General features: G+C 38.3%; 4 protein-coding genes, 1 non-coding gene and 1 pseudogene across 8 annotated transcripts; 4 read left to right on the plus strand and 2 right to left on the minus strand.

Annotated features, from left to right (window-relative positions):
• Positions 1-7,630: 7,630 nt before the first annotated feature.
• On the plus strand, positions 7,631-36,127 carry BDH2 (3-hydroxybutyrate dehydrogenase 2). The gene is made up of 10 exons (XM_066232622.1): positions 7,631-7,732; positions 11,192-11,271; positions 12,144-12,222; positions 14,347-14,443; positions 16,131-16,239; positions 21,656-21,716; positions 23,033-23,146; positions 30,626-30,684; positions 31,240-31,332; positions 35,218-36,127. Exons 2-10 carry the CDS (start codon positions 11,200-11,202, stop codon positions 35,269-35,271), a joined length of 738 nt encoding a protein of 245 aa, XP_066088719.1. The 5' UTR covers positions 7,631-7,732; positions 11,192-11,199; the 3' UTR covers positions 35,272-36,127.
• On the plus strand, positions 33,864-33,939 carry TRNAD-GUC (transfer RNA aspartic acid (anticodon GUC)). The gene has a single exon. It is a non-coding gene; the product is annotated as a tRNA-Asp (tRNA).
• Positions 36,128-36,953: 826 nt separating the features above from the next.
• Positions 36,954-96,701, plus strand: SLC9B2 (solute carrier family 9 member B2). 3 transcript variants are annotated; one of them, XM_066280642.1, is made up of 13 exons: positions 36,954-37,093; positions 45,921-45,979; positions 52,637-52,767; positions 53,428-53,608; positions 58,460-58,630; positions 62,475-62,617; positions 63,461-63,588; positions 64,352-64,527; positions 71,905-72,011; positions 74,329-74,478; positions 81,049-81,157; positions 88,279-88,415; positions 93,959-96,701. In XM_066280642.1, exons 3-13 carry the CDS (start codon positions 52,678-52,680, stop codon positions 94,154-94,156), a joined length of 1,590 nt encoding a protein of 529 aa, XP_066136739.1. In that variant the 5' UTR covers positions 36,954-37,093; positions 45,921-45,979; positions 52,637-52,677; the 3' UTR covers positions 94,157-96,701. The 3 variants fall into 3 exon arrangements, with proteins under 3 accessions (XP_066136739.1, XP_066136737.1, XP_066136738.1); XM_066280640.1 differs by lacking the exon at positions 45,921-45,979; XM_066280641.1 differs by lacking the exons at positions 36,954-37,093; positions 45,921-45,979 and adding an exon at positions 37,806-37,950.
• Positions 96,702-110,902: 14,201 nt separating this feature from the next.
• SLC9B1 (solute carrier family 9 member B1) lies at positions 110,903-211,009 on the plus strand. Of its 2 annotated transcripts, none has more exons than XM_066233476.1 (14): positions 110,903-111,006; positions 114,031-114,137; positions 132,088-132,164; positions 132,767-132,836; positions 135,382-135,520; positions 150,911-151,081; positions 153,342-153,484; positions 154,586-154,713; positions 181,235-181,410; positions 197,994-198,100; positions 199,419-199,568; positions 203,777-203,885; positions 204,781-204,917; positions 210,644-211,009. In XM_066233476.1, the coding sequence occupies exons 4-14, from the start codon at positions 132,768-132,770 to the stop codon at positions 210,719-210,721; spliced, it is 1,407 nt and encodes a 468-aa protein (XP_066089573.1). In that variant the 5' UTR covers positions 110,903-111,006; positions 114,031-114,137; positions 132,088-132,164; position 132,767; the 3' UTR covers positions 210,722-211,009. The 2 variants fall into 2 exon arrangements, with proteins under 2 accessions (XP_066089573.1, XP_066089572.1); XM_066233475.1 differs by lacking the exon at positions 210,644-211,009 and adding an exon at positions 207,017-207,232.
• A 6,175-nt stretch (positions 211,010-217,184) lies between these two features.
• Positions 217,185-233,742, minus strand: CISD2 (CDGSH iron sulfur domain 2). The gene is made up of 3 exons (XM_066233477.1): positions 233,525-233,742; positions 220,746-220,960; positions 217,185-218,203 (listed from the first exon to the last, which is right to left on the minus strand). Exons 1-3 carry the CDS (start codon positions 233,625-233,627, stop codon positions 218,114-218,116), a joined length of 408 nt encoding a protein of 135 aa, XP_066089574.1. The 5' UTR covers positions 233,628-233,742; the 3' UTR covers positions 217,185-218,113.
• Positions 233,743-235,408: 1,666 nt separating this feature from the next.
• On the minus strand, positions 235,409-270,030 carry LOC136306592 (patched domain-containing protein 3-like; annotated as a pseudogene).
• Positions 270,031-288,358: the final 18,328 nt, after the last annotated feature.

The raw sequence follows: 288,358 nt of genomic DNA on the forward strand, positions 1-288,358 counted from the left end.
AACTAGAAAAAGAAGAACAAAGACAACCCAAAACCAGCCGAAGAAAGGAGATAATAAAAATCAGAGCAGAAATAAATGAATTAGAGAACAGAAAAACTATAGAAAAAATTAATAGAACAAGGAGCTGGTTCTTTGAAAAGATCAACAAAATTGAAAAACCCTTGGCAAGACTTACCAAGGAAAAGAGAGAAAGAACTCATATAAACAAAATCCAAAATGAAAGAGGAGAAATCACCACGGACACCGTAGGTATACAAAGAATTATTGTAGAATACTATGAAAAACTTTATGCCACTAAATTCAACAACCTAGAAGAAATGGATAAATTCCTAGAACAATACAACCTTCCTAGACTGAGTCAAGAAGAAGCAGAAAGCCTAAACAGACCTATCAGTAGAGAAGAAATAGAAAAAAACATTAAAAACCTCCCCAAAAATAAAAGTCCAGGCCCTGAAGGCTATACCAGCGAATTTTATCAAACATTCAAAGACTTGGTTCCTATTCTACTCAAAGTCTTCCAAAAAATTGAAGAAGAAGCAATACTTCCAAACACATTTTATGAGGCCAGCATAACCCTCATACCAAAACCAGGCAAGGATGGCACAAAAAAAGAAAACTACAGACCAATATCTCTAATGAATACAGATGCTAAAATACTAAACAAAATACTAGCAAATCGAATACAACAACATATTAAAAAAATAATACATCATGATCAAGTGGGATTCATCCCAGAATCTCAAGGATGGTTCAACATACGTAAAACGGTTAACGTAATACACCATATCAACAAAACAAAGAACAAAAACCACATGATCTTATCAATAGACGCAGAAAAGGCTTTCGATAAAATACAACACAATTTTATGTTTAAGACTCTCAACAAAATGGGTATAGAAGGAAAATATCTCAACATGATAAAGGCCATATATGATAAACCATCAGCTAACATCATATTAAATGGCAGTAAACTGAAGGCTTTCTCCCTTAAATCAGGAACAAGACAGGGTTGTCCACTCTCTCCACTCTTATTTAATGTAGTACTAGAGGTTCTAGCCAGAGCAATCAGACAAGACAAAGAAATAAAAGGCATCCATATCGGAAAAGAAGAAGTAAAGGTATCACTTTTTGCAGATGATATGATCCTATACATCGAAAACCCCAAAGAATCCACGAAAAGACTACTAGAAACAATAAGCCAATATAGTAAGGTCGCAGGATACAAAATTAACATACAGAAGTCAATAGCCTTTCTATATGCCAACAATGAAACAATTCAGAACGAACTCAAAAGAATAATCCCCTTCACGATTGCAACAAAAAAAATAAAATACTTAGGAATAAACATAACAAAGAATGTAAAGGACTTATATAATGAAAACTATAAACCATTTTTAAGGGAAATTGAAAAAGATATAATGAGATGGAAGAATATACCTTGTTCTTGGCTAGAAAGAATAAATATAATCAAGATGGCTATATTACCCAAAGCAATATACAAATTTAATGCAATTCCCATCAAACTTCCAATGACATTTTTTAAAGAAATAGAGCAAAAAATCATCAGATTTATATGGAACTATAAAAAACCCAGAATAGCCAAAGCAATCCTAAAGAAAAAGAATGAAGCTGGGGGCATTACAATACCTGACTTCAAACTCTATTATAGGGCCACGACAATTAAAACAGCATGGTATTGGCAGAAAAATAGACACTCAGACCAATGGAACAGAATAGAAAGTCCAGAAATAAAACCACATATATATAGTCAAATAATTTTTGATAAAGGGGCCAACAACACACAATGGAGAAAAGAAAGCCTCTTCAATAAATGGTGCTGGGAAAACTGGAAAGCCACATGCAAAAGAATGAAACTGGACTACAGTCTCTCCCCCTGTACAAAAATTAACTCAAAATGGATCGAAGATCTAAACATAAGACCTGAAACAATTAAGTACATAGAAGAAGACATAGGTACTCAACTCATGGACCTGGGTTTTAAAGAGCATTTTATGAATTTGACTCCAATGGCAAGAGAAGTGAAGGCAAAAATTAATGAATGGGACTACATCAAACTAAGAAGTTTTTGCTCAGCAAGAGAAACTGATAACAAAATAAACAGAAAGCCAACTAAATGGGAAATGATATTTTCAAACAACAGCTCAGATAAGGGCCTAATATCCAAAATATACAAAGAACTCATAAAACTCAACAACAAACAAACAAACAATCCCATAAAAAAATGGGAAGAGGATATGAACAGACACTTCTCCCAGGAAGAAATACAAATGGCCAACAGATATATGAAAAGATGCTCATCTTCTTTAGCTATTAGAGAAATGCAAATCAAAACGGCAATGAGATACCACCTCACACCTGTTAGATTAGCTATTATTAGCAAGACAGGTAATAGCAAATGTTGGAGAGGCTGTGGAGAAAAAGGAACCCTCATACACTGTTGGTGGGAATGTAAAGTAGTACAACCATTATGGAAGAAAGTATGGTGGTTCCTCAAAAAACTGCAAATAGAACTACCTTATGACCCAGCAATCCCTCTACTGGGTATATACCCCCAAAACTCAGAAACATTGATACGTAAAGACACATGCAGCCCCATGTTCATTGCAGCACTGTTCACAGTGGCCAAGACATGGAAACAACCAAAAAGCCCGACAATAGATGACTGGATAAAGAAGATGTGGCACATATACACTATGGAATACTACTCAGCCATAAGAAATGATGACATCGGAACATTTACAGCAAAATGGTGGGATCTTGATAACATGATACGAAGCGAAATAAGTAAATCAGAAAAAACCAGGAACTGCATTATTCCATACGTAGGTGGGACATAAAAGTGAAACTGAGAGACATTGATAAGGGTGTGGTGGTTACGGGGGGGAGGGGGGAATGGGAGAGGGAAAGGGGGAGGGGGAGGGGCACAGAGAGAACAAGATAGAGGGTGACGGAGGACAATCTGACTTTGGGTGATGGGTATGCAACATGATTGAACGACAAGATACCCTGGACTTGTTATCTTTGAATATATGTATCCTGATTTATTGATGTCACCCAATTAAAAAAATAAAATTATTTTAAAAAATTTTAAAAATTTAAAAAAAAATAAAAAAAAAATAGAAGACTAGATAAAAAAGATATGGCACATATACACCATGGTATACTATTCAGCCATAAGAAATGATGACATCGGATCACTTACAACAAAATGGTGGGATCTTAATAACATTATACGGAGTGAAATAAGTAAATCAGAAAAAAACAAGAACTGCAGGATTCCATACATTGGTGGGACATAAAAACGAGACTAAGAGACATGGACAAGAGTGTGGTGGTTACGGGGGGGCGGGGGGGAGGGAAGGAGGGAGAGGGGGAGGGGAAGGGGGAGGGGTACAAAGAAAACTAGATAGAAGGTGATGGAGGACAATCTCTTTGGGTGATGGGTATGCAACAGAACTGAATAACAAGATAACCTGGACATGTTTTCTTTGAATATATGTACCCTGATTTATTGATGTCACCCCATTAAAATAAAAATTTATTTATTAAAAAAAAAAAAGAGAGAAAATCAGCAATGGGAACTGGCAAAATGTCAAAAACAGTAATATGGTCAGACAATACTAATTGGTCTGAAAGTAAAGTCAGGACCAGAGAAGACAAAATATATGTATTATTCATAGGAAACATTTTCTTGAGAGTCTGGCAAAATTATATCCAGGAAACTTAAAAACCTGCCATTCATACTCAACAAATATTAAGTAACCATCTACTACATGCTGATCAGTGATCTAGGCACCAAATGGCACTGCGTTGTTGGAACTCAAATTGTGTTTAGAAAACAAATCACATGGACTGTTCAATCTATATGGACTATTTCATAGAGGGTAACCATCTTGAATAGAGATTACCACGATGAAAGACTGAAAAAGATATGGTCCCCAGAAGAGGAAATTTAGTCCATTGGCAATGTAGATGGGTAAGCAGATATTTCCAATACCACATGACTTCTTAGTGCCATGACTTCAATACCACTGTGGAAGATCAGTGGACGAAGGGAGGCTGAAGAAAGCTGCATCAAGAAAAGCATCAGAGTTGGCCTTGATTAGACTAAGAATTCTCATACTCAGAAAAAGGTATATTCCAACAGCCTCAAAAGTCAACAGAAAAGTATTATAAAAACAAGGAGCACAGCTGGATGTGGTTACAAATCACTTAGGCCCAATAATAGGAGCTTCAGTGGGGTAATGAGGCACAGTTTTAGCAAAGATCTCATATGGGCACATGCAGAAACTAAAGCCAGGGTTAAAAAAATTTTTAAGAACAATTTTTGCTATTCATTATAATTAAATTTCTAATAATTATTAACATTTGTTAAGTACAAATTAACACATTGTGCTGGTGGCTCTACATGCTAAGTCCTTCCTTTTCACAAAATCCCTGAGGCAGATGCTATGGTTACCTTCATTTCACAGATCAGAAAACAGATATTTGGGGAGTTAAGTGATTTAACTGCTGAGGAAAAGAAATGAGACCTTCATCTTTCTACTCTGCAATTAGTTTTCAAAATCGCTATGACTGTTATGAAAACTTAGCTCCAAGAACAAAAAACCTGAAGGGAAAAAAAGTAATCTAAAGAAGTTTATTTTTCTCACATAAGTAATCCAGAGGAGTTAGTCTTGGGGCTGTCTTCAAGAAACCAGGTTCTTTTTCTTACCTTACTCTCTTTAATGTGTGCCTTTGACCTTGTAGCAAGTCACTAAATGACTGCTATGTCCCCAGGCATCAGATCTGCATTCCAGGAGAGAAGAAGGGAAAGAGCAAAAGTCAAATGCCTTTCAGAGAGGACTCATCTTTCTAAGAGAGAAGCCCTCCCCGGAAATGGCAGATGTGTAGTTGTCTGCCAGCTCCAGTAGCTAAAGAGGCTAGGAATCGGGAGTTTTGCTTTCCAGCCTTTATAAAGTAAAATGCAGGTGAAAGTGAGTTGAGTGGGTGCTAAGTGAGCAAACTCAAATACTACATGTACAAATAAGCTACACAATCACTCAGCCCAATTACAGGCCCAATAAATCCAAGTTATTAAGTCATAGAAGGTTCACATGATCTAGTCCTTTCTTTTCTATCTGATAACAGTTCTCTTCAGCCAAATTTAATTTTTTCTCATCCAACTTGTACTTTGTTAAGCAACTGTATGGCCAGTGGTCGCGGCAGTCGTGGCCGTGCACGTGCAGGTTCTCAGTGAATTCGGGCAGATGGTAAAGAAACAGTGGAGCCAAAGAACGGTGGGCCATTCCTTCATTAAAGTCTCGCACCACCCGACGAGCAACTCACAGAGGGAAAACACTTCCCTTTCACTCAGGGCTCCCAAAGCCACTGCCACGTTATCTGGTTCCACAACCAGGAGAATCTTCTCTGTTTCCTCCTAGAATGAAGGCCCCACCAGTCTCAGCGGAGCTCACAAAAGCCCCTCAGCTCTGGTTCCCAATCTGCACACCTTCTCTCTCCCTGCCAAACTGGCTTTTCCTTCAGCACTCTGCATCTCTCTCTGCTCTCACTCTGCAAACATGGCTTCTCTCTTCTCTCCTCCTTCTTTCTCTTTTCAAATCTTTCCGGAGCTGAAAACTTCTCCTCCAGCAACATTAGCAAAACAATGACCCTTCCCAAGCAGGAAGGTAATTTGCAATTTCACAGACCAGATACCTGGCGCTGCCCAGCCCCCAATGCAAACTATAAGCGAGCAAACATAAAAATCATATTTTACAAACTTATTTGATAAGGTGATCAATAGTCCTCCTTTAAGGAGGACAATCCTTCTTTTGTAAGTTCCACCCTCCCTCAAAAAGTGTCCTCCTACATGTCCTCCTTTTTGATATTGGAAGACTAATCTGTAAATGTCCGTATTCAATCGATGAAGTCTATCCATTGTGTGTGATGTGACGTATTTGTATTTGACGTGATGATGATTCATCAAGGATCAGTACAGTGGGGTGAGACACGATTATGAGACGCATGAGCTCCCCACAGGAAACCTTGAGATAGCATGCAATATACTGAGAATGCAAATGGCTTTGTGTACTTCTTACTGAAACATGACACAGCACATATGACATTGTAGACTCACAATTATTTCTTTCTCAGTGAATATTCAATCATAGGTAAGCATAATTCATGTTTTATTCCTTAACTATTTAATAATTTCCAAATACATATAATTTTACTTACAAGTATTTTCTTGAAATTCAAGTTTTAAATTGGAAACCTAACCTCAAACCATACCTATTAATAATGCATTTTATTAAATAGTTGCATAAAACAGAAGTTTTTTAATTAGAAATTGATAAATATACCCAAATATCACTCCAAATTAGTGGTTTTGTTTGATATTTACTTTTACTAAATGAGTACTTTTTTGTTACAGTTATTATTAAAAATTAATAAGCATGTAAGCATAATTACAATATAAAATATTACAAATGTTTTTATTATGCATTCATCATATTATAGGGTATTATTGTTGCAATGAATAAAGTGTTTCTTTTATTTACGATATTGTTTTCTTCAATTTATTTTTGTCCTCCTTTCCATTATAAAAAAGTTGATCACCTTATATTTGGCCAACAGCAATCCAATGTGTTTCAAGTGTGAAACAAATGTTTTTAGGTTTGCTCACTTGTATTTTGCATTGGCGCAGAGCATCCCCATATGTGTATATAGTCTGTGGAAGGCAGGGGGTGCTTGCCCTCAGAGCAGCAGATAGCAAATTGAGGATTGCCTTCCTGCTTGGGAGGGGCCATTGTTCGCTATTGTTTGCTGCAGAAGGGTTTATTTCCCCAGCCTCTTTTGCTGGAGGGTCTGGGGGGAGGGGGTGCTGAGGGGCTTGGGAGCCCTGAGATGATTTTGCCTGGTCTGTTTGGCTGGGGAGTGCTGTTTTGCTTGTGGGGGCCTGGAAGTCCGGGTGAGTCCAGAGTGAGAAACGGAAGAGGGAAGTGGTCTTCCCTGCCTGTTTGCTCATCCGCTGTTAGGAGACTTTAATAAACGGAATGGCCCACCGTTTTCTGGCTCCACAGTTCCTTTATTGTCTGCCCAAATCCAATGAGAACCTGCATGGCCATGGCGGTGGTCACTGGCCTCACAACTTCCCACTGAAGTTCCCCAATCTCAGTGCCTTGTGCCACCAGACATGTATTAGTGTTAGAAGACACTGACTGTGACAAAATAACAACTATACCTTAATGCAAGAGAATTTTTATTTCCCTCCGTCAAAAAGAAATCTAGTCAAAGGTCAGGAAGGAAGGCTCCACTATCTTCAGTGACCTAGGTTCCCTCTAGTTTGTTGCTCTGCTATCTTCCATAGGCATTTCTGGCTCATCCAATCGTAAGTACCCCAGAACAGCACATGGTAGATGCAAACAAATGACAAGAACTTAGAGCAGTTTAAGTGAAGGAAATAATTCCACATCCTTACTTGCTGTAAGATGCTTTTCCACTTTGCTCCTTCTACTTGGACTTGAGCTCCACTAGATGGCAGCATATGTATACATACATATAAGGTAGGTGAATGTGAACATCCTCTTAATAAAACTGAAAGAACCTGAACTACAAATCCCAGCATGCACTATTAAGCAAGCACCTGACTTGCTCCTGCACAAAGATTCCAAATTTGTCGCTGGCTGAGTGAGTGATCGAGACGGCACCATCCTTCTGCTGCTGTAAAGTAAGATTTCCTAATGCATTTTAAGTGAAATTTTGGACTGGGAGAAGGGGGGCCGAATTTTAGATGTTGCTTTATTCTGCACATGACCTATTTCAGGATTAATTTTAGCAGTTAGATCAGGATAAGGGTCAGTTTTTAAACAAGTTTGAAACTCTGGTATATTAGTAACTTTTTCAAAATAGCCAAAGAAGAGAGGTTTTTTACAGTGTCTTATGTGAATGTTTTTCTTCCTGGCTCATGAAGAGTCCTGGTTCCTGAAAACGCTCTGTTTGTGCCGGTGCTAGTCAAAGATTAACCTTTTGGTTCCAATATCTAGAGTAAAAAAGCCATGTGTGTGTGGTTCTAACATTGGAAATATTGAAACTTCCTTTATTTTATCATTTCGGGCTATATTTGCATGCATTTCCCCAAATAAATCTATTTTAGTTTGATAGTGCAGTTTTGGCTTTGGCTCCAAAATCTGGTCCCAGAAAAATGGAGAGGGCCCCTAGGGGAAGGTTTTCAGAGTGAGCAAGACGGCTGCTCTGTGCTTCAGCAACTGCTCAGTAAGCGCTTCTCAGGGTGTCGAAGGGAATCTTCGGTTGTTCCTTCACAGTGCCCTGTGCCAAAAGTCACAATGACAATAATGTAAACTAACAGCTCTGTAATGTACCATGCTCAGGTTTGGGGGAAAGTAAAGATTATTGCAATCTCTTACTTTGTACAGTATATATTAAATATATCTCTTAACTCTTCATTTGTAAAAATGAAAACGTATCACTGTGTAAGAAGAATTAAACAGTGCAAACTCATTGCATCAGAGAGGGTCAGGGTTAGGACTTAATCAGAGAACTTCTGGGAACTTGTTAGCTGGTCCTTGGATCCAGTTCCTCTAACACGTTATTAGTCTGGTCCTTTGAGACGCAGACTCCAAGATAGAGTTAAACAAGCATGGGTTTTGCTAGGGGAAATGCTGATGTGAGGAAAGAGGAGGAAGGAACTAGGTAAGGCTAGAAGAGCCGGCAAACAGCAAGCCAGCCGGAAAGTCCACCGTGGGAGTGGGTGGATTGCCGCGCTTGGTGGGAGCACGCAGATGGTCCTGCGGTTTGCAGGAGGATCTGCGGAGCCAGTGGAAGCAGCTTCGTGTCTCCTAGAAATGGGTCTGCCATAGTGTCCACACCACTCTCAGGCACTGGCCCACATGAAGATGGATTTGGCACCAACTCAGTGATCGGTTTCAAAGCACAGATGGCCTAATTGGTCAGTTACCCAAGTCATGGTCAGTTACCCGGGCCCAGGTACAGGAGGGGCAGGGCCCGGCCTGTATGGGTTCCAGTGGGCATGGACCAAGAGAAGAACAACATGAACTAGGTCTTCCCTGCAATCAGGCCTGGGTTTTAATTTATAGCTAAGAAACACTGGGCAAAGCACATAATCTCTTTGAAGTTACTTCATTGGTGACCAGGCTAGGTCCCATATTCCACCGTTTCTCACTGCCCAGGTGTGTTCTTCACAGTGATCTTTCTGAAATATATATCTGCTCATGTCACACTCTCTGTATATCCTTCAGTGCCCATTGCCCATAGGAGCAGCAGGTCCCTCATGATGTAGAGCTTGGACAAGCGTGGAGGCTTAAAATGGAAGCGCCCATTGAGTACAGCAAGAAAATCAAGTAAGGCTAAAAAGAACAGAGATAAGCTCAAAAAGATGGACTAAATCATGTAAGGCCCCTCTAGTCAAGACTAGCCAGCTACCTGTACTTTATCAGGCAGGTAATTGAGCAGAGTGATTGGCTAGGTTAGTTGTGTATGTCCTGTCTAAGCTGGTTCACTTGTCATCCACCTAACTCACCACCACCACTCCTCCTGTTTTTGCCTGAAATGCCTAGATGATGCCTTCTGACATGGCCACCATTTTTGTGACTTGGTGTGAGATCAGAGGCATGCATTTAAGAGAACAGGGTAAAAAAAGGGATTTAGTTCCTTGAAAATAGGCTCATGTAATAATCATCACGTGGCTCTTTACCACCCCTACCTCATCTAGCCATTCCTCTCACCATAAAATCTATATTCAGGCACTGGCCAAATAGCTCATGCACAACCTACTTCCCCTATGTTAGAATTGCTCAGCCTTCCCTTTTAAAAATTAACGACTGTGTCTGTTAAAATGTCACTGCTGCATGCTTGAACTTTCAAAGAGGATCAACAATACTGTGGGGTGGAATGTTCATGTAGCAAAAGAGTCAGAAGGCTTGAGTTTAGTCTGGCTCTGCTATTGACCAACCCTATGACCGCGAGCAGACCCAGTCAGTTTCCTCACCTGTAAAATGGAGGTATTGGATATTATTTGATTTTCCAGCTCTAATGTTCAATAAGTCTCTAAGGGCAACCGTGACATCTTTCCAAGGGACAAGGAAAAACCATACACGATTGATAGTGCAAACACTTACAGAAGTTTACAGGAGAGAAAGCAAGAAGCAGCCTGAGGAGTAAGGGCACATACAATGCCACAGCAGCGTGTGCAGGGGCAGTGGAGAGACGGTGGCCACAGTGAGGGAAGGGCTCCACTCCCGGATCAGCATCAGAGGCCCTCTTCTCCAGGTGCTCAAGAAATAAAAGGGCTGATCAGTGGTGGTACAGTGGATAGAGCATCAACCTGGAATGCTGAGGGCCCAGGTTCGAAACCCTGAGGTCTCCAGTGTAAGTGTGGGCTCATACAGCTTGAGCCCAGGCTCACCAACTTGATTATGGAGTTGCCAGCTTTGTTGAGCGCGAGGTCAACAACATGATTCCATGGTCTCTGACTTGAGCCCAAAGGTCACTGGCTTGAAGCCCAAAGTCACTGGCTTGAGCAAGGGGTCACTGGCTCAGCTGGAGCCCCCTGGACAGTCATGTATGAGAGGCAGTCAAGGTACAAATAAAGGTGATGCAATTACGAGTTGATGCTTCTCATATCTCTCTCCACCCTCTCTCTCTCTCTCTCTCTCTCTCTCTCTCTCTCTCTCCCTTCCTGTCAGTCTCTCTGCCTCTCTCTCTCTCTTCCTTCCTGTCAGTCTCTCTGCCTCTCTCTCTCTCTCTCTTTAAAAAGAAAGAAAGAAGGAAGGAGGGAGGGAGGGAGGGAGGGAGGGAAGAAGGGAGGAGGGAGGGAGGGAGGGAGGGAGGGAGGAAGGAAGGAAGGAAGGAAGGAAGGAAGGAAGGAAGGAAGGAAGGAAGGGGAAAGAAAGGAAAGAGGGAAGGAAAGGTAGATTAAAGTCCTGTGTCTGCCTGTTATCACTCCAGTGGGTTATGCTGCACATTTTTGATATACAAAGCTAGGTATCTAGAGTAAGCATTCAGATGACGGGACTGTTTTTACAGAGGTGCTTTCTACAAGTTCTTAAAGGTGTACATTTAACCATTCATTCTAGATGTTACTGCTGACACAGGGCCATGTGCTACTGTGTAAATCATTAAATAAACCTGACTTTATATTAAACCACAGGTTTTGTTATGGGTCGACTGGATGGGAAAGTCATCATCCTGACAGCTGCTGCTCAGGGGATTGGCCGGGCAGCTGCCTTAGTAAGTTACCGTCTCTTGTTGCTTGCTCACTCACTGTTGAAATATTGAATTATGTGGACAGATTCCATGGTTAGCTAATTCTGCTCTACTTTTTTTATTACTGACTTTTGTGCTTCTGTTGTCTAAAGTTACAAAAAGAAAGGTCACTACTCCTGACCCCAGGCAGGGAAAGGAATGAATATCTCACATGCTTGTTATGTAACATTACAGATAACCTTTGATTCTGAGAAACTCCTCCATCACAGTTTCTTTGCACCATAATGGCTTTGCTGCAAGGCCCTACAGGAATGCATAGCTCCCTGAACTAATGTCAGTTCAGATAAAGGGCTCCACAGTAGACACCGTCAGGTTATTTTCAACTTCTCATTTATATCAACCTCTCACACATTATACCCCACACCTGAGCAAATCACACACTAAGCATAATAGCAGGGTGTGATTTGACATTTATGAAAACAGTAGTATACTTTTGGGAGGAAAAGTGTTAAAATAACCCATTCTTCTCTTATGATTTGCAACATAATGAGAAATGGAATATAGTAAGAATCTGCTCAGCAATGGAATACAGGCTGTCAAATCACAGAATAGTATTTTGAGAGGTGTTAACAGAATCTTAGTTTTTTTTTAAACACTATATTACCGAAGGGGACAAAGTCAGATGACAAGCACAATGTATGTCATGTTGTTCTAATTAATGACAAAAATAACAGTGGGAAGGAGTATGGTGAGACTAGTTATTTGAAATTCCACCTCTTTTATAGGGGGAGAAAAACTTAAAAATAAGATAAAGGGGAAAAGGCTAAATGGTTTTCCATTCATGAGCACAATTGAATGAAGCAAACAAAGCATTATTTGTGTATTGTGTCTACCAGGCTTTTGCAAGAGAGGGTGCCAAAGTCATAGCTACGGATATCAATGAGTTCAAACTACAGGAACTGGAAAAGTACCCAGGTAAGCAACTCAGCTGCTTGAACTTGGGATTCAGAGTCCACAGTGTATTATAAAGCAACAGTACTCAACTGTTGAAAGAGAACTCCTTGGCTGCTCAGTTCTACTGGCCTCCTTTTTAGAGCCTGACTCCCTGATCATCACATTTATATTCTGTAAACCTACAGACACAAATCTGTATCCTTAAATATAAAACTAAATTTTTATATATAAACTTAAAACTTTTTATATATCCGACATGTTGAAGGATTCAGTACCTAATAAAAATAAATGTGAAAGTTTAACAGCTGTTAAGTTTTTATGACAACTTTTCACTTCTGCGCCCTTCTTTTCTAATAATGGTGTATCCAATAGCAACACGTCTGTCATTGTAAGGTTCCTAGTGGCTTCATTTAAAAAGTAAAATGAGCCTGACCAGGCAGTGGCACAGTGGATGGAGCATCAGACTGGGACACGGAGGACTCAGGTTCAAAACCTCCGGCTTGAGCTCGGGCTCATCTAGCTTGAGCATGGGCTCACGAGCTTGAGTGTAGGGTCACTGACTTGAGTGTAGGATCATGGACATGGCCCCAAGGTTGCTGGCTTGAGCCCAAAGTTGCTGGCTTGAAGCCCAAGGTTGCTGGCTTGAGCAAGGGGTCACTCACTCTTCTGTAAACCCCCCCCTCACGGTCAAGGCACACCATGAGAAAGCAATCAATGAACAACTAAGGAGCCGCAACAAAGAATTAATGTTTGTTATCTCTCCCCTTCTTGTCTGTCTGTCCCTATCTGTTCCTCTCTCTGTCTCTGTTACAAAAAAAAAAAAAAAACTAAAATGAAATGGGAGAAAATTCATTTAATGATATATTTTATTTAACTCAATATATCTAAAATATTATCATTTAAGATACTCAATCAAAAATTATTGATAGGATATTTTACATTCTTCTTTTTTCCATACTAAATCCTTGACACCCACACGTATTTTACACTTACAGCACATTTCACATCAGACTAGCTGCCTGCCAAGTGCTCAATCGCCACGTCCGGCTAGACTACCATATGGGAGATGCTCAGCCCTAAAATCACGTCGTGAACACCAACCTAAAGAGATTATGCAAATTGTTTATGTGTTTATTACCCCTCACTGCACCACACTGAAGCCAACTCCAACATCAGAAAACTTCAATTAAAGTTACTCTGAAAGAAATCAGGACAGAGAACTCATTTGAAATTATCTGTTCTGCAACACAGAGCAGGTTACAAGATTGAACGCAAATGAGTTCGTTTAACTGAATAGAACTATGCTAAATTATGATTCCAGTAGCTCAAAGTGGAGCTTTTGGACTAAGAAAAAAGCACAAAGGAGAAAGGAGTCTTCCTGAAACTCAATTTCAGTTTTTCATTTCCTTGTTTATTCATGTTTTCCTCCTAAATCCAATAGAGAATAATAAAATAAACCATACATTGTTTTTAAAACATAAAAATGAGTGCTGCTTTCATTGGAGAATGTTTGGATTGTTCTAGTAACTAGCACAGTGTGCATCGCCCAGACACCCTGCTTCAGTGTTTCATCCCTTCTTCTGGCCTCTCATTTCTTCTTGCAGTATAGGCCGGAAATACTATAAGTGAGGATATCCTTGACCAACAAAGCCATTACAGCAATTAATGGAATCAACATAAAAGTAAAGCTCACAAATAGAAACAATCTCTTTTCCCAGCACTCTGCCCTTCCCCTCACACAGCAGAATTCAGGATTTCTGTAAGAGTGACGGAACCACTGGGGGAAAGAATGGGCTGAAATAGCCATGCCCAGTTATCACTGCTTGCTTACTGAGAAGCATCTAATAATAGATCATTTATACTTCACTGTAAAGTCTTTACTCAGAAAAAAATTATTATTGATAAATTCAAAGAATGGAGAGAAAGCAAGGGAGAGAGAGGGGTGTGTTATTGGGAGGTCCTGATGAGAAAGACTTTTAAGATTTTTTACTAATGAGATTTTTAAGACTCCATTAATGATCAACAATCCTATGAAGCCTAACTGGACAGATACTGCAAACTTCACACTTCCAAGCAGCTAAATCTCCAAGGCTAGATATTTTCTATGAGCATAGAGAAATAGTGGTTTTTTGTTTTCTTTTTCAGGTATTCAGACTCGGGTGCTTGATGTCACAAAGAAGAAACAAATTGATCAGTTTGCCAGTGAAGTAGAGAGAATTGATGTTCTCTTTAATGTTGCTGGGTAATTCAGAACTTTTTTATCTCACTCTCCTTACAGAAAGAAAGTTTTCTATGACTTTTATTAAAAGAATTTTGATAATATGGTAAAATTATTCATCAAGAAGCATAATATATTCCTTGGGAAATATGGCTTAATTTGGGGTAGAATTTTTTTTTTTTGCAAGAAAAACAGCCATAAACAGTGACATGAGTTTGGGGCCTAATGGCAGTTAAGGTCTACTCAAGACAACTGTACTAATGAAAGGTATTGATCTTCTTAAAGCTGGTGACTGGCTCACTCCAATAGCCTCATCACTGATGTTCCACTAGGACTTGTAAAATAAAATGAAAAACTGTTTCCCAGTAAAGTGTCTTTAGAACCAAGTATATTTATTAAAAGCCCAGTACTCAGTTTACTGAAATGTAGACATTCCCAATTTGGGAGCATAACATTCTAGCAAGTCCTTTACACTATTCCAAGCTCCGTGTATCTTATTGGGACAATGAATCCCAGCAAAAGAAGTTTCGTACTGTACCTTTGTGTGCAGAACAAACGGAACGGCTTCATTGAACTTATCTGGGTGGTACCAGAATGGCTGAACCACACGTGGATGATGAGCCTGGAACTGGATCCACTACATGTAGATGCAGTGACTGCTAGAACCGCCCTCTGTGAGGCAGACAACGGCGGCGATGAGTACAGCTGAGACTTACACAGAAACTAAGTAGATACATTCTGGAGCTCCACTTTTCTTATGTAGTGTTTGTTATATTTGTACTGCTGGGTTGATAGAAAAATCCTAGAGCCTTCCTAAGTGTTTCTTCCTAACCATGTTTCAGACAGAGCCGGGGACTGGGGGTAGGGGGTGAAGGGGATCTCGATCAATCCGTAGTTTATCATGTGTTATAATGTATGGGAATTAAAGCGAGAGTTTGTGATGATCTATTTTATAAACAATCTGCTCACCCCTCCGATAAGAATATACCCAGAGCCATGAAAAAATCAACTAGAAACATTAATATTTGAGCATTTATTAAGTTTTCAGCTAAGTGAAGGATAAGTAAACAACATGTGGTTCTTTCTGTCATTCAGTTGAATTGGAAGTGCAGTCACGCCAACAATATTTTATAATTAATTACATAATTTTGGTCCAAAGGACAGTGAAATCACTTAGGACTCCAGTGTTTAGAGAGCTTCCTGAAGGAAGTATGACTTGGAAAAGGGTAAAGATTATCTCAAGGTTTTTGTTGTCTACTCTGTTTACTCCATACGTCAGGAGTGTACAGGAGCAGTATTGCTTCGCTACTCTGGGATTTGTTTTTCTTGCGATTTGATTTCGCTTGAGAATGTTAAATCTGTGGCACTAGAGGCACTGTTGCTGTTGGAACAAGAGTCGGGACAGGTGTGATCTTCTCATTTATGTTTGTTTTCCATGTTTCCTGCACAGTAGAGCTTCTTACGTTGGATAGCCCCAACCTCTTGCCTTCTTTTAAAGAAGGATATTGTATTAAAATAAATTTATTTAGCTTAGGTTTTGGGGATACTTCCTAACCTAATGTATTAAGTGGTACTACGTTTGAATTGTTAAAAATCTTCGTAAGGGAAGAGACAATGGTCTAAGTCAATAAATGACAATTCAAATGATAAGGAAATTGAATAGAAATCTTTTAAAATGATCATTCCCCCTCTTGTTTACTCACTGTTCTAGTTTTGTCCACCATGGGACCATCCTAGATTGTGAAGAGAAAGACTGGGACTTCTCAATGAATCTCAACGTCCGCAGCATGTACCTGATGATCAAGGCATTTCTTCCCAAAGTAAGACAACCGCGGCCACTAGGATAAGGAGGTCTCCTTACACGACATCGAGACAGGATCCTCGCATATGCTGAAGAGTGATGATACTAGCTGACATAATGACTAACCTATAATGAACATTTATATCAAGGCATTTGAGCTCATTTAACCCATTGAACCTTTCAGTTCATCCATTCAAGGAATATTAAGCACTTTCTACATGTAGGCTCCATTCTAGATATTGACGAGAACAAGACAAAGTCCCTTTATAAGGGAGGTCCCATTTTTTGAGGGGTGAGACAGGATAATACGTAATTAAATAAACATATATCATGTGGGTGGTTATAAGAACTAGGAAGAAAAGGAAGCTAAAATATCAGTGAGGTCCACTGAAGTACCTGGGGGTAGGGTTCTTAGAAGAGGAACAGCAAGGAGGCACATAGGCCAGAACCATCTGATGAGGCAGGCTCTACCTTATCACATCCACGGTGCAGAAGATTAAGTAAGAGGCCATGTAACTTGTCCAGGGTCACATAACTAGCAAGTGGTCAGAGCCAGGAATCCTGGAATTTGGGCTCCTTTTAAAATTTCAGTGTCTAGGCACATACCCTCAATTAGGTGTACCCCATTGCTTTTCTGTACCCCGAGCTTTGAGCTTTCTCCCCGCACTCCTGTTCTTAGCTGAGCCATAGAGGAACCAGAGGGGTAAGGCACAGTGTGTGCTGAAGAGACAGCATTCCTCCTGACTCTGCCACCCTTGAATTCTCCAGCCTTCACACAACTTACCAATATTTTTTACTTTATTTTTAAATTATTAAGTACCTTTTGATAGAAAGCACCATACTAGGTGCTCTCTGTGGGAGGGAGGTATAAATATGAAAAACATTGACTTCAAATGAGCTTATAAGCCGTTAGGAACAGAAAACACAGGCCCAAACAATGGAAGAACTGACTAAGCACAGAGCCAGCTCACTTTGGGATTGTAAACCGAACCCTAGTGAAATGCAGAAGAGCCAGTCTTTGCCTCCCAGCCGGATTAGATGAGAGACATACTGAATGCTGCCCAACCCAGGGCTGGAGAGGGCTTTTCCTTGACAAGGTAAGGCTGCTACTTTGCTTTGAACATTCAACCTGATGTCAGGAAGGGTGCAGAAGAATGTTAAAGGAAAATTAGAAAGTTAGTAACAAAGGAATTTTTAAAATCTGTTTAGTGCCTAGAAGAGATCTTTGGTTGGATCCACAGAATGTTGAACTAGCAAATTTTAAAAAAATATATAAATTACCTGTTTAGCCTATTTGGAGTTCCTGAGGATCTATGATTTTTGGAACTTAAATGTATTTTTCAAAGACTGGTCCTTAGCATTGGATATGGGAGAGAAGCGGAGGCAATGGTAAAGGGAAAGCTTAGGTACGACGGGTGAACAAGTATGGGACTCATTTGTAAAACCAGCCTACTGTCTGGAAATGTTTACAGATACCAGGTGTGGGTGCAGTGAAGCTGAAACTTAAATATGTATTAACTTTTAAAATATTAAAAACTCACTTGAGTTTGTCTATGACTTAAATCATCTTAACAATAACTCATATGAGCCAATAACACTCATTTGTAAAAAAAAAAAAAAAGGTCCCAAAAGATATTAATAACTGGAATGGGAAATCAAGAGTCAGTGCCACTTGTTAAATCTGATCCTGGCCTGAGAGGACCTTAGGTACAGCCTGAGCTCTGCCCCTAATGAGCCACGTGACCTGGGAGGTGTCACTTGCGCCCTCTCAGCATCTATTTCTTTTATTTAAATGAGGGTGATAGACTACACAATCCCTTCCAGACCTACTTGTGTGGACTCCTCGGTGTTCATTAACTACAGTGCCCATAGACTAGGTTGGAACTTTCCAGGGGAAGCCAGGATTCAAAGGAATACTTGTAGGAAATTTTTGTTCATGGACAGACAGACAAATCATTCCAAAACTGGAAGATCAGTCAAAAGGTAGAGGACAAGTTGAAAATGCTGTAAGAAGAGGTCAATGTAGAATCCAACGTCCACTATGGAATGGAAGAGAAAATCCATTATGGCAAGAATTCAGGTAGGTCTTTTATATGTGGGGTTTTTTAACCCTTTGCTATATCTTAGAAGGACCCCTAGCACATAGAGGTGCTTAGAAAATATTTGCTGACTGAATATACAAATCTAGGTTGTCAATCCAGTTGGAGGTCAGGCCTGGAATCAATGAAGACTCAGAAGCCAACATCTGTCTAGTTTAGGAGCTGAGCGCTGGTCAATGGGAACAGAAGGGCTGGGTCCGAGTAGGCAAAAGCTAGAGGGAATCTTTAGAGCTCTTTCTAGCCCCCAGCTGCATTTCTGGCACATCAATTCTATGTAGCTTGACTATGTACGAGGCACTTCACTTTACAGTCATTCTTGCCAGAGAGAACTGGTGTATAAAGAGCCAGGAAAAGCATTCACACAGTGACAGCAGGTACTGAGCTGGTGCTGTGAGGGCAGAACAGAGGAGGCAAGGACTGCGTTCTAGAATCAGCAGAGACCTGGGTTGAACGGATAGTACAGATGATAGAGGGCAGCACCACCATCTCCTAAAGTTTTGCCCAAGTTATTATTGCATTTCAGAAGATTAAAGAGTGAACCTAATAGCCCATCTTTATACATTAAGTGCGCTATTCTATGTGTATTAAAATGGGTTATTTAAAGCAATCATAACTCAATAAAACTGAAAAATATAAATAAATGAAAATAGGTTATGCTATTTGCTAAATTTAACAAAAAAGAATAATTTTAAGGCTTGGTTTTTAACACCATTATACTATACTAATAGCCTGGGTTTTCTTTTCACAAGAACCTCATTTCACTATGATATTCTTTTTTTGTGTGTGTGAGGGAGAGACAGACAGACAGGGAGAGAGATAAGAAGCATCAGTTTTTCATTGTGGCACCTTAGTTGTTCATTGATTGCTTTCTCATATGTGCCTTGACTTGCCTCCAGCCAAGCCAGTGACCCCTTGCTCAAGCCAGCAACTTTGGGCTCAAGCCAGCAAGCATGAGGTCATGTCTATGATCCCACGTTCAAGCCAGTGAACCCGCACTCAATCTGGTGAGCCTGTGCTCAAGCCAGATGAACCCATGCTCAGGCCGGCAACCTCGGGGTTTTGAACCTGGACCCTCAGCATCCTAGGTCAACACTCTGTCCACTGTGCCACTGCCTGGTCAGGCATGACGCTATTCTTTATTATATAGACAAATGAGTTGGGGTAAATATTTTCTCCCCTGCCATTTTCCTTTACTTCGTTGGGTCACCTCAGCCTCTTTGTATATTCTGTTAGTCCATCCAGCACAATACCTTAGGATTGATTTAGACTCTGCTTTCAGGTACAATTAGTAGATAAGTATCCAAGAAAAAAACAAGAAGAATTTTGTGAGGAAATGAATAACCTTGCAGGCTCGCCACTGGCCCCACCCAGCCGTTCACCTGCTCCAGTCTTGCACCTCTGTCTGAAAGCTGCTGGAGAAACTCACTGACTGTGAGGTTGTCCCAGAAGTGCCTTTGTCCCAGACCCTTTCCCTGCCTGTGGAGATTTATTTTAGAAGCTTTTCACTTGCTTTTCATGATCTAGAACATCCAGTTTTTTCTTCTGTTTTCTAACTGATTCTTCCATTTCCCCCACTATTATTTTAACTCTTCACCACACTCATGTTCATTGTCTCCCCTGTTTCTTTGTGTTCATTTTTCTGGCCTCTGATATCAGAAAGAAGTCAGTGCCCATTAGGCAGGAATTTTCCCTGGCTCTTGCTTCTTCCCCAAAACATTTATGGTCACTCATGCCCTTGCATAAGCATGTATTATCTTGAAAACATACTTTTATGTTATAATCAATAAAGTTCATTTGAAAACTTTTTGCCCTGGCTGGTTGGCTCAGTGGATAGAGCATTGGCCTGGCATATGGACGTCCTGGGTCCAAGTCCCAGTCAGGGCACACAGGAGAAGTGATCATCTGCTTCTCTTCCCCTCATCCTCCCCGCCCCCCTTCTCTCTGTCTTCCCTTCTCTCAGCCAGTAGCTGAATTGGTTTGAGCATGGCCCCGGGTGCTGAGGATGGCTCAGTTGGTCTGAGTGCTTCAGGCTCAGGTGCTAAAAATAGTTCAGTTGATTGGAGCATAGGCTACAAATGGGATCCTAGTTGGGGTGCTTGCAGGAGTCTGTTTTACTATCTCCCCTCCTCTCACTGAAAGAAAAGAAAGAAAGAAAGAAAGAAAGAAAGAGAGAGAGAGAGAGAGAGAGAGAGAGAGAAAGAAAGAAAGAAAGAAAGAAAGAAAGAAAGAAAGAAAGAAAGAAAGAAAGAAAGAAAGAAAAAGAAAGAACATTCTAACTCATAGTAGCTTATTTCCTTAGGTATTCCTTTAGGTCTGGGGCAGAGCCCAGCAATCTGCACTTTATTTTGATTCATCGAAATGTATGGACCACCTACTGTATACCCTGTCTAGAAGGACAAATCGGTCACACACCCTCCTTGCACAAAGTTCACACTGTAGTTGGAGAATTCTGAGGGAAGTGTTCTTAGGAAACCTTGCTCTAGGTGGAGGGGGGTAGTCCTTACTGCACATAACCATTTACAAGTCTTGCCCTTGCTATCTCAATCATCTCCACCTCTGTTGTCCACAGACACTTCTGCATCTCTGCTTTTATCCCTTCATCTGTGTAATCCCCAAATCTGAACATACCACTCCTCCCCTGCATGAAACCCTTCATCCTCACCTCTGCATGGCCTTCAGGCTAAAACCCAGATTCCCTTTAGTCCCCAGTGACCTCTGAAATCTCACTCCTCCTGCACCCTCACACCCTTCATTCCAGCCAGACCCATCCCTGCTTCCTACTTCCCCGTGGAGTCTTTCTACATAGGGTTCTCTCTCCTCACACACCCTTTTCTTTTCTTTTACTAACACTCTAGTTTTCAAAAAATCAATCCAGCGGTTCCTCCTCAAGAGCCTCTCCTGGGTGTCCCGCAGCCTGGGTTGGTCCCTCCCTCCACCCCTCTTCTCTGTGAAGGTCTGTGCTGTTGCTGGTGCTGGTTAAATCAGCCACTCCAGTCAGACTGGCGGCTGTGCACGGGCAGGGACTGTGTCATTTACCTTTGCATTTCCTGGACCTAGCACAATGCACACCACAGTAGGTATTCAACAAATACTGTGTCCAGTGAAAGTGAACATTTTCCAACATCTGGAGCACACAGTAGGGAATACTATTCATTTGCTTTCCATTCCATTTAGCTCAGAGCTCACTTTTAGTCTTGCTCATGCTCTTATGCCACAGGAAGTGTTCCTCCCAGTGACTGTAGGACGTGCCATCAATGCCCACTAATGATGGGGTGACTGTTAAGACTGCTTAATAGCACATAATGTTAATAGCTAAATATTGTTTTGTTTTGGCAGATGCTTGCTCAGAAATCTGGCAACATTATCAATATGTCCTCTGTGGCTTCCAGCATCAAAGGTAGGTCTGTCTTCCTGGGATCACAATGCACATAATCACACCTTCCTGAGCTGAGGGAATAAGCACAGCAAAAATCATCAAACCCTTACATAATTTTAAGATTGCTTTTTAAAAATGGGTATTAAGCCTAACCTGTGGTGACGCAGTACATAGAGTCAACCTGGGATGCTCAGTTCCCAGGTTCAAAACCCTTAGGTGACCAGCCTGAGCACAGGCTCACCAGCTTGAGAGCAGGGTCGCCAGCTTGAGTGTGGGATCATAGACATGATCACATGGTCACTGGCTTGAGCTCAAGGTCGCTGGCCTGAGCAAGGGTTCACTGGCTCAGTGGGAGCCCCCCAGTCAAGCCATGTATGAGAAGCAATCAATAAACAACTAAAGTGCCCCAACTACAAGTTGATGCTTTTCATTTCCTTCCCTTTCTCTCTCTCTCTTTCTCTTGCTACCAAAAAAAAAATAAAATAGTATTAAGTTTGTCAACTACTAGTAATAAAATTAAAGTCTTTTTCCTTTGCCCTCCTTTTTGTCTTCTAATCAATATGGAAATGAAAATCAAGAGAAAAAATAAGGAAATCAAGAGGGAAAACATTTATTCATTTAATTAATAATAAAATAAAAGATGTATTGAACACCCACTATGTGCCCCTGCTTCAAAAGAATACACAGTCCTACATGGGGTGTGTCAGATAAACACATGTCTTCTACAGTGTGACAGGATTATACCAGGGCTTTGTGCAAAGTGCTGGCACGGTATCAGGGAGGTCACTGCCTATGGATATGAGGAGTGCCTCACAAAGACTGCTGATCTGAGCCCTAAATACTAAGTCAAGTTAAAGAGCCAGGATTGCAGAGCAAAATGGAGGTAAGGTCACAGGTGGATTTGCAGGTTTAAACTAAAATAGCTGATGCTGAGATAACATCCTTCTCTTTGCAAGAACATACACAGTAAACCTACACATAAGCAGAATGCAAAGAAATGCTTATGCCTCTTGATTTTGTTATGTTTTGTTTTTCTTCTCCGATTCTCTTTTGAAATCTGCCTAAGGGGTCTAGCAACTGAAAAACTAAGACCACTGCAGTCACTATGTGCCACATGTTACCACCTAAGTCTCAGTTGACTTGTGCCAGTAATGATATTTGTTTCCCAGATTCAGAAACTAGCCCTATTAAGGGAGAAAACCTGATACCAGTGTTTAAAAAGAGTGGGGTGAGAGGAAGCATGCCAGTGGTTACTAGGCACACTTATTTTTGTTCCCTTTCTAAAGGAGACTACCTTTTTCATTCCTTCCATGGTTGAACCCTCCCTTCCTCCTCAGGAGTTGTGAACAGATGTGTGTACAGCACAACCAAGGCAGCTGTGATTGGTCTCACCAAGGCCATGGCTGCGGACTTCATCGAGCAGGGCATCCGATGCAACTGCGTGTGCCCAGGTGAGTCTGCACCACAGGGCTGTGAACCTGTCCTTCCTAATATCCCAGTTGCCTCTGTGAAAGAGCTCTACGTAAGCTTATTTACTCTGTGTTTTATTTTATCCTATTATCAGGAAAAGTGCAAACGAAAAAGGAATTTGGCTTATTAAGACAACAGTTTCACAGTACCTTGAGAAAGAAAGGCTGTCATTAGGAATAAGCCACAGGTGTAAAAGGATTTCATGTTACTTATGTGTGGGGGGCAATTCCAAATCATGTGTTTAAGAGAGCACTGGCCAGGGCATGTCTTGGGGTCACATCAGGGACAACCTCATCAGGGGAAAGAGGAAGAGCTGACTGAACAGCGGGAAGAAAGTAAGAAGAAGAACCTCCTAGAAGACAGGGAGCTGCTGAGTGTTGTCACCTAGGGTAGCCCATAAGTTAAAATGAGGGGTTAACACCTTTCTTTATGCTATAAAAAGGGGGTCAGCAGAGGATGGCCTGCAGGCTACATCTGGCCACCACCTGTTTTGTAACTACAGTTTGATGGGAGCACATCTCCACCCAGTCTGCTTCTGTGTTGGTGGGCTGCTTTTATCCTACCAGCAGAGTTGAGTAGTTGTAACGCACCAAGTGTTTCTTAAAGCTAAAAGTAATTCCTATCTGGCTTTTTACCAGAATATATGCTGCCCTCTCATATAAAGGAAAGGAGAAAAGCAAAACTAATTATTAATGGAAAGGACATTTAATTTTGTCCAAACAAAAGCATTCAGTATGTTATTTCTTCCTTAACTGTGGGTGTGTCTATTAAATAGTGTTGGGAAAACAGCTGTGTTAGGCTTGCTCACTTGCATTTTGCATGACTAGTGCATATGCATGTGGCAGAGCCATGTGTGCATACCCTATGTAAGGCTACTGGTGGTTGGACTCAGGGTGGATGGCAGATTGTAGTTCACTTCCCCAGCACTGCAAGGGGACATTTTGCTGTTTGTTCACCTGCTGCCGTAAGAAGTGATTTTCCCCATCTGTTTGCTTATCTTCCATTGTGAGATTCTAATAAACGGGAATGGCCCACTGCTTTCTGGCTCCACAGTCCCTCTGCCATCTACCTAAGTCCAATGTGAACCTGCCTGGCCTTGGCCACCGGCATTACATCTGGCGTGATGGGCAGGATTCAGATCAGATTGGTATGGAGTTGCCAACACCTTTGAAGGGTGAGATAAAGGAGTAGTCATTGTTCTTCAGCATATGGTTCCCTGTGGCTATCCTTTTGGGGGCTGTGGGCTGGATGCTTTTTACAGTCCTGTGAGAAAAAACCAAAAGCTCTGTGCAAGAGGTGCTTGAGGTCAAAAGCTTCAGGATGAGCTGCAGACTGAGCATCAACAACGGCTTGAATTGGAATGAGTGCTAGAGAAGGAGACCAACTGCTTTCGAGAGCTGCAGTGTGAAATGCAGGCTGAACACCAGCAGCGCCTGGAACTGGAACAGTCTCTGGAGAAGGAATTATGTGTTTGTGAGCTGCAATTTGCCCTGGAGGCTGAACGTTGACAGTGACAGTTGTTAGAGAAACAACTGCGGGTTCAAGAGCTTGAGCTTCAGGCCGAGAGCTGGCAGCTGTAAGAGCTGAAGTGGTTGCTGAAGAAGGAGCTGTATCCATTCAGGCAGAGTGGTTCTGAGTCAGCAGTAGCAGGTGTTTCCAATTCCTACTCTTCTGAGGAGAAGGTTCAAGCTGAAACTGCCATCTGCAGACCTGGCTGGTAGTTGCCCAGAACTCAGCAGCCAAGAGTGCCTCAGGGGCAGGCACAACCCCCTCCACGGGTAGTTGAGCACTCTGTGGTCCTGCTTTACACCCAGAAGAGCTGATGGAGTTGGGGGTGCAATTCAAGTAGAAACCCCCTGAGCCCCTGGAAGTTTGGTTGCTATGGTTGAGGGACATAGAAGTGGATGGAATGTGCTCTCTGGAACAGAGATGGAGAAATTGGCCACCATTACCATGCACTCCTCCTTGAGGCAGTGTCTTCAGAACTACCGTGACAACCCTATTAGAATGGGTGATGGCTGCCATTTGTACAGTCTGGCAGAATGCTGGAGACTTGCTGGGGACAGTGAGTTGGTGGTAGTCATATACTGAGTTTGCAGCAGGTCCTCTGGGAATCTAGGTATGAAGAATGCTGTTTTCAAACTGAGGTCCCATGAGCCAGATGAGGAAGTATTTACAGCAGGGATGAGGGACCTTATTCTTTGTAGCTCCGTGTCAGCCCTTTTTGAGTCACTAATGGCTATTTTGAGCCCCTATGTGGGGTAGCCCATCAACGCAGTTACATAGCTGATAGCAGTTTTGGGCGAGGTGGAGGCAGCACAAAATCCTAAAGCTGTGAGGGCTGCCGCCTGTGCTGCCCCCCTGACTAACAAGAGAAACGGGCCTGTCATGGTTATCTGAACACAGATGTGGGTAGTTTTGATTGATACCCAGGCATATAAAGAAAAATTAGATGGCAGGTCTAATAAAATCCTGTTAGAGCTTTGGCAGCAGGTTAAGCCAGACTAAAGGTTCCAGCCACTGAAAAAGGAGGGAAAGCAGATGGCCCTGGAAGCTGCCAAGAAAATGGCTGGCGTTCAGGTTGCACGGTTGCAAGATTACTTGTTGGAGACAGCTGAGAGAGAGGAAGATCCCCAAGACCTGTTGTTCCAATTTGAATAGGGGGAAGGCCAGGGGACCTGTCTAATAAGGATGGGTGGGGGCTGGAGGCCTCATGTGAAATTGGCAATCCACTGGTCCCCTTCTAATGTGCAGCAGGTGTTGGCCTTAGAAGACAATAGGTGCTTTTTTTTTTTTAAAGATTTTATTTATTTATTATAGAGAAGGGGGGGGAGGAGCAGGAAGCATCAACTCCCATATGTGCCTTGACCAGGTAAGTCCAGGGTTTTGAACCGGCAACCTCAGCATTTCCAGGTTGACACTTTATCCACTGCGCCACCACAGGTCAGGCAATAGGTGCTTTTTTTGCAGCAGCAGCTAAGTGAACTGTCAAGATGCCATGAGCCTTGCGTGTGTTTGAACCTGCCAGGCTCTGTAAGCTTAGGCTTTTGAAGGGTTTAGATGGGGCTTGTGGCAATGGACAGAGCACTTATGAAAAGGCACTGAGGTCTGTTATCAGAGAGCTGTATGGCTAGCTGCCTGTAATGGACTTTTACCTTGGGCAATTTGTACAGATAGCTACGCTATTGTGAACGGATCATTGAGCGATATAATGTACTCTTGAAACAGGAACTGACAAGAGGGGGGGCACCAGCTCCCTTGTTGGATAGAAATGCCGGTGTGAACAGTAATGAGAGAACCTAACGGGAGGGTGGGGGCAGCACCTGTGAAGGACTCTTGCACTGCACAGCTGCTCCCATCCAGATGCAGAGATGCACCAAAGACACTTTCTTCAATGGATTATAGCCCTGAACTATACAGGCCTCCCACCTACCATGGGGTAGGGAGTTAGAGACGGGCCTCCAGTTGACACGCTGGGCAGAATGCTCAGGGAGACATTGTGAAGGGCACCTTCACAATTATTGTAATTATTGTATAACTTGTACTGTTGCTGTAGGTTCTGTTTGGTTATGTAAGGTACCTCACTCATAGCACAGGGAGCATCACGGAAGATACCTGTCACATAGATTGTGAGGCGAGCAACTCTAAGGGGGTGGATTGTTGGGAAAACAGCTGTGTTAGTGTTGCTCATTTTTACTGCATGATTGGTGCTGGAGCACGTGTCATAGCCTGTGTATAGCTATGGGTGGTTTGACTCAGGGCAGATAGCGGATTTTGGATCATTTGCCCACCACTGTGAGGGGCCATTCTGCTGTTCATTTGCTGCCATGAGAAGCAGTTTTCCCCTGCCTATTTGCTTGTCCACCATTGTGAGACTAATAAACGGGAATGGCCCACCGCTTTCCAGCTCTGCAGTTCCTCTACTGTCTACCCGAATCCAGGTGGACCTGCCTGGCCTCATCTACTGGCATTATAAATAGATATGCCCTTCCACCTGGCTCTACCTACCCCAAGTGAATACAAGCTGCCTAAGTACAATTACTAATTTGTCTCAAAAGAAATTAAATATTGCATATCCAGGATCAAAGTTTCTCTCAGTAACTCACAACTGGCACTGAGGAGCTGGGGATGGGTATAATTTCCCAGTTACCTGTGGGACCTTTCAAAACCTGAAGGGCATGCCAGATTTGGGGAAGGAGGTGATGGGGAAAACTGTGTACAGTACAGACCTACCTCGCAGGTATTGTGATTCAGTTCCAGACTGCCGTAATAAAGCGAGGACCGCAATAAAGTGAGTCATAATCTTTTTGCTGGCTGAGGGTCTTCTGGTCAATTTGTAAAAGACTCAGCAGGTGTGAAACACAGTAATGCAAAGTGCAATAAAACAAGGCGTGCCTGTGATTTGGAAAGCCCCACAGGAAATTCTGATGTAATTCATCATGGTCTCCACTCAGGTTGAAAATCACTGACAACTAGTTAAAGAGGAAAAACTACTAAATATACTGCTAGCTACAGAATTTCCATGACTGTGGCATTCGGCTTAATTTTTCTTGGACTAGAAACATAAACACAGGTAACACTAAGGAAGGGGGGTTACAAGAGAAACAGTTTCACTGGGTTTTGGCACATCCTGGTATTACTTGGAGTCCAGCTATTCTTGGTGCTATTCACCCAATGGAATAAATGGAAAAATGATTTGGAAAATATGGTTGTTTTAGTAGCCAGACTTTTCAGGAGACTGGAAAATGTGTTATCAAACTCTCTGGAACAAGGAACCAGCCGTGACTCACTGAGCCAGTCACAGAAGAAAACCTGACTAGGAAAGGTTCTGTCTGGGATGGCGCTGGTGGTTGGATACTCACAACTCTTCAACATCAGACTTGCGCAGCTTATGGTGTGGTGTGTCAGTCTGTGCCATGGACACAAAAGAGTCTAGTGACAGTGGAACTAAGTGGAAGGCATAGGCTTGCTTTACAGTTTTCATTTAACAGTCTTTTTATACCAGCCATATGTAAGATATGACATTCAACAGTGGAAAGAAGCTGCTAAAGCTATAAGAACTTTTTAATTGAATTTATTGGGGTGACATTGGTTAATAAAATTCTATAGGATTCAGGTGTACAGTTCTATAACACATCATCTGCACACTGTATTGCATGTTCACCACCCCAAGGCAAGTCTCCTTCCGTCACCATTTATCCTCCTTTTACCCTCTTCTCCCTCCCCCCTTCCTCTCTGGTAATCACCAACTGTTGTCCGTGTCTATGAATGTTATGACTGTTTCCTGTTATTGTTGTTTGTTTTTGTTTTTTTGCTTAAACCCTTAAGTGAAAGTTTTAGATGCCTTGAACACACTGTTGGTAGAATGTTGTACTTGAAGGAGGCTGTTGATGAGGGAAGGGAGGAAAATTCTATCAGAAACTGATAGAAGGGAATCTTTGTTGTGTGGACTCGGAAAGTTTATCAGCACTATTCCCTGAAGTAACATGGAAGGTAGAAAACATTCCTAATGAACTGAGTGACCTAGCTAAGGCAGTTTCCACCCAGAGTGTTCGAAAGTGCTGTTTGCTTTCAGTAAAATGTGGGGAAAGAGAGAAGCTATAGAAAGGGCTGTTGCCCTGGCCGGTTGGCTCAGTGGTAGAGCATCGGCCTGGCGTGCAGAAATCCCGGGTTCGATTCCCAGCCAGGGCACACAGGAGAAGCGCCCATCTGCTTCTCCACCCCTCCCCCTCTCCTTCCTCTCTGTCTCTCTCTTCCCCTCCCGCAGCAAGGCTCCATTGGAGCAAGGATGGCCCGGGCACTGGGGATGGCTCCTTGGCCTCTGCCCCAGGCGCTGGAGTGGCTCTGGTCGCAGCAGAGCGACGTCCCAGAGGGGCAGAGCATCGCCCCCTGGTGGGCAGAGCGTCGCCCCCTGGTGGGCGTGCCGGGTGGATCCCGGTCGGGGCATGCGGGAGTCTGTCTGACTGTCTCTCCCCGTTTCCAGCTTCAGAAAAATACAAAAAAAAAAAAAGAAAAAAGAAAAAAAAGAAAGGGCTGTTAACCCTTTAAGTAGTGAGTTTTTTGTTAACCCTTTGAGTGAGGACATAGAGGACATATATGCATGTTCACACTACTCAAAGGGTTAAACTAAAAGTAGCCAGGATTTGCTGATTCTGAAGATTCTCAGCCTCTCCAGAGAAATGGCAAATGATGATAAAATTAAGAAATGGTTTCCAAGCAGACATCAAATCTATGGCATTCTCAGAAGCATGGTCTAAAGATGAAGCTGGGCCCTGGCCGGTTGGCTCAGCGGTAGAGCGTTGGCCTGGAGTGCGGGGGACGCGGGTTTGATTCCCGGCCAGGGCACATAGGAGAAGTGCCCATTTGCTTCTCCACCCCCCCCCCCTCCTTCCTCTCTGTCTCTCTCTTCCCCTCCCGCAGCAGAGGCTCCACTGGAGCAAAGATGGCCCCGGGCGCTGGGGATGGCTCCTTGGCCTCTGCCCCAGGCGCTAGAGTGGCTCTGGTCGCGGCAGAGCGACACCCCAGAGGGGCAGAGCGTCACCCCTGTGGGCGTGCCGGGTGGATCGCGGTCGGGCGCATGCGGGAGTCTGTCTGACTGTCTCCCCATTTCCAGCTTCAGAAAAACACACACACAAAAAAATAATAATAAAATAAAGATGAAGCTGAGGAGATGATTGTAAAATCACTTCTTATGCCCTTATAAAGATCTTGCGATTCTGAGAGTAGTGTTAGTCAGTGCAGTCCTCTAAAGAGAATTTACATACTATATAAGCGAACAAAAATGTCTGGAAAACTTACTCTGTAGGAACTTGAACTAAGTGGGATTTAAAAGATTTTAGTCATTTATGTTTTTATAAGTGAAATAATTTCAAATCACATTTTTTTTATGAGAACCATGAGTCAGTCCTTAAAACTAGGAATTTGGAACCAATGAGAATTGGCCAAATAATAAGAGAAATTTAGGACCACTTACGTTACAGAGGACTGTGACAGTCATGGAGTTGTCCCTCAGAATCCCCAGAATGAATTTGACAGCAAGAGTGGGTTTGAGAGCATTGAGGCAGTCTGGACACTTGTACTGGTAAAATACTTCTGTGATTATATCTACATCTAGGGATGGTTGTAAGGATTAATTGAGATAATACATGTAAAAGTGCTTAAAATCCTTAAAGTACCATGTTAGTGTAACATGACTAAAATACATAGGAAATACTGGGAGATAAACCCAGAGTCCCTGCCTAGTGTCACAAAGAACTATAGTCTGTGTTTTAAAAAGTCATAGAAATGTTATTAAAATTATAAGCCTATTACATAAATGATCAGGCAGGTTAAGGTAAAATTGTCATTCTAAGTCATGGAGGAGGATTTCACTGATTGTCATATCATGTGGAAAAGAAGTTTAATTGTCAATTTCTTTTTTCACTTAAAGTAACCAAGCTGAATGTCCTTCTTTGTTTTAGGGACAGTTGATACCCCATCTCTGCAAGAAAGAATTCAAGCCAGACCAAATCCTGAAGAGGTATAGCTACTCTTTTAAATGTGTTTAAGTCTTCTGGTTAGAAAATGCCCCCTTCCTTACCTACAGTGGACAGATTTATAATGACAGAAAGTTGCCAGGGGCTGAGGGTGTGGGAATGCGGAGTTGTTGTTTAACGGGGCCAGAGTTTCAGTTTTGCAAGATGAAAAGAGTTCTGGAGATTGGTTGCACAACAGTGTGAATGTACTTCACACTACTGAACTGTACACTTAAAAATAATTAAGACGGTAAATTTTACATTAGGTGTATTTTAATGCAACTTAAAAATAACCCTCTTTCTTTAATATTAACTTTCTGATCTGTCACAGTGTCTGTAGGTTTTAGTATAAAATAGTTTGAGTAGCTAGGAAGTCACCATAGCCCTGCTTGGTCTGCATTGTCCCCAATTAACAATATTCTCACATATTAAGTATCATGCATGATTAAGGCTGCAAGCCAGTAGTATCTCTGTAGATTCATCTTGCCTTTGAGCCCCAGAAGGAATTTCAGGTGAGTTCTACGTCAGCTTAGATCACTGATGTCTGTTTCTGGTCATAGGCACTGAGCAACTTTCTGAAAAGACAGAAGACTGGAAGATTTGCAACTGCAGAAGAAATAGCTCTGCTGTGTGTGTATTTGGCTTCTGATGAGGTAAGCACTGCTCTTCTCAGGGAGTTCATCATCCTCATTCATATTTGGCCACATTTGCTTAACAAAAACATGTCCTCATAGAGAGTATTGGCATATATATGCAAAGGTGCTGTGGTTACTAGATAGGGATCCATTCTGATTTAATTTGCTCAAAGAGAGGCCACTTTGATCTGAGCTGCCAACTTTTCTTCAACTTTAAATGTCACTAAATCTTGCAGCAAGTGAAACAGAGGAGTGGGGAAAAAATTGCTCAATTTTTTTAAGAGACAGTTGCTTTCAAAAATTGTATCTGGAGAGTCCTGGTAGCTCAGTTGGTTATAGTGTCATTCTGACACACCAAGATTATAGGTTCAATCCCCAGTCAAGGCACATACAGGAATCAACCAATGAATGAGTAAATAAGTAGAACAACAAATCAATCCTCTCTCTCTTTTTCTCTGTCTTCCCCCCACCCATCTCTAAAATCAATCAATATATATATTTTTTCAATTGAGGTTGGGAAAACCTGGTTAAGTGTAAGTCAAACAAATAAGCCACCGAAATTATGATAGCTTCAGGTGAAATGGGGAGAAGTTTGCCTGACTGGTGGTGGCACAGTGAATAGAGCATCGACCTGGGATGCTGAGGCCCAAAGTTCAAAACCCCAAGGTCACTGGCTTGAGCGTGGGCTCATCTGGCTTGAGAGCAGGCTCACTAGCTTAAGCACGGGGTTGCTGGCTTGGGTGTGGGATCATCAGCATGATCTCATGGTCACTGACTTGAGCCCAAAGGTTGCTGGCTTGAGCTCAAAGGGTGCTGGCTGAAATCCCAAGGTCACTGGCTTGAGCCCAAGGTTGCTGGTTCGAGCAAAGGTTCACTGGCTTGGCTAGAGCACCACCGTCAAAGCACGTATGAGAAGCAATGAAATAACAACTGAAGTGCTGCAACTATGAGTTGATGCTTCTCATCTCTCTCTCTCTATTTTTTTTAAAAGAAAGAAAGAAAAGAAATGGGGAGAGGGTTAACCAGATTTATTGTGCCTAGAAAACACAAAATTGGCATCTGGTGTTTTTAGTTTTACTGGTGCCTTGTTTAAGAAACTCCCATTGGCTTTCTTTTTCTATGAAGTCATGTGTAGAAATTCCCAATTCTGTCTACACTTTGCATCTATTTAGGAACAAGTTTCTTCTTTAACAGCTAGTCTATATTTTTAAATGGCATACTCCTGCAAAAGCAGAAACTATATTTATAAGGTGTGGAGCAGCGGTCCATAACCTTTTTTGGGCCATGGACCGGTTTAATGTCAGAAAATATTTTCATGGACCGGCCTTTAGGTTGGGATGGATAAATGTATCACGTGACTGAGACAAGCGTCAAGAGTGTCTTAGATGGATGTAACAGAGGGAATCTGGTCATTTTTTAAAAATAAAACATCGTTCAGACTTAAATATAAATAAAACGGAAATAATGTAAGTTATTTATTCTTTCTCTGCAGACCGGTACCAAATGGCCTATGGACTGGTACCGGTCTGTGGCCCGGGGGTTGGGGACCACTGGTATAGAGCACAAGAACATCCCTCTCTCTTTTGTCTTTGAATGTTCTAAGGAATATTCCTTTGAATGACCAAGGAACCACCATGTATGAAAAGAGACAAGGGAAGGGAAGTGAGTAGGCAGGAGTGAGGCGGTGTATTACTAATTGTTTCCTCTTTACAGGAACTTGCTGCACAGCAGGTGGTTGGTGAATGTGACAAATACAGGACTTGAAATGTTTTAGTGACAGACCAGTCATTAAGTCTCAGAACTATTAACAACAGTTAATAGCTGGGGAACTTTCTAGACAAATTATTAATGAAGCAAGCATGTTGGCCTTTGTGATCTGAGTGCGTACCTTCAAAAGAGCTCATTTAATTTGGGGGTACAGATGATTAGTTAAGTTGCCCTTGTTTATCTGGAGCTGAGGTTGCCAAATATTAGGAAATGTTCTGGTTTGAAATGTGCAACAAAGAAACTATGGCCTTTTAAAGGGGCCCAGAGGAGTCCATATATATAACAGAGAGCTTGCCTTATAAAAATACTTGGAAGATTTGGAGTCATTTTTTGTTAAAGTGATTAGTAACCCCCATAGTTTATCTACATTATATAATCAGTTTTTGTAGAATAAACTAAAAATTTCTGTACTCATATTATGTCTTTCCTTCCTCCCTCTTCCATCATCTCAGGCTTTAGATCAGTGGTTCTCAACCTGTGGGTCGCAACCCCAGCAGGAACATGGCTTTAGGAAATGGCTTTAGGCCACCCCTGTGTTTTGGTCGTTCGACCCCCGCTGGGGTCACGACCCACAGGTTGAGAACTGCTGCTTTAGATAAACTTAAAACTAAGAACACAAATTTGAATCTTTATTATAAATGTTTAAGTTATGAGATTTTTAAACCTCTACCACAAGGAATCATGGCTTTAATCCTTGGAAAATGAAAAATTTTGTAGAAAGAATAATTGTTTGTTTTAAGTCCTTTAGTTTAGCACAGATTTGTATCTAAAACTAGTATAAGGCCCTGGCCAGTTGGCTCAGTGGTAGAGCGTCAGCCTGTCGTGCAGGAGTCCTGGGTTCGATTCCCAGCCAGGGCACACAGGAGAGGCACCCATCTGCTTCTCCACCCCTCCCCCTCTCCTTCCTCTCTGTCTCTCTCTTCCCCTCCCGCAGCCAAGGCTCCAGTAGAACAAAGTTGGCCTAGGCGCTGAGGATGGCTCCATGGCCTCTGCCTCAGGCGCTAGAATGGCTCTGGTTGCAACAGAGCAACGCCCCAGATGGGCAGAACGTCGCCCCCTGGTGGGCATGCCAGGTGGATCCCAGTCGGGTGCATGCGGAAGTCTGTCTGACTGCCTCCCCATTTCCAACTTCAGGAAGAAAAAAAAAAGAACTAGTATAAAATTTTATAGTTTAATAGATTATAATAATAATTTTCCTACAAATTTTTTTAAAATACATTTAGTGTGCTTTAGTTCCTGGAATTGCCTACACATATTGATCAAATATATATATATATATATATATATATATTTTTTTTTTTTTTTTTTTTTTTTTTTTTTTTAATTGTGGCCCTGTCTGGTTGGCTCAGTGGTAGAGCATCAGCTTGGCATGTGCATGTCTCAGGTCCAATTCCCAGTCAGGGCACACAGGAGAAGTGACTATCTGCTTTTCAACACCTCCCCCTCTCCCTTCTCTATCTTGCTCTTCCACTCCTGCAGCCATGGCTCAATTGAATCGAGTGCATTGGCCCTGGGTACTGTGGATGGCATGGTGGAGCCACCACCTCAGGTGCTATAAATAGCTCAGTTGCCAGCATAGCCTAGATGGGCAAAGCAGCCCTAGAGAGCGGTTTGTAGATGAATCTCAGTTGGGGTGTATGCAGGAATCTGTCTATCTCCCCTCCTCTCACTTGGAAAAAGAGGAAAATAAATTGTTTGATAACTGACATGGCCACTTTATGACCAACACACTTGATTATATTTAAAAAGTTCATTAGGTCACAAAATTGAGCTGGTTTAGAATAGTTCTGAGTTTAAAAATGAAAATGTACTATTCTAGCCTACATTTTTTCCTAATTTGGGGAATGACTATATGTCACCTAACTTCTTAGTTTTCTGATTCTGAGGCCAAACACCTAAGAGAACTTGTTTAGAATATAACATGTGCTAACACACTAGCCAGAGGCCAGACCATAAGAATACTTGGCAATTTTAAATCATCCAAAATTCAATTCAGATTTTCACAAATTCTCTGTTAAGTGAGTTTTCCCATTACCATGATAGTAAATTGTTTAGCTATCTCATTCATAGAAGAATTGAAGAAACAACCTGTGTTAAACCTTGGTTAATTGTCTGTCTCCTTGTTTATCACTGCAGTCTGCCTATGTAACAGGCAATCCTGTCATCATCGATGGAGGCTGGAGCTTGTGATTTCAGGATCTCCTTGCTGGGCAGGCTGGCCCTTCTTGTCCACAGTCAATCTGGTTGTGAAGCAAACTCACCCAGCACGTCTTTCTTATTAATGGCATAGTAATGAAAACAAGCCCTGTTCAGTGATGTCGTGGTTCACAAGTCTGGTTCTTAAAATACATTAATTTGTTTCTAATCTCTTCTTGTACAATCTTTGTAGATGATATAAAACATAATGAACTCACTGAAAATGAACAGTTTTTAAAATAAACTTCTATTTGTTAGCATCTAAAGAAAATGTGAGTATGAAAAAAAGGAGGTTGTTTTTGTAAGAAAAAAGGTATTAATTTCAATTTTACCTCTATTTCTCAATATTCAAATATGTTTGTATAGTTCTGCATTGGTCTGTATATGGGTATTAATTTTAAAATCCTATACCTTAATTAATGAATACCAGAAGTATGAGTTAGGCTTCAATAACTTACATTAAAAGGACTTTAGTCAGAACTACATTGCTGCTATGTTACATAAAAAAAAAAATCATCAGATATTTATACTTAATGAATGCCATCACTTATAATTCAGTACCATTTTCTTATTATTTAGCTTCTTAGTCTAAGTAAACAAATCTTTATTAAAATAATAGACTTTAAAAAACTAGGCAGTCTTGTCAGTTTGGGGACTATTTCTTAGATTAAATATAGATTTTTTTTCCCAACAAATTTCAGGATAACAGACAAGAGAACATGAAATTTAGAAATAGTCTTTGGATAAATAAATATTAATGAATCATGTAGCGGAATAAATAAAGAAGAAAATAAAATTTTCAAGAAAAAGTTTAAGTAAATTCATGGATGGTAATTCTATAAGGGTTTTATTTTTTTTATTTTTCACTACTTCAGAAGACCAAATGCACATAATTCTCAACAAATGAGCAGTTATATTTAGCCTTTCTATTAGAACCTTAATAATAACCAGGAAAATAATGGAATGGACAATTAACAGCATTTTATGGGTGAGGAAGAATATTTTGCAGTTGATAAAAGTGAGTTAAAATTAACAGTAAAAGATAGTTTGGCTAGCATTCCCAAAGAGTCCATTGATTATAAGATTCACTTTGGGGTTCTGAACCAGATGTTCCACTACTGGATTACAGATAGCTTGGTTTGTGACCTAGACCAAGTCACTCAAATTATCTTGAATTTATGTTTTCTGGTTTGTGAAATTAAGGAGTTGGCCCAATGACCTGCATTTCTTTTGGGTGCATCATAACCAAAATGCTATAACTTCTTATCAAGTGACATATGGAACACTAAAGTTTCTGAGTATGTTATGAAGTACTTTCTGCAGTGAGGAAGTACACGTGTGTATGAATAGCTATAACAAATAAATTCTCAATAAATATGTGATGACTCTACAAAATGCATTCTAACTTTAACAGATGCTCTCTCATAGTTATCTTAGAGCTAACTATAAACTGTAAAATATTATAAACAATAACAGCAAAGTAAAATCTAGTTCAATAGTTCAAAGTTCTCCAGTCATGCTAATCCAATTGAGTGATGTATCAGTTAAGATCTTATGACTAAGAAAAGGAAAAATGTTTCATTCCTATGGTAAGAGGAAGCTGGATGTCACTAGAAACTTTAGCAAGCTTTATTAGAGGAAGTGCTCTGAGAAAGTTTATTGGACGGAACATAGGTTCATCCATTCTTTCCACAAAGGAGTACCTGAGAGACAAGAATGGTGGTTTCTGTCTGGTGGAGGCATTCACTGGACGTTGCCCCTCTTGCTTGAAAAGAGGTGATTATAATTGGGACTTACATAAAGGAGCAAAAAACAGGTAAGAAATTTTTTATTTCAGAAGGAAATGAAAATTACCCCAAAAGGGACATGCAGGTATTTGCACACACTTTAGTTGAAGGGGCAAAATACAGAGGAAAGGAAGACAGGGAAATGGAAGGAGATTTAAAGGAAAAAGAAGCAAACTACTGAAGGAAAGGTTAAACCTAACACAAGAAGGGCACGTATTAAAGAAGCGATACAAGAGGAAAGAACAAGTCTTTTATCCCACTTAATTGGTCACCAGAAGAAAGAATCTTGTTTTTTCCATCAAACAGAAGTCTTTTTTCAAAGTACAACTAAAAGGTGGCGTCAAAATCCAGAATATGTTGGCTAGTTTAGGCAATGATAAACCAGCCACGGCTGCCCGGCCTGCACTCCTGGCTCCGGAAGAGCCAGCGCTGCGCATCCTCGCCCGGGGTATCTGCGCCGCCGGGCAGCGCTCTGCGCCGGGCTCTGCGCTCCAGCGGAGACCTTTCCGGGGAGCTTTCCGGCGGGACGCGTTCGTCCAGGCACCGGGGCTGAGCAGGCCGCCCGCCCGGCTGGAGCAAACGACTGACACGCACTGGGAAACTCGGAGGTCCCGGGAAGCGGACTCCGTATTCAGTCCGCCGGGCGCCGCCCGGCCAGCCCCCGGCTACTCCGCTCGGTCGGCGGAGGAGGGGGGAGGTGGCGTGCGGAAAGGCGGAGCCGCAGGCAGCCGGCGCGCCCCGAGCCCCGACGGCTGCATCGGGCTCCGCCTGCGGCGATGCGCGCTCCGGAGGCCCAGAGCGCCGCGTATGGCCAAGGCTCCCTCGCAGACCTTTTCAGCCCATCTAGTCACCAGGCAGACCAGGTGCCTGAGCCTGAGCCCGCGAGGTGAGTACCCCCGAACAGGAAGGTTCAAAAAACCCGCGCACGCCGAGGCAACCTGGTCGGCCTTGCGAGGCCGGACACGGGGAGCGAGCGCCCAGCCGTTTCTGGTTGGACACCGAGTGGAGCCTGGGTTTACTGTTGTGTTAGTTGGGCTCGGTTTCTCGTTTGTTTTTGTTTTTGTTCTGAAATCAGCCAGAGGGATGTTGCTACTGTGGGGTTGATTAGCACCGCGAGGTGCTAAGAACCATCAGATCCTACTGACTGTAGAGTAAAACCACCTGCTCAAAGCGCAGGTAGAGTTGTCTGAGGCTTCTTTTACAAGCTGATAACAGGCATCAGCTTGTTATCTTTTATCTCAACCTAGACTCGGGTGAGATTTCTGGCCCGAAAAGATTAATACCAGAGAGATACCATTTCCTTAAGTCTCCAGTCAAAAAATTGACAGCACCTGGATGGAGACCTTTCTTAGCCAGGTCAACCACTGTTTTCCCTGAAAGACTTACCCCGTTTCCCTACTCCTTCTCTGTAATGGGTCTTCCACCTGACATTGCTGCTACGCAGTGCTCATGCAATTCTGGCTGTTTCTCTCCAAGTCAAGAGTGAAATATAGCTCACAGAAATTAGGGGATATTTCAAAATGAATATGAAGCGATAAAAAAAGAAGCATTTGATATGATATGTCACTTGCTACTACTCAATCACAATAATTAAGTTTGCATCTCATTTGCATAATCTAACAACTTTCTTTGACCTGTTTGCTTTTCTGATGTTTAATAAAAAAATCAAATACTTTTTTTAATTGCTTCATATTCATTTTGAAATATCCCCTAATTTTTGTGAGCAGTAGATTTCAATTTAGCAAATACCTGTGTGTCTTCTCTGGAACAAGCAATGGTGACAGTAGACACAATTATGAATCAAATACAGCTTCTGCCTTGCAGCAATTCAAAATAAATCCAAAGAATCAGAATATACCCAACAAATCATTAGGTAGTGTGATTCATGGTAATTAATGACACGAGCAAAGTGACTTACATATTTTCTAGCCTATTAAGATGTTTAGAATTATAACCTATTGACTAAGGTTTTTGCCTTTTTTTAATTGTTATTTTTTAGGATTTCCATAGAAGGCATTATAGAGTAAGTGGGGAAAAGTCAGTAATGTAGGTCTGAGTGCTGGGGTGGACACTAAAAGTTGTGCTGTGCTGTATAGGGAAGTTTGGTGCTCAAGTCCATTCCTACCTGCTTCTAGTATGCCTTCTTGTGCAGGAGAAACTGGAAAGCAAGAACGTTTCCTGTACTCCCTTTTAGCTAGAGTTCTGAATGTAAAATTAGGGTTTGGCAAAGAGATGACTTGCCTGAGATTTCAGAGCAGGGGTGAAGCATAGGTCATCTCCTTGCTATTTTTGGCTGTTTTCTGTTAAGGAAGATCCGGGAGATGACAGTCTCCAGTCTCCAGAACTGTGAGTGTTGGCAAAGACTTATAGCACAGGTGCGGCCCAGCTCAGCATTGTTGGGTTGATTCACCAGCTCTGTAGTGAGCAAGAGGCAGCTGCTGAGGGAGGCAGTGAACGTCTTCTGTGCTCCCTGTCCAGGCAGCTTCCAGGTCTCAGCTTCTCGGGGTCACAGCTACAAGTGGTGTTCTTATATTCCATAGTCCCTGTGAGACCTCCTGATTGTTCAAAAATAGTACACCCTTTGATTGTTCTGTTACTAATATTCTAGATGCCATTCCTGGAGGCCCAGCCTAGACCCTGTACTTTTAGCCCCTTTAACAGTTTTATTTATTTATTTATTTGCTTGCTTGCTTGCTTATTTATTTATTTATTTATTTACTTATTTATTTTTAGTATTTTTCTTAAGTGAGAAGCAGGGAGGCAGAGAGACAGAATCCTGCATATGCCTGACTGGGATCCACCCAGCAAGCCCATTAAGGGACGATGCTCTGTCCATCTGGAGCCTTTGCTCTGTTGCAATTTGAACCATTTTAGCTCCTGAGGCGAAGCCATGGAGCCGTCCTTAGCACCCAGGCCAACTTGCTCCAATGGAGCCTTGGTTGCAGGAGGAGAAGAGAGAGACAGAGAGAAGGGAGAGGGGGAGGGGGGAGAAACAGATTGTCACTTCTCCTGTGTACCCTGACTGGTAATCAAACTCAGGACATCCACACGCTGGGCTGACACTGTACCACTGAGAAACCAGCCAGGGCCATCAACAGTTCATTTAACAGTTAAACAGTTCATTTAATTCCCTGTAAAAAAAAAAAAAATTGCTTTCTGCTTAAAATACCTGGAGTGGCTTTGGTTTTCTGTTTTCCCTGACTGATTAAGATGTTTGCTGTAAGAGTCACCTACACCTGATATCTTCAGCTTCTGTAGGTGAGAAATGAAAGCAGGAGGTTATATCCAGAGGCTGGCAGTGACTTGAATGCCTTCAGTTGGGCTGCGCCTCCTCCAGTTGCCACAGACCCCATGTTTGAGTTTGGCTCTGAAGACATTTGAGTTGTTACCTATAGACTAGATTATCTCTGAAGCTCTTGCTCTACAAGTTTAATATAAAACATTACTTTGCATAAAACATTCACAGAAAATGTCCTGCCACTGATTGTTGAATATCTGGTTTATGACCAATTATTTACTAGTCCTGCTTATAATGGATAGGCCACTGACTCTTTGGTCAGCGCACAGATCCCAATGATAAAACAGATTTTTCCTCTGTGTAAAAGGGTTCCTATCTGTTTCATACAAAGTCTAGGAGCATAGTATAGGGGAAATGGAGCTACCTTTGCATTTGTGTAATGAGGGGGGTGTTCTCAGTATTTTGTCATTGCATGTCATACATGTTAAGGAAAGCACACTTCTGACGAGTTCTAAAGAGTTTTTAACAGCCTTATAAAGTTATTAAGTATATCTTGTCAATATAATAAAAGCTCTTTGCCTTTCTAGAAATCCACTTTTTAAATTTATTTTTATGTGGTTTATATAAAGAAGTAGAAGGTTTGAATTTACCAGTGTCCCTTATCTGTGCTGTTCAGTACAGTATGTGCATTCTCAAGGAAAAGCTTATAGTACAAGGAAGAATAAGCCATGGGAAGACTCCATGGAGACTCTGATAATGTACCTGTAAGGTATTTTTCCCTGCCAAGAAGGAAGGAAGAGGGCCGGAGCCGCAAAGTGTGAAATAATAAACGGCTTTATTGAGTACAGAGCGCACATCCCGCCCGGCAAGGTTCCCTGGCCCGGAGGAAAGAAAGAGAGAAATGGAGGTGCAAGATGGAGGCTAGGGAAGTTGCAAAGATTAAACCGCGTGGCAGATATTTAAAGGATCCCTCTAGGGAAGTGGCGCTACTATGACATGGTGAAATTTCACTGGCTGGCAGACAATCGCTTCTTTCCAAATGGTTCCTGGGAAGCTTCCTTTGGCGGGCTTGATTGTGGGCGGTCCTAGCCAAAGTGGACAGGTCTGAGTTCCTACGTCACCATCCCTCTATCCACCGACCTTACAGTACCTAGTACTGCTTTAAGATTATCTGTGACACAGGCTTTATCAGCACTGCACAGATGAAGAAACTTATTCAGTCTGGTTAACTTGGCCAAAATGGATCGTTTAAGGATACGAGGCATTATCACAGGATTTACACTCAAGAGTTTTCGCTCAATTATCCTCTCACTACTCCACATCTTGAACATGATACTGTAATTAATATAGCCATGCACAGAAGTTCCTATATGCACTTTCCTTTCGCCTCTCATCTTTTCATCATATGGTGCCTCTGCCTATAACGGTCTTGATTTTATTTACAAGAATAAGTCATCTTTCAAGGTTTTATTCAAGTATCTCTTGACCCCAGTCAAGCAAGGCAATACCTCCTCTCCCTAGTTTAACTCCATGCCTACACTTCTCACCTCATAATTACATTACCTGAAGGTAATGCTAGCCGCTATAGCAGGTGAACTCCAAAATCTCCATAACAATACAGTGGAAGCTTATTTCTCTCTCAGGTAAAGCCTGTTTCTCACTCGTAATGGTGTTCACCTGGTGGCCTTCTATTCAGTGATGCAGGAACCCAAGTTCGATGTATATTTTAGGGCTTTGCCATCCCCTACGACCTTAGAATCCTTAGTTTCCAGGAAATGTCAGGAAAAGAGAAGGTATGTGGAGGATTGCATGAGAGGTTTCTTACAGGTGAGGAGTGGAAGTAGCGTACATTATTTATGCCCATGTCCTACTGGCCAGACGTCACTCACATGCCACACTGAACTTCAAGGGATGCTGAGAAGTGTCAGCTACTTGTGTGCCCAGGCAGCAGAGGAACTAGTTTGGTGAAGACATGTCAGTCTCTCTCACTCTCTTAAAGAAGAGAGACTGCATCTCAGTTATATTTGTATCCCTTGTGCCTTATGTACCATAAAAACCCAGGGAAAGTGATGAACTTTACTGATTGTGAAGGGGTGTGGTTGCTATCTCATGTGCCTAAAATTGAAAATTACCACATATCATTATGGTTGGTTGAGGAATCATCTACTATTCTCTGACTAGACGGCAAGCCATCACTTTTGAATTTCAGCACAAGGGCTAGAACTTGGCAAGAAGTTAATAGAGGTTTGTTGAATGAATGAATGAATGAGTCCTCAGAAAAAAGGAAGGACAGAGTTATCATTGAGTTAGGAAATACTAATTGAGAAGATGACATTTGAATTAGATTTTTTTTTTTAATTAGGTGAGAGGCAGGGAGGTAGAGAGACAGACTCCCACATGCCTGGAATCCACCCGGCAAGCCCCCTACTGGGAGATACTCTGCCTGTCTGGGACACTGCTCAGTTGCTTGGCAACCAAGTTATTCTAGTGCCTTAGTCAAGGAGCCATCTTCAGTGCCAGGGGCCAACTTGCTCAAACCATTTGAGCCATGGCTGCTGGAGGGGAAAAGAGAGAGAGAAGGGGAAGGGGGGTAGAGAAACAGATGGTTGCTCCTTCTGTGTGCCCTGACCAGGAATCGAACCCAGGACTTCCACACGCTGGGGTGATGCTCTACCACTGAGCCAACTGACCAGGACCTGAATTAGATCTTGAATGACTAGTACAATTTTACCTAATAGAGAAAGCAAAAAATGAAACTATAGGCAGCGTTGGTAATAGTGTTTTGTTTTTGTTTTCTTTGTTACTTGAGTAGAAATTTGGAAAATAGGCCCTGACCGGTTGGCTCAGTGGTAGAGTGTCGGCCCACGTGTGGATGTCCTGTATTCAATTCCAGGTCAGGGCACACAGGAGAAGCACCCATCTGCTTCTCCATCCCTCCCTCCTCACTTTCTCTCTCTCTTCTCCTTCCTCATCCATGGCTTTATTGGAGTGAGTTGGCCCCAGGCGCTGAGGATGGCTCCATGGCCTCCGCTTCAGGTGCTAAGAAAAAGCTCAGTTTCAGAGCAATGCCCCAGATGGGCAGAGCATCGCTCTGTAGGGGGCTTGCCAGGTGGGTCCTGGTAGGGGTGCTAGCAGGGGTCAGTCTCTGCCTCCCCTCCTCTCACTTAATTTTTTTTTAAAAGAAGAAATTTGGGAAATAATCAAATGCCTAGAAGCTCAACTTTTTTTTTCATTCAGTATTTAAATATTACAACTGAACTTCAAGGATAAGGGAAATAAATTATGTAACTTTACCATCTATATAATCTATTTTGACTAAAGTATGACACTAAAACCTTTGGCAATGACCTGTGGTGGAGCAGTGGATAAAGCGTCAACCTGGAAACGCTGAGGTTGCCGGTTCAAAACCCTGGGCTTGCCTGGTCAAGGCACATATGGGAATTGATGCTTCCTGCTCCTCCCTCCTTCTCTCTCTCTCTCTCTCTCTCTCTCTCTCTCTCTCTCTCTTTCTCTCTCCCCCCTCTCTATAATGAATAAATAAAATCTTTAAAAAAAAACTTTGGCAATAAAATGTTATTTTCTGGACTTTTTTGAGAGTTATCAGAACAAAGGTAGTGTTCTGACTGTTCATATTCTATGAAGATTTTGCACCATGTCAGATAGGTAGGGGAACTGGTAAGCCAGAGTTTCCTTGTCATCACTCCTCATCGTATCTTCGCAGAGTTCTGGCTGTGCTTCAAAATCACCTGTTGACCTGTTGTGTTGGTTAAGCTGCTTTTGGCAGCAAGTAACAGGATATTTGGCCAAAATTGCTTTAAAAATACAAGTTTACTTTTCTCATGCAACAACATGTCTGAAAGTAAGTGGATCCAGGGTTTGTTCAGTAGCCTATTGCTATCAGGATCTAGGTTGCTTTCTATGAGCTAATTTTGACTTTTTCTTCATGAGTAAATGATGGTTCTAGAGGTCCAAGAAACACAATCCCCATCTACAGCTCCACACATCCCCCAGCTCCCCCCAAACACAAGGGCTTTAAAGACATAAAGAGGAGAGAATTTTCCCTTTGCCTCTTTTTATTAGGAAGGAAAATAGCCTTGCAAGAGCTGAATCATGCTTAGCCTTAAACGAACAGCTGGCAAAGAGGAATGGTATTACAAAGACTGATATGGACCAGTCATGATTTATCCCTGGGAGTGGCGAAGGGTCGCACTGCCATACCAGAGCGGCGGCATTTAAGCACTAAATCTTTGTCTGCCCCATTTGGGGAGATTCAGTATCTGGAGATTCTGAATTTAGTAGGCAAAGAAATAATATTTTAAACTTACAATTAAATACATTTGCCCTGTATGAGGAGAAAGATTAGAAAGAAAAGAAACCAGTATGGAAGTATTGAGTCCTTTCTTACCTAGAGGTAACTCATTTTGGGGATTCTTTTTTTAGAGAGAGAGAGAGAGAGAGAGAGAGAGAGAGAGAGAGAGAGAGAGAGAGAAAGGAAAGAAGAGAAACATCAACTTATAGTTGGCAGCACTTTAATTGTCCATTGATTGTTTCTCATGGTGCCTTAATGGGGAACGGGCTCCAGCCAAGCCAGTGACCCCTTTCTCATGCCAGCAACCTTGGGTTCAAGCTAATGACCATGAGATCATGTTGATGATCCCATACTCAAGCCAGCAACCCTGCACTCAAGCTGGTGAGCCCAAACTCAAGCCAGATGAGTCACGCTCAAGCCAGCGACCTCAGGGTTTCAAACCTGGGACCTCAGCATCCCAGGTCGATGCTCTATCTATTGTGCCACCACTGGTCAGGCAGGGTAATATTCTTTTATTCATATCTCATTACATAGTGTTTTACTATATGATAATTCAACCAAATTACTATACCAATTAAACAAGTAAAATACCAATTTTCCTTTGATAACTTGGTTGCATGTGGTTGGCACACCTAAAACTTACAATAACATAGTTCTCATTCAGGGAAACATTCTTAGTCATTTCGGTAATTTTATTGTCAAGGAAACTTTTAATCCTACTCTTTGCTTGATCTAAATTCCTCACTGTTGGGTAGGGTTCTACGGTATTTGGGAAATGAACATTAGATCAGAGTTGATTAGTAGAGTGCAGAAACTAAAAGGGGTGTTTATATTCTGCATAGAAATACTATATGAGAGTGAGAACCTGCACTTTCAATGCATGAATGGATGAACGCCAAAGGTAGGATATTTCTAAGAGTATTTAATAAACATGTGTGAAGATACTCCTTCCAATGCATGAAGCCAGCACATGGGGTACTCCAACAATCTATGTGAATTCTCAATAAGCCTACCCCATTAAATGTCAATTGGTCTATCTCACAGACAGAAAATAACAGAAATAACTGGTCTTTACCCATGTGATGATCTTTCAGCAGGAATTCGGTTGATAGCAATAGGCATATTTTACTTGACCATGGACATTTTACTTGACCATGGACCATTACTTGACCAAAGAGCCTGTGGACATTTGCAAATCAGTAGTTCTTTTATTTCCTCTGGAATATTACAGAAATCACTTTTAAACATTTAGATCACTGAGATAACTTAAAAACAAGAAGGATGATTTAACAAACATCTCTCTGTATAGGATCGCGTATTTGCAGAAGTGGTTTTCAAAGCATGCTTCGTGTGTCAGGAGGAACAGTGGTGAGCAAACAGGGTTCCTGCGCTCCGCCTTTATCTGTCGCATTTGTTGGACTTCAGGATAAGGTTTTATTTGATAAAAGTTTTGTCTTAAAAACTGTTTGAGAACTACTACTGTAGAAGATTCTAGGCAGTTCCCCATCTCCTCTGAGAATACAAAACCAAAAAAAAAAAAGACTTTAAATTGTGGCTAGTGAGATTAAGTTATATAAAATCCAATGACCAGATTCTGTCTATGAAAAATATTATCACTAAGGAAAGCTGGATAGTTTTCCATTCTCTAAAGCTGTAAGAATCACACCATTCTTTTTAATGATTTTAAATTACATAAGAAAATCTGATCATAAGAGTCATAATACAGAAATACAGAAATTGAAAGTGAGAATATAGAGAATAAAAACCGCACCAATTCCATTTCCCTGCCCAAAGACAACTACTGTTAACAGACTTTTTTTCTGTGTGCCTACATATACATACACAGAACTGCTCATGCTCTTGATGTGTATTCTTGATCTGAAGTTTTCTCTCAAGTTTGGAGGAAAAACTAAGGAGACTGTTCCTTTGGGGTCTACAGCTCTGTGATTTTAATGGCATATGTCCTCATATTGGAAAATAAAGCTTAAATTAAGCCAACAGTTTCTAAGTGTGTGGAGTTCTGTAGGAGACTGTTTTCTGGGAGCGCTAAAGAGAAGCATGAGTAGTGAACGGCCATTGCAAATGTTTTTTTAAAAAACTCTTGACCTGCTCACCTGCAAACAAGTATGCAGTAGCAATAGTTGTAACAGCTGTGTCTGTTGGCTTACGTCAAACCTCATTCTTTTGTTGAAATCTATATTTGAGTCACAGAAGTTTGATGGAATTCACATTATTTACTGAATTTATGAAATTAACATTTTACCATTTGACACAGGATAATTTTTTCCCTAATATAGTTTATGGGTTGTACAGGTATAAATAATGCAATATATTTTGGTTGAAAAGCAAAAAAAAAAGAAAATGGAAAGAATGGTTGCTTTTGTTAATAGATATTTTTAGTGTTTACCTAAATTGTACCTTACCGTACAATTGGTTTTCAATATAATTTTCTAATATACAAAAATCTCTCAAAGCATCTCATTTTAATTGAGTGTTTTAAAAAGAAAAGCACCTTAATTTGTAGATTATTAAAGCATATTTAAGTGGCAAGTTGTCACTTAACTGGTTATTCAGAATACTAAAACAATATTTGTCATGAGAATAGAATAAAGTTCTATTTCTCTTCATTTTGTTATGAATGTTGTGCAACTTAAATGGATTAGTAATTTTTTCTTTATAATGAACTCTATAACATTCATAACAATGGGAAACAGTAAAGCTAAAATAATACAAGGTAGAAAATAAAAGTATATTTGCTTGTGTTTTCAAACTTATAATTAACTGAGTACACATGAGTGGGATTTTTTTTTTAACTTTTTTTATTCAGTTTTTAGAGAAGAGAGAGAGAGAGAGAGAGAGAGAGAGAGGGAGAAAGAAGGGCAGAGAAACAGGAAGCATCAACTCCCATATGTTCCTTGACCAGGCAAGCCCAGTGTTTCGAACCAGCAACCTCAGCATTCCAGGTTGACGCTTTATCCACTGCGCCAACACAGGTCAGACCCTCATGAGTGGTATATTAAATAAAATATTACAGCAAAAACTAAAATATACAATGCAGTGATTTAGTAAAAATTACATGAAGTCAAAAATATAGATTAAATAAACATCCCATTCCACAAATTTTTATACAGTTTTACTGTGAGCCATGGCTAATAATTGCTGTTGAAAAACTTACTTAGCTTTTCTAGGCTTCAATTTTCTCATCTGAATATTAAAAGAGATTAGTCTAGGTACTTTCTGAAGCCTTTTTCAACTTTTATTCTGTTAAACTATGATTCTTAGGTACTTGAAAACCATCTATTTTCTCCATAATTTCTGACTTTTTAATTTTTCCTTCCCAGACATCTACATCTCAGATCAATTCTCTCCCCAAGTTTTATTGTTATGTAATTGATATATAACATTGAATTAGTTTGTGATGTACATATAATAATCTGATACTATGTATATATTGTGAGACAATTAGCACAATATGTTTAGTTAACATCTATCATCTCACATAGTTGCAACTTTTTTTTCTTATGGTGAGAGCTTTTAAGTCAAATCAGTTCTTAACTGAGTTCTTGAACCTTCTCTGAGACCAAAGATTTTAAAAGGTTTCCATGAACACAATGAAAAAATAATTATGGTGCATAAACTACAGTATTTTATTTAAACCAGCATTGTTGAAAAACAAAGCATTTCACTTATATTAATTTTCTGGATTACTGACACCAATTTTTTTTAAGAGATCAGAAGCATCCACTTCTAGTTGCATCACTCTGGTTGTTCATTGCTTGCTTCTCATATATGTCTTGACTGGGGTCCCAAGCTGAGCCAATGACCCCTTGCTCAAGCCAGCGACCTTGAGCTTCAAGTTAGCAATCTTGGGATCATGTCATTGATCTTACTCTCAAGCTGGTGACCTCAGGGTTTTGAACTGAGGCTTTCAGTGTCCCAGGTCAATATTCTATCCACTGTGCCATCACTGATCAGGCACTGGCACCTATTTTATTGAATACCAATTTTCTATTTTTATATTCTCTTCAAAGAAAATCTCTCAACTGCACTTTATATTTTAATGCCTTTTAAAACAAAATATTTTCGTATCAATTTTTTCTTTTCATTTTCTTGAATATGTAAAATCACCTTTCTAAATTTCTGTTATTATACAGGGGATCTTTCAGAGCCAATTCAGGTATGAAGGTTCTTGCTAAGGTTTCGGGTGGTCACAAGTGACAGAAACCCAACTCCACCTGGTAAGGAAGTTATCGGCTCACCTAACTGAAACAGGTGCTTCCAGGTTTACCAACAATGTGGTTATTAATTGGGAGTTATCTCTTTCTCCCTTTCCATATTAATAATATACTTTTTTCGGTAGTGATTTTATTCTTGGAAAGGTTTTCCTTGTATGTCACAAGGATTGTCAACAGCAAGTCTAAAGCTTAGCACCCCAACAGAAAGAAAGCTCTCTTCCAGTGGTTCTAGTACATAGCTTCAAGCTGATTCTCATTGGTGAGGTATGGGACACATGTTCATGGTGGCCACAGTCGATGCACTTTGGAAAGAGTTCTGTCATTGGCCAGGCCTGTCTCATCCCTGGAGCATTGGAGTAGGTGAGGATGACAGTCTCACATGAACCACCTGAAGGGGGAATAGGGAAGACAGTGATTCCACAAGGGAAAGTAAGTGTGCTGTTTCCAGAAAAAGGGGTGAGGGTGGGAAGAAGGGTGGGAAATGCTTGTCAAGCCAAAACTTCAAATATCCCCTATGGAAAAGATATCTGTCCCCACAATTTTAGCCTTCAATTGCTGTCTTTTCTGTCTCTCACTGTCAGCGGTCACTCATGCTGCTGTCAGTTTGCCTCTATCACAATCTCTTCCTACATTTTAATGTATAATATCTCCAAATGTTTGGAAACCAAATGGGCAAAGTCATTAGAATGGTTTTCAAAATAAAGAGCTAATGGACTCTGAGGTGAGGCCTCAAGTGCCTTTCTATGAGTAAAAAGTATGAATTTTCTACTTTTTAATAAATTTCATGACATTTCTTATGATTCTGCAGAGGTTACTTTTGCATATTTTCTGATTTTTTTTTTAGCCAAAACTGCCTTCTTTTTTGTGTGTGTGAGAGTCAGAGAGAGGGACAGACAGACAGAAAGGGAGAGAGACGAGAAATATCAGCTCTCCATTGTGGCTCCTTAGTTGTTCATTGATTGATTTCTCATATGTGCCCTGACTGGGGGGCTACAGCAGACCGAGTGATCCCTTGCTTGAGCCAGCGATCTTGGGCTCAAGCTGGTGAGCCCTGCTCAAACCAGATGAGCCTGCATTCAAGCTGGCGACCTCGGGGTCTCGAAGCTGTGTCCTCCGCGTCCCAGTCCAATGCCCTATCTACTGCATCACTGCCTGTTCAAAGCTGCCTTCTTAATAGAGAATATGCTATTGTAATTTCAAGACCCAATGAACATGAACATTAGATGAGCATGGTTGCTTTAAGGAAAAGTTACATTTTTGTGATTTTTCCTAAATTTCAGTGGTTTTCTGAAGTGAGACCAGTGGTATAAATGTTCTTTTGGAAACGGAAACATAATAAAATAACCAGAGCTAAATAATTAGTTGTAAGTTGTTTTTCTGGACTCATTAAAATACTGGTATTTTATATTACCTTCTCCTTGCAGTACCTTCTAATCTCAAATGAGTACTTTGGCTTCCGTGGTGGAGGTTCCAGGGAAATGGGGAAAGTTTTGTTGGAACACAAAACTGTGTGAATGCCAACAGATAGCATATACTGTGCAACATTCCAGGTTTTGATTGTTGATGTTAAAAAGAACCACAATGATATTAATAAAACAACATTTTAAAGCTTCATTTTAGCCAGTTGTTTGTGTCTACTAGAAATAATCATTTATACTGGTTGGCTATTTTAAAATAATCTTCGCAAGTGGCAGAATTGGTTGATTTGGGGGAATTTCCTAAAAGAGATGATTCTGATGATACTGCCCAAGTGTTTTTGTGTAATTCTTCTAATGAAAAAGGTGGATGTCAGTGGTGAGTGTTATATTTATCTAAACAAAAAGTTAACTTTGAAAGAAAAAGCATGATAAAGAAAATCAATGGGATTAAGTAGTAAAATCTTCAAGACTAGTGAGAACTTGTCCTGCTTAATAGGAAAGCAAAAAGATTCTTAGAGAGTTATGATCATTAGAAAGAAGGCATGTGAGTGGCTGGTAACCAGTGGTAATCAATGCTTACCACATGCACGGTTAGAACTACTCTAGCCTCCATTGTATAGATAAGGAATTAGTTACCAAGAGGCTAAGCAATTTGGTGTATGATGAAGCTGAACTTCAGGCCCAGGTTTGTCCAATTCCTGAGCCCACAGCCTTTGAATAGTGGTGTAAACAATTACCTCAAAGCTTGGCAGTCAAGAGAAAGCAGTCAATGAACAACGAAGGTGCAGCAACGAAGAATTGATGCTTCTCAACTCTCTCCCTTCCTGTCTGTCTGTCTGTCCCTGTCTCTCTTTCTCTCTCTCTGTCACAAAAACAAACAAACAAAAAAACTTGGCTGTCAAGACTGATGCAGCAGCTGAAGGACATCAAGGAACCAGCTCCTCCCGTTTTGCTTATCTACTATCTTTTGTATAGGACCTTTTCATGTCTTGTTTGAAAGATGGCTGCTGGCCCCCCAGGTAGTGTATCTACATTCTAGGAAGAAGAAAGGGAAATATTAGAGAGCAAAGAGTAAACAGTATGATCCTTGAAAGCTTTGCCTTATTGTTTGGAAATAAAAGTTTCCCCACAGTGGCTCCCAAATATAGATCCTTACAGAGAACTGTGACACATGACCACTCTGTCAGCAAAATGGCTAAGAGTTGGAGTTTTTGGCTCTCAGCCCATATAGCATAGGAAGCCTAGGGCAGTGGTCTGCAAACTCATTAGTCAACAGAGCCAAATATCAAAGTACAATGATTGAAATTTCTTTTGAGAGCCAAATTTTTTAAACTTAAACTATATAGGTAGGTACATTCCTTATTGAGGTAGCGCCCGCACGTGGTATTTTGTGGGAGAGCCACACTCAAGGGGCCAAAGAGTCGCACGTGGCTCGTGAGCTGCAGTTTGCCAACTAGGGGGGAAGGGATTGAAGTGGGTGTTTATGTTGTTCAGCCATAGAGGTTTTTTACTTACTGTGTATAACTTTATTTTTTCTGGCATACCATAAACCTATAGAGAACAAAGACTGTGTTTTGGTATCTGGATTGCTCACACTAATGAGCAAATGACAGCCATAGTAGTACTTAATACAATGTCTAAGTCATTGTGGCTACTCAAATCAATGTTGTTGTATTTTTTTTAACTTTAATTTAGAAATAACAACCAGGTAAGAGTTAGTGACTCTAGTTTCTCTGAAAATGATGAAAGCCATAGATTTCTCTCTGGTGACTCATTTCCTCATATCAACATTGGAAAATTACCTGAGCTTTTCTGCTTCATTGAATTTGCCCATTAGAAAAGACAATTTAATGGTAGAATTACTTGGAATATTTGAAGTATAAGTCACAAAAAACACGGTGGAAAAGAAATCATAGAAAAATATCATGGTCACCTGACCTGTGGTGATACAGTGGATGAAACTTTGACCTGTAATGCTGAGGTCACTGGTTCAAATCCCTGGGCTTGTCCAGTCATGGCACATATGACAAGCAATCAATGAGCAACTGAAGTGAAGCAACTATGAATTGATACTTATCACTCCACCCCCCCTTTTCTGTAAAATCAATAAATTTTTTTTTAAAGTATGATGCTAAGTAAGGGCTTTTTCAAAAGAGGTAAAAATGTAGGTAAAAAATAGGATATGATATTGTAATCAAACAAAAGATAAGCAATTGAAAACTAAGAATAGTCTAATTTAAAATATTTTAGCTACTCACGAGTTCTAAGGGAAAAAAATACAATTCATTTAAATTGTTCAAATTACTGTATAATTTATTTGTTTAAATCTCAGATTGCTGTTCTATATCTATACTTTTTCTCCTTCAAAACAGATCTTGTCATCCCTCTATCATCTTATTTTTAATTATAAATCATGGAGAATGAAGATAAAACAATTGAACATGAAGATTTGGAACCATCCTCAAGTGTGAACCAAACAGCCTCTACGTGTCAAGAAACACAGGTAAATCTGTGATCAAATGAAGTGCATTCCAACGGTTGCCTTAAGGAAAGGACTGTATATTTCCAAATCTATAATAGAACTGTCTTCTTTCTATTCTGTGTCACTCAGTTAACAATTTCCCCTATTCTTTGTCCCCAAACTTGTATAGTCCAAGGTAGGTATGACTACCAGTTTTGCCTGATAGTCACTAGCAGCTGGCCCAAAATGAAGCTAGAAAAGTAAAGAGCCTGTGTAATGCTTTGTGTTTCTGGCCTAACCCTTAGTATGGTATTTTTATTACTTAAATTCAGGTAGATGAATGAATGTGAATTGGTTTTCACCACAGATAGTTATCTTTTCCTGAACCACTTTTATGTATTTACCTTGAATCATATCTTAAATAGGCTAATTTTTAATCCCAGTATTATAAAACATAATGAAGTTTTATGTGACTCAAGCATGTATAATGATACAAATACTGACTCAATGGTAATTATGCCCAATATATATAGTTCCAAGTATTAGCTGATTAGCTAATAATAAAGCCATGCATTTTTCTGGTAAGTGTTAGCCTTGATTCTAATAATGGAAACTTGATTTATGATGTGATGGCTCAGTAACTGAAAAAAATGTTTAGCAAATATAAAGTTGTAAGGATTTTTTTAATTGCTTTAAACACAGGAAGAAACAGTTATGAACCTCAAAGGTATAGATGGAAATGAACCAATAAAAGGAAGTAACCTTTCGAATAACAATGAAGAAAGGCTACAAGAAACACCAACTGAATTCAATTGTTTACGAAGACTAAGACAAACATTTGCTTGCCCTCCACATGGCTTACTGGCTAAAGTAACAACAAATGGTATGTAAATGGTATAGATGGCTTCAGAAACAGTAGGTAAAAGGCAAAGTTGTTTTATAATGGGAGATCCTAAAATAATAGTGTATAAAGAACAAAAAGAAGTTTACTTCTCTCTCACATCAAAACTACTAGGTGAACAATTTGCAAGGATATGTTGCTCTAATCCATATAGTCATTCAGGCGCCCAGGCCGAAGATCTCCACCATTTTGACACCAGACTTCCCAGAGCGCTGTGGTCACCACCATTCCAGATGCCAGGATGAGGAAAAGAGCAGGAATCAAGGACCTTTTCCTCTTCTGTATTTGAGTTATTTCACAGGATTATGTTAGGGTGCTCCAATGAGAAAAGTAATTGAGAAATTGCTTCTAAACAGAAAAGCACTACATAATGTTATTACTGTTAGTTAATGCAAGCAATGTCTGAGTAAACATGGCTCAGTTTATACTTCCAAATGAATCATACCATTTTATAAGTAAGAATCTTGATTTGCAATTCAATTTATTCCAATAAAGCTATTATTACTTAAAATATTTGGGGGATTTTTGTTTGCAAATTTATCACAGCATGATTTTGAATATTGTTTAGATTGAGATATATTAATATTTGTCTTTTAGAAATGGATTTGGTTTTTAGAGGCAGCCAAACATTATTCTGATATCAACTTGATGAATAAATGAATGTTCAAATTGAGTAATGCTGTTTTTTGTTCAAAAAAGGATGTGTCTGTGTTTGTATGTGTGTGCGCATGTCATATATATTGGAAGATGTGTAGTATAGTAGGAAAAAGGAAAAGAGGTTTAAAAATTGCCTATAAAGGAAAATATAAAGACAATTTCAAAAACTGTGTTGAGAAATAACAGCATCATTGAAATAGATATATTGCCTCCCAAACAAAATAAGTGTGTCAAAGAATATAGCATATTTGATCTAGCAGTTATGTTCATTGAAAAATCAGACTCACTTCTTTATAGTTGTATTTCATTTGGGATCTCTGAAAAACATTTTTTATTATTCTCAACTGAGGCATTTAATATCAATATAATAAATTTTACTTTAGGCTCTAGATATTTGTTTTCAATGAAATTAGGTATATTTCTAAACTAGCATGAGGAAAAAATCTCATTTAAAACACATAGAGAAAACCAGGTTCCAAAATATACACTATTGATACGACTACAGATAATTTAATACCTTTTCTGTCCTTTTTATTATTTTTTAAACTTGTGCAGTTTATCTTATGGCACATTTCTGGTTAAAACATTTACAGTAAAACAGATACAGATTGACATAAGGAAAGGGTATAAATAATGATGTGATTTTGAGAACCATTTTCTTTATTCTAAAATCATTATTCAGAGAGGTGCCAGAGAAACATGACTCAGTGTATAAACACGTCTTCACTAGTTTGCCCGTGCTTCTATTCCTGAGGCTGCAAGACTGCCTTTTTTCCCGTATGACTTCCTGTGCCCATTCAGTATACGAGGTATTCTTCTTAAGAAATAAATATTACACGTGAATACACAGTTTTCCAAAATCATAAATGAGAAGTAAATTATTAACTGAATTAAATGTGCTTTAGGGGAACCTTATAAATGTACATTTGCTATGTATTTAGAACTGAATTTTGAATATAGGGAATGAAAGGAAAATAAGAGGTTTAAAAAACATAATTTTAAAGTGGAAAAAATGTTTTAATTATTGACATTGTTTATAGTGTTTATATCAACATATAATTTATACTACTAATGTATATTTACTGGCCAAGTATATTGCCAGTATATACTTTTCACACAGTAATTATTTTTTACCATCAATAAGTGGGTAATCAGATCTCATTTATGAGATATTAAAGCTCCATTGAAGTGGATAACTCCTAATTCTGCATTGCTGAATTTAGTATATAATTGGGCTTATGCTGTTGATAAGGTAAAATTTAGTAGCTGGCAATTCCTGCTTTCCCATTATACCTCCAATACTGAATAGAAATTTCAGCCCCTATAGCCATTGGAAAATACCTAAGGCCCCTTAGTTATTTCACTGTAATAGCACCATAAACCTAGAAAATCTGGGAAATTTCTGTTAGGATTTTAAAAAATGGAATGTTGGATGCAATCTCTAACAATATGGTAGACAAGACTCAATGAACAACCTTTTTACTTACACCAGTTAAAACATCTGAAAAAAAATTTTGTCTTTTTAAATGTACCTTTTATCTATCAAGAAAACAGGAAATCATCAGACACCAAAACAAAGTATAGGTAAGAGAGATAAAGAAGCACTCAATCTGGGTTTCACCCTGGAGGCTTCTGCAAAGCACCAACGAACTTGAGATTATTTTGGGGACCATGAGAGTATAGGAAGCTACACTAGAGGCTGCCCAGGTTAGAAGTATAATAAGAGATATTCTCTTACCTATACAAATAAGAGATATTCTCGTTACCTATACAAAGTTGGAAGCCAGTGTGATGGTGAATTTGAGGTAAACTTGCTCTGCAGATGGCCTGTAGCTAAGCCTGTCTCATCTGGTGCTGGCTGAAGAGGGGGGCGAAGGGGAGAGTCTCCTCTAAAAATGTGTAACTTTATGCTGATTTGTGCTCCAAAATCACTGAAGAAAATCAAGCTGAAAATATATCTAAAAGTGGTTCAGGATTATACATTTCTGAAAACTTAGTAGAAGCGAATACAGAATCCTATCTAGAAACACATTCAACCTAAGGCCCCAACGATTTTCAAAGAAGAGATTGCTATTGCAAAAACAAACAGAAGATCACAACATGTGCAAGGAAACAGATTTCAAATTTTTTCATTATCTGAAAATAGAATATAAAGTATTTTTGATATTTGTATAGTCATTGAGATGATAGCAAATATGACTACAAAAGAACTCACTGTCTTAAAAATGAACAGTTATTTTAATAAGAACCAAATTGAAGATCTGAAAATGAAAGATACAGTACAATAATTGAAATTTAAAATTTAGTGCCTAGATTAGGCAGCAGAGTAATAAAAAGAGGGTTTGTAAACTAGCAAATAGGTCTGAAGAGATGATCTAGAAGGTAGTACATACACAAAAATGGATAATATGGAAAGTAGGGTTAGCAACATGGAGAAAAAAGTATGGCTATCTAATTAGTTCCAGAAAAAGAGAATGGGAAGAATGATGAAGAGGAAATATTTGAAAATATGAAAACTAAGAATTTTCCAGAATTGATGAAAAACAGAAAACTTAGTGAACCAAAAGGAAGCCATACCTAAGGATAACATACTCAGAAACAGCCAAAGAAAAAAATCCCTAAACGAGCTGAAAATAAACTTAAAATGAAAATTAGCAACAGCGAAAGCCAGAAAACCAAGGAATCATATTTTCAAGGATCTGAGAGAAAGAAACTCTCAACCTGCTGGGGTTGTATACTCAGAAAAACTATCTTCTAAAAATGAGAATAAAGGTAATTCCAGACAAATAAAACAATTAACTACCTACAGATTCTAAGAGAAATACAGCATACTTTGCTGCAAAGTGTTTCTGTGCTAGGAATTAGCTCATTTGCAATGGTAAATAGGGAATCCTCTGTGTAGTATTCAATTTGCATTTTTGTACGTAATTTTTTCTGGCACACTAATACTTTGCATTATCAAGCAATAGAAGTGAATGCAAAGTGAACTGGAAAAAATATATGTGTATATAGATTTATCAGGTCTCTGCTTTCTTCAATTAAAGGTAAAGCCTTACTAACATGAGGTCCTTTTAACAAGCTGAAATCTCTGAAAGTGCCTTCTTTTCAGGCAGTTAATTTCTGTTTTAAGGACTTCTAAGACCATTAACTTTCCACAGCATTAAGGCTACCTAATGAAACCATCTGTCAATGAAGGAGCTGGCAGTACAGATAAAGAAGCTGCCAACACTTTTTTGCTGTTAATAAAACCAAACATTAAAACAACATTTGATTGACAGAGAAGACTACAATCTGGGTCAGATTTTTATGGAACTCCTCTCTATTTAAAGCAAAGCCCTCAAGATTCTACATCTTGAAATTAGAAGTGTGATTCCAGAGTTTAAGCCTGCAAAGAAGGACTGAAGGTGGGAGATATAAATGTCAGAGCAGATTTAACTGTGTTGGTACTTTCATTACAATTGTTACATTTTTTATTAGTGCTTTGGTCACAAGTTTGAAGTGGTCTGCCCAACTCCTGTTTTTCCCATTTGCCGTGTACAATTTTGTAGAACACCAGGTTTTCAAATAGGGACATATATTTCACAGTCTTAAAAATGCCTCTAGTAAAGGGAATACTTCAGGCAACAAGATAACTAACTGTCGCGGGGGAAAGGTGTGAGGTGCCAGAATGAATCATGATCCAAAAAGAAATAGGTAAGTATGTATGTAATTCTAAATACACATTGGCTCTAGAAAAGAAACAATAACATTTAATTCAAGGCAGAACTAACATATTGGAATATGATTATTCAAGTATTCACATGTTCCAATGAAGAGGGGAAAGATAGTGATTGTTTCTCTTTAATATTGACTCATGAGATATGTATGATCAAATTATAAATAAAAACAGGTAAATGGGAAAGAAAAAAATCAAGATAGTTTCTTCTGGCAGTGTGAAAGGAAAAGGGGGTGGGATTGGGAGGGGGGCACACAGGTGGATTCAAAGCCACTGGTAACATTCTGTTTCTTAAGATGTTGGCAATTACCTGGTTGTTCATATTACTGATATTCTAAAAACTTACACATGCTTATAAGTATTTGTATATGTGTTCAATATTTATTTTTAAATTTTAGGTTATATTAAAACCTACATATAACAACTTATTGATAGACAATAGTTTTCCTGGTTTATTTCAGTTACCATGGTGGTTCTTCTGTGGGCTGTAGTTTGGTCAATTACTGGCAGTGAATGTCTTCCTGGAGGAAATCTGTTCGGAATTATAATCCTTTTCTATTGTGCCATCATTGGAGGTAAACTTTTTGCTCTCATTAAGTTACCTACATTACCTCCGCTGCCTCCTCTTCTTGGTAAGTGCTAAACACTTCCTGTCTTCTTCAGAGTAAATAATGTTTTAAGAATAGTAGTTTAGAAACCTTTGGGAAATAAAGGAATAAATTATTTTTGTGTTTTCTCTGCTGGAGCTAAAAACTGATAGTTAAATTTTGAGTTTTGTGAGCCAGTTGTAGAAAATGACAATTTAAAAAAATTATATATATCATATTTAGCCTGACCAGTGGTGGATAGAGCATTGATCTGGGATGCTGAGGTCACTGGCTCGAGCACAGGCTCACCAGCTTGAACACTGGGTCACTGGCTTGAGTGTGTGATCATCAACATGACCCCATGATCGCTGGCTTGAGCCCAAAGGTCACTAGCTTGAAGCCCAGGGTTGCTGGCCTGAGCCCAAGGTCACTGGCTTGAGCAAGGGGTCACTGGCTCAGCTGGAGTCCTTCCCCCCCCCACCATCAAGTCATCTATGAGAAGCAGTCAATGAACAACTAAAGTGCTGCATCTACAAGATGATGTTTTTCATCTCTCTTCCTTCCTGTCTGTCTGTCTCTCTCACTCAAAAAAAAAAATTATATATACCTAGAGTTAAGTAACCTGCATTAAAACAAAAGCAATAAACATTTAAAACTGATCATAAAACTGATTCTAAGTATTTTACTACATTTCTCCTTATCTCTGCTCTTGAGATTATGGAAATACTGCATAATGGTAAGACATTGTCCATTTCTTCCGAGCACCACATTTAGTGACATTATGTTGATAGCTTAACATGGGCCAAGGTGGAAGTATTTATAATACGGAAATCAGCAAATGCTACAAATTGGGACTTGATATAAGTTATTCACATCTTTGACAAACAAATGAAGTTCCAACACCTATTTTCATTGTTTCATCTTATTCATTAACATAAACAAAAGTATCAACCAACATTTATGGTGACATACTCATCAGTGGTCTGAGTGACTTCTTTGCTAAATTTTTTCAATCAGAATTTGCTTCAAAATACTGGGGGTCCTTGGGTCACGACTCAGTACCATTCCTACGACAGTGATGTAACCTGAATTTTGGTGTAAGTCAAGATACACCTTAGCCTAAGTCACTTACCTATTCTAACATAGTTGTAAAGTCATGATCTAGAACATAAGAACACTAGTAAGCCACAGAACAAGGAAAAGGACATAAATATACTATATATACATATATATGTACTGCATATTCTTCCCCCGCGCAACCAAACTAGTTTACCCACGTAGTCTATACGACACTAACGGCATAAACTGAAACACACATTCAATTTTTTTAAAGTTTTTATAGAAGTAAACTCAAAATGTTGTAGGTTGAGACTTTCGTAATCAGAGGACCCCTATAACCTGGAAGCATTTGAAATAGAATTGGCCTTTTGTTAATAATTTTTTTAAATTTCCATAATACAAATTAAGGAAAAAAAGAATATACCATATCAAAGAAGGTGTTCTTTCCTCCATAACCAAGGGAGAGACCCCTGTGGGCTTAGAGACAAGAAGGGGACACATCACCCAGATCATTGGCAAAAGAAACACGGTCCCAGGGAAATTTTTTTTCACACTCCCTCATTCCATCTAAAACCCCTAAAAAAAACTCAACATATTTTTGAGTTCTAATAACATTATTACTCCTTTGATTCCAGGTAGTTATATGCTATAATCAATTGAGGACTGGTTTAGATCCACAGTGTAAGTTTCAGTAAGAAACTATTGACATATTAATGAAATGTTAGATTAGTGCTGCATTTTGGTGGGTAATTCATCAATACTTATAAAAATGATATACACACCTATACCCTAGAGCCTAACTAACATTTCCACTGCTATGATATACTGTGGATATGCTTGCACAAACCTACAAAAATATAAGCTCCATGTGAATGGGGACCATGTTGGTCTAGCTCACCTCTGTATTACCAGGGTATAAATAAAGGTCTGGCAGGCAATAGGCACTTAATAAATACTTAATTTATGAATTGGTCTATGAATTGGTTCAAAATTATGATATTTCCAAACAATGAGATACTATTATAACTATTAAACAGAATAAGGCAAATATAGATGTGCTTCATTGGGCATATGTTCAGAATAGATGGTTAAGTGGAAAAAACCCAAGTTGTATATAAGGGTATATAAATGCACTCCCATTTGTGACTACCACAAAGGCACATGCACACATACACACACAAACATACAGGCATACTTAAGTAGGTACACACACACACACACACACACACACCATTCTGAAGGGCACAGAAAACCCTTTACAGAGGAAACCTTTGGAGAATGACGATGGAAAGTTACAAGTGGGGTTGTTACTTTACCCTTGTCTGCAATGTTTTAAGTTTCCTATGAGTGTATATTATTCATATCATTTTTTTAAAAGAGCTATCATAGGCTAGAACATACTTTAAAAAATTTAAGAAAGAACATGACTGCAGAATTCAGAACTTTGAGACCTTCTTCTAGACTAAGTGGCAGTGAAGAGAGATGCCTGGAAGTGACGCTTTCTTGCCTGAGGTGTCAGGAGCGAGTTTCGAAAAGCTATACTTGTAATTCGTCTCTGTCCTCATAGTTTACATACAGAATGCCTCAACATGAGGAAGTTTATTGAGAAACCTATGTGTGGTGCTTACAAGGGCGTGTGAGAAGAGGATACTCCTAGGGACGAATGGGACCAGCTTCACAGCGTCTGACAGGGAAATCTCTCCTTTTGTGTGGACATGTGAATTCTCTCACAACTTGGCTTCCTCAGTCACACTCAACTAATACTTACAGGTCCCAGAATGTGTCACACTTTCTCTTCATACCCTGGAAGAAACTTCTGTGTCTTCCATAAACTTCTCAACTCCCTCAGTCCTGCTTTCTCCTTTTCCTTTCCCTTTTTTGTACCCCTGTGACTCACCCATCCTGTCTCAGCTCACACTTATACTTCCATGACATTGACTGTCAGTTTGCCTCCTTCCCCTACTGGCTGAAAGCTTGCTGAGGTGCAATACCAAGTCGGTTCATTATCATCTCAAGCACCTACTCCACTGACTCAAATACTGAAGCTGAAAGTCTGCATGAAGGGAGGCACCCACCAGCTGATGTGATAGAGCCATAGCCAATACCTCATTACTCAGTCTAAGCCTTTGTAAAGCAGGTTATGTGTTTTTATCCAATTATCTGGTTTGAAGGTAAAAAAGAGCCCATCTAGGTATTTATTGATATTTCAATATATATGCAAATATATAATTTTAGGAGCTGTTTGCTACTTGCACACAGAAAGATGACTGAATTGGGTATCTTATTAAAACATTTTATATTTAGAATTTGATCACACTTTCTATCCAACACTGCATCATATTTCTCTGTTTCAGTTTAAGTTATTCTGATACTCTAACCCAGTGGTCAGCAAACTCATTAGTCAGCAGAACCAAATATCAACAGTACAACAATTGAAATTTCCTTTGAGAGCCAAATTTTTAAACTTAAACCACATAGGTAGGTACATTCCTTATTGAGGTAGCTCCCGCACGTGGTATTTTGTGGGAAAGCCACACTCAAGGAGCCAAAGAGCCACATGTGGCTTGCGAGCCGCAGTTTGCTGACCAGGGCTCTAACCTATCATTTTTATTTGCAAAATAAAACTTTCTTAGATCCTTTATCATATTATTTTAATTTTAAAATAAATTTTAATGTCATTTTATCTAAGGACTAAGTATAAAGAAAGTGGTTTCTGGGTTTATAGAGTAGTCTCTTCACATCTAAAGGTAGTCTCTTAAATCTAAATTGCCAAAAAGTATTTTCTGTGTTTGAAAACTAATTAAAGAGTTGTTTGACTTCTCCATTCTAGGCATGCTGCTTGCTGGGTTTCTCATAAGAAATATCCCTGTCATCAGTGATAATGTACAGATCCAGCACAAGTGGTCTTCTGCTTTGAGAAGCATAGCCCTGTGTGTTATATTGGTTCGTGCTGGCCTGGGGCTTGATTCACAGGTATTGAAGGTGTAAATTTCCAACTATTGACTAGGAATTTTGTTCTTCCAATGCTGCAGATATATAATCACTGAGCTTTAGTAAATGGACATGGACACTTTGCAGGCATTCTCAAGAGGCAATGGAAGTTATTTCATGCAGGACTATCCCCAGAAGATGTTCCTATACTCTTTCATGGTGAAAGATGGAGTTACTGTCTGTTTGGGGACAGCACCAAGAATAAAAGTGCCTTCCTTTCTCTGGCAGAGATATCGGCCATAGCTATAGATAATGATCATGAGAGAGACATCATATTTTTGATGCACAAAGCCCCAGACAGGTGACGTGTTCAGGGCTAATTATACTGGCTTAGGAAACTGTTTTTTTTTTTATTCTAAAATACTTAAATTCATGTATTTTTTGAATGAGGGAATGAATATTGTTGGGGATGAAGGTCTTTAACCTAGGTTCCTTCTGGGACCAGGAATTATACATGAAGGTAACACTGACAAGGTTAAGCCAGCCATTGTGGAGACTATGAGCAGCAGTGCCTGGGTTCAAACCTCGCTCCACCACTCACCAATCTCATGATCTTGGGCAAATACCTTTAACTTGTGCCTTTTCAGATGAGGACATCTAAAGAATAGTGGTGATACTATTATCTATATCATAGGGTTGCTATGAAGACTACATAAGCTATCTCTGAAACAGAACACTGAAATGTTTGTGAAATAAAACTCATTACCTGGAAGCTTCATGATAATCCAGATATGGTCTGAATAATGAAAAAAGAAAAGCATTTAATGTCATTTTCTCTGCATGTCTTTAGAGGATCATTTTAGTATGTCCATTTTTATATTTCAGGCCCTGAAGAAGCTGAAGGGTGTTTGTGTACGATTAGCTGTGGGTCCTTGTCTTGTGGAGGCGTGCATAGCTGCGATTCTTGCCCACTTCCTAATGGGTCTACCGTGGCAGTGGGGATTTATCCTGGGGTAATGATTTTTCCTTGTCATATGAAAGTATGCACGGGTGATGGAGGATTTTCTCAGACTATGCAAGAGAATGCATAATACCATTTTCTTAAGGACATTGAAAGTACGATATGGATGTTTCAGCATAATATCATAACTATTACTATTCCAACATGTAAATATTATAACTTCAATGCCTGGGTCGTTAGCTCAGTTGGTTAGAGCATTGTCCTGAAAAGGGCAGAGGTTGCCGGTTCAATTCCCGGTCAGGGCACATAAAGAAATAGATCAATGTTCCTGTCTCTCTCTAAAAAAAAATAAAATAAACATTTTAAAAAATGGGAAAAAATGTCTATATCTTTATAGGTGCTAACTTTTACAGTGGTTATAATAATTTATTCTCTTGAGGAAGAAATAGATTTTTTACCTACACCTGATTCCATGCTGATGAGAGAGCTGCTGAATCTCAGCTCAAAGTCTGCACAAAGGATAATGACTACATCGGCAGCACTGGTTCTAACACTGAGCCATCCAGCCAGGGCCCCATTTGGTCTTATATATATGTTTAGGTAATCAAAGCGCTTGCAATGCAGGTTGTTCATGGCCACACGTCTGTAAAAGTGTTCTGTAGAACTTACATGTGTATATATGTTTCTGGTTTGATGCATCACTGCCATTTGAAAGACTAAAGTGTAAAAGAATAGAAGTTATTGCAATGTCAATAATAATAATGACAATTATGAGTGAGATACTATTATAAATATTTAAAGCACTGCCTGCTTAGTTTTGTCGTAGGTGCTGTCTCTCCAGCTGTTGTGGTGCCTTCAATGCTCCTTTTGCAGAAAGGAGGCTACGGTGTTGAGAAAGGTGTCCCAACCTTACTCATGGCTGCTGGCAGCTTTGATGACATTTTGGCTATCACTGGCTTCAACACATGCTTGGGCATGGCCTTTTCCACAGGTAAACTGATTAAGTCACAGTGTGCTGTTCTCTTGAGTTCTAGCCACAGATTATGATGATATAAGTGTGGCAATTTGCTTGATCATTGATTAAGGCAAATTAAAATAGAGAAAGCAACTCCAAGAGTTCCTTACCTAAGGGGGAACCAGTAGTTTCTTATCTTTACTCCCTTCACTCTCTAGACACAGGCCGCCAAGTAGTATGGGAAGTACATGAAGGGGGGATGCAAGGTAACAAAGTTTAAAGAAGGAGAACAGCTTCCGCACAGAGCCATCTAAGAAAGTTTAATCTTGGAGACTTTGCACAGGGATGACTAGGTTTTCCTCTGAGCACAAGTAACAGGAGTCTAAGTGGAAGGAACAATTTCTGTTCTTACTTTCATATTTTATGGGTAATAACAAACAATGATTTTAATGAGTATCTTCTTAATACTTAATAATTATCTGATATATATTCATTTTATTTTAAGTAGTACTAAAAGAGGACTACACCTTAGAAAGATATGTATTCTTTCTCCAGCACTCTGTAGTTATGTTGCCCATTTTATGGTTGTATTAATATATGATTTATACTGATTACCTAGAACCTTACTTCTTCCCATTGCCCCAGTTGCCTTACGTCCAGTCCATGTTGTGTCTAACTAGTAAATTAATTTTATCAAAACATGGCTTTCATAACATTACTTTCTTGTTCAAGAATCAGTGAAGAGCCTGACCAGGCAGTGACGCAGTAGATAGAGCATCGGACTGGGACACAGAGGACCCAGGTTCCAAATCCCGAGGTCACCGGCTTGAGCACAGGCTCATCTGGCTTGAGCACAGCTCACCAGCTCAAGCGCAGGGTTGCTGGCTTGAACATGGGATTATAGACATGACCCCATGGTTGCTGGCTTGAGCCCAAGGTTGCTGGTTTGCACAAAGGGCCACTCATTCTGCTTTAGCCCCCCGGTCAAGGCATATATGAGAAAGCAATCAATGAACAACTAAGGTGCCACTATGAAGAATTGATGCTTGTCATCTCTCTCCCTTCCTATCTGTCTGTCCCTATCTCTCCCTCTCTCTGACTCTCTCTCTGTCACAAAAAAAAGAACCAATGAGGATTTCTTATTACCTATTAAATCAAATCTATACTGTTGTCTTTATTTTAACTCTCCTATGCCTATCCAAACTTATATTTTTACTGCTTTACTGGTATACACCTTTAAAACAATGGTATGGGCCCTGGCCGGTTGGCTCAGTGGTAGAGCGTTGGCCTGGCGTAAAGAAGTCCCGGGTTCGATTCCCGGCCAGGGCACACAGGAGAAGTGCCCATCTGCTTCTCCACCCCTCCCCCTCTCTTTCCTCTCTGTCTCTCTCTTCCCCTCCTGCAGTGAGGCTCCATTGGAGCAAAGATGGCCCCGGCGCTGGGGATGGCTCCGTGGCCTCTGCCCCAGGTGCTAGAGTGGCTCTGGTTGCAACAGAGCGACGCCCCGGAGGGGCAGAGCATTGCCCCCTGGTGGGCAGAGCGTCGCCCCCTGGTGGGCATGCCGGGTGGGTCCCGGTCGGGCACATGCGGGAGTCTGTCTGTCTCTCCCTGTTTCCAGCTTCAGAAAATAGAAACAACAACAACAACAAAAACAAAACAAAACAATGGTATGGCCTGTTGGCTTAGTGGTAGAGTGTTGGCCTGGCATGTGGATGTGCCGGGTTCAATTCCTGGTTGTGGCACACAGGAAAAGCAACCATCTGCTTCTCTACCCCTTCCCTTCCCCCCCCTTTCTCTCCCCCAGCCATGGCTCAGTTGGTTCAAGTGCATCAGCCCCGGGTGCTGAGGATGGCTCCATGGAGCCTCTGCCTCAGGCACTAAAAATAGCTTGGTTGTGAGCATGGCCCCAGATACACAGAGCATTGGCCCTAGAGAGGGGTTGCTAGGTAGATCCTAGTTGGGATGTATGTGGGAATATTTTTCTATCTCCCCTCTTCTCACGTGGAAAAGAAGAAAAACAACAAACAAACAATGATTCTAAGCCTCAGCTGCATACTGGTATCTATGTAAGAAACATCCAAACCTGCAGAAAATTTTTATGCATTTATTTGAGCTAAACTGACAACAATTGTCAGGAAGCAAAATCTCAACAAATTGAGAAAAAAAAGCAGTTTTACTGCTTATTTTATACATCAGAATCAAAGAAGGATCTGTAAAAGGGAGTTAGATGAAATTCATTGGTGAAAGATTAGGGAGGCAGGAGAAAGCAAAGTGGAAAACCTCTGAGAGTGGATAAAGAGTAAAATGGAGAGACCAATACTTCTTATACATTGGTGGATACAGGATACTTAACAATGAGCATTCACAGTACATAGAGATGGTATGTTGGAGAACAAGATAATAGTGAGGGGTTCTGTGATCTAGTGTGAGGTTGTGCCCTGGGGGTCTGGAAAAGGAGATTACTCTGACATTTCAAAGATATGTTATCTTAGATGCAAAAGACAATAGACAGGCTTATCAAGGTAAAGATTCACCTCACCAGGTAGTGGTGCAGTGGATAGAGCGTTGGACTGGGATGTGGAAGACCCAGGTTCGAGACCCCAAGGTCGCCAGCTTGAGTTCGGGTTCATCTGGCTTGAGCAAAAGCTCACCAGCTTGAGCCCAAGGTCGCTGGCTTGAGCAAGGGGTTACTCGGTCTGCTGAAGGCCCATGGTCAAGGCACATATGAGAAAGCAATCAATGAACAACTAAGGTGTTGCAACACACAATGAAAAACTAATGATTGATGCTTCTCATCTCTCCGTTCCTGTCTGTCTGTCCCTGTCTATCCCTCTCTCTGACTCTCTCTGTCTGGGGGGGGGGGGGGATCGACTTTTGTTGAGGAAGCTACAGGCCAAGGATGTGACGAGGAAGCACCATGACTGCATTTAGATAGGAATTTTTATTATTCAGACCATCTGCTGTGTTTGCAAGGCCCACCATGCATACTTTCCCTGAGCTTATCAGGTTTAGCATGTGGCCTCTTTTTGTCCACACTAGAATTACCTTGGGGGAGGGGGTAAAAAATATTCATATATAGGCCCTAACTTAGACCAATTAAATCAAAACTTATGGGGATAGAAAACACTGCTTTAGAGTGTTAAAATCAATCAAAGAAACTCAAAGATCCAATTGGATTTATTAAGTGATTTATGAATGAGATAGCATCCTTTTTAGCAACTAGAAGGGCACTTAGAGGGGTTGTACAAAATGGAAGATTGTTATAGGAAGAAGGGTGGGGCCAGGGAGCCGTTAACAAAAGAAAAGAAAGGATTATTTTTAAACCAAACTGTCTTTTTTTAGGTGGGGGGAGGAAAGGCAAGGATTTTTCTCATGCAGATTGCCTCATTTTTTTCTATGGGGGATGGGGAGAGCCCACATGGCAGGATACCTCCTTGGTGTTGACCAGGAAATTCCAGACTGGTTAAATAACATGTTTATGAGAGATGTGAAAACTACAGTTAAGTCAGGTGTTAAGTCTAGGTTTGGTATCATGGGCTTTTAAATGATTTCTTTTTACTTTTCAACTCTTTTTTATTTTTATTTTTTTTATTTTTATTTATTCATTTTTAGAGGGGAGAGAGAGAGGCAGAGAGGAGAGAGAAACAGAGAGAGAGAAGGGGGGAGGAGCTGGAAGCATCAACTCCATATGTGCCTTGACCAGGCAAGCCCAGGGTTTCAAACCGGCGACCTCAGCATTTCCAGGTCGACTCTTTATCCACTGCGCCACCACAGGTCAGGCCTGGTATCATGGGCTTTAACACACGTGGCACCATTGTGATTCTGTGGTTTTCTTTTTAACAAGAACAGAGTTTGCATTAGAATCATGGGGTAGGAGGAAGAGCACAGGAAGGGAGGACAGTGGGGAAGGTCTGCCTGGGTGTTCATAATCTGGGGCAATGGAAGTTTTGGATAGCTTGCAGGCATACCCAAACTACTGCCCGCGGGCCACATGCGGCCCCCTGAGGCCATTTTTTTTTTTTTTTTCATTTTTCTGAAGCTGGAAACAGGGAGAGACAGTCAGACAGACTCCTGCATGTGCCCGACCGGGATCCACCCGGCACGCCCACTATGGGGCGACGCTCTGCTCACCAGGGGGCGATGCTCTGCCCATCCTGGGCGTTGCCATGTTGCGACCAGAGCCACTCTAGCGCCTGAGGCAGAGGCCACAGAGCCATCCCCAGCGCCCAGGCCATCTTTGCTCCAATGGAGCCTTGGCTACGGGAGGGGAAGAGAGAGACAGAGAGGAAAGCGCGGCGGAGGGGTGGAGAAGCAAATGGGCGCTTCTCCTGTGTGCCCTAGCCGGGAATCGAACCCGGGTCCTCCGCACGCTTGGCCGACGCTCTACCGCTGAGCCAACCGGCCAGGGCCCCCTGAGGCCATTTATCCGGCCCCCTGCCACACTTCCGAAAGGGCACCTCTTTCACTGTATGTAGTGGCCCTCCAACGGTCTGAGGGACAGTGAACTGGCCCCCTGTGTAAAACGTTTGGGGACCCCAACCTTTCTTGTTGACAATGCTACATTCCCTCTGCCTGTTCCTCTATGTGTGGTCCTTAGACTTTTTGGTCTGGAACTACCTGGAGTCTCTTTAAAATATGGATCCCAAGCCCTGCCAGGCTTACTGACTCAGAATTTTCAGAGGTGGGGCCCAAAAAGTATTTTTTTTAACAACCTTACTATATAAGAGACAGAATTATTAGTTACTTTCTGTACATTTATAGTAAATTATTTACTGTAATAGGTCAAGACATATGTTATTATCACATAGTTTTGATAGTAACACTTTGCTTAACAGACAGTTGTCTGAACTAAATAAAATTACCACAAAAGTATTGTATTTTTAAATAAGAGAGATGATTGAAACTGTAGTGAAAGAAAAACTGGTTTCCCTCTACCCATTTAAGGTTCCTTGGCTGGGGCCCTATAAATTAGACTGAAAACAGACAGATTAACGAGAGAAAAACATTTTATTAGCATGTATATTGTGCTACATACACATGGGAACCCTCAGTGAGGAGCAACTCAAAGGAGTGGTTAGAATTTGAGTTTATGTGGCATCTCAGGAAAGAACAGTAGTTTTGTACATAATTCCCACACAAAAGATGAAGACTTTGAGCTTTTAGGGCAGAAAATTGTGGAAAGGCAAATATATGAGAAAACTAATGGCAGACAAGGGCTGGTCTTAGCAGAAGTTGTTATGTAGGTTCCTCTGGTGCCATCTCTGAGCTTATGAGGGCCCTTCTTTGTATGGCCAGTAGCCACGGCCACCATCACAGCCACCTGGCCCATGCAGGTTTGCATTTGATTCGGACAGTCGGTAATGAAACAACGGAGCCAAAAAGTGGTGGGCCATCATCTTTAATCCTAGCTCACATCTAGCAGGAGAGAAATACACACAGTGGGAAAACACTTCCCTTTCCATTCAGGGCTCCCAGAGCCACTGACTTATCCAAGTTTACTAGAATCAAAGGTTTCTACCTCACCAGCCTTATTCACTTCTGTTTCCCATCTCCTTCTCTCTGCACAAACTCTGCACAAACTGGCTTCTCATTCAGCACTCTGCCATCTTGGCTGCTTCTCCTCTGTAATGCTAATTTCAGGAAGAGAGAGCCCCTGGTCTCCCTTATTTTATTGTGTAGAAATTAAAGCCTTTAAGCCAGTATACAAATAAGGAAGTCTCTGATACAAAGCCACTTATCGGAAGCATAAATGGGATTCCTCATAAGAGTGCACCACCCCACATCATGCAACAGTCAAGGATGTGGGGAAAAGCTTAGGGTTGAGGAGATCTTAGTATCAAAAGGGTGGGAAAGGTTTAGTCTTAAAACTAAACCTTAGGCTATAAGGACCCTGCCTGCTTACAGCCTGTCCCCCACACCCAATGCAAACTATAAGCGGGCAAACATATACATCATATTTGTAAACTTATTTGACCCATACTGTTTGTCTCAGTGCTTAACTTCTGTCCTTCCTGGTAGAGAAGAAAAAAGGGCACCTTTACAAAGGTGCCCTTTATAGCTGGCTTTTATAGAAAGGTTTCTTTATAGCTGGCTTTTATAAAAAGGTTTCTTTATAGCTGGCTTTTAAGCAACTAGAGGGAGTACATGTTTCGTGTATGTTTCTTCTCAATTGCCTTCAGCTCAAAATAATCCTTATGCCAAAGTAGGGTACATTGGCGTGGCCTATTCTGTATCCTTCACTACAATAACAAGAAACCACAATAACTCATTAGTAAACTTACTATTAGAATAGTGTATGAAGAAGGGCTTTATGTGTTAAATATTTTTAATACAATTTTCTGTACAATGTGCTAACAAAGACTTTTTTTTTTCATTAAAATTTCCTAAATCTTTTATGCTATGGTGGAAAATACAGTTACTATATATTTACCTATCTATATTATGATATTTCAGAGAAGCGAAGCAAATAAAAAATACTTCTAAGAACTATTTCAAAACTAATTTTTTTAACTATAAAAGATTTTTCCATTGATCTGAGAAAGAGAGAGAGAGAGACAGAAAAGGAGAGAAAAAGAGAAAGAGAAGCATCAACTATTGTTCTCCTTAGTTCCATTTAGTTGTGTACTTATTGGTTACTTCTCAGACAAAAATAATTATTTTAATTTTATTTTTCAATTACAGTTGACATTCAGTGTTACTTTATATTAGTTTCAGATATACAGTCTAGTGGTTAGCCAGTGATACAATATACAAAGTGATCCTCTACTAATTCAAATACCGACCTAGCACTGTACACAGCTATTACAATATTATAGACTGTATTCCTTATGTTGAACTTTACATCACCATGACTATTCAAAAATAATTTCTTTTTAGATTTACTTTTAGAATAAACATCTGAGAAGGGGTAAGTCCCCTACACTCATTGTAGGAAGAAAATAATCTTGATTTTAATTGCCAAATTCTTAAACTACTGTATTCTATACATATCAGAGCTACTCAAAATCAATACACATTTACTACTAAAAATCAGGCTCTTAAATGGAAATTTGAAAACAAGATCTGTCTAGGTACCTAGCCCCTGCATATAACAGAACAAATTATCTCTATCATGAATTTTACTTTTCATGTTTTCTTGTGCTCTTTAAGTTTTTATGGAAGTAGACATACAAAAGGGTATACAAATCATGGCTTATGTGTGTTTTAAAATTTATGTCCCGGATGAGCATACCTTTCTTATATGATAGATCTATTAGACATTTTAAGTCACATATATTTAAGAATGCGGAGATCAGGAAATAGCTTTAAATTCTTCCTTAAATGTAATTTGATGCTTTATGTTGCTGTTTAAAGTCAAGTCTGTTTACTTATGGATTTAGAGTTGTAAGGTTTTTCTTTTTCTACGTTTTTAAGGCTCCACAGTTTTTAATGTCATCAGAGGAGTTTTGGAGGTGATAATTGGTGTGGGAACTGGATCTGTTCTTGGATTTTTCATTCAGTACTTTCCAAGCAGTGACCAGGTAAAAGAAATAATCTGTGGGAAAATCATGCTCTAAAATGTCATTGGAAAAACATTCTGGATCACTTCCTTCAAAGCTGGTGTGAAGGACGTGACTTAGGAAACAGTCCTCCATTTTCAAACTGCTTATCTAACAGTGCTGCCCGTGAGATTTATGAAGAGGACTAAATGTATAAGATTGCAATGCATTCCTAAAAGCTTTTACTTTAATTTGTATTCTGTACATTTCAAATTTCACTGTAAAGCAAATAATATCAATTCCAAAAAGATAGAATTTTTAATTTTAAAAATTAATTTATTTTTTATCTTATTGCTACTTATTTTTATTTATCATTCATAATATTCAACTAAATAAAGATATAAAATGGCTATTTGAGCTCCTTTTTTTAGTATCAAAATACCTGAGATTCCAATACTACCAAATAGATAGACCTTATTGTTTCATTACAATATAGTCCAATATTTCTGACGAAGGAAATCAAAGTTTTTTTTTTACTGTTCCCAATGGTTTCTTAATGAGAAACAAATATTTTGTTTCTCTCTTTTACCCTCCCAATTTCCTTAAGATAGATAAACATAAAAATCTTTTTCTCTGTAAGAATTGGCATCTTGAAGATTTCACAGCATTTTGAACAAGATTAGAAACTTCATTAAAATGGGACTTTAAGTAATGAAGTTAATATTTCTACTTTCAGTATGTTGATTTGAATTTTCATAAAACTCCAAGTAAAATTGTCTTGTAAAAGGCAATTGTAAAAAAATCTCATAAAAGATTTTCGACTCCATAAAAGAAAATAACAGGATTTTTCTAATTATACCACAAAATTAAGAGGAAAATGTACCTAAAATGATATGGTAAGGTCAATAAAGTGCTGCTGTGTTCAGTATGGCAGCCACTAACTCCATCTGGCTGTGGCAGATTAGAGCATTTCTATAGACCAGGGGTCCCCAAACTTTTTACACAGGGGACCAGTTCACTGTCCCTCAGACCGTTGGAGGGCCGCACTATAAAAAAACTATGAACCAATCCCTATGCACACTGTACATACCTTATTTTAAAGTAAAAAAACAAAACGGGAACAAATACAATATTTAAAATAAAGAACAAGTAAATTTAAATCAACAAACTGACCAGTATTTCAATGGGAACTATGGGTCTGCTTTTGGCTAATGAGATGGTCAATGTCTGGTTTCATATTTGTCACTGCTAGCCGTAACAAGTGATATGACGCACTTCCGGAGCCGTGATGCGTGCTTCCCGCTCACTGGAAGTACTGTATGTGAGCAACGCAGCGCTGCCACGTACAGTGATCCAAGAGCACAGGATGCATGACCACCAATGAAGGAGGTGCCCCTTCTGGAAGTGTGGCGGGGCTGGATAAATGGCCTCAGGGGGCCACATGGGGCCCGCAGGCCGTAGTTTGGGGACCCCTGCTGTAGACAGTGCGGACAGGATATTCCCATCATCATCCTGTTGGGAAGCACTGATCCAGTGCGATCCACAAAATAACTCATGATGAAAATACTATTCATACAACCATTTTACTGATAAGGAAATCAAAGCTTAGGAAGAAGGACTTGAGCAAGGTCACATAGCTAGAATGCAGTAGAACTAGGCATGAACTTGGTTTTCACCACCAGTGCCGACATGCCTCCCAGTCAGACATTCTTAGAGACCTGCCTGCCTTCCGAAGTTATCAAGAAATTTTAAGGACTGAACAGCATAAAGTAAAGAAAAGAGGTACACGTTTCTTAGACTTTAAAAATCAAGAACGAAAAAACTACTCAGCCTTTAGCCTCTTACAGTTTCTTGATATTTAAGGATTTGGAAAGAAAAACCAAGACAGCATCACACTAACGAGTACACTAAAGAGAGCCTAAAAATAACAGAGATATCATATTATTATTCTTCACAAAAAGCCTGTGATGAGACAACTTTCAGGGAGGAGGGAACAAAGCAGGAGAGGCTTAGTAACATGCCCACATACACCAATGTTGTAAAGAGCTAGAATTTTAACCCGGGTCTGTCTGGCTCCAAAGTCCATGGTGCATTGTTCTACTATTCCATTCAGCCCTGTGGGATTCTGCATTATAACTACAAAAGAAGCTAAGTCTTATTCTTGTAAGAGGAATCCATATTTGTACATGTGCCATCTCTCCTCCTGTTAAGGAAAGTAAAGGAAATGTTGTGTCAAGCATGTAAGTGCACAGAAATAGACATTGTATTTTTCTACTAAGTCCTGGAGATGGAAAAATGAATAATTAAAAATAAGTTGTGTAAAATAATTGAGCTAATCAACCTTTTTATTATTCTCAAGAGCAACCTTGCGTGGAAAAGAGCGTTCCTCGTCTTGGGGCTGTCTGTGCTAGCGGTGTTCAGCAGCATGCGTCTGGGTTACCCCGGGTCAGGAGGACTGTGCACGCTGGTCATGGCTTTCCTTGCAGGCCTCAAATGGATCAACAAAAAGGTGAATTTTATTTGAACTTCTTCTCATAACTATTTTCTGATGAGGCTAATTGTTTTCTTTTCCAGATACTTCCCTAACATCAGAATAATAAAACTATTCTATCATAAAAGCTCTTTTCTATGCACATACAAATGCATGACCAATGCACATTCTTTTTTCCCCTCACATACCCCTCATAATTTGATGTCTTTACATAAACTATATCACAGTCATACTTTCCTGATGTTTCCCTTTTCCTTTGCCAGAGTATCGCATTGTATAGCTGTACTGTGCTTTATTAAACCACTTTCCTACTCACAGACATGTGGATTGTTTCCTGTTTTGTTTTTTGGGTTTTTTTGCTAAACTAAAAATCCTTCAATAAAATATACTAATATAGCCTGACCAGGATAGAGCATCAGACTGGGACACGGAGGACCCAGGTTTGAAACCCCAAGGTTGTCGGCTTGAGCACGGGCTTACCAGCTTGAGAGCAGGGTCACTGGCTTGAGCATGGGATCATGGACATGACCCCATGGTCACTGGCTTGAGCCCAAAGGTCACTGGCTTGAGACCCAAGGTCACTGGCTTGAGCCCAAGGTCACTGGCTTGAGCAAGGGGTCACTCGCTCTGCTGCAGCCCCCTGGTCAAGGCACGTGAGAGAGCAATTAAGGAGACTAAGGAGCTGCAACAGAGAATCAATGCTTGTCATCTCTCTGCCTTCCTGTCTCTCTGTCCCTCTGTCTCTCTCTCTGTCTCACAAAAAATAAATTAATTAAAAATATACTTATATATACCTTCATTTATAAACTCTAAGACACTATCAAGTTAAAGAATAATGAAAAAGAATGTTGCCAATTAAAAACTATGACATGACATCCTAGTTTCAGAAATGGTTAAATGTAAGAAAATATGGGATCTTAAAATCAACAAAATATAGCAGCATGTCTTTGAGTTTATTGATAGGAAAAAAATTCTAGAAACAGGGTTGCCTAAGAGGATACAGTAACACTTTAAAAAAATTTTAAATTACAGTTTACATTCTATGTTATTTTGTATTAGTTTCAGATGTACAGCATGATGCTTAAACAATTATATACTTTACAAAGTGTTTCCCCCAATATTTCAAGTACCGACCTGGCACTGTACATACTGTAGTTATTACAACATTATTGACTATTACTTTGACAGTATCAATTTGCCTTCTTTATTTATATATATATATATATATATATATATATATATATATATATATATATATATATATATAGTGAGAGGAGGGGAGGCAGAGAGACACTCATGCATGCACCCTGACCAGGATCCACCCAGCAAGCCCACTAAGAGGCGATGCTCTGCCCATCTGGGGCATTGCTCTGCTGCAACCAGAGCCATTATTTAGCACCTGAGGCAGAGGCCATGGAGCCACCCCTCAGTGCCCTGGGCCAACTTGTTCCAATCGAGCCATGGCTGCAGGAGGAGAAGAGAGAGAAGTGAGAGGAGGAATGTGGAGAAGCAGATGGACGCTTCTCCTATGTGCCCTGACTGGGAATTGAACCCATGACATCCACACACTGGGCCAACGCTCTACCACTGAGCAAACCTGCCAGGGCCCAATTTGCCTTTTTAAAAAGCTGTACCATACTGATAGCTAAAAAGTGGTATCTTGTTTTCTGTTTCTTTGGTTAGCAGTAAAATTGAATACTTTTTCATATATTTAGCCACTTGTATTTTTTTTCATTTTCCTTTATAGGTCTTTGGTCCATTTTCTTCTGAAATTTAATGCATTGATTTTTGATCTGTAAGAACCTACATACACATAGACACAGACATATATATTAGCCCTTTGTGCTTTTTTGTTATGTTCTTTTCTAATACACAACTACCTTACGTTTTGTATGCTCTATTGGTCTATTATAACCTTTCCTCAGTAGTTTTTTTTTTTTTCTTAAAAATCCCCTTACCAGTAAAAACTTACAGATGTTATTTCATTTATTTTTTTACAATAACCTTGGCAATTATATATTCAACCCATTTTACAGATGAGGATATGAAAGCTTAGAGATATTAGACAGATCGCTGAAGGTCATAAAGCTAGTAAATGGCATAGGCAGGAGAACACACCTTTTGATTACAGAGGGTCCCTCACTCACAGTGGTCAACTTAGGATTTTTCCACTTTATGATGGTACTCAAGCAATTTTGATCTTTTCCCAGGCTAGTGATTTGTGGGAAGGTACCGGATACTCTCGTGATGTTGGGCAGTGGCCCGAGCCTCAGCTCCCAGTCAGCCACATGATCACAAGAGTAAATGGTACTCTACAGTGTACTGTGCTGCCAGAGGTTTTTGGATATTGTGGGTTATGTTTTTGCATATCATCATATCTACAAAATACTCATCTGTGTCTCCTGCTTCTGGTAAGAAGAAGAGAAAGATAGTTGTTCTTGAGAAGAAACTCAAGATAATGGTTTAACTGTAGGATAATAAGTGTCCTGAGCACATTTAAGATAGGCTAAGCTGTGATGTTGGGTATGTTAGGTATAGAAAATGTATTTTCAACTTTGATGGGTTTATCAGGGTTTATAATCACATCATAAATCGAGGAGTATCTGTTTATCAGAATGGTTTTCTAAAGAAGGGAAGGAGAGCGAATCTTAATTGAATCAATATGCGGCAGGCACTCTGCATACCTTTTGTGTTTTAGTACTCAGGGAAGTTCCTACTTCTGGAGAAACCAGTCCAATGAGTCCAGATTTTGGACTTCTCTCCCTTGGTCTGTAGTATAGCATAAGGCCAAGAGCTCTGATTGCATAGGCTAATCTCAGCTTTACGGTTTCCTGGCTGTATTATTACATATAGGTAATCTGACTTCTCAATCCTCAATTTCCATATCTCTAAAGTAGGGATGGGGGAGGGGGGAGGAAAGGGTAAAGAGGAAATAAATGCTGTTGGATGGAGACATGACTCGGGGTGGTGAACACACAATACAATGTACAGATGATGTGTTATAGAATTCTACACCTGAAACCTATATAATTTTATTAATTAATGTCCCAGAAAATTTAATTTTTAAAAAATTTAATAAAGTAGGGAGGGATATTAGCAAAAACTTCTAGAGTGGAGGATTAAGTAATATAATCTCTATAAAGCAAAGTGCTTAGTCATAGAATGTGCTCAGTAAATAATACCCCATATTATTTTTATAACTATTTGCAGAGCAGCAAAACATAGTAAAAAGAATATAAAATTTTAAATGTGGTGATTGAGATTCCAATCCCAATTCTACTACTCTCTAGCTGTAAAGACCCAAAAAAGTCACCTAGCTTCTCTAATACTCAGGTTTCTCAATGGTAAAATGAAGAAAATAATATCTAAAGAATTGTTGTGACTATTATGTGGGAAAATAGAAACAAAACACTTGTAAACTCAACAGTACTATAACAATAGTATTTAGTTATATTTTAAAAAGCTAATTTATATTTATAAAATTTTGTTTGTGCCTGTCGTTTTATGACATTGTTTCATACTTTTCTGCCTGATTTTCCATAAAATTATTAATCTTGCTGATTGTTGTATTCAAATACACTCACCTTTTTAGAGACTCTTTTATGTATTATTTTTTATGTTTTTCAATCCAGTGCTGCTTCTGATGACCTTCATAGTCATTTTTTTCCTGACATAATTTGGATCTTCTGAATCTTGAAATCATTTTTTTTCTTTAAGTGAGAGGAGAGGAGATAGAAAGACAGACCCCTGCATGCACCCCCACCAGGGATCTACCTGGCAACCCCTATCTGGGACCAATGCTGGAATCAATCAAGCTATCCTCAGTTCCTGAGGCAAATGCTTGGACCAACCAAGCTATTCTCAGCACCCAGGGCTAATGTGCTCAAACCAATCGAGCCATGGCTGCAGGAGGGGAAGAGAGAGATAGAGAGGAAGGAGAGGGGGAAGAGTGGAGAAGCAGATGGGCGCTTCTCCTGTGTGCCCTGGCTGGGAATCGAACCCAGGACCCCACATGCCAGGCCAACGCTCAACCACTGAGCCAACTGGCCAGGGTGAGACTATTTTCTTTATAAACAAATTCACTTTAGTTTTGAAGTTATGAAAAGCCACAGGAAAATACATTGGCAGAACTAGTCATTGTCATTAAATGATGAAGGATATTGTGTGTTATCTAATATAAACCTCTTGTTTTACAGATGAGAAAGATGAGGCACTGAAGGGCCAGTGGAGTACAGTTAGTGGGTAACAGGATTTGAACCTAAGTTATTACCTGATTCCTTATGATGTAAAAGCACAGCTTTTTGCATGATATAGGAATGTAACAACCTATATTGCATGATATATAAATAAATCAACCAAGTCCTTCACATATACTCTATCTTTGAACATTTATGAGCCAAGAGGAAATAGAATTTTACCCTAATAAAACATCAGAAATAATAAAACAAAGAAAACAGAAAAACTTTGTAAACCTCCTTTGTCAAACTGCTTAGCACTCTAATGTGGAAGTACAGATCCTTAAAGATCTATAAATATAAAAATGTCATCCAAAAATATAAATTCTTATTAGTTGATTGAAAATATTCATTAAATGTAAAGTTTTTGACACCATAATGCAGTGGTCCCCAACCTTTTTTGAGCCACGGACTGGTTTAATGTCAGATAATATTTTCACTGACCGGCCTTTAGGGTGGGACGGATAAATGTATCACATGACCGAGACAAGCGTCAAGAGTGAGTCTTAGACGGATGTAACAGAGGGAATCTGGTCATTTTTAAAAAATAAAACATCATTCAGACTTAAATATAAATAAAATAGAAATAATTAAGTTATTTATTCTTTCTTTGCGGACTGGTACCAAATGGCCTACGGACCAGTACTGGTCCACGGCCTGGGGGTTGGGGACCACTGCCATAATGGGTACTGATAAATTGCCTTCCCAAGAAAAGCATTATTAATTTGCTCTCCTGCCAAATTAATTTTATCAATTTTATTAATTTTACCTTACAAATCTTACAAATACTTGACATTATTAAAACTTAATGTATTTTCTAATGTGATTGCCCCCCAAAAATATATGGTATGTCATTTTAATTTGTATTTCTTTGGTTACTGAGTTTTAACATACTTTTTTTCTTTTTTTGGCCACTTGTGTATTTTCTGTGAAATACTTGTACATATATACTGCCCATTTTTCTGTTAGGTTCTATCTTTTTCCTAGTGACTTGATATTGCTCCTTATTCTGTTATATGTAGTGCAGATATTTCTTCCAGCTTGTCATCTTTTTATTTTTTATGTATTTACTTATGTATTTATTTATTAATTCTTTGCACAAGCATTATATTACTATAGTCAATTGTGTCAATATTTTCCCAAAATTTTTGCATTATGTGTTATAAAGTTAGTAGTTGGGTCTGATCAGGAAAGAGAAATGACATAGTAACTAGATTAAGGAAAGTTTATTATTAACCAGATATTATCTTGTAAGATGTAAAGAGACCCCTAAAGAATATAGGAATAGCAGTTATAAACCCCAAGGGCTCAGCTAGAGCATCCCCCACCACCACCCAACCCTATCCCGCCCCTCCTCACCCCACCCCTCCCTACCCCACCCCACCCCACATACATCTGCCCCCAGAGCTGAGAATTCGGGCCTTGTTTAGAACTTTGGTTCACTTGATGGCAGGGAAGTCAGAGTGGTGCTGTGCTTGCAGAATTTGCTGGAAGTCAACCCTTCAAATTTCCAAGAAGTCTACATGGGACACTATATTGCCCGAGGGAGTTGGCTATGAGACCACCCCAGGAATAGACGGGGAAAGCTACTGGCCATTGGGTGCTGCTGGCCACTACGCACGAGGATCCTGGCACTGGAGGAGCCACTGAAACCAGGAAGGAGAGCACCTATCTTCGGCAATATCTCTTCAGCGCCCTCTACTGACAAAATTTATTACGGTGCTAGTTAGCAAAGGAAAATATTTCTAGGAAAATATTTCTAAAGAGCTGGGAGTCATTTTTTGCAAAGCAATAGTGAAAGGAGTCAAGGGGCAATAAATTAATAACTGGAACCTGGATTTTATTTTTGTGTATAATTTGAAACCTTATATTTTTATAAAGATAAAATAAAATTGGAAACAAATATCCATCAATAAAGAAATGATTGAATGAACTATGGCACTTCCATACCATAGATTCCTATACAGCAATAATGAGGTGTATGTCAGGATAAATTTACTAATATGAAAATATCTTTAAATCAAATTTTTAAAATGAACATAAAATTTTAAACTGTGAAATAAAACTAAGTATTACAATATGTGCACACACACAAATATGTATTCAGATAAGAATATAATTAAGATCCATTTGCAAAGCAAATATAAAACATTTTATAAAATAACTGTGTTAGAAATACCTTTATGCAATATTTTTGCCCTATTGTAGCTAACCTCTTAATTTATAGATGTCACAGAAATTAAGCCTATCTCAGCTCAAATTGACTCAAATTTCAAATTAGTAAAACTCTTAGACCTTGTAATTTTACATAATAAAAAATCTATGTATATGTTTCTGTGTATGTTTCTTTTAGGCAGACGTTGAAAAAATTATTGCAGTTGTCTGGGACATCTTTCAGCCCCTTCTCTTTGGACTGATTGGAGCAGAGGTATCTATTGCATCTCTCAGACCAGAAACTGTAGGTAAGGATTTCAAAGTACTTTGGCTAAAATCAACTCTTTTTTTATATTCAGTTAAAATATCTTTAGTAGTTATATGTTCAATGGTTCCCATTCTCACATTATATAAAAGTTTAATAATGATCTAATCTTTTAGAGTACTTGGTCAGAAAATAATGTTTGGCAGTCTAAGACAGTAAATTTTCTATTTTGTTAAATTTTATTTAGACAACTAATTTTAACAGGGTAACATTGATCAACTAGAGTACATAGATTTATAGAAAACATCTTCAGATCATTGTGACATTTGATTATGTTGTATACCCATCACCCAAAGTCAAATTGTCCTTTGTCACCTTTAAATTGGTTTTCTTTATGCTCCTCCCCTCCCCCACCCCCTTCTTTTCCTCCCTACTCCTCCCCCTAGTAACCACTGCACTCTTATCTATGTCCATGAGTCTCAATTTTGTGTCCCAGCTATGTATGGAATCATACAGTTCTTAGTTTTTCTGATTTACTTATTTCACTCAGTATAATGTTATCAAGGTCCATCCATGTTGTCGTAAATGATCCTATGTCATCATTTTTATGGCTGAGTAGTATTTCATAGTATATATGTACCACATCTTCTTTATCCAATCTTCTATTGAAGGGCTTTTTGGTTGTTTCCATGTCTTGGCCACTGTGAACAATGCTGCAATGAACATGGGGCTACATGTGTCTTTACATACCAATGTTTTTGAGTTTGGGGGGTATATACCCAGTAGAGGGATTGCTGGGTCATATGGTAGTTCTATTTTAATTTTTTGAGGAACCACCATACTTTCTTCCATGGTTGTACTATACATTCCCACCAACAGTGGATGAGGGTTCCTTTTTCTCCATAGCCTCTCCAACACTTATTATTACCTGTCTTGTTGATAATAGCTAATCTAACAGGTGTGAGGTGGTATCTCATTGTAGTTTTGATTTGCATTTCTCTTAATAGCTAGTGAAGATGAGCATCTTTTCATATATCTGTTGGTCATTTGTATTTCTTCTTGGGAGAAGTGTCTGTTCATGTCCTCTTCTCATTTTTTTTATTGGACTGTTTGCTTGTTTGTTGTTGAGTTTTATGAGTTCTTTGTATATTTTGGATATTAGGCCCTTATCTGAGCTGTTGTTTGAAAATATCATCTCCCATTTAGTTGGCTCTTTGTTTTGTTGTCAGTTTCTCTTGCTGTGCAGAAGCTTCTTAGTCTGATGTAGTCCCATTCATTTATCTTTGCCTTTACTTCCCTTGGCTTTGGAGTCAAATTCATAAAATGTTCTTTATGGCCAAGGTCCATGAGTTTAATACCTATGTTTTCTTCTGTGTAATTTATTGTTTCAGATCTTATATTTAGGTCTTTGATCCATTTTGAATTAACTTGGAACAAGGGGACAAACTGTAGTCCAGTTTCATTCTTTTGCATGTGGCTCTCCAGTTTTCCCAGCACCATTTATTAAGAGGCTTTCTTTTCTTCATTGTGTGTTTTTGGCTCCTTTATCAAAGATTATTTGACCATATACATGTAGTTTTATTTCTGGGCTCTCTATTCTGTTCCATTGGTCTGTGTGTCTGTTTTTCTGGCAATACCATGCTGTTTTGATTAGTGTGACTCTGTACTATAATTTGAAGTCAGGTATTGTAATGCCCCCAGTTTTGTCTTTTTTCCTTAGGATTACTTTGGCTATTCAGGGGTTTTTATAGTTCCATATAAACCTGATGGTTTTTTGTTCCATTTCTTTTTAAAATGACATTGGAATTTTGATGGGAATTCCATTAAATTTGTATATTGCTTTGGGTAATATGGTCATTTTAACCATATTTAGTCTTCCTATCCAAAAACAAGAAATATTTTTCCATTTCATTGAATCTTTTTCAATTTCCTTTAACAATGCCTTGTAGTTTTCATTATATAGGTTCTTTACATTCTTAGTTATGTTTATTCTTAGGTATTTTCATTTTTTTGTTGCAATTGTAAAAGGGATTATTTTTTTGAGTTCATTTTCTTTTTTTTTAACATTTAATTTTTTCTTTTATTAATTTTTAGAGAGGAGAGAGAGTGAGAGAGAGAGAGAGAGAGAGAGAGAGAGAGAGAAGGGGGAGGGAGGAGCAGGAAGCATCAACTCCCATATGTGCCTTGACCAGGCAAGCCCAGGGTTTTGAACCGGCGACCTAGGCGTTCCAGGTCTACGCTTTATCCACTGTGCCACCACAGGTCAGGCCTGAGTTCATTTTCTGAAGTTTCATTGTTAGCATATAAGAAAGCAATAGACTTCTGTATATTAATTTTGTATCCTGCGACCTTACTATATTGGTTTATTATTTTTAATAGTCTTTCTGTGGAGTCTTTGGGGTTTTCTATGTACAGGATCATATATCATCAGCAAAAAGTGAAACCTTTACTTTTTCTTTCCCAGTATGAATGCTTTTATTTCTTTCTCTTGTCTGATTGCTCTGGCTCGAACTTCCAGCACTATGTGAATAGGAATGGAGAGAGTGGACAGCCTTGTCTTGTTCCTGATTTTAGAGGAAAAGTTTTCAGTTTTTTTGCCATTTAATATGATGTTAGCTAATGGTTTGTCATAAATGGCCTTTATTATGTTGAGATATTTTCCTTCTATACCCATTTTGTTGAATGTTTTAAACATAAAATGATGTATTTTATCAAATGCCTTTTCTGTATCTATTGATAGGATCATGTGGTTTTTGTTCTTTGTTTTGTTGATATGGTGTATTACGTTAATTGTTTTACGTATGTTGAACCATCCTTGTGATTCAGGGATGAATCCCACTTGATCATGGTGAATTATTTTTTTAATGTGTTGTTGTATTCAATTTGCTAGTATTTAGTTTAGGATTTTTGCATCTGTATTCATTAGAGATATTGCTCTGTAATTTTATTTTTTTGTGTTGTCCTTGCCAGGTTTTGGTATGAGGGTTATGTTGGCCTCATAAAATATGTTTGGAAGTATTGCTTCTTCATAAATTTCCCATTTTTAATATTGTTCCTCGTAAATAAAACTAACATGGCTTACTACTATCAAAAAATGTAGGCTTTGCCTGGCCAGGTGTTTGCACAGTGGATAGAGAGTTGGCCTGGGATGCTGGCGACCCAGGTTTGAAACCCCAAGGTTGCCAGCTTGAGCACTGGGCTGCTGGCTTGAGTGTAGGATCATAGACATGACCCCATGGTCACTGGCTTGAACCCAAGTCACTGGCTTGAGCAAGGGATCACTGGCTCAGCTGGAGCCCCCACCCCCACCCCAGTCAAGGCACATATGAGAAAGCAATCAATGAACAACAATGAGTTGGTGTTTCTCATCTCTCTTCCTTCCTTTCTGTATGTCCCTCTCTCTCCCTTTCTCAAAAAAATAAATAAATAAATACAGGCCTTAAAGTTTTTTTCCCAAGAATAAGAGTGTTCATCTAGCCTTGCTCTGGTGAAGGGCCAGAATTTTAAAAATAACTTGTCAGTTCTATAATATGAACCCATGAAATAGAAATGTTTGTTCAGTCATTCTTTTATTTATTTATTTATGCATTTATAAGCCAGCATAAACCCCTCTTGATTCACAGCACTGTAAAGTTAATTTGTACACTTATTCTTTATATGTCCTCCTTTCCTCACATCACAATATTCTCCATCCATCCTAGGGGTCCCCTCCCCTACCATCCCCTTCCGGATCTCACACACAAATTCTTCTCATACATCTTTAAATATACTGGTCATATGCATACTTGTCCATTTTCTTCTCTTCAGAATTTAAACAAAATCTAAACTCTCTTATCTTAAAATAATATCCTTCCATTTAATACATGCTGCGACATGGATGAACCGTGAGGACACTGTACTAAGTGAAATAAGCCACTCACAAAGAGACAAGTACTGTATGTTTTCACTTATATAAAAACTGGAGTAGTCAAACACATAGAGACAGAAAGTAAATAGTGGTTGCCAAGGTTTGGGGGAAAAGGGAAATGAGGAGTTGTTGTTTAATGGGTACAGAGTTTCAATTTTGCAAGATGAAAAAGTTCTAGTGATTAGTTACACAAAAATGTGAATGCTATATGATAAAATCAACCTCGCATTAATAACCAAAAAACAGAATTTCTTCCAATCCCTGAGCTAACTTTTCAGCCATGTTATTTTTTGTTGTTTTTAGTCATAGTGCAAAAAATAGTTCTTTACTCCTCCAGTTCCCAGTCTCAGCAGATTGGATATACAACTATTTTGTATAATATAAATTTCAAATTTATTTGTATATGATTTTAATGTATGTTAACTAAACACAGTCTGCATATTCACATTTCAGAAAAAGTGAATGTTTAACTTAATACTACTTAGCTGTACAATTAAAGTGATTAAGATAAATTTTATTTATTTTTTTTTTGTTTTTTGTTTTTTTGTGTGTTTTTTTTTACAGAGACAAAGAGAGAGTCAGAGAGAGGGATAGATAGGGACAGACAGACAGGAACGAAGAGAGATGAGAAGCATCAATCATCAGTTTTTTTTGTGACACCTTAGTTGTTCTTTGATTGCTTTCTCGTATGTGCCTTGACCATGGGGCTACAGCAGACCGAGTAACCCCTTGCTCAAGTCAGCGACCTTGGTTCCAAGCTGGTGAGCTTTGCTCAAATCAGATGAGCCCGTGCTCAAGCTAGCAACCTTGAGGTCTTGAACCTGGGTCCTCCACGTCCCAGTCTGACGCTCTATCCACTGTGCCACCGCCTGGTCAGGCAGTAAATTTTATTTATATTTTAACACCATTAAAAATTATTCATTCTTCATTTCACTTCCCCTCACCTATTAATTTACCTCTCTATTCCTTTTTTCAAACTTTTTCAAAGAGGTACATAACTATATCCCCTATTTCCATTTTAACTCTTAGTCTTTTGTTCTGTTCAGTTCAATTCAATTCAATTTGATTCAATTTCTTCATTTCAGTCCAACTTCTGCCCTATTACCCAGCAAACCCACACTCTGACCAAGGTTATATTGCTACATCCACTGAATACCTATTGGTTTTTATTTTATTTGAGCTCTCAACATCATTTGGGGGGGGGTCTTTGAAACCCTTGTTGTATTGAATTCTGAAACTATATTTTTGGAGCCTTTTGAGATCTCCTTTACACTCATTTATACGTGGCTTACATGCTGCTCTTACATCTAAGTTCTTTCCGAAGCCTCTGTGCTACTTACCTTATATCACATCTCTGAGCTCATTTGCACTCAGTGGCTTTGATTATAAACTGTATGCTTCCAAAATTTTTATCTTGAAATCAATATTTTCATTTGCTAATTGGACATCATGACTTAGAAGTCCTACAAAATTTCAAACTCAATGTATCTAAAACTTTCTCATCATCCTTTCCTCAAACTTTTAATATTTCCTCCTGAGAATGGTATCATCTCTTGTATCTTGTACTTTAGGCAACAAAATACTTATTAAAAATCTATCAGCTTAGGAGAAATACCCTTCAAAAAAGAGCCACATAGCTTTTCTTTTTTTCTTTTTTTCTTTTTCTGACAGAGAGAGAGTCAGAGACAAGAACAGACAGGGACAGACAGGGAGAGAGAGATGAGAAGCATCAACTCATAGTTATGGCATCTTAGTTGTTCATTGATTGCTTTCTCATATGTGCTTTCACCAGGGGGCTACAGCAGAATGAGTGACCCCCTTGCTCAAGCCAGTGATCTTTGGCTCAAACCAGCAACCTTGGGCTTCAAGCCAGCAAACTTTGGGCTTAAGCCAGAGACCATGGGGTCATGACTATGATCACATGCTCAAGTCAGCAACCCTGTGCTGAAGCTGGATGAGCGTGTGCTCAAGCCAGCAATCTTGGGGTTTCAAACTTGGGTCCTCTGTGTCCCAGTCCGACACTTCATCTACTACGCCACTACTTGGTCAGGCGAGCCACATAGCTTTTATATAAAGAAACCATATTGCAGATTCACAATAGATTCCTCAGCAATAACTATCTGGTATTTTACAGCCTTTTGAACTTGAGAAAGTTATTTATCCTTTCTGAATTTTATTTTTTAAACTATAAAATGAGAAAAATTACCCAATAGGTTATAAAGATTAAGTAAAGTAATGCACTTAAGGCTTAATACAGAATGTGGGACAGAGTAAACATTTAACAAATGTTACTTTTTAAAAAGTCACTTTATTATGTATCAGTCACCTTTCTCAAGTCCAGTAGACTGCAGCAGCCCTTATCACAATCCCTTACTTTGCAAATCAGGATTAATTTACCTTTATCAGCAAAAGATTCTAAAGGACTGAATGAAGTACTTTACTGCACTCGTGAACCAGAGCTAATGGGCAGTCAGTGTAAGCAGTGCATTAATACACGAGTTGACTGCCAGCATCTGTTCTGATTGGTCAGTGCGCAGACAGCTCTGTTCTGATGCATTGGTTGCCTGGTAAATATTTTTAATATCACCTTTGATCTTATAGTTTATAAAGAATTCTCAATCATTTTGATGAAAATACTGATTTTTTCCCCTCTTATTGCTCTCTTACCATAATGTTTATACTGTACTTACCTTCACAATATATTAGTTGTTTCTGTCTTCCTCTGACTTTGAAGTTCATAGAGGTAAAATCTGTATATTACATATTTTTGTGTACCCAGTACCTTATCTAAATCCTGTCATGCATTATCATTTAATAAATTCTTGTTGAATAAACACATACAAAGTGTGTGTTTTTTATGCTATGAAGCATAAGAGAAATAACATCCAAATCTCCTTTGTAGATATTCAAATATGTTTAATTAATTTCTTATTTTATTCTAGGGAAAATACCTTCTTTTAAATGAATGATCTGATTGATCCTTATATAGGGGTGAATAAGAGGAGGTTTGCAGTTGTAATACAAATAAATAATATAATAATTAATAAATAATAAAAAAATTTTCACGTACTCACAACTGTAAACCTACTTTTGCCCACCCCTGTATTGATGTTTTGATCAATTGTGCTTAACCATTTTTGTCTTTTGAATTTTTTAATAGATTTAGATTACTGCTGTTGATAGTATTTTGAATCAGTAACTATGAGATTTGATTTTTCCCCCAGTATTTCATTATGTTTAAAAATTATTTCTTACAGGCCTTTGTGTTGCCACCCTGGGTATTGCAGTGTCGATACGAATTTTGACTACATTTCTGATGGTGTGTTTTGCTGGTTTTAACATAAAGGAAAAGATATTCATTTCTCTTGCATGGCTTCCAAAGGCCACAGTCCAGGTAACTTAGCATTTTGACTCCTATTTCTATTTGACACCTTAAAATTTTGAATGAGAGAGCTTATTCAAATTTGGTGAAAATAAGTAATTGAAGTTTGATTTGTGAAAAGAGTTTACACCAATCTATTCTTTACAAGTTTTATTTTTGATAAATGGATTCCTTAAATATGACAGCTCATTTAAATTTATTTAGATCACCAGGGTGCAACAAAAATTACAATAAATCCCTACACTCCTAGGAAGCAGTTATAGCAGGAGGGCAGAGTTTGAATTTTTATCAGTCAGAGCTCTCCAAATTCCCCCAGTGAGATAGTTGTTAATTCTCTTTACTTCATTATCTTCCAAGAAGAAAGTGAAACAAAGCAAGGTTTATCTTATTATCTGGAAATACTTCAGCGTCAATATGATTGATAAGAAGTTACTCTTGACCACAGTCTTTATATACAAAGTAGAAAGATTTATTGACAATTCAGAAAATGCTTTACTGATTTCCTAGATTATTAGTTGATATTAAAATTTTCAAACTGGTTGAACTTCCAGTCAAATAGTTTAACACGTGACCCAAAATTTGTGCACTCTAATAAAAAAGGCACTAACAGGTGCTTGAAATTACCACAAATTGGTAGAATGCCTATAATTGCTCGTTAAATTAGCACTAGAGTATTAATTTGTTGCAAATGTAATATACTCTTGATGTATTATATATTTTCTAGATTAATTATAGGAAATGAGATTTAACTGTTCCAGCCCTGAATATTTTGTGATTATTTAAGTATGCAAATTTCTATTGCATGAAATGAAAATCAAATGTTCTTAATTTAGGAAGCTTTGGGGGATGTATATGCTCTGTAACTATAGTATATGCCACATTTTGTATGGCCGTATTCTCAGGCATTATTCCAGGGAAGTTGGTTTTTTTTTTTTTCCATCAGACTTTCAAAGATGTCTGAGACAATAGCTAAGAGTACTGTGAGGTTAAAATAGTACAATAAGTAGAATAGTTTCTCCCTACAGTATTTACACGACTTCTAGTAACTTTAGTAGGTAAACATTAAAAGAATCACTCTAGTAGCTTTGATATGAAAGATTTGTTTCTAAACATTAAAATTTGGAAAATAGCCTCTTCCTGTTATCAAAACAATTTTAAAATACAGAGAAATTAACTAGGGTGTGTTGAAGAACAGATGTTCTGTGAAACAAGTATTGCATAGAATTGTCTTTCTTCCCCTTTTGCCTCAGCACAAAAAACAAGACTTCTTATATCTTTTTTCTATATTAGTTGGTTTTCAAATTTCTTTGTTTATGTAATACTATAAAAAACATATTTTAGGCCCTGGCTGGTTGGCTCAGCAGTAGAGCGTCGGCCTGGCGTGCGGGGAACCTGGGTTTGATTCCCGGCCAGGGCACATAGGAGAGGCGCCCATTTGCTTCTCCACCCCTCCCCCTCTCCTTCCTCTCTGTCTCTCTCTTCCCCTCCCGCAGCCAAGGCTCCATTGGAGCAAAGATGGCCCGGGCGCTGGGGATGGCTCCTTGGCCTCTGCCCCAGGCGCTAGAGTGGCTCTGGTCGCGGCAGAGCAACACCCCGGAGGGGCAGAGCATCGCCCCCTGGTGGGCAGAGCCTTGCCCCCGGTGGGCGTGCCTGGTAGAACCCGGTCGGGGCATGCGGGAGTCTGTCTGACTGTCTCTCCCCGTTTCCAGCTTCAGAAAGAAAAATAAAAATAAATAAATAAATAAATAAAAACATATTTTAACTCAGCATACATAAAACCCCCAAAATACACACACACATACACATATACATACACCAGAGAACTGAAAGGGAAATAAGCAATTGGCCACTGAACCACAGAGGGGATGGATGCAGATCCTTGCATAGCCAAACATCCATGTGTAACTTTTGACTCTCCCCCAAAACTCAGCTGTCCCTCTGTGTCACTGGGGATTGATTCCAGGACCAACCCTGGATACTGAAATCTGAGGATGCTCAAATCCCTTATATAAAATGGTGTGGAACAATGCATATATTCAGCTCTCTGTATCCGCAGATTCCCCCCTGAAGATGGAAAATGCTGTTTTCAATCCACAGTTGTTTGACTCTATACCTGTGAAACCTAGAGATATGGAGAGCCAACTATATATTGAAAAAAAAAATTCATATATAAGTAAACCTGCACAGTTGAAATCCATGTGTTCAAAGGTCAAATATATATCATAATATGTCCAGTTCTTGCCAGGAATTCATGAAATGTTGACTTGGTTATGGTATCAAGTAACCGGTAATTATGAAGCCTCAATCCAGGGACTAAATTAGATAGCTTTTTTCTTTTTCACTTGCAGTCCAGCGTGGGCATTTCCGAGCTGGCAGGGTGACTCCTGTCCTCAGCATGTACCTTTCATCCATGACTCCAATTTTTATGATTTCTCATCTAGTGGGAAAGGGGTAAAGAAAAAGGTGCAAGTGTCCATTTGTTTTCAAGAACAATTTGCAAGTAATTTTTATCACTTCTGTTCACCTCTCAGTGACCTTAGTTAGATACATAGCTTCGTTTTGTTGGAAAGAAGGCTAAAAAAAAAAGTGTCTGGACAGCAACAAGACCAGCAAAAATTCTACTATAGAGTTCTATTATAGAAGGGGAAAAGGATATTCAGATATTTGTGGTCAATTAGTAGTCTCTGCCATTGTTTCTCATGCACACTGGTATTGTCTTCTGTTTACTGTCCTAGAAGTTAATATGTTCTGTGGGATAAGGGGAATACCAGATTGACTAGTACAGGGGGTCCTCAAGTTACAATACAGTCCCATTCCAACAACAGTGATGTAACCCAAATTTTTGTGTAAGTCAAAACACCAAAATTCCTAGCCTAACACAAACAGAATACTTACGCTTTTTTTTTTAACTATCTTTTTTTTTTTAACTATCTTTTTTTTTTTAATAAATTTTTATTAATGGTAATGGGATGACATTAATAAATCAGGGTACATATATTCAAAGAAAACATGTCTAGGTTATTTTGTCATTAAATTATGTTGCATACCCCTCGCCCAAAGTCAGATTGTCCTCCGCCACCCTCTATCTAGTTCTCTGTGCCCCTCCCCCTCCCCCTAATTCTCTCCCTCCCTCCCTCCCATGTCCTCCCTCCCCCCACCCCTGGTAACCACCACACTCTTGTCCATGTCTCTTAGTCTCGTTTTTATGTTCCACCAATGTATGGAATCATGTAGTTCTTGTTTTTTTCTGATTTACTTATTTCACTCCGTATAATGTTATCAAGATCCCACCATTTTGCTGTAAATGATCTGATGTCATCATTTCTTATGGCTGAGTAGTATTCCATAGTGTATATGTGCCACATCTTCTTTATCCAGTCTTCTATTGAAGGGCTTTTTGGTTGTTTCCATGTTTTGGCCACTGTGAACAGTGCTGCAATGAACATGGGGCTACATGTGTCTTTACGTATCAATGTTTCTGAGGTTTTGGGGTATATACCCAGTAGAGGGATTGCTGGGTCATAAGGTAGTTCTATATGCAGTTTTTTGAGGAACCACCATACTTTCCTCCATAATGGTTGTACTACTTTACAGTCCCACCAACAGTGAATGAGAGTTCCTTTTTCTCCACAGCCTCTCCAACATTTGCTATTACCCGTCTTGTTGATAATAGCTAATCTAACAGGGGTGAGGTGGTATCTCATTGTAGTTTTGATTTGCATTTCTCTAATAACTAATGAAGCTGAGCATCTTTTCATATATCTGTTGGCCATTTGTATCTCTTCCTGGGAGAAGTGTCTGTTCATGTCCTCTTCCCATTTTTTTATTGGATTGTTTGTTTGTTTGTTGTTGAGTTTTATGAGTTCTTTGTAAATTTTGGATATTAGGCCCTTATCTGAGCTGTTGTTTGAAAATATCAGTTCCCATTTAGTTGGCTGTCTGTTTATTTTGATATCAGTTTCTCTTGCTGAGCAAAAACTTTTTATTCTGATGTAGTCCCATTCATTTATCTTTGCCTTCACTTCTCTTGCCATTGGAGTCAAGTTCATAAAATGTTCTTTAAAACCCAGGTCCATGATTTTATTACCTATGTCTTCTTCTATGTACTTTATTGTTTCAGGTCTTATATTTAGGTCTTTGATCCATTTTGAATTAATTTTAGTACATGGGGACAGGCTGTAGTCGAGTTTCATTCTTTTGCATGTGGCTTTCCAGTTTTCCCAACACCATTTGTTGAAGAGGCTTTCTTTTCTCCATTGTGTGTTGTTGGCCCCTTTATCAAAGATTATTTGACCATATATATGTGGTTTTATTTCTGGGCTTTCTATTCTGTTCCACTGGTCTGAGTGTCTATTTTTCTGCCAATACCATGCTGTTTTGATTATCGTGGCCCTATAATATAATACTTACGCTTTTAATAGTCCAAAATGGCATAGGTAAGCCTGCTAGGCAATGCCAAATCCCTCACTCATATGCTGCATTACTGTGTATTCTTCCACCATGCTCAACCAAACTAGTTCACCCACATAGTCCATAAGTACAGCCAAAACACTCACATCTCTCAACTTTTTAAAGTTTTTATTGGAGCGAGTGTTGTAAACTTGAAACATTGTATGTCAAAACTTGTAACCTAAAGACCTCACGTATATTACCTCCCCCAGTGCCCTAATACTGCATTTTGCCTCTAAAAAATCAGAATTTTTCTAAGATTTTCCAGTAAATAAACTTTAAATGAAATGTTTCACCAATTCTCGAGGCAAAGAAGTAACCAAATGCCTAATAAGGTTAAGTTTTGAAGTGCCTACCTACCACTTTCAAGTTTCATGATGTTTAAAAATTAGTTTTGACTCTAAAGGTGTACATATCATGTGTTGTTTTTTCATTTAAAACTTCCATCATCTTCCAGTAAATATCATTGCATTTTTTTTCATCTTGTACTTTCTTAATTCCAAATTCCTAAAGATGGAAGAATGAGATGACGAGTAACTTCATCTTTACTCAGGAGAAATTTAGTATATTGAATCATTATAGTTAATTAATAACATGAGTCTGTGTTTACCTTGAGTTTTGAAATATATCTACTTGATGTTTTTGTAACTTTACCTTATGAAAATAGGTGATAGAAATCATCGTTCTTTCCGCATGCAAGGGCAGGGACAGTTTTCAAACAATCAGAACCAACCTCAGTGCACTTTGAAAGAAGAATACTAAAACTTTTTTTTTAATTTCTCCATTGATTTGAGAGAGAGAGAAAGAGAGTGGAAGAAATAGAGAAGGGGAAGGGAGAGGGAGGAGAGAGAAGCATCAACTCGTTTCACCTAGTTGTTCCATTTAGTTGTGTATTTGTTGATTGCTTCTCCTACATGCTCTGAGCAGAAGTCAAACACACAACTTCAGGCACACGGGTTGATGCATTATTCACTGAGCCACCTGGTCAGGGCTAATAGTACTTTCTTAGTTGAACAAAAGAACAAGCAGTTTGTTTAAAAATAATTCACCGTATATCTATGTGTTTATCTTATTGTGTTTCCAAATTTACCTTTAAACTTTTATAGGCTGCAATAGGATCTGTAGCTTTGGACACAGCAAGGTCACATGGAGAGACACAGTTAGAAGAATATGGAATGGATGTTTTGACAGTGGCATTTTTGGCCATCCTTATCACAGCCCCAATTGGAAGTCTACTGATCGGTTTGCTGGGCCCCAGGCTTCTCCAGAAAGCTGAGCCTCAAAATCAAGGTGAAGAAGTTTAAGAAGAGACTTTTATACAAGTGTAGAGGTGAAAAGAAAGAATGCTGAGTAAAATGATTACAAAGCTGCTAACAAAGGCTGCTTTTATCAAGGTAGATACTGAAATATACTGCTCACAAAAATTAGGGGATATTTGATTGTTTCATATTCATTTTGAGATATCCCTTAATTTTTGTGAGAAGTATATGTAGTGTTTAAGCTGAAAATGTAATAGAACCAAAAATGTGTCTATTTCTTTAAACAGCATTTTTAGCCATTACCTTTTCCATGTGGTGATGTTCTGCATCTCCAACCTGATCTCTCTGCCTTCTTCTTCTTTTTCTTTTTTCAAACACCCTTCATCGTAGGGACATATACACTTAGATGTATTACCACAATGTAAAGTTCACATGGGACTGACAAAGTTCAGAATCCTGTTCTACTAGCCAGCAGCTTTCTCTGACTCACTGTTAACTCACAGCTTCACAATTCTTGGTCACCCAGCCTCTCAGGTTTTGAGTTGGCTCCTTTTTATTTGGCTCCTCTTTTCTGTTTTTAAATACCCTAATCCATGCCTTCATCAGTTTCTACTGTCACTTTCCCTGCTAATCTGCCTCACCTCCATTTCTACCCCCTTTTATTTTATTTTATTTTTTAATTTATTTTTTTTAATTTTTTTTACAGAGAGAGAGAGGCAGAGAGAGGGATAGACAAGGACAGACAGACAGGAATGGAGAGATGAGAAGCATCAATCATTAGTTTTTTGTTGCGCATTATAACACCTTAGTTGTTCATTGACTGCCTTCTCATACGTGCCTTGACCACGGGCCTTCAGCAGAGCGAGTAACCCCTTGCTCAAGCCAGTGACCTTGGGTCGAAGCTGGTGAACTTTTTTCTCAAACCAGATGAGCCGCGCTCAAGCTGGAGACCTCGAGGTCTCAAACCTGGGTCTTCCACATCCCAGTCTGACGCTCTATCCACTGCGCCACTACCTGGTCAGGCTTAAAGTATTCTTTTTGTTTGTTTTTTACAGAGACAGAGAGAAAGTCAGAGAGCAGGATAGACAGGGACAGACAGACAGGAACACAGAGATGAGAAGCATCAATCATTAGTTTTTCGTTCGTTGCGCATTGCGACACCTTGTTTATTGATTGCTTTCTCATAAGTGCCTTGACCATGGGCCTTCAGCAGACTGAATAACCCCTTGCTCGAGCCAGTGACCTTGGGTCGAAGCTAGTGAACTTTTTTCTCAAACCAGATGAGCCCGCACTCTATCTGGCAACCTTGAGGTCTCAAACCTGGGTCCTTCACATCCCAGTCTGACGCTCTATCCACTGCGCCACCGCCTGGTCAGGCCATTTCTACCCCTTTTAGTATAACTGATTGGTCTCACCAAAATATTAAAATACACAAAATATCTTCATTGGTTCTTCCTTTTGCACCTACCTAGATGACAGAAGACCTTATCCTGACGCCTAGCTGGCTACCCAGAATCCTGCCACTTCAGTGGCTCATCTGAGTTAGCCTCCCCCTATGGAATGCCCTGTCCAGCCCTTTCTTTTCTTTTCTTTTTTTTTTTTTTTTTTTTTTTTTGTATTTTTCTGAAGTGAGAAGCAAGCAGGCAGAGACAGACTCCCACATGTGTCCTACTGGGACCCACCCAGCATGCCCACCAGGGGGCGATGCTCTGCCCATCGGGGGTGTTGCTCCACTGAAACCGAAGCCATTCTGGCACCTGAGGTGGAGGCCATGGAGCGGTCCTCAGCACCCGGGCCAACTTTGCTCCCATGGAGCCTTGACTATGGGAGGAGAAGAGGGAGATTTAGAGAAAGGAGAGGGGGAAGGATGGAGAAGCAGATGGGCGCTTCTCCTATGTGCCCTGGCCGGAATCAAACCCAGGATATCCACACACTGGGCTAACACTCTACCACTGAGCCAACTGGCCAGGAACCAGCCCTATCTTATTTGTTTCAGGCTCTTCCTGTTCTCTAGATGAGAGATAGCTAATTTTCAAATCTATGCCAACCTCATGATTATCAATTAATCAACATAAGGTAAGCTGCTATAATGAAGAAACAAAAAATACAGTACTTAAAAGAAATAGAAATTTATTTCCCTGTCATTGAACTGGCTGGTTGATGCTGACAGAGTTACTCTGTTCATGAGGCAACTCAGACGTGTCTGGAGGCTCTGCAGTGCCCCGGCTTAGGATACAGGTGAAAGATGCAGATGAAAGATGATTTCTCCCCTGTTTCCTTTCTAACTCTGAGGGAAAAGGATAAAAGAAAGTCTAAGGCAAGCAATTTCTTTTTAAGGAAGTGATGTGAAAGTGGACACATGTCTCCTTTACATTTTTTTGGTGATGCCCATACCGGCTGTGAGGAGGCTGAGAAGCATTCACATAGCTAGGAAGAAGGAAATATTACAGAGCCAGAGGTACCATTGTGTTGAAAGTTGCCATCACCTACTAGCATACTGTTGCATTTTAACAAGGGCTTTCTAAAGATAGTACCTTTAACAAAGGAGTGACTTCTGTGGCAGGATTTTCAGACATTGGGAAATGCCAGCGAGAAGCTATTAGCAGAGACATTTATCTGCATTGGTGACATGTTATCCTGCTTACTCAACAGACAGTCTCTGCTTTTCTGTATCACCTGTAAGTTCCACTTTTACTATTGGTTAACTCCTGCCTACTTGCTAGGATATCCTGTTCAAATACAGTTTATAGCTTTTATCATGTTGTTTGTATACATGAATAATTTATTACTTTCTTGTCATATCCCATCTAAACTCTTTAACCTAGAATTCAAAATTCTATCTCATCTTGAAGTATATACTTAATATGTATAAAATGAATAGATTATGAATATTCTAATCCCAACTGATCTGCATACAACCTGTCCATACCTTCCTTGTCATTAGATTACCATTCCAGCCCCTTCCACCATGACTTTCACTCTATTCAAAACTAACTTAATTTATATTAAGTTAACATAACATGAAGGCATAAGAGGCTTCATTTTTATGTCAGTTTGACTCTGGTTCTCTATGACTATGGCTATGGTACTCTCTTAATGTGTATGTTGGACTAAATTAATATCAAGGTTCAGGTGAAGCTTTCAAATTGAACATCATTGTTTAAGTGTATCTTTGTGGTAGCAGCATAAACTTAATGCTCATCTAGGTCTCTACTTTCACAGGCTCTGAAACTAGATTCATTCAACAAATATTCACGGAAAGCCTTTGGTGGTCCAGGCACATCATCAAATCTAATGTTTTTTGTCCTTACAGATCTGACAGTTTGAGAGAGGAGACAGACAATTCAACAATAGCCACAAAAATAGTATAAGTGCTGTTATGCAGAAAGTCCAAGGGTGCTAGGGAGCTCATAGCAGGAGCACCCACCCACCCAGGGGGTGATGTAGTTTGGGCTCAGCTTCAGAGAAAGTAGGGCCTTAGCCAGGACATGGGGAATGATTAGGACTTAGAAAGCAAAAGGCATGAGAGGTCGAAGGATGTTTCAGTTAGTGCTTGTTCCCATGTTTTCCAGGTAACAAGCTTTGAATACTTATTAACTTGTACAAAATACAGTTAGTATAAATAAATGAGAATGTTGTTATACATACTCAAGGTCCCAAAGAACAATTAGAAATGGAAATTCACAGAATGTAGAAATAGCTGAGCTCATTAAGCCACTGCCAACAGCCAATTCCATTTTGCAGAGCATGCAACAAGTTCTTTGCTACTTCTGCTCTGTAGATAGCCACCATCTAAATCTTTCTGACTCTCTGTCCAATATTGGCCTCATCAGGACTCATCATGTCACCACCTGGTAAGTCACAGCTCTTGACTTGGTTGGTGATCACCAAGTTAACTTGATACAGAGTATTGACTCAGGCCAACCAAACTTACCAAATTCTGACCACACCGATGAAAAAAATTATCCTTACATTCAGGTCTCTAAAAGGGGGGGTGTATGCACCCTACACATACTTCTGTCAGGGCACTCATAACCCTTTTTTATGTAGTTTGTTTACATGTTTGTCTCCTATTATATCATCCAGTTATGGGTGTGAGCCTTGTCTTGGTCATCCTCGGCACTTTCCACAGGGCCTGGAACACAGTAGGCGTTTAAGATGTGTTTACAGACTATCTCAGTGAGGGATCATCTTCCACTGTGAAAAACTACCGAGCACATGACAGTTCAGATCTTATCTGTTTCATCTGACTTAGCTCAGGCTGTATAACTAAATACCATAGACTGGATGGCTTAAACAACAAACATGTATTTTCTCACAGTTCTAGAGGCAGAAAGACCCAACACAAAGGTGCCAGTATAATCAGGCTCTGTTGAGGACTCTCCTCCTGGCTTGCCCATGGCCTTCCCTTTGCTGTGTCCTCACATGGTAGGAAAAGTGATGGCGATGGGGTAGAGTGTGTAAATTCTTTTGTGTCTCTTCTTATAAAGGTACTGATCACATCATCAAGGCCCTATCCTGATGACCTCACCTAAACCTAATTATCTCCCAAAGGCCCCAACTCCAAATATCATCACACTGGGGATTAGGGCTTCAAAATATGAATTGGCAGGAGGATGGGGGGATAGGGAGGACATAGTTCAGTCCAGAGAAGGGGTGTTGTACTTCTAAGAATGGTGCTAAATAAACGCTGAAAATTCTTGTTCATCAATGCTTTTTTATTCCTATGGTCAGTGCCATTCTTACCCCTCTGAAAAGTTTTATTTTAGATAGACTGATTAGGTTCCAGATCTTTATTTTCACATTTCAATGTTATTCTGTTTGGAATTAACGCCAAATAACCTTGATTGGACTTGGGTGTCCTCAAGATTTCTTGAGCTGTACATTTGTAAAAAATATATATCATCCAATACATTCTTTTAAAATAGCATTGGTTTTTTTATTATAAAATACTGTATTTTAATTACAGAAAATTTAGAACACAGAAAAGTACAAGAAAAAACCTGAAACTACTCTTAATGTAAACAGCCATTTTATTTGGATTCTTTTTTTTTTTTTGTGACAGAGACAGGGAGAGAGAGAGAGATAGGGACAGACAGACAAGAAGGGAGAGAGATGACAAGCATCAATTCTTTGATGCGGCACCTTAGTTGTGTTTGATTGCTTTCTCATATGTGCCTTGACTGGGGCTACAGCAGAGCGAGTGACCCCTTGCTGAAGCCAGCAACCTTGGCTTCAAGCCATTGACCTTTGGCTTCAAGCCAGCAACCTTTGGGCTTAAGCTAACGACCTTTGGGCTCAAGCCAGCAACCATGGGGTCATGTCTATGATCCCATGCTCAAGCAAGCAATCCCACATTCAAGCTGGTGAGCCCGCACTCAAGCCAGTGACCTCAGGGTTTCGAACCTGGGTCCTCCGCATCCTAGTCTGACGCTCTATGCACTGAGCCATCACCTGGTCAAGTTTATTTGGATTCTTTTAAATTTTAATCTGTGGTTCTGAGGGATATATTCTCCACTGAATTAGCTGGTGAAAGTTAATATAAACACAGGGGTGGGCAAAAGTAGGCTTACACTTGTTCCTATGGAAAGACATGCAAGTTATGATTATTACAATAGCATTATTAACTCAAAAGAATGTCACTACCACTGTAAACCTAGTCTTTGCTCACCTCTTTACATTTGAGTTCTATGAAGATATATAGATGAATTTTTATTATATATAATGAATGTTAAGCCTTCCAAAAATTATTTACCTGGTAATGTTCAAATATTCATTTTGCAATGAATAAACAAAAATCCCTGCCATCATGGAGCTTATGTTTCAAAGTCCATTCATTTACTCTCTCAAAATACATTTATAACATGTCTGCTATATGCCAGGCATTATACTAACTACTGGAGGATACAGTAATGAACAGGATATTTAAGTACTCTGTTTTTAATGGAACTTGAATTCTAGTGGGAAGGTGAACCTGGGAAATACAATGTGAATAAGACACAATACTTGTCTTCAAGAACCTTAGAAGGAAGTAAGATATATACAAATAGCTATAATCCAAAGGAATGATTTAAACATGTTCTTGAGGATTTAAGATGATGACGGAATAGGTGGATATTACACTCACCTCCTCCCAGGACCAAACTGGAATTACAACCAAAATATAGAACCATCAACCAGAATAACCAACTGAAGACTAGCTGAAGAGAAATCTTATAACCAAGGATTTACCTAAGAAGCCACATCTAGACTGGTAGAAAGAGCAGAGACACAAAAAGGGCTACCCTGCTCCCATGAGCAGCAGCTGAGATTCTAGAGGGATGTCTCAGGTGTGGGGTACCCCCTAAAAAGCATGGATCTCAACCCTAAGCCAGGCCTCTCAGCCCAGAGCACCAGAAAAGAGAAGAGGCACCCACATAACATCTGGCTGTGAAAATTAGCAGGGTTTCTATCTACCAAGGAGAGACAGGAGTCTTCTAGAGACACAGGTGCCCTCTTAATGGGCCAATGCATAAAATCTCATTCACAGCCACTCATCCTGGGCTCCAGCAGAGGGAGGATAGAGCAGACTAGAATCATGTGAGCGGAGACTGCAGTTTGCGGCTCTAGGGAGAGACCTAAAGAGACAGCTGTCAGACCCCTGTGCTGAGTCCCTCTCCCACACCACAGATGCCATCTCTCTTGAGTGGAGCTTGCCCTTCCATTCAGCATGAGCTTGGGGGTGGGGTGTAATAGCCTTACCAGTCACAGGCAGCATCTGATATTGGCCTACACCATAGTCCCTGATCCTCCCAGTCCATCAGCTGATGGTCAAAACCACATACAAACAGGCCAATAGCAATCAAGACTCAATTACAACAGGAGGGGCCATAAAATCCACACAGGGACATTGCTGGAGCACCCAGCTCAGGTGATCAAGGAGACTGCACCACCAGGTCCACAGGGCACTTAATACATGAGGCCACCCTATCAAGATGAGGAGTCACAGCAGATCTACCTAACACTTAGAAACAAACACAGAGAGATACCAAAATAGAAAGCAAAGAAACATGCCCAACTTAAAAGAACAGAAGAAATCTCCAAAAAAGGAGCTAAATGAAATGGAGGCAAGCAATTTACCAGATATAGAATTGAAAGAATGGTTATAAGGACGGATGCTCAAGGAACTCAGAACTTCAAAAAAGAGAAAACAAGCATAAAAAAGGACCATAAGAACCATATATAGAACCAGTTCCACAGAAAGAATACAATATCTGAAATGAAGAATACACTAAGAGAAATAAACAGTCAGTTGAATAAAGCAGAGGACTGAATCAGCAACTTGGAAGAAAAGGTAGCAGAAAATATCCAATCAGAGAAGCAAAAATAAATACAATTTATACAAAAGAAGATAGTTTAAGAGATCTTTGGGACATGAAGCATAATAACATCTACATCATATGGGTACCAGGAGGAGGAGAGCGCGAGCAAGGGATTGAGAACCAATTTGAAGAAATAATGATTGAAAACTGCAAGTCCAGGAAGCACAGGGAGTCTCAAACAAGATGAACCCAAACAGGCCCACAACAAGACATATAATTAAATGGCAAAGAGAGAACCTTAAAAGTAGCAAGAGAAAAACAGTTACCTACAAGAGAATTCCATAGACTGTCAGCTGATTTCTCTGCAAAAACATTTTAGGCCAGAAGAGATTGGCATGAAATATTCAAAGTGATGAAAAGCAAGGACCTATAACCAAGAATACTTCACCCAGCAAGGCTATCATTTATATTAAAGGAGAAATAAAGAGCTTTCCAGGCAAGAAAAAGCTAAAGAAGTTTGTTACCACCAAACCAGTTTTACAAGAAAATTTAAAGGTTCTTCTTTGAGAAGAAGATAAAAAATAAAGGAATGTAGTTATAAAGAATAAAATGGCAGTAAATACATACCAATTAATGATCACTTTAAATGTAAGTTGCTTAAATGCTCTAATCAAAAGACATAGGGTAGCTGAATGGATAAGAAAACCAGATCCATATTATAAGAGACCCAATTCTGAACAAAGAATGTACACAGACTAAAAGTAAAGGAATGAAAATGATCTCATGCAAATAGAAGTGATATATAAAAAAAAGTTGGGGTAGCAATACTTACATCTAACAAAATAGACTATAAAACAAATTCTGTAGCAAGAGACAAAGAACACTACATAATGATAAAGGGATCAAACCAACAAGAGTATACAACCCTTATAAACATATATGCACCCAATATATGAGCGCCTAAATATGTAAAGTAAATCTTGATGGACATAAAGGAGAAAAAGACAGTAAGATATAGTAAGAGCTTTTAACACCCCATTGACACTAATGGATAGATCTTCCAGACAGTAGATCAACAAGGAAACAGTGATCTTAAATGACACACTAGATCAGGTCAATTTAATTGATATCCTCAGAGCATTTTATGTCAAGCAGAGATTATACATTTTTTCAAGTGTATATGGAATATTTTCTAGGATAAACCTATGTTACTACACAAAACAATTATCAATAAATTTAAGAAGATCGAAATCATATTAAGTATCTTCACTGACTATACTGATATAAACTAGTAATCAATTTTAAAAAGTCTAAAAAGCACAAAAATATAGAGGCTAAAATAATAGTCACTGGGTTAACACTGAGAACAAGGGAGAAATCAAAAGATACCTTGAAACAAATAAAAATGAGAACAGTACAACCTGAAATCTATGAAATACAGTGAAAGTGGTCCTAAGAGGGAAATTCTTAACATTACAGGCCTAATTAAAGAAACAAGAAAAAATCTCAAATAATCTAACTTTAGACTTAGAGGAACTAGAAAAAAACCCAGTAAACAAAGATCAAAGTTAGTAGGAGAATAAAGATCCAAACAGAAGTAAATGAATAGAGTCTAAAAAACAAGACAAAATATCAATGAAACCAAGAGTTTGTTCTTTGAAAAGATAAACAAGAATGGCACAACTTTAGCCAGACTCATCAAGAAAAAAAGACCCAAATAAATAAAATCAGAAATTAAAGAGGAGAAATAACATCTGACACCAAAGAAATACAAAAAACTAAGAAAATATTACAAACAACTATATGCTAACAAATTGGACAATCTAGACAAAATGGATAAATTTCTAGAAACATACAATCTTACAAAATTGAATCAGGAAGAATCAGAAAACCTGAATAGACACATTACAACTAATGAAATTGAAGCAGTAATCAAAATCTCCCAGCAAACAAAAGTCCTGCACCAGATGGCTTCACAGGAGAATTTTACCAAACATTTAAAGAACTAAATCCTATCTTTCTCAAACTATTTTAAGAAGCCAGCATTATCCTAATTCCAAAAGCAGATAAAGCAACTACAAAAAAAAATTATAAGCCAATATCTCTGAAGAACATAGATGCAGAAATCCTCAAGCAAATATTACCAAACCAGATCCAGCAATACATTACAAAAATCATACAACATGATCAAGAGGGATTTTTCCATGAATGCAAGGTTGATACACTACCCACAAATCAATACACATGATATAGCACATAAACAAAATGAAGTATCAAAACCACATGATATCAATAGATGCAGAAAAAGTATTTGATAAAATCTAGCACCCATGATAAAAACTCTCAGCAAAGTGGGAATAGAGGGAACATACCTCAACATAATAAAGGCCGTATATAACACCCACAGCTAATGTTATACTCAACAGGCAAAAACCACAAGTGTTTCTCTTAAGATTGGAAAGAAAACAAAGGTGTCTACTTTCATCATTCTAATTCAACATAGTACTGAAAGTCCTAACCACAGCAATCAGAAAAGAAGAAGAAATAAAAGGCATCCAAATTGGAAAGGAAGAAGTAAAACTGTCATTAATTGCAGATTAGATGATTCTGTATATAAGGAACCCTAAAAATTCCACCAAAAAACTACCAGAATTGATAAATGAATTAAGTAAAGTAGCAGAATACCAAATATATATCCAGAAATCAGTTGAATTTTTATACACCAATAGTGAACAGAAAGGGAAACTAAGCCTGACCAGGCGGTGGTGCAGTGACTAGAGCATCAGACAGGGATGTGGAAGACCCATGTTCGAGACTCTGAGGTTGCCAGCTTGAGCACAGGCTCATCTGGCTTGAGCAAAAAGCTCACCAGCTTGGACCCAAGGTCGCTGGCTCAAGCAAGGGGTTACTCGGTCTGCTGAAGTCCTGTGGTCAAGGCACATATGAGAAAGCAATCAATGAACAACTAAAGTGTCACAACAAAAAACTGATGATTGATGCTTCTTATCTCTCTCTATTCTTGTCTGTCTGTCCCTGTCTATCCCTTTCTCTGACTCTCTCTGTCCCTGTAAAAAAAATAAAAAAGAAAGGGAAACTAAGAAAACATTCCCATCTACAATTGCATAAAAAAAAGTACCTAGTAGTAAATTTCACCAATGATGTAAAAGACCTGTATTCAGAAAAGTATAAGACACTGAAGAAAAAAAATTGAAAAAGATGCAAATAAGTGGAAGCGTGTACCATGTTCATGGATTGGAAGAATTAACATCATTTGAATGTTCATACTACGCAAAGCAATCTATAGATTCAGTGTAATTCCCGTCAAGATACCAATGGCATATTTTACAAAACTAAAACAAATATTCCAAAACTTTATATGAAACCACAAAAGACTCAGAATAGCCACAGCCATCTTGAGAAAGAAGAACAAAGTTGGAGGAATCACACTACCTGATATTAAACTCACTACAAGGTTATACTAATAAAAATGGCATGGTACTGGCATAAAAACAGGCACAATGTGCAATGGAACAGAATAGTGAGTCTAGAAATAAACTCAAGCCTACATGGTCAACTAATATTAGAGAAAAAAGGCAAGAACTCTATACAATGGGGTAAAGATAGTATATTCAATAAATGGTGTTGAAAAACTTGGAAAGATAGGTGCAAAAAACCCAAAAAAAACTATACCACCTTCTTACACTATACACAAGAATAATTCAAATGAATTAAAGACTTAAATGTAAGGCTCAAAACCACAAAAATCCTAGGAGAAAACACAGTAAAATCTCAGACTTTTCTCATAGTAATATTTTTTTCTGATATATGTCTTCAGGCAAGAAAAACAAAAGATAAAATATACAAATGGGACTACATAAAACTAAAAAGTTTTTGCACAGTAAAGAAAACCATCAACAAAAAATATAAACACAACCCACTAAATGGGAAAACATACTCACTAGTGATACACCTGATAAGGGGTAAATATCTAAAATTTATAAAGAACTTAGAAAACTCAACACCAAAAAAAATAACAACCCCAAAACAATCCTATTAAAAAATGAGCAGAGGTCCTAGCCGGTTGTCTCAGCGGTAGAGCATTGGCCAGGTGTGTGGAAGTCCTGGGTTCTATTCCCAGTCAGGGCACACAGGAGAGGCACTCATCTGCTTCTCCACCCCTCCCCCTCTCCTTCCTCTCTCTCTCTCTCTTCCCCTCCCACAGTCAAGGCTCCATTGGAGCAAAGTTGGCCTGGGCGCTAAGAATGGCTCCATGGTCTCCACCTCAGACACTAGAATCGCTAGAATGGCTCTGGCCACAACGGAGCAATGCCCTAGATGGGCAGAGCATCACCCCCTGGTGGGCATGCCAGGTGGATCCCTGTCAGGTGCATGCGGGAGTCTGTCTGACTGCCTCCCCACTTCTAACTTCAGAAAAATACAAAAAAAATTAAAAATGAGCAGAGAACCTGAATAGTCACTTCTCTAAAGAGGACATACAGATGACCAATAGACATAAAAAAAAAGATATTCAACATCACTAATCATCAGAGAAATGCAAATTAAAACCAAAATGAGATATTACCTCCACCTGTCTGAATGGCTATCATCAATCAATAAACAAAATGTCTTGGTGAGGATATGGAGAAAAGGGAACACTCATGCACTGTTGGTGGGAATCCAGATTGGTGAAGCCTCTGTGGAAAACAGTATTGAGTTTGCTCAAAATTTAAAAATGAAATTGCCTTATAACCCAGAATTTATCAGAATGAAATATGACCAAGAATATTCTTGGAATATATTCAAAGAAACTTGAAATCCTAATTTGAAAGACTATATGCACCTCTTTGTTCATTGCAGTATTATTTTTTTTATTTATAAATAAATTTTTATTTTAATGGGGTGACATCAATAAATTAGGGTACATATATTTAAAGAAAACATTTCCAGGTTATCTTGTCATTCAGTTCTGCTGCATACCCATCACCAAAAGAGAGATCGTCCTCCGTCACCCTCTATCCAGTTTTTTTTGTACCCCTCCCCCTCCCCTTCCCCCTCTTCCTCCTTCCCTCCCCTACCCCCCGTAACCACCACACTCCTGTCCATGTCTCTTAGTCTCGCTTTTATGTCCCACCAATGTATGGAATCCTGCAGTTCTTGTTTTTTTCTGATTCGCTTATTTCACTCCGCATAATGTTATCAAGATTCCACCATTCTGCTGTAAGTGATCCGATATTATCATTTCCTCCAGCTGAATAGTATACCATGGTGTACATGTGCCCCATCTTCTTTATCCAGTCCTCTATTTTTTTTACAGTGATTAAAAGCCTTTAAGCAAACTCTTGGCCAATACAGCAAGAATCCATAAAAGAGTAGTGTCCTTAACATGTTCACCAAGTCCAAGTTGGCCCCATCACCATGCCAAATCCCTGAGAAATGCAACCCAACCACAGTTCAGTCTGTTAGGAGCTGTCACAGGGAGCAGGAGTCCAGGAAAAGTCCACACAGGAAAAGTCCGCATGGCGCTGGAATTGTTGTCACCATTCTATACTTTGCAGCTCATGTCCAAGTCCCATGACAGCTGCTTCTAGCTGGTAATGATTCAGGTAGACTGAAAACATTGCAGTATTATTTATGATAGCTAAGATTTGGAAGCAGCCCAAGTATCCATTGTAGATGAGTGGATTAAAAACCTGTGGTACATTTATTCAATTGAATAATAGTACTGTATGTAAAAAAGAAGGAAATCTTACCCTTTGTAATAGCATGGACGGACCTGGAGAGTATTATACTAATTGAAATAAACTAGTCAGAGAAAAAACAAGTAGCATATGATTTCACTCATATGTGGAATCTAATGAACAAAACAAACTAACCAATGAAATAGAAACAGATTCATAGATACAGAGCACAAACTGACAGCTGTCAGAGGGGTGGAGGATTGAGGGACTGTATAAAAAAGGGGAAGCGGTAAGCAAAAAGCAAAAACAAAACTCATAGAGAAACAGCAGCTTGGTGATTACCAGAGGAAAAGGGCGATGGAAGGAGGTAGAACAGAGTAGAGGGGGGATAAGTGGTGATGAAATGATACTTGCCTTGTGGTGGTGAACACAAAATACACAGATAGTTTATTATAGAATTGTATACCTGAAGCATATATAATTTTGTTGACCAATGTCACCCCCAATAAATTTAATTTTTTGAAATAGTGTTCTCAGTCAGGAGAACTTATTAGAGGAGGTGATAGTTGAATTGAACCTTTAAGAGTGGATATGGGCCCTGGCCATTTGGCTCAGTGGTACAGCGTCAGCCTGGCATGTGGAAGTCCTGGGTTTGATTTCTGGCTAGGGCACAGAGGAGAAGTGCCCATCTGCTTCTAAAACCCTTCCCCCTCTCCTTTCTCTCTATCTCTTTCTTCCCCTCCCACAGCCAAGGCTACACTGGAACAAAGTTGGCCCAGGCACTGAGGATGGCTCCATGGCCTCCAACTCAGGTGCTATAATGGCTCTGGTTGTAACAGAGCAACGCCCCAGATGGGCCAAGCATCGCCCCCCTAGTAGGCATGCTGGGTGGATCCTGGTCGGGTGCATGCGGGAGTTTGTCTCTCTGCCTCCCTGCTTCTCACTTTAGAAAAATACAAAAAACAAAAAGTGGATATGATTTGGATGCATGGGTTAATATTAGTAAGTAAGGAGAAGAAAGGAACAAGTTCTACGTGAAAGGCCAGCATGTTAGCAGTTTGAAAATAGCAAAGCCTGGAACATAGTAAATGATCAGCACTTAAGATTGATAAAGAGAATAGTGATAAGACTGCAAGTGAAAATTGTCACTTAAATCATACCAAACTTTCATTTTTTATTGAAGTGATTTCAGAAGTTTGGAACAATTTATAAAGAAGATATTTTTAAAACTATTTTCAGCTCTGGCTGATGGTTCAGTGGATAGAGCGTCAGCCCAGCGTATGAACATCCCAGGTTTGATTCCCTGTCAGGGCACACAGGAGAAAGTGACCATCTCTTTCTCCTACCCATCCCTCTCCTCTTTCCTTCTTCCCCTCCCACAGCCAGAGACTCAATTGGTTCAAGCATGGCCTCAGGTGCCGAGAATAGCTCCGTTGGAGCAGATCAACTTCAGATGCTAAAAATAACTTAGTACTCGCCTGACCTGTGGTGGCGCAGTGGATAAAGCGTCGACCTGGAAATGCTGAGGTCGCCAGTTCGAAACCCTGGGCTTGCCTGGTCAAGGCACATATGGGAGTTGATGCTTCCAGCTCCTCCGCCCTGTCTCTCTCTTCTCTCTCTTTCTCTCTCTCTTCTCTCTAAAAATGAATAAATAAAATAAAATAATTAAAAAATATATATATGGATCTTAAAAATAAAAATAAAAATAACTTAGTACTCCAGCACTGGCCCTAGATGGGGTTGCTGGGTGGATCCTAGTTGGGGCGAATGCAGGAGTCTGCCTCACTATCTCCCCTCCTCTCTCACCTAAAAAAAAAGAACAAACAAACATAAACCAAAATAAAAGCTATTTTTATTATTCCAAATTTAGTGAAAAATACTGTCATGAATAAGGTTCCCCTTTTTCCTCAAAAGGTTTTTGCTTTCAATGACATTGTTGCAAATATAACCAATTTAATTAGTTTAAGTTACTATTAATGTTTTTACAAAAAAAAGAAATCAGATGTTTTTTTAGATATTTTTTATTTCATTTTTCCCCTAACCACTATTTGATTTTTATCACATTGTCTTTAAATAAATGAAGGTCATTTGTGAAATGCTCCAGAACATATATTTGTATAAATAATTGTGTAATTCTCTGTAACATGTGGGAATTACTAATGCCATTTTGGGAGCAAATAATTCACTTGTTTTGCTTGACTAACTCAAATCTGGCCTGAGCCCTCTGACCTGCTGAGAATTCCAAAACTCCATTTGTTGATGTGCCCTTCACCTTCCTTGACCTTAAAGCACTTACCCTCCAGCAGTTCATTTCATTTGGGGTACAGAGTAGTATACTTTCATTTAGTATAAATATTTCCTGGAGGGTCAAATTCCTCTCAAGGTCCTACTTCACTAGTCTACCATTTGTCTCTCCTCCCAGTATGCTTGGAAATCTACCTGCTTTTCCCTTCCCTACTATCAGAATGAGAACAAAGCATTTCCTTATAATCAGATAAGGAAATCACATAAACTCTATAATCACACAAGACCTTGTCTACTCCTAAAGCAGGGGAGAAAATAACTTTAATCCTTGCTGAGATAGGTACACCACACTGAAGTTGACAGGAGCTTATAATAAAAAGAATATTTCATATTTGTTCACCCAAGAAAGAGTTAATTTGAATCAACCTTAATGATAAATAATAAAAAAAAAGAACACTCCCAACAGATGGAATAACTAGGAAAAGACATGGAAGCAAAGAAAAATACAATGTGTGCAGGAGTAAAAGTTGTCTGGAGCATCAAGAGAAAAAGAAAAATCAGATAGAAAAGGGAAGTTTGTCTTTCTAAGCAGTTTGACCTTTTTCCAATCAGTTGTTTTCGTCAGGAAGCCTGTGGATTCAAGCCATTAGAGGAAACTTTGTAGACCACTTTTGGGGACTGAGAACCCAACGCCCACCTTCAACAAGAGCAATTATACTTTCTTTTGTTTCGTATGAATGTTTCCATATAAGATTTCATGCGGAGAACAAACAAGCAAATAGCCTATACTGATAATAGGAATTGAGTGTTTACTTTATACCAACCCTTGTTTCAGTCATTTATTCTCACACCAATACATCCTTTACAGATGAGAAAACCGAAACTCAGGGAAATTATGTATTTGCCTGCAGCCCATAGCTATAAATGTAGCAGTGCTGAACTTTGGGCCCAGACAGCCTTGACCCCAGAAACTATGCTCTTTTATGGTGTTTAAGCTGAATTCAGCAGAAACAAGATCTTACTTGTGACATGTTACTTCGGGCATGTGCAGCCGCTGGCGCTAAGTGTTGGCTAAAGGATCCTGATGTTAAGTATGTGCCTGGACTTTTACAACCCAATAGGCAATATTTAGAAGAGACATCGAAAGAAAAGGGTTAAATAGACCGAAATACAGACCAGGCGGTCCAGGAGAACCCCAGAACCCTCATGCCTGGAGACGGGCCACAACGCAAATGCAGCTTTAAACGTGCCACCGCGCCTGACCTGTGGTGGCGCAGTGGATAAAGCGTCGACTTGGAATGCTGAGGTCGCCGGTTCAAAACCCTGGGCTTGCCTGGTCAAGGCACATATGGGAGTTGATGCTTCCTGCTCCTCCCCTTGTTCTCTCTCTCTCTCCCCTCTCTCTCTAATAAAAATGAATAACTAAAATCTAAAAAAGTAAATAAATAAATAAAAATTTTAACATAAACTTGCCACCGCCACCAGCCCAGCCCAGCCCCGCTTCTCCCTGCTCAGGCCCCGCCCACTGCCGTTGGCCCCGCCCCTCCCCGGCCCCGCCTCTCCACCCTGGACAGTGCCAGCAGCGAGCGTTTTCCCTCGCGCGCGGTGGTCCCAGCGGTTGTTGGGCATAGGCCGGTTCCCGGAGCTACAGGGAATGCTGAAGGAATCGCAGGTACGGTCCATTTTTCTCGACTCTCTCCCTTTTCAGGCCCTTGGGCACTAGCCCCTCGTCTCCAGCGGTCATTACCTTCCCGTAGCCCTAGGAATGCCTTTCTCACGCTTCAGTTAAAGGGAACAAACACCTACCCCTTTGCCAGACGCTGGGGAAACAGTCACAGACATTTTTCTCCCCTACCTGGCACATTTCTTTCGTCCCTCATCCCACCTCTTTCTTCGTTATTCTTTCCCTTCCTTTTGTTTCTCATTTTACTGTCGAGCAAGATAGGTTGGTCAGTCAAGACTGCCTGCACAATTAATTTTATTAAGCGCTGACTCTTGTACAAATAGTGAATATATGCAAATCCCGCATATGTTTCTCGCAATTAGAGATGCGTTTCGGTAATGGTTGCTGATCCAGAGAAGTCTCTTCTCCCCACGCCCCTCACCCCCACCTGTTTCTGTTGGCTTTATCGCAGTGGACAAGCACTTTCGCTCAATGCTTTTGAAGGATTAAGGCCAGCTGTTGCGCAGGTACGGCTGGTCGTGTCAGGCACTATTTCAGGAGTGTGTATAAGAGCTCTGCAGGCCCATACAGGTCCCTGACCTTCCTTCCTCTAGGTGTGTCTTTCTTTATGGCCTATGAAAGATCAGATGGGGTAATGGGGAGTGGGGATTGGCCTGAGTGTCACTGAGGAGCTCACAGGTTCTCCCTGACATTTCGTATGGTTAGTAGGATTGTTATTGTGCAAGAGAAGTGATAGCACTTATTACTGTCACACCTAAAGAATTTGTGCCCCCAAACATGTAGTCACTAGGTGCCTCTGAAAAGGGCATTCCCATTATTACTTTCCGTATGTACCAGAATTTATACTACTGTTTTTGTCAGTTGGCTCTCACTTGTCATGACCTCCTGCCCATTATCAGACAAAAGGAGAGAGGCAGGTGCAGCATTAGCAATATATAAAGTAACATTTTTAGAACACTTCTCATTTTGTACATTATTTTCATACCCATCTTGTTTATACACTTCTATGAGATAGAGATGCTTAGCAAAACTCCATTTTGCTGAAGATGGAACTGAACACTGAGATGAAACAGTACCTGGGACGTAGTATAATATACATTCAGAAAGTATTAGTTGAAGGGATGAATAGTTGAGGTTCACAAGGAGCCATGTCTTCTTTGCCTTGGAATTCCCTGGACTTCAAGGTAAGTTTGGCAGTAGTAAGCCCAAAAATGTGAGTTAGAGAGACTACATGACTTAGGGACAAGCATTCATCAGATATTTTTAGGGAACCTGTTACTTTGACAGGCATTATAAATACAATGGAAAGCAAGACTGGCAAGGTTCCTGTTCTAATGGAGCTTAATTCTAGTGAAGGTAGTAAATAAACAGGTAAACACTATACGAACAAGGAAGTTTTAGATAATGGTAAGTACAGTGAAGAAGTAAAATCATGTGAAGTGAGAGAGATTGGGGAAAGTGTTACTTTAGACAGTGGTTAGGGAAAGCCTCCCTGGAGAACTGACATTGTGCTGAGACCTCAGTGATATCAAATGAAAGCCAACCATGGAAATACTAGGTATCAGAGCATTGCAGATAAAAGGAATTCCAATTGCAAAAGCTCTAAGGTAGGAAAGAGCTTGGGTTTCTCAATGGACGTTATAAAGACTGCCATAGCCGGAACATGGAGAAAATGGAACAAGGTAAGCTTGAAGAAATGGATAGGGACCAAATCTTGTGTGGCCTTGATTAGGCCCTGGGGATCTACTCATGTAATAAGTTTGGAATTTATTTAAAGTGGGTAAGAAATCAGTAGGGCATTTTTTAGAAGGGAGTGATATCATCTGGTTTATGTTGTGAAGTTTGTTCCACCTGTTAAGTAGTGAGTGGGTTGTAGGGGTTGGGAGCAATATTAGTAGCAGAAGACAACTGAGATATACTCTACTTGGAAGCAGAGCCTACAGACTTGCTAAGTTTTGAATATAGAGATGAGAAAAAAAAAGAGCTTGAGAGGATATTTACCATATACCAAATGAAAAAAACTAAGGAAGAAATGTGTGTGGGAGGTGGAAGGGTATTTTTATTTTATTCACTTTAAGTTTGGTGTGCTTATTAGAAATCTAAAATAAGTTCTGAGTCCTGAGTTCTATGTAAGGGACCAAAGGTACAAAGTTGGGAGTTAGCATGTAGAAAAACTACCTAGGGAATGTGTGTTCTCAGACAGCATTCCAATGTTTAGAAGTAAAGAAGAGGGGGAAAAGTAAGCAAAGGACATGGAGAAGGAGAAACCAGTAAAGTAGGACAAAACCCCCAAAAGTGTGGTGACTTAAAAACCAAAACAAAGCGTAGCCAATACTATTGAAACATGCTGAGAGTAAAATAAAGAGATCTGATCATTGGATTTTGGCAACACATAGTGGTTATGTGCCTTGACAAGCACAATGAAGAGCAAGTGTGATGTGAGGAAATGGACATAGCACTTACAGACATCTCAAGATCTTTTTCTGTGAAGAAGAGCTGAAAATGGGGTAATAAAGGGATATGTAGTGTCAAAGTCAGATTCTTAAAGATGGGGATACTTAAGTTTATTTTTAGACTAATGGGAATGACCCAGTCGAGAGGGGAAAAATATATTATGAGAGGATGTATCATTTAGGAGTGAGGTTTTTAAGAAAACAAGAGAAGATGGGATCCAGGGAATATGTAGAAACATTGGCTTAGGAACATGATCATAAAATTTATAGGGATGGAAAGAAAGGCAGCAGATATAGGTAGAGAGGCAGACACTTGGGTAGATTTAGTGATCAAAAAGTGGGAGAGTTTCTGCTTGATATTCCCTTTTTCTCAGGTATAAAATACAAAGCAAGATAAGTAAGGGGAGAGGAGGAATCTTCAGATTGGAGGTTTATGGAAAGAAGGTAGGAAAAAGTCATTTTGTAAGTTAACATCAATCATACCTAGTCTGTGCAAGCTGCTGTAACAAAAATACCATAGACTGGTGGCTTATCAACAACAGAAATTTCTTTCTCACAGTTCTAGAGGCTGGGAAGTCCAAGGTCAAGGTGCTGGCAAGTTAAGTGTCTTGTGAGGGCCTGATTCCTGGTTCATCAAGGACTGAAAGGAGCAAGGGAGCACTGAAGGTACCTATTATAAGAGCACTAAGCCCTCATGGTCTAGTCACCTACAAAATGTCCCACTTCCTAATACCATCATATTGGAGATTAGGATTTCAGCATATGGATTTTGGGGGGACATATCCAATCGATAGCAATATTAGAGAATCATAGCTGGGCAGGATTGAGTAGCCATTTGAGATTTGTGGTCTTCTAAGTGCCTGTTGGAGACAGGAAAAGATCATGGGAGCCAAGGAGATCAAGAAACTGAAAGACCAAAGTGTTGGATGGAGGGACTACCTGAGTTTTAGTGGTTAAGTTAGTACCTAAACTAGTCCTTGAACTCAGGTATTCTGTTTTTCCAGCTCAATGGGTTACCATTTTACTATGAAATGGTTTGGAAAATTACTCTTTTGTGCCACCAACTTTCCACATTTAAAAAATGTGGCCTGAATTTTTTTTTCCATATATCCAAATTCTAGATTTTCATAGGCTGGTGCTTCTGTCTCTATTGTTTCTATAATATTTACTTGTTATATATTTGGGTGTGTCTTTTGTGTGTGTGTGTTTCTTTAACCACTTTTACCAATATATGTTTATAGAAGTATAAAGTCTACCCTTTAAATGATAAAAGGAAGATGAAGGATGAAAGTTGGAAATCTTGCTGCCTGTAGAGCTGGGATGACCGGTAACAAGGAGACGTGATTTGTATTTACTCTAGTAACAACAATAACAGACGGTATCTGAATAACCTTTTACATGTTGTGCTATGCATTTTTCACTTATCTCATTTGATTTTGTAACTATCTTTTTCAGATGAGGAAACTGAGGCTCAGAGATGCTAAGGGTCTTAACCAAGGACACATACATAACAATTCTTACAGTTTTGTTAACACATACATATTCTTACAGTTTTTATACTTTTCACTATAGTAATGTGCCTCTGCTTTTTTTACACTCCATTGTATCCAAAGTGACATCAAAGAAAACTCTGCTAAGTAGAAAGTAATAGCTGGCTGGAGGCCTTATACAGTAAGAAAACTTTTGTATGTGTTTAGAATACAGCAGTTAATGAGATTAAATACTTATCTGCCATCTATTGTGTTAAGTAATACCAAGAACACAGAGATGGTTATGAAATCAGTGCTAGAAACAGATGGAACTGCGAGTCACTAAGAAGCATTTCTTGGACCTCTCCCAATATCATATATGCTTCCACAATACCCTGTATGAGTTAATTCTACATACAGAAGATAGTACCAGTTTCAAAGAATATCAGTAAAATAAAAGAATGATGATAGTTAAATGAGCAATTTTAATAGTGGGGTCCATGCTGTCATAAGGGGTGGACACTGATAAGGGTGCATGCTTCTGCAAGAATGACTTTTAAACTGATGTAGAGTTATCTGGGCAAAAATTAGGAGTGTGGGGTTGGAAGACAGCATTCAGAATGTATAAAGTCTTAGAACTGTGAGGCATGGCAGGTTTGAAGAACTAAATTTTACTATGGCTGAAGTATAGAATACCAAGTGAAGAATGAGGAGATAACAACAAGATTAGCTCTTATTACAAAGAGTTTAGGGAGCTTGGATGTTTTCTTCTATAGGAATATTAAGCAGAAAATTGCCATAATCACCCTACCATTTTTTAAAAAAATAAATCTACCTTTTAAAATTTTTATTTATTAATTTGAGAGAGACAGAGACAGAAACATCTATCTCTTCCTATATGTACCCTGATCGAGCATCAAATCAGCAACCTCTGAACTTTGGGATAAAGCTCTAACCATCTGAACTATCCGACCAAGGCAGTCGCCCTACATTTTAGATTATTCTGCATTGTGTAAATTACAACAGGGAGGACCAACACTGGAGGTAGGGAAGAGTTGGAAGGCCATTAAGGTATTTGGGGAGAGGGGATGCTTATGGCCTGGGCTGGAGAGGTGGCAGTTTATTTTTATTTTGTTTTGTTTTTTTTTTAATTTTATTTATTCATTTTAGAGAGGAGAGAGAAAGGGACAGAGAGAGACAGAGGAGAGAGGGACAGAGAGAGAAGGTGGGGAGGAGCTGGAAGCATCAACTCCCATATGTGCCTTGACCAGGCAAGCCCAGGGTTTCGAACTGGCGACCTCAGCATTTCCAGGTCGACGCTTTAACCACTGCGCCACCACAGGTCAGGCTGGAGAGGTGGCAGTTTATATGGAGAAAATGGGCAAATTTTTAAAATACTTAAGAGCTTGTATAACATGATTTAGTAACTCACTGGATGTCAGCAGGGAAGGGGAGGCAAGAGAAGGAATGTTTCCTCTATTTCTAATTTGAGCAACTAAATTATGGCTTCAGTGTGTGAAATAGGAAATTATCTGAAGAAGGAATAGATTTGGTGGGGAAAAGTCTTGAGTTCAGTTGTGCAGATACTGAGCTTAAGATGCTTATTTTAAAAATCAGGTAGTGATATCCAAAAAGTAATTGAATATTCTAGTTGGAATCTCAAGAGAGCTTCACTAGGTCAGGATCATCACCACATTGGTCATAATTGGAGCCATGGGAGTAAAATAAATTTCTTAAGAAAAGCACATAGTGTCCCTGGCCAGTTGGCTCAGTGGATAGAGTGCTGACCCAGCATGCAGACATCCCAGGTTTGATCCCCAGTCAGGGCACACATGAGAAGTGACCATTCTGCTTCTCTCTCCCTCCCTCTTCCCCTGCTCTCCTTTTACCCTCTTGCAGCCAGTGGCTAGATTCATTCGAGTGCCAGCCCCAGGTGTTGAGGATAGTTTGGTTAGTCTGAGCATTGGCCCCAGACAGGGGTTGCCAGGTGGATCCCAGTTGGGGCTCAGGTATCTCACTATCTCTCCTCCTCTCACTTAAAAAAAAGTATATAGAGAAGAGAAGAAAGGAGGGGAGGGGAGGGGAGGGGAGGGGAGGGGAGGGGAGGGGAGGGGAGGGGAGGGGAGGGGAGAGGAGAAGAAAGAGTCTGTAAAGAAAGCCAAGAAAGGACAACCAGAGAGGTAGAAGGAAGGTAGAGCAAATGATAAAATGATGTGAGTATTCAGAAGGAAGAGATGACTTCCAGTTTTGTGGTGTACCTTGTAGGAAGCTGTACTTGGAACAACACTTAAGCAGTAGATGTAGCAGGAAGGTATTCCAAGCAAATAAGACAAGCAATGCCTGGTAGAACAATTAATAGTTTCATCTGACTGATATGTAGGGTCAGTAGTACTAAAGAGAAAGTGGATAAGACAGTTTTATACCATGTTGTGGAAAACCTTGGATTCTGGGTAAGATGGTAACTTTATTCCTTAGGTGAGAAAAATCATTGTTTGGTGCTAATGTAAGGACAAGAATAAAACACATGCTCTGAACCCTGAAATACCTTACCACTATGTTATAAAACAAGATCTATGCACCTGAAGAGAATAAAAGTTGAAGCTGATATCTGATTAATGAGAACAAACACTAAATATATACTATAGGAATTTTAACAGTAGCAAAATCAACTTGAATTAAAGGGTAGTGTAGCCCAGATATGCATTGTCCTGATTAAATAATAATGCCAGCTAGTCATCATCTTTAAAAAGAAAAAGATCTAGTTTGAATGCTCTTAATAAAGAATATTCGCTTTGTGGATATAGCTCTCTTTATTCAGAAAGACTGAAGTTGTTTTTAGTTGATGGTCTTTGATGTAAACTCAAAAAAAGTTCCTTATCTGAAAGGCAACAGTAGTTCCAAAGATTCTAAAGCAATACATATGAACATAAATATTGATGAATTTGCTTTATCTAACATTCATTTAATAAGTACATGTTTGATATCTTTGATGTGTCAAGTGATGTACAATGCCTGAGGGCATGTAATACATATTCAAACAAATGAGTTCAAATTTCAGTTCTTCCACTTTCAATGGAAGGAAAAGTGTTTTAGCCTCACTTGGAATAGTTTGTACTTAACTCTATATACATTGTGATTTTTTCAAGAAAAGGTAAGTTATTGTGTGGAAAATTGTTAATTCTACTGTAAAATTTAATTGGTATTTCTAAAATCTATAGTTGGGAAGAATGTGATGAACGATTTTAAATTATTTAGCTAAGCCACAAAGTGAATGATCCACATTTAGAGGACTAAGAATTAGCCATAAATTTTTGTTAAATAATATGTGATAGAGCTACTAGATGTCACTATTGCAAAACATTACTCTAAAAGAATAAGACTTCGTGCCACCTGACCCCCAACCCTGTAACACAATATATAGTTGAAGAACACACAGCAGGGAAAGACAAGAACCATTTCTATTAAGGGAGATACATATGAACATATATATGATATTTATATAAGATATAGTTTCCAAATAGCATTTTTTCGCATTTTCTCACCCTGTTTATTAGTAGGTTTATAAGGGAATGGAAGCATTGATAAAACTAATAAAGACCTATATCACCTGACATTCTCCCTCCCTACACCATTCTATAGGTTTGGAATTGAAGTAGAGAGAGGTAAAGTGACAAGAAATTTACTCAATATTATATAGCAAATTAAAAGCACAGAGTATGGTTTGCACAACTCTTTTAACAATATCACACTGCTCGTGATTAATATGTGCATTTAAAGAGACATTCTAATAGACCAATGGAAATTGAACCTCTAAAGCCATAAAAATTTTTCATGACTTTAAAAACAAAGCTTATATATGGTTATAATGGTGCATATTTATAATAAAAATTATCAGTTGAATACCATCGCTTTTGCTACAAACTATACAAACATCTCACTTTATTCCTCTAATTGCAGGATGTGTGTATGTGTATGTGTGTGTTGTGAGAAAAGTAGGTTTACAGTTGTTTATATGGAAAATAACACCATAATTAATAAATAATAAGACAAAAATAGAGTTTTGCATACTCTCAACTATAAACCTATTTTAGCCCCACCCTGTATTTTGTAGCATTCCGAAAAGGATTTTAAGAGGGTTACTAAAATAAATAGAGCATAAATTTTTTTAAAATCTGAGGTGATCATAAAGGTAAGATATTAAAACACAAACCACTATAAAGTATTCCTCTTGTTAGTATACAAAAAATATGCCACAATTTCCTGTAAACTTACCATATTTCCCCATGTATAAAACACTCCCATGTATAAGATGTACCTTCATTTTGGGGTTCAAAATTTGAGAAAAAATGTATTACAAAAGTTATTGAACTCAAGGTTTATTCATCATAAAATTCATACAACTCCTCGTCACTGTCAAAACTCCCATCCATTAGCTTGTCCTCATGATGAATCACTGTCTTCAACAATGAGCATGAAAAAGCAGGAAATCTACAACCACTGTATAAGAAGCACCCAGTTTTTACACCACAAATTTTTCAAAACACGGTGTGTCTTATACATGGGAAAATATGGTAAATTTGGTTGGCTATCCTCAAATTTGATTCTGCTTTCTTTAGCTATAAACACAAAGTAAGAAGAGTAGATGGTACTGTGACCATTATAAGATGATGAGATATTGTAATGTACCCAAGATCATACAACTACTATATTTCTATTTTTAAACCCTCATTTTTTCTGTTATGCTAGCTATCCAGATATCTAATAAGAGAATTCCTAACAAGATACAGTCACTGTAATGTTTATATACCTGGATTACCAATATTATTTCTGAATTATACAGGCAGGCTCTTGTTTATATAAAATTTATTTAAAATAATTTCACAGAACTGTTGACAAGATGTTTTTCTATGAAGAAGTTGAGCCCATAGAGTAAGTTATTTAGAGAAAGATAAAATTTGAGTTTAGGCCCTGGCTGGTTGGCTCAGTGGTAGAGTGTCGGCCTGGCGTGCAGGAGTCCCAGGTTCGATTCCCAGCCAAGGCACACAGGAGAGGCGCCCATCTGCTTCTCCACCCCTCCCCCTCTCCTTCCTCTCTGTCTCTCTCTTCCCCTCCCACAGCCAAGGCTCCATTGGAGCAAAGTTAGCCCAGGCGCTGAGGATGGCTCTATGGCCTCTGCCTCAGGTGCTAGAATAGCTCTGGTTGCAACAGAGCAATGCCCCAGATGGGCAGAGCATTGCCCCCTAGTGGGCATGCCGGGTGGATCCCGGTTGGGCGCATGCGGGACTCTGTCTGACTGCCTCCCCGTTTTCAGCTTCAAAAAAATAAAAATAAATAAATAAATAAAAATGGAGTTTAATTTATCTTCATTTTAAATTTTAAAATTTATGTTAAGGAAATAGGGATTTTAAAAATTAGATGAGAAAAAAAAGGAGTCCAGGGTAAGAAAGAGGTCTGAAAGAAATAAAGATGAGATGTCTAGGGTGAAGAGAAAAGCAGATAGCCACAGTATTTAAAAAGAAGGAAAGGGACAATGCCTTACCTGCTTCTGATCACATTACTCAAGTATCCAGTTTTTCTTCTTCAACTTCCTCCATTAAAATTGTACCCAAAATCAACCCTAGTCAAGGTTCTAGTTCTTCAAAATTTCCATTCTTTAAATTTTTTTCTGTAGGCACAGCACCTTTTTCTAAGTTGTCCTATGGATTCTTTGTATGTCTTCACAGCATAATTATTAAGGATCCTAATTCATTTTATTTGTTTTATTTTTCTTAATGTATTTGAAATACTTATTTTAGGTGTAAACGTCTCCTACTCTTCTACCAAAGATGCCTTTCTTATTGTCATATTGAGTATCTGGCATTTTTTTTATTCTTAGCTGATTCAATATTTATTCCACAAGTATTTATTCAGTATCAACATTTTCTAGCTACTACACTGCTCACAAAAATTAGGGGATATTTTATTACTTCATAATCATTGTGAGCAGTATATGTAGATCAAGAGTAAAACCAAATACAATCCCTTCTCTGATGGAACTCACAGTTTTCCAGTTCCATCCAAGATTAAATAGGCTTACTACAACCTCTTTACCACAGCTCACAACCAAAACCTCTAGATAAAAGGCAAAGAGCAGCTACCTGAGATCTCAAAACTAAACAAAAGCAGGTAGATTGTAAAAGAGAGTCAAAACTACAGGTGTGAATTTCTCTTGTACTTGCATCTTAGACCTAAAAAGGTAGGCCGCAGTCATGCAGCTACATGAGGATAGCACAGGAGGTAAAAACTATCATGGAAAACCTATATTTATGGCCTGAAAATCTGAGGGAATTGGATCCTATATTCCAAAGAAAATGTGAGGAATCCTTGTTGTTGTTTTCCTTTTGCAGCTTTCCCCCAAGGGCAAGCCCTATTTTGGCATTATGTGTTGGTAAAACTCAGAGAAAAATCCCATCTGACCAGAGAAACCAGGAAGAGATCTTGAGAGACATAGAGTGGAGTGGGGTGCAGATTCAGGAGAGGAGAAAGCTAAAGAAAGGGGTTCCTTAATTTTCTGTGTGAACCTAACCTAGTGTTTTGGGTCACTTCCAGCTAAGCATGTATGAGACAGGCCCAACGCAGCACAGCAATGGCTTTAAGAACTGGAGTACAATAACCAAAATTTATAAAGAACTTGTAAAATTCAACACCAGGAAGACAAACAATCCAATAAAAAATGGGCAAAAAAATGAATAGACACTTCTCCAAAGAGGACATACAAATGGCCAATAGGCATATGAAAAAATGCTCAACATCACTAATCATTAGAGAAATGCAAATTAAAACCACAATGAGATGTCACCTCACACCAGTCAGAATGGCGCTCATTAACAACACAGAATAAGTGCTGGGGAGGATGTGGAGAAAAGGGAACCCTCCTGCACTGCTGGTGGGAATGCAGACTGGTGCAGCCACTGTGGAAAACAGTATAGAGATTCCTCAAAAAATTAAAAGTGGAACTGCCTTTTGATCCAGCTATCCCACTTCTAGGAATATATCCTAAGAACACTATATCACTGATTCAAAAGAAGAAATGCACCCCCATCTTTATGGCAGCATTGTTTACAATAGCCAAGATCTGGTATCAGCCCAAGTGTCCATCAATGGATGAGTGGATTAAAAAGCAGTGGTACATATACACAATGGAATACTATGGGGCCATGAAAAAGAAGGAAATCTTACCTTTTGTGACAACATGGATGGACCTGGAAATTATTATGCTAAGTGAAATAAGCCAGGCAAAGAAAAATATATATGACCTCACTCATTTTTTTTTTCCGAAGTTGGAAACGGGGAGGCAGTCAAACAGACTCCTGCATGTGCCCAACCAGGATCCACCCGGCACGCCCACCAGAGGGCGATGCTCTGCCCATCTGGGGCATTGCTCTGTTGCAACCAGAGCCATTCTAGCACCTGAGGCAGAGGCCACAGAGCCATCCTAGGCTCCCGGGCCAACTTTGCTCCAATGGAGCCTTGGCTGTGGGAGGGGAAGAGAGAGACAGAGAAGAAGGAGAGGGGGAGGGGTGGAGAAGCAGATGGGCACTTCTCCTGTGTGCCCTGGCTGGAAATCAAACCCAGGACTCCTGCACGCCAGGCCGACACTCTACCACTGAGCCAACCGGCCGGGGCCTGATCTCACTCATTTGAGAAATCTAATGAACAATGTGAACTGAGGAGCGAAATAGAGACAAAGCCGGGATCAAAGGGACCAAAGGGAAAGCAGACAGAGGAAAAGGGGATTAGAGGATGGGATCAGAGAGGGGAAAGAGATTGGTGATATTATATATACATAACACAGCATTATAGAGAGCAGAAAAGCAAATCCTGGAGGGAAGGGAGAATTGTATTGGGGGGAGGGGGTCAAGGGGGATGTTGAGTAGAACATGAGGTTGGGGGGAATGTATTCAACAGGACACTTGAATCCATGTAAACACAATAAATTAGCAAGAAAAACAAGAAACTGGAGTAGGGATTTCAAGATGACTGCCGAGTAGATGGAAGTTACACTCACCTGCTCCCACACCCAAACTGGATTCACAGCTAAATTATAGAGCAGTCAACCTGAATAACCAACTGAAGGCTAGCTGAATTGAAATATAATAAAGATTTGCAGAAGCCCTGGCCTGTTGGCTCAGTGGTAGAGCATTGGCCTGGTGTGCAGAAGTCCCGGGTTCAATTCCCTGTCAGGACATACAGGAGAAGCACCCATTTGATTCTCCACCCCTCCCCCTCTCCTTTCTCTCTCTCTCTTCCCCTACCACAGCCAAGGCTCCATTGGAGCAAAGTTGGCCCGGGTGCTGAGGATGGCCTATGGCCTTCATTCACCTCAGGTGCTGAGGATGGCTCCAGTAGCAGCAGAGCAACACCCCAGATGGGCAGACCATCGCCCCATGGTGGGCAGACCATTGCCCCATGGTGGGCATTGCCGGGTGGATTACGGTCAGGTGCATGCGGGAATCTGTATGACTGCCTCCCCACTTCTCACTTCAGAAACAAACAAACAAACAAAAAGGCAGAGATGCAGAAATGTTGGCCTCCACACCTACAAGTGGCATCTGAGAAGCCAGATGTTATTATGGTTGCAAAACTCCCTCCCCCAGAAGTGTGGGGTTTCAACTCCATGCAGGGATCCCTAACCCAGCACAACAGAGACCAGAAGAGGAGCCCGCATAGCATCTGGTGGTGAAAATCAGTGGGGATTCAGTCCACCTTGGAGAGTAGGGAGTTTGCTGGAGACCCAGATGCTACCTTCCCAGAAAGGAGCAATCCCACTGTTAGAGCACCAGCTTGGGGAGTTCACTGCCTAGTCCTCTGATTGCTGGCAAGGCCACTCTGCTGTGCTCAGATTCTGCAGAGGGGTTCCCAGCTGCACCCCTCAGTGACTTTTGGGGCACTCTTTGTCTGGGAAGGCTGTTGGTGGAGACTCAGACAGTCTGAACTGTGTGGATTTGGAAAGGAGAGCAGTCTTTCCCACCTCCAGCACACAGCCAGCACCCCCCCCCCACCCCGACCTGTTGAATCACTGAGCCAGTCCATCCTGCTAAGATCAGTCAGGGGGATCAGAGTGCTGTGTATATCTGGAACTTTCAGAGCACAGACCAGGGACTTTTGGAGAGACTTTTACCTGGGAATCAGGTGGGGAGGCTTTTGTCCTGGAATCAGATGGGCAGATGCTGAGTTGTGTGGCTACATTGCAGGGCATATGGGTGCACTTTTATCTGCCCTGTAAGCTCAGCTTGTGCTATACTGGGAAGGGGAAGAAGTATACACACCTCTCCTACAAGCTTGTAGGCACCATCCCCAGTGGAAGACTGTTTGGATCTGCCCTTCCAAGCAGAGATACTGTGCCCTAATTGAGCTCAGTTCCACAGAAACTGAAGAGAGACAGAAGGAGAAACAGAAGGAGAGCTGCTTGGAGCTGGGACATTCAGAGGCTAGAGTCTGGGACTAGGACAAAGTGCTTGGCTCCCTCCTGGAGACTGGGCCAGCATCACCCTTAACGGGAGACTTTTTTGCTCCCTCCTACCAAGCTCTGTGGCTCCACTTGGCTAAACTTGCTCCTGCAGAGGGATGACTGGCTGCACCCCACCTGAACCTGTGGTGTACCCCTCCTGGGGCAGCTACAGTTGGAGGCTCTGGCAGAAAATGAGTGGTTCAACTCTGGAGTAGGGGCCACTTCCCCTTCATTGAGTGCCTTACCATATGACCTCCCAGTAAGGGACTCACTAGTCCTGTCCTCCTAACCCTGGCTGCCTCACCCTACTGAGCTCAGAAACTGTGGAAGAGTCTGTGGGCTGCAGCCAGCCTGGATCCACTCTACAGTATTTCTTCAGAAGGCCTTAGAGGAAGACCAGGCAACTTCAGAGGGAGGCACAGTAGCTGACAAGTGGAGGTGGACCTCAGGGAGGCCTAGATGTTTTAAAGATCTGCCCCCAGCTCTAAACTGGAGGAAACCGTCCCTTGTACACCAATTGACCCCTCCCATGCACACCCAGACCTTGTAGATGTAGCCACAAACAGTGACTAGAATGGTAGCTCCAGACAAGTATCCTAAGGCCGGCTACACACAACGCCTGACATCAAACTGTACCCGACCCCACCCAAGTAGACCCAAACCCAGCACAACCAGTGATGGCCTTCAGATCACACTGGAACCTGACCTAAGTAGCCACACAAGTGGCATACACAAAGGGGTATTCAGGAAGGCACTAGACACCGTATCCTGCTGGGAACAACTCTGCTTCAGGGGCAGCCCCTGCACAGCAACTCATACACAGAGATTGAGGCTTGTCCTTAGTGGCCTAAAGGGTTAACTCTACCCATGAAAGGGCCAACAGCACTTAAGACTCAAGTACAACAGGAGGGTCACATAACCCCTAAGAAACATCCGTGGAGCACAGAGGCTCCGGTGAGCTGGAAAAGTGTACCACTACACCCAAAAAAGCACCTTCTTCATAAAGTCATCATAACTGGTTTGGGAGGCACAGCAGACCTACCAAGCACACAGAGACAAAATGGGAAAACAAGGAAATATGCCTCAAATGAAAGAACAAGAGAAATCCCCAGAAAAAAAAATTAAAAGAAATGGAAGCAACCAAGATACCAGATGCAGAGTTTAAAACTATGGTTATAAAAATGCTTAAGGACCTTAAGAGAAGAATGGATGATCTCAGAACTTAAAGAGATGATAATATTTAAAAAGGACATAGAAACTAAAAAAGAGAACCACTCAAAAATAAAAAATATAATATCTGAAATTAAGAATACACTAGTAGGAATCAACAGCAGGTTAGATGAAGCAGAGGATCAAATAAGCAATTTAGAGAAAAAGATAACAGTGGGCACCCAAACAGAGCATCAAAAAGATGAGAATTTTAAAAAATGAGGAAAGTATAAGGCACCTTTGAAACAACATTAAACATAACAACATCCACATCATATGGGTACCAGAAAGAAAAGAGAGTGAGCAAGGGGTCGAGAACCTATCTGACAAAGTAATAGATGAAAACTCCCTAACCCTGGTAAAGGAAAAATACACAGAAGTACAGGAAGCACAGAGAGTCCCAACCAACATGACCCCAAAGAGGCCTACACCAAGACACATCATAATTAAAACGCCAAAGGTTAAAGACAAGGATAGACTGTCTTAAAAAGCAAAAGTAAAACAAGTATTGTAGCAAAGAAGCTTCCATAAGGCTTCCAGCTGATTTCTCAACAGAAAACTTTAGGTCAGAGGGATTGGCATGAACTATTCAAAGTGAAATGTTAGAGGGTCTGTTTATGAAGAAGAAAGAAAAGAATAAATTAGCAGAGAGACGAACATAGGTATAAAGACTAAAATGGCAATAAATAAGTACCTATCAATAATAACATTAAATGTAATTGGCTTAAATGCTCTAATCAAAAGACATAGGATAGTTGACTGGATAAGAAAACATGACCCATACATATGCTGTCTATGAGAGACCCACCCCTGAACAAAAGATTCACAGAGACTGTAAGTGAAGAGATGGGAAAAAATATATTTGATGCAGATGGAAACAAAAGAGCTGGGGTAGCAATTATTATTTAAGTCAAAATAGACTTCAAAACTAAGGCCAGCATGACCTGTGGTGGCTCAGTGGATAAAACGTCAACTTGGAATGCTGAGGTTGCTGGTTCAAATCCCTGGGCTTACCTGGTCAAGGCACATACAGGAAGTAACTACTGCAAGTTGATGCTTCCCACTTCTCCCCCCTCTTTCTCTCTCTCTCTAAAAACAAAACTAAGGCCGTAACAAGAGACAAAGAAGGTCACTACAAAATACTGAAGGGGTTGATCCAACAAGAGGATATAACCCTTGTAAACATATATGCACCCAACATAGCAGCACCTAAATACAGGGGGTCCTCAGGTTACAACACATTTCCATTCTTACAACAGTGATGTAACCTGAATTTTGATGTAAGTCGAAACACATCCTCACCTAAGTCACTTACCTAGCCTAACACAGTTGTAAAATCATATTCTAGAACATAAAAACACTACTAAGACACAGGAAAAGGAAAAGGACATAAATAAACTGCACTGCGTTCTGCATATTTCTCCACCGCACACAACCAAACTAGTTCACCCACGTAGTCTGTAAGAACAGTGCTAACGGCACAAGCCAAAACACTCACATCTCAATTTTTTAAAGTTTTTAGGGGAGAGAGTGTTGTAAACTTGAAAAGTTGTATGTTGAGACTGTTGTAACCTGAGGAGCCCCTGTATATAAAGAAAATCTTGGTGGAAATTAAGAGAGAGATCAACAGCAATACAGTCATAGTAGGGGATTTTAACACCATACTGACATCAGTGGATAGATTTTTCACCCAAAACGTTAACAAGGTAAAAGTGGCCTAAAGTGACACACTGGATTCAATGGACTTAATTGATATTTACAGAGCATTTTATCCCATCGCAGCAGAATATATATTCTTTTCAAGTACATGTGGGACATTCTCAAAGGTAGACCACATGTTAAGGCACAAAATAAGTCTTAATAAATTCAAGAAAATTGAAATCATATCAAGCATCTTCTTTGACAACAATGATATGAAACTAGAAATCATTACAATAAAAAAAGCTGAAAAACATTCAAACACATGGAGACTAAATAGCATGTTATTAAACAATGAATGGGTTAACAATGAGATCAAGGAAGAACTCAAAGTTACCTGGAGACAAATGGCATGACCAAGTGGTGGCAGACTGGATAGAGCATCAATCTGAGACACTGACACAGGTTCAAAACTCCAAGGTGGCTGGCTCGAGCGCAGTCTCATATGGCTTGAGCATGGGCTCACCAGCTTGAGTGCAGGGTCTTCGACTTGAGCATGGGATTATCGACATGATTCCATAGTCACTGGCTTGAGCCCAAAGGTCACTGGTTTGAAGCCCAAGGTTGCTGGTTTGAGCAAAGAGTGACTGACTCAGCTGTATACCCCAGTCAAGGCATGTATGAGAATCAATGAACAACTAAAGTGACACAACTATATGTTGATGCTTCTCATCTCTCTTTCTGTCTATCTCTTTCTGTCTCTCTTGCTCTTGCTAGTTAACCCTTTGAGTAGTACAAATGTTCATGTACATCCTTGTGCTTCCTGGCAATCCAGAGTATGAGGTAATAAAATTTTTTATTTTCAAAATGTGTAAGGCAACATTAAAAAAAGGCAAATGTGGCCCTGGCTGGTTGACTCAGGAGTAGAGCATCAGCCCAGCATGTGGATATCCCAGGCTTGTTTTCCAGCCAGGGCACACAGGAGAAGAGCTCATCTGCTTCTCCACCCTTCCCTCCTTTCCTTTCTCCTTATTTCTCTCTTCCCCTCCAGCAGCCAAGGCTCCATGGGAGCAAAGTTGGCCCAGGTGCTGAGGACGGCTCCATGGCCTCTGCCTCAGGCAGTAGAATGGCTTCAGTTGTAACAAAGCAACGCCCCAGATGGGCAGAACATCGCAGCCTGGTGGGCTTGCTGGGTGGATCCCGGTTGGGCGCATGTGGGAGTCTGTCTTTCTGCCTCCCCGCTTCTCATTTCAGAAAAAAAAAAGGCAAATGTATGTTCTTCTTGTTTCCATACATTGGTTATTAAAGAAACATGATTTTAAGTTAATAATACTGTAACTGGAACTAATTTTATTTCTTGGAAATAAAAACTCACTCCTAGGGGTCAGAGAGCATGAAAAAAACTCACTAGTCAAAAGGTTAAAAAAAATGGAAAAAAGAATGTTACCTGGAGACAAATGAAAATGAACACGCAATAATCCAAAATCTATAGGACACAGCGAAAATAGTCCTGAGAGGGAAGTTCATAGCATAACAGGCATACCTCATGAAGCCCGAAAAATCCCCAATGAAAAAATCCAAACCTACACCTAAAATAATGAGAAAAAAACAACAAAAAATGCCCAGAGTAAGTAAGAGGAAGGAAATAAAGATTAAAGTGAAAATAAATGACATAGAGACTAAAAAATAATTCAAAAGATCAATGAAACTAAAGCCCGGTTCTTTGAAAAGATAAACAAGATTTCCATACCTTTAACAAAACTCACAAGAAAAAAAGAGAGAAGATCAAGTAAATAAAATCATAAATTAAAGAGGAGAAATAATAACTGATACCAAAGATATACAAAGAATTGGAAGAAAATGCTAGGAACAGTATATACCAACAAACTGAACAACTTGGGTAAAATAGATAAATTCCTAGAAGCATAAAATCTTCCAAAACTGAATCAAGAAGAATCAGAAAAGCTGGACTGATGGTTCGCAACTAATGATACTGAAGCCGTAATAAAAAAACTCTCAAAAAACAAAAGTCCCAGACTGGATGGCTTCACAGTTGAATTTTACAAAACTTTAAATAAATACTAACACCTATCCTTCTCAACTATTCCAAAAACTTCAAGAGGAGTTTTCTGAACTAGCATTATCCTAATTCAAAAACCAGATAAAGACAAAGAAAGGAAACTATACAACAATATCCCTGATGAACATAGATGCTAAAATCCTCAACAATATATTAGCAACCCAAATCCAGCAATACAATAAAAAGTTCATTCATCATAATCAAGTGGGATCTATATCAGGGACATAAGATTGATACAATATTTGCAAATCAATAAAACTATACATCACATAAACAAAAGGAAAGGTAAAAATCACATGATTATATCAATAGCTGCAAAAGCATTTGATAAAATCCAGCTCCCATTTATAATAAAAACTCAGCGAAGTGGGAATAGAGGGAACATACCTCAACATATTAAAGGCCATATATGACAAACCCACAGCCAACATCATTCTCAATGGGCAAAAACTAAAACTGTTTCCCTTAAGATCAAGAACAAAAGAGGGATGTGGCTTTCACCAGTCTTATTCAACATAGTACTGTCATTATTCACAGATGACATGATAATGTACATAGAAAAACCTAAAGACTCCACCAAAAACTACTGGAACTAATAAGTGAATTCAGCCAAGTAGCAAAATACAAAATTAATGTTCAGAAATCAGTGGCATTTTTATATACCAGTAATGAACTATCAGAAAGAGAAATTAAGAAAATGATTCCATATAGTATTGCAAAAGAAAATGTATTTAGGAATAAATTATCCAAGGAATTTAAAAAGCTATACTCAGAATATAGAATATTGAAGAAAAAAAATGAAGAAGATACAAATAAGTGGAAACGTATACTATATTCATGGATGAGAAGAATTAACATCATTAAAATGTCCATACTACCCAAAGAAATGTATAGATTTAATGCACTTTCTATTAAATTAACAATGGCATATCTCACAGATGTAAAATAAATATTCCAAAAATTTATATAGAACTAAATTGACCATGAATAGCATCAACAATCTTGAGAAAGAAGAACAAAATTAGAGGTATTCCACTCAGTGGTCAGCAAACTCATTAGTCAACAGAGCCAAATATCAACAGTACAACAATTGAAATTTCTTTTTTGAGAGCCAAATTTTTTAAACTTAAACTATATAGGTAGGTACATTCCTTATTGAGGTAGCACCCACACGTGGTATTTTGTGGAAGAGCCAAAGAGCCGCCTGTGGCTCGCAAGCCGCAGTTTGCCAATCAGGGCACTAGCTGATATCAGACTATACTAGAAGGCCATTGTAATCAAAATAACCTGGTACTGGCATAGGAACAGGTATGTAGATCAACAGAACAGAACAAAAAGCCCAGAAGTAAACCCACACCTTTTGGTATATTAATATTTGACAAAGGAAGCCAGAGCATACAATGGAGTAAAGACAGTCTCTTCAATAAATGGTGTAGGGAAAATTGAACAGATAGGTGCAAAAAAAAATGAAACTAGACCACCAACTTACACCACACAAGCATAAAGTCAAAATGGATAAAAGATTTTAATATATGGTAAGTCATGGAACCATAAAATTTTAGCAGAAAACATAGGCAGTACACTCTCGGACATTTTGTAGCAATATTTTTTGCTGATATGCTTTTCAGGGGCAAGAGAAACAAAGAAAAATAAACAAATGAGACTACATCAAACTAAAAAGCTTTTGTATAGCATAAGAAACCATCAACAAAATGAGAAGGGAACCACTGGTTGGGAGAACATATTTGTCAATGATACATCTGATAAGGAGTGAATTCCCAAAATGTGTAAAGAATTTTTACAACTCAACACAAGGAAAACAAAACAAAAATCAATTAAAAAGTGGGCAAAGAGGATATACAGATGGCCAGTAGTCATATGAAATAATGCTCAGCATCACTAATCACCAGAGAGAGGCAAATTAGAGCCTCAATGAGATATCACCTCACACCTGTCAAAAGAGCTACCACCAACAAAGCAACAAACAAGTGCTGGCAAGAATGTGGAGAAAGGGGAACCCTCCTGCACTGCTGGTAGGAATGCAGATTGGTGCCACCACTATGGAAAACAGTATGGAGCTTTCTCAAAAAAATTAAAATGAAAACTGCCTTTGAACTCAGCTATCCCACTTCTGGGAATATATCCAAAGAAACCCAAAACACTAATTTGAAAGAATATATGCACCCCTATGCTCATTACAGTGTTATTTACAATAGCCAAGATCTGGAAAAGCCCAACTGCCCACCAATAGGTAAGTGGCTAAAAAAGCTGTGGTACATTTATACAAGAGAATACTACTCAGCCAAAAAAAGAAAAAGGAAATCTTAGCTTATTAACAATTAACTTCTGGTCTAACAGCTACTGATAGGTAGTCATTTTAATGACAGGTAATAATTATGATATTTCTTTCAACTAAAACGGAATTTACAGAAACTGAGACATCTATTTTATCAAGTTAAAAAATGTTATTTTCAGCTTACTGTCATAAATTAAGTTATGAAACCTTATAGGATTTTGTTCACTAATATTTTACTTCATTAAAGTGAAACAGTATTGGTAAAGCACCTAGCATATGGTAGGTACTCAAATGTTTCTTTTCATTAAAATTTTTCATTATTAAAATTGCTTGCCTTTTAAAAAAAAGTATAAATACTTAAAACACTAGTGGGGTTGGTCTTACCAAATATCTAAAAGTTAAAACTTGAAATCTTTCATTTTTCTCCTCAACAGTAATTCAAAAATTGAAAGATATTTTTAAGACAAAGATACTCTCGCTACAATCAAAAGCAGCAAAGATCCTGGAGAAGGTAGAAACAACAGATATTATAAATAAAAGTTTCCAGACCTATTCTTTTCTTGATGTGGTTCTAATTTATTCTTTATTTCTAGTTAATTCTTATTCAAAATAAAACTATTTTTTTCTGTTTAAATGTTGGCCTTAAGGACCTTTAAAATGGACCATGTGTAAAGACAGCATGTATCAGTAACTTAGAGATGTAGGTATTAATATAGTTGATCATGTTTCATTTTAAATTTTCTTGGAGTCTCTTATGCAGGAGTGTGACTGAAGATAGAGTAAACCAATGGTGGAAATGATGTCAAGCATGAAATAGAGTTGAGTTTTCTAATTTATGCTTCTAAATATGCCCAGCATTATGAACTATTAAGAAGTATTACATTTCTATGTGATAATGGTTCTTAAAAAGTTATGCACATGACTTTAGTTAATCACTTTAAAAAGAATACTAGCATTGTTTTGACTATAAAAATATCTGACTTGACTATGATACAATTTTGACTTTTAAAAAATCATTAAGAAATTAATTCCACTTAACCATGTTTGTTCCCAGATGGAATTATCGTCCTGTTTTCCTATTTTCTTTCAAATAATGTTTCTTTTCAATATTAGTATGCACACCACACAACCAGAAAATGAACATTTGGAGGATAAAAACATCCAATCATCTGTAACTTCTCAGGTAAAAACTTAAAACTATACTGTAATATATGATATAAAAATTAACCTGATCTTAAAATTTATTTCTAAAGTTTGTTTATTTATTAGGTTTCTCATATGTCTGGTTAAAATATAATAAGTGGTCATGTTAAAATAGCTAGTTATAATAGGTTCTAAAAAATTACCAAAAGAAATATAAAGAAGAAAATTGGTGACTACATATTATTTTGGAACTAAAGTGGGCATATTTTAGGAATAAAGGAAACGTAGCTTATTATTTCTTGCCATACAGGAAAAACTCAGTAATTTAGACTACAAGAGATAAAGACAAATTTGAATTAATTAAAGTCTTGTACAGTATAAAGGGTGCAGCAAAAGTAGGTTTACAGTTGTGAGTACATGACACAGTTTATTTTTATATTATTACTTATTGTGTTATTTTCCATATGAACAACTTGTATTTGAAGAGATCCGAGATTTTTGCAAGTATATAGAGGAAGTCAGTAGACCTTTTGTTGTCCTAGTTTTACTAAATAGTAATTGCTCATATTAGAATTATAATCTTTTATATTTTAAATGGCTATTTCTATAGTTCTTAAAGGCCAAAAAGTTCTTCTTTTAAATATTTAAAAGATTTCAATTGATTTCAATTACTAATTTAAACTGATTTCAATTACTATTTTTATTTGTAAAGATGTCATCTTAGTCTACGTCAATTAATTATAAATTCTAAAATAATAAAACTTAATGTAATATGGTTTTACTGCAGATGACCTTTTACCTACCCAATCAAAATTCAACTTTGTCTTTACCTCGACCCTTTCATATAGTGACAGACTTTCTAAAAAGAGTCTCTACATCAAAACTTCAACCGATTAGTCATGATTAGGTTTAAAGAACTTTGATCTTAAAGAGCTACATAATTTGTTTACATTAGCTGCTATGGTGCCTCTGCTCCTTCGTCATTAAATGTTTCCTCTTCCTTTCCTTATTCTGTCAATGCTCTCTGGCCTTTGTTAACATTTCTTGTGACAATGTGATATTCTCTCTCCCCTGTGCTCGAAGACTCAAAGAATTATCAATACATTCAAAATGCTGGCTTCTAGTACACACATGCATTCACACACACACACACACACACACACACACACACACACACACACACACACCATGATGGCAGTAGGGCAGATTGAAGATCCCTGTTCCGGTGTTCTGTTTTTGGCGTGGGAAAAGCTTCTCAATATTCTCACAAACTGTTTTCCCCTAAACCAGCAGTTTCCTAATTAGACTATATACCATTAAAAGCTTGGACAATGGAAGTATACTTTTAAGCTATCTAAATATGTTGTCTATAAATAATAGCAAAAACATGAACCTTGACCTTCTGAAGATTTGATCTGTTTTTCTCATTTTTCTTTTAGTTATATAATTTTACAAATGAAATAGTCCATGCTGTTATATTTTACCTCCTTTCCAATTTAGTTTTCATTCCACAAAAGTTTTATCGAATAATCTATGGAAGTTAGATTAAGGAGGGACACTTTTAATTATTCTATCCATACTATAGGTTCATTTATTTAGTATATATAAATCACAAATGAAAATGGTGGGAACTGAAATCTTTAAAAGGCAAAGTCAAGATACCCTACAAAATGCACAGCTATGACATCCTCCATATGTCAATATCATATATTGATATAAAAAGCATGTATAGGCCCTGGCTGGTTGGCTCAGTGGTAGAGCGTTGGCCTGGCGTGCAGAGGTCCCGGGTTCAATTCCCAGCCAGGGCACACAGGGGATACACCCATCTGCTTCTCCACCCTTCCTCTTCTCCTTTCTCTCTGTCTCTCTCTTCCCCTCCTGCAGTCAAGGCTCCATTGGAGCGAAGATGGCCCGGGCACTGGGGATGGCTCCTTGGCCTCTGCCCCAGGTGCTAGAGTGGCTCTGGTCGCGTCGGAGCGACCCCCCCCCCAGGGGCAGAGCGTCGCCCCCTGGTGGGCGTGCCGGGTGGATCCCAGTCGGGCGCATGTGGGAGTCTGTCTGACTGTCTCTCCTCGTTTCTAGCTTCAGAAAAATACAAAAAAAAAAAAAGCATGTATAGACTTTTGTGTGTCTAATTCTCCAGGTTGACAGTAATAATAGGAGTTTAATGATGACATGTGGTAGTTTGTACATTCATAAAATCATTTGGAAAGTATATTTCTTAAAAGATTTCTTTGTTTTGCCTAATTGGTGGTGGCACAGTGGATAGAGCATCAATCTGTGATGCTGAGGTCCCAGGTTCAAAACCCTAAAGTTACCAGCTTGAGTGCAGGTTCATCCAGCTTGAGCATAGGCTCAATGGCTTGACTGTGGGATCATCAACATGATCCCAAGGTCACTGGCTTGAGCTGAAGGACATTGGCTTGAGCCAAGGATCACTGGTTAGGCCTGAGACCCTGGTCAAGAAACAATCAATGAACAACTAAAGTGATGCAACTACAAGTTGATGCTTCTCATCTCTCTCCCTTCCTGTCTCTCTCTCTCTCTTGCTGAAAAAATAAAAATATTTCTTTGTTTTACTTCAGATCCTCACAGAGAGTAATACTAGTGAACATGAAGAAACTAAGAAAATTATCTTCTCAGAAACAGAGGAAACAAAAGAACCACAGATGACAAAAAGAGCTTGTCCTCCACAAGGAACATTGAATAAATATATTACAAATGGTATGTGAAATAAAAAATGTGAATGGAGAGAAAATAAGAAATGTATTTGATAAATATTAAACCACAGGCCAACAAAGCCATAGCTTAATCAATGTACTTCAGATCAGATGATGATCAGCTCTGTTACCAGCAATATGTGGACAAAGAGGAAGTGTTCCCATGAATCTGTCAAAAAAATCAATTATTGTTTAACAGCTTTATGTTTTAATTTTCTATAACTTCTAATGTTAAATTTTGGAGATTAGAAACAGCATAAATGAAAAATATTTTATTTAAAACCTACTTTTCACATTTATTTTTACATTAGCTAAAAGGAACATATACTTCTGGCAATATTAAGGTTTTTAATAAATTAGGCCCCAAATTTTAAAACACCTACTGCCTTAAAAAGAGTTGGATAGGCCCTCGCCAGTTGGCTCAGTGGTAGAGCGTCGGCCTGGCGTGCGGAAGTCCCGGGTTCAATTCCTGGCCAGGGCACACAGGAGAGACGCCCATCTGCTTCTCCACCCCTCCCCCTCTCCTTCCTTTCTGTCTCTCTCTTCCCCTCCCGCAGCCAAGGCTCCATTGGAGCAAAAGATGGTCCGGGTGCTGGGGATGGCTCCTTGGCCTCTGCCCCAGGTGCTAAAGTGGCTCTGGTTGCGACAGAGCAACGCCCCAGATGGACAGAGCATCGCCCCCTGGTGGGCGTGCCGGGTGGATCCCGGTCGGGCGCATGTGGGAGTCTGTCTGACTGCCTCCCCATTTCCAGCTTCAGAAAAAAAAAAAAAAAAAAAAAAAGAGTTGGATAAAACTTGCTTTCCCACTGAAATTTTAAAGTATCTCATAGTCATGAAATATGTATGAAATTTTCTTTATTTTTTCCTAGAAATTCCACATGATTAAACTAAAGAGAGAGATTTTGACCCCAGAAGTATAGAATCTATCAAGAACAAAAATTATTTCAAAGTACAATGAAGGATAAGCAATTGAAGTTTTGAACTTTTAATTTCTTTTTTTTTGTTTGTTTGTTTTTTTGTTTAGTGAGAGGCAAGGAGACAGAGATAGACTCCTGCATGCACAGCCAGGGCATTGCTCTGCCTATCTAGGGAACTCTACTGAGTACCTGAGGTGGAGGCCATGGAGCTATCTATCCTCAGTGCCCGATGTCAACTTACTACAGTTGAGCCATGGATGCAGGAGGGAGAGAGAGAGAGAGAGAGAAAGAGAGAAGTGAAAGGGGGAGGGTTGGAGAAGCAGACAGGCACTTCTCCTGTGTGCCCTGACCAGGAATCAAACCCTGGGTTATCCACACATTAGGCCGACACTCTACCACTGAGCCAACCAGCCAGGGCCAAACTTTCAATTTCTTATTTGCTGCTTTGTAACTTTAAACTTTTAAAAGCAAATTTTATTAATTTTTTATTTAGTAAGGGTTACTTCTTAATTAACATCAGTATTTTTAAAGCACTGAATCTAAACTAAACTAGAATACCTGCCAGTGTAAGTGATTGGACTCCTTTGTGAATATAATTTCTGCACTTAGGTCTTACTGTGTGTGCCCATAACCCTACTTAGTGGGCAGTTTCTATAAAGCAGTTTTTAAGAGTAGAGCCAGGGCCTGTGGAAGAGAGAAAAATGTATTGGTCACCAAAGGTTTTCCACTGAGGTTAAGCACTGCAGTTTTCTCATGAATTGAGGAGTTTTATAACAACAGTTTTGAAACTATAGACTTACTTGGATCCATAGTCCATTTCTTTCTTTATTTTCTGTCAGTTTTAGTTTTGCAATTTTAGAGAAATTTATAGGAAAATGAGCTCCTGTGTTTCTATTTGACAAGGTTATTTATTCTGGTACTCTTTCAATTTCTCTGTCTCTCTTTCCCTCTCTCCACCACACATACACACACAGTATGTTCCCATGAAAGAAACCCTTAGAACAGCATATACTCTGTGTAGTAGAAACTGAGCTGCAATTTCTCAAGTCATACTTAATTCACTAATCCCACAGTGTAAACAAGTTAATTTAAAAAAGAATCTAAACTTTCAACCACATTTAGAAATCAGTCTCATCACTTTTAATCACACTATTTATATCCCTTACTTGGGAAGAGGCTTCCCTAGTCCCAAAAATGGTGGTTCTACAGCATTAGGTTTAGTAGGTTTTGGGTTATTACTCCTTTTTTGTTTCTTTTTAGTATGTTGAACTACTTATTTTTATGAAGCTCTTTTTCCTTTAAATAAGTTAAAGGAAAGCTTTATTGTACTCCCAACTATGATTTTCAAATACTCTTGGGGATTTTATTTATCCAATAAAATCTTATTATCAGTTTTATGAAATAAGAAGTGTTGGAAGTTTAGAGCTCAAGAGTACTATCTCATACTCTTCCAGATTCTGGTCCAGCTTCATCACTCCATCTAACAACAAATAAAATGCTGAACAAACTAAAAAATTCACAACTCTTAATTCCATCAAAGAAGTGAGGTTAGAGAGCAAACTACTTCCCTTATTCCCAAAAATTGGAAACAGGCTGGTGAATACAAAAAAACATAACTTCACAGAGCAGAAACCTCTATGGGAACCAGTATGAGGTCAGGAAAACCAAAACTGTAATTGAAATTGAGTGGAGGCTCAGTGTGAACAAGTCTGAGAGTTAAAATTCCATAAGAAGCGGGGGGGGGGGGGGACTCACTTTTGTCCAGGAGCCATTAAACAAAGGGACGAGGTAAGTAACCACAATGAAATACACCAGAATATTCTATTCTTCACACAGCCTGTCCTCAAGAGAAACTGTTTTATCAGAGCCTAGACTCCTTGGAGAAGAGAAATACCCAACTCCATTCCCTTGTAGCCATCCTGTGTAACCTAAAATGATAAGAAAAGACCTGAGAGGCACTAGTGAAGTTTACAGCCCAAGGGCACAGGATGACTAAAAGACTGAGACCTAATCATAGGACTATAGAAAGCTTCCCTTCCCACCACACCTGACCACCATATACCAAAGGTCCTTTTATCCAGGACATCATGATCACCTTTAAACAAAAATATATACAATATATTCAAAGGAAAAAGAAAAAACAAAACAAACAAAAAAGCAAGTTTGAAGACACAGAGAAAACATCAGAGCCAGACCAGACATAGTAAGGATATTGGAATTATCAGACCATTAATTCAAAAAAAATACTATGGCTGATATACTAAGGGCTCCAATGGAAATGTGGACAACATGTTAGAATAGATCAGTAGTGTATGCAGGGAGATGGAAATTCTAAGAATCAAAAAGATATGTTAGAAATTAAAAGTACTGAACAAATACAGTGGTACCTTGAGATACAAATTTAATTCATTCTGTAACCGAGCTCTTAAGTCAGTCAACTTGTATATCAAACTGCCGATATTGGACCCATGCCCCAACGCGCCAACTAGCGGCAGTTTCCCGAATTGCGACTCGTATCTCGGAATTTCACTCAGATCTCGAACAAAATTCACAGCTCGTATCTTAAAAATTTGTATGTTCGTCTGTTCATATCTCAAGGTACCACTGTAATGCATCTGATGGGTTCATTAGTGGACTGTACACAGCTGAAGAAAGACTACCTGAACTTGGGGATATTTCAATAGAAACTTATAAAGATGAAAAGCAAAGAGAAAAAAAGGTGGAGAAAAAGAAACAAATAGAATATCCAAGAATGGTGGGACAGTTATAAAAGATGTAACATACTCATACTCAGAATACAAGAAGAAGAAAGACAAAAAGCAACAGAGGATGTTTCAGGCAATAATTTTCCCCAAATTAATAGCAAATAGCAAATCACAGATCCAGGAAGTTCAGCAAACATGAAACAGGTATATTATACTTAACCTGCAGAAAATCAAAGATAAAGAAATCTTGAAAGAAGCCAGAAAAAAAAATCGTTACCTATAGCAAAGCAAAGATAAGAATCACATCTGACTTACTTATCCTCAGAGATCAGGTGGGCAAAAAGATAGTGGGGTGAAATATTAAAGTGTTAGGACAACAAAACCATACCAGCATAGAATTCTGTATCCTATGAATTATCAAAAGTGAAGGAGAAATAATGACTTTCTCAGATCAACAAAACTTGAGAATTTATTGCCTTGTGAAGGTATAAAAAGAAGTTCTTCAGAGGGAAGATAATGAGATAAGTCAGAAACTCAGATCTACATAAGAAGGAAAACATTCAGAAAAGAAATAAGTGCAGGTTAAAAACATTTTATTTTTTATATATATATATATTTTTTTGTATTTTTCTGAAGCTGGAAACAGGGAGAGACAGTCAGACAGACTCCCGCATGTGCCCGACCGGGATCCACCCGGCATGCCCACCAGGGGCGACGCTCTGCCCACCAGGGGGCGATGCTCTGCCCCTCCAGGGCGTCGCTCTGCTGCGACCAGAGCCACTCTAGCGCCTGGGGCAGAGGCCAAGGAGCCATCCCCAGCGCCCGGGCCATCTTTGCTCCAATGGAGCTGTGGCTGCGGGAGGGGAAGAGAGAGACAGAGAGGAAGGAGAGGGGGTGGAGAAGCATATGGGCGCTTCTCCTATGTGCCCTGGCCGGGAATCGAACCCAGGACTTCTGCACGCCAGGCCGACGCTCTACCGCTGAGCCAACCGGCCAGGGCTTTTTTATATTCTTAATTGATCAAACAGATACCAGTTTGTTTCAAATAAAAGCAAAATATATTAACTGATAGGTAATTATAGCTAATGCATAAATTAAATAACTGATACCAATGATACAAGAAACAAGAAGAAGAATTTGGGAATACTTAGTTATTTATAAGGTACTTACACTACCTGTAAAGTGGTATAGTGTTATTTAAAAGTATACTTGGGTTAGTTGTAAATATATATTGCAAAATCTAGGGCAACTACTTAAAAAAATAAAAGAAGTATAATTGACGTGCTAAAAAAAGGAGAGAAAATGGAAGTATATAAAATAATCAGTACAAAAAGCAAACAAGAATGAAAGTCAAAAACAGAAACAAAGAACAAGGGCAATGAGTAGCAAACAGTAACAGACATGGTAGATATTAATTAACTATATCAATAAACTTAAATGTCGGATGACGTCAGAGTAATGGCGGAGTAGGAAGCGATACCGATAAATCTCCCCCAAAACTCAACAAGATCTTCAACCAGAAACAGAAAAACCTATACTTGGAGCTTCCAGATTCTTCGCAATACACCCAAAGGTATGATTGAGTGAAAAATTGGCTAAATATATAACCAAACCCCGAAGGAAATAGGGAGTAAGAAATGCTCCGCCTTCCTCACTAACCTAAACAGGGCGGCTTTCTCTGGTAACTGTGAATATAGAAACTGAGGCGGGCAAAGGGGGTGAATAGATCCAGGCCGCCGCAGCAAAAACGGCCGAACCAGGCTGTGGCTCAGAGATCCAAGCCGAGGAAAATCTGATCCTGTGGCAACCCGGGCAATACAAGCTAACACTCGCGCCAAACCCAAACAAAGAAAGACAAGCGGAGCGGCCATTTTACCCGGTCTCCTGGTCGGTGCGCAGTTAGTGGAAGAGAGATTTCTTCCTAAGCCGCGGAAGTGGGTGCCCGTGTTGCCCCACGGAGAGGCAGGGTCAGAGGCCTTTCTGTGGGCTGAGGGCAGAGTCCCTGGGCAGCCCCAGCGCCCTGGGAAAGCCACGCACGGGAGGGAGTGAGAACTACTTCCAACGGTGGAGATTTTCCGTGCTGGTGAGGGTTTTACTCAGAGGGAACCGCGGCCGGCCTCATATCCTGGTGTGCGCGCGCAGATAAGGAGTGAGTGATTCCTCCGAGTGCCTCGGCAGTGCGCGCCCGTGTTATCGCACAGAGGGGCAGAGTCAGGGGCCTTTGTGTGGGCCAAAGCGGAATCTCGGGCCGCCCCAGCGCCTTGCAAAAGCCGCACACGGGGACGGAGAGAGACTCATTTCCAACGCTGCAACTTTTCCCTGCGGTTGGGGGTTTCACTCAGAGCGTGAGACTGCTGGCCGGATATCCTGGTTGCAGACAGTGAGTGAGAGTTTCCTCCAAGCGCCCCGGAAGTGGGCGCCCGCTTGTGTTACCGGACAGAGTGGCAGAGCCAGTGGTCTTTGAGTGGGCGGAAAGCCCACCTGATTATGCTAGCAGCTCTGACTGACTGAGCCTTACCCAGAGCCCTGTGCTGAGTGGAAATAGAGTGGGGAGTTGCCAGCAATTTGAGCCTCTTACTATCCAGGCAGAGGCAGCAGCAACCCCATACCTGGACTATCAGGCTACTAATTGAGGAAGGAAAGACTAGGAGAAAGGCTCCAGGAACACGGACTCTCTCACTGTCGGAGCCTATAAATGCTAATGAGCCTCAACTCCCAACGAGAATAAAGCATAATACATGACATTGCCATAGAGACTTATCAACTGCAAACCTCTACCTGAGCGTGCCAAAGGGGCAGAACCCGGGGTACAGAGTCACCGACCAGGAAGAGGGAGAGAAAAGAAAAAGCAAGAAGATAACCTCTCAAAATCAAGAATAATCTGCAGACTTTATAACCTATCCCATTTTATTATATTTGTTCGTTTCTCTTATCTTCATTCTTGAGACTTTTTTTTCCTCCTCCAATTTGGCCGATTAACTCTCTACCGGTCTTACTCTCTCCTCTCCTTGAACTACACTACCCATAAGTGTTACATCTCCCATTATCATTTCTCTTCTCTTCCTTTCTCTCTATGAGGGTTGCACTCCAAAACCCTTAACTCTTTCTCTCTCTCTCCTTTCTTTCTTCTTCTTTTAGTGGTTCCCTCTTTTTTTCTCTCTCTCTCTTTCTTTTCTCCCTCTATATTAGTTTCTTCCTTTCTCCTTTACATCTCCTCTCATTCAAACCTCAATAACAAACAAATTATCTTATCTGGGACTCAAACCTATGTTTGTGGCATTTTGGGGGGTTTTTACTTCACCTTTTTAACTCAATAGCAGTGCTCCCATCCCTGGCTCTCCATATTATCTAGTTCTTGTTCCACTAAATACAATAGTAAGTTTTTAATTTGTCCCCCCATTTTTCCATTTTCCTCTTATTCCTCTCATCATAACTCTTAGAAAACCAACACCTAAAAGCAAATCATTTTATTCTTGACCCAAATTTTTTCCTTATTTGCTTTTTGTGGGTCCATACGCTCTTTTTTTTTTCTTTTCCTTTTTTTTTTTTCTTTCTCTCTTTTTTGCCCCTTTATTACTTTTCCCCAATTCAGGCCCTCCATCACAGGCATTGTTTGTTATAACTCACAGTCCACCACAAGATTTTCTCAAGAAAGAGGGGAGAGGAGAGGAGAGGAAAAAAAGAGGGGGGGAATAATTTCCTTTTTTTAAAAATTTTTATTTTATTTTTCTTTATTTCATTATTAATTTTTTTAAAAAAAACAACTCTTTTCGATTTGTTATTTTTTTATTTTTTTTAACTTTTTATTCTTTATTAAATCTCATTAATACTATCAACAAAACCACCCTCAGATGCCATTAAGGAAAAGAAAATCGAATATCATGGATACAAAAGAAAGAGAGGTAACACAGCTAGATGAGGAAAAATCTATGGAGAAAAAATTTAATATATTGGAAACCTTGGAGCTAAATGACAGAGAATTCAAGATAGAAATCCTAAAAATCCTCCGAGATATACAAGAAAACACAGAAAGGCAATATAGGGAGCTCAGAAAACAACTCCATGAACACAAAGAATATATGTCCAAGGAAATTGAAACTATAAAAACAAATCAAACAGAGATGAAAAACTCAATCACGAGCTGAAAAACGAAGTAACAAGCTTAGCTAATAGAACAGGTCAGATAGAAGAGAGGATTAGTGAAATAGAAGACAAGCAACTTGAGGCACAACAGAGAGAAGAAGAAAGAGACTCAAAAATTAAAAAAAATGAGATAGCCCTACAAGAATTATCTGACTCCATCAAAAAGAATAACATAAGAATAATAGGTATATCAGAGGGAGAAGAGAGAGAAAATGGAATGGAGAACATACTTAAACAAATAATTGATGAGAACTTCCCAAGCCTGTGGAAAGAACTAAAGCCTCAAGTTCAAGAAGCAAACAGAACTCCAAGTTTTCTTAACCCCAACAAACCTACTCCAAGGCATATCATAATGAAATTGACACAAACCAACAGCAAAGAAAAAATTCTCAAGGCAGCCAGGGAAAAGAAGAATACAACATATAAAGGAAGGCCCATTAGATTATCATCAGATTTCTCAGCAGAAACTCTACAAGCTAGAAGAGAGTGGACCCCAATATTTAAAGTCCTGAAAGAGAGGAACTTTCAGCCACGAATACTATACCCATCAAAGCTATCCTTCAAATACGAAGGAGAAATAAAAACATTCACAGATACAGAAAAGATGAGGGAATTTATCATCAGAAAACCCCCACTCCAGGAATTACTAAAGGGGGTTCTCCAATCAGATACAAAGAACAAAAAAAAAACAGAGCCACAAGTAAAAGCTCCAAGAAGAACACAATAAAACCAAATTTAAACTGTGACAACAACAAAAAGAAAGAGGGGGAGAAGACGGAGATTAACAGTAGCAAAGGACGATGGAGTGCAAAAGTACTCACAAAATAGTTCGCTACAATGAACAGGGTAGGGACCCTTTTCATTACTCAAAGGTAACCACCATTGAAAAAACCACCACAGAAGCACATGAGATAAAAAAGATAGCAACAGAGGAAAGATGTATGGAATACAACCAAATAAAAACAAAAGATAGAAAAACGAAAGAGAAGGATCAAACAAGACACAAAACTAACAGAAAGCAAGATATAAAATGGCAATAGGGAACTCACAAGTATCAATAATTACACTAAATGTAAATGGATTAAACTCACCAATAAAAAGGCACAGAGTAGCAGAATGGATTAAAAAAGAAAATCCAACTGTATGCTGCCTACAGGAAACTCATCTAAGTAACAAGGATAAAAACAAATTCAAAGTGAAAGGCTGGAAAACAATACTCCAAGCAAATAACATCCAAAAAAAAGCAGGTGTAGCAATACTCATATCGGATAATGCTGACTACAAGACAGGAAAAGTACTTAGAGACAAAAATGGCCATTTCATAATGGCTAAGGGGACACTGAATCAAGAAGACATAACAATTCTTAATATATATGCACCAAACCAAGGAGCACCAAAATATATAAGACAGCTACTTATTGATCTTAAAACAAAAACTGACAAAAATACAATCATACTTGGAGACCTCAATACACCGCTGACGGTTCTAGATCGGTCATCCAAACAGAGAATCAACAAAGACATAGTGGCCTTAAACAAAACACTAGAGCACCTGGATATGATAGACATCTACAGGACATTTCATCCCAAAGTGACTGAGTATACATTTTTCTCCAGTGTACATGGATCATTCTCAAGAATTGACCATATGTTGGGCCACAAAAACAACATCAGCAAATTCAGAAAAATTGAAGTTGTACCAAGCATATTTTCTGATCATAAAGCCTTGAAACTAGAATTCAACTGCAAAAAAGAGGAAAAAAATCCCACAAAAATGTGCAAACTAAACAACATACTTTTAAAAAATGAATGGGTCAAAGAAGAAATAAGTGCAGAGATCAAAAGATATATACAGACTAATGAAAATGACAATACGACATATCAGAATCTATGGGATGCAGCAAAAGCAGTGATAAGAGGGAAGTTCATATCGCTTCAGGCATATATGAACAAACAAGAGAGAGCCCAAGTGAACCACTTAACTTCCCACCTTAAGGAACTAGAAAAAGAAGAACAAAGACAACCCAAAAGCAGCCGAAGAAAGGAGATAATAAAAATCAGAGCAGAAATAAATGAATTAGAGAACAGAAAAACTATAGAAAAAATTAATAGAACAAGGAGCTGGTTCTTTGAAAAGATCAACAAAATTGACAAACCCTTGGCAAGACTTACCAAGGAAAAAAGAGAAAGAACTCATATAAACAAAATCCAAAATGAAAGAGGAGAAATCACCACGGACACCGTAGCTATACAAAGAATTATTGTAGAATACTATGAAAAACTTTATGCCACTAAATTCAACAACCTAGAAGAAATGGATAAATTCCTAGAACAATACAACCTTCCTAGACTGAGTCAAGAAGAAGCAGAAAGCCTAAACAGACCTATCAGTAGAGAAGAAATAGAAAAAACCATTAAAAACCTCCCCAAAAGTAAAAGTCCAGGCCCTGACGGCTATACCAGCGAATTTTATCAAACATTCAAAGAAGACTTGGTTCCTATTCTACTCAAAGTCTTCCAAAAAATTGAAGAAGAAGCAATACTTCCAAACACATTTTATGAGGCCAACATAACCCTCATACCAAAACCAGGCAAGGATGGCACAAAAAAAGAAAACTACAGACCAATATCTCTAATGAATACAGATGCTAAAATACTAAACAAAATACTAGCAAATCGAATACAACAACATATTAAAAAAATAATACATCATGATCAAGTGGGATTCATCCCAGAATCTCAAGGATGGTTCAACATACGTAAAACGGTTAATGTAATACACCATATCAACAAAACAAAGAACAAAAACCACATGATCTTATCAATAGACGCAGAAAAGGCTTTTGATAAAATACAACACAATTTTATGTTTAAGACTCTCAACAAAATGGGTATAGAAGGAAAATATCTCAACATCATAAAGGCCATATATGATAAACCATCAGCTAACATCATATTAAATGGCACTAAACTGAAGGCTTTCCCCCTTAAATCAGGAACAAGACAGGGTTGTCCACTCTCTCCACTCTTATTTAATGTGGTACTAGAGGTTCTAGCCAGAGCAATCAGACAAGACAAAGAAATAAAAGGCATCCATATCGGAAAAGAAGAAGTAAAGGTATCACTTTTTGCAGATGATATGATCCTATACATCGAAAACCCCAAAGAATCCACAAAAAGACTACTAGAAACAATAAGCCAATACAGTAAGGTCGCAGGATACAAAATTAACATACAGAAGTCAATAGCCTTTCTATATGCCAACAATGAAACAACTGAGAAGGAACTCAAAAGAATAATCCCCTTCACGATTGCAACAACAAAAAAAAAATACTTAGGAATAAACATAACAAAGAATGTAAAGGACTTATATAATGAAAACTATAAACCATTGTTAAGGGAAATCGAAAAAGATATAATGAGATGGAAGAATATACCTTGTTCTTGGCTAGGAAGAATAAATATAATCAAGATGGCTATATTACCCAAAGCAATATACAAATTTAATGCAATTCCCATCAAACTTCCAATGACGTTTTTTAAAGAAATAGAGCAAAAAATCATCAGATTTATATGGAACTATAAAAAACCCCGAATAGCCAAAGCAATCCTAAAGAAAAAGAATGAAGCTGGGGGCATAACAATACCTGACTTCAAACTCTATTATAGGGCCACGACAATCAAAACAGCATGGTATTGGCAGAAAAATAGACACTCAGACCAATGGAACAGAATAGAAAGTCCAGAAATAAAACCACATATATATAGTCAAATAATTTTTGATAAAGGGGCCAACAACACACAATGGAGAAAAGAAAGCCTCTTCAATAAATGGTGCTGGGAAAACTGGAAAGCCACATGCAAAAGAATGAAACTGGACTACAGTCTCTCCCCCTGTACAAAAATTAACTCAAAATGGATCAAAGATCTAAACATAAGACCTGAAACAATTAAGTGCATAGAAGAAGACATAGGTACTCAACTCATGGACCTGGGTTTTAAAGAGCATTTTATGAATTTGACTCCAATGGCAAGAGAAGTGAAGGCAAAAATTAATGAATGGGACTACATCAGACTAAGAAGTTTTTGCTCAGCAAGGGAAACTGATAACAAAATAAACAGAAAGCCAACTAAATGGGAAATGATATTTTCAAACAACAGCTCAGATAAGGGCCTAATATCCAAAATATACAAAGAACTCATAAAACTCAACAACAAACAAACAAACAATCCAATAAAAAAATGGGAAGAGGATATGAATAGACACTTCTCCCAGGAAGAAATACAAATGGCCAACAGATATATGAAAAGATGCTCATCTTCTTTAGCTATTAGAGAAATGCAAATCAAAACGGCAATGAGATACCACCTCACACCTGTTCGATTAGCTGTTATTAGCAAGTCAGGTAATAGCAAATGTTGGAGAGGCTGTGGAGAAAAAGGAACCCTCATACACTGTTGGTGGGAATGTAAAGTAGTACAACCATTATGGAAGAAAGTATGGTGGTTCCTCAAAAAACTGCAAATAGAACTACCTTATGACCCAGCAATCCCTCTACTGGGTATATATCCCCAAAACTCAGAAACATTGATATGTAAAGACACATGCAGCCCCATGTTTATTGCAGCATTGTTCACAGTGGCCAGGACATGGAAACAACCAAAAAGCCCATCAATAGATGACTGGATAAAGAAGATGTGGCACATATACACTATGGAATACTACTCAGCCATAAGAAATGATGACATCGGAACATTTACAGCAAAATGGTGGGATCTTGATAACATGATACGAAGCGAAATAAGTAAATCAGAAAAAAACAGGAACTGTATTATTCCCATACGTAGGTGGGACATAATAGTGAAACTAAGAGACATTGATAAGAGTGTGGTGGTTACGGGGGGGGAGGGGGGAATGGGAGAGGGATAGGGGGTGGGAGGGGCACAAAGAAAACAAGATAGAAGGTGACAGAGGATAATCTGACTTTGGGTGGTGGGTATGCAACATAATTGAACGACAAGATAACCTGGACTTGTTATCTTTGAATATATGTATCCTGATTTATTGATGTCACCCCATTAAAAAAATAAAATTATATAAAAAAAAAAAAAAAAAGAAATATTTGTAAAGGTCACTCTGTGCAGAGACATAGGCATAAAATTATTTACTTCTTTTGTTACCTAACAATTCATATTCTTTATCATTAATAAATAGGTTTTGATGTAAAAAAAAAAAAAACAAACAAAAAAACTTAAATGTCAGTTGTCTATCACTTCTTGGTCTTTTGGCTAAGATCAAGTGTAAATGTCAATTGCCTAAATATACGAGTTAAATAACAGTGATTATCAGTATATCAAGAAATAAGATCCAACTATATGTTGTCTATAAGAAATCACTAATAAACACATACAATTAAAGCGGTGAGGAAAGATATACCATGTAAAGGTTAATTATAAGAACTGTATGATTTCACACATAGGTGGGATGTAAAGGTGAAACTTATGGACATAGATAAAAGTGAAGTAGTTACCAGGGGGGATAGTACATGAGAGAGGGGGAAGGGGACTTGAGTAAATGGGGTGGTGGAGGGTGGGGAAGGGTGTGAAGGGGGACAAATACATGGTGACGAAAAATGATTTGACTTTGGGTGATGGGTGTACAACATAATCAACAGTTTAAATACTATAGAAATGTTCACCTGAAACCTCTGTACTCGGTCCCCAAACTTCCAGTTCACTGTCCCTCAGACCGTTGGAGGGCCAGACTATAAAAAAACTATGAACAAATCCCTATGCATACTTCACATATCTTATTTTAAAGTAAAAAAACAAAATGGGAACAAATACAATATTTAAAATAAAGAACAAGTAAATTTAAATCCACAAACTGACCAGTATTTCAATGGAGACTATGCTTCTCTCACTGACCACCAATGAAAGAGGTGCCCTTTCTGGAAGTGCGGTAGGGGCCGGATAAATGGCCTCAGGGGTCCGCATGTGGACCGCAGGGCCGTAGTTTGGGGACCCCTGCAATAGACTAAAGATCTCTTCAATAAATGGTGTTGGGGAAACTGGACAGATAGGTGCAAAATAATGAAACTAGGTCCTGACTAGTTGGCTTAATGGTAGAGCTTTGGCTCAGTGTGTAAATGTCCTGGGTTTGATTTCCAGTCAGGGCACACAGGAGAAGTAACCATCTACTTCTCCCCTCCTCCTTCACTGGTGAATATTACCAAACATTTAAGGAAAAAATTATAACAATTCTCAGAGGGAAAGGTGAGTGGGAGGAGGTAGAAAAAGGTAAATGGGATAAATGGTGATGAAAGAAGACATGACTTTGAGTGGTGATCACACAATACATATACAGATGATGTATTTTAGAATTGTACACCTGAAACCTATATAATTTACTAGCTAGTGTCACTTCAATAAGTCCAATTAAAAAAATAATAAAGTACTTCTGTTGGATGAAAAAAAAAAATCTAGGATTCCCATTAGTAGGGTCTTTCCATAGTATCTAGTTGCCAGAAACAAGATGTCTACTATCTTGGCCTTACCCTGTCTACCTCTACTTCCTGCACATCACTAAGATTCTTTATATTCTCCCAAAGGCCAGGTTTTATTTTTTTTCAGCCCTTACCCCCTTTAAAAATTTATGCCAAATATCAACTGAGTTGTCCTTTCAATACAATGATTTCGTCTGCTCCTAATAAAAGAATTTGGCACCCTGCCACTGTGATCTTTAATATATTTGAAAATTCTTATCACAACCAATCATTTTCTTATTTCTGATAGGAAAGCTACTTTAAAATAATAAATGAAGAAAATCTCATTATATTACTATGAATTTTTTAAAATGCCATACATTATGAGAAATGTTTAGCACTTTAAAATGTTCATATAGTTTTAAGTATTTTTTAAACTTTGTTGAAAACATGTCCCATAAATTGACAGGGATTTTAGAATATATGTTAAATAGATATTTTGTCAACCAAACTAAGAATTGACATTATTCTACACCAGCGATTTTCAATCTTTTTCATTTCATGGCCTATGTAATCTAATTACTAAAATTCTGCAGCACACTGAAAAATATATTACATTTTTTGCAGATATGACAAGAGAAGGTAGGTATTATTGTGATTGATTTATAAAATAATAATAATAGTAATTACCTACCCTTTTTACTCCAAAGTGACTTTTTAAAAAATCAATGCCTATACTTGTATGTAAGGAATCTGGTACCAGGAATTAACCAATCAGATGCAACCTTATTATGCATCATGACCAATAAGATGCAGCTCTATTACATTACTTATATATTTTTGGTTCAAGACAGGACATTCATATGAACAGCAATTATCAATTGACTGTTGTCATTTTTTCATTTAACAATCTAAGGGGAAAGAGGACAGTGTCCCTAACTAAATAGTCAGGTATTGCATGTTTTAAAAAGTCTTGCAGCACACCAGTTGAAAATTGATGGTCTACATCATGTATTATTAGATAGAACTGGCTATTATTACATTTGATAAAATTCATCTTTTAGATGTAGATATCTATGTGTATATATATATATATATAGAGAGAGAGAGAGAGAGAGATAGACATATTCTTTTTATATTTCAGGAATTTTATTTTTTATGCTATGGTGTATAACCTGGTCAATCTCAGGCCTTGACAGTCTCCCTGGTGGAAATTTATTTGGACTATTAATGATCTTTTATTGTGCCATGATGGGGGGAAAACTTTTGGAACTCATTAGAATACCTTCAGTGCCTCAACTTCCACCTCTTCTTGGTAAGGGTATAATTAGTTCTCATTTGTTTTTATTGACTATGTACAAATTATGAGCATAGTCTAGTCAGAGTAAATATCATTTAGAAATGTTTTAATGTAATATGATTTATAGAGATTCTTTATATGTATATATGTACTGTGTATTAGTGTATATAGCTCATTTATAGATTATAGATTTATTCTCTATATATACACCCACAGATTTTTTTCTGAAATATATATTTTTTTCTTTTTTATTGAATTTATTGAGGTGACACTGGTTAACAAAATTACACAAGTTTCAGGTGCACAATTCTACAACACATATCTCTATACTCTATACTTGTGTGTTCCACCCCAAGTCAAGTCTCCAAATAGAAATACATATATTTTTATTTATTTATTAACTTTTTAGAAAGAGAGAAAGGGAGAGAGGATGACAGAAGCATCACTCTGACTGGGGATTGAACCTGCAAACTTTGTGTATTTAGATGATATGCTAACTAACTGAGCTATCCAGCCAAGGCTAGAAATATATTCTTAGGCCCTGGCCAGTTGGCTCAGTGATAGAGTCTGGATGTCCTGGGTTCTATTCCTGGTCAGGGCATACAGGAGAAGCAACCATATACTTCTCCTCCCCTCCCCCTCTCTCTTCTCTCTCTAGATCTCTCCCTTCCACAATCATGGCTCGGTTGGAGCAAGTTGGCCCCAGATGCTGAGGATGGCTCCATGGCCTGACCTCAAGCACTAAAATAGCTTGGTTGAGGAGCAATGGAGCAATGGCCCTGGATGGGCAGAGCACCCCCCTTAGGGGGCTTGCCGGGTGGATCCCAGTTGGGGTGCATGAGGGAGTCTGTCTCTCTGCCTCTCCAATTCTCACCTAAGAAATACATATATTTAAAATAATTTAAATATACTCAACATATGATTCTTGTGACTTTATCATTTGATAGACAGGATATTTTAACACTTTTAAATGTATTATAAAGAAAGAAAAATTTTTAAAAGACTGACTTTTTCTGTAGATAACCTAACTCAAATGCAGTTACAAGATTTAAATATTTTAGTGTTCATTACACCGAAAAGTCTTGTGGTTTTTGAGTAAGCTATTTGGGTATCTCCACTATGCGTATTCATGGATACATCATCTGCCTAACCAGCATTATACCCTATTTCTTCATCACCTAAGTACATACTTCTCCAGGTAAACAGAGGAAAATAATGGAAGAACTTCTATCAGAGGTGTTTTGTATCTTCTAAATATTCAATACATCCAAATATTTGATAGAATTTAAATAAAAATAATCTCTGCATTTGTCTCCAACACCCTTACTATGTCCATACACTCTTTTAGCATCACTTAAGTATTCGTTTAACGTTCTTTCCTCCTCTTCAAAACTTTTATTCTTGCTCTAGCTTAAGCTATTTTGTTTCCAACTATCCCATGGACTATGGCAGAGGCTTTTAATTGGTCTTTCCTCTGATTGTATGTCTATTTAAGTCACCAAGACCATCACAGAAAAAATGCAAGAGTCATTATGTCACTTCCTGCCTAAAACTTTCCCATGACACCTTAGTCTGCCAAAGCAGGTGGGAATGTGGAGTGGAGGTAGCTATTCACAATCTGACTCCTCCTGCCCATTCTCCCACTTTCATCCTTGCCCTTTATGTTCCAGCAACACTGGATTACTAGTTGTACTCCATTGAGATAGATCATTTATCATCTCCATTTCCTTTTTTTTTTTTTGTATTTTTCTGAAGCTGGAAACGGGGAGAGACAGTCAGACTCCCGCATGCGCTGGACCGGGATCTACCCGGCACGCCCACCAGGGAGCGACGCTCTGCCCACCAGCGGGCGATGCTCTGCCCATCCGGGGCGTCGCTATGCCGCGACCAGAGCCACTCTAGTGCCTGAGGCAGAGGCCACAGAGCCATCCCCAGCGCCTGGGCCATCTTTGCTCCAATGGAACCCCGGCTGCAGGAGGGGAAGAGAGAGACAGAGAGGAAGGAGAGGGGGAGGGGTGGAGAAGCAGATGGGCGCTTCTCCTGTGTGCCCTGGCCGGGAATCGAACCCGGGACTTCTGCACGCCAGGCTGACGCTCTACCACTGAGCCGACTTGCCAGGGCCTATCATCTCCATTTCTTTATGCTGTCTTCTCTACTAGTGTGTAACTTGCCCTTCCTGAAAGAATGAAAAACATTGCATGTTATTATTAAACATTTCTATTTCCTCTCTTGGAAAAATGAACTGAATCAGACATGATTTATTTTCTTTTTGAAGGGATGTTACTGGCTGGTTTTATTATCAAGAATATTCCAGTCCTCAGTGAGTTCATCCATGTTAGTAACACGTGGTCCTCAACTTTAAGAAACATTGCCCTTACCATTATCCTAATACGAGCTGGACTTGGACTCGATCCACAGGTAGATTTCCAATTATACCGTGAGTAAAATTACTTTAAATATTAGAGGCTGATAGAAAAGGAAAAGAGGAAGAATTTGTGTTATAGCCGTTTCAAGTGGAGTCTGTAAACAAAAGTAAGATAAAGAACAAAAATGTGCAGAAATACTGGAACCATAATTTCCATTTCTTACCATTATTACTGATATGAAGAGAAATCTCTGTGATGTGAGATCTCCATTAGAGATAGCCTTTAGTTATTTGCATAGAGATGTGTCCCTTATGCAGCATTGTATTTTTTGGGAGTTGTGGCTCTTCTGTGGAGAACTATTTACTTTTCAGTTAACAAAGTATAAGGTCATCCCACCAAAGGTTTTTGCTTTTGTTTTGTTGTATTTCTTTCAAAGAGATTAAGAATTTCAATAATAGTTTTGTTTTATGACTTTTTTCCTTCAAAAGTATGTTTCTGATTATCTTTGCATTACTGTAAAAGCTAATCTTTTATAATATTTTCTAAAATATTACTATCTAAGGATCATAAATCTATTTGGGTTTTTAAATGATTCACATAACAGCTTCTCAAATAGATGTGGCAATTGTGTAAGTTTAGTGGTAATATCTCAGGAGCATAAATAATTATAGACAATTATAATTTATATATATATCCTCCAATAGAAAATTTAAACCACTGAGAAAATTTTGAAGTTCTCCCTTTTAGTTAACTATGCAATTTTTAAGTGATTTTCTTATTTCTCATATTGATATTTTCTATTTATAATTAATTAATTGAACAGTTCATCTCTAAAAGTTAACTGATGGAAATAAAGCTCTATTTTCATTATACTATTTACTAGAAAAATTAAGGAAGGTAGGCCTAGTTATTTAATCACAGAGAAATGGAACTTTTTTAAACAATTAAAATATAACTATGTTTTATAAAATATGCAATAGTTTATAATCCAGACTATGATGACATACAAAATGATCTGTATTAGCATTTCGAACCCCATGAAACAATCAGGAAATTTAGTTTAGTAAAAGAGTGTATATTTTAATATTTTCTTAATTAATTTTCTTGCTGGCTATTATAAATTTGTCTAAATATAACTGTGTTTATATTTCAGGCTTTGAAGCACTTAAAGGGAATTTGTTTAAGATTGTCTGTGGGACCATGCCTCATTGAGGCATGTTCAACTGCTGTTATTTCCCACTTCCTTATGAATTTTCCCTGGCAATGGGGATTTCTATTAGGGTAACTTTTTCTCGTTTTTTCTTATGAAAAATATTTAATTAAATATGCTTGGTTTAGAATTATTGATACATTGAGAATATTGAATAGACAAGCTTCTCATTAAAATTATTTTCACAGTGGTAGAAAACCTTGAAAATAAGTGGGTCAGAAGCAGTTATATTCTAAAGCTACCATATCCTTGGCAAACATGCCGAATCACTAAATGTTTAATGCCAAGATAATTCACTTCATCAATTTATTCCTTCTCTGCTATATTGCAGTCTATCTCTACTGTTAATCTATCTAATGGACCCTTCCTTATATACTACATGCATGTATTACATATACATATATGTGAGAGTTTTTTTATAGATATAAATATTGTAACCAAAAAGTAAGCAAACAATTATTCCCTAAATTCAAATGTTTCATCTGTTATTTTCCACCAACGCTTTCTTTCAGGCCCAAATCCTTCAGAATAATTGTTGACATTCCTTATCTCTGAATCTTGAACTCTTTATTTTTCCATCCCGTTTTAACTTTTGCCTCCACTTACTCATTCCAATTAAATTTATAGCAAAGTTCACCCATTATATACTTACTGCCAAGTTCAATGAATTTTTAAATTAAATTTTATTATAAAATATCCAAACATATTTTTTTTGAAAAATTAGAACTTTGCAAATAAAAGAAAAAAAGGACTTTTGATCATACCTTCAAATCCTACTGCCCATACTATACTATTACCTGAAGTGACAGCTCTTAATGAGTTTTGTATCGTTCTAAACGTTCCAGTCTTCTAAATCTTTGTAGAAAAAGGAGTGTTATTTTATATATTTTTATAAAAATAATATCTCCTGTCTGTGACCAACATCTTCATATCCTTTGTTCATTTTTCTATTGAATTATTTTCTTTCTCATTCATTATATCAAATCTTTGTCTGTTATTGGTATTGCCAATAACTTGTCCTAGTGCACCACTAGATACGTAACAATGATTATGGTGACTTCTTAATCTAAAAAAATTAGTATTTCTAACAGATAAAATGTTCAATACATAAAACCATTTTTTGACCATGAAATCATAAAAGGACAGAACAGAGAACCAGAAATAAAAACCCACACCTTTATGGTCAACTGATATTTGACAAAGGAGGTAAGAGAATACAATGGGGTAAAAACAGTGTCTCTAATAAATGCTGTTGGGGAAATAGGACAGCTACCTGCAAAAAAATGAAACTAGACCACCAACTCACACCATTCACAAAAATAAACTCAAAATGGATAAAAGACTTAAATGTAAGTTGTGAAATCATAAACATCTTGGAAGAAAACATAGGCAGCAAACTTTCCAATATCTCTCATAGCAATATTTTTTGCTGATTTATCTCCACGGGCAAGTGAAATAAAGGACAAAATAAACAAATGGGACTATATCAAATTAAAAAGCTTTTTCACAGTAAAAGACATCATTAATAAAATAAAAAGACAACCCACACAATGGGAGAACATATTTGCCAAAACATCAATAAGGGGTTAATAACCAAAATTTATAAAGAACTTCTAAATCTCAACATCAGGAAGGTTTAATCCAATTAAATATTAGGCAAAGAAACTTCTTCAAAAAGGACATACAGATGGCCAATAGGCATATGAAAAAATGTTCACCTTCACTAATCACCAGAGAAATGCAAATTAAAACAAAAATGAGATACCATCTCACACCTGTCAGATCGGTGCTCATTAACAAATCAACACACAATAAATGCTGGAGAGCCTGTGGAGAAAAGGGAACCCTCCTGCACTGCTGGTGGGAATGCAGACTTATGCAGCCACTGTGGAAAACAGTATGGTGTTTTCTCAAAAAAATTAAAAATGGAACTGCCTTTTGTTCCAGCTATCCCAATTTTAGGAATATATCCTAAGAATCCCAAAACACTGATTCAAAAGAGGATATGCACCCCCATGTTTTTGCAGCACTGTTTACAATAGCCAAGATCTGGAAACAGCCCAAGTGTCTGTCAGTGGACAAGTGGATTAAAAAGCAGTGGTACGTATACACAATGGAATACCACATGGCTGTAAAACAGGAAATTTTACCTTTTGCGATGGCATAGATGGACCTAGAGATTATTATGCTAAGTGAAATAAGACATGCAGAGAGAGAAAAATATCATATGATCTCACTTATATGTGGAACAAGGTGAACTGAGGAACAGAATAGAGGCAGAAGCGGGGTCACAGGGAGCAGAGGGACAGCTGTTGGAGGGAAGGGGTAAGGGGATGGGATCAGAGAAGGTGAAGGTATTAGTGAACTTGTATCTACATAACACATAGTTACAGATAACAAGACAGCAAATCCCAGAGGGAAGGGAGGAGGGAGTTATGAGGAGGAGGCAAAGAGAGGGTAATGGGGGACATATTGTTGGGGGTGAGGGTATTATATTGATTGGGACATTTGAATCCATGTTAACTAAGGTGATCAACTTTTTTACAATGAAAAGGAGGACAAAAATAAATTGAAAAAACAATACCATAAATAAAAGAAACATTTTATTCATTGCAACAATAATATACTCTAACAGGGGTTGGGAACCTTTTTGGCTGAGAGAGCCATGAACGCCACATATTTTAAAATGTAATTCCATGAGAGCCATACAACGACCCATATACGTTACGTTATGCATTATCTAATAAAAATTTGGTGTTGTCCCGGAGGACAGCTGTGATTGGCTCCAGCCACCCGCAACCATGAACATGAGTGGTAGGAAATATGGATTGTAATACATGAGAATGTTTTATATTTTTAACATTATTTTTTTTATTAAAGATTTGTAAGCCAGATGCAGCCATCAAAAGAGCCACATCTGGCTCATGAGCCATAGGTTTTCGACCCCTGTACTATAATATGATAAATGCATAATAAAAACATTTGTAATATTTTATATTGTAATTATGCTTACATGCCTATTAATTTTTAATAATAATCATAAGAAAAATGTACTCATTTGGACCTAAATGAATACTTTTTTGTTGAGTGAATATTTTTGTCAATGTATCATCTTGTAACAATATATTGGAAATATCTGAACAAGAATATCCTTCATATTGAATCTTATGGCAAGTGCTGCAGCTAGAGTATCAACATTCAATCTTGATTTCTCACTTGTCCAAAAATCATTAGCAACTGAAAAAACTCTTTCAACTGCTGCATTAGTTCCAGGGCAGCACAATGTAAATTGAACAAGAATAAATAAATTTTCACATGGAATATGTTCATTTTTGAAATGGCTGAATATTTCCTCCCATCTTTTATCAATTTTGAAGTGTTCATTTTCCCATTGTATTAATTTTTCAGAATTTAAATATATATTCAGTCTTCTAATTTCTTCAAAGAGACTGTTGTCATCTATTTTGATGTCTGGCATTTCTTTAGTTAAAAACTCAAGACAAGATTCAATATCTGTCCAATATACTTGCAATGAAGTAAAAAAACACCATTGAAAATTATTCCCCGTGATGTTTGTTTCAGACCATTCTTTGATTTATTGAAAACATGTCTTGTAAAAATTCTGCACTTCTTTGATAAACATTTCTGTTATGCCTGCATTTGATTCCTGTAAGTCTGACAATTTTCTTTTTATAATTAAAAGAAAAAAATTTTCTTCAAAACGAGATTTATATTGAAGGATAAAGTCATTCAAAATAAGACTAACTTCCATAGTTGAAATGTGTTCACCTTCAATCTTTTAAATCGTTTTGTGAAAAATAGATGCTTGATTATGTACAAAATATATTAATATCCCAGATATTTTATTATTAAAAAACAATTCAAGTATTCTAGGACATTTGTCTGAACTTAAAAATATGAATAGAGAGGTTCAAATAATTGTAGAACATGCTCTGTAGCAGGTGTTAGAGCAAGCCATCTAACTTTTGAATATCCTAAAAGTTTTTTGTATTCAATATTTGCTTCTTCACAAAAGTGTTTTAAAGTAGCAACATGAACAGTAAAATGACTAACATGCAAATAAATTGTAGTTATTATTACTTCTACATTAATTGGCATGGTACATGATGCTGTGTTGATTGCATTTGACAAAATATGTGCATTACAACCTATTCCTAGTATTTTCTTTTGGAGTAACTCTTGTAATTTTACTTACACATTATTCACCCCTTTGCATCTTTGCCCACCAAAATTTGTATTTGTATTATCAGCCATTAGTGCAACAACTTTGGATTTCAAATTGTTTTCATTTATTACTCTGTATAGATGGTTTGACAAAATTACAGAAGTTTCGCCCTCAATGGATTCTAAATTTAAAATTTTTACTTGAATGCCTGTGGTAACGTTAAAATATGTTACTATTATTGTATATAATTTAATTTCATTATGATTTGCTGCATCAGATAAAACCATTACAAATGCTGCAGTTTCCAAGTCCTCTGTAAGTATTTTGTCACATTAATTTTTTATTTATTGTGTTTATATAGATTCTAGTGTCCCTGCGAATACATCCTCCCCTCCCCCTTTTCCTCCAGGATTTGCTTTTCTGCTCTTATCCCATTCTATCAGCCTATCATCCCCATTCCCTCTGTCCGCTTTCCCTCTGGATCCTTTGATCCCGCCTCTGTCTCTATTCCGTTCTTCAGTTCATATTGTTCGTCGGATTTCTCAAATGACTGAGGTCATATGATATTTTTCTTTCTCTGCCTGGATTATTTCATTTAACATAATAGTTTCCAGGTCCATCCATGTCGCAAAAAATACTGTTTCGTTTTTCATGACCTCATAGTACTCCATTGTGTATATGTACCACTGCTTTTTTATCCGCTCATCCACTGATGGACACTTGGACTGTTCCAGATCTTGGCTATTGTAAACAATACTGCCATATTCATGGGGGTACATTTCTCCTTTTGAATCTTTGATGTGGTGTTCTTGGGATATATTCCCAAAAGTGGGATGGCTGGGTCAAAGGGCAGTTTGATTTTTAATTTTTTGAGGAATCTCCATACTGTTTTTCATAGAGGCTGCACCAGTCTGCATTCCCACCAGCAGTGCAGGAGGGTTCCCTTTTCTCCACATCCTTGCCAGCACTTATTCTCTGTTGTTTTGTTGATGAGCGCCATTCTGACTGGTGTGAGGTAATATCTCACTGTGGTTTTAATTTGCATTTCTCTAATGATTAGTGATGTTGAGCATTTTTTCATATGCCTATTGGCCATGAGTCCTCTTTGGGGAAGTGTCTATTCATTTCTTTTGCCCATTTTTGGATTGGATTGTTTGTCTTCCTGGTATTAAGTTTTACAAGTTCTTTATAAATTTTGGTTATTAACCCCTTATCAGATGCAATGTTAAATATATTCTCCCATTGTGTAGTTTGTCTTTTTATTCTGTTCTTATTGTCTTTAGCTGTGCAGAAGCTTTTTAGTTTGATAAGGTCCCATTTGTTTATCCTGTCTTTTATTTCACTTGCCTGTGGACACAAATCAGCAAATATATTGCTGTGAGAGATGTCAGAGAGCTTACTGCCTAAGTTTTCTTCTAAGATGCTTATGGTTTCACGGCTTACATTTAAGTCTTTTATCCATTTTGAGTTTATTTTTGTGAGTGGTGTAAGTTGGTGGTCTACTTTCACTTTTTTGCAGCTAGCTGTCCAATTTTTCCAACACCATTTGTTGAAGAGGCTATCTTTATTCCATTGTATTTCCTTACCTCCTTTGTCAAATATCAATTGTCCATAGAGCTGTGGGTTTATTTCTGGGTTCTCTGTTCTGTTCCATTGATCTATGTGCCTGTTCTTATTCCAGTAGCATGCTGTTTTGAGTACAATGGCCTTATAATATAACTTGATATCTGGAAGTGTGATCCCTCCCGCTTTATTCTTCCTTTTCAAGATTGCTGAGGCTATTCGTGTTCTCTTTTGGTTCCATATAAATTTTTGAAATATGTGTTCTCTATCTTTGAAGTAAGTCATTGGTATTTTAATTGGTATTGCATTGAATTTATAAATTGCTTTGGGTAATATAGACATTTTAATGATGTTTATTCTTCCTAATCATGAGCACGGTATATGCCTCCACTTATTCGTATCTTCCATGATTTCTTTTATCAATGTTTTATAATTTTCTGAGTACAAGTCTTTAATCTCCTTGGTTAGATTTATTCCTAGGTACTTTATTTTTTTGGTTGGAATGGTAAAGGTGATTGATTCCTTGATTTCTCTTTCTGACAGTTCATTATTAGTGTATAAAAATGCCTCTGATTTCGGAGTATTGATTTTATATCCTGCCACCTTGCCGAATTCATTTATCAGGTCTAGTAGTTTTTTGACTGAGACTTTAGGGTTTTCTATATACAATATCATATCATCTGCAAATAATGATAGTTTTACTTCTTCTTTTCCAATTTGGATGCCTTTTAATTCTTTTTCTTGTCTGATTGTTGTGGCTAGGACTTCCAGAACTCTGTTGAATAAGAGTGGTGAAAGGGGGCACCCCTGCCTTGTTCCTGATCTTAAGGGGATTGCTTTTAATTTTTGCCCATTGAGTATGATGTTGGCTGTGGGTTTGTCATAGATGGCCTTTATCATGTTGAGGTATGTTCCCTGTATTCCCACTTTGCTGAGAGTTTTGATCATGAACGGGTGCTGGATTTTATCAAATGCTTTTTCTGCATCTATTGTAATTATCATGTGGTTTTTCTCCTTTCTTTTGTTTATGTGATGAATCACATTGATTGATTTGTGAATATTGTACCAGCCTTGCCTCCCAAGAATAAATCCCACTTGATCATGGTGTATGATTTTTTTCATATATTGCTGGATCCTGTTTGCTAATATTTTGTTGAGGATTTTTGCATCTAAGTTCATCAGGGATATTGGCCTATAATTTTCTTTCTTTGTGTTGTCTTTGCCTGGTTTTGGAATCAGAATTATGCTCACCTCATAAAAGGAGCTTGGAAGTCTTCCTTCCTCTTGAATTTTTTGAAATAGCTTGAGAAGGATAGGAGTTAGTTCTTCTTTGAATATTTGGTAGAATTCACTTGTGAAGCCATCAGGCCCAGGACTTTTCTTTTTTGGGAGTTTTTTGATAGCTGTTTCAATCTCATTTGTTGTAATTGGTCTGTTTAGGTTTTCTGATTCCTCCAGATTGATTTTTGGAAGTTTATATGATTCAAGGAATTTGTCCATTTCATCTAGGTTGTCTAGTTTTTTGGTGTACAGTTCTTCATAGTATTTTCTTACAATATTTTGTATTTCTGTTGTGTCAGTTGTTATTTCTCCACTCTCGTTTCTAATTTTATTTATTTGAGTCCTCTCTCTTTTTTTCTTGGTGAGTGTGGTTAAAGGTTCATAGATCTTGTTTACCTTTTCAAAGAACCAGCTCCTGGTTTCATTGATCCTCTGTATTGTTTCTTTAGCCTCTATATCATTTATTTATGCTCTGATCTTTATTATTTCCTTCCTTCTACTAGCTCTGGGCTTTACTTGCTGTTCTTTTTCTAGTTCTTTTAGATGCAGGGGTAAGTTGTTTATTTGAGCTTTTTCTAGCTTCTTGAGGTATGTCTGTAATGCTATATACTTCCCTCTCAGGACTGCTTTTGCTGTGTCCCATAAATTTTGAATTGATGTATGCTCATTATCGTTTGTTTCTAGGAATTTTAAAATTTCTTCTTTGATCTCAATGTTAACCCATTCGTTATTTAATAACATGCTATTTAGTTTCCAAGTGTTTAAATGTTTTTCAATTTTTCTATTGTGGTTGATTTCTTGTTTAATGCCATTGTGATCAGAGAAAGTGCTCGATATGATTTCAATCTTCTTATATTTGTTGAGACTGCTTTTGTGCCCTAACATGTGGTCTATTCTAGAGAATGTACCATGAGTGCTTGAAAAGAATGTATATTCTGCTGTTTTAGGGTGAAAGGTTCTGAAGATATCTATTAAATCGAGTTCATCTAATATGTCCTTTAAGTCTGCTGTTTCTTTGTTAATTTTCTTTCTTGAGGATCTACCCAATGAAGTTAATGGGGTATTGAAATCCCCTACTATTATAGTATTGCTGTTGATCTCACCCTTTAAGTCCATCAAAGTCTGCTTTATATATTTAGGTGCTCCTATATTAGGTGCGTAGATATTGATATCGGTTAAATCTTTCTTTTGGATTGCTCCCTTTATTATTATGTAGTGACCTTCTTTATCTATAACTATGGTCTTTGTTTTAAAGTCCATTTTGTCTGATATAATAAGTATTGCTACCACAGCTTTTTTTTTTCATTTCCATTTGCATGAAATATTTTTTTCCATCCTTTTATCTTCAGTCTGTGTGCATCTTTTGATTTAAGGTGTGTCTCTTGTAGACAGCATATGTATGGGTCCTGTTTTCTTATCCACACAGCTACCCTATGTCTCTTGATTGGATCATTTATTCCATTAACATTTAAGGTTATTACTGATATGTAATTGTTTATTGCCATTTTTTTCTTTAAAACTGTATTCTTCTTTTGCTATATTCTTTTTTTTTTTATCTGTTTACAACAGGTCCCTTAGCATTTCTTGCAGCCTTGGTTTGGTTGCAGTGAATTCCTTGAGGGTTTTTTTGTCTGTAAAGCTTTTTATTTCTCCTTCAATTTTAAATGATAGCCTTGCTGGTAAAGTAGTCTTGGTTGTAAGTTCTTGTTCTGCATTACTTTGAATATTTCTTGCCATTTCCTTCTGGCCTCAAGTGTTTCTGTTGAGAAGTCAGAAGTCATCCTTATGGGCGCTCCTTTGTAGGTGATAATCTTTTTTTCTCTAGGAGCTTTTAATATTTTCTCTTTATCATTTAGCTTTGGTATTTTAATTATGATGTGTCTTGGTGTTGGTTTCTTTGGGTTTCTCCTTAATGGAGTTCTCTGTGCTTCCCGAACATGTGAAATGTTTTCCTGCCTTAATTGGGGGAAGTTTTCTGCTATGATATGTTTGAACAAAGTCTCTATCCCTTGTTCTTTCTCTTCTTCTTCAGGAACCCCTATGATGCGGATGTTATTTCTCTTCACGTTGTCACAGAGCTCTCTTAGAGTTTCCTCGGACTTTTTGAGTCTCTTTTCTTTTTTCTGCTCTGCTTCCGTGCCTTTATTTATCGTGTCCTCTAACTCGCTGATTCGATTCTCTGCTTCATCCATCCTGCTTTTAATTCCTTCCATTGTATTCTTTATTTCAGATATTGTATTTGTCATTTCTGACTGATTCTTTTTTATTATTTCAATGTCCTTTTTTATATTTGTTATCTCTTTATTTAGGTTTTCATAATGGCCATCTATGGTTATTCTAATATCTTTGAGCATCCTAACAATCATTATTTTAAACTCTGCATCTGGTAATTTGGTTATATCTGATTCACTTAGGTCCTTTTCTGGGGATTTCTCTTGGTTTATTTGTGTTGTATTTCTCTGCCTCCGCATTTTCTCTTCACGGGAGTGGCTGTGATCACGTGCTCGGGTGCACAAGTGTTGGTGGCCTTGGCCTTTGCCCCGCCCCCGTGTGTGACGTTATGCTCAGTCCTGAGGGCAGTGGCAAGCACCTTTGCTCAGCTGTGGGTCTCTGCCTGTTTCTGGGCTTTCGCCCTGCCCTTGCAGGAGGAGCCCGCTCGAGGAACGGCTGCTAGCCTTGGCTCTACAGACGGGCAGGACTGCGTGCCCAAGCTCAGCTCAGTAGCAGAACTCTGCCTCTTCTGGGCTTTTGGCTCCATCCCCACGGGAGGAGCTGGCTACCAAGTCAGACCGCAAGCCTGGATTGCACGGGCGGGCAAGGCTGTGCTCCTGCGCCCTTGCTCAGGGGCTGGTCTCCACCCTTTCTGGGTTCCCGCCCTTCTCCCACAGGCTGGATTACAGGCTGTCGGCAGCTGAGCTTGACCACTTTTGCACGCCCCCTTCTCCCAACCGGGCAAGATTGAGCTCACACCTGAGCCCAGTGATGGCCAGCTGGCGTCCGTCCCTGCCAGCAGAACCACGCTTTTGTCTCCTGCTGCCACCTGCCCTCCGGCGAGCCCTCAGCCACGTGGGTGGGGGCGTTGCAGCTCGGACCCTAAGACTCACTACTGTAGACCCAAAAGCTCCCTCCTTCTATGCGACTCTGCTCTGAGTGCCACAGGGGAGCTTGTTTGGCTGCTCTCCTGCTTCCCTTTGCTGGTATTGCTGTTACCAGGGGAAATATTCACTTCAGCTTTGGGGAGTGACTCGTCCCAGGGGTTAGGGTGGCTATCTCCCAAAATGTTTCTCCCTATGCCTCCTAGATTACACTCTCTTCCTGTTACTCTGGTCCTCTCCTCTCTCCCTGTCCCCAGGAGCCCCGGGTGAGTGGTTGTGAGAGAGGTGTTCTGTGCGGTCCCTTTAAGAAGGATCCTGGGTCTGAAAAATCAGACTCTTTCTCACAAACAGTATCCTGACTTGTTTCCAGCTAAATACTGTCCTTACGCCTCTTCTGGGCTCTGGGGCTGCAGGCTGGGGCTTTGTTCCTGGGGCTCAGGACCCTCCCTTCTCTGCTAAACTCACTTCCCGCCATGTGAGTCTCTCCCTGCTGCTGTTTGCTTTGGGGAGCTGGGCAGCCCTCTCCACCTTTCCTACCAGTCTCGGTGTGGCTTCTTCAGTGTTCCTTGGTTGAAGAGTCCTCTTAGTTTAGTCCAAAGTTGGTTTTTCCAGATGATAGTTCTTAAAATTCTACCTTTGTTATCTTGAAATATACTTTGTCAGATATAAGTATAGCTACACCTGCTTTTCTTTGGATGCTATTTGCTTTACGAATCATTTTCCACCACTTTACTTTCCATCTAACTTTGTCTTTGCAGCTTAGATATGTCTCCTGACGGCAGCATATGGTTAGGTTTTGTTTTTGGATCCAGCCTCCTACTCTGTGCTTCTTTATTGATGAATTCAGTCCATTTACACTTAGGGTAGTTATTGATGTATAAGAATTTCCTATAGACATTTTATCTTTTGTTTTCTGATAGCTCTGTGCCTCCATTGGTTCATGTCCTTTGTGTTTCTGTGTATTGTTTTTTGTTTGGTGGTATTCCACACTTGTTTCCCCTGTTTCCTCTTTTTATAGGCTATGTGTTTCAGTTTTTTATTCATTTGTGTGTAGTTACCATTAAGTTTACAAAAAAGAAAGTTAAATATAAATATATACAGTGGTTCTTTTTCTTTTGACTACATCTTATCTCTATCCTGCTTCTCAAATTCAGACCTTTACTTCCCTCCCCTTTTATATTTCTGTTGTCATAAATTACCCCTGTTTATGTGATTGATTTGTTGGTGATCTTAAGTGTAGTTTTGTGACTTTCTGTCTTTGTCTCAGGTAGAATAATGCCCTTGATTATTTCTTGCAATGGAGGTATTCTGGTGATAAATTCTCTTAGCTTCTGCTTTTCTGGAAAAGACTTTATTTCTCCTTCATAATTAAAAGATAACTTTGCTGGATATGTTATTCTTGCTGGTTATTTTTCACATTGAGTAGTCTGAATATTTAATTCCACTCTCTTATGACATGTAGAGTTGCTGCTGAGAAGTTTAATGATAACCTATGGGGTTCTCCTTTATATCTTACTTTCATTTTTTCCCCTTGCTGCCTTGAGAATTCTGTTTTTGTCATTAATTTTGGACAGTTTTTATACCATGTGCCTTATAGAAGACCTTTTTGGATTGACATAACTAACCAAATGTTCTGTTTGTTCTGTTTGACTCAAGGATCTTGCTCTTTTTATAGGTTTAGGAAATTCTCATCAACTATTTGTTTGAATAGGCTCTCCATTCCCTTCTCCCTCTCTCCTTCTTCTGGTATGCCTAAAATCTTACATTGCTCTTTCTGATGAAGTCAGATAGTTATCATATGGTTCTCTCATTTTTTTATGCTCATATTTATCTTATCTTCTCTCTGCATTATTTCTAGTTTTCTGTAACTGACATCAGTAATTCTTTTTTCCATCTGGTCAGCTGTATTTTCTATGTCCTTTCATCCAGTGGTTTTCAACTGCCAGCCCTTGGACCAGTGGTCTACCAGAAATTTTGTGCTGGTGCACAAAGGCATTAACCACCCTATGTTGATCTTTTATTGATTTTTTTTATCCCTATAATTTGTTTGGTTCTTTTATAAAGTTGTAATCTCTTTGGTAAAGTATTTATTTTGCCCATTGATTTGTTTTTTTGAGAGCACTAAATTGCCTGTTTATTTCCTCACATCTCATTTTGTAATTTCAGGATTGCCATCTTGAATTCTCTATTATTTATATTACATATATTGCTCACAAAAATTAGGGGTTATTTCAAAATGAATATGAAGTGATAAAAAAAAGCATTTGATTTTTTTATTAAACAAGAACATCAGAAAAGCAAATGACAAGTCAAAGAAAGTTGTTAAATTATGCAAATGAGATGCAAAACCAACTTTTATTTCATTGGTGAAAATGCACTATACAAAACACTGAAAGTACTAGAGTATCTGTATGTTCTCTGATCCCCTAACTTTTGTGAGCAGTGTATTTCCTTATCTTAAGTATGTTTCCTGGAGATTCATTTTATTTTTGAGCTGCCTCACTACCGTGGTTATTCATGGTATTTGATGGATTCTTGTTTTGTTTTGTTTTGTTTTTTGTCTAGGCATTTATGTATGAGTGGCACTTCTCTAACAAATTAATATGAAAAGATCTTTCCATTTTTTTCCAGTAGGTGGCACTGAATTACAACTTTTTTAGCTCTGTGAAATCCTAGTGCATCCTGGAAGTCAGATCCTGCCATCAGTGTATTTGTAATGCATGGTGGTGGGGTAAACTACAAAACCAGCCAGCTTCTTTGTTGATTTGCCCTATGTTTTATTCTCTATGCTATCTTTGCCTGTTTAATATCATAGTATTATTATTTTATTACTACTTCAAAACCCTTCATGTTGATATTATCTAGCATTTTAATTCAAATTTAATATCAATTCTCTCACCTCAATTTTATTTTTTAAAAATAAAGTATAAAAGTTACCAAGATATTTGAATGCTTTTAATTTTTTGAAAGCATTATATTTTTATTTTATTAAAAATAAAATTATAAATTTAAAATTTTTGAAATATGTGTTTGCATGATATAACATACATAAGTATATAAGTAATATGTACTCATTGTAAAAACTCTAAAAAATACAGACATAAAAATAAAACAATTATGTATGTGTACATGCACATATCTGAGTGTATAAGAAATACTCTAGAAATAAAAGGGAAACACTTTTTGCTTCAATAATGTTGGTGAAGATTTTTCCCCTAGCCAATTTTTCAGGGAACTTATAAATGTTATATCTAACATGAAGTTGTGGGTGTTGACTGCAAGTCCCTGTTCTTGCTTACACCCTGTTCTTCAGGATTCCTTCCATTTGGATTTCTATGCATTTCTTTGTGGTAGTTTGATGTGAACACTTTATTACCTTAATACTTGTTTCAGGTATTTCCCAATTGTTCTTATTTTGATGTCTCAATTCTTTCTTTCAAATGCTGGATATGTCAACAAAACCTGTTTCTCACTTTCTGAATTTAGTATTTCAGCATGTACTGAAAATACACACACATAAATTTGTTAGTGAACATCCTAACATCTTATAAATGAGCAAGGTGAATTGAGTTGAATTCTTTTTTTCTTACTGAGAAGAACTGTGATTACTTGTTTTGGGTGGGCAAGTAGATTAATTTTTGGAATGACCTTAGAACCTAATCTTTGTGGCTACCCTTAATTTGTAGCCCTCTTTAAAAACAAATTATTGGCCCTGGCCAGTTGGCTCAGCGGTAGAGCATCGGCCTGGCGTGTGGGGGACCTGGGTTCGATTCCCGGCCAGGGCACATAGGAGAAGCGCCCATTTGCTTCTCCACCCTCCTCCCCTCCTTCCTCTCTATCTCTCTCTTCCCCTCCCGCAGCCAAGGCTCCATTGGAGCAAAGATGGCCCGGGCACTGGGGATGGCTCCTTGGCCTCTGCCCCAGGCGCTAGAGTGGCTCTGGTCGCGGCAGAGCGATGCCCCGGAGGGGCAGAGCATCGCCCCCTGGTGGGCAGAGCGTCGCCCCTGGTGGGCGTGCCAGGTGGATCCCGGTCGGGTGCATGTGGGAGTCTGTCTGACTGTCTCTCCCCGTTTCCAGCTTCAGAAAAATACAAAAAAAAATTATTGACAATTTTCACAAGAGAGGAAGGGAAAGAGAGACAGAGTCAGGACATCAGTTTACTTTCATATTTACCCTGACCTGGGATTGAACCAGCAACTTCTGTGTTTCAGCAAGAAGCTCTAATCAAGCAAGCTATCCAGCCAGGGCTGTATCTCTCTTTCAGTAACTTCTAGTTACATTTTTCCTTTAATTTGAGCACATTTTCCCAAAATTATTTTTATTGTGAGTCTTTGTGTGACATAGCTTTTGAAGCCTTGTATGCCTGCAAATATTTTCATAGTATAATGAAACCTTCAGATTTGAATGACTATTTGGCTGATTTTAAAAAATTCAAATTGATTTCCCGTGAACTTTTAAAAACTATTCTTGCATACAGTCTTTCTATTAAAAAGTCTGATGTCACTATAACACTTATTCCTTTGTAATAATCTATTTCTTTTGTGTTTTTGGGTTTTTCTCTCTTTGATTTTCTTAAATATTATTGTATAATTTAGACATAGATTATTCCTTATATCTCCTGTGTGACCCTTTAAATCTAAGGTCTTTTTTTTCTTTTCTCTTTTTACAGAGACAGAGAGTCAGAGAGATAGATAGGGACAGACAGACAGGATAGAGAGAGCTGAGAAGCATAAATCATCAGTTTTTTGTTGCGACACCTTAGTTGTTCATTGATTGCTTTCTCATATGTGCCTTGACTGTGGGCCTTCAGCAGACCAAGTAAGCCCTTGTTCGAGCCAGCGACCTTGGGTCCAAGCTGGTGAGCTTTGCTCAAACCAGATGAGCGCACACTCAAGCTGGCAACCTCGGGGTCTGGAACCTGGGTCCTCCACGTCCCAGTTCGACGCTCTATCCACTGCACCACCGCCTGGTCAGGCGGTCTTTTGTTTTTAATTAAGAAAAATTTACTTCCATTATTTCTTTGAGTATACCTTCTCTACTTTTGTATATTTATCTTTCTGGGGCTTTTATCATCCTGATATTGGTAAACCTTCTGCTATTACCATATCTCTTACCTATTATTTCACACTTCCTGATTTTTTATCTTTTCTTGCTACTTACTGGAATAGTTCTTTAATTTTATCTTTTAGCTCACTACATCATTCCTCAGCTATATTCATTCCTAATTTACTCCAAATACTGTAACCTATATTTTTACACAAATATTTAACTTGTTACTTATTATGTTTTTTATTTTGATTTATTTTACTATTATCTTCATTTTAGTTACTATGTATATATATTATGCTTATTTTGAATTCCACTGGGGAACAAAATTTTTGTTGCATCCACAAAAACACTTGTTCTGACCTAATTCAAGTGTGTTGATCTCAAATCTGACATTAGTTTTTCTCTGTAAGCTACAGTTTTTTGCAATTAAAGATTTTAGGTTTTCATCTTATTGTAAAATTTTCAACACTTAGTTTAACATAATGAAGTAGAATGTCTTCTTGGACATCATCTTTGTGAAAATATAATAATTTATATAATGCAGTAAATACACTAATACACTAAAAGATGATTGCATCAGAATTTGTCTACAATTTTGAAATAGAACATATTAAAACATTTACTTTAATCATAAAATTTGCACAAAATTTATTTAAATTCTATTCAGGGAAACATTTGCATGTGTAGCTCTTGAGTTTGTGTATTTGTTGAGGACAATCTCATTTGATACTCCAGCAGTAGTCTGCTCATCACTAACAGCTCCAGGATTTTCGGTAAACTTATCAAGGTGAATGTTCAGGAAGTGAATCTTAACGCTCATGTAACATCCAATGTTGTGGAAAGCCAACAGCATCCTGTGTACCAGAAGTTCATAGTTTTCTGCTTTATTGTTGCTACGGAAGTTATTTGTAACTGCCACAAAAGACTGCCATGCTGTTTTCTCCTCCTTATTCATCTTCCTAGAAAATTCTTCGTCACTTATGAGGGTTCAAATTTGAGGTCCACCTGCCTTTATCTTCTCGAAAGACAAGGCAGGAAAAGAAGAAATAATATGTTGAAAGCATTCACTGTCTCTGTTCGAAGCCTGAACAAACTGCTTCATTAAGCCATGTTTGATGTGAACTGGGGGGAAAATGATCCTGTCTCGATTAACTACGGGTTCATTCACAATATTTTACATCCCTACTTCCAGAGCTTCACGTTTTGGCCACTCCTTCTGTATCCAGTGTTTCTCCTGAGCTCAGCTATCCCACAAACACAGAAAACAAGGATACTTCGTGAAACCTCTCTATTTCCTAGTAGGAAATTTACCATTTTATGATCCACACAAATTATCCAGTTATGCTCCTCATACTTCAGAAGGTCAAGGACAATTTTTATGTCATTCTTACTGTCATTAAATTCGGGTTGGCTAAACTGCTGAGGGGTTAATGACTGCTTGGCATCAGAAGACCCTTCAGATTCTACAACCATTTCCTCATGCATCTTATCAAAATACACTTGATCACCATGTTCACTTTCTTCATCCTTAGAAGAAATAAAACCATTGAAAACTGGAACCGGGAGTATCTCAGAGTGCGGGATAGGTCATATTGCTGAAGGAATATCAGGATATGCAATCATATGCCATTTTTTCTTGCCGATGCCCTTTGTATGGATCAGACAGAAATAACAGTCACTGCTGTGGTTCTTAGGTTCATGCCCAACTATGGGAATACCAAAAGGCATTCCTTTGTGTTTTCCTTTTGTCCAGTCATGAAGCATTTCCTCACAATTATGACACACAATATGAAGAGCCCAATTCTTGTATTGATCGCCAAGGGAAACTTGAAAATAGGCAATATATGCATGTGTCACAAATGATGAAATATTGCACCTTTGATGTTGAAATGTGTAACAGCCACATATATAACAGAAGGTGTCAGGGCTATTCTTACATTTATGCCTACTCGAAGAAGCCATGATTCAATCTTAAAACAAAATAAAAGGTGTTTTTATTAGATAACAATTTTTTACATTTAAAAACAACTACAATTATGTAAATGTGATGTTTGTAAAATATTAATTGCCTTGTGGTTATGTTCAATCCAAGAGTTGTTGCCCTTTAACTCCAATTTAAAAACCAATGCATGCCATTCACTGTAACAAAAAGAAATTAAAATTGCATAAAAACTAGAGCATGCAGCAAAAAACGGATTTCAGATTTGGAATCAGTGATGCAGAAATATATAGAAACAGTTCTAAAACCTTATGCAACAGAAAATGAAAAAAAATTGTTCCCCAGTGTTCTTGATTCATCTCTTCTACTACTTTAACATCTGATCAAATCTGTGCATTTTTGCTCTATATTTTTCAAAGCTGTTATTAAGTCACAAAGATCCATGATTGTTATATATTCCTGGTAATTTTTTTTTTAAATTTTCATTGTTTAGGGAAGGGTAAGGGAGAGAGAAAAACAGAGAAAGCATCAACTCATTGTTCCACTTAGTTATTCCATTTAGTTGTGTACTCATTGACTGCTTCTTCTATGTTCCCTGATCAGGGATTGAGCCTGCACAGCCCTGGCACATAGAGAGCACCCTCTATCCACTGAGCCACCCATCCAGGGTCCTTGGCGCTTTTTAAACTGATGTTAAGTATAAGCCTTTTCACTCATTTTAATGCTCATCTATCTTGAATTCTACTTTGTCAAATATTAATGTTTCTCTCACAGTTTTGTTTTGGTACTCAATTTGGAATGAAAGTCTTTACCCTTGCTTGAATTTATGAGTTTTAGTTTCAAGTTATTTTGAAGTATAACTCATATAGAGAAAAATGTAAGTACATGAGTGTACAGTTCCATGAATAAACAAAAACTGAATATTCATGTAATCATCACCCTGATAAAGAAGTAACTTGACCAGAACCTCAGAAGTACTCTTATGCTCCCTACTAATCACTTCTCTACTCCTACCCACAGGTAATCACTAGTAACTTCTAACACTATAGTTTGTTGTAGTTGTATAAATAAGTCACACACCACATATTCTTTTGTATCTAGCTCTTTCACCAAATATTATGTTTGTGATTCACCCATAGTACTGTGTGTAAATGTAATTCATTAATTTTATTTTTTGTATAGTTCTAGAATGACATTGTTTCATTATAAAGTTGATGAGATGCTCTAAGAACCTAATTCTTGTTTTTACTAATTAGCTCATAGTAAAATTGGTTTTATTATAAACTGTTTTGTCACAATTCCAAGAACCTATAGACAATGTTAAGTGAGAACTTAGTATATGTCATTTTATGAATATACTACAATTTATTTATTTATTTTATTATAAATGGGAATTTGCATTGTTTCTAGTTGGGGCCTGCTATTACTAATGCTCTTCCAAATATTCTCATACATAACTCTTTGTTATACTTATATACATAAGTATATGTTCAAATATATAGGTTATGCATAATTTTCAAAATTCTGAATTTACTCTCCTACCAGTTGAATATATGAGTTCCTGTTATTCCACATGCTTGCCAATACTTGGAATCATTGAAATTTTTTATTTGTTCCATGCATATAGGTATGTTGTGATACCTCATTGGATTTTCTTTTTACATTTTTTTTATTTCTAATAAGGCTGAAGAGTGTTTCTTCAAGTATTTTCCCCAAATTTCTCATGGGTTGTTTATATTTTCATTTCTTATTTATTGGTAGAAGTTCTTAACATATTCTGAATACTAGTCCTTTGTTCAATGTTTTTCCATTAAACAACTTCCTATTTCACTCCCTTGATATTAGAAATTCTTCATTTTAATATAGCCTAGTTTATCAGTCTTTTTCTTCATTGTTAGAACTTGTGTCTTGTTTAGAAAATCATTCCCTATCCAAAACCATAAAGATATTTTTCTGTATTATTTTCTAGAAATTTTATTGTATTACTTTTCATATTTAAATACATAATCTACGTTAAATTAATTTTTATGTTTAGTGTGGGGTAGGGTCAAGTTTTTTTTTCCCTCCTTCCTCCACTTCCTTACAGATATCCAACTGACCCAGTATCACTGATTTAAAGAACCAGTTCTCCCACTCAGCTGCTCTGTGGTGCCATCTTTGTCATAAAGTTTCATAAATAAAGTTGCATTTATGTATGGGTCTGGACTCTATTCTTACCCAATGGTCTATTTGTTTATCTTCTGTGTACATTTCTGTGTAGGTTTATAATAATTCTTCATATCTTGCAGAACAAAACTCTCATTTTTATGATCTTCAAAAGTGTATTTGCTATTCATAATTTTCTTATAAAGTTATAATTAGCTTGTCAATTTCCAATAAAAATTAACATTTTGATTGAAAATATATATTAAATCTATAGATCAATTAGGGCATATATAATTCATTTACAATATTAAGTTATTCAATTGAGTCTCATGGTCTGCCCCTTCATTTATTTAGGTATTCTCTAATTTTTCTCAATCGGCATTTTTTTTCCTGCATTGAGGGCCTCAATATATTAATTAGATTTATTTTTAGTTTTTATATGCTATTATAAATAGTAGCTTTAATTTTTTATGTTCTTAGTATTTGTTGCTAGTATTTAGAAATATTGTTTATTTATTTTCCACATTGCTGTTGTCTCCAGCAACCTTGCTATACTCTAAGTTAAATGTATCGGTGGGCTGTGTTGGAATTTTTACATGTATAGCTATGTCATGTATGAATCAAGATCATTTTATTTCTTCCTGTTCAATATGCATACCATTTATTTTTCTTTATGGCACTGATTAGGACCTTCAGTGTAATGTTGACTCAAATGGTGATAGTATCTAAGTCTTGATCCTATATATGGTGTAAGTTTTTTGTAGCTGCCCAGTTTAGGAAGTTTTCCTCTGTTCTTAGTTTGCAAGAGATTTTTTATCATCAATGGGTGTAGAATTTTAGCAAATAATTGTTTTTGCTTTTATTGATAAAAATTTTCTTCTTTATTTTATTGCAGTGATTTATGTTGATTAATTTTCTAATATAAGCCAAACTTTCAATCATCAAATGAACCCAATTTGGTCATTATACTCATAATTTTAAACTTTTCTGTATTTTTGTTTAGAAGGATACCTTACAAACAACTCAGAGCTAATTTTTTTAAATCAATCAGAGAGACTGTCTTAAACAGGTCCATCCAACCAATTTATTATAGGTCAATTTGGACTTCATTCTGGTTTTATTTTACTTTTTAAAATATTATACATTCTTGTGACTTTCATTCTTTTTTCATCTCTTTTGGATTAACAGCACTTCTTTGTCCTACTTTACTTTATTCCTTTAATCTTTAGAAATTAGAAACTCGGCCCTGGCCGGTTGGCTCAGCGGTAGAGCGTCGGCCTGGCGTGCAGGAGTCCCGGGTTCGATTCCCGGCCAAGGCACACAGGAGAGGCGCCCATCTGCTTCTCCACCCCTCCCCCTCTCCTTCCTCTCTGTCTCTCCCTTCCCCTCCCGCAGCCAAGGCTCAATTGGAGCAAAGATGGCCTGGGCACTGAGGATGGCTCTGTGGCCTCTGCCTCAGGTGCTAGAATGGCTCTGGATGCAACAGAGCGACGCCCCAGATGGGCGGAGCATCGCCCCCTGGTGGGCATGCCGGGTAGATCCTGGTCAGGCAGGAGTCTGTCTGACTGCCTCCCCATTTCCAGCTTCAGAAAAATGAAAAAAGAAAAAAAAAAAAAGAAATTAGAAACTCATTCCCCTATATGACTATCGTATTTCCCCATGTATAAGACACACCCTTTTCTGAAAATTTTCAGATCTAAAAACTGGGTGCATCTTATACAGTGGTTGTAGATTTTTTTACTTGCATTTCCTGCTTGAGGAGTTGTATAAATTTTATGATAAATAAAACTTGAGTTTAATAACTTTATGTAATACTTTTTATTTTCAAATTTCAGGCCCCAAAATTAAGGTGCATCTTATACATGGGGACGTCTTATACATGGGAAAATATGGTAGCTATAATTTTGAAAAACACGTACTTAAATGTATAGCAAGTTTTCACTTCCCCCTCTTCCTTATATATTCTCCCACCAGCTCATATAATCTAGAATTTTAGTGTAAGATTATTTTAAGTATTCTTTACAATGAACACTTCTATAGATTTAGCAATAATGTTTACTGCTCATTGTTTCTTGTAATGATAATCATAATAATTATAGTAGTAGTAAACATATAAATAGTGTTTGCCATGTGCCAGCTGAAGCACTGATGTTATTAACTTATTTAATCTTCAAAACAGCCCTGTGAAATAGATACTATTATTATTCCCATTTAAGAGGGGCATATAAACTCAGACAAAAAGAGGTTACATGGTTTTCCTAAGGTCAGACAACTAATAGGTAGATCCAAAATTTTTGCTCTGGCTAGAACTATTTATTTTTGACAGAGACAGAGTCAGAGAGAAGGACATATAGGGACAGACAGACAGGAAAGGAGAGAAATAAGAAGCATCAGTTTTTTGTTGCAGCACCTTAGTTGTTCATTGATTGCTTTCTCATATGTGCCCTGACTGGGGAGCTACAGCAGAGCGAGTGACCCCTTGCTCAAGCCAGCGACCTTGGACTCAAGCAAGCGACCTTTGGGCTTCAAGCCAGTGACCTTTAGGCTCAAGCCAGTGACCATAGGGTCATGTCTATGATCCTACACTGAAGCCAGGGACCCCATAATCAAGCTGGTGAGCCCGTACTCAAGCTGGATGAGCGATCTCGGGGTTTCGAAACTGGGTTCTCTGTGTCTCAGTCCCGTGCTCTATCTACTGCATCACCGCCTGGTGAGGCTAGAACCTTTATTCTTAATGTCCACACTATGCTAACTTATTTTTTACCTTCTTTTTTTATACTAATCTTTTTTTCTGATGAGTTGATCTTTTAGTTATTTTAAAATTGATCAATGGATGATAAACCACGTCCTTGAAGGTTTGAAAATGAATTTCAGGTTTGAAATTATTTTCATTCAATATTTTGAAGATATCATTGTTATCTCTTGCATTAATTTTACTCATGTGAAACCTCTTATCAGACTAATTTTTGAACATATCTAGTTAATCTAATCTAATTATTTTCTTGTGTAAAAGCTTGGTTTATAAAAAATGTTTCTAATTTTTTTATATAAATTATATTCCTTAGCAATATTAATCTTACCTAAAAGCTTATTAGAAATGCAGAATCTTGAGTGTCTCACCCCAGATCTTTTGAAACAGAATCTGCATTTTAACAAGATCCTCATGTAATTTGTTTGAATAATAAAATTTGAAAAGAACAGTCTCAAGTAGGCCTTTTTCCTTTGAGAAAATTTTCAAACATGAAAAATAATAGAGAGGATAATATAATGAATGCCCAAATACTCTTAAATTTAACAAGCCCTAATGAATCAAATTACAAACATGATGCTATTTCACCCTTATAATCTGCAGTATGCATTTCTAAATGGTAAGAGAATTTTTTTAAAAAACTAAATTAATAATTTTTAATATCCTTGGGTGGATCTTTTTGAAATTTGTTCTACTCAATATTTGGTGGAATATTTTAGAGGCTTATGTTTCTATTTTTTTCTATAGATACATTTTTCTCTTTCTTCAGTTCTCTTTTATCTATTTTTAGCCCCCTCTTCTAAAACTAGTAAGTTTTTCTTTATACTTTTCATCTGCTTGCTTTTTTAGAGTACACACTAGGAAATTTCTCTGTTTAGTTCTCTAGCTTATTAACTCGCTCTATGTTCATATCACCTTTTTTGGCAATTGAGGGTTAATTTTTAAGAACTATAGTTAAGATGTTATGGATATATGCAGTAAACTTCTGTGATTCTGAGGATATCTATAGTTATTCTGAAGTCATGTTCTGATTGTTCTCCTTCTAGTATATATAGCTCTTTCCTCAGGTATAAATTTTTTCCACTTAATAAACAAGGTGCCTCAAATCAAAGTGTTGCTGTCCCCTAATATCTGATGATACTTTAATGGCTGCCTGTTTTTGTATTTGAAACTTCTATTAGCATGTAATTGCTTATCTTTTGCAAGGAATAAGCCAGTCATGCTACCAAGCAAGATACCTTAGAAGCTCAAACTGAAATTAAGATTTTTATGCAAGTGACTTATTGAAGAGACTCTCACTAGAAACCTCTGAGAGGAGGAAGCCAAATAGGAATGAGGAAAAAGCCAGTGGTTCCTAAATTTGTTATACATCAAAATCACCTGAGGAGCTTTTGAAACTCCCAAAGATCAGAGGAGTAATGTCAAAAGGTGGCAGAATCTGCAGCCTCAGGCTCTTAATGCCCCATGGAGACACTCATTTAGCTATATAAAGACCCTATTACCTTTATGAGAATTTCAGAAGCCACTTAAGAGATTCAATCACAAGGCCAAGAAGAGGCACATTGAAGCACTTAAGGTGTTCCATTACACTTGTCCATCATATACAATACTTCTGCCTGAACAATAAGGGTCAATCAGGAGAAAAAATCTGATTTGTGACTTCTCTTTCAGGAGAGAAAGAAAAACATGAAACGTGTTTTATATTATGGCTTTTTGAGAAACTGACCAAAGGACTGGCTTCTGTCTCTCCTCACTTGATCACTGACAGAAAAAAGACGGAAAAACTTTATATGTCTGAGGCTCACTGAAAACAAAAGTGAGTCCTGTGGGTTGCTGCAGCTCTAAAGAAATTGCAGTACTGAAGATAGACCCCCTAGGGATGTTCCTGAGTAGAAAAAAACAAAACTCTTTAGCTGGAGATAATACACCCAAGCCCAGGGAATATGTATGCCAGAAAGGTTTGGGAGGCCTCTTGTCTCTAGCTGGGCTGATTGGTGAAGATCTTTCCCTAGTAAAGACAGTATATAAAGACTTGGAGAAGTGGCTGTTTGTTCTAAATATGCAAATTTCAATAAAAGTTAACAAGGCATATGAAGAAGCAGAGAATCACAATTCAATCAAAGGAACAATTAAAAACTCCAGAAACCAGTCCTAAACAATTAAATGTGTGAATTACTCAACAAATAATTCAAAGTAAAGTTATAAAAATGGTCAGTGAGGTAAAAGAGAATGTAGACATCTTAAGGAATTCAAAAAAAATGATGCATGAACAAAATGAGATTACCAAAAAAGAAATATAAACTATAAAAAAGAACAAAAATACATTTTTGAGCTGTAGTATACAATAACAAAATTGAAAATAAAATGACTACAGGGATTCAGTAACAGACTGGATCAATCAGAAGAAATAACTACTGAACTTGATGACAAGATCATTTGAAATCAAGTCAGAGAAGCAAAAAGAAAAATAAACGAAAGTGAAGAAATCCTAAAGGAATTATGAGATACCTTTAAATAGACCAATCTATACATTTAGGGAGTTCTAGGAGTAGAAGAGAGAGATACATGTCATAAAGCCTATCTGAAGAAATAATGGCCCAAAACTTCTCCAAATTGAGACATGAAATGAGCATACAAATTTAAGAATCTCAAAGAATGTCCACTTGAGTGAAACCAAAGAGACCTACACTGAGACACATCAAACTGTCAAAAGTCATGGAAAGAGAAAATCTTGAAAGCAGCAGAGAAAAAGCAAGAGTTCCCCTAAGATAATAATTGGATTTCTCAGCAGAAACCTTGCAGGCCAGAATGAACTGGAGTGGTAAAAAATGCTGAAAGAGTCCTGGTTGGATGGATCAGTTGGTTAGAGCATTGACCTGAAGTACAGAGGTTGCCAGTTTGATCCCCGGTCAGGACACATGCAAGAGCAGACTGATGTCCCTGTCTCTCTCGGCCTCACACCCTTCCTCTCTTTCTAAAATGAATATGATAAGGTTTTTAAAAATACGAAAAGAAAAAACAACTGCCAACCAAGAATACTACTGCTCAAAAAAAATTAAAGGATATTTTATAGCTTCATATTCATTTTGAAATATCCCCTAATTTTTGTGAGCTGTATATATACAGCAAACCACATGCAATACCTTTATGACATTAAATTTGGCAATGATTTTGTGGCTCTGACACTAAAAGCACAGGCAACAAAAGCAAAAATAGATAGATTGGGTTTTATAAAACTTGAAAACTTCTGTACAGCAAAGGAAACACTAATACAGACAGAATACAACACACAAAATGGGAGAAAATTGCAAAATATATATCTAAAAAGAGATCAAGGCCCTGGCCGGTTGGCTCAGCGGTAGAGCGTTGGCCTAGCGTGCAGAGGACCCGGGTTCGATTCCCGGCCAGGGCACACAGGAGAAGCGCCCATTTGCTTCTCCACCCCTCCGCCGCACTCTCCCTCTCTGTCTCTCTCTTCCCCTCCCGCAGCCAAGGCTCCATTGGAGCAAAGATGGCCCAGGCGCTGGGGATGGCTCTGTGGCCTCTGCCCCAGGTGCTAGAGTGGCTCTGGTCGCAACATGGCGACGCCCAGGATGGGCAGAGCATCGCCCCCTGGTGGGCAGAGCGTCGCCTCTGGTGGGCGTGCCGGGTGGATCCCGGTCGGGCGCATGCGGGAGTCTGTCTGACTGTCTCTCCCTGTTTCCAGCTTCAGAAAAATGAATAAATAAATAAATAAATAAATAAATAAATAAATAAATAAAAAGAGATCAATATTCAGAACATACAAAGAATTCCTAAAACTCAACAACAACAAACCTGACTAAATAATGGCAGAGGACTTGAATAAACATTGTCCTAAAGAAAATATTCAAATGGCCAACAAACTTATAAAAGTGTTCAACATTTGTAATCATTAGAGAAATGCAAATCATATGAGATATCACCTTACACTCATTAAAGTGACCTCTATTTAAAAAGAAAAACAGTAAGTAACAATATTTGGCACAGATATGGAGAAATTAGAACCCTTGAGCACTGCGGTTGGGAATAAAATATGTAAAATATTTTAGAGGTTGCTGAAAAAACCCTCCAGAAATAGAATTAACATAAAATCAGTAATTCTACTTCTAGGTATATATTGAAAAGAATTGTAAGCAGGATTTCAAAGGGATATTGCAGCATTACCACAATGCCTCAAAAGTGGAAGGAGCCCAAATATTAATAGATGAATGGATAAAGAAAATGTGGTATATACATATAATGTTGTAAAAAAGAAGAAAATCTTGTCACATTCGACATTATGGATAAATCTTTATGACATTATGCTGAGTAAAATAAGCCAAGACAAATACTATATGAATTTAATGGTATGTTTAGAGTAGCTAAAATCTTGGTAACAGAAAGAGTAGCAGTGGCTGGCTGAGGGGGAAAATTACCACCATTAAATGACATTCACTCAAAAGCAGAATTTTTACACTTGAAGCTGTTGTGAAAGTTAATATATTTGTTGTAAATTTTAATTAAAAAATTTAACTATTTGTTTAAATGGATGTTTTTAAATAGGTTTTCATAGTCTTTCTCTCAGTTTTGTAGTAGGTGCTGTCTCCCCTGCTGTTATTGTCCCCTCCATGCTAAACTTGCAAGACCGCGGATATGGTATTGTGGAAGGCATTCCAACCTTACTAGTAGCTGCTAGCGGTTTTGATGACATCGTGGCTATCACTGGATTCAGTACATGCATGAGTATAGTCTTCTCCACAGGTAAATAAGAAAATACCTGCTCACAAAAATCAGGAGATATTTTTTGCTTTGTATTTATTTTGAAATATCCCCTAATTTTTGTGAGCCGTATACAACCAGTGCCATATTGTTTGTAGCTTTTATTGTTTCTGTTAGTTCCTTAAATAAGGTTTCTAGCTTTCCTTCATTTATTGATCAAGACTTTACATTTAACATTCTTTCATTTTATTATTAAGAAAATGTAAATATATAGAGTACGGACAACTGTGTGCCTTTTGGTAATGGTGGGACAAAATTCTGCAGCAATTCTGAATCCCAAGCTAATATTTGGTGTTGAGTGCCACTTTACAGAAATTGTGAAAGTAAAAACTTCCCCATTTAGTAAAGCTTTAGTTACCTGAAATGTTTAAAATTCTGTCTTCTGTATTGTTGAAGCACCAAAATATTTTTAAGTTGAAAAGTAATATATAAAGTTTCTCTTGAAATCATAACATATAAATTTTTTTTCTTTCTTTTTTTTTTTTTTTTTTTTTTTTCTGAAGCTGGAAACCGGGAGAGACAGTAAGACAGACTCCCGCATGCGCCGGACCAGGATCCACCCGGCACGCCCACCAGGGGCAATGCTCTGCCCACCAGGGGGCGATGCTCTGCCCCTCCGGGGCGTCGCTCTGCCGCGACCAGAGCCACTCTAGCGCCTGGGGCAGAGGCCAAGGAGCCATCCCCAGCGCCCGGGCCATCTTTGCTCCAATGGAGCCTTGGCTGCGGGGAGGGGAAGAGAGAGACAGAGAGGAAGGAAGGGGGGTGGAGAAGCAAATGGGCGCTTCTCCTATGTGCCTTGGCCGGGAATCGAACCCGGGTCCCCTGTATGCCAGGCCGACGCTCCACTGCTGAGCCAACCGGCCAGGGCCATAACATATAAATTTTTAAAAAGAAAATCTGCCATAGTCATATCCCAAGAATAATAATTGTGAATCTTTTGATGTAAGTCCAAGCAGACTCTATCTATCTATCTATCTATCTGACATCTATCATCAATCTCTATCACTAGCTTTATCTCTCTTTTCTCTTTGTTCCTAACAGTTTTATAAAATTATTGAACATTGGCCATACTTGTTTATAACTTGAGTTGTTTTGCATTTAACTGTATATTGCAACCATGTTTCTCTTAAGTAAATATATTTCTATGACATTTTAATAGTTGAATAATATTTAATTGGCTACATTATAATCACTGCTTGAAAACTGAAGTTGACTTCAGTATTTACTAGTATTAAAATAATCATTGATTGAACATCTTATAGCTAAATAGTTCTATCTAAACTTAATATTTTCTTAATCTTAAAAGTGTAATCGTTGAGTTAAAAGGTATACAAAGTTATACACTTTAGAAATATATTAACACAATATCATGTCTCACAATGTTGCACAAGCTTGCCACTTTATCTTTCACTCTTTTCAAAACTAGATATTATTATTCTTTTTATCTTTGCAGGTGAAAAATGAGGCCTCTTTATTTTTTTTTAATTTTTTTTTTTTACAGGGACAGAGAGAGAGTCAGAGAGAGGGATAGATAGGGACAGACAGACAGAAACAGAGAGAGATGAGAAGCATCAATCATTAGTTTTTTGTTGCGACACCTTAGTTGTTCATTGATTGCTTTATCATATGTGCTTTGACCATGGCCCTTCAGCAGATGGAGTAACCCCTTCCTGGAGCCAGCAACCTTGAGTCCAAGCTGATGAGCTTTAAGCTCAAGCCAGATGAGCCTGTGCTCAAGCTGGCAACCTCGGGGTCTCGAACCTGGATCCTACGCATCCCAGTCCGAAGCTCTATCTACTGCGCCACTGCCTGGTCAGGCAAGGCCTCTTTAAAATAAAATACTTTAACTAGTGATGTTAACCAAATGTTCATGTTTATTGGTCATTGACATTTGGTATGTTTTATCATTTGTTTTTCTTGAAATCTTTTGCCTCATAGGTGCCTTCATCTTTTGTTCTTTTTGATTGGTAAAGATACTTCATAATATTAAAAATGATAACCTTTTAATTTATATTCTTTAGTTTTTCCCATTTTTAATTTGACTTTTAATTTTGTAAATGTTTTTTTTTTGTCATTTGGAAGTTCTAAAAAAATTTTTTTTTGACAGAGACAGAGTCAGAGAGAGGGACAGATAAGGGCAGACAGATAGGAAGGGAGAGATGAGAAGCATCAATTTTTCATTGTGACACCTTAGCTGTTCATTGATTGATTTCTCATATATGCCTTAACCAGGGGGTTACAGCAGACTGAGCAACCCCTTGCTCGAGCCAGTGACCTTGGGCTCAAGCTGGTGAGCCTTGCTTAAACCAGACGAGCCTACGCTCAAGCTGGGGATGTCGGGGTCTTGAACCTGGGTCCTCTGCGTCCCAGTCCAATGCTTTATGTATTGTGCCACTGCCTGGTCAGGCTAAATTTTTTTTTATTGACAAATCTGGTCATCTTTTCCTTCATTCCTGGTATCAGTTATTCTTCCAAAAAATATTTTTGTATTTCTATTCCATTGTGCCAGCTACTGTGCCAAATATTGAGAAACAGAAACAATATTATTAAGTAATTGTCTCATATTTGTTTGATGTTCCATAGATGTTTCCACTCATTTAATAGTCACAATAGTGCTATCTCATTTTACAGATAAGCAAAATGAGGAACAAAGGTTAAAAATTTGCTCAAGTCACAAATCCAATAAGTAGGGGAGCCAAGATCTGACAGTCTGACCTCAGACCCACACTTTTAAGTATTATTCTATACAGCATCTGGATGCAGCAGGCAGAAAAGACCATGTGGCCCATGTTCTCAAAGAGTTTATGTTAAAGAAATAATTACAAATGTGATGAACGTTTTAGAGCATAGGATGCTATAGGAATATGCCAAAAGAAACCAAGTCTAATTTGAGAAAGGCATCAAAATTGAAAAACCAAGCAGTACATGCTTAGAAAGTCCTCTTTCATCTCATGACTATGTAAACTATCACTTAAAATTTCAAGGACTTTTTAAAGGTTTCATATTATACATTAGAACTTCCATGTTCAAATATTTAGGGATATTATAGATAACCACCAAGATCTAATCTTATCTTCCTGGTCAATGGTCTCCTTTTTTCATTATAAAATGTTCTTTTGTATCTCTTTTGACCGTATTTAACATAAGGTCTATTTTGTGTGATATAAGTATGACCATCTTTGCTCTCTTTTGACTTCCATTTACATTTGCATGGAATATCTTTTTTATTAATGTTTATTAATTTTAATGGGGTGTCATTAATAAATCAGGGTACATATGTTCAAAGAAAACATCTCCAGGTTATCTTGTCATTCAATTATGGTGATTACCCATCACCCAAAGTCAAATTGTCCTCTGGGTTTTCCTTGTGCAACTCCCCTCCCCTCTTCCTCCCTCTACTCCCTCCCTCCCATCCCCCCCAAAACCATCACACTCTTGTCCATGTCTCTTAGTCTCGTTTTTATGTCCCACCTATGTATGGAATCATGCAGTTCTTAGTTTTTTCTGATTTACTTATTTCACTCCATATAATGTTATCAAGATACATCCATTTTGTTGTAAATGAACCGATGTCATCATTTCTTATGGCTGAGTAATATTCCATAGTATATATGTACCACATCTACTTTTTTTTTATTATTTAATAATTTTATTTTTTTAATGGGGTGACATCAATAAATCAGGATACATATATTCAAAGATAACAAGTCCAGGTTATCTTGTCATTCAATTATGTGGCATACCCACCACCCAAAGTCAGATTGTCCTCTGTCACCCTCTATCTTGTTTTCTTTGTGCCCCTCGCCACCCCCTATCCCTCTCCCATTCCCCCCTCCCCCCCGTAACCACCACACTCTTATCAATGTCTCTTAGTTTCACTATTATGTCCCACCTACGTATGGAATAATACAGTTCCTGTATTTTTCTGATTTACTTATTTCGCTTCGTATCATGTTATCAAGATCCCACCATTTTGCTGTAAATGTTCCGATGTCATCATTTCTTATGGCTGAGTAATATTCCATAGTGTATATGTGCCACATCTTCTTTATCCAGTCATCTGTTGATGGGCTTTTTGGTTGTTTCCATGTCCTGGCCACTGTGAACAATGCTGCAATAAACATGGGGCTGCATGTGTCTTTACGTATCAATGTTTCTGAGTTTTTGGGATATATACCCAGTAGAGGGATTGCTGGGTCATAAGGTAGTTCTATTTGCAGTTTTTTGAGGAACCACCATACTTTCTTCCATAATGGTTGTACTACTTTACAGTCCCACCAACAGTGAATGAGGGTTCCTTTTTCTCCACAGCCTCTCCAACATTTGCTATTACCTGACTTGCTAATAATAGCTAATCGAACAGGTGTGAGGTGGTATCTCATTGCAGTTTTGATTTGCATTTCTCTAATAGCTAAAGAAGATGAGCATCTTTTCATATATCTGTTGGCCATTTGTATTTCTTCCTGGGAGAAGTGTCTATTCATATCCTCTTCCCATTTTTTTATTGGATTGTTTGTTTGTTTGTTGTTGAGTTTTATGAGTTCTTTGTATATTTTGGATATTAGGCCCTTATCTGAGCTGTTGTTTGAAAATATCATTTTCCATTTAGTTGGCTTTCTGTTTATTTTGTTATCAGTTTCTCCTGCTGAGCAAAAACTTCTTAGTCTGATGTAGTCCCATTCATTAATTTTTGCCTTCACTTCTCTTGCCATTGGAGTCAAATTCATAAAATGCTCTTTAAAACCCAGGTCCATGAGTTGAGTACCTATGTCTTCTTCTATGTACTTAATTGTTTCAGGTCTTATGTTTAGATCTTTGATCCATTTTGAGTTAATTTTTGTACAGGGGGAGAGACTGTAGTCCAGTTTCATTCTTTTGCATGTGGTTTCCAGTTTTCCCAGCACCATTTATTGAAGAGGCTTTCTTTTCTCCATTGTGTGTTGTTGGCCCCTTTATCAAAAATTATTTGACGATATATATGTGGTTTTATTTCTGGACTTTCTATTCTGTTCCATTGGTCTGAGTGTCTATTTTTCTGCCAATACCATGCTGTTTTGATTGTCGTGGCCCTATAATATAGTTTGAAGTCAGGTATTGTAATGCCCCCAACTTCATTCTTTTTCTTTAGGATTGCTTTGGCTATTCGGGGTTTTTTATAGTTCCATATAAATCTGATGATTTTTTGCTCTATTTCTTTAAAAAAATGTCATTGGAAGTTTGATGGGAATTGCATTAAATTTGTATATTGCTTTGGGTAATATAGCCATCTTGATTATATTTATTCTTCCTAGCCAAGAACAAGGAATATTCTTCCATCTCATTATATCTTTTTCGATTTCCCTTAACAATGGTTTATAGTTTTCATTATATAAGTCCTTTACATTCTTTGTTATGTTTATTCCTAAGTATTTTTTTGTTGTTGTTGCAATCGTGAAGGGGATTATTCTTTTGAGTTCCTTCTCAGTTGTTTCATTGTTGGCATATAGAAAGGCTATTGACTTCTGTATGTTAATTTTGTATCCTGTGACCTTACTGTATTGGCTTATTGTTTCTAGTAGTCTTTTTGTGGATTCTTTGGGGTTTTCGATGTATAGGATCATATCATCTGCAAAAAGTGATACCTTTACTTCTTCTTTTCCGATATGGATGCCTTTTATTTCTTTGTCTTGTCTGATTGCTCTGGCTAGAACCTCTAGTACCACATTAAATAAGAGTGGAGAGAGTGGACAACCCTGTCTTGTTCCTGATTTAAGGGGGAAAGCCTTCAGTTTTGTGCCATTTAATATGATGTTAGCTGATGGTTTATCATATATGGCCTGTATCATGTTGAGATATTTTCCTTCTATACCCATTTTGTTGAGAGTCTTAAACATAAAATTGTGTTGTATTTATCAAAAGCCTTTTCTGCGTCTATTGATAAGATCATGTGGTTTTTGTTCTTTGTTTTGTTGATATGGTGTATTACATTAACCGTTTTACGTATGTTGAACCATCCTTGAGATTCTGGGATGAATCCCACTTGATCATGATGTATTATTTTTTTAATATGTTGTTGTATTCGATTTGCTAGTATTTTGTTTAGTATTTTAGCATCTGTATTCATTAGAGATATTGGTCTGTAGTGTTCTTTTTTTATGCGACCCTTGCCTGGTTTTGGTATGAGGGTATGTTGGCCTCATAAAATGTGTTTGGAAGTATTGCTTCTTCTTCAATTTTTTGGAAGACTTTGAGTAGAATAGGAACCAAGTCTTTGAATGTTTGATAAAATTCGCTGGTATAGCCGTCAGGGCCTGGACTTTTATTTTCGGGGAGGTTTTTAATGGTTTTTTCTATTTCTTCTCTACTGATAGGTCTGTTTAGGCTTTCTGCTTCTTCTTGACTCAGTCTAGGAAGGTTGTATTTTTCTAGGAATTTATCCATTTCTTCTAGGTTGTTGAATTTAGTGGCATAAAGTTCTTCATAGTATTCTACAATAATTCTTTGTATATCTACGGTGTCCGTGGTGATTTCTCCTCTTTCATTTTGGATTTTGTTTATATGAGTTCTTTCTCTTTTTTCCTTGGTAAGTCTTGCCAAGGGTTTGTCAATTTTGTTGATCTTTTCAAAGAACCAGCTCCTTGTTCTATTAATTTTTTCTATAGTTTTTCTGTTCTCTAATTCATTTATTTCTGCTCTGATTTTTATTATCTCCTTTCTTCGGCTGGTTTTGGGTTGTTTTTGTTCTTCTTTTTCTAGTTCCTTAAGGTGGGAAGTTAAGTGGTTCACTTGGGCTCTCTCTTGTTTGTTCATATATGCCTGAAGTGATATGAACTTCCCTCTTATCACTGCTTTTGCTGCATCCCATAGATTCTGATATATTGTATTGTCATTTTCATTAGTCTGTATATATCTTTTGATCTCTGCACTTATTTCTTCTTTGACCCATTCATTTTTTAAAAGTATGTTGTTTAGTTTCCACATTTTTGTGGGATTTTTTTCCTCTTTTTTGCAGTTGAATTCTAGTTTCAAGGCTTTATGATCAGAAAATATGCTTGGTACAACTTCAATTTTTCTGAATTTGCTGATGTTGTTTTTGTGGCCCAACATATGGTCAATTCTTGAGAATGATCCATGTACACTGGAGAAAAATGTATACTCAGTCACTTTGGGATGAAATGTCCTGTAGATGTCTATCATATCCAGGTGCTCTAGTGTTTTGTTTAAGGCCACTATGTCTTTGTTGATTCTCTGTTTGGATGACCGATCTAGAGCCGTCAGCGGTGTATTGAGGTCTCCAAGTATGATTGTATTTTTGTCAGTTTTTGTTTTAAGATCAATAAGTAGCTGTCTTATATATTTTGGTGCTCCTTGGTTTGGTGCATATATATTAAGAATTGTTATGTCTTCTTGCTTCAGTGTCCCCTTAGCCATTATGAAATGGCCATTTTTGTGTCTGAGTACTTTTCCTGTCTTGTAGTCAGCATTATCCGATATGAGTATTGCTACACCTGCTTTTTTTTGGATGTTATTTGCTTGGAGTATTGTTTTCCAGCCTTTCACTTTGAATTTGTTTTTATCCTTGTTACTTAGATGAGTTTCCTGTAGGCAGCATACAGTTGGATTTTCTTTTTCAATCCATTCTGCTACTCTGTGCCTTTTTATTGGTGAGTTTAATCCATTTACATTTAGTGTAATTATTGATACTTGTGAGTTCCCTATTGCCATTTTATATCTTGCTTTCTGTTAGTTTTGTGTCTTGTTTGATCCTTCTCTTTCGTTTTTCTATCTTTTGTTTTTATTTGGTTGTATTCCATACATCTTTCCTCTGTTGCTATCTTTTTTATCTCATGTGCTTCTGTGGTGGTTTTTTCAATGGTGGTTACCTTTGAGTAATGAAAAGGGTCTCCACCCTGTTCATTGTAGTGAACTATTTTGTGAGTACTTTTGCACTCCATCGTCCTTTGCTACTGTTAATCTCCATCTTCTCCCCCTCTTTCTTTTTGTTGTTGTCACAGTTTAAATTTGGTTTTATTGTGTTCTTCTTGGAGCTTTTACTTGTGGCTCTGTTTTTTTTTGTTCTTTATATCTGATTGGAGAACCCCCTTTAGTAATTCCTGGAGTGGGGGTTTTCTGATGATAAATTCCCTCATCTTTTCTGTATCTGTGAATGTTTTTATTTCTCCTTCGTATTTGAAGGATAGCTTTGATGGGTATAGTATTCGTGGCTGAAAGTTCCTCTCTTTCAGGACTTTAAATATTGGGGTCCACTCTCTTCTAGCTTGTAGAGTTTCTGCTGAGAAATCTGATGATAATCTAATGGGCCTTCCTTTATATGTTGTACTCTTCTTTTCCCTGGCTGCCTTGAGAATTTTTTCTTTGCTGGTGGTTTGTGTCAATTTCATTATGATATGCCTTGGAGTAGGTTTGTTGGGGTTAAGAAAACTTGGAGTTCTGTTTGCTTCTTGAACTTGAGGCTTTAGTTCTTTCCACAGGCTTGGGAAGTTCTCATCTATTATTTGTTTGAGTATGTTCTCCATTCCATTTTCTCTCTCTTCTCCCTCTGATATACCTATTATTCTTATGTTATTCTTTTTGATGGAGTCAGATAATTCTTGTAGGGCTTTCTCATTTTTTTTAATTTTTGAGTCTCTTTCTTCTTCTCTCTGTTGTGCCTCAAGTTGCTTGTCTTCTATTTCACTAATCCTCTCTTCTATCTGACCTGTTCTATTAGCTAAGCTTGTTACTTCGTTTTTCAGCTCGTGATTGAGTTTTTCATCTCTGTTTGGTTTGTTTTTATAGTTTCAATTTCCTTGGACATATATTCTTTGTGTTCACTGAGTTGTTTTCTGAGCTCCCTAAATTGCCTTTCTGTGTTTTCTTGTATATCTCGGAGGATTTTTAGGATTTCTATCTTGAATTCTCTGTCATTTAGCTCCAAGGTTTCCAATATATTAAATTTTTTCTCCATAGATTTTTCCTCATCTAGCTGTGTTACCTCTCTTTCTTTTGTATCCATGATATTCGATTTTCTCTTCCTTAATGGCATCTGAGGGTGGTTTTGTTGATAGTATTAATGAGATTTAATAAAGAATAAAAAGTTTAAAAAAATAATAAAAAAATAAAAAATCGAAAAGAGTTGTTTTTTTAAAAAAAATTAATAATGAAATAAAGAAAAATAAAATAAAATAAAAATTAAAAAAAAAAGGAAATTATTCCCCCCCTCCTTTTTTCCTCTCCTCTCCTCTCCCCTCTTTCTTGAGAAAATCTTGTGGTGGACTCTGAATTATAACAAACAATGCCTGTGATGGAGGGCCTGAATTGGGGAAAAGTAATAAAGGGGCAAAAAAAAAAAAAAAAGAGAGAAAAAAAGAGTGTATGGACCCACAAAAAGCAAATAAGGAAAAAATTTGGGTCAAGAATAAAATGATTTGCTTTTAGGTGTTGGTTGTCTAAGAGTTATGATGAGAGGAATAAGAGGAAAACGGAAAAATGGGGGGACAAATTAAAAAATTATTATTGTATTTAGTGGAACAAGAATTAGATAATATGGAGAGCCAGGGATGGGAGCACTGCTAGTGAGTTAAAAAGGTGAAGTAAAAACCCCCCAAAATGCCACAAACATAAGTTTGAGTTTCAGATAAGATAATTTGTTTGTTATTGAGGTTTGAATGAGAGGAGATGTAAAGGAGAAAGGAAGAAACTAATGTAGAGGGAGAAAAGAAAGAGAGAGAGAGAAAAAAAGAGGGAACCACTAAAAGAAGAAAAAAGAAAGGAGAGAGAGAGAGAGAGAGTTAAGGGTTTTGGAGTGCAACCCTCATAGAGAGAAAGGAAGAGAAGAGAAAAGATAATGGGAGATGTAACACTTATGGGTAGTGTAGTTCAAGGAGAGGAGAGAGTAAGACAGGTAGAGAGTTAATCGGCCAAATTGGAAGAGGAAAAAAAAGCATCAAGAATGAAGATAAGAGAAACAAACGAACAAATACAATAAAATGGGATAGGTTATAAAGTCTGCAGATTATTCTTGATTTTGAGAGGTTATCTTCTTGCTTTTTCTTTTCTCTCCCTCTTCCTGGTCGGTGACTCTGTACCCCGGGTTCTGCCCCTTTGGCACACTCAGGTAGAGGTTTGCAGTTGATAAGTCTCTATGGCAATGTCATGTATTGTGCTTCAGTCTCGTTCGCAATCGAAGCTCATTAGCATTTATAGGCTCTGACAGTGAGAGAGTCCATGTTCCTGGAGCCTTTCTCCTAGTCTTTCCTTCCTCAATTAGTAGCCTGATAATCCAGCTATGGGGTTGCTGCTGCCTCTGCCTGGATAGTAAGAGGCTCAAAGAGCTGGCAACTCCCCACTCTATTTCCACTCAGTACAGGGCTCTGGGTAAGGCTCAGTCAGTCAGAGCTGCTAGCATAATCAGGCGGGCTTTCCGCCCACTCAAAGACCTCTGGCTCTGCCACTCTGTCCTGTAACACAAGCAGACACCCACTTCCGGGGCTCTTGGAGGAAACTCTCACTCACTGTCTGCGACCAGGATATCCGGCCAGCAGTCTCACGCTCTGAGTGAAACTCCCAACCGCAGGGAAAAGTTGCAGCGTTGGAATTGAGTCTCGCTCCATCCCCATGCGCGACTTCTGCAAGGCGCTGGGGCAGCCCAAGATTCCGCTTTGGCCCACACAAAGGCCCCTGACTCTGCCCCTCTGTGCAATAACACGGGCGCACACTGCCGAGGCACTCGGAGGAATCGCTCACTCCTTATCTGTGTGCGCAAACCAGGATATGAGGCCGGCCGTGTTTCCCTCTGAGTGAAACACCCTCCAGCACGGAAAATCTCCACCGTTGGAATTAGTTTTCACTCCCTCCCGTGCGTGGCTTTCCCAGGGTGCTGGGGCTGCCCAGAGACTCTGCCCTCGGCCCACAGAAAGGCCTCTGACCCTGCCTCTCCGTGGGGCAACACGGGCACCCACTCTCGGGGCCTAGGAAGAAATTCTCGCCCACTAACTGCGCACCGACCAGGAGACCGGGTAAAATGGCTGCTCCGCTTGTCTTTCTTTGTTTGGGTTTGGCGCGAGTGATAGCTTGTATTGCCCGGGTTGCCACAGGATCAGATTTTCCTCGGCTTGGATCTCCGTGCCACAGCCTGGTTCGGCCGTTCGTGTCGCAGTCTGAATCTATTCACCCCCTTTGCCCACCTCAGTTTCTATATTCACAGTTACCAGAGAAAGCCGCCCTGTTTAGGTTAGTGAGGAAGGCGGAGCATTTCTTACTCCCTATTTCCTTCGGGGTTTGGTTATATATTTAGCCAATTTTTCACTCAACCATACCTTTGGGTGTATTGCGAAGCATCTGGAAGCTCCAAGTATAGGTTTTTCTGTTTCTGGTTGAAGATCTTGTTGAGTTTGGGGGGAGATTTATCGGTATCGCTTCCTACCCCGCCATTACTCTCGTACCACATCTTCTTTATCCAGTCATCTATTGAAGAAATCTGATGATAATCTAATAGGCCTTCCTTTATATGTTGTATTCTTCTTTTCCATGGCTGCCTTGAGAATTTTTTCTTTGTCATTGGTTTGTGCCAATTTCATTATGATGTGCCTTGGAGTAGGTTTGTTGGGGTTAAGATAACTCGGTGTTCTGTTTGTTTCTTAAATCCGAGGCTTTAGTTCTTTCCACAGGCTTGGGAAGTTCTCATCTATTATTTGTTTGAATATGTTCTCCATTCCTTTTCTCTCTCTTCTCCTTCTGATATACCTATTATTCTTATATTCCTCTTTTTGATGGAGTCAGACAGTTCCTGTAGGGCTTTCTCATTTTTTAAAATTTTTGAGTCTCTCTCTTCTTCTCTCTGTTGTGCTCCAAGTTGCCTGTCTTCTATGTCACTAATTCTCTCTTCTATCTGGCCTGTCCTATTAGCTAAGTTTGTTACCTCGTTTTTTAGTTCATGAATTGAGTTTTTCATCTCTGTTTGATTTGTTTTTATAGTCTCAACTTCCTTGGTAATATATTCTTTGTGTTCATTGAGTTGTTTTTTGAGCTCCCTAAATTGCCTTTCTGTGTTTTTTTGTATATCTCTGAGTACTTTTAGGATTTCTATTTTAAATTCTCTGTCATTTAATTCCAAGGTTTCCAATCTATTAAATTTTTTTTCTATAGATTTTTCCTCATCTATCTGTGCTACATCTCTCTTTTATATCCATGATATTCTATTTCCTTTTCTTTAATGGCATGTGAGGATGTTTTTGTTAATACCACTAATGAGAATTAATAAAGAATAAAAAGTTAAAAAAAGACAATAAAAATAATTTTAAAAATTATTATTTCTTTTTTCCCTTTTTTCTTTCCCACTCTGAGAAAATACTGTAAAAAAACTGAGAATTATATTGTGCTAAATACAACAAAAACTACCTATAACAAAGGGCCTGAGTTGGGGAGAAGTGTTAAAGGACAAAAAGGAGGTAGGGACCCACAAAATGCAAAAAAGGAAAAAATTTGGATCAAGAATAAAATAATTTGCTTGTAAATGATGGTCAACTGAGAAATATAGTGAAAGGGATAAGAGGAAAACAAGAAAAAGAAATAAAAGTACTATTGTATTAAGTGAAACAAAAACTACATAAAATGCAGAGCCAGGGTTGGGGGGAATGCTGATGAGTTAAAAAGCAAAAAAAAAAAAAAGCACACAAAATGTCACAAAGAAAAAATTTGAATCCAAAATAAAATAATTTGTGAGTGAGTGAGAATCGAATGAGAGGAAAAGTAAAGGAGAAAAGAAGAAACTAAGAGTGGGAGAAAAAAGAAAAAGGGAACAAAGAATAAAAAAGGAGAGAGTTAAGGGTTTTGGAGTATAACCCTCATAGAGAGAAAGAAAAAAGAAAAGAAAAAAATGGATAATGTAACAGTTATGGGTAATGTAGTTCAAGATGAAGAGAAAAGAATAAGATGAACAGAGAATAAAAGGGCCAAGGTGGAAGAAGAAAAAAAAATAAAGATAGAAGATGAAAGAAACAAAAATAAAGTGGAAAAAGTTATAAAGACTGTTAAAGACTGTGGATTTTTCTTGATTTTGAGAGGTTAACTTCTTCCTTTTTCTTTCCTCTCCCTCTTCCTGGTCGGTGGCTCCATACCCCAGGCTCTGCTCCTGTGGCATGCTTAGGTAGAGATTTGCAGTTGATGTGTCTCTATGGTGATGTCATATACTAGGCCTCAGTCTCATTGGTAGTCGGGGCTTGTTAGCATTTGCAGGCTCCCACAATGGGAGAGTCCATTTTCCTGGAGCCTCTCTTCTGATCTCTCCTTCCTGAATTAGCAGCCTGATGATCCAGCCATGAGGTTGCCGCTGTCACTGCCTGGAGACTAAGAGACTCAAAGAGCTGGCAAATCCCCACTCTATCCCCACTCAGCACAGGGCTCTGGGTAAGGCTCTGTCAGTCAGAGCCGCCAGTGTAATCAGGCAGGGCTCGGACCCAATTGCTCTCAAGGTGCCTTTCTATGAACCTCCAGGTGTGTCCAGTATGCCTCAGCACTCTGTGGGACCACTCTCCCCAAGCTTTTTGCACTTTGTAACCTGTATTGGCTTCTTGTTCAATGTGTGGGACTTCCAGATGCTCCAGGGATAGATTTTTGTGTTTCTAGTTGTATAACTTGTTGAAATTTTGGGGAGAGATATCGGGAGCTCTCCACGGCGTCATTTCTCTGACGTCACTCTTGGAATATCTTTTTTCATCCTTATAGTTACAACAATCTATTTTAAAGTGATAAGTTCAATATCACACAGAAATTCTATTCCTTTACATCTCACCCTCCCCACTTTGTTATTAATATCTCAAATTTAATATTTTTATATTGAATATCATCCACTTAGTTTATAGTTATTTTTATGCTTTTATCTTAATTTCTATAACAGAATAAAACATGATTAACTCACCACCATTACAGTATACAGTATTCTTTTTTTTAAGACTTTATTTTTTATGTGACAGAGACAGAGAGAGAGACAGAGAGTGGGACAGATATGGACAAACAGACAGGAAAGGAGAGAAATAAGATGCATTAATTCTTTGTTGTAGCTTCTTAGTCTCCTTAGTTGTTCATTTATTGCTTTCTCATATGTGCCTTGCCTGGGGGCTGCAGCAGAGTGAGTGACCCCTTGCTCAAGCCAGAGACCCTGTGCTCAAGCTGGTGAGCCTGCGCTTAAGCCATCAACCTCAGGGTTTTAAACCTGGGTCCTCTGCATCCCAGTCTGATGCTCAATCCACTGCACCACCACCTGATCAGGCTTTTAAGACTTTATTTATTGATTTTAGAGAGAAGAGAGAGAGAAAGGCGAGTGAGGAAGGAGTGGGAAGCATCAGCTAGTAGCAATTGCTTTTTATATGTGCAAACCAGAGTTTCGAACTAGCAACCTCAGCATTCCAGTGAATGCTTTATTCACTGTGCCATCACAGGTCAGGTAGAATTCTTAATTCGTCTATATATGTACCTTTATCATAGTTTTATATTGTATGCTTTTATGTTGCTGTCTTAAGTCCTGTTATTTCCACTTGAAGAATTCCCTTTAATGTTTTTTTCTGTTTTTGTTTTCTGGAAAGCAGGTCTAATGGTTATGAACTACCTTAGCTTTTGTGTATCTGGGGAAGGTCTATTTTGTGGAATAGTATTCTTGGTTGGCAATTTTTTCTTTCTTTCAATACTTTGAATAAATCATCCTACCTCCTTCTGCCCTTCTGGCCTATAAGGTTTCTGCTGTGAGATCTTCTGATAATCTAATTGGTGCTCCCTTGTACATAATGAGTTGCTTCTTTTGCTGCAACTTCTTAACTGACTTCTGGAGTTTAATTAAGGCTTTTGGAATTAATATTGTTAAGTTGGTGTCTCTTTAGGGGGTTGAAGTTCTAGAGCTTTCTACTCCATCATCTTGCTATTGTCACCCTCCAATTTTATTATTTTGTGTGGAAAACTATTTTTTATATATACATATATTTACATACCTTTCTGAGCTAAACATAAAACAACATTTTGTGACTCAGAATCATTTTTTAAAACTTATCACAATTGCCCTGGCCAGTCAGCTCAGTGGTAGAGTGTCAGCCTGGTGTGTGGAAGTCCCAGGTTTGATTCCCAAACAAGGCACACAGGAGAAGAACCCATCTGCTTTTCCACCCTTCTCCCTCTCCTTTCTCTCTATCTCTTTCTTCCCCTCCTGCAGCCAAGGCTCCATTGGAGCAAAGTTGACCGAGGCACTGAGGATGACTCCGTGGCATCCCGGCCTCCACCTCAGGCACTGGAATGGCTCCAATTGCAACAGAGCAAAGGCTCCAAAGCGGCAGAGCATAGCCCCCTGGTGGGCATGCCGGGTGGATCCCATGCCGGAGTCTTCTGCCTCCCTGCTTCTCACTTCAGAAAAATACAGAAAACAAACAAACAAAAAACTTATTACAATTAATTACAGATATGGTTGCATAAAATTGAAATCTTGATCCTAATGAGGAGGGGCTGGGCCCAAGGTAGGAGCTCAAGCTTGTAGTGAGTAAATTGATTAAACACGCAATATTTGTGAAAAGCATAAAACACCAAACCGAGTTGGTGAGTCATTTCATTGCTTTTCAAGAAGCCCGACCAGAGGGGTGGGGAAGGGGTAAAACTTCAATATGATAAAGTAGAAAGGACAGTTTAAAATAAAGAATTTAAGACAACCAAAAAAAAAATTTGAAAACTCAATTGACTCCCCTGGCTGGTTGGCTCAGTGGTAGAGCGTCGGCCTGGCGTGCGGAAGTCCCGGGTTCGATTCCTGGCCAGGGCACACAGGAGAGGCGCCCATCAGCTTCACCCCTCCCCCTCTCCTTCCTCTCTGTCTCTCTCTTCCCCTCCCGCAGCCGAGGCTCCATTGGAGCAAAAGTTGGCCCGGGTGCTGGGGATGGCTCCGTGGCCTCTGCCCCAGGCGCTAGAGTGGCTCTGGTTGCGACAGAGCGACGCCCCAGATGGGCAGAGCATCCCCCCCTGGTGGGCGTGCTGGGTGGATCCCGGTGGGGCGCATGCGGGAGTCTGTCTGATTGCCTCCCCGTTTCCAGCTTCAGAAAAATACAAAAAAAGAAAAAAGAAAAAGAAAATTCAATTGACCCTTGAATAGTCCCAAGAATGACACTGAAACAAATCTTTTCTTTAAGTTGTTGTTGTTAAATTGTTCTCTTTATATTTAAATCATTTTTCTCTTTGTGATAATAGTACATCAGAAAATAAACATTACCAGCCTTGCGCTAAGTGCCAGAGGTGCATGTTTTTCAATCTCTGTCCATCCTTCTACTTTACCTGATCTGCTGTAAGGGGAGCACATTGTAGCTTATTGCTTCTTTGTTTTCTGGATTATTTATTCAATAAACATTTCTGACTTGAGTGCATATGTTAATTTTTTAAGAGTACATATTTAATTTATCATATAGATCTGCATATGTATATAATTATTAATATTAAATAATCATTTCTGTATATTTGTTCTATAAGATACACACTTTTCTTCATAAATTACCTAGGTTTGATATATTGGTTATGTAAAAAAATTCCTACATGAAATGGTCTCCTTATGTGTGCCCTTACAGGTGATATACTTCATAATGTCCTGTCCTCTTTACGGGATGTACTTTTAGGTATGCTGATAGGGATGCTTTTGGGAATTTTTGTTCGATATTTTCCAAGTGGAGATCAGGTAAATAAAAAATTAATCAACTTTTAAAAGTATAATAATAGCTATTTCTTTCATAAATTTGAACTATTAGATGATCCATGAAATATAAAATTAACATTTATTGTATTTTCCCCAAAATAGCCTCCAATACCTACTCTGCTTAAAACTTAACACAGTTGTGATTGATATGAGACAATGGCCTTGACTGAAGTCTTTGCTTCCTGACTTGGCAAATTTGGAATACTAGAAAAAAAATTTTTTTGATGGAATGCTTTGTAAATGTTTTATTTATAAATGTAATGAAGAAAATATATATGTACAACTTTTATAAAGGATTATGTACTAACTGAATACATTTATTTGTATTTTTGTTTTTTTTCTAACTGAATATATTTAAAAGAAAGTATATTTTGAAACCTCTTCTTAGGACAACGATAACCTATCTTTTTACTATGCTGTTGGATTTTAAGTCAGGCTTGCTAATGCATAATAAACTTGCAATGGATACTTTAGAAAAAAGAAAAGAAAAATGTACTTAATTTACAGGACTGTCTCCATTCCACCCACCCTCTTCCTTCACCAAATTGCCTATTGACTTTTTATAATATTTTCTAATCTTTTTTACCTTACACTTTCCCCTGAACATTTTAGGGGATATAGATTTCCATTTACCTCTGCATATTTTCTGAGTAAATTCACTCCTATTCTCTTAAGGCAACACTATTAAACTCAACCCTTTCCTGCCCTAAAGAATGTGCTGTTACTCTTGTATTTCTATAACTTCCATCTTGATTTGCCTGTAACATTTGTAGTAGCTAATGAAATATTCAGAAATTAATTTTTAGGAATTCCCTGGCCCTGGCTGGGTAGCTTATTTGGTTAGCATGTCATCCAGATACACCAAGATCTTGGGTTCATTCCCCTAACAGGTCACATGCAAGAATCAACCAATGCATAAATAAGTTGAATAACAAATTGATATCTCTCTCTCCATCTCTCTCTCTCTCAAATCAATCAATAAATTTTTTTTAAAAGAATTTTTTGGAATTTTATATAGAACTACAGGTTATATGTGTCTTTTTCCTTCTTCACTTACGGTAAAATATTTTAATCATTTTACTGACAATAGTATCAGGGATGTGGCAGAAGACGAAACTTAATAATTACAAGTTCTGTCACTTGGTACCAATATTGAGTGATAAAAAAAGTAAAAATTTTAGACATTTAATATAACATATAGAAACATGGTATTAAAGGATCAATAATAAATAATATATAATGTAAATATTGTATTATATATTCAATGTAAATTGATTTGTAAAAATTTATCTATTTCTAGACAAATCTCACATTGAAGAGAGCATGCCTTCTTGTAAGTCTGTCTGTTTCTGCTGTCTTAGGCAGCAATCGCATTGGAATACATGCAGCTGGAGGATTATGCACAGTAATATTGACATTCATTGGAGGAATGAAGTGGACCAAAGAAAAGGTGAATATTTTTTAATATATCATTCTTTAAAGATAAAATAACTGCATTTTTTCATTTATAATAGACATTTAGGGAACTACCTCATTCTAGTTGAAAGATGTTTCAGAAGTTTGTATCTTTAAGGAAATATACAACTCAACAAAGAAAATAAAGTATTTAGGAAAAGGACTTACACCTAGACTAAAACACAATAAAGAGTAGAGATATCACATTAAGCCTATTTTTTCCCCAAGTATTATGAAATATGATTATGTAATTTTTATTGATTTAGTTATTTTATTAATTAACATTTTAGTTATACACTTAATACATGAAAATTTGCTCATAAAAAATTAAACAATACAGATGGTCCACATCTAGAATAAATGGTGAAATATTTCTTTTCCCCGCCATTTCCAAATATCAAACACCTCTTCCCAGAATTAATAATTTCCTCTAAACAGTCCTCTATTTTTAGACATTTAGATCACTTCCATTTTTTGTTATTACAAACAGTACTGCATTGAACAGTCCTGTTCATGTGCCTTTTTGCAAATGTACAAGTACTTTTGTAGGAATATATTTCTAGAAATGGAATTGCTGAATTTACTAATGGTACTTTTATATTTTGATGGGTACTGTCAAATTATTCATTCAAATTATTTTATTTACTTACACTATTTACTATGAACAGTGTAGGAGAGTCTCTAATACCTCAACCCATCAACACTCTGGATATTATCACTAGTTTTATTTTTTTATAATCTCATGAGTAAAAACTATATAACATTGTTTATGAAATATTACTCAGCCATAAAACGAACAAAATCTTGCCATTTGTAACATGGATGATGTAGAAGGTACTATGTTAAGTGAAATAAGTCAGACAGAGAAGGACAAGCACCATATTCTTTTACTTATATGTGAACTCTAAGAAACCAAAACAAACAAAATGAAACATAAAAAGACTCATAGAAATAGTGAACAAAGTGATGATTATCAGAGGGGAGTGAGGTGGGAATGAGTGAAAAAGGTGAAGGACAATAAGAGGTACACACTTCTAATTATAAAATAAATAAGTCAAAGTGATATAATGTACAATACAGGGAATATAGTCAATAGTATTGTAATAATTATGATGTCTTTATTTGGAAGTAAAATTTCCTATTGTCAAACCTGTCACTTTTTTCTTTTGGATTCAGTATTTTATTTGGGAAGGATTTCTTTACTCAAGATTGTAAGATTATAATCATTATAATATCTTCTATATTATCATCTAATACTTTGGCAGGTTTTGTCTGTTTCTACATTTACTTTTTAATTCATCTGAAATTTATTTTTGTGAATGTTGTGAGATAAGGATGTATTTGTGTTTATATATATATGTATTCATAGATATACATATATACATACATAAAATAAATTCATATAATATAAATGTATATAAATTGGATAGCCAATTTTTGCCAAATTATTTATTGACTGACCATTAATTATTCAGTGACCTTTTTTTTTGTTTATCAATAGTATATCAGTTTTTTGTTTTTTAGGTTTTATTTTTTTAGCGAGCGAGAGAGAGGGACAGATAGGCTAGAAGAGATAGAGATGAGAAGCATCTATTCTTCATTGCACCATCTTAGTTGTTCATTGTTTTCTCATATGTGCCTTGATCGGGGAGCTCCAGCAGAATGAGTGACCCCTTGCTCAAGCCAGCAACCTTGGGCTCAAGCCAGAAACCTTGGGCTTCAAGCCAATGGCCATAGGGTCATGTCAATGATCCCACGCTTAAGCTGGCAACCCCGCGCTCAAGCTGCTGATCTTGGGGTTTCAAACATGGGTCCTCAGCATCCCAGTTCGATGTTCTATCCACACTGCCACTGCCTGGTCAGGCTATTCAGTGACCTTTAAATGCTTTTTTTTCACATGACCTAAAGCCTCAAATATGTCTAAGTTCATTTCCGAAATCTAATCCTATTTATTTATTCCTGTAGATACTCTATTTTAAATCTATTTAAAATCATAAGACATCGGTTTTTTGTTGTTGTTGTTTTTTGTTTGTTTGTTTGTATTTTTCCGAAGTTGGAAACTGGGAGGCAGACAGACTCCCGCATGCGCCCAACCGGGATCCACCCAGCATGCCCACCAGGGGGCGATGCTCTGCCCATCTGGGGCATTGCTCTGTTGCAACCAGAGCCATTCTAGCACCTGAGGCAGAGGCCATGGAGCCATCCTCAGCGCCCGGGCCAACCCTGCTCCAATGGAGCCTTGGCTGCAGGAGGGGAAGAGAGAGACAGAGAGGAAGGAGAGGGGGAGGGGTGGAGAAGCAGATGAGCGCCTCTCCTGTGTGCCCTGGCCAGGAATCAAACCTGGGACTCCTGCACGCCAGGCTGACGCTCTGCCACTGAGCCAACCGGCCAGGGCCATAAGACATAGTTTTATGTCTCAAAATCTACTATAGAATATATTCTCTCATTGAACTTATTTTAAAGTATTTCTTGGCTGTTCCTGCCTGTATTCTTAGATAATATCTAGATCTCTATCCAAAAATTATACTGGCATTTTGTTTAGTAATTCAAATCATAATTATAAAAGAAGTTAAATGGTTAATAATAAATTATAATTAGATAAATAAAATGAAAACAACTAGAATTCTCTTTTTATACGATAAAGGAAATCAGAAAGTAAAAAATAGACTTAAAAGTTAAAAGTAACAAATAGGATAATATGCTTATAATAAACAAGGAAGAGTAATACTGGTTTTTTTCTTTGTTTTTCCCTCTTTTAAACTTCAGTTTTATAAATTGCAATCAGAAAACTGAGACATGGTCCTGGCCAGGTAGCTTGGTTGCTTAGATATCATTCTGAAGCTCAGAGGTTGCCAGTTCAATCCTGGTCAGGACACATGCAGGAATACATCAATATACCTCTTTCTCACTCTCTCTCCCCTCTCTTCTTTCCTCTCTTTCTAAAATCAATAAATTAAAATGAAATAAAATAAAATAAAATAAAAAAGTAGCCTGACCAGGTGCTGGTGCAGTGGATATAGCAGCAGACTAGGATGCAAAGGACCCAGTTTGGAAACCCTAAGGTCAGCAGCTTGAGCTTGGGCTCCTCTAGCTTGAGCTAGGGTTCACCAGCTTGAGCATGGGGTTGCTAGTTTGAGTATAGACATGACCCTATGGTCACTGGCTTGAGCCCAAGGTCACTGACTTAAAGTCCAAGGTCGCTGGCTTGAGCCCAAGGTCGTTGGCTTGAGCAAGGGGTCGTTGGCTCAGCTGGAGCCCCTCAGTCAAGGCACATAAGAGAAAACAATCAATGAACAACTAAGGTGCTGCAACAAAGAATTGATGCTTCTCATCCTTTTTCCTTCCTGTCTGTCTGTCTCTATCTGTCCCTCTCTCTGTCTCTCTTGCAAAAAAAAAATCTTAAGAATAATTAATTAATTAAAAAAAACATAAAAGGAATAGTTGTAAAGATAGTTTATACCCCAAACAAAGGGTATCAAAGTTTTATGTAACTTTTCTAAAAAAGATAAACCTGAATTAGGCTAAAATTTCTTCATACAGATTCTTGTAGAAGATCCAGAGCACTATTATGTCCACAGGACCTTTGCTGTAACCACATCACTGGGAGATAGTAATGGGAATGATTCATTTTCAGACAGGGAAGCTGAGCAGACAACCAAATAAGAATCTATGTTTTTTGGTTTGGTTTTAAGGAAAAAATAAATTTGAAGTCTTCAAAATGGGTCCTTTGGAAACAGCCTGACAGATTAACTAGAGCTTTTTCCTAGTAGGTTAATACTGTCAGGAGTCACTTCATGGGATTTGGTTCCAGGATGATCATTAGTAGAGACTGTTTTCCCAACACCCATTTGGGAGTGTGTTCTTTTGGAGATGCTGTAGTCCAGTCTCTGCTCTGTTACCTTGCAAACAAAAGCTAGACCTTTTGCTGAACCATCAGAATATGTCTGGACCTCCAAAGACCTTACCTGTTCCATGACACCTTACCAAGTATTTTTATTTTATGGCTTTGTAGATTCTTTTAGCCAAACTCTACCTAAGTGTTTGAGTAAAAGAATTAACCAACTCAATTAATTTTTATTGTTTTGACATTTCTCCTACAAATAAAATATTTTCATTTTATGTGTTTAAGTAGACTTTAAATTTCTGAAATGCCATTATTTTCATGTGCCACAATAACTAAAAATGTATTACTCTTTTCTACAGATTGGAGTAAAAAAAATTACTTCAACTGCATGGAATTTTTTTCAACCCCTTCTTTTTGGTTTGGTTGGAATGGAAGTATCTGTTACATCTCTTGAAGCAAATACTCTTGGTAAGAATGATTACAGGCACAAAATATCTGAGTTGAAAATATTTAAGAAAATTATGAATAATTATTGTTTTTATTTACAGTATATCTTTGAATGCTGCAAGGACCTTCTTCAGAAACTCATGTTGAGACCGTAACATACAGTCGCTCTTCTTTACCCTGTATGCGCTTTGTTACCAAAGATAACCCTGTCTTCCCTGAGTTTCCTTAAGAAATGGAGATGAGAATTCTATTCTAAGGGGAAATATTAGAAACCATCAGCACCTTTTGAATACTTTCATTTATAATAAAAGTTCAGTTTATTAGCTCAGAATTAAATAAATATAATGTATCTTACTTTTCATGGTACCTCCACCATCAGATAATCTCTTGGACTTTACATAAAGGCCTCAATAGTATTTGTATTTTTTATGACTATTATTTTTACTTAAAAAATAAAGATGCCTGACTGGTAGTGGCACAGTGAATAGAGCATCAATCTAGAATGCTAAGGTCTCTGGTTCAAAACTCTGAGGTTGCTGGCTTGAGTGCAGGCTCGCCAGCTTGAGTGCGTGGTCACCAGCCTAAGCGTGGGATCATAAACGTGATCCCATAGTTGCTGGCTTGAGCCCAAAGGTAGGTGACTAGAAGCCCAAGGTCAATGGCTTGAGCAAGGGGTCACTGGTTTGGTTGGAGCCCCCCCGCCCCCTGATCAAAGTTCGTATGAGAAGCAATCAATGAAAAACTAAAGTGATACAACTATGAGTTGATACTTCTCATCTCTCTTCCTTCCTGTCTAAATAATAAATAGGAAATAGCCTTAAAATATTTTTGACATTTTTACAAATCACATCTCCAGATGTAAAGAACACCTTCTTCCAAGTGTTTTGTCACTTACATTTGCTTTTCTCTGTTATAGGCATTTGTGTTGCTACCTTGAGTTTGGCATTACTGATTCGAATTTCTTTTACATTTTTATTGATGAGTTTTGCTGGTTTTAATGTAAAGGAGAAAATATTTATTGCTCTATCATGGATGCCCAAAGCTACAGTCCAGGTAAATACATATTAAGTCATTCTAATCATTTTAATATACTTTTTTAAAATTCTAAAGGATTTGTCCAGATTAACTGATCATAACTACTCATTAAAATTAATGTAATCTTTTAAAAATGTTTTAAAATCATTTCTTCTGAAATAGAAAAGTGTAATTTTAATGATAAATATTTTAACTTATGAAAGCATTTTTTTCTATTTTCCCAAAATAGAAGAGTATATCTGAAAATTAGAATTTTTGCATTTTGCTAAATATTGTGGAGCTAAGTGTTATGATTTAAAAGTGGAGACACATTGATTCTTTTTAAAATATATCTTTTTCATCCCTGCCATCCACTCTAACACACATGAATGTAAATATATCATTATTAATTGCACATTTATTTTGTATGACTATTTGATTACCTACTAAATCTTTCCAGTAGATCACACAGAAAGATAGGAACCATGTCTGGGTTCTTTTGTTTTTTTCCCATTGTTTATCCCTACCATTTACTACAGTGCCTGGGATGCAAGAAGTTCACAATAAATAATCATTGCCTACTGAACAAGAATGAATGAATGAATGATGTAGTTTTATCCTCTAATTCAATGATAGCTCCTCCTACTAAAAATAATATTACTACTTTCATTATACTTTTTTACTTTACATTCCCTGAGATTCTTTTCTCCATTGTTATTCCAAAATAAAAGCTTGTGAGTTTCCATGCAACAAAATTCTCTATGTGTCATAGTTAGAAAGCAGTTCTGTGGAGCCAGACTGCCTGTTTTGAATACCAAGTTACATGCCTATAACCTTAGGCAAGTTAGTTCATAATTTCTCAGTGCCCAGTTTGTAGATTCCAAACTCCTTGTCAGTTTTACTATATCACACTATCTCCCAAGTAGAAAGAACAAGGAGATGATCAACAAAATCCTAGTGAATCATAAGAAACCTTTGTATTTTGCATTGTCTTGTTGCAGCCAAGAACCAAGTGGTACTTGGTAATGACATATACGCAAAACCCTGGTTCAGTTAACACTTGAGGTTCTGAGAGTAACATGAACACTCAAAAGTATATATTTTTAAAATATTTTTTTATTTATTGATTTCAGAGAGAGAGGAATAGAGAGAGAGACAGACAGAAACATTGATCTGCTTCTGTATGTGCACTGACCACAACCCTTATGTGTTGGGACAATACTCTAACCAACCAAGCTATCCAGCCAGGGTAAAAGTATATTCAAACAGGAATAGCTGAACTCTGGCTAGGTAGTTCAGTTGGTTAGATCATCCAGCTGTACTAAGGTTGCAAGTTCGAATCCCAGTCAGGTAATATATAAGAATCAACTAATGAATGCATAAGAAAGTGGAATGACAAACTGATGTTTCTCTCTCTCTCTCTACCTGCTCCCTCCTTCCTCTCTCTCTCTCTCTCTAAAATCAATCAGTAATATTTTTTTTCTTGAATTTGGAGACAGGAGAGTGTGTGAGAGAGAGAGAAGGAGAAAGGGGGATAGGGGGAGAAGCAGGAAGCCAAAAACATTTTTTTTAAATAAATAAAATAAACAAGGAAAAGCTGAGATGACAAAAATGCAAAATCAGCACCAAAATGTCTGCATGCTGATTTGTCAGTATTTCACTCTTCCTCCAAATATATTTGATAGTAAGATCATAGAATTAATGAATAATTCATTAAAATCCCTCAGCACTTTAAGTTTTGCCTCTTTTCTAATAGCCTAGTGAAGCTACTCTCAACCTTTTTTATCATTCATGGTACACATAAACTAATTACTAAATTCTGTGGTACACCAAAAAATATTATATATGTTTCACCCATCAGACAAAAATATAGGTATAATTTTGATTCATTCACACTGGATGGCAGTTGTGTTGGTAGCTGTCATTTTTTTTTACTTGACAATCTAAGGGAAAAGAGGTCAGTGCCTCTGACTAAATCGTCAGGTATTGCATTTTTAAAAAATTTGTGGGGCACACTGGTTGAAAATCACTGGTCTAACACTAGGTTTTATTTTAACAGAGCCATTTGCTTTTTATTATATGTTAACTTTAACAGTTTTCATTATGCTTCATCTTCACCCACCCCAACCCAAATGCAGGCTGTATTAGGTCCTTTGGCTCTAGAAAGAGCAAGAATTAGCAGCGCACCCCACTTGGAACCATATTCGAAGGATGTGATGACAGTAGCATTTTTAGCCATCTTGATCACAGCTCCAAATGGAGCTTTAATTATTGACCTACTGGGGCCCAAATTACTTACACGCCATGATCCGAGCAACATAAATTTGGAATTGCCAAGATTAGAACTTCATTAAAAGTTCATTTGTTATCACTTGCCTGCTGCTTTTAATGAATTATCTATTACATGAGAGAAAAATTAAAAGGTACAAATATGTGAAGACTACAAAGAACCAAGAGTTTAATAAATATGTGATTTGACGACAGTTTTTCTATAAATTTTCTATTGCAAGGTTAATTTAATAAAAACAATATAAAACAGGATGTCCTCTTAGTATTTGCATATTTCAAGAACAAAATAAATCTGTAGGAAAGTTTAAAATAATCCCTCAGGCTGAATTGCTTTCGTAACACAAACTAAGTATCTTTCTCAGTTCCCTTTTGCTCAAATAACCCTCTGAACTTCAGTGACCTCACTGTCCACATCATTATTCTTTTCCTGTCCTCTCACCAACAGTTCCCTAACCGTTCTAATCTATGTCAGCTCATCTATCTCAAGTTTTCTTTTTCTTTCACTGACAACATATTACTGAAAGTCTGTTAATATGAACTCCCATCAAATAATCGTTGGGTATGTACTGTCCTCAAGGAGGGAGTGTAATTTGGACTGCATGGTTTCTTTTTTCTTGAGGGCAATTACTATAGAGAAACTAGGTTTTGAGCCCTCAAAAGGGAATACTTGAAGGTGGCAGAGGAAGGAGTGCCTTAATGCTACATATACCACAGAATACATGGCTGTCAACCCCTTCTGCTATTTGGATCTATCTATTGCTTCATATAATTTCACTGCATCTGGGGAAAGCTCCCCCAGGATTCGGGCTGGTTTCTTTTGCTGGGGAAATTTATGAAAGAACATTAGTGAAATGAACTACAGCCCCTTAGCTCCGCAACTGGTGTTATTCCCTCAACTGATCATCTCCCTCCTCTACTATCCACATGCTTTCTGTTCTGTGTTCCTTTCGCCCCCGGCTAACAACTGTGCTGGTGTTGGTCAATTACCTGGTGGAGGAACAGACTGAAATCATCATCCTTGAGGTCTCTGAGCTCAGGTCACCATTCCTCCTCAATTGTAGCTTACTACACTGTCTACTTAAACCATGCCAGCAAAACTGGACATTGGTTACCTAGAGATCTTCCAGTGGATCAGTTGGATAGATGCCAAACACATTCCTATCTGCTTCCATTTTGTACTGGAATTGAACTGCAACTATCTGTCTTTTTTATTATTATTCTTACCTCTATAATTTTGCCTTCTAAGTGAAATTTTTACTGTCATTTAATTTGGCTTTATTTATTTGGAGGATATGTTCTTAGGTATCTACACCTTTAGGATCTCTGTATCCTCTTAATGAATTTTTACTTTTATTATTATGTTGTGTAAAGGGGTGAGTTTGAACATGTCCGGACTGATAAAAGAAAAAAAAATATGGCACGAGGTGGCACTAGCACACAAGCTTGACAGGTCTGCACATTGAGGAAGGCCCTAACGCCCTGATCAGCAAACTGCGGCTTGCGAGCCACACGCGGCTCTTTGGCCCCTTGAGTGTGGCCTTCCACATAATATCACGTGCGGGCACTATCTCGATAAGGAACGTACCTACTTATATAGTTTAAGTTTAAAAAATTTGGCTCTCAAAAGAGATTTCAGTTGTTGTACTGTTGATATTTGGCTCTGTTGACTAGTGAGTTTGCAGACCACTGCCTAACCACTTGATAGCATCAGAGGCTTAAGGCCATGGAAGGAGGGCAAGAGAACTCCTAGGTAGAGAGGCATGAGAAAGGGGGTTTTGTTCAGGGAGCTTATGTATGATGGCACCCAGCAGCATGGCAGACAGTCTCTGGGTCAGAGAATTCCAAAGGGCAGCAGCAGTTAGAATCTCTATAGCCCAAGGCTCATTTTAAATGTGGCAAGCAGATTTTGGACATAGTTACCACAGGTTTGTAAAGTAGGAAAGTTCTAAATGGCTAAAAATCTGCTCTGTTTAAAACAATTGGACGTGTAAAGTTTTGGTTTGCTGCCAGCAGGCTTTTGAGCTAATGGGTCTCAATCTCCTGTGAATAAACAACTCAAGGGCCAATTAACAAAGTTGTGTTTGCCTTATGTACTAACATGTAGTGATTCTCTTTAACCATTGTGTGGCTCACTATTTTTATTATACTCATTTCTTTTAGATTTATTTTTATTGGTATTATTTTGGTGAAGTTTCAGTTTATTATAGTCTACTATCTTACTATATATTATTCAAACTGCTGTAATAGAAACTTAATTCTTTGCTCCCACTTAACTAAGACTGCACTTGGTAAGGTCATCAATGACCTTCATGTTATCAAATCCAAATAATGTTTTAAATTTTATTTTGTATCACATGTTTAATTTATATAGTTTCCAAATGAGGTGACGTACACGGAACTTAGTATTTTGCTTTCTTTTTGGTTTTCTTCCTCTCTCCTCTCTTCTTCCATCCAAATGCCCATCATTACTTCACTTACCCTCCCCAAACAAATGTCATCTTCATTAAAGTATATAACTGCCACTTGTCTCTGTGTTCATAAGACTGTATGCAAACATACATGCATGCGTATATCCACACATACACACAGATGATCCCAACATGCCATAGCACACCTTGTTTTTTTCACTACTGCATAGAAATACTGAGTCAACTAGTATGGCTCTAATTTCTATTTCCCACTAAGATTAATGTTATGACATATATTCATAAATATAGATTTCTATAGGATTTCTGTGACAAAGAATATATTTTTCCCAAAGTGTTACCAAATTGTTTTCTAAAAAGACTGTAACAATCCGTATTTCTTACTACTGGAGATGAAAACAGGGGTTTGTAATAAATATCACCAAAAGTAACTTTATAGGATAATCTGATCATAAATCTTTAACCAAGCAGACCACAGTGGATAGTCTGGCCGCAGGCCAAAAACTCTTTGCCTTAAGCAAGCCCTGTTATTTTTGTGCGTCTAGGTTAAACCTTTTAAATGGCTTTTTATCTTTTTAGATTTTTTTAAAATTGAATTTTTTAAGGTGACATTGATTTGCAAAACCATACAGGTTTCAAGTGTACAACTCAATAAAACATCACTTGCACACTGCATCGTGCATCCATCACTCCAAACAAAGTCATTTTCCAGCCCAGTTTCCCCCCTTCACCCACCTCCACATACCCTACCCCCCTTTCCCTCTGGCTATTGCTACATTGTCATATGTCTCTGTGTTCTGTATATGTTTTCTGACTAATCCCTTCACCTTCTTTCTTCAAGTCCCACAACCATCCTCCCCCCGACAGCTGTCTGTCTATGCTGTTTCTATTTTCTTTCTCACTTTATTTTGTTCATTAGATTCCACATATAAGTGAGATCATATGGTACTTGTTGTTCTCTGACTGGCTTATTTCACTTAGCATAATACTCTCGAGGTCCATTCATGCTGTCACAAAAGGTAAGATTTTCTTTTTTTCTTTTTTCTGAAGGGAGAAGCAGGGAGGCAGAGAGACCGACTCCCGCATGCACCTGACCAGGATCCACCCAGCATGCCCTCCAGGGGATGATGCTCTGCCCATCTGGGGCGTTGCTCTGTTGCAACAGAAGCCATTCTAGTGTCTGAGGCAGAGGCCATGGAGCCATCCTCAGCGCCCAGGCCAATTTTGCTCCAATGGAGCCTTGGCTTCAGGAGGGGAAGAGAGAGATAGAGAGGAAGTAGAGGGGGAAAGGTGAAGAAGCAAATGGGCGCTTCTCTTGTGTGCCCTGGCTGAAAATCAAACCTGGGACTTCCACATGCCAGGCCAACGCTCTACCGCTGAGCTAGCCAGCCAGGGCCCATTTTCTTCTTTTTTTTTACAGATGTGTAGTATTCCATTATGAAACGCTTCTTTTTCAGGGCCATCTGAAGCAAAACTATTCTCAAGAGAGCACATAATCTTGCTAATTATCTTGTAATCCTTCCCTGCCTTGTCTCCACATTTATGCAATCTTCCTTACATTCCCTCTTTAATCCTATATACATAAAAGAATCTGCAAAACTCATTTTCCAGAGCATTTAAGATCTTGCTTCCCAGTATTTTCAATTTGAGTCAATAAACTCATAAAAATTCACTACAGGTTTAGACATTTCTTAATGTTCGCAGCATTGACCATCCATGGTAATATTATCATTGTGTTATATAATATATATTAGTATGGTATAGGTATTAACTCTGTAACCCACATTGCAATTTCCTCCACATTTATTACGTATTATTAATATTTGACTTTCTCTTGTTACCTGTTACTTTTTACCACATGGATTTTTCTTGTCTTTAGTCTCCTATTTTTCTCTACCCCCTCCCATCTCTCACTCTCTCTTTAAAATGATTTAAAATTTTTAGAAATCATGGTGTCACATCAAAGCTTCTAGTGCAAGTTGGAATTCCAATTTTGTTTTCTCTTTGAATTGAAACACCAATTTGTTATTTTTAACATTTCATCTATCTCTAGAGTCTCAATGCTTTTCTATCTTGCTTATTCTTATTTAATGCAATTATTTTTTCTTAATCAACTTGATTCCAATGGCTTCTTAGTGTGGCTTGATATGTGGTGGGCAAGGTTCTTCTCAATAGTCTTTTCAGTAGAATTTTATGAGTATGTTTCTATATGAATCTTAGATTGTCTTAAAATATTTTTATTCTAATGTAAATTTCATTGAATTTCTATATTTTGAGACTTTACAATATTTTTTTCATGCATTTAAATCTCAATTGCTTTTTGTAATACTTTTAGTTTTTTTTCCTTATGGGTCTTGTACATTTCTTTGTAAATTTATTTTACCACTATTATTACTATTATATTTCTCTTTGCTATTGTAAATGAAATATTTTTCCACTAGCATTTCAAAGTGCTTATTGCTATTAAAACTTGTATAGTCATCATTTCCAAGTATCTTACTAAAATTGTTTTTCCTAATCTCCATTGTTTACTAGGTATATAATATGAACAAAAAGTTTTCTATTTTTCTATATTTGTACTGATTATTTCATTTTTTAACCTTGTCAGTCACTGGATCCTTCATGATGTTATGACAGTAACCATTCCTGATAGTTCCTGATTTTAATTGAAAAAGTTTAAGTTTTTAACTGAAAATGTTTGATTTTAAACACTTGTAAACTTTTTATAATCTTCATTGCAGTTTCCTTTAACTTCTATTTTACTCAGAAATGACTATTATGAATGATTATTGAATCTTAGCAATAGACACCTTTTAGCATCTTTTGACATATCTTCTTTTATTAACTTATGTGATTATTTTGATAGATTTACTGAGATCAAAACACTTGAATTCCTGGAAGCCTATCCTTTTCCATCATGTATTAGCCCTTTCTTGTTTAAAGTGCTATATTTTTATTTTGTATTTTCATCCATATGTATAAGTGACATTGGTTTATAGGATTGTGGTGGTGTTTGGTTTTTTTTGTCATGTTTGTCAGCTTTTTACACTGTTATTCTAGCCAAATGAAATAAATTGGGGAGTTTCTCCCCTTCAAAAAATTTGAGATTTAAATAATATTGGAATTCTTTCTTGTAACCCTAGTATTTTTTATTTACTTATTTTTATTTGAGAGACAGAGACAGACAGGAAGGGGGAGAGATGAGAAGAATCAACCCATAGATGTGGCACTTTAATACGTCTTGACCGGGGCACTCCAGCTGAGACAGTGACCCTTTGCTCAAGTAGTGACCTTGGGCTTCAAGCCAGTGACCATGGGGTCATGTCTATAATCCCATGCTCAAGATAGATGAACCTGCACTCAAGCTGGTGACCTCGAGGCTTGAACCTAGGACCTCAGCATTCCAGGTCAACATTTTATTCACTGCGCTACCACCAGTCACGCTTAGAGTCTCAGGCATCTGGTATTCCCAGGCGGTCTCCTATCCGAGTACTAACCAGGCCCAATCCTGCTTAGCTTTCACCATCAGCGATCAGGCGCGTTCAGGGTGATATAGCTGTACATATATATTACTTAATTGTATTTATTGATTTTAGAGAGAGAGCAAGATCCTAGTTGCTTCACTTTAGTTGTTTATTGATTGCTTCTCATATGTGCCTTGACCAGGCAAGCCCAGGGTTTCGAACCAGTGACCACCAAGTTCCAGTCAATGCTCTATCATTTGTGCCACCACAGGTCAGGCAAAACCTTCCATATTTTTTTCCAAAGATTTTACTTATTTTACACAGAGAAGGGGTGTAACGAAAAGTATCAACTAATAGTTGCTTCACTTTAGTTGTTCATTGATTGCTTGTCATAATTGCATTGTGCCTTGATCAGGCAAGCCCAGGGTTTTGAACTGGCGACCTCATCATTCCACGTAGATGCTCTATCCACTATGCTACCACAGGCCAGGCCTTAGTATTTTTTAAATTACAGGTTTAAAAAATCACTTTGCCACTCTTACTTGATATTGTTCTAGTAACATTTTAAATTTTGCCTTCAGTTACCTCCTGTTTTTCTAGAAAATTATTCATTACCTCTCAGATATTCCAATGTGTTGCTATACAGTTGCGCATAGCATTTTAAATTGAACACTTTTTTTATTTTCTCTATTTCACTTCTTAGCAGCATTCAACATAGTTGAAAACACTGTACTTCTAAGTTTTGAGTTTCTTAAATTTGTTGAATGGGTGTTATTGATTCCTATCTTTAGTGTGATAATGCAGAGGAATACATAGTGAATACTAATGGAAAATTACAGGAAATTTAAAAATTTAGTGACTTGTTTGTTGACATTTTCTCACCAGTAAAGGGTTCATCTCTGTAGTTATGCAACTTATTACCCTTTTCCCCTTTTCTATATTACTTTGGAAAATTACAGTCTATAGCAGATATCAACAGTGTGTTAACATTGTGGCTGATCTATTTGATAACAGTGCTCCATAAGAAGTCACAGATATACTCTTTATAAGCAAATAATCAAGCACTTCAACCAAAGGAAAGTTAGAGAGTGATGTCCTGACAGAAACATGCCTAACAGCTTTTCAATATTCTTCAAGACTGTAACTAGTATAAAATTGCACAATACAATTGCTAATAACTAATATGAACTGTCTACTTTTTACATTAAAATACTTTTTACATGACTTTACAAAACCAGAGCAAAAGATAAAAGTAGACTATGTGAACACGATAAAACAAAGTGATCTTCCTGTAAAAGACTTTTATGACAAACTAAAGCAAAACCTCAGATGATGCAGCATAGCTAAAAAAAAAAAAAAAAAAAAAAAGCAAGCAAGCAAGCAAACAAACAGAAACCAGCTATGGAAGTCATCTACATTCCAACCCCTGCTGCAAAGGGGCAGCAAAGGCCAGCAAGGCAGCGAGCTGCTGCTGAATGGTTTTTAAATATGACTTTAATAATACTCCCTAAGGGGAAGGAGGTCACCTAACACAATTCATGTGGCTTAAATCACTATTTCTTTAGATTCCCTCATACTTTAACAAATTGAATTTTGTAGTGAATTAGTCATGAAACTTGAGAGATATTTTAGTTGAATGGAAAAACTTCCTATGATAAGCCTCCATATATCAAGGAATGAGTCAAGCTATTTTCTGCACAAACTTTCCGCTGGAATATACTTTAAGCACTAAGCTCTTAACTGTTTAAAGTGGAAACTGGTATCACCAAATGCAACACATATCCTGCCTTCTTAAATATCATATCGTACTTTTCTTGATTCAAATTTATCATCGTGTCACTTGTATAATTTGATGACAGTAATACTCTCAGGGACTGTGGTGTACAGGATCCAACATTAAATACTCTTGAAGTGCTATCCTTTTAATACTCACATTAAATGTATCTTTTGGTTCCTTCCTCCCTGCTGTCTGCTGTCACATTTCATTAGTTCCCACCTCTAACAGGACTCGTTAGATACTTGTGATTTGTCCAGGAGCAGCAATCAGAAAACCAAGCTTCTCAATAAACTACATTGGACATTACTAGTCCTTCTCTCCTGGTCTTCGGATTGGTGAAGCTGCCACAACTGGATGTGCAATTAGTTAGATGCTGCTGGTAGGTGGTAAATAAAATATCCACTATAATTTAAAAACCCTGTTGAGCAGTAGAGATTTGAGACAGTAAAACTCTCTGTGCAGAGGAAGAGTCTGGCAGCACATTTCTAAAGGATAACTACATAAGGTAGAACTGTATATAGATCAGTAGATGGCTGAATTAGCTTTGCATAAACTATTAACAAATTTACAAAATACAAAAGCAATTTAATGAATCAAACCATATGAGCACTGAGTTCAAAGCTGATTTGTAACACGTTCATAATACAACTTGCTTAATTATCCATATAAATGAATCATTAATACCTCAAGTCTGCTCCACAGTTTTGGATACCTATTTATGTAATGGCCATACTTATTTGCTGAGTAGGGCAATGAGTAAGCTCCCTGGCTAAGTAGTCTGCAAAAATACATATGACACAGTAACAACAGGGCTGTTTCTTGAAGGTTTTAGAAACCCAGGAACGTATTTCAAGAGCCAAGTTACCTACTGTTGTATTAATTCAGATGTAGTTGCTTACTAGATGCCTATTTTTTAAGGAAGACCTGGTGGAATTCTGTAAATTTGCAAGAGGAAGTGACAGCCACTGATCATAATGCATAATGTTATTAAAACAGAATGCTACCAGCCCCGGGCTTCTGAAAAATTTGCACAGGTGGGAAAAATATTTGGGCACAACTCTTTTAACATATTTAAACAACTGAAAATATGAGGGGCAAACTTAAGAGTATAGCTTCTTACTTTTAGGGTATTAAAATTAGATTTAACGAGACAGTTTTCCATTTTTTAAATGTTCTTGACAAAATTTAAAGTTAATTTCATTTTAGTGTCCAGATTTTTAGGAAGTTTTCTATTCTATGAAATCTAAATATGGGAACCACAGGACATGTATAAACATTTTTCTCTGAGTTACAGTGAATGTTTTCAGAGAAAAGCATTTTATGACCACAGACCAGGCAATTCAAACTTTTGGTGAGGAGGCTTTTCCCCAAACTCCTGTGACCAACTGTGTAAAAATAACTGGTTAATTTGACAGTGAAACCCCTTTAGGTTGTTGAAAAAAAGAATTCAAGAAAAATACCTGGACCCAAAGTGAGAGCAATGTTATATTTGTCCCTCCTCACAGGTGAGTTAAGGAGTAACAACCATTTTGGACTTATGCTTTGTAAAACTTCTCAAAACCACAACTACATTTCCTTCCTTCTTCCTTCCCTTCTTCCTTCCCTCCCCCTTCCTTCCCTTCTTTTTTCTTTCTTTTCAGAGAGAGGGACAGATAGGGACAGACAGACAGATGGGAGAGAGATGAGAAGCATCTATTCTTTGGGGTAGTACCTTAGTTTTTCAGATTGCTTTTTCATTTGTGCCTTGACAGAGGACTCCAGCAGAGCAAGTGACCTCTTGCTCAACCTAGCAACTTTAGGCTCAAGCCAGCGACCTTGGGCTCTAAGCCAGTGACTTCTGGGCTCAAGCCAGCGACCAAGGGGTCATGTCTGTTTCCACAGCGAGCCCCACAGACAGTGCTCATGCTGGTTAAGCTGCGCTCAAGCCAAATGAGCCCGCATTCAAGCTAGCAACCTCGGGGTTTCAAACCTGGGTCCTCTGCATCCCAGTCTGACGCTTTATTGACTACACCACCTCCTGGTCAGGCCACAACTAAATTCCTAACCCTAACTTTAAATTCCTGCCATTGGTCATATGAAAGTCAAGATCACACAACAGAACCATTAACATTACATGTAATAAATTAAAAATTCAGATACCATGCTTAGTGCAGGATTTGGTGCATGTAAGTGTTCAATAACTATTAGCTTTGATTATGACTGAAAGAATTACAATACATATGTCTGTTTGCTGTGCCTTCTCCTTATATGATATAATGGACTGCCTTTAATAGAGTTAAGAATAGCTAATAATACAAGTACTGTAATATAAAATGAAATGAAATAGACTCTTAGGTTAACAAATGACAAATTTTAAAGATTTTCTAGTAAATTTATTTTGCAAACTTGTTGCATTGTTTTACTGGTTTATACTGTTATAAAGAGAAAAATATTCATATAAACAAAATTTTGACCACTGAACTACTTATTTTAATATGTTTATTTCTAATGGACCTTCAAATTTCAGCAGCTGGAGTTTATGTATGTGTTCTTGACACCCCACCCACCTCATCAGTGAGTCAGATATCTCAAGATACACAACATACCTACACGGATACAAACAAGCTTACTGTAAACAAAACTTATAATGTAAATAAGTATTCCTTGTTGAAACTTTTTATGTCCAGTTCATGTCTTGCCTGAAGTTGGAATATTTATATTTATTAGACAACATTCTCTATAAAGCAAAGAGTTTATCTCTTTGAAAACTCCAGCAAAAATTTTTCCCCCAAAAAAGAAAACTCAAGTAATTCTTGGGAGCATTATTTTTCTTACTGATCTAAAAGAATGGAGGTTGGATGACCAAAAAAAGAAAAAAATCACTCCAAATGATCAAAATAAAAGAGAACTGAAAAATAACATGTTTTATAGAATAGGGAGAAAAACAAATTATATAATCTATTGAAAATATTGATATTCAAAAACAGTTTTGGACCCATTGCCCAAAACTTAGATTTTTCTCAATTAATTAAAATCAGAAATGTTGGTTTTATTGTAGAAAGATACATTAATTCTTTAAGTCAGAATAAAAGGGCTGCACAATTTAATTTCTACATAAATGATTGGATATACAAAGTATCAAATATAAACAGTAGTGTAGCAAGGAAATACATTGGCAAAAATAATTATTCCACCAGTAGTAATAATTAAAACCACCACTTGCAAGATCTATACACAATAAATGAAAAATATTATAAGATTTTACAGCACACAACTGAATTCAACGCTAGTTCATTACTTTTATACTTCCTTCTTCTTCAGTATTAGAGGACCCACATTATCTCCTGTCAATTCATTGTGTTTATTATGTGAACCATCACAGGCAGGAAACTAAAAAGGAAAAAGAATTACAAGTGTTATTTTAAAAATAATTCAATATGTAGAAATCTGTGTGAAATGCTCTTATAAAGCACATTAAAAAAAATCAGATAGCTTTCCTAAGCTGTAGATATATTCTACATCTAACCTAACTACATTCCAATACCACAGCAAATCTAACAATTTTAAATGGTTAATTATTTGGCATAGATTTTAAATAAAAAACCTTGAATGATTCTATATGAATCAATAAAATAGATTTTTTAAAAAATAAAAATTAGCTTCTGTTCTCTGTAGAACTCTAAGTCTGAGCTCACCTATTCACTTAAAATTTTAAAAGAATGTAATTTAAAATATATTTACAATATTTTCTTATTATAAAACTCATGCATAATGTAACATTTTTGAAAAATTAAAAAACATTTTAAAAATTTCACTCATAGTTAACAGTTAACATTTTAATGTATTTTCTCTCTGCATTTACTATGTGTATCCATTTTTTTTAAATAAAAATATACCTTACTTGTTTTACATTATGCTTTCATGTCATTATTATTACTATTATCATCATTATTTTTGGTATTTTTCTGAAGTGAAAAGCAGGGAGGTAAAGAGACAGACTCCTGCATGCTCCTAACCAGGATCCACCCGGCAAGCCCACTAGGGGGCAATGCTCTGCCCATCTGGGGCATTGCTCCGTTGCAACTGGAGCCACTCTAGCACCCAAGGCAAAGGCCATGGAGCCATCCTCAGTGCCTGGGCAGACTTTGCTCCAAGAAGCCTTGCCTGCAGGAGGGGAAAAGAAAGAGGAGGGGGAAGGGTAGAGAAGCAGATGGGCACTTCTCCTATGTGCCCTGGCTGGGAATAGAACCTGGGACTTCCACATGCTGGGTCGACGCTCTACCACTGAGCCAGCTGGCCTGGACTCATGTCATTATTCTTTAAAAACATGATTTCTAGTCCCCCATCATTTTTATTATACCATACTTTAATCATTCCCCTATTATTAGACTATAGATATTTTTCTAACACTATTACAAAGGATGCTGTGATGAACATTACTGTACTTAAAACAATAACGTATGATCAAAGAATATACAAGAAGAAAACAGATCTCAAGATATTTACAAGCTCATACTACAGTGTGTCTGTAAAGTCATGGTGCACTTTTGACCAGTCACAGGAAAGCAACAAAAGACGATAGAAATCTGAAATCTGCACCAAAAAAAAGGAAAACCCTCCCAGTTTCTGTAGGATGATGTGGTAGCATGTGCGCATGCGCAGATGATGACGTAACACTGTGTATACAACGGAGCAGCCCATGGCCATGCCAGTCAAGATGTAGACGGTACAGAGGAAAGTTGTGTGTTCTGTGGCTCGCTAAATTCGAATCTATGACCAAAGTGCAACGTGAATATCGGCGCATTTATAACAAAGCGCCACCACATGGGAATAACATTACTCGGTGGGATAAGCAGTTGAAGGAAACCGGCAGTTTGATGGAGAAACCCTGTTCTGGTAGGCCATCAGTAAGTGACGAGTCTATAGAGGCTATACAGGATAGCACCTAAGGAGCCCTAAAAAATCTGTGCGTGAGCCCACATCGAACTGCACTGAATAGGTATGAAACTGGGAGAGTTTTCCTTTTATTTGGTACAGATTTCACATTTCTATCGTCTTTTGTTGCTCTCCTGTGACCGGTTAAAACTGCACCATGACTTTACGGACACACTGTATAAGGTACTGTACATACATCTCACTAAATTCTTGAACATTCTGTGACAATATATTGAGATTTAAAAATCAGAGATTAAATAAAGATTAATTTTCCCAAAGTCATACTGTAAATGACATCAGCTTTGAACACAATTTATTTGGACTCCAAAGCTTAAACTATTCCACTAAAACTTACATCCTCTTGGATAACATAAATATATATTTTAAACTACATGTGACTCTAGCTAACTGCTGTAACATGGTAAAAAGATCATTTTCTATCCTTCCTTGCTGCTCTAACTTTTCTATTGTAGGTAGTCTGGATCATAAAATGCAAACTTTAAGAATATAGGCTCTCAGCACTGAACACTATGGAATACCTCTCATTTCCAGAACCTCAAAACTGAGAGTTTAGCCTGACCAGGCGGTGGCACAGTGGATAGAGCGTCCAAGTGGAATGCAGAGGACCCAGGTTCAAGACCCCGAGGTCGCCAGCTTGAGCGCCGGCTCATCTGGTTTGAGCAAAAAGCCCACCAGCTTGAACCCAAGTCGCTGGCTCCAGCAAAGGGTTACTCGATCTGCTGAAGGCCCGCGGTCAAGGCACATATGAGAAAGCAATCAATGAACAACTAAGTTGTCGCTAAGTTCAATGAAAAACTAATGATTGATGCTTCTCATCTCTCCATTCCTGTCTGTCCCTGTCTATCCCTCTCTCTGACTCTCTCTCTGTCTCTGTAAAAACAAACAAACAAAAAAAACCAAAAAAAAAAACCCTGAGAGTTTAAGGAAAACATTCAACCACATAAAATTTTAGTGGACATGTAAATGGACATCTTACCGTTTTAGAACGCCAACACCTACAATAAGCTGCTTTAGTGAGACACAAATCTTCAATGTTTATTTCATTCACCACTTTGGGATTTTCCTTTTGTATTTTAAGATTAATCAAGCTATCCTTCTGCTGTTTTTTCTTTGGGAGGAATGGACGAACTGCAAGGTAGCCAAGTAGTGCGAGTACACCAAGGAAAGGCAATAACCGAAGCCATTCTGAAACTAAACGTACAGATTTGTTAGTCAGCAGTGCTCTGGTCACAGAACACAAACAACATGTCTCATCTTTGAGTTTATTCTTTACCTATTCTTTACTTCTCACTTTAACTTCTTCACTATTCACCTTTAAAACCAGGAATAAATAAATCAAACACCTTTACCTAGGACCCCCTTGTTTCATTTGTGACTAACTTCAGACTTGTGAAATGTAAAACAAATTTCAAAAGTGGGTCCTATATTAAATATCCTATCATTATTCTAAGTATATTAGTATTTATTTTGATTTCAGAAATTATGACCCATACCTAGAAACAAAATTCAGTATATGATGTATATTTTGTAGGTTTAGAAAATATTTCCATGTCTAAAAGCATATAACAGAATATCTAGTTTATCATTCATGTATAATTACAAACAGAACATGTTTTAATTTCTTTTACTTTCAATGCTTTACATTCTTTGATAAGGCATTATGATTCCTAATGAAACACCTACGTGTTGTGTAAAGGCTACTATTTTAAAGAACTAATTGAAATTTCCGTATACTGAATCTTCTCATTGTTAGATGCACCTTATTGCATAAGTGTTCTTCACGTGGCTTCTTTAGTACTCAGAGCATTTTCGGGCATAGGGAATATAAGTGATAATAAATGAAATGGTCCTTATGCCTGTGGAGACACACCAGAAAACTAAACATTTCAGCATGTATTTATCAAATGTGGGATAGTGTCCAGCCTCTCCTGCATTCTGTAGGGAATCCTTTCTGTCCTTAAGGAGTTATCATTTGACATCCTTCCCTGAGGGTCTACCTGATACCTTGCTAAGCACTATGTAAAATCAACTCAGTAGAAAAGAAAAACTGAAAGTTATGTGCCAAGGCATACTAATAATTGTAACAGACGATACTAAGAGTACAACTATATTATCTCATTTAATATTTTGTTAGCTTAAACAACTGTATTCGGTAGGTACTATTATTATTCCCATTTTTCATGTGGGTAAAACTATAGCTTAAGCAGGTTTAGTCCAGGACATTAAGTGCAAAGCTTGTTCTCAATCACCATGAATCAAGTCCAACATATATAACAGTTTATCTGTTCTTCTCTTAATTAAACTATTCACCAGACAACTATTCTTACTATTCAACTATTGAAAGATTGGCTTAGTAACAACTCTTACAAAATGAGACTTTTTGATATAACACCATGCCAAAGATTATGCATTCTAAATGAAACAACCCATTTATATGTGCATAGCAACTATAAGTGTGCCTGGCAGAGAAAAGATACAACAAATGTAAGCTTTTATTAAGAGATGAAGGGGACTGATAGCAACTCCTTTGAAAAAAATATTTTGCCAACTCAACTTAATGCTATATGGTAGAAATTCGGGAGGATACAATCTTTAGTCACCAGAATGAAGCTCTGTAAGAATAAGGGACTTATCTGGAATGCTGGCTACTGTAGTCTTATAACCAAAGTGGAAACATTCCATATAGATCCTTTGAATTAAACTTCTGGAAATGACAAAGAACTATTTCGGGGGGGGGGGGGGGGAGTGCTATCTACAGATTCTATGTTGTCCAATATAGTAGCCACTAGCCATATTGCTTTGATTTGTACCCAAGATTTTGTTTTAATCACATATAAGATAACAGGCACAAAAACAAGTGTCTTGAAAGAAAAGTTTATTACTTAAGAGTTCCTAAAAGGAGGGGACACCATGGCAAGCAGGACACATGAGAAAGTACCAGGGTTGATCAGAAGGTGACAGGAAAAGTGTGGGCACATACTTTATTGTAGCTTCCAGGAAACAGCAAAGTAGGGCAGGGTAAACAATTGAAGACTAGACAGTTTGAATAATTTCAGTGGACTCTAGGCTATTAAGATGGTCCCTAGTTGTTTCATACCTGGCCCAGGGTGATTTAGGGCAGAAGAAATCCTGCTTGGAGAGTTAGATAAAGGAGGTGGTTAAGGATTTGGACTGGTTGATTTGCATAGGAAAGGTAAGCTCCACAGGCAAGCTGTTTATTATCTCTATGAACTACCATATTTCCCCATGTAGTAGATGTTCCCATGTATAAGACTCACCTTAATTTTGGGGCCCAAAATTTGAAAAAAAAAGTTAACTTTTTTGGGGCCCAAAAAGTTAATAACTTTATTGCATAAAGTTATTTTTTTCCCCAACTTTTTCTTTTTTTTGGTGTCAGAGAGAGGGACAGACAGACAGGCAGGAAGGGAGAGAGATGAGAAGCATCAATTCTTCATTGCAGCACCTTAAGTTGTTCATTGATTGCTTTCTCATATGTGCCTTGACCAGGGACTACAGCAGACTGAGCAACCCCTTGTTCAAGCCAGTGACCTTAGGCTCAAGATGGTGAGCCTCACTCAAACTAGATGAGCCCATGCTCAAGCTGACGACCTCGGATCCTCCACGTCCCAGCCCGACACTCTATATACTGCGCCACCACCTGGTCAGGCCATAAAGTTATTAAACTCAAGTTTTATTCATCATAAAATTCATACAACTCCTCATCACTGTCAAAACTCCCATCTATTAGCTCGTCTTCATCTGTGTCTGATGACAAATCACTCTATTCAACAATGAGCGCAAAAACAAGTGCGAAAAAGCAGAAAATGCAAGTAAAAAAATCTACAGCCACTGTATAAGACACACCCAGTTTTTAGACCCCAAATTTTACAAAAAAAAAAAAAAAAAAAAAGTGCATCTTATACATGGGGAAATATGGTAGCTAGTCCTAGTAGGGGCAGGTTCACCATGGCCAATAAGGTCCCCAACATGTCAAAGCATCATAAAATACAGAAAGTAAAAAACACGATTAAACACAGATGTGGCTATTTAAATTGAGATAACTAAAATTAAATGAAACTCTATCCACTGCGCCACCACCTGGTCAGGCAAAAAACTTACGATTCTTAAATTTAGCATTTTCTATCTTAGCCGACAAATCTCAGAAAATGGTATTAATACCATTTTAAAATCTACCTCAGAAAATGTTCTTTTGACATAATAAATTCTTTGGTAAAATATTACATTCCCTCTCTATCTTTCCTGCTCTCTCTCTCTCTCTCACACGCACACACACACAACGCAGCGATATTCAACCTTTTTTATCTCACGGTACACATAAACTAATTACTAAAATTCTGTGACACACCAAAAAGAATATGAAAAATTTTTTTTTAATTTATTGATTTTTAGAGTGAGATGAAGGGAAACATCAATTTGTTGTTCCATTTATTCATGCACTCATTGGTTAATTCCTATATGTGCCCTGACTGGAGACTGAACTTGAAACCTTAGTGTACTGGGACAACACTGTAACCAACTGAGCTACCTGGCTAGGGCTTATATATGTTTTGCGAATCTGACAAAAAAAAAGTGTTATTTTAATTAATTCACACCAGACAGCTACTGTGTTGACTGTTGTCATTTTTTTCTACAACACACTCTAAGGGAGATGAGGTCAGTGCCTGACTAAATATCAGGTACTGCACATTTCAAAAATTCTTATGGCATAGTCTTTGAAAATCAGTATAAAGTAATGAAAGGTACTATTATCTCCAATAATAAGTAATAACATGTAAGTTTTAGTACATACAATCTGCTTCTAAATTATAAACTTAATTTTGACTACATAAAAGCTTTATGAAGGAAAATAATATAGCCTATAGAGCTATTAGAAATCTATTTATTCTTGCTGACTTTAGTGAAGAAAAATTACAGGAAAATCAAACAAAAAACTTAAAAAAAACTTTTTTAAACCAGCTATTTACTATGAACCTGTTTGATATATGTTAAGCCATTAAAGATATTTTAGATATTGTGAAGAAAAAACTATTACCAATAATTGTTGGGTATAATGTATATTTTGTACAGCATATATTTTATTTTTGTTTTAGAGTATAAAAAATAGTATTTGTTTTTAAAACTTTAGAAAAAATATAAAAAAGTCACTTTCAAGCCCACCAGTCAAGAGGAAGTCATATTTTGTTATATTTCCATAGTGGATTTTTTTGGGTATGTGTGTGTGTATGCTTTAAATATAGGTACTTAAAAAGCAAAAAGCAAAATTGATACCATAATATATATATATATATAGTCTATATCAGTGCTTTTCAACCTTTTTACACTTGGGGACCGGTGAAAACAGAATTATTTCAGGGACTGCCAAAGCAGAAATCACTGAGCAAAAGTGAATTTGACTAAGATCACCAGTTTTATAATCCTCATACAACATCAAGGCACTTAACTCTTTTCATGAGCAGCACAAAATTTCTGGCAGAATGGTCTACAGACTGGCAGTTGAAAAACACTGGTCTATATCCTACTTTTCTCACTTAGTATTAAATCAAAAACACTTCTCAATTCTTTAACATCCCTTGCAAGCATAAATTTTTTTTTTTTTTTACAGAGACTGAGAGAGTCAGAGAGAGGGATAGTTAGGGACAGACAGACAGGAACGGAGAGATGAGAAGCATCAATCATTAGTTTTTTGTTGCGACACCTTAGTTGTTCATTGATTGTTTTCTCATATGTGCCTTGACCGTGACCCTTCAGCAGACCGAGTAACCTCTTGCTCAAGCCAGCAACCTTGGGTCCAAACTGGTGAGTTTTGCTCAAACCAGATGAGCCCGCGCTCAAGCTGGCAGCCTCGGGGTCTCAAACCTGGATCCTCTGCATTCCAGTCTGACGCTCTATACACTGTGCCACCACCTGGTCAGGCGGAAGCATGAATTTTAATAACTATACCCACCTATTATATCCCCCAATAACAACAGCAGATCTACAAGGGCAGGGACTTTGTCTTCCTCACCACTATATTCTCATTGTCTATATCAGGGGTCGGGAACCTATGGCTCGCAAGCCAGATGTGGCTCTTTTAATGGCTGCATCTGGCTTGCAGACAAATCTTTAATAAAAAAAAAATAATAATAAGGTTAAAAATATAAAACATTCTCATGTATTACAATCCATTCATTTCCTACCGCTCATGTTCATGGTTGTGGGTGGCTGGAGCCAATCACAGTTGTCCTCCGGGACAACACCAAATTTTTAGTGGATAATGCATAATGTATACAGGTCGTTGTATGGCTCTCACAGAATTACATTTTAAAATATGTGGTGTTCATGGCTCTCTCAGCCAAAAAGGTTCCCAACCCCTGGTCTAAATAATGCGTGCCTCAATTTATTTTATTTTACATTGAAATATAATTTAGTGTTCAGTGTGTTGCACTTTGTGTTAAGTGTTCAATTAGATAAAGTTTTCAATTATATAGACCTGTAAATACCACCAAAAACAAAATACAGGGTATTTTCATCACTCTAGAAAGTTTGCTCTAGCACAATCCCTTATTTCTGAACTCTTTCATCAAATTAAATGCTTAATATTTATGAATGAAGAAATCAGATCAATACGCTATTGTTAAACAATTTTGTAACTTTTTCACTATATAACTATTAAGTACCTACTATATGGAAATGTGCTAAATGCAAATGCAGCAGCTGTCTTATTTGTCTCTATGTACCCAGTGCTTAGTACAGTGCCTGGTACAGAGCAGGATTTCAAATAACTAATTCACAGTTTATCTGTTGTATAAATCTAGACTTTCATATACTTGGAGTCAGGTTTCTTTGGTCTGTGAAATAGGAATAATAATCATCATTCATTCATTTGTTCAACAATACAAGATCTATCACATTCCAAATATGTACTACACTAGGTGCTAGGGATACAGGCTGATAGGTAAGGTCCCTGCTCTTATAGGGTACACATGTTAGAAGAAGAGATTAGAAGTCACAGTCCACGTCGGCCTAGCGTGTGGAGGACCCGGGTTCGATTCCCGGCCAGGGCACACAGGAGAAGCGCCCATTTGCTTCTCCACCCCTCCGCCGCGCTTTCTTCTCTGTCTCTCTCTTCCCCTCCCGCAGCCAAGGCTCCATTGGAGCAAACATGGCCCGGGCGCTGGGGATGGCTCTGTGGCCTCTGCCCCAGGTGCTAGAGTGGCTCTGGTCGCAACATGGCGACGCCCAGGATGGGCAGAGCATCGCCCCCTGGTGGGCAGAGCATCGCCCCATGGTGGGCGTGCCAGGTGGATCCCCATCGGGCGCATGCGGGAGTCTGTCTGACTGTCTCTCCCTGTTTCCAGCTTCAGAAAAATGAAAAAAAAAAAAAAAAGAAGTCACAGTCCATACCCCTATGGAGCTTTCCATCTACTATGGGATATAGATCCATAAAAAAAGGATTATAGTACTGTGTAGTATGTGCAATTATAAATAAGTAATACAGAAGACAAAGTGATAAACTCATTGCAGGGTTGAGCAAAGAGGAGGATTTGATACCCAAATAGGTTTCTGGAAGATGAGTAAGAGTAAAGGAATCCACAGGCAGATGGGAGGAGGAACTACATTCCACCCCGAAGAGACAGAATAGGAAAAAGGCACTGAGATATGTCATACACGAAAGCTTAGAAAACTAACTGCTACACCACTGGTGGGATATAACGAAAGTGAAGAGAGACTTTAGAAGTGAGCAGGTGCCAGATTATGAAAAGCTTTGATATAAAAGGAAACCACATAAAATGTGTGCTGAAACGAAGGCAGTTGCCATGAAAGCAGAGAGGACAACTGGATCCCCTAGAATAGTGCATGTGCACGTGTGTGTGAACTTTCTGAGGAAGCAGTCTATACCTTTCATTGGGATCTCCGAGTAGGTCTGTGATCAATCCTCACTCACCCTGAAACATAAAAACTGCTAACTCAGGTAATCAAATCAGTAAGATTTGGTGATTAAGTATGGAGCATGAGGTAAATACAGGAAGTGAAGCTCCTTCATGATTCCCAGATTTCTGGTTTCCTTATCTGGATGTATAGTGGCACTGTCCTCGAATTAAAAAAACAAAACAATGTAAGAAGAGTAGCTTTAAGCACAACAAGAAAGTGCAGTATTGCAGAAGAAAGAAAAAAATGAGGTGTCAACATCCTTAAAAAATGTAAGGGAGAGACCAAAGTTCAACAGATACCAGCAAAAAAGGACACTAACAGATGGCAGAAGACATAGCTTTCTTTGAAAGAGAGTAAAACAATTCCAATGTGTAAGATACCAACAATCTCTATTTCCTCATCACACAAACTCAAGGCTGGAGAGAAGAAGAAGACACTAATAAGAGAGATACAGGGCAAGTGCTATCTTCAGGGAGAGTTTTATTTTACTTAGGGAAGAAGGTGCCTCAAACATTAAGCATTTTAGAATTTAAGTCATGATTTGAAGAAAAAAATGTGGAAGAATATCAGGGGTTGCAGGAAAAAAAGAGCATTTTTAGCTGTAGTTAAATCAAAGATGGAACTAGCTGACCTCAACATTCAATCCATTGAAAGGGTGCCCAGTTGTTAATATTTTATTTACTGTTGAATGTAAAAGGATTGAATTTCCTTAAAATTCTTCCTAGTTTAACAATTTCACTTCTTTTTTTTTTAAACTGAATCTTTTTTTTTTACTTTTTTTTTTCTTTTACAGAGAGAGAGTCAGAGAGGGGGATAGACAGGGACAGACAGACAGGAACAGAGAGATGAGAAACATCAATCATTAGTTTTTCATTGCGCGTTGCAACACCTTAGTTGTTCATTGATTGCTTTCTCATATGTGCCTTGACCGCGGGCCTTCAGCAGACTGAGTAACCCCTTGCTTGAGCCAGTGACCTTGGGCTCAATCTGGTGAGCTTTTATTCAAACCAGATGAGCCCACGCTCAAGCTGGTGACCTTGGGGTCTCAAACCTGGGTCTTCCGCATCCCAGTCTGATGCTTTACACACTGCGCCACCGCCTGGTCAGGCACAATTTCACTTCTGATAGACCTTCCTCTATCAGTGATGTTTTTCTGTTTTCATTTTTTATCACCTGTTTCTAATTAAAAAATAAAAAATGAGACTACACTAATACTATTAATACTAATATTCATTTTGTAATATTCTATTTCCCATTATTAAAAGAAACAATAAGACTAAGAAGTTAGAGTGAAAGAACTAGCACCATCAGAAAATCATGACCCCCATGGTCGCTGGCTTGAGCCCAAAAGTCACTGGCTTAAAGCCCAAGGATGGTGGCTTGAACAAGGGGGGTCACTGGCTCAGCTGGAATCCCCCACCCACCCACCAAGGAAGGTACAAGAAGTAATCAATGAACAACTAAAATGACACAACTGCAAGTTGATGCTTTTCATCTCTCTTCCTTCCTCTCCCCCTCCCTTTCCCTCTCTTGCTCTCTCTCAAAAACAAAACAAATATATATATAAAACCCTGTAGCCTCCACTGAAAATGTATTCAAGTATATAAAATATTTCCATCACCACAGAAAGTATTCTCCTGTCCCTTTCTAGTCTATATCCCATCACTGATTTCTATAACCAAAGCTTTTTTCATTCAGTTTTTGAGATTCATCAGCAGATCAGTAATTCATCCCTTTTTATTGCTAACCAGTATTCCATTCTATAGATATGCCATTATTTGTTTATTCTCCTGTTGGTAGTTACTTGGATTGCTTCCAGTTTGGGATAAAATAAATAAGGATGTTATGAACATGCTTGTCTTTTGGTGGAAATATGTTTTCAACTCTGTTCCACTTCTAAATTCTTTGTTCAAAATAGGCTCTTTCTTGATAAATAGAGCTCAAGTCCTTAAAGTCTTAGCTCTGACATGTTTGTGTTTCTCTGGTAAAAATATTGTCTTTAGGATCAAAACTAATTTATTAAAAAAAAAAAAAAGGCAAACTAAACCCTGGCCAGTGGCTCAGGGGGATAGAGTGTTGGCCTGGCATATGTACATCCTGGTTCGATTTCCAGTAAGGGCACACAGGAGAAGGGACCTTCTGCTTCTGCCCACCTCCCGTCCCCTCCCGCCAGTGGCTCAATTGGTTTGAGCATGGCTGCAGGCACTGAGGGTTGGAGCACATCAGCCTCAGGCCCTAAAAATAGCTCAGCACTAGAGCATCAGCCCCAGGTGGATCCTGGTTGGGGTGCAGGTGGGAGTCTGTCTCACTATCTCCCCTCCTCTCACCTTAAAAAAAAAAAAAAAAAGGAAAACTATATAATTTAAGTGAGGAGGAACTACCATGTTCAAAGTTTAATAGCTAGCTTTTAAATCTAGAAGTAAATAATTTTCTGACTTTAGTGTATTGTTCTATTTTAAGAGTTTATATGACAGGGAAAGCTTTTTTAAAAGGTCAAAGTATTAGAATACACTATACTTCCAAAGGGCAAAATCATAGAAATTTATCATAAAAGTCTCTTAAAAATGTGACATACTAAAGTAGGTAAGTTGTTTCTGATAAGGACTGTCTGTAAAGACTGTATGGTAATAAGTAATTAATGACCTCAAAGTGTTTACTAAGAATGCAGAGTCATCATGAGAAAGTCAATTAAAAAGAAAAAAAAACTGAATCTAAGTAGGGAAGGAAAAACAGGCAACAATAATGTGAACTTTAACTTTTTTTGTCCTAATTGTCAGAGAGAAAATGAACCTGTATAATCCAAATACATGTAATAAAAAGGAAAAGAAGAAAATGAAAGTATTTTAGTTTCCTAAACATTTACACATTATTGAAAAGTTATTTTTCAGGTGTTTACTTCAACATCTATGTATGGATTGTGTAAGTAGCTCATTCAAGATAGCCAAATAACAAGGGAAGACTCAGATTGGAAACTGCTTTGCTTCAAAATAGATTCTGCAACTGCTACATTGTCATTGTCCAGTGTAAAACAGACTATCTCACTTTTTTTTATAAAGCAGTTATTACAAACACATTAATGTTTCCTAAACAATTAAGCAATACAATGAGAATTAAACTGTAGACACACTGCAATGGGACTTAAATATGTACTATTAAGATATTTACCAGAGAGTTGTCATTATTTCTGAGAATCAGTCCTCACAATAAATATTTAAGAGCTTTAAAGAGGAAGTTAGCATATATTATTGATTTAAGAAGAGATTTAGGTTGAATTTCCTTAATGCTTTTAGTGGGTATTAAGTATTTGTTGACAGGAGGGATCTTCAAGGAAAAAAAAACACTTATAAAATCTTCTAGCGCCTGATCAGGCGGTGGCACAGTGGATGGAGCGTCGGACTGGGATGTGGAGGACCCAGGTTCGAGACCACGGGGTCGCCAGCTTGAGCGCGGGCTAGAGAAAAAAAAAAAAAAAACAAAACTCACCAGCTTGGACCCAAGGTCGCTGGGTTGAGCAAGGGGTTACTCGGTCTGCTGAGGGCCCGCGGTCAAGGCACATATGGGAGAGTAATGAAAGAGCAAATAGGGTGTCGCAACAAAAGACTGATGATTGATGCTTCTCATCTCTCTGTCTGTCCCTATCTATCCCCCTCTCTCTCTCTGTCCCTGTAAAAAATAAATAAAAAATCTTCTAGCCACTAAATCAAGTATCATACTCTTTAATCTGCTTCAACTACACTCTTTACAGAAAAATGAAACTAATATAAAACCATCCACCATCAGAATTAACACACATAATTCAGGATTGGGGTAGGAGTAAGAGGCCATTTTTCTGTTAAAAATTCAGCAATTAACTTATGCAAATTATTAAAAAGGTAAGTTGGCAAGCAGGAACAAATATCACAAAATGACCATATCCTTGTGACCTGGTATTATTATTTTAGTGAATATACCCAAAAGTGTAATTCAAAAGAGAAAAAAAGTAACAATTGCTATTAGTACAGGTCTACTTCTACTGAACATTATGAACAAAAAAAAAATATTTATATAAATATTCCAAATGTCCAGCTGCAGGGAAATGGTTAGGTCTACTGTGATGTTAATCTAAAATAATATATGTTAAAACAAGATGAAGAATACATTAAAACAATTTTACATAACTGCAATTCTATCAGGATAAACTGAAAGTATCAGCAGACTCTGTTTACAAAGACTTGATCTGAAACAATTTTTTCATTTTATATTATTTTTATGTGGCTTCTGGTATTTAGAATTTTTTTAATGTTTATTATTCAGTTACCATGGTTTCTATTCAATCACAAGCTTTCTACCAAATTCTTGAACGTCTAAAATGTTAATATGTCACAATTCATTTCTCTACAGAGCAAGTGTCTCTCTCCATAATTCAAAGAATCTCTAGATTTGTACATCATCTAGTTTCCCCATATGTATCTGTCCACCTATCAGACTTTGCCATTAAAAAAAAAAAATCTCTGAGAGGGGCTATCTCCCAAGGCACCCTATTTGTTTGGGGCAAATTTTAAATTTTTTTTAAAACTTCCTTGTATTGGAGCTGAAATTCATTTCCAAATAATTTTCACTAATTTAGTCCTGTCTTTTGGTCTACACAAAATAAATCTTTCAGTCACCCTTCCAAATGCTGTACTTTAAATCAGCTAACATAGATCTCCAGACTGCTCCAAGCAAGCCTGTTTACTTAAAAGTTTATCTTAATTCATGCTTAATGTTCCCTGCAGCTCAGAACATGAGTTCAATGTTTGCTTAATCAATATGACTTTTCCCCCTTAACATCCTAATCAAGTTCTCAAATATCCCACTTACACTGTAATGCTCACAAACCCAACAAAATCTTCCTGTATTCTGGAAAATTTCAACCTTTAAATTTGAAGTCCTGAGTTGTGGCCTTTTTTTTTTTTAAGACTTTTATTCATTTTAGAGGAGAGAGAGAGAGAAAGAGAGAGAGAGAGAGAGAGAAGGGAGAGAGGGGCAAGAGCATCAACTCCCATATGTGCCTTGAGGGAGCAAGCCCAGGGTTTCTAACCCGACCTCAGCGTTCCAGGTCCTGGGTTTATCCACTGCGACACCACAGGTCAGGCTGTGGGCTTTTTGTAAAGGAGGGATCTTAAATACATAATGTTACATACATATATATATATTCATTGCATTTCATTTTCTAAAATTGGGCCATTGGACTAGCCTTTCAACACTTTGTTTCTTTCCTTCAATTTGATTTTCCTCAACTGCCTCCAGACCCACAGTAATGGATGGAGGCGCCCTCAAATGCCCTCATGATAGGTCATCTCTCCCCTATGGGAATGGAGATAAATCTTCTAATTTTGTTACTAAATATGCCTGTTTCTCTTTCACACGCTCACTCAACCACACGCTGTGGATAAAACCCAGCTGAGAGCTGGTACTGCCTGATACACAGCGGCCTGGATAATGATGACTTGTCCTGCTTTAAAATAAACAAGCACACTGCTGAGAGCGATGGAGATGGATAACATGAGTCAGGTCTCAACTCAGCGCCTTCTCTGGAGCAAACCAGCCTCTCACCACGGGACACCGGAGACAGCGACAAGGAGGAGCATCCGAGCCGCCAAACTCCGGGAGAAGCCCCACAGGCGCTCCAAGGCGGCTGCGCCTACGTGCGCCGGCGTGCGCCCGCCGGGTCATGGGGTCACGCGCCACTGCCGAGACCGCGCCGCCCTTTGGCCCGCAGCTTTTTAGACAACCCCCATCCCACACCACCCCGCCGGGGGAAGCGCGCGAAGATGGGCACCGACTGAAGGGAGGGGGGGTTACCTGTGAGCCGGGCAAAACCGGTGATGCTCTCAGGGACCGGGAGCCGCTTAAGGTAAGCGGGGAGCTGCACCTTCACGATGCGGGCCACGCTTTCCAGCACCATCCTCGCCAGCGGCGTCCGCTTCTCTCCGAGCTTCTGCGGCTCCCGCGCCGAGCTGCCGCGCCTGCGCCGAGAGCGAGGCGGCCGGAGGCGCTGAGTCCCGGCCGGCTGCGGGTGGGGCTGCGCACCCCGGAGGAGATGACCTGCCTGGCTCCGATTGGCAGCGGGGCAGTGACGTAGCCGGGCGCGCGCCGGCTCGGGAGCCACGGAGCCGGTTGGCAGCGGGTCTTCCCTGAGTTGGGATTTCGAAGAGAGCCGTCGCGTGGACCCTTTTAGGTCGGAAGACGCTGGAGATCAGCAGGGAGTGTACTGTGTTGGATAAGATCATGCTCGCAAGAGCGCTTTGTAACCTAAACAGTACCTTTTAAAAGTGGGGTTCTCCCCACGTCTCTTTCTACTTCTGCCCCTCTCGTCTCGGCCTCTTCTTCCAAGAAAAGTTTGCGTGCTGAAGGATTGCACACTTACCTAAGAGGACCTCCACTCCCACGGTGCCTAATTTTGCGCTCTCATTCCTACAAGTCCGGTTTTTTTTTTTAAAAAAGAGAGAAGTTAAAATATTCTACCTAAACTAAAATGCTTATAGCTCTGTCCCTCCGTAATTTAGTGCAACCCTGCTTCCAGGCTCTGAGACTTTTCCCATTCAGAAAAAACCTGTGATAATCCTTCCTTAGGGTACTTTTTTTTTTAGGTGGGACGAGGGGTGATAGGCAGACTCCCTCATGGGGATGCCCGCCTGCCCCCCCCTCCGCAGCCCCTTTTGGAGCTGATGCTGGAATCTACTGATCATACTTTTAGCGCCTGAGGTTGACCTGCTGGACCAACCAATGGAGCTATCCTGGTGAGGTGGGTGGGGTGGGTAGGGTGGTGGCTCAGCGGCTACACTGGAACCAGTCAGCCAATGGCTGTGGGAGGGGAAGAGGGAGAGAAGAGGGAGGAGGAGAAATGCAGATGGTCGCTTCTGTGTGCCCTGACTGGGAATGGAACCAGGACGTCCGTATGCTGGGCGCACACTCTATTCACTGAACCACAGGCCATAGCTTTCTTAGACATTTTCAGTTCCTTCTGCAAACTAGTTCTTTTTTCAGTTAACTAAAACCGGGAACGCGATAAAGCCTTAGGGTTTCCTTTATATTTTGTTGCATGTCTTTTACTACAATCTAAAGTACCCGTGAAACTTTCAATTTTATTTTTACTAACATTTTTTAAAAATTGAGGGGCATAAGGAGATAAAGGAGATAGCTTCACTCCCTTGAAACACCATTCTTGACATGACTTTGCTTCATATTTTTGTTTGAAGTGGGATAGCTGAAGTAATGCACTTGCTGACTGCATGTTGTGTGTCTTGTAATCTTAATTCAGTGCCTCATTACAGTTCTGAACTTGACTTGCCAATAAAATAACATAAGTACCAAGCAACTTTTCATTGGAGTGTCTAAATTTAATATTTGTGATTGTCATTGACTAATAAAAAACTAAGGTCAGTAAGATGGTTCATTGGAATCTAGGTAAATGTTTCTTTATCCTGTCCAAAATTGTCAAATACAATTACAATGGAAATTCTATGAAAATGTTTGGATACAGGTTCACGTTCATGAGTTTGAGTAATATAAAAGTGATATGCAAGGGGGTGGGGGAAGATATATTCAGTGGGACACTTGCATCTATGTAAACACAAATTAAAATCATAAATTAAAAAAAGTGATATACAGAGTGATTAAAAGGTTGGTGTTTACATTAGGGTTTCCTTTTAGGAGTTTACTTTTGGTTTGGTGGAAAGAGGACCCTTAAGCTTGTTTATCCTGAATATGATGATTATAAACATCCTTATCCTCTGGACTATTTTGTTGGTGGTTACCTTTAACTTCTGCTGATCAGATAATAGAGACACCATTGAACAGATGGGGGTAGATACCAGTTGGGAGCAGGGCATATTAGGGGGAAAAAAGTTTGGATAATGCCATTAACTATTTGTCTCTTAATTAGAGGCTTTGCAGTTTTGACAAGGGCAAAACAAGCTGGTTGAATGAGATCTTAAGGGTTCTAAATTTTTTTAAAGGAATTAAAATATATATACTTCGAAATAACAAAGTAAAATGTTCAAGTGCCATATGTACAGTTTGATGTGACCACCACCCAGATCAATCTCTCTCTCTCTCTCTCTGTATAATATATTCAAAACCCAAAGATCTTTTTTGTGACCTTTCTAAGCACCACCACCACTATTGTCTTGCTTTGCATGTTCTTGAACTTCATAAAAAAGAAATTCTACAGTATGTTTTTTCTTTCCTTACTCCCCCTAAGCAGTTTATGAGGATAGCTGGTTTGTTATTTCCAAGTAGAAGAACTGTAGTGAGTGCAAGTCTATATCGATGATGAATGAAACATTTTTCTTTTTTTTTAATTTAAAGATGTGAATGCATACAGTAGCTATTTATGATGCAGTATATGAGCTATACTAATATATAAACGAAGCGTTTCTAACCCCACCAATAAAAATAAGTCTCTATTGTGCATTACAGGAAATACATAGGATCATTTACAACATGGATGGACCTTGATGACATTATACTGAGTGAAATAAGTAAATCAGAAAAAACTAAGAACTGTATGATCCCATACATAGGTGGTTCACAAAATTGACTCAGGGACATTGATAAGAGTACAGTGGTTACCAGGGGGTGGGGAACGGAGAAGACGGTGTTGGGTGGGGGGAGCGGAGGGGCATAAAGAAAACCAAATAAAAGGTGATGGAGAACGATTTGACTTTGGGTGATGGGTATACAATATAGTTGAATGTCACAATGATCTGCAAATGTTTTCTCTAAATCTATGTACTCTAGTTCAGTGGTCCCCAACCTTTTTTGGGCCACAGACCGGTTTAATGTCAGAAAATATTTTCATGGACCGGCCTTTAGGGTGGGATGGATAAATGTATCACGTGACCGAGACAAGCGTCAAGAATGAGTCTTAATAAAAGTGAGACTAAGAGACATTGATAAGAGTGTGGTGGTTGTGGGGGGGGAGGGGGAAGAGGGAGAGGGGAAAGGGGGGGGCACAAAGAAAACTAGATAGAAGGTGACAGAGGACAATCTGACTTTGGGTGATGGGTAGGCAACATAATAGAACGACCAGATAACCTGGACATGTTATCTTTGAATATATGTATCCTGATTTATTGATGTCGCCCCATTAAAAAATAAAATTAAATTTAAAAAAAAAGAGTGAGTCTTAGACAGATGTAACAGAGGGAATCTGGTCATTTTTTTGAAATAAAACATCGTTCAGGCTTAAATATAAATAAAACAAATAATGTAAGTTATTTGTTCTTTCTCTGCGAACTAGTACCAAATGGCCCACGGACCAGTACCGGTCCGCGACTCGGGGTTTGGGGACCACTGCTCTAGTTGACCAGTGTCACCCCATTAGAATTAATTGTCTAAATAAAAATTTTTTTAAGTAAAAAAATTACTAGAAATTTATATTTTATACTTGATTGTATAGATCAAAATAAAGATGACAACACTTTCTAATTTAGAAAGATATTTTAATGTAATACTAATTAATTTTTCTCAGGACATTTTAAATAACATTTTAAATAGGATTTTGAAGTCAAGGAAATATACCATTGTTTTTAGTTTATTGACTGTTGCTAATAGTGCATTTTTATCAGATTGAGCTGCAGAAATCGAATTCTATAATTGGTCTTTGATTTGCTTGCAGATATTTATACAAACCTTCAAAAATGGTTAAGAATACTGGAATAAAAATTAGACCATGAGCAGCCCCAAATACCATAAGAAACATAACATTAAAAAATGTCCTGCAAAGAAACAAAAGGCATCCATATCAGAAAAGAAGAAGTAAAGGTATCACTTTTTGCAGATGATATGATCCTATACATCGAAAATCCCAAAGAATCCACAAAAAAGACTACTAGAAACAATGAGCCAATACAGTAAGGTCACAGGATACAAAATTAACATACAGAAGTCAATAGCCTTTCTATATGCCAACAATGAAACATTTGAGAACGAACTCAAAAGAACAATCCCCTTCACGATTGCAACAACAACAACAACAAAAATACTTAGGAATAAACATAACAAAGAATGTAAAGGACTTATATAATGAAAACTATAAACCATTGTTAAGGGAAATCGAAAAAGATATAATGAGATGGAAGAATATACCTTGTTCTTGGTTAGGAAGAATAAATATAATCAAGATGGCCATATTACCCAAAGCAATATACAAATTTAATGCAATTCCCATTAAAATTCCAATGACATTTTTTAAAGAAATGGAGCAAAAAATCATCAGATTTATATGGAACTATAAAAAACCCTGAATAGCCAAAGCAATCCTAAAGAAAAAGAATGAAGCTGGGGGCATTACAATACCTGACTTCAAACTATATTATAGGGCCACGACAATCAAAACAGCATGGAATTGGCAGAAAAATAGACACTCAGACCAATGGAACAGAATAGAAAACCCAGAAATAAAACCACATATATATAGTCAAATAATTTTTAATAAAGGGGCCAACAACACACAATGGAGAAAAGAAAGCCTCTTCAATAAATGGTGCTGGGAAAACTGGAAAGCCACATGCAAAAGAAGGAAACTCGACTACAGTCTGTCCCCCTGTACTAAAATTAACTCAAAATGGATCAAAGATCTATATATAAGACCTGAAACAATTAAGTACATAGAAGAAGACATAGGTACTCAACTCATGGACCTGGGTTTTAAAGAGCATTTTATGAATTTGACTCCAATGGCAAGAGAAGTGAAGGCAAAAATTAATGAATGGGACTACATCAGACTAAGAAGTTTTTGCTCAGCAAGAGAAACTGATAACAAAATAAACAGACAGCCAACTAAATGGGAAATGTTATTTTCAAACAACAGCTCAGATAAGGGCCTAATATCCAAAATATACAAAGAACTCATAAAACTCAACAACAAACAAACAAACAATCCAATAAAAAAATGGGAAGAGGACATGAAGAGACAGTTCTCCCAGGAAGAAATACAAATGGCCAACAGATATATGAAAAGATGCTCATCTTCGTTAATTATTAGAGAAATGCAAATCAAAACTGCAATGAGATACCACCTCACACCTGTTAGATTGGCTATTATTAACAAGACAGGTAATAGCAAATGTTGGAGAGGCTGTGGAGAAAAAGGAACCCTCATTCACTGTTGGTGAGAATGTAAAGTAGTACAACCATTATGGAATAAAGTATGATGGTTCCTCAAAAAACTGAAAATAGAATTACCTTATGACCCAGCAATCCCTCTACTGGGTATATACCCCCAAAACTCAGAGACATTGATACGTAAAGACACATGCAGCCCCATGTTCATTGCAGCATTGTTCACAGTGGCCAGGACATGGAAACAACCAAAAAGCCCGTCAATAGATGACTGGAAAAAGAAGATGTGGCACATATACACTATGGAATACTACTCAGCCATAAGAAATGATGACATCGGATCATTTACAGCAAAATGGTGGGATCTTGATAACATGATACGAAGTGAAATAAGTAAATCAGAAAAAAACAGGAACTGCATTATTCCATACGTAGGTAGAACATAAAAGTGAAACTAAGAGACATTGATAAGAGTGTGGTGGTTACGGGGGGATGGGGGAGAGGGAAAGGGGGAGGGGGAGGGGCACAAAGAAAACTAGATAGAAGGTGACAGAGGACAATCTGACTTTGGGTCATGGGTATGCAACATAAGTGAACAACAAGATAACCTGGAGTTGTTATCTTTGAATATATGTATCCTGATTTATTGATGTCACCCCATTAAAAATAAAATTATAAAAAAATAATAAACTAAATTTAAAACAATATCCTGAAGATGTATGCTTTAGCTGTAGATAAAACAAACACCCCTATTATTGTTGAAATTGCAGTTTGTAACACAGGGTAGCCTAGCACATACAGTGTCTCAATTGCTTTTTGGTTTACTGAGGGATTAGAACTGGAAACAAATGCAGAGGAAATATGTGCAGAAAAATGGAAAGAAAACCCTATACAGATGACAAGATTAATCATGGATATGGATCAAGATTGATGTTCCAGAATGTCATGAAACCCGTTACTCCTACAATCACAGAAGCAATAGCAAAAGTTACCCAAAAGGCACACATTGGATGAGGAATTAACAATAAGGAAACAATGAACATAGCTACTGATGCAACAATGACATTTCAAATAGTATTTTCTAATATTACAGTTTACTGACCAAAATATATGAAGGCCAGGTTGTACACCATTAGAGGAACTTCACAGTTTTCAGCCAAGTCTCGTAACTGAATTAACATCTCTTTATTGACCAAAGAAGAAATACCCATTGTCTGAATAAAAGCCTGGGAAGAAGTGATTTCATGTGATGATGAAATATTAATATCATATGTAAGACGTGGAAAATCCACAAGAAAATTGGAAATACTGTTTATAAAAGTATTCTTATCATTTACATCTTGTTTGTTATGTTTCATATATTGTACAGAGTCTCGTAACCAAAACTCTGTAAGACTTTTATCTACATACTTACTGTTTTCAAACTAAGACATTTTTACAATATTTGCCTAGCATCTTTATCCTAGTAGTCAACAGTTTTGGTAACAATAACCATAACCCTGGGACCATAATCTGAAAAAATATTTTTCCTCTACATTAAAATATGGTATAATGTAGGAATCATCACTTGCCAAATTTCAAAGGTCTAAACATTCCTACGTTTGGAAACAGCCATATATACTACTTATAACATACAAAATGTATAAAAGCACTACAAAAATCTTGGACTTAGTATTTGTGAGAAAAGGCCCAAAATAGTCTCTAAAGAACACATTTATTGGATGGATATCAGCTTCCTCTTCATCCGGGAGACAATCAAATTGGAGACAGAAGCATCTTTTTAATGAGGAACATTTTTGGTCAGGCATATCTGGCTTTTTTAACCAAAGTAGACAGACTGCTTTTTTTTTTACCATCCAGGGCCATAATTGCTCCAAAATAGGTGATGCTATAAAAGAAACAAAAGACCAGTGTTGTTCCTGTGTTAAAGCAAAAGTATTGTACAGCCCTGAAGGACGACAAGGCCAGGATGTTAGTGGTGGTGGTGATTGTAATGGACACTGCCTCTTTTGAATAAACACTGGACATTCCTTGTTTTAAGCTATCTGAAGTTGGTCTTCTGCCAGGCAGAAATCATGATAAACTGTCATCAACCCCAACACTTGTTAAAAAAAGAAACAATTTTTTAAAATATTTTTTAAATAAATTTTTATTAATGTTAATAGGGTGACAATAAATCAGAGTACATATATTCAAAGAAAACATGTCCAGGTTATCTTGTCATTCAATTATGTTGCATACCCATCGCCCAGAGTCAGATTGTCCTCCGTCACCCTCTATCTAGTTTTCTTTGTGCCCCTCCCCCTCCCTCTTCCCCTCTCCCTCCTTCTCTCCTGTGTCCTCCCTCCCCCTACCCCTGGTAACCACCACACTCTTGTCCATGTCTCGTAGTCTTGTTTTTATGTCCCACCAATGTATGGAATCATGTAGTTCTTGGCTTTTTCTTTTTTACTTACTTCACTCCGTATAATGTTATCAAGATCCCACTATTTTGTTGTAAATGATCCGATGTCATCATTTCTTATGGCTAAGTAGTATTCCATAGCGTATATGTGCCACATCTTCTTTCTCCAGTCATCTACTGAAGGGCTTTTTGGTTGTTTCCATGTCTTGGCCACTGTGAACAATGTTGCAATGAACGTGGGGCTGCATGTGTCTTTACGTATCAATGTTTCTGAGTTTTTGGGGTGTATACCCAGTAGAGGGATTGCTGGGTCATAAGGTAATTCTATTTTCAGTTTTTTGAGGAACCACCATACTTTCTTCCATAATGGTGTACTACTTTACAGTCCCACCAACAATATTTGCCTAGCATCTTTATCCTAGTAGTCAACAGTTTTGGTAACAGTAACCATAACCCTGGGACCATAATCTGAAAAATATTTTTCCTCTACATTAAAATATGGTATAGTGTAGGAATCATCACTTGCCAAATTTCGAAGGTCTAAACATTCCTACATTTGGAAACAGCCATATATACTCCACGGCCTCTCCAACATTTGCTATTACCTGTCTTGTTGATAATAGCTAATCTAATAGGTGTAAGGTGGTATCTCATTGTAGTTTTGATTTGCATTTCTCTAATAACTAATGAAGATGAGCATCTTTTCATATATCTGTTGGCCATTTGTATTTCTTCCTGGGAGAACTGTCTGTTCATGTCCTCTTCCCATTTTTTTATTGGATTGTTTGTGTTTGTTTGTTGTTGAGTTTTATGAGTTCTTTGTATATTTTGGATATTAGGCCCTATCTGAGCTGTTGTTTGAAAATATCATTTCCCATTTAGTTGGCTGTCTGTTTATTTTGTTATCAGTTTCTCTTGCTGAGCAAAAACTTTTTAGTCTGATGTAGTCCCATTCATTTATCTTTGCCTTCACTTCTCTTGCTTTTGGAGTCAAATTCATAAAATGCTGTTTGAAACCCAGGTCCATGAATTTAGTGCCTATGTCCTCTTCTATGTACTTTATTGTTTCAGGTCTTATATTTAGGTCTTTGATCCATTTTTGAATTAATTTTCATACAAGGGACAAGCTGTAGTCGAGTTTCCTTCTTTTGCATGTGGCTTTCCAGTTTTCCCAGCACCATTTATTGAAGAGGCTTTCTTTTCTCCATTGTGTGTTGTTGGCCCCTTTATCAAAAATTATTTGACCATATATATGTGGTTTTATTTCTGGGTTTTCTATTCTGTTCCATTGGTCTGAGTGTCTATTTTTCTGCCAATACCATGCTGTTTTGATTGTTGTGGCTCTATAATATAATTTGAAGTCAGGTATTGTAATGCCCCCAGCTTTGTTCTTTTTCCTTAGGATTGCTTTGGCTAATCGGAGTTTTTTATAGTTCCATATTAAATCTGATGATTTTTTGTTCCATTTCTCTAAAGAATGTCGTAGGAATTTTGATGGGAATTGCATTAAATTTGTATATTGCTTTAGGTAAATGGCCATTTTGATTATATTTATTCTTCCTATCCAAGAACAAGGAATATTTTTCCATCTCATTGTGTCTTTTTTCGATTTTCCTTAACAATGCTTTGTAGTTTTCGTTATATAGGTCCTTTACATTCTTTGTTATGTTTATTCCTAGGTATTTTTTTGTTGTTGCAATCGTGAAGGGGATTGTTTTGGGGTTTTTTTTTTAGTTCGTTTTCTAATATTCCATTTTTGGCATATAGAAAGGCTATGGACTTTTGTATGTTAATTTTGCATCCTGCGACCTTACTGTACTGGTTTATTGTTTCTACAAGTAATCTTTTTGTGGAGTCCTTCGGGTTTTCGATGTATAGGATCATATCATCTGCAAAAAGTGATACCTTTACTTCTTATTTTCTGATATGAATGCCTTTTATTTCTTTGTCTTGTCTGATTGCTCTGGCCAGAACTTCTAGCACCACATTAAATAAGAGTGGAGAGAGTGGACAACAACCCTGTCTTGTTCCTGATTTAAGGTGGAAAGTCCTCAGTTTTATGCCATTTAATATGATGTTGGCTGATGGTTTATCATATATGAAGAAACAATCTTTATAAATATTAATATCCATTAAAAATTCAACAGATCAAACCATTTTCTTTGTTCATCTCTTAAGGTCTTATTTATCTTGCCCAATCTGTGCTTTGATACTGCTTTCTCTGATTCTGTTTGTCTCTGAATCCACAACCGAACTCATCACTCCTTTTGTAATAACTGTGTTTTATACATCCTCCTATTCTTTGCATGCAGCACAGTATATTCTACTTCTAAGTCTTTATGTAGGGTGTTTCAACGATGAGTCAGGAAACCTGGTTAACTGGATGTTAGTCAAAGCAGAATTAGCAATGCATCTTTGATTTTACTAGTTTATGTGACAGACCACTTTCTCTCATAAGCCATTTCGCACTAATGCACATACACATTAAGTCAACATTCTGTTGCTTAAAATATAAGCTGGACTTAAGTATTCTACAGTAAGCATCTAGCTATCAATGTGGTATCATGTGAGGCACCACAGAGTTTACACACACCACATAGTTTTCTTGCTGCTTTGTTTTTGATAGCCAGAATGCTATTATTCAAACTTCACTTGCCCAGTTTAAGGCCTTATCTCATTAAAATGGAAGTTCTCTTGATACCAGAAATATGTACCAAAGTAAATCTCAAGGATCCTTTAGATATTAATGCCTACTATGTAATTAGTTCTTTTACACAAAGACATTTCATGATTGGTTCAGAATGAAGCAGACTGAAATCTCCCCAAGACTGGGAAAGGACTACAAAGTAAAAGGGATTAGAAAGAAGAGCATGAGCCTGTGGTAGATAAATTTTATCTCTTCAAAAGTTTTCTACTAGAGCTGACTGCTTTCACTCATGCACACCTTTGTTTCCATGTGTACTGATATAATTAATACTTGGAACTAAAATGTTAATTTAAATTTTGGGGGATCGTCTCTATGGACTGCATGGGAGAATACTGGGAATTTCAACTTTGCTTCTAATTCAGATGTTCTATAGTTATAAACAAAGAGAATCTAAATTGACATTAGTTTATGTACTCTGTCATCAATTCCCACAGCTATCACTTTTGAGGATTTCAGTTATACTCACCTGGACAAAAGGGAAGAATCAAAAGTACTAAGAACCAAGAATGAACTCACTGATATTTACTATTAGAAATTTAAAAACTGGTTTTGTTATTTATAGAACATTGATAAGAAATTACCTGCACATAGTTCTTGAATTGCTGCAATCACACACACTCACACACATACACTCATACTCCTATGCACAGACTATATAAAAATGGTTTATATTTAATCAGCCAATTATACACACAGTTATTTACAGTTGTCGGGAACACTGAGTGATTAAATGTGGGTGCATATGAGGAAGATGTGCCCTGAGGAACTAGAATAAATAACATCCAGTCTACATCTCATCTGCTAATCTCCCCCAGGAAGCCAAATACTCTTTCTTCCAAGTTGCTTACTTTCCAAAATATAAACACCTTTGTTTTCTCATGCTATTGTGAAATAAATTCTGAAATTACAAGAAAATAAAAGATAAACTTAAACAACTAATTCCTCCCTTCAGGGATAATTTCTGCTAACATTTTGATGTTTATCCATCCAGAATTTGCTCTGTACAGATATACAGATGTAACTGTACCACTCTTATTTCAAGGATCTTACTTCATAACCAGTATTTTTATTTAATATTCTATATCTACTTTTTAGATTTAAAATGATTCCAAAATTTTAATATGCTATACTGAATTGACCAATCCCATGTTGATTTGGGATGAGGTTATTTTCAATATTTTTCTATTCTAAATCACATTGAAATGAACATACTTGTTTTACATTTGAGCACTTGTCCAATTAATAGGAGAAATTTCTAAAAGTGGAATTGGTAGGTCAAAGATATTTTTAAGCTTTATGATTTGTTGCAAAGTTGTGCTAAAAAAATAAGTGTGTACCCATTCAAAATTTTCTTCCAGTGAAGTATGAGTGTTCATTTGCACACTACTTTTCCCCAAGCATTCAATTTTGCTAATATTCATTAATCTATTAAGAAAACAGTGTGTCTCACTCTTGGTTTCATTAGAATTTCTGATTCATTGAGAGGTTGAATTTTTTTCTTATATTTTCAGTGGCTTATATATATATTTTTTAATAAATTTTTATTAATGGTAATGGGATGACATTAATAAATCAGGGTACATATATTCAAAGAAAACATGTCTAGGTTATTTTGTCATCAAATTATGTTGCAAACCCCTTGCCCAAAGTCAGATTGTCCTCCGTCACCCTCTATCTAGTTCTCTGTGCCCCTCCCCCTCCCCCTAACTCTCTCCCTCCCTCCCTCCCATGTCCTCCCTCCCCCCACACCCTTGGTAACCACCACACTCTTGTCCATGTCATTAGTCTCATTTTTATGTTCCACCAATGTATGGAATCATGTAGTTCTTGTTTTTTTCTGATTTGCTTATTTCACTCCTTATAATGTTATCAAGATCCCACCATTTTGCTGTAAATGATCTGATGTCATCATTTCTTATGGCTGAGTAGTATTCCATAGTGTATATGTGCCACATCTTCTTTATCCAGTCTTCTATTGAAGGGCTTTTTGGTTGTTTCCATGTCTTGGCCACTGTGAACAGTGCTGCAATGAACATGGGGCTACATGTGTCTTCACGTATCAATGTTTCTGAGGTTTTGGGGTATATACCCAGTAGAGGGATTGCTGGGTCATAAGGTAGTTCTATTTTCAGTTTTTTGAGGAACCACCATACTTTCCTCCATAATGGTTGTACTACTTTACAGTCCCACCAACAGTGAATGAGGGTTCCTTTTTCTCCACAGCCTCTCCAACATTTGCTATTACCCGTCTTGTTGATAATAGCTAATCTAACAGGGGTGAGGTGGTATCTCATTGTAGTTTTGATTTGCATTTCTCTAATAACTAATGAAGCTGAGCATCTTTTCATATATCTGTTGGCCATTTGTATCTCTTCCTGGGAGAAGTGTCTGTTCATGTCCTCTTCCCATTTTTTTATTGGATTGCTTGTTTGTTTGTTGTTGAGTTTTATGAGTTTTTTGTAAATTTTGGATATTAGGCCCTTATCTGAGCTGTCGTTTGAAAATATCAGTTCCCATATAGTTGGCTGTCTGTTTATTTTGATATCAGTTTCTCTTGCTGAGCAAAAACTTTTAATTCTGATGTAGTCCCATTCATTTATCTTTGCCTTCACTTCTCTTGCCATTGGAGTCAAGTTCATAAAATGTCTTTAAAACCCAGGTCCATGATTTTAGTACCTATGTCTTCTTCTATGTACTTTATTGTTTCAGGTCTTATATTTAGGTCTTTGATCCATTTTGAATTAATTTTAGTACACGGGGACAGGCTGTAGTCGAGTTTCATTCTTTTGCATGTGGCTTTCCAGTTTTCCCAACACCATTTGTTGAAGAGGCTTTCTTTTCTCCACTGTGTGTTGTTGGCCCCTTTATCAAAGATTATTTGACCATATATATGTGGTTTTATTTCTGGGCTTTCTATTCTGTTCCATTGGTCTGAGTGTCTATTTTTCTGCCAATACCATGCTGTTTTGATTATCGTGGCCCTATAATATAGTTTAAAGTCAGGTATTGTAATGCCCCCAGCTTCATTCTTTTTCCTTAGGATTGTTTTGGCTATTCGGGGTTTTTTATAGTTCCATATAAATCTGATGATTTTTTGTTCCATTTCTTTAAAAAATCTCATAGGGATTTTGATGGGAATTGCATTAAATTTGTATATTGCTTTGGGTAATATGGCCATTTTGATTATATTTATTCTTCCTATCCAAGAACAAGGAATATTTTTCCATCTCATTGTATCTTTTTCGATTTCCCTTAACAATGCTTTGTAATTTTCATTATATAGGTCCTTTACGTTCTTTGTTATGTTTATTCCTAGGTATTTTATTTTTTTTGTTGCAATCGTGAAGGGGATTATTTTTTTGAGTTCGTTTTCTAATATTTCATTGTTGGCATATAGAAAGGCTATGGACTTTTGTATGTTAATTTTGTATCCTGCGACCTTACTGTATTGGTTTATTGTTTCTAATAATCTTTTTGTGGAGTCCTTCGGGTTTTCGATGTATAGGATCATATCATCAGCAAAAAGTGATAGCTTTACTTCTTCTTTTCCGATATGGATGCCTTTTATTTCTTTGTCTTGTCTGATTGCTCTGGCCAGAACTTCTAGCACCACGTTGAATAAGAGTGGAGAGAGTGGACAACCCTGTCTTGTTCCTGATTTAAGGTAGAAAGTCCTCAGTTTTATGCCGTTTAATAGGATGTTGGCTGATGGTTTATCATATATGGCCTTTATCATGTTGAGATATTTTCCTTCTATACCCATTTTGTTGAGAGTCTTAAACATAAAATTGTGTTGTATTTTATCAAAAGCCTTTTCTGCATCTATTGATAAGATCATGTGGTTTTTGTTCTTTGTTTTGTTGATATGGTGTATTACGTTAACTGTTTTGCGTATGTTGAACCATCCTTGAGATTCTGGGATGAATCCCACTTGATCATGATGTATTAATTTTTTAATATGTTGTTGTATTCGGTTTGCCAGTATTTTGTTTAGTATTTTAGCATCTGTATTCATTAGAGATATTGGTCTGTAGTTTTCTTTCTTTGTGCCATCCTTGCCAGGTTTTGGTATGAGGGTTATGTTGGCCTCATAAAATGTGTTTGGAAGTATTGCTTCTTCTTCAATTTTTTGGAAGACTTTGAGTAGAATAGGAACCAAGTCTTCTTTGAATGTTTGAGAGAATTCACTAGTATAACCGTCTGGGCCTGGACTTTTATTTTTGGGGAGATTTTTAATAGTTTTTTCTATTTCCTCCCTGCTGATTGGTCTGTTTAGGCTTTCTGCTTCTTCATGACTCAGTCTAGGAAGGTTGTATTGTTCTAGGAATTTATCCATTTCTTCTAGGTTGTTGTATTTGGTGGCATATAATTTTTCATAGTATTCTACAATGATTCTTTGTATTTCTATGATGTCTGTGGTGATCTCTCCTCTTTCATTTTGGATTTTATTTATTTGAGTCCTGTGTCTTTTTTCCTTGGTGAGTCTTGCCAAGGGTTTGTCAATTTTGTTGATCTTTTCAAAGAACCAGCTCCTTGTTTTATTGATTTTTTCTATAGTTTTTCTGTTCTCTATTTCATTTATTTCTGCTCTGATTTTTATTATCTCCTTTCTTCGGCTGGTTTTGGGTTGTCTTTGTTCTTCTTTTTCTAGTTCCTTAAGGTGTGAAGTTAAGTGGTTTACTTCGGCTCTCTCTTGTTTGTTCATATAGGCCTGAAGTGATATGAACTTTCCTCTTATTACTGCTTTTGCTGCATCCCAGAGATTCTGATATGTCGTATTTTCATTTTCATTTGTCTGTATATATCTTTTGATTTCTGCACTTATTTCTTCTTTGACCCATTCATTTTTTAGAAGTATGTTGTTTAGTTTCCACATATTTGTGGGTTTTTCCCCCTCTTTTTTGCAGTTGAATTCTAGTTTCAAGGCTTTATGATCAGAAAATATGCTTGGTACAACTTCGATTTTTCTAAATTTGCTGATGTTGTTTTTGTGGCCCAACATATGGTCAATTCTTGAGAATGTTCCATGTACACTAGAGAAAAATGTATACTCTGTCGCTTTGGGATGAAGTGTCCTGTAGATGTCTATCATATCCAGGTGTTCTAGTATTTCATTTAAGGCCACTATATCTTTATTGATTCTCTGTTTGGATGACCGATCTAGAGCCGTCAGCGGTGTATTGAGGTCTCCAAGTATGATTGTATTTTTGTCAGTTTTTGTTTTAAGGTCAATAAGTAGCTGTCTTATATATTTTGGTGCTCCTTGGTTTGGTGCATATATATTAAGGATTGTTATGTCTTCTTGATTCAACTTCCCCTTAATCATTATGAAATGACCATTTTTGTCTCTGAGTACTTTTTCTGTCTTGTAGTCAGCATTATTAGATATGAGTATTGCTATGCCTGCTTTTTTTTGGGTGTTGTTTGCTTGGAGTATTGTTTTCCAGCCTTTCACTTTGAATTTGTTTTTATCCTTGTTGCTTAGATGTGTTTCTTGTAGGCAGCATATAGTTGGATTTTCTTTTTTAATCCATTCTGCTACTCTGTGTCTTTTTATTGGTAAGTTTAATCCATTTACATTTAGTGTAATTATTGACACTTGTGGGTTCCCTACTGCCATTTTATAAATTGCTTTCTGTTAGTTTTGTATCTAGTTTAATTCTTCTCTTTTGTTTTTCTATCATTTGTTTTTGTTTGTTTGTGTTCCATACTTCTTTCCTCTGTTGCTACCTTTTTTAAGTCGAGTGTTTTTGTGGTGGTTTTTTTAAGGGTGGTTACCATTAAGTAATGAAAAGGGTACCTACCATATTCATTGTAGTACCCTATCTTATAAGTATTTCTGCACTTCATCATCCTTTGCTACTGTTAATCTCCATCCTCTCCCCCCTTTTTTTCCTTTGTTGTCACAGTTTAAGTTTGGTTTTATTGTGTTCTTGGTGGAGCTGTTACTTGTGGTGTTGTTTTCTTTTGTTCTTTGAATCTGGTTGGAAAACCCCCCTTAGTATTTCCTGGAGTGGGGGCTTTCTGTTGATAAATTCTCTCATCTTTTCTGTATTTGTGAATGTTTTTATATCTCCTTCAAACTTGAAGGATAGCTTTGATGGGTATAGTATTCTTGGCTGAAAGTTCCTCTCTTTCAGGGCTTTAAATATTGGGTTCCACTCTCTTCTAGCTTGTAGAGTTTCTGCTGAGAAATCTGATGATAATCTAATACGCCTTCCTTTATATGTTGTACTCTTCTTTTCCCTGGCTGCCTTGAGAATTTTTTCTTTGTCATTGGTTTATGTCATCTTTATTATGATGTGCCTTGGAGTGGGTTTGTTGGGGTTAAGAAAACTTGGTGTTCTGTTTGCTTCTTGAATTTGAGGCTTTAGTTCCTTCCACAGGCTTGGGAAGTTCTCGTCTATTATTTGTTTGAGTATATTCTCCATTCCATTTTCTTTCTCTTCTCCCTCTGATATACCTATTATTCTTATGTTATTCTTTCTGATGGAGTCAGACAATTCCTGTAGGGCTTTCTCATTTTTTATTATTTTTGAGTCTCTTTCTTCTTCTCTCTGTTGTGCCTCAAGTTGTTTGTCTTCTATTTCACTAATCCTATCTTCAATCTGGGCTGTTCTGTTAGCTAAGGTTGTTACCTCATTTTTCAGCTCATGAATTGAGTTTTTCATTTCTGTTTGATTTGTTTTTATAGTTTCAATTTCCTTGGTAATATATTCTTTGTGTTCATTGAGTTGTTTTCTGATCTCCCTATATTGCCTTTCTGTGTTTTCTTGTATATCTCTGAGTATTTTTAAGATTTCTATTTTAAATTCTCTGTCATTTAGCTCCAAGGCTTCCAATATGTTAAGTCTTTTCTCCATAGATTTTTCCACATCTATTTGTGTTACCTCTCTTTCTTTTGTATCCATAATATTCGATTTCCTCTTTCTTATCGGCATCTGAGGGTGGTCTTATTGATAGCACTAATTAGAATTAATAAAGAGTAAAAAGAAAAAAAAAAAAAAGGGTAAAACACCCCACAAAAAAAAAACAGTAATAACTTATTATTTCCCCCTTTTTTCTCTCTTCTGTTTCCCTGCTCTCCCCTCCTCAGGGAAATATCGTGCCTATAATGGAGGGCCTGATTTGGGGTGAAGAGTTCAAGGGGCAAAAAAAGGGAGTAGGGACCTACTAAATGCAAAAAAAAAAAAAAGGAAGAAAATCTTAGACAAGCATAAGATGATTTGCTTGTAAGTGATGGTCAACTAAGAGATATAATGAGAGGGATAAGAGGGAATCAGAAAAAAGGACCAAAAAAGAATAATAAAGAAGAAAAAATAAAAATAATAAGTAAAAATCTGTTGTATTAAGTGGAGCGAAGACTAAATACAATGTAGACCTTGGGTTGGGAGGACCCAAAATGCCACAAAAATAAACAAACAAGAGAAAAAAAAATAAAAACAAAAGCAAAAAAGAGAAATAAAACCAAAAAAAAGCCTTGAGTCCCAAATTAACTAATTTGTTCGTGATTGAGGATTATATGGGAGGAAAGTAGAATGAGAAAAGAAAAAACAAATAGAAAGGAAAAAATAAGAAAAAGAGAAAAACGAAGGAAGAAATAAAATAGGAGGAGAAAAAAACAAAATAAAGCAAGACAAAAAAAAAAACAAAAGAGGAGAGAGTGAGAGTTAAGTGTTTTGGAGTATAACCTTAAAGAAGGGTGAGGATGAAGAAGAAAAATAAAATGCAACACTCATGGGTAGTGTAGTTCAAGAAAGGGGAAGCATAAGATGGGCAGAGAATAGAAGGACCGAGGTGGAGGAAATAAAGGCAAAAAGATAGAAGAAACAAGCAACAACAACAACAACAACAAAAAAAAATTAGTGGATCAAGTTGTAAAGTCTGTGGGTTTTTCTTGATTTTGAGAGGTTAACTTCTTCCTTTTTCTTTTCTCTCCCTCTTGCTAGTCGGTGACTCTGTACCCCAGGCTCTGCCCCTGTGTCACTCTTAGTTAGGGATTTGCAGTTGATGGGATTCTATGGCAATGTCATATAATTGGCTTTAGTCTTGCTGGAAGTAAAGGCTTGTTGGCGTTTGCAGGGTCCAACGATGAGAGAGTTTGCTTTCCTGGATTCTCTCTCCTAGTCCCCCCTTTCTGAATTAGCAGCCTGGTGATCCAGCTATAAGGCTGCAACTGCTTCTGCCTGGGGAGTAAGAGGCTCAAAGAGCTGGGAAATCCCCACTCTGTCCCCACTCAGTGCAAGGCTTTGGGAAAGGCTCTGAGAGTCAGGGCCTCCAGTGTAATCAGGCGGGGGTGGGAGTCAATTGTTGTCAAGGTGACTGTTCAGCACCTATCATTTAGTTGGACCTCTCAACCCAGGCTTTCCACACTTTGTAGCCTGTTTTTGCAGGGAAGAAGAGGCACTAGTCTCTGCTTACGACTAGTGTAGTATAGACCTTATTATCTGCCAAGTCCTTCTTGTTAGCGTTTATCCCTGAATATGGAGGCTCTATCAATCAGAAGTTGCCCCCGCCCCTTTAGCGAGAGGCACTAAAAAATATCACGCCTCTTGTCTTGGATCGCTGAACTGAGAGAGATCTTATCAATTAGAACCGAGGGTGCGCAGATTTTATGGGTTAAGCTAATTTCAGTGATTGGGTCGCAGCTGTGTTTCCGAAGGTATTTTAGGCTGCCTGCGCGCGCCCCTCCCCCAACGCTTGATTGTTAGCTTGAATGGCTGGGTGAGGTGCCCCGCCCACGGAGAGAATCTCCCAAGCCTCTCCCGCTCGCCCCGCCGCTGGCAGCTGGACCGCACCAGGCGCAGGATAATGGAGCCCCCTGGGTGTGCGGGCCAGTAGGGCGCCCTGGGCGCGTGGAATGCCCAAGGCACGCGCGCGAATGGGGCGCTCAGGGCACCGGTGGCCGGCGACCCCCACTCGCAGTGTGCGGGCCGCTGTGAACGTCAGCAGTGCTCAACCGGACCGGGCGCGCGCGCGCGGCGGCTCATGGCGGCCGCTCGCGGTGGCGGTTCGCGGGGGCTCGCGGCAGCTCGCGGTGGCGGTTCGCGGGGTTTCGCGGCGGCTCGCGGGCTCGCGGCGGCTCGCGGTCGGCCGCTCGCGGTGGCTTGCGGTTCCCAAGTATATGGGCTGACTCACCGCGGGCGCACTCCCTGGCGGCTTGAATGAGCGTCGCTGCGGTAGCTTCCTCCACACCCTCGTCTCTCAGATTCAAGTGATAACAGTCCTTTTGCTTTCAGTTTGTGTGGAACTCCGGAATGCTCCGAGGATAAATTTTTCTGTTTCTAGTTGATAAATTTGTTTTGATTTAGGGGAGAGCTGTTGGTTGCGCTTCTCACGGCGCCATTTCCGTGACGTCACTGATATTTTTATTTTTGATATGTGTATGTGTTGAGTGTGTGTGCAGTGTGTACTACCTGTTCATGTTCCTTATATTTCCATTTGGAGTATTAGACTTTTCCAACTCTAAAGATACATAATTCATTTTGATTTTTCTTTTTCTGACACCTCATTTTGAATCTGTAGAACCATCTAACTAGAGTTATTTAGCCTTATCTGACATAAGCACCTTATCTATCCTACGCTGCCACAAACATAATGTGTAGCCTTACATTTTGTTTTACTCACCTAGTACAAGAAATGGTAAATTTGCAACTATGGTCACAAATGGCACTCCACAGTACAGTATCAGGCCAAAGCCACTCACCACTGCCAAGGCAACAGAAGTCACTCCAAAGACTCCAACACAGATTTTGTTTTGTGCACAGTCACACCTGTAAATTTGGGGGAAAAAATGGAATTTGTGGTGATAACTTTCATACTAAAAATCCATCAGTTCATAACATTGTTAACTTGGACATGTATTGAGAAACCTCTTGGGCAGTAATTCCCCTACGTGCCTGATGGAGACCTTTAATTCCCATGCACTATGAAAGCCAACTGGGAAATAAGAGGATGCAGAAAAGTTGGGAATCTGTTCTCTTACCAGACTTCCCTGGGTGATTCTTACATAGTAGCCAAATGCTGATCTACCGGCTGACATTTCAGAACCTCATAGTTATGCTAAAATACTACAGATTGTTAATTTTAATTGTACTTAATGTACATATTATATTAGTTTCAGGTGGTAAAATCCAAGTGATCTGACATTTATATAACTCACAAAGTGATCACCTCAATAAATCTAGAACTCACCTTACACCGTACATAGCTACTGCCGTATTATTGACTATATTCCCTATGCTGGACTTAACATCCCCATGTCTGTTCTGTAACTCTCAATTTGTACTTAATCCTTTCACCTATTCACCCATCCCTTTAACCCCCCTCTCATTTGCAACCTTCAAAATGTTCTTTGTATCTGAGTCTGTTTGTTTTGCTTATTCACTTATTTTAAGATTCTATGTTTAAGTGAAATCATGGCATTTGTCATTCTGTGTCTGACTTATTTCACTCAGCACAATACTTTCTAAATCGATCTGTTCTGTTGCACATGGCAAGATTTTATTCTTTTTCTTTTATATGGCTATTGATGTGTAATTAGGTTGCTTCCATATTTTGGCTATTGTAAGTAATGCGGCACTGATCATATGGATGCACGTATATTTTTGAATTAGTGTTTTGAGTTTCATCAGAATACTCAGAAGGGGAATTGCTGGGTCCTTCTTTGTCTCTTGTTACAGCCTTTGTTTTAAAGTCTTTTGTTTGGTTTAAGTATTGCTACCCAAGCTTTTTGTTTGTTTGTTTTGATGTTCTTGAAATACCGTTTTTCATCCCTTCAGTCTGTGTGTGTCTTTCAATCTGAAATAAATGTTTGTAGATAGCGTATGTAAGGGTCTCATTTTTTATCCATTCAACCGCCATATATCCTTCAATGAAGTGTTTAATTCATTTGCATTTCAAGTAATTATCGATAGTTATGTGTTTATTACAATTTTACTATTTATATTTTTTCTTTTTTTTTCTTTCCTAAAAAAGACCCTTTAACATTTCTTGTAATACTGAATTGGTTGTGATGAACTGCTTTAGCTTTTTCTTATCTGGGATGCTCTTTATCTGTCCTTAGAATCACAGTGGTAGTTTTTCTGGGTAGAATAATTATAGCTATAGGTCCTTGCTTACCATCACTGAATATTTCGTGCCAATCCCTTCTGGCCTTCAAAGTTTCTTTGAGAAATCAATTTACAGTCTTAATGGGAGCTCTGTTGTAGGTAACTACCTTTCTCCTGCTTTTAAGATGCTCTTTGTCTTTAACCTTTGGTATTTTAATTATGATGTATCTTGGTATGGGCCTCTTTGCAGTCATCTTGTTTGGGTCTCTGTGCTTCTTGGGCTTGTATGTCTACTCCCTTTACCAGATTAGAAAAAGTTTCTGTTTTTTGTTTTTTCTGTTTTATTTTATTTTAATTTCTTAACATTATTTTTTCAAAATCATAGGTTTTCAATTACTTGCTCTTTTCTCCTTCTGACACCCTCATGATGCAAATGTTACACTTGAAATTGTCCCTTTAAACTTTCCTTGTTTTGTTTTTTGGATTTCTTTTTCCTTTTTCCTGTTGTTATTAGGTGTTTTCTACTACATTATCTTCCAAATCACTGATTCTGTCATCTGCTCCATCTACTTTACTGCTGATTTCATATAATATAGTCTTCATTTCTGACCCATTCTTTTTATGATTCTTATCTCTCTGTTGAAGTTTTCACTAAGTTCATCTATTTTTCCCCTAAGTTCATTGAGGATCCTTATAACCAGTGTTTTGAATTCTGCATCCATAGATTGCTCGTCTCCATTTTAGTTCTTTTTTGGGAGTTTTGTTCTGTTCTTTCCTTTGGGACATATTTCTTTGTCTCCTCATTTTGGCAGCCTCCTTGTGTTTTCTATGCATTAGGCAGAGCTGCTACATCTCCTGGTCATTGTAGACTGGCCTTATATAGTAGGTGTTCTGTAGGCCTAGTGGGGCAAGCTCCCTATTTGCTAGACCTAGGTACTACTCTCAGTGAGCTGTATGCAATATCCAGTTGTAGTTGAGCATTGATTGCTATTGGCATACCAATGAGAGAAATTGACCCCCTGGCCAATCTGCTGTGCAGGAACTGACCCCACTGAGCAGGACTCACTTTAGCAGGTCTCTGATGTGTTGCTCAGGGAGGTGGTTGGGTGCTGCTCCAGCACGGTCTGAAGCTGGCCATCAGGAGGGGCCTAGTTTGGGGGCCTCCCAAGAAGTTCAGGCCAATGGCAGCTACCTGTGCCCTGACTGAGGAAAATCCACAGCATGAGCCAAGACAGGTGGTTTTGTGGAAAAACCACTCAAAATGGCTTGGGTGTACCTAAGTTGGGGGCAGTGGGGTCTTAGTAAATCACCAGAAGAAGGTAACATTGTGAGCCAGGTTAATGGAGACTCAGATGGCGCCACCTACTGGCTCTGTGGAGGAGGACTCAGCAAAGGAACAGTGGCCTCTGCCAACACTTCTGTCTCAGATAAAGCTGCCCCTGCAGCCTTTGCTGGATAACTCAGTTTCTCCCTGTATATTTCTGAAGCCGTTTGAACTGCTTGCTGCCCCAGCACTGGAGCTCAGAGTGAGTGGGTCTGAGTAAGTTCATGCACAGGCCCTTTAAGAGGAACTGCCTGCAACGCCAGTAGTTCTTTGTGTCACTCAGCCTCAATCCTATCTGGTTTTCACAGCCAGAAGTTATGAGGACTTCTCTTCCCAGCACTGGAACCCTTGGGCTGGAGAATCTGGTATGGAGCTGGGAACCCTTGCTCCTCAGGGTGAACTTCTACAGCCAAGGTATACCTCCCAATTTTAACCACCACATGTGGGTACAGGACCAACCCATTTTCTAATCTCTGCCCCTCCTACTACTCTCAAGGTGACTTTTTCTTTATAATCCTCAGTTATAGGACTTCTGTTCAATGTGATTTCAGATTCTGAATGATGGTGGTTCTGGAGTTCAAAAGTAATTTTGACGTGGTTGTTGGAGAATGAGAATACCACATTTACCTACTCTGCTATCTTGGCCAGAAACCTGTATTTTAATATTTCTCAACCTACTGGTGCTATGAGTTAAATTCAAGGCCTAAAATCAACATTAAATGCACAAATTCTAGGAATGAAAGTCAATTTTTTGTTACAAATAAATTTTTATTAAAATGAAACTTTTTAAAACAACATTGTTCTTTATAAAAGTTTAAGATAAGAAAGTTGGCCCTGGCTGGTTGGCTCAGTGGTAGATCGTCGGCCTGGCGTGCTGAAGTCCCGGGTTCGATTCCCGGCCAGGGCACACAGGAGAAGCGCCCATCTGCTTCTCCACCCCTCCCCCTCCCTTCCTCTCTGTCTCTTCCCCTCCCACAGCCAAGGCTCCATTGGAGCAAAGATGGCCCGGGCGCTGGGGATGGCTCCTTGGCCTCTGCCCCAGGCCATATAGTGGCTCTGGTCGGGACAGAGTGACACCCCAGAGGGGCAGAGCATCGCCCCCTGATGGGCAGAGCGTCGCCCCCTGGTGGGCGTGCCGGGTGGATCCTGGTCGGGCGCATGCCAGAGTCTGTCTGACTGTCTCTCCCCATTTCCAGCTTCAGAAAAATACAAAAAAAAAAAAAAAAGTAACAAAGGCCTGACCAGGCAGTGGTGCAGTGGATAGAGCATCAACCTGAGATGCTGAGGACCCTGGTTTGAAACCCCGAGGTGGCCTGCTTGAGCGCTAGCTTGAGCACGGGCTCATCAGCTTGAGTGCGGGGGTCGCTGCCTTGAGCGTGGGATTATAGATATGACCCCATGGTCACTGGCATGAGCCCAAAGGTCGCTTACTTGAAGCCCAAGGTCACTAGCTTGAAGCCCAAGGTCACTAGCTTGAGTCCAAGGTTGCTGGCTTGTGCTCAAGGTTGTTGGCTTGAGCAAGGGTCACTGACTCAGCTGGAGCCCCCAGTCAAAGCACATATGAGAAAGCAATCATTGAACAACTAAAGTGATGCAACAAGATGCTTCTCATCTGTCTTCCTGTCACTGTCTGTTCCACTCTCCCTCTCCCTCTCTCACTAAAAATTTTTTTTTATAAAAGTAACAAAGATGAACATTGAAATCGGAAAGATTAATGTGGATAAATGTTACTTATGTTTTTTCCATTTTCTCTTTCAAATTTTTGGACCTTTTGGTGAAAATTTTTCAGAGGATTGAGGGAGAGATGTATATTATTGGCTATAGTGACACTAACTGGTTGACTTTTTAAATGACCTTTATTTTTATGTTCAGTAGACAATGGAAGATCTGAACATAGAACACTGTAGGAGATGGGTGAATATACTTGCAGATATGCCAGTTCCCAAGAAGGACCTCAGTTTAAGCCGTTTTCCAAATGACCTAGGGAGAGTCTTAGAACTTTAGATTTCCTGGACCCCAGCTCTGTAGATTCTGATTCAGTATGGTTGTAGTAAAGCTGCAGAATCAATGTGTCTAAAAATTTTCTATATGATTCCAATGCTCAGGGAGATTTGGGCATCACTGGCAGCAAAATGGTCAATTTTTTGAAATTTTTATTCACTTATCAGGAAAGGACTAAATTAGAAGTTATAACATTTAAATAACAATATATATGCTTGATGAGGGATTCACATATTCTTTGACAGGGGCCATAGTAAGGAATAGTTTACAGTGGATTTAAGAAGGGAAAGATTTTCCAGATTTTATCATAAATTGATCTAGTACTTGGAGTAAGTTTTGTCATTTCCAAAATGTCAGAAAATTTTGAAATAGTCAATATACTTAGAACTACTTGCTATAGAATAAAGTTCAATTTGGAGCATAAACTTTTTAAAAAGTCTTAGTCTTGTTCAAATAACTTCACTTCAAAGGGAATATATATGGAGCCCCAAAATGTATTTGAATAAAGATCTGCCTGAGCTAAATGCATGTAGACAAGAAAAACCATACACTGTATTTGATATAAGTGTGTGTGATGCCCTGGCTGGGTGGCTTGGTTAGAGCATAGTCCCAGTATACCAAGGTTGCAGGTTCTGTGCTCAGTCAGGACACAGACAGGAATCAACCAATGAGTGTATAAATAAGTGGAACAACGTATCAATGTTTCTCTCTCTCTCAATTAATTTTAAAAAATTTTAAGTTTATATGATACAGGCAGGATGCAAACATCTGAGGGACTGTCTAGAAGGCCCCATCCAGAAGAGAGATAAGAGATTCTCAGTGATAAAAAAGAATTAGAGTCAAGAGATGTCCAAGGAATATACAAAATCACTCACAGAAAAATTAGTTTTATATTTAAGCTCAGAGAAGGCATGTATTAGAGACCATCACAGTAGCATTTGTGACTTAAGAATTGTTGTGCAAAAAAAAATAAATCTTTATATTCTTCTCCTTGGACATGCTCCAACCCAGGAACTGGCTTAAGATAAAGAGGAAAAGAAAAAGTAATAAAATAGGGTAGCAATCCCTTTTTCCCTATTAAGGGTTATCCCATGCAGCATGCTCCAGATAAGAGAATGAGGGAAACATAAAGTTGCTTTGTGTTTAAATACACAGGTATATTTAAAATGTTAGTCACATAAGCATAAAAACGTTTTCAAAGACAAATATAAATCACTTTTTAGTTGCCTTCAATACAAGATTTTCTGCATTACTGTCCCAATTATTTGAAAGATACAGAAGAAGTTATACAAATTTGTATCTTCAGAAACAACTACCTAGTAGAAAATTTTTTCAATCCAGTCATTGGTAGACCCATACTCATTTTAAAAAATTCTTTATATTACTAATACTGAGTTTTGTTTTCTTTCTTTTCCCTTTCTTTCCTCCCTTCCTTCCTTCCTTCCTTCCTTCCTTCCTTCCTTCCTTCTCTCATTTTCTTCATCCTTCTTTCCTTTTTTTAAAATTTTTTGTTTGTTTGTTTCCTAGGGGATGTAGCTTTCCTTTTCAGAATAACAAAGTTAAGATGTAATTAGTTTGTTGGTTCTAAAGAGGTACCCACTGTGTTTAAGTCTCTACCCACTGGGGCCTCATGTTTCTCTGCCTTAAATCCAGAGAATTAAATTATATAAATTGTTTCCAAACGTATTTACTCATGAGAATCAACTAGAGAAAAACTTGAAATGTATATTCTCAGATTTAAGCCCCAGATCTTTAATTTAATAGGACTAGTCTTTACAATATGTCATTTTCGGGCTCTCTCATTGACTCTGACTTGAGAATCATTGGAATAATATAACCTTTGTGGTGCCTTCTACATGTAAATTCTATTGTTTGCTGACATTTTAGCTTTCTGATCATAAGAGCTTGAAATACCTTTATGTAATGCCTAGATAACAATTTTTAAGTGCTTAACAAGGTAAACCTCACATAAGTACAATTAGGACACCCAAGTCAATTTAATTTTTTATATAGCTAGAAGCACTTCTTCAAATTTATAGTAGAAATAAGAGCTTGTTTCTTAAATCTGTTAGCATATCTTCTTCCAAATGGAACAGTTAATCATAAGTACTACAATATGTCAGGTAAAAACATGCCAAATCAAACAGGACTAGTAAAATTTTCTTTTTACTATTCCATTTGAGTGCATACTATTCCTAATGGGTAAAATTTTTTAAATATCAAGTTTAAAAAGTAAAAGTTTAGCAGCAAAGGATGGAGTGGGAGTTTTCAAATTCTCATCTCCCACATAAACATAGACAAACAAGCATAAATCTTCAAAACGTATTCTATGAACTAGGAAAAACAGTGAAAAATAAAAGGGATGCATTTCAAAACAGGAAGATTTACATCCCTATCTCACCCCCTCTCTGGTATAGTACAAGTTACCTTATAGTGGCAGGTGTATTAAAATGGCCAGAGTCTTAAAGGAACAATAGTCTTCAAGAACAGCAACAGTCATGTTACTAGTATGGTACTATTTGCATTTATGGAGGGAGCAAAGATTTTATATGTAAAATATTTAAATGGCTGTTCTGACCTGTTTAGTGGCTACTTGAAGGACTGATGCAGGGCATGGCTCTGTTTTCTAGAACTCAGGTCAAGAAAGCTAGAAACACCATGAGTTGAATTAACCCTCATATATGTAAAAGATTACAGCCCAAATATATAAAAGACTGCCGAAAGCAAAAGGTAGGGAGTATTTCTCTGGGAATGTAGGATGTTCAAAAGCACCAGTGTACACTGGAGATTTTAGGAAATCACACAGAGCAAGTGTACACTCAGAAAAATAAAAAACCTGAGAAAACTCTAAGCTTCCCTCTGGGGCTGATCCCGGGCACAGTGTAAGCCTGGCTAAGTGTTCATGGAGGTTCCAGGTACACAGCCATTTTTCAAAGACTGGCAGAGCTCCTGGCACCCACAGAAGTCTTTGTCAAAACATTAGAAAAACAGGAGCTAAGGAACAGAGATATCAGTAACCATATAAACAAAGAATACAGTGTTTGCAGTAATAATTTGGGACAGTCACTAGAAGATAGATTATTATACCCTTAAACAAGCAAGCAAGCAACAGAAAATCCTAGAAAAGTGGGAATCTGATTTCTAGTTACCAAATTTTAATAGTCAAATGTTCAGTTTTCAACAAAAGCAAAAGAAATCTCAAGGCATACAGAAAAAAGTACAGGAAAGTATGACTCAGACAAAGAACAAAATAAATGAACAGATATCATCCTTGAGGAAAGAGAGATTGAATTTACTAGAGAAAGACTAGAGACTATAAAATACTGTCTCAAATATGCTCAGAGAGCTAAAGGAAAGCAGCATTGACAAGAAAATAAAGAAAATAGTCTATGAACCAAATAGCAGTAGAAATAAAAAGACAATATTTTAAAAAGGATACAAACATTCTTTAGTTAAAAAACACAGTAACTAGGCCCTGGCCGGTTGGCTCAGTGGTAGAGCATCAGCCTGGTGTGCAAGGGGTCCCGGGTTCGATTCCCGGCCAGGGCACACAGGAGAAGCACCCATCTGATTCTCCACCCCTCCCCCTCTCCTTCCTCTCTGTCTCTCTCTTCCCTTCCCGCAGCGAGACTCCATTGGAGCAAAGATGGCCCGGGCGGTGGGGATGGCCCCTTGGCCTCTGCCCCAGGCCATATAGTGGCTCTGGTCGCAACAGAGCAACGCCCCAGAGGGGCAGAACATCGCCCCCTGGTGGGCGTGCCGGGTGGATCCCAGTCGGTTGCATGCGGGAGTCTGTCTGACTGTCTCTCCCGGTTTCCAGCTTCAGAAAAATAAAAAAATAAAAAAAATAAAAAAAACACAGTAACTTAAAAATCAAAACAGAAGAAGTGTTCAAGAGCAGTTTTAGCAGGCAGGAGAATCAGTGAACTTGAAGATAGGATCATTGAAATTATTGAATTTAGGCAGGGGGAAAAAAAGAATGAACAAAAGTGAAAAGAACCTCAGAGTGCTATGGGATATCAGCAAGCACAAAATATACAATATGGGAGCCCGGAAGAAGAAAAAGAGGCAGGAAAAATATTTGAAGAAATAATGGCTTACACTATGCTTGGGGATCAGCCCCGAAGAAAGCTTAGCTTTCTCAGCTTTTTTCTGAGGAGCTTTGTGAACCTCAAATAGAATGAACTCAAAAAGATCCAGACTGAGACACATTATAATGTGAAACCGTTAAAAGATAAAGAGAATCTAGAAAGCAACAAGAATAAAACAACTCACCATATACAAGGGATCCTTCATAAGTAAAAAAGCTGATTACTCATCAGAAACCATAGAGGCCAAGGTATAGTTGATTGATATTTAAAGTGTTAAAAGAAGAAAACCCACCAGCTGAAAATCTTGTATTCAGCAAAACTGTTCTTCAAGTCAAGTAGAGACTGACCAGGTGGTGGCACAGTGGATAGACCATCAACCTGGGACACTGAGGACCCAGGTTTGAAACCCCAAGGTGGCCTGCTTGAGTGCTGGCTTGAGCACTGGCTTATCCAGCTTGAGCATGGGCCTACCACCTTGAGCACAGGATCGTAGATATGACCCCATGGTCACTGGCTTGAGCCCAAAGATTGCTGACTTGAAGCCCAAGGTCGCTAATTTAAGCCCAAGGTTGCTGGTTTGAGCTCAAGGTTGCTTGCTTGAGCAAGGGTCACTGGCTCAGCTGTAGCCCCCCAGTCAAGGCACGTATGAGAAAGCACTCAGTGAACAATCAAGGTGAAACTGTGAGTTGATGCTTCTCATCAATCCTTTCCTGTCTGTCCCTGTCTGTCCTGTATATTTCTCCCATGCAAAAAAAAAGAAAAATAGAAATTAAGATCTTCCAGGATAAAGAAGAGCCAGGTTTGTTACCACTAGACCTCCCCTATAAGAAATGCTAAAGGGAATGCCTAGGGAGAAAAAATAAAAATAAAAATTAACTCTAAGTGATATGAAGAAATACAGTTCTCAAGTAAAGGTAAATACATGGACAAATATAAAACCAAGTATTTATGTATTTTGGGTTTGTAACTCTACATTTTATTTCCTATAGAATTTAAAAGAGAAATACATAAATGTAATTATAAATATATGTTAAAGGGCATACAAGTATAAAGATATAATTAGGGCCCTGGCCGGTTGGCGCAGTGGTAGAGCATCGGCCTGGCGTGCAGTAGTCCTGGGTTCGATTCCCAGCCAGGGCACACAGGAGAAGCGCCCATCTGCTTCTCCACCCCTCCTCCTCTCCTTCCTCTCTGTCTCTCTCTTCCCCTCCCGCAGCCAAGGCTCCACTGGAGCAAAGTTTGCCCAGGCGCTGAGGATGGCTCTGTGGCCTCTGCCTCAGGCGCTAGAATGGCTCTGATTGCGGCAGAGCAACGCCCCAAGATGGGCACAGCATCGCCCCCTGGTGTGCATGCCGGGTGGATCCCAGTCGGGTGCATGCAGGGGTATGTCTGACTGCCTCCCCATTTCCAGCTTCGGAAAAATACAAAAAAAAAAAAAGATATAATTTGTAACAATGACAACATGGTGGGGTGTACAGAGATGTATGGAAGCAACATATTTGTGTGCTTTTTAAGTTAAGTTGGTATCAGGTATGAATTTAATATAGATTCTTTTAAATTTAGGATGTCATATGCCACAAACAAAATCTCTAAAAATCATTACAATAAGAAATGAGAATTAAAACAACTCACTAGAAAAATATAAATTAAACATAAAAGAATGTGTAACGAATGAAATGAAAAGTGAAAACCTGCAAGATATACGGTGAAAAAACAGCAAAACTTAAGTTTTTGTCCACAATTATTTTAAATAATGGTTAAACTCTCCAGTCAAGAGACATGAAATTGGTGGAATGAATAACATAGCATAATTCAACTATATGCAGTTTACAAGAGAGACTCACTTTAGATCAAAAGACATAAATAAATTGAAAAAGGTATTTCATACAAATAGTAATAAAAAAACAGCAGGGGTGTCTATACTTTTATCAGACACAAGGATTCCCAGTGATCTATAAGCCCCTGTAATTATATAAATTTTTGTATATTATTTGTAACTGATTTTTAGAGTACATGGACCTCCAAAAGCAAATCTTTCTGTTAAAGGGATGATTTATACATGGCATAAGCAAGGAAGGTACATATTTTTTGTTAACTAATTGCTTTAACTGAAATCAGATATGAAAATTAGTATATTATTACTGACCTTATAGAAATAGAAAAGATTATAAGAATACTGTAAATAACTTATGGCAACAAATTGGATAATGTAGATAAAATGCACAAATTCCTAGAAATACACAGTGATCTAAACTGACTCAAGGAAATAGAAAATCTCAACAAACATGTAACAAGTAAAAAGAGTAAATCAGTAATAAAAAACCTCCCAGCAAAGGAAAGACCAGAACAAGATGGCTTCAGTTGTGAATTTTGCCAAACATGTAAAGAATAATTAACACCAGTCCTTCTAAAATCCTTCCAAAATATTGAAAAAAAGGGAACAATTCTTCATTCATTCTATCAGTCCAGCATTACACTACTATTAATGCCAAATAAAGACACAGTTAATATCTTTTATGAATATAGATGCAAAAGTCTTCAACAAAATTCTAGCAAACCCAATTCAATAACATATTAAAATGATTATACACCATGACCAAGTGAAATTTACCCCAGGAATGCAAGAGTAGTTCAACATAAGAAAATCAGTCAATGTAATACACCACACTAATACAACAAAAGATAAAAAACACAGGATCATCTCAATAGATGCAAAAAAGGCATTTGACAAAATTCAACACGTAATCATGATTAAAAGAAAAACAGTCAATAAGGAATAGAAGAGAACTTCTTCAAAATGATAAGGGCATTTATGGAAACTGCACAGCTAACATCATAGTGGTGAAAAACTGAAAGCTTCCCCCTAAGAATAGCAACAGGATAGAATGCCCATTGTGACCAGCAATATTCAACACTGTGTTGATAGCCAGCAGTTAGATAGGAAGAAAGAAAGAAAAATTGAAAAGGAAGGAGAGTAACTAATCTTTGCCCCAGATTACCTGATGCTGTATATGGTAATTCCAAAGAATCCACAAAAAAATGTAGTTATTAAATTCAGAAAAGCTACAGGATACAAGATCACACAAAAATCAGTTGTGTTTATCCATGTGCAATGAACAATCACAAAAGGAAATTACAAAAGTGATTCCATTTAAACAGTGTCTAAAAGAATACTTAGGAATAAATTTAACCCAGGAGGAAAAAGGCTTGTACACTGAACACTACAAAACATCAATGAAAGAAACAAAATAAGAGCCAAATCAATGGAAACATTTCCTTACCATGGGTAGAATATTATTAAAATGTCAGTCTCATCTAAAGCAGTTACAGACTCGACACAATTTTCATCAAAATTCCAATGGCCTTTTTTTCTATTCATAAATGGAAAAGGTTGCCTTCGAATTTGTATGAAATAGTAAGGGGCCTTAGATTTCCAAACTAATCTTGAAAACAAGAAGGAAGTTGGAGGACTGCAATTTCCAGACTTAAAAAACTTATGACAAACTACAATAATAAGAATGGTGTGGTACTGGTATATAGATAGAAATATAGACCAATGGGATAAAACTGAGAGTACAGAAATAAATCCATACACAGTGCCAGCCAACTGATTTTTCTTCATTGAATGGTATTTGGGCAACCAGATTTCCACATATGCAAGAATGAAGTTGAACCCCTACTTTATGCTATATATGAAATAGTTAAAAATTGATCAACAACCTAAATACAATGTGTCCATAAAGTCATGGTGCACTTTTAACCAGTCACAGGAAAGCAACAAAAGACGATAGAAATGTGAAATCTGTACCAAATAAAAGGAAAACACTCCCTGTTTCATACCTATTCAGTGCAGTTCGATGTGGGCTCACGCACAGATTTTTTAGGGCTCCTTAGGTAGCTATCCCGAATAGCCTCCACAGACTCGTCACTGACTGATGACCTACCAGAACGGGGTTTCTCCACCAAACTGCCGGTTTCCTACAACTGCTTATCCCACCAAGTAATGTTATTCCTATGTGGTGGCGCTTTGCTATAAATGCGCTGATATTCACGTTGCACTTTGGTCACAGATTCGAATTTAGCGAGCCACAGAACACACTGAACTTTCTTCTGTACCGTCCACATCTCGACTGGCATGGCCGTGGGCTGCTCCACTGTATACACAGTGTTACATCATCATCTGCGCATGCACATATGCTGCCACATCATCCTACAGAAACTGGGAGGGTTTTCCTTTTATTTGGTGCAGATTTCACATTTCTATCGTCTTTTGTTGCTTTCCTGTGACTGGTCAAAAGTGCACCATGACTTTATGGACACGCTGTATAAGAACTAAAACCATAAACTTTCTGAAGAAAACAGTAAATGTGCATTACCCTACACTTGTCAATGGATTCTTAGATATAGCACCACAAGCAGAAGTAGCAAAAGAAAAAATAAATTTTATCAATATTAAAAACTGCATTAGAGGACATTTTCAAGAAAGTTAAGAGATGATCCACCAAGTAGTAGAATATTTGCAACTCATTTTTATCTGTCAAAGGTTTAATATCAAAAATATATTAAGTAATTATTAACAATAATACTCAACAAAAACACCCATTTACAAAATGGCAAAAATATTAAAAAATGGGCAAAGAACTTAAAGAGACATTTCTCTAATGAAGATACACAGATAGCCAATAAACGCATCAAAAGATACTCATCATTAGTAACTAGGGAAAAGGGAATCAAAACCGCAATGAGATACCACTTTGCACCTAGTAGAATGGCTTTAATCAATAAAACAGACAATAAGAAGTGTTGGTGAGAAAGTGGAGAATTGCTGGTAGAGTATAAATGGTGTAGCCTCTGTGAAAAAGTTTGGCAGATCTTCAGCAACCTAACAGAATTATCATGCAAGCCACCAATTCCATTTCCAGGTATGTACTGAAAAGAATTAAAAACGGGCTCAAACAGATATTTGTACATTAATGTTCATTACACCATTATCCATAATAGCCGAGGTATAAACATTCTAAGTGCCCATGAACAGATTCATGGATAAGTAAAATGTGGTATATACATGCAATGGAATATTACTTAACCATAAAAAAATGAAGTTTTCAGACATTGTATAACATGGATGAACCTTAAAAACATTGCGCTAAGTGATGTGAGTCAGTTACAAAAGGAGAAATATTACATGATTTCACTTATAAAATCTCTAGAATAGGCAAATTCATAGAGACAGAAAGTAGATGAAAGATTTACCAGAGCTAGGAAGAGGCAATGGGGTGTTATTGCTAACTGGTTACAGTATTTCTGTTTGGGGTGATGGAATATATTTGGAAAGGACTACTTGCTACAATTGTACAACATAGTCAAAGTCGTTAACTACTGAATCATGCACTCAAAATTGTTAAAATTACATTTTATGTTTTATATCTATTTTACCACAATAAAACATTTTTTAAAAATATGTAAAAAAACAAAAGTGTTTTACCTGTAACATGATATAATCACAAATAATATGATTAGAACATATGCCACATAAAACAAAGGGATCACTCTCTTAGAAGTTGTTTCAAATTCCAGTCCTCTGGAAAGTAATGTAAAGGAGATTACCTGCACAAAAAAAATTACTCAGATAACCTTTAATTATAATATTTGCAAGTGAGTTACAAATACTATTGAAACTAGGTTATTGATGAAAAATAAATATGTTCAAATTTATTAAAAGGTCAAAATATGAATTGTGATTTTAGAATAACATAGAGTTGTTCCTTCCTACAAATCTCTTTCCAAAGTTTCTTACAAAAAAGTCAATGTTTAAAACTTCTGAATATCTAAATTTTATATAAAACTGAAATCATTAAAAACTAAATGAATTATTAGGCTGTTATCTTTTACTATTTTAATTGCATACATATTATTTCAGAAAGGCCTGATACTCGAAGGTTTTTTTCAATGGGTGTCTCACTTTCACCAGGCTATTCAAATGCATTAGTAGGTTTGCTGGCCCAACAATTACTGAACAGTTAACATATGCCTAACACTATGCTATAATTTACTTGAAAAAAATGTTGAGCTAGTTATCTTTTTAAATATCACAATGGAACTTTTGCTTAAAGGTTTTGTTGCTGTTGTTGTTCCAGTGAACTTCAATCAGATTTTAGGAGGCTCCTGGAAACAGCAAAGGCTTTTGAATTAAAAGAATTTCCAAGTAATTTGGCTAGAAAACCAATCTCCAAAACTAAACCTGAAGATCAGTCCTGTACTGAACAGGATTAGGATTTGTGTTTCCATCAGAATATTACCAAGGCTCTAAGATTTGTGGCATCTTCAGTGTGTTAGTTTAAGAATGTTGGGTTAAGTACTAAACACAGTAGTGCATTCCCAGCTTCAATTCAAGGACTCCATCCACTACTCTTGGAGTGTTATTGCTATCTGTGGTCCTTGGAATAAGGCTTATCTCTCCCACTTTCGCCTGGCCTCCCTATCAGGCCCAGCTGCCACATACCTGGATCATCTTCAAGGGCAGACTCTTCAATATTGCTAAATTGGTTTAGGAAGTGGTTCAGCACATCTTGCTATACTCATTGTCCTCTCCTCCTGTCTTCAGGTAATATTGCGGCGCATGGCTGTAGCCTCCAGCATTAATTGGTTTGTTCCCATCTTGTTGCCTAAGACGATTCCTCCAAGGGTGCCAGCCAGGGAGATGGGTTGACCATTTAATGTGTAGATGGGGAAGGTGATGTGTCTAAAGTCGAGGTTCTTGTTCACCTGGCAGGTGGACAGAAGTGGGTTGGAGGGTACACATAAGCCCTGGTTCTTAGCACACACCTGGTTGTAGAGAATCTGGGTTCCATTTACTAAACCTCTGTTGCATACAGAGCCTCCACCGCATCGTCCAGTTTGCTAACTTCTGATAAGATTTCTTGTTCCAGCAAGGAGGCAGTGTTGGAGACCACTAGAACAGAAGCGAAATTGATCTTGGAGAAATGATTACTGTCCTCAGAGGTGAAATGTTCCTGCACAAAGCGTTCAGACTTTGCTGGGCTCCCAATCAGGATGCACTGCTCCTCAAGGTTCATCTTTTATGCTTGGGCACAGAAAAAAAGCCAGTGCTGAGAACTATGGTCAGCAGTATGGGCATCAGCAGGAAGACCCAGGAGTTTGAACCCACCTCCCATTCCAGCCATTGGAAGGCCCAGGAGAGCAGAGCCTCCAGGCAGTTGGTGTGGTAGTGGTGCCTATGAGACGCTTCAACAAAGGGCTGTCTGTGATGCAGGCAGAGATGAATCCCCCCTCATCAACACCAGGCGAGAATGTGACTCCTGCTCTGGTGTGCCTAGTGGCTCTGTGTGCTGCCCTGAAGCAGGGCTCCGCGCAGGCTTCTGTTCCTGACAATACCACATCTGAGTCTGGCCCAGGCCCTGCTGGCTTTTGAAATTCTGTCATGGACTGTGCTTCTTGCTCTGCTGAGGACTTGGTCTCCGCCTCTGGGACAGCCTTTAAGGAATTAAGACTCATTTCCAGAAGGGAAAGGCCACGTCTCAAACACCGGAGCAGAATGGAAAATAGCTGCTGAATGAGCGCCTATTTCCACCTTGGCCAACAGTTTCATGGGGAAATTCTACGTCGTCTGAGCAATGGCCGCTTGTGCCTGAATGCTGGACATTGCGTTGGCCGCGGCTGTGGCCCAAGCATGTGAACACAGTCCCACCTGTGGAGGCAGGGTGGAAGCAGGGGAACCTGCCCAGGCTTGCAGCCCGGGCGCATGAAAGCAGTCCAACCCGCAAGAGTGGTGCAGAGGCCCGGGGCTGGCCAAGGCAACCCAGACTCATGAACACTGTCTTGCCCACAGGAGTGGGGTGGAGGCCAAGGCCGGCAAAGCTTGCAACCTGGACACAGGAAAGCAGTCCCGCCTGTGAAGGTGGGCTGGGGGCCAGGGAACTGGTCCAAGCTTGAGGCCCAGGCTCTCAGGTGCTTCAAAGCAGTCCTGTCGGCCCTGGCCAGTTGGCTCAGCGGTAGAGCGTCGGCCTGGCGTGCAGGGGACCCGGGTTCGATTCCCGGCCAGGGCACAAAGGAGAAGCGCCCATTTGCTTTTCCACCCCCACCCCCTCCTTCCTCTCTGTCTCTCTCTTCCCCTCCCGCAGCCAAGGCTCCATTGGAGCAAAGATGGCCCAGGCGCTGGGGATGGCTCCTTGGCCTCTGCCCCAGGCGCTAGAGTGGCTCTGGTCGCGGCAGAGCGATGCCCCGGAGGGGCAGAGCATCGCCCCCTGGTGGGCAGAGCATCGCCCCTGGTGGGTGCACCAGGTGGATCCCAGTTGGGCGCATGCGGGAGTCTGTCTGACTGTCTCTACCCGTTTCCAGCTTCAGAAAAAAAAAGAAAAAAAAAAACAGCAGTCCTGTCCACAGGGATGAGGCAGAGGCCAGGGGCCGGCCAAAGCTTGGAGTCCGGATGCATGAATGCAGTCCTGCCCGCGGGGACAGGGTGGAAGCTAGGGGTAGGCCTGGGCTTGCGACTGGGCATGTGCGCGCAGTCCCACCCACGGAGGCAAGTTGGAAGCCCTACAGACCACAGCAGTGGGCTGGTACTAGCAACACCCGTGCCTGAATGCCCGAGGCGGCAGCAGCAGCGGTGGTGGTGGACCTGCGGACAGACCACACCTTGGGAACACAAAGGCCACACTCATTGGACTCCTGTGGTCACACCCTTCTGAGGGCTGAAAAGAAAGAAAACTATAAAATGCAGTTGTACCTTGAGATACGAACAGACCAAGATACAAATTTTTTAAGATTCAAGCTGTGACTCAGTCTGTATTTTTGTTCGATATCCGAGCTAAATTCTGAGATACTAGTTGTGATTCGGGAAGCTGCCACTAGTTAACATGTTGGCGCACAGGTCCGGTATCGGCAGTTTTGATATACGAGTTGACTGACTGACAAGCTCGGTTACAGAACGAATTAAATTTGTATCTCAAGGTACCACTGTAAAATTAAAAATAATGGTTGGATAGAATGACAGCTGAGGCTAAGGGGCAAGCCACATCCAATACTTTACCTAACCCAAATTATAGTACTGAGCCCTACAAGTAGCCACCAATAAGAGGCATCAGAATGCAAATCTCAGGGGAACCTGAACATTTAAAAGAACATCTTCCCAAGCCAAAAGTAGATAAAAGCCAGCCTAAGTAGATATTAACAATGGCACTTGGGCTCAGCAGAGGCAGTCACAGGATCTGGATCACCTAATGCTCCAAGAAGATAGATAAGGGCCAGTCATAGGCAGCAACCCCCACTGGTGTGCACCAGGCTCTTACCAAGAAGGGCCAGGGAGGGCACATCCATAGTCCAGATATGAAGAGCATCATCAGTTCAGGATCTAACAACCCTTGATAGAGTGACATCTTAAGGAAGGACTCCTCATACCTGACCCAGTTAAGATATAGAAAATGAAAAAGCTACTCTACTAGTTAAGGAGACCACAACTCAAACAAGCCTGCAAACCACAAACAGAAACAATGGGAAGACGGGAACATAAGCCATATGAATCAACAAGAAAGATCCCCAGAAAAAGACCTGGATGAAATGAAAGTAATCAAATTACCAGATGCAGAGTTTAAAATAATGATTGTTAAGATGCTTAAGGATCTCAAAACTACAATGGATGGACTTAATGATCACCTAAATAAAGAAATTGTAAGCATCAAAAAGGACACTGAAATCATAAAAAGAAAACCAGACAGAAATGACAAACAATATCAGAAATGAAGACTACACTAGAAGGCATTAAAAGCAGGCTGGATGAAGTAGAGGATCAAATCAGCAACATAGAGGACAAGATAAGCGAAAGCATGGAAGCAGAACAGCAAAAAGAAAAGAGGATCAAAAAGTCTGAGGAAACTCTAAGAGAGCTCTGTGACAACATGAAGAGAAACAATATCTGCATAATAGGTGTTCCTGAAGGAAAAGAGAAAGAACAAGGGATAGAGAACCACTTTGAAGAAATTATAGCAGAAAATATCTATAAATTGATGCAGAAAAGAGTCATACAGGTTCAAGAAGCAGAAAGAACCCAAAGAGACCTACCCCAAGACACATCATAATCAAAATACCAAAGCTAAGAGGTAAAGAAAGAATACTAAAACCTGCAAGAGAAAAACAGTCACCTACAAAGGAGCCCCCATAAGGATGACATCCAACTTTTCAACAGAAACACTTGAGGCCAGAAGAGAATGGCAAGAAATATTCAAAGTAATGCAAAAAAAGAGCCTACAACCAAGACTTCTTTATCTAGCAAGGCTATTGTTTAAAGTTGAAGGAGAAATAAAAAGCTTCCCAGACAAAAAAAAAAAAAAACTCAAGGAATTCACCATAAGCAAACCAAGTGCTGCAAAAAAATGTTAAGGGGCCTGCTTTAGACAGAACAAAGCAGGAAAAAAATATAGTAAAAGACATATGTAGATATAAAGAAAAAAATGGCAGTAAACAACTACATAATAATAACTTTAAATGTAAATGGATTAAATACTACAATCAAAAGACATAGAATAGCTGAATGGATAAGAAAACAAGACCCATACATATGCAGTCTACAGGAGACCCACCTCAAACCAAAAGATACACATAGACTGAAAGTAAAGGGATAGAAAAAATACTTCATGCAAATGTAAATGAAAAAAAAAAGCTGGGGTAGCACTACTTATACTTGACAAAATAGACTTTAAAACAAAGACTATAGTAAGGGATAAAGAACATCACTACATCATGATAAAGGGATCAATCCAACAGGAAGAGATAACCATTATAAATATCTATATACACCTAATATAGGAGCACCTAAATATATAAAGCAGACATTGATGGACATAAAGGACAACAACAATACTATAATACAGTGGTACCTTGAGATACAAATTTAATTTGTTCTGTTAACCGAGCTCATAAGTCAGTCAACTCGTGTATCAAAATGCTGATACTGGACCTGAGCGCCAACTAGCGGAAGCTTCCCAAATTACGACTCGTATCTCGGAATTTCGCTCAGATCTCGAACAAAAATACAGACCGAGTCGCAACTTGTATCTTAAAAAATTTGTATGTTGGTCTGATTGTATCTTAAGATACCACTGTAGTAGGAGATTGTTTCAGTACCCCACTAACATCACTGGATAGATCCTCAAGAAAGAAAAATAACAAAGAAACAGCAGAATTGAGGTACACACTAGATCAACTGGATTTAATAGATATCTTTAGAACCTTTCACCCTAAAGCAGCAGAATATATATTCTTTTTAAGTACTCATGGTACATTTTCTAGGATAGACCACATGTTAGGACATAAAACAAGCATCAACAAATTTAAGAAGATTGAAACCATATCAAGCATCTTCTCTGACCACAATGGCATGAAACTAGAAATCAACTACAAGAGAAAAACTGAAAAACAAACACTTGGAAACTAAACAGCATGTTATTAAATAACAAATGGGTCAACAAGGAGATCAAGGAAGAAATAAAAAATTTCCTTGAAACAAATGAAAAAGAGCATACAACTACTCAAAATTTATGGGACACAGCAGCAGCAGTCTGAGAGGGAAGTTCATAGCATTACCCGCATGCCTTAAGAAGCTAGAAAAAGCTCAAATAAACAACTTAACCCTGCAACTAAAAGAACTAGAAAAAGAACAAGTAAAGCCCAGAGGAAGTAGAAGGAAGGAAATAATAAAAATCAGAGCAGAAATAAATGACGTAGAGGCTAAAAAAACAATACAGAGGATCAATGAAATCAAGAGCTTCTTCTTTGAAAAGGTAAATAAGATCGATGAACCTTTAACCAGACTCACTAAGAAAAAATGAGAGAGGACTCAAATAAAATTAGAAATGAGAGTGGAGAATTAACAACTGACACAGCAGAAATACAAAGGATTGTAAGAAAATACTATGAAGAACTGTATGCCAAAAAATTAGACAACCTAGGTGAAATGGACAAATTCCTTGAAAAATATAATCTCTCAAAACTCAATCTGGAAGAATCAGAAAACCTAAATAGACCAATTACAACAAACGAGATCAGAACAGTTATCAAAAAACTCCCAACAAACAAAAGCCCTGGGCCAGATGGCCTCACAGGCGAATTCTACCAAACATTCAAAGAAGAACTAACTTCTATCCTGCTCAAGCTATTTCAAATAATTGAAGTGGAGGGAAGACTTCCAAGCTCCTTTTAAGAGGCGAACATAATTCTAATTCCAAAACCAGGCAAAGAGAACACAAAGAAAGAAAACTGTAGGCCAATATCCCTGATGTATTTAGGTGTTATAATTCTCAACAAAATATCAAATTGGATCCAGCAATACATGAAAAAAATTATACATCATGGTCAAGTGAGACTTATTTTGGGGAGGCAAGACTGGTACAGTATTTGCAAATCAATCAATATGATTCATCACATAAACAAAAGGAAGGAGAAAAAGCATTTGATAAAATCCAGCACCCATTCATGATCAAAATTCTCATCAAAGTGGAAATACAGGGAACATACTACAACATGATAAAAGCCATCTATGACAGGCCCACAGTCAAACTCATCCTCAATGGACAAAAGTTCAAAGCAACCCCCTTAAGATCAGGAGCAAAGCGGGGTGCCACCTTTCACCACTCTTATACAACATAGTTCTGGAAGTCCTAGCCACAGCAATCAGACAAGAAGAAGAAATAAAAGGCATCCAAATTAGAAAAGAAGTAAAACTATCATTATTTGCTGGTGATATGATACTATACATAGAAAACCCTAAAGTCTCGGTCAAAAAACTACTGGACCTGATAAGTGAATTCAACAAGGTGACAGGATATAAAATTAATACTCAAATCCGAGGCATTTTTATACACCAACTATGATGTCTGAAAGAGAAATTAAGAAAACAGTCGCCCCTGGCTGGTTGGCTCAGTGGTAGAGCGTCGGCCTGGCGTGCAGAGGTCCCTGGTTCAATTCCCGGCCAGGGCACACAGGAGAAGCGCCCATCTGCTTCTCCACCCCTCCCCCTCTCCTTCCTCTCTGTCTCTCTCTTCCCCTCCCGCAGCCAAGGCTCCATTGGAGCAAAGATGGCCGGGGCGCTGGGGATGGCTCCTTGGCCATTGCCCCAGGTGCTAGAGTGGCTCTGGTCGCAGCAGGTCGACACCCTGGAGGGGCAGAGCATCACCTCCTGGTGGGCAGAGCGTCACCCCCTGGTGGGTGTGCCGGGTGGATCCCGGTCGGGCACATGCGGGAGTCTGTCTGACTGTCTCTCCCCATTTCCAGCTTCAGAAAAAAAAAAAAAAAACAAAAAAAAAAAAACAGTCTCTTTCACTATAGCAACAACAAAAATAAAGTAGGAGTAAATTTAACCAAGGAGGTTAAAGATTTGTACTTGGAAAAATTATAAAACATTGATAAATAAATCAAGGAAGAGACAAACAAGTGGAAGCATATACCGTGTTCATGGTTAGGAAGAATAAACATCATTAAAATGTCTATATTACCCAAAGCAATTTATAAATTCAATGCAATACCAATTAAAATACCAATGACATACTTTAAAGATACAGAGCACATATTCCAAAAATTTATATGGAACCAAAAAAGAACACAAATAGCCTCAGCAGTCTTGAAAAAGAAGAATAAAGTGGAAGGTATCATACTTCGTGATATCAGGTTATATACTACAAGGCCACTGGACTTCAAAACAGCTTGGTACTGGCTGTTTTGAAGAACAGGCATATAGATCAATGGAACAGAAGAGGGAACCCAGAAATAAACCCGCACCTTTATGGACAATTGATATTTGACAAAGGAGGTAATAGTATACAATGGAGTAAAGACAGTCTCTTTAACAAATGGTGTTAGGAAAATTGGACGTCTACCTGCAAAAAAAGGAAACTAGACCACCAACTTACACCATTCACAAAAATAAACTCAAAATAAATAAGAGACTTAAATGTAAGTCGTGAAACCATAAGCATCCTAGAAGAAAATAGGCAGTAAGCTCTACGATATCGCTTGCAGCAATATATTTTCTGATTTATCTCCACGGGCAAGGGAACTAAAGGACAGGATAAACAAATTGGGACTATATCAAACTAAAAAGCTTTTGCACAGCTAAAGACAACTGAACAAAATAAAAAAAGAAACCACACAATGGGAGAACATATTCAACAATAAGTCTGATAAGGCAGTGGTCCCCAACCCCCGGGCCGCAGACCGGTACTGGTCCATGGGCCATTTGGTACTGGTCCGCAGAGAAAAAATAAATAACTTACATTATTTCTGTTTTATTTATATTTAAGTCTGAACGATGTTTTATTTTTTGAAAATGACCAGATTCCCTCTGTTACATCTGTCTAAGACTCACTCTTGATGCTTGTCTCGGTCACGTGATACATTTATCCGTCCCACCGTAAAGGCCAGTCCGTGAAAATATTTTCTGACATTAAACCGGTCCGTGGCCCAAAAAAGGTTTGGACCACTGAGTTAGATTCTCAAATCTATGTTTATCCTTATGCTAGGATTACACTGTCTAAGTTTATGTAAATAGTAACTAGTTTTTATATTTAAGTAAGAAAATTTTGAAATAAAATGAGTTATCCAAATTTGTCCTTATTCAAAATTGAATGTTTAATCACCTACTTAGCTCTCCATTAATATCTTTAAATGGTTTTTTGTGGTTTTCAGAGTTAAAACCTTACTCTTATTTTATAAAATTAAATTTTAATTTATTACTGTATGTGATTATTATGAATCAAATTGATTCACCTTCATTTTCACGCTATTATATGTGAGTGGGTATAAATATAATTGATATTTGCATATTAATTTTCTATCTTTTTCCCTTGAATGAGAAACGGAGGCAGAGGGACAGACTTCCACATGTGTTCCCACCAGGATATACCCAGCAAGCCCCATATGGGGTGATGCTCTGCCTATCTGGTGCTATTGCTCAGCAACTGAGCTATTTTAGTGCCTCAAGCTAGGCCACAGAGCCATTCTCAGTGCACAGGGCCATCTTGCTCCAACCAAGCCACGGCTGCAGGAGAGGAAGAGAAAGATAGAAAGAGACAATGGGGTGGGTGGAGAAGTAGATAGTCACTTCTCCTGTGTGCCCTGACCAGGAATCAAACCTGGGACATCCACCCCCCAGGCTGATGCTCTACCACTGAACCAACTGGCCAGGGCCAGTTTTATATCTTGTAATCATGCAGAATTTCTTTATTAGATTTAACAGATCATTTTAATGAATTCTTATTAATTTATTTTATATACAATATGATATTTTTAGTGGAAGAAGTTAGTTTTAATTATTTTCTTATCTGGATTTATTTTATTTATTTATTTATTTATTTATTTATTTATTTATTTATTTTGCCTTATTACTTTCCTACAACCTCCAGTACAATGTTGAATAGAAATGGCAAGAAAGCCTGAATCCTTGTAGTCTTCCTGATCTTATGAAAAAAATGTTCAACCATTTAGTATCATCTTAGCTGTGAATTGTTTTGTTTTGTTAGATGCTCCTATTCAACTTGAGAAAGTCCCTTTATATTCATTTGTTGTTGTTGTTGTGTTAATCTTGAAAGGGCATTATTTTTCTTTGGTGCTTTTTCTTCATTTCTTGAAATAGCCTTGTGGTTTTTGTTCGTTTGCTTGCTCTGCTGTGTTTAGATGGTACATTACATTGACCCTGCACCCATCTTAGCAGCTGTTCAACTTCCCTCGTCCATGTGGACCAGGGCTGGTAGATCCCATCCTCTCTCCATGAATGTTAGTTGTTTCCCTTCCCTCTCCCCAAATCCCACCTGTTTCCTGAGTGCTCTGATAAGTAGTCTGAAAAATGCATCTTAAAAATTGTACAAGAATTTCTGTGAGGTCTCCTTCTAGCATGGGCACCACTAGGTGAAGGTGTGTACCTGTGAGACTGTGATAGAGCCTCCACATTCTTGTCCCCGAGAAGGGGACTTTTACCATTTTCTCAGGGATCTGCTGGGGTCTCTGCATTCTCCTGTTGTCCTCAGGGCTGGCTGCCAAACTAGAAGCTTGCCAAGCTGATAGCGACAGTGCACTCTTGCCAGTGTTTACAGTGCGTGTTTCCCCACTGGGTGGTCAGCCATTATCTGAAACACACTGGTGTGTGCATTGCCTCTCATTGGAAGCACATGTGTTTGCCCTCTGTCCCTGTAGAAAACGGCGAATTTCAGGAGGTTTCTGCACCACAAGGATGTGAAACCTCTCTCTGGCCTTAAGTTGTGAGGAATGCTTTCTAACTGGTGTGTCTTTTTAGATTTCTGCGTTCTTCTCATGTTTGTTTTAGACCCAGGAAGGGCCAGCCATTGCCTGACCGGCAAGAGGTCTTGCGGTCACACTTAGAACAGTGGTCTCTACCCCTAGACCCCTAGATGATACACACATTTTTTTAAATAAATTTTTATTAATGTTAATGGGGTGACATCAATAAATCAGGGTACATATATTCAAAGAAAACATGTCCAGATTATCTTGTCATTCACTTATGTTGCATACCCATCACCCAAAATCAGATTGTCCTCCGTCACCTTTTATCTAGTTTTCTTTGTGCCCCTCCCCCTTCCCCCCTCCTCTCCTCCTTCCCTCCCGTGCCCCCCCTCCCTCCCACCCCCGGTAAGCACCACACTCTTGTCCATGTCTCTTAGTGTCGTTTTTATGTCCCACCAATATATGGAATCATGTAGTTCTTGGTTTTTTCTGATTTACTAATTTCACTCCGTATAATGTTATCAAGATCCCACAATTTTGTTGTAAATGATCCGATGTCATCATTTCTTATGGCTGAGTAGTATTCCATATTGTATATGTGCCACATCTTCTTTATCCAGTCTTCTATTGAAGGGCTTTTTGGTTGTTTCCATGTTTTGGCCACTGTGAACAATGCTGCAATGAACATGGGGCTACATGTGTCTTTACGTATCAATGTTTCTGAGTTTTGGGGGTATATACCCAGTAGAGGGATTGCTGGGTCATAAGGTAGTTCTATTTTCAGTTTTTTGAGGAACCACCATACTTTCTTCCATAATGGTTGTACTACTCTACAGTCCCACCAACAGTGAATGAGGGTTCCTTTTTCTCCACAGCCTCTCCAGCATTTGGTATTACCTGTCTTGTTGATAATAGCTAACCAAACAGGTGTGAGATGGTATAGCATTGTAGTTTTGATTTGCATTTCTCTAATAACTAATGAAGGTGAGCATCTTTTCATATATCTGTTGGCCATCGGTATTTCTTCCTGGGAGAAGTGTCTGTTCATGTCCTCTTCCCATTTTTTTATTGGATTGTTTGTCTGTTGTTGAGTTTTATAAGTTCTTTGTAAATTTTGGATATTAGGCCCTTATCTGAGCTGTTGTTTGAAAATAACATTTCCCATTTAGTTGGCTGTCTGTTTATTTTGATATCAGTTTCTCTTGCTGAGCAAAAACTTCTTAGTCTGATGTAGTCCCATTCATTTATCTTTGCCTTCACTTCTCTTGCTTTTGGAGTCAAATTCATAAAATGCTCTTTAAAACCCAGGTCCATGAGTTTAGTACCTATGTCTTCTTCTATGTACTTTATTGTTTCAGGTCTTATATTTAGGTCTTTGATCCATTTTGAATTAATTTTCATACAAGGGACAAGCTGTAGTCGAGTTTCTTTCTTTTGCATGTGGCTTTCCGTTTTCCCAGCACCATTTGTTGAAGAGGCTTTCTTTTCTCCATTGTGTGTTGTTGGCCCCTTTATCAAAAATTATTTGACCATATATATGTGGCTTTATTTCTGGGCTTTCTATTCTGTTCCATTGGTCTGAGTATCTATTTTTTCTGCCAATACCATGCTGTTTTGATTGTCGTGGACCTATAATATAGTTTGAAGTCAGATAATGTAATGCCCCCAGCTTCATTCTTTTTTCTTAGGATTGCTTTGGCTATTCAGGGTTTTTTATAGTTCCATATAAATCTGATGATTTTTTGTTCCATTTCTTTAAAGAATGTCATAGAAATTTTGATGGGAATTGCATTAAATTTATATATTGCTTTGGGTAATATGGCCATTTTGATTATATTTATTCTTCCTACCCACGAACAAGGAATATTTTTCCATCTCATTGTACCTTTTTTGATTTCCCTTAACAATGCTTTGTAGTTTTCGTTATATAGGTCCTTTACATTCTTTGTTATGTTTATTCCTAGGTATTTTATTTTTTTTGTTGCAATCGTGAAGGGGATTATTATTTTTTTTGTTGAGTTCGTTTTCTAATATTTCATTTTTGGCATATAGAAAGGCTATGGACTTTTGTATGTTAATTTTATATCCTGCGACCTTACTGTATTTTTTATTGTTTCTAATAATCTTTTTGTGGAGTCTTTCGGGTTTTCGATGTATAGGATCATATCATCTGCAAAAAGTGATACCTTTACTTCTTCTTTTCTGATATGGATGCCTTTTATTTCTTTGTCTTGTCTGATTGCTCTGGATAAAACTTCTAGCACCACGTTAAATAAGAGTGGAGAGAGTGGACAACCCTGTCTTGTTCCTGATTTAAGGTGGAAAGTCCTCAGTTTTATGCCATTTAATATGATGTTGGCTGGTGGTTTATCATATATGGATGGCCTTTGTCATGTTGAGATATTTTCCTTCTTTACCCATTTTGTTGAGTGTCTTAAACATAAAGTTGTGTTGTATTTTATCAAATGCCTTTTCTGGCATCTATTGATAAGATCATGTCGTTTTTGTTCTTTGTTTTGTTGATGTGGTGTATTACGTTAACTGTTTTACGTATGTTTAACCATCCTTGAGATTCTGGGATGAATCCCACTTGATCATGATATATTATTTTTTTTAATATTGATATGTTGCTGTATTCGATTTCCCAGTATTTTGTTTAGTATTTTAGCATTTGTATTCATTAGAGATATTGGTCTGTAGTTTTCTTTTTTTGTGAAATCCTTGCCAGGTTTTGGTATGAGGGTTATGTTGGCCTCATAAAATGTGTTTGAAAGTATTGCTTCTTCTTCAATTTTTTGTAAGACCTTCTGTAGAATAGGGACCAAGTCTTCTTTGAACGTTTGATAGAATTCACGAGTATAGCCATCTGTGCCTGGACTTTTATTTTTGGTGAGTTTTTTAATGGTTTTTTTCTATTTTTTTTCTACTAATAAGTCTGTTTAGGCTTTCTGCTTCTTCGTGACTCAGTCTAGGAAGGTTGTATTATTCTAGGAATTTATCCATTTCTTCTAGGTTGTTGAATTTAGTGGCATAAAGTTTTTCATAGTAATCTAGAATAATTCTTTGTATATCTATGATGTCCGTGGTGATTTCTCCTCTTTCATTTTGGATTTTGCTTATATGACTTCTTTCTCTTTTTTCCTTGGTAAGTCTTGCCAGGGGTTTGTCAATTTTGTTTATCTTTTCAAAGAACCAGCCCCTTGTTCTATTAATTTTTTCTATAGTTTTTCTGTTCTCTATTTCATTTATTTCTGCTCTGATTTTTATTATCTCCTTTCTTCGGCTGGTTTTGGGTTGTTTTTGTTCTTCTTTTTCCAGTTCCTTAAGGTGTGAAGTTAAGTGGTTCACTTGGGCTCTCTCTTGTTTGTTCATATAGGCTTGAAGTGATATGAACTTCCCTCTTATCACTGCTTTTGCTGCATCTCATAGATTCTGATATGTCATATTGTCATTTTCATTTGTCTGTATATATGTTTCGATCTCTGTGCTTATTTCTTCTTTGACCCATTCATTTTTTTTAATTATGTTGTTTAGTTTCCACATTTTTGTGGGGTTTTTTTCCTCTTTTTTGCAGTTGAATTCTAGTTTCAAGGCTTTATGATAAGAAAATATGCTTGGTACAATTTCAATTTTTCTAAATTTCCTGATATTATTTTTATGGCCCAACATATGGTCAATTCTTGAGAATGTTCCATGTACACTAGAGATATATACTTTGTCGCTTTGGGATGAAGTGTCCTGTAGATGTCTATCATATCCAGGTTCTCTAGTGTTTTGTTTAAGACCACTTTATCTTTATTGATTTTCTGTTTGGATGACCGATCTAGAGCCATCAGCAGTGTATTGAGGTCTCCAAGTGTGATTGTATTTTTGTCAGTTTTTGTTTTTAGGTCAATAAGTAGCTGTCTTATATATCTTGGTGCTCCTTGATTTGGTGCATATATATTAAGGATTGTTATGTCTTCTTGATTCAGCATCCCCTTAATCATTATGAAATGACCAATTTTGTCTCTGAGTACTTTTGCTGTCTTGTAGTCAGCATTATTAGATATGAGTATTGCTACGCCTGCTTTTTTTTGGATGTTATTTGCTTGGAGTATTGTTTTCCAGCCTTTCACTTTGAATTTGTTTTTATCCTTGTTGCTTAGATGTGTTTCTTGTAGGTAGCATACAGTTGGATTTTCTTTTTTAATCCATTCTGCTACTCTATGTCTTTTATTGGTGAGTTTAATCCATTTATGTTTAGTGTAATTATTGACACTTGTGGATTCCCTATTTCCATTTTATAAATTGCTTTCTGTTCATTTTGTATCTTGTTTTTGTTTGTTTGTATTCCATACTTCTTTCCTCTGTTGCTACCTTTTTTAAGTCATGTGCTTTTGTGGTGGTTTTTTCAAGGGTGGTTACCATTAAGTAATGAAAAGGGTACCTACCATATTCATTGTATACCCTATCTTGCGAGTGTTTCTGCACTTCATCGTCTTTTGCTACTGTTAATCTCTGTCCTCTCCCCTTTTTTTTTTTTTTTGCTTTTGTTGTCACAGTTTAAATTTGGTTTTATTGTGTTCTTGGTGGAGCTTTTACTTGTGTTTTTGTTTTGTTTTGTTCTTTGGATCTGGTTGGAAAACCCCCTTTAGTATTTCCTGGAGTGGGGATTTTCTGATGATAAATTCCCTCATCTTTTCTGTATTTGTGAATGTTTTTATTTCTCCTTTGTACTTGAAGGATAACTTTGATGGGTATAGTATTCTTGGCTGAAAGTTCCTCTCTTTCAGGACTTTAAATATTGGGGTCCACTCTCTTCTAGCTTGTAGAGTTTCTGCTGAAAAATCTGATGATCATCTAATAGGCCTTTCTTTATATGTTGTATTCTTCTTTTCCCTGGCTGCCTTGAGAATTTTTTCTTTGTCGTTGGTTTGTGCCATTTTCATTATGATGTGCCTTGGAGTAGGTTTGTTGTGGTTAAGAAAACTCAGTGTTCTGTTTGCTTCTTGAATTTGAGACTTTAGTTCTTTCCACAGGCTGGGGAAGTTTTCGTCTATTATTTGTTTGAATAAATTCTCCATTCCATTTTCTCTCTCTTCTCCCTCTGATATACCTATTATTCTTATGTTATTCTTTTTGATGGAGTCAGACAATTCCTTTAGGGCTTTCTCATTTTTTTTAATTTTTGAGTCTCTCTCTTCTTCTCTCTGTTGTTCCTCAAGTTGCTTGTCTTCTATGTCACTAATCCTATCTTCTATCTGGCCTTTTCTATTAGCTAAGCTTGTTATCTCGTTTTTCAGTTCATGAATTGAGTTTTTCATTTCTGTTGGATTTGTTTTTATAGTTTCAATTTCCTTGCTAATATATTCTTTGTGTTCATTGAGTTGTTTTCTGAGCTACCTAAATTGCCTTTCTGTGTTTTCTTGTATATCTCTGAGTATTTTTAGGATTTCTATTTTAAATTCTCTGTCATTTAGCTCAAAGGTTTCCAATATATTAAATTTTTTCTCCATAAATTTTTCCACATCTATTTGTGTTACTTCTCTTTCTTTTGTATCCATGATATTTGATTTCCTTTTTCGTAATGGCATCTGAGGGTGGTTTTGTTCATAGCACTAATGAGAGTTAATAAGGAATAAAAATTAGGAAAAAAATAAAAATAATAAAATTAAAAAAATTTTGGGAAAAAACCCAATAATAATTTATTATTTCCCTCCCCTTTTCTTTCTTCTCTTCCCCTCCTCTTCCCTCCTTAGGAAAATATCGTGATAAACTGTGAATTATATTATGCTATATGAAACAAAAACTGCCTATAACGGAGGGCCTGAGTTGGGGGGAACTCTTCAAGGGGCAAAAAAGGAAGTAGGGACCCACAAAATGCAAAAAACGAAAAAATTTGGGTCAAGTATAAAATGATTTGCTTGTAAGTAATAGTCGACTAAGAGATATAATGAGAGGGATAAGAGAGAAACCAGAAAATGGGGGGGAAAAACAAACTATTGTATTAAGTGGAGCAAAGACTGAATAGAATGGAGATCCTGGGTTGGGAGGAATGCTACTGAGTTAAAAAGCGAAGTAAAAAGCACCCAAAATGCCACAAAAAGATCCAAAAAAACTTGAGTCCCAAATTAAATAATTTGTTCGTGATTGAGGATTGAATGAGAGGAAAATTAAAAGAAGAAACTAATAGAAAGGGAGAAACAAGAAAAAGGGGAAAAGGAAAGGAAGAAAAAAGAAGAAAAAAAAACAAGAGAGGGAGAGTTAAGGGTTTTGGAGTGTAACCCTCATGGAGAATAAGGAAGAAGAAAAGAAATAAAATGAAACACTTATGGGTAGTGTAGTTCAAGAAAAGGAAAGAGTAAGATGGGCAGAGGATAACAGGATCAAGGTTGAGGAAATAGAAATAATACTAATAAAGGCAAGAGGATGAAAGAAACAAACAAAAGAAATAGTGGAACAAATTATAAAGTCTGTGGATTTTTCTTGAATTTGAGAGGTTAACTTCTTCTTCCCTTTTCTTTCCTCTCCCTCTTCCTAGTCGTTGACTCTGTACCCCAGGCTCTGCCCCTGTGGCACGCTTAGGTAGGGATTTGCAGTTGATGAGACTCTACGGCAATGTCATATATTTGGCTTCAGTCTCGTTGGTAGTCAAGGCTTGTTAGCGTTTGCAGGCTCCAACAATGAGAGAGTCCGTTTTCCCAGAGCCTCTTTCCTAGTCTCTCCTTCCTGAATTAGCAGCCTGATGATCCAGCTATGAGGCTGCCGCTGCCGCTGCCTTTGCCTGGGGAGTAAGAGGTTTAGAGAGCTGGCAGATCCCCACTCTATCCCCACTCAATGCAGGGCTCTGGGTAAGGCTCTGTCAGTCAGAGCAGCCATTGTAATCAGGCGGGGCGGGGAGCCAATTGCTCTTAAGGTGACGTTCTCTGAGCTTCTAGGCCTGTTCAGCACATCCAGCACTCTGTGGGACCACTGTCCCCAGGCTTTCCGCACTTTGTAGCCTGTTTTGGCTGGGAAGAAGATGTCCTAGTCGCTGCCTGCAGTACAGGAGGTCTTAACACTGCCAAGTCCCTCTTTGTAGCGTATGTCCCTGAGTATGAAAGCTCTGCCAATCAGAAGTTGCCCCCATCCCTTTAGCAAGAGGCACTAAAAAATATCACGCCTCTTGTCTTGGATAGCTGGACTGAGAGAGATCTTGTCAATTATAGCTGCGTAGGTCAGTTGGGAGGTGAGCAGCCTGTGGGTTAGGCTAATTTCAGCGATTGGATCCACGGAATTTCTCCAGAATGAACTGCAAGCTGCACACACATGCCCCTCCCCCAATGCTTGATTGTTAGCTTGAATGCCTGTGTGAGGCACCTCTCCCGCCTAGAGAAGCTCGGTTGTAAGGAAGTTCGCTTTGGCGCACTCCCCGTGGGCCACTGGCAGCTGCTGCTAGTGGTGCAGGCGATTACTCACACGCGGGTGGTTGCTGGGCTGCTCGCAGCCCAGGGCTTGGGCAGTCGCTCGCGGCACTGGCCGGAGGCTGGGACGCTCGGTGCATGGCGCACTGGTGTTTGCTAGTGTGGGCTGTCCGCGCCCCTAGCTCCTCCCAACTCTCAGTTCCAAGTGAAAGCAACCTTTGCTCAGGTTAGTGAGGAAGGCAGAGTTTCTTTGTCCAACTTATTTCCCTCAGGGTTGATTATATATTTAGCCAATTTTTCGCTAGACCCTATCTTTGCCTTCAGGGTGTGAAACTCTCGAATGCTCCAAGAATAGGTTTTTCTGTCTCTGGTAGTTGAACTTGTTGAAATTTTGGGGAGATTTTTCAGTCCGTGTCCTCACTGCACCATTTCTATGACGTCCAATGATGCACACATTTACTAAAAGAGCTTTTTTTTTTTTTTCTTTCCTATCTGGTCTGTATTTCACCGGGGATTTCCCTTTAAATAAAAATGGAATTTCAAATAAATACACAGAAAAAGTATGGCAGTATACCCCAAAACACACCTATTGTAATACTTCATTGATAGGAAAAGTCCAGAATTGGTATTGAAGAGGAGACACAGAGCAGATGAGGGGTTGCCAGGGCAAGAGGAGTGGGGAGTGTCATTTTGGTTCAGGGTTTCCATTTGGGGTGATGGGACATTTTGCAAGAAGATAGTGGTGATGTTTGCAAAGCATTGTGAAGAGACTTCACACTGAGGAATGGCACAACTTTAAAAATAAGCAGTCACCTTTATTTTTTACTTATAATGAATCACGCTATGGAAAAACAGAAAAAAAAATAACAAAATAAAATAAAAATACAGAACAATTCCAAATAAAATTAATAAAAATTTGTAAATCTCAACACCAGAAAGACAAACAATCCAATCAAAAGATGGGCAAAGAAATGAATAGACACTTCTCCAAAGAAGACATACAGATGGCCAATAGGCATATAAAAAAATGCTCAACATCACTAATCATTAGAGAAATGCAAATTAAAACCACAATGAGATATCATCTCACACCGGTCAGAATGACGTTCATCAACAAAACAACACAGAATAAGTGCTGGAGAGGATGTGGAGAAAAGGGAACCCTCCTACACTGCTGGTGGGAATGCAGACTGGTGCAGCCTCTGTGGAAAACAGTATGGAGATTCCTCAAAAAATTGGAACTCGAACTGCCTTTTGACCCAGCTACTCCACTTTTAGGAATATACCCCAAGAATACCATAGAAAAGTTCCAGAAGGAGAAATGCACCCCCATGTTTATAGCAGCATTGTTTACAATAGCCAAGATCTGGAAACAGCCCAAGTGTCCATCAGTGGACGAGTGGATTGAAAAGCTTTGGTACATATATACTATGGAATACTACTCAGCCATAAGAAATGATGACATCGGATCATTTACAATAACGTGGATGGACATTGATAACATTATACGGAGTGAAATAAGTAAATCAGAAAAAACTAAGGACTATATGAACCCGTACATAGATGGGACATAAGAATGAGACTCAGAGACATGGACAAGTAACAGGGGGTGGGGTAGAGGGGTGGAGAGGGAGCAAGGAAGGAGAGGGAGGGGGTAGGGGGAGGGGAAGGGCACAAAGAAAACCAGATAGAAGGTGACAGAAGACAATTTCACTTTGGGTGAGGGGTATGCAGCATAATCAAATGTCAAAATAATCTGGATATGTTTTCTCGGAACATATGTACCCTGATTTATCAATGTCACTGCATTAAAATAAAATAAAAAAACATGAATCACGCCACAGAGAAAAAAAACCATAACATTAAAAGAAAAAACTGTCAAGGAGAGGTGGTAAATCAAATTCTTCTTATATGGTGGGGACAGCTGGGTGAAGAAGCAGCAGCTCTGGAGCTGGCCCAGAGGTGTGCCCAGAGGCAACCCCTATTGTCTGGCCACAACCAGGGCAGGTTTGGCAGAACATTCTTGAAACAGCAGTGGTGGGGCCTCAGTGTGGTCCGGAGACGCTGCACAGGCCGCCCGGCTCCAGAGCTGCAGCTGGAGTGGCTGCTGGAGGAAGCACGGCCGCTGGAGTCGGGCGCCACTCCAGGTCCAGGTCGGCCTCCAGGTCTGCCCACGCAGCCAGCTCCTCCAGGTGTCCCTCAGGTGGAGCAGGAGCCAGGTCTGCCTCCTAGTCCCCTACCCCAAGCATCTCCTCAGACAAGAGCAGTGACATCACACCTGGCCAGAACAATGACCTCACCACACAATGTCCTCACTACCTGATGAGAGAGACCAACAGAACTCAGAACCCTGGTAAC

The sequence above is a fragment of the Saccopteryx bilineata genome, chromosome 5 (assembly GCF_036850765.1).
Source record: "Saccopteryx bilineata isolate mSacBil1 chromosome 5, mSacBil1_pri_phased_curated, whole genome shotgun sequence".
NCBI classification, from domain to species: domain Eukaryota; kingdom Metazoa; phylum Chordata; class Mammalia; order Chiroptera; family Emballonuridae; genus Saccopteryx; species Saccopteryx bilineata.

Excerpts from the sequence above, each read along its gene's own strand:
- BDH2 (XM_066232622.1), top strand. The coding sequence starts at position 11,200 with ATGGGTCGACTGGATGGGAAAGTCATCATCCTGACAGCTGCTGCTCAG. Across the intron at positions 11,272-12,143 it reads TTGGCCGGGCAGCTGCCTTA|GCTTTTGCAAGAGAGGGTGC; the intron begins GTAAGTTACCGT and ends TGTGTCTACCAG. Across the intron at positions 23,147-30,625 it reads ATGCAACTGCGTGTGCCCAG|GGACAGTTGATACCCCATCT; the intron begins GTGAGTCTGCAC and ends TCTTTGTTTTAG.
- SLC9B2 (XM_066280642.1), top strand. The coding sequence starts at position 52,678 with ATGGAGAATGAAGATAAAACAATTGAACATGAAGATTTGGAACCATCC. Across the intron at positions 58,631-62,474 it reads TCCGCTGCCTCCTCTTCTTG|GCATGCTGCTTGCTGGGTTT; the intron begins GTAAGTGCTAAA and ends TCTCCATTCTAG. Across the intron at positions 81,158-88,278 it reads TCTCAGACCAGAAACTGTAG|GCCTTTGTGTTGCCACCCTG; the intron begins GTAAGGATTTCA and ends TATTTCTTACAG.
- SLC9B1 (XM_066233475.1), top strand. The coding sequence starts at position 132,768 with ATGCACACCACACAACCAGAAAATGAACATTTGGAGGATAAAAACATC. Across the intron at positions 132,837-135,381 it reads AATCATCTGTAACTTCTCAG|ATCCTCACAGAGAGTAATAC; the intron begins GTAAAAACTTAA and ends GTTTTACTTCAG. Across the intron at positions 151,082-153,341 it reads TCAACTTCCACCTCTTCTTG|GGATGTTACTGGCTGGTTTT; the intron begins GTAAGGGTATAA and ends TTCTTTTTGAAG.
- CISD2 (XM_066233477.1), bottom strand. The coding sequence starts at position 233,627 with ATGGTGCTGGAAAGCGTGGCCCGCATCGTGAAGGTGCAGCTCCCCGCT. Across the intron at positions 220,961-233,524 it reads CGGTTTTGCCCGGCTCACAG|TTTCAGAATGGCTTCGGTTA; the intron begins GTAACCCCCCCT and ends CTGTACGTTTAG. Across the intron at positions 218,204-220,745 it reads GGTGTTGGCGTTCTAAAACG|TTTCCTGCCTGTGATGGTTC; the intron begins GTAAGATGTCCA and ends TTTCCTTTTTAG.